Source organism: Salarias fasciatus, chromosome 7 (assembly GCF_902148845.1).
Source record: "Salarias fasciatus chromosome 7, fSalaFa1.1, whole genome shotgun sequence".
Classification (NCBI taxonomy): Eukaryota; Metazoa; Chordata; class Actinopteri; order Blenniiformes; family Blenniidae; genus Salarias; species Salarias fasciatus.
In genome coordinates, this window is record NC_043751.1 from 25,027,874 (window position 1) to 25,316,231 (window position 288,358).

Below are 288,358 nucleotides of genomic sequence, written 5' to 3' on the forward strand. Positions count from 1 at the left end.
TTTCATTTTGGCTCCTGAACTAAAATGTATGGACAATTCTATATTCTTATTATACTCTAAAGGCTCTCTGGTGAAGGGATGGTTTTCCGTAAATCGTAAGCAGTTTCCAGATGTTTCCGAAAAAGATGACGGAGAGAATAAAGAAAACGGTTTGTCCTTGGGCTTATGGCAGGAAGAATAACCGTTCTTTCTGTGTGTGTTGTGCGTGAAACACCATGTGCCATATGTTCCCTCGCATGTAAGTCGGTAAGAGCCGCTGTAGCTGGCACACACAGTCAGGTTCGAAAGGCTGGAGCAAAAGACATTGCCGGAGGCAGATTTCAAATTGTCTAGAGAGGCACACTCGCTTTAGTGTGTGTGTGTGTGTGTGTGTGTGTGTGTGTGTGTGTGTGTGTGTGTGTGTGTGTGTGTATGTATGTGTGTGTGGTTTTTTTTTCCAAGGGTACTCAGCCTGTGTGCAACAGAGAAAGGTCACCTGTGTAGCCAGTGGCAAAAGCAACTGCTCTTAAAGAGAAACTAAGTGGTATTGGCAAATATTCGCTGGTTTTAAAATCTCAGTTTTCTTTAATGTGCTAGCAGAATTTACACTTAAAATTAAAAGTTAGTATCACATATCGTCTTGGCATTTCAACGCCTTGTTACTCAATTGATCCAGCACTTGTTTTGTTAACCAAAACTTGTTGGAATAGCATCACAACGTGAAAGACGAGTATTTAAAATTCAGTTTGTATTACAGGGAGCAGAGCACATTTTGTCGGCGATATCTTTTAATGAAGTAATCAAAGAGGACGCCGTTAAATTCTCCATGTGTGTTTTGTTCCTCTAAAGCCCAGCCGATAACGAGCGAGACCGACGACGGTCTCTCCTGCGTTCTGAACGGATGATCGGCGAATTTATTCCCTCTAAACGTGGTTGTTTCAGTCCTTCACCCCACGCTTCCATTAAACGTCCCTGTGATTAGCGAGGCGCACGCCGCCAACCTAATTATCCAACGCCACAGCCAAACCCTCCGCGTGATTACTAACTGTTTGCTCCTCATACTGCAATTACTGTATGTTCTTTGTAATGGCAAAAAGCTATGATTAAAGAGGAAGTTTGTGTATGTGTGCATGCGAGAGGGAAGCTATCTGCATCACTGGCAGCTTAAAAAAAAATATCTGTTTTGTGTATTCCTTTAAATCTAACCATATTAGCCACAGCTTCTACTGCTCATCTTTCTCTCCTAATTCCACATGCAATTCTATGAAAAAAAAAAAAGTAATTTGGGGGATTGCTGAAGTGCTTCTCTGCTGTGTGATACAGGGATCCAATTTTCTGTCTTAACACTCACAATGGGAAAGAGAAATCCACCTTTATTCTTCTGCATATTTTGCTGTTGGCAGAGCTGCTGTGCTGCAGAAAGAGATTCAAACTGGGTCAGATGCTCCAGATCTTTTGATTTTTTTTTTTTTTTTTTTTTTGGTGGTGAGGGAGACTGTGATGTAAGAAAGTCCAACATCAAATCTCCAGTTCTCTGCCACAGTCTCATCCAAAATGACCATGAACTGATCCTGGGCTCTGAACCGTCAACAGAGCTGTTTTTGTCACTTTTCACCAAATCAAATTCTTCTGGAGTCACAAAACATATTTAGTTACAAGAAATAGACTTAAAGAAGAATTGCCAGAAATGAATTCATTTCGAACAGGACCAAAACATGTGAGTCAGGTTGCAAAGGAGCCTGGGAGCATCCAGCAGGGTTTTCATCGGTTGTCTGGAGAGTTTCTGTTTGCTATCATGAAGCCTGTGGAGCTCTTTAAACTGGATGAGAGACTACCTGGTATGGCTGGAAGACGAATTAACAGCAGCAAGTGCTTTTATCCAGAATATCTACAGAGGGTGATTTGTAGTTCAGTTTCCTAATCAGCCTTGATCGTATGCATCGCAGAATTGTCAGTTGTGGATAGAAAGTCATAAAGGAAGGAAACCTGACCTTTGGGCAACAGTCTTGACTCAAGTGTCAAGTATGCAACTGGAGTCTGAGACTTGAGGGAATGTAGACGAACGGGTCATAGCAAAGTCACGGAGCTTGAAAGTATCAAGAAAAGTCAGAAATAATAAAGTTAAATAAACGGTTGAAACTGGCTTAAACATCATTAACATTTAAATCACCCAGATTCTGGTGTAAAGAGGATAATTGTTCCAGATAGGTGTTGCTTTAGGGAGGCAGACCCACCCAGAGTGCCGTCTATCTTCTGACCATACTTTAAGTGAATTTTGTTTATCACCACAGTATTGGACGTGAAGTTGGAGGGAGGGAGGGGAAGGGCACCACACACCAGAGATGGCAGAGAAGAAGAGGCTTCTGGTCTCCCCCAGCTGTACTGGGGTAAAATAATCCAAAGTATGATAAAAAGTAGCAACTGACAAAATTAGGCAGCCCGAGCCTGCCCACTGACCTGCTCCTCTGAAGTGAAAGTTTACCCGCTCTCGCACGCTTACCAGCCCAAATGAAAGAAGAAGCAATGCTACTGAGAGATTTAACAGTGTGCAAATGGAATGTGTATTCATAATACCTAGGTATTGTATTCCTGCATTAGTTATTTTAAATGGTATGGACGATGATGAGATTTTTAAAGCCATTTTATCCAAATATTCTCTTTTAATGAATTTAATTTCCATTCAGAAATAATGCCAAAGGTGTTCAAAAGCAAAAGCATGGATAGGATGGATGTCAGGGGGGAGAAGAAGATCATCGGCGTAAAGTGAGACACAACGTTCAACTCCCTTCCTCATAATCCTTTTGAACCCTTCAAGTGACATTAAGTCAGCCGATATTGTCTCAATGGCGAGAGCGAACAACAGCGTGGAGAGTGGACAGCCTCACCTAGTGCTGCGGAAAACAAGGAATGGTTTTGAATGTTGTGGATTTGTGCACACTGTTGCACAGGAAAGAGACGTGAGATTACTTTCACCTCTTTAGGTTAGCCTTTTCAATAGCAATTCTGTCATTCTGTAACTTTTTTTTATCACAATCCTAGCATTTTGTAACCTTTTTCAGTAGCAATTTCAATAGTTTTTAGCTTTTTAAAATAGCACTTTGAGCAATTTCTCTCATTCTTTAAAAGATAATGTCAGTTTTTAGAAGTTTATAGCTTTTTTAAAATTGACCATAGGGGAATTTGTAGCTGTTTTAATTACAATTTTTACAGTTTGTATCCTTTTTCAATAGCAATTTTATCCATTTTTTGCACTTTTATGAGTAATTTGAGTATTTTGTAGCCTTTTTTTACAATTGCAGTTTTAGAAGTATGTAATTTGTTTAAATAGCAGTTTTATTCTTCGCTCATCTTCATTTTTTAAGAGCAATATTATCAGATTATAGCTTTTTTTTAAATTGGAGTTTTAGCCTTTTTAACCTTTATAGTTCAAGAAGTATTTTTGAAAATAAGTCAGGTATGCAAATGTCTACATTAAAAAAATAGGTTAATACTGGGACGAAACTTGTTCAACATATAACTTTTGGAAAGCTTCAGAGAGCGATCAAAGAGGAACCAAAGAGCTGCAGCTTGCAGACCTCCGTACTACGCCATTTGCAAAACCAAAGGAAAACAGTGACAGTCCTTACTCATCTGTTTGAGATGTTCAGAGAAAGATTGTGTGTTTTCTGCTGCCTCCAGCAGGGAGCAGTAAAGCTGCAGAGGTAGGTGTGGACAGAAGCAGGGAGATGGGGAGAGATGGCCCTCCTCCCTGTGGTGAGCTCCCCCTCCTCTGCCTCACTCAGGGGCATGTCAGTGTACAGCCAACATACTGTCGTGACATTTGAAATGAACACCAGGGAGCTGCTGATCGTGCTGGTGAACATACTGGATTATGTATGTGTGTTCTTGGTTTATGCTCTTTGTGAGGACCGGCCTGGATTGTGTGGAGGCATGTATTGTTCACGTATCTGTGATTTATCATATTACTACTATTGCTACACCTACATTGGGGGCTAAAGGAAGGTCCCCAGTGTAGGTGAGTGTACATCTGGGGTGCCAAACATAAGGCTTGTGGACCAAATCTGACCCTAGTCTATTCGAGTCTTGCAGTAAATGAGTGGAACTTTTGATTCCCAGAAGGTTTGAAAACACAACGCCTCTGCCGCTGCGTCCGTACGTGCAGATGTGACTCTCATTTGCATACAGCAGTGGCGAGGGCTCAAGTGTCTCACACTCCAAAGTACTCGTGCAGCCTCGGAGACGTGCCCAAGTACCTTCTAGTGTCTGGCTGATTAGCAGATTTCTATACCTTGCTCCGTGTGACCAAAGCACATGTTCCTGCTCCGAGCATGTGACCGCCGTTCTTGTGTTACCCTTTAACAGATTTTCACCTTTGTCGAGTCGGTGGATTTTGTTACTTTTTTTGTTTGACTTTTATTCTCATTTTCCTTCTGGAAAGAAATCTGAGACAACGGAGACAAAAGAAAGAGATCTATACTGTTGTTTTCTTTGTGTGTTTGCTGTTTGACCTCTCTCTATTTGTTTGTCTTCTTTAGAAAAGTAAGTTATCTAACCTCGACGGATTCCTCCCATTTCGATCACGTTTTCACCCTGTTTCCCGCTCATCCCGACATCTTCCCTCATCGCCCTTCCAGTCATCTCTCCTCTTCTCCTCTCCAGTTTTCTAAATGTTTGCAGATGAGCACTAATAGTCTCCCCTGTATACAGATGACATGCTAATTAATCAGGCGCGCTGTGTTGGCCCATCCAGTCGCGCCCGACAGCTTCCAGCGCACAGCTAGCCGGCAGTAACCAGTTTGTACAACCCTGAAGGACTCTGGGTTCACGTGCGTGTGTTTTCTGTGTGTGTTTTCACTGTGATGCTGTTAGCGTGTGTGTAAAACGTCATGTGTTTACGGCCCCCCCGTTGAATTGCTCGGACTCTGCTATGAAGCTATTCATTACAGGGCTGTATATTGAAGTAATTGTGGAGTCTGGGCTCCCTCTCATTTACTGGACTCTTGCTGCACATCAAATATGTTCCACTTTATTGTAACTCTCTGGCCTCGGCTCTATTTTCGAACTTCAGAGCCAGGAGTGTCCGTCAAACAGAGGCGAGGAGGACGTGCGCCTCAGTCAGTGGAGGCTTTGGAATAAAGTGAAACAACATCCGAACATGAGGCTGTTTCAAAAAAAAAGGCTCAGACTGAACATTACAAACACAAATAGGTATAAAGACCTGTGTTGAATTTATGTGGCAGTGTAAACAGGACTGTGTGGATTTATGAGTGCATATTTCTGTGTATTTGTTATATGTGGGCACGAATGCAAAAGTGTAACATTTCTTACTAAACATAGATATGTGTTTCTTTGAATATAGATAATTCATTTTGTGCGAAGGTATTTTCATTAATAATTTACTTAAATTATTTACAAGGGGTTTATATCTGTGTATGTGTGTATTTCTCTAAAAGACTTCCTGCAGTATTTCCAATATTTCTCTCATCGCTGCAGATTTGTTCAGTGTTTTGTCAGGAGAGTGTGAGCGTGCAATCACAAATGATTATTATTTGGCTGATGGTAGATTTGAGTGAAAAAAAAAAAACAACTCTGGTAATTCACTGAATATTCTGCAAACATCCAGAAGACGAACAGCTTTTTTTTTTTTTTTTTTTTTTTTGAGTTTTGTTTATCTTGCTGATTGAATTCGGAAGCTCGGCGGCTCTTTGGGTTAACATGTGTAAATATGCACACCAACACATGTTCCCGTACAAACACTGAAACACAGTCTGAGAAGGCTTCTCATTAATTTGTTTGTGCGGAGAGGAGAGGAGAGGGAGAGGAGGAGGACGGAGCGGAGCTGGATTGATAGGAAGCTGGGAGGTACAGGCAAGGTGATTAAAAACTCCGGCTGCAGATGTTTCTGGAACACTTCAAAGTGCTGCCAGGCGCTGGGCATGATGCATTATTGAGATGGTGCCCACCTGGCACCGTGCACCCGGTCCACCTGGCGCCCATCACGTGGGCGACACTTCGGGTCGCACCTTCTCACACAAACCGGGCTCCCAGAGCGGTGAAGGGCATCATGGGAAACGGCACACATACCCGACATCGGCCTCAATGACACCAAACTGGGGCATGTACAAACAGTAAACTTAAAAAGTGAGAAATGAGGTGGGATTTCATGCAAAGGATGAATGTTTCTGCTACTTCCTGAGCTGAGATTTCAACTCGATTCAGATATAAATGCGTAATTATAAATACTGATGCATTTTGATGGAGGACTAAGGCGAAGGAGATGCACATAACAATGTAATTTATTCTCAGGCACAATATAAGGATTCATAGGTGTCTGGATTATTGATATCAATGCAAAAGCCTGGGAATCTTCCTGGAATGGCCTCACTTCAGCAGTAGCCTGCAGCGCGGTGTTGATGCAATTCTTCCTGCTTAATATTTTAGCAGTGCCCTCAACCTTGTTTTGTTAAAGCATATTTAGAGGTCGCATAGTGTGTGTGTGTGTGTGTGTGTGTGTGTGTGTATATGTGTGTGTATGTGTGGCTTTCTTCTGAATGTGTCCCCTGACACCTGTACTCTCTCTGGGTGTGAGGGAACAGACAGAGGCCAGAGCCACAGTCACAGGTCTCAGACCAGTGGGGTGTGAAATGAATCAGAGGGCCAACACACTCTCCCCCTGCTGCCCACACACACATCAACACACACACACACACACACACACACTTGCTGTCACCATGCAGTTGTGTCTGTAAGCTTATGTGTGAGGGAGAATAGTGGAAGAGGAGAGCAATGAGAGAGAACGCAGGAAAAAAAATGACGGAGATGAGAAACTCTCTTCTTCTCAGGACTTTTGGCTCGTCAGTAAATAAAGTCGTGAACATTTAACATTTATGAATGTTAAATCAACACCAGCTGAGGGATGATTCCCTTCATCCATCCGCCCTTCAAGCTTCTGTACCAGTTCTTGCAATCTAGAACCGCAGATGCATATTTTTACATATTTTATATTTTATTTTTTCACTGTGGAAGGAAACCGGAGACCCAAGATCAGGGGTGTGCAACATATTTTACATATTTCATCAGTGAGTTGGACCGGTGAAATAGTGCCATGATGACTAACTTTGAATTTAAAATTTAAATGTTTTTTTCTTTCATTGTGTTTCAAGTATATGCCATGAAAATGTTTATATTTTCACAAAACCAAACAACTGAGAAATCTGTTTAAAAAATCAAGCCCATGCATTCATTCATTCATTCATTCAAAATAAACTTTGATTAATAAACTGTATACTGTAATTACTGTTAGTGTGCGTATTTGCATTTGTATGCATAAACATTTCTCCATTGTGTTATTCTGTTGAATGCCATTATTCGATATAAACTGTTTGAACTAGCTTAACTATTTTTGCAATATGAAGTTGCTGTGAGGACCGAACATCCCTATGTTGAATTAATAAAGTCTGATATTATTTTATCATAAATCTAGAGATAGAGAGGGTGGTATACAGAAGAGGTCTGTACTTTAATGATTAAAAAATATATTTTAAATTCTAATAATACAACTGAGATGATTGACTTTGATTGAACACTCCTGGAAAAAAAAAAAAAAGCTCCAGCAACAAGAAAGTGGGCGGGCCCAGCGGCCGTCGTGCTCCCCGGTTGGCGGGAGCAGCTGTCAATCACCCGCGCGGCTCCGCAGCACCTCCCACCGACGCACCGCGGCAGCGCAGCTCCCACAATGAGATTCAAGGCACCGGCGGCTCGTCTGCAGCGATAGGAGAGCGGCGAGGAGAGAAAAAGAGAGCCTCACCTCCTCAGAACAGCGAGTGAGGGAGGGAAGAAGAGACAGGAGAGGAAGAGGACCGGCTGTGGAGTTAAAGGAGAGACGACGGCGGCGGCTCGGACCTCCAGCTCGGACTGTTGAATTCAGTGCAAAGTGTCCAATTTACGCACAGATCCGACATGTCATCGTCCGGTAAAGACAACAGCGGTGCCCAACACGCCAATTACGTGGGACCTTACCGTTTGGAGAAGACACTCGGGAAGGGACAGACAGGTTAGTTGGGACAGCTTTGCTCGCTGCATCCTCCTGAAATATTATTATTATTTTTTTTTTTTTTTTGAGGGGGGAGCGACTTGAGGTTTGGCCGGCTGGGTGTCCGCAGGTGATCAATAACTGACCGCTGACTTCCAAACACCTGCCCGGCCCGGTGGGGCTTTAGGAGGGGCTGTTATTTCACCGGTCATCTGACATAATCATTGTTCACGCAGTGGGACGGTGGGGGGATTTAAACTGTGTGTGTATGTGTGTGTGTGTATGTATGTGTGTGTGTGTTGAAGGAGCAGAGCAAACCGTCCAACACCAGCAACGGTGACAGTGTGGTGGGCAATGAAAATGAACTTTTTATTTTCTTGTGTGTGTGTGTGTGTGTGTGTGTGTGTGTGTGTGTGTGTGTGTGTGTGTGGAGCACAGCGCCGTTAATCCCGATTTGCCTGATACATTGATCTATTCTTAGTCCGTAGGCACGCAAAGCAGGGAGGCAGGCGTTTCTCCTATAGGCTGTGCCTGCAATAGGATGTGGAGTAGAAGGTCCCACCTTGACAGATCACACCAAAAAGCAGCTCCATCCATCCCTCCATCCTTTCCTTCCTTCCTTCCCCCCTACCCACCCACCCATCTATATCCATCCACCCCAGAGGATGCAACTGGGCTTCCAGAAAGGAGAGCACATGCTTCGCCTCAGCCCAGGCAGCAATGACACTGCAGTTTCTAAAGTTGCACGGCTCATCTCTTGAGCAGATCATGTTGAAAGATGCGATGCTTGTGTTGAGAGTCATGCTCCAGAATGGGATTTGAACCCGGCTGCGTGTGAAGCGCCACAGCCCTGTGTAGGCAGGGAAGGCAGGAGTGATGCAGCATGCTCTTCTAAGCTCATCAAAAGAGAGAGTCAGACTTTTCCTCCCCTCTTTTCCAATGTGCTGCTGGTAGGTTTTTCCTCCCATCTGTTGTCAGAAATGGCTAAAATAGGCGTTGCTTCCTCCACCCCGTCCAGCTGGTCATGCTGAGCAGCCGTGTGTGTAAATGTTTGCGTCTGCATTTAGACAGTATGCTTTCAGGAAAAGATCCTGATCTTTTCTCTCACCTGACCTGTGTAGCATTGGTTTTATGGTTCCCTTCGAGGCTTTGATGTTTTCGCAGTGAAAAACCGATCCTAACTTGTGGCGCAACTAATCTGCTTGTATAATGATTGCAACAGTGGGAATTAATGTTGCAACGCTGAGTCCTTGTTGTGGTTTCACCAAATCTTCTCCATAATGCAGTATTCAACATATCTGTTTCCTGCTGCTCACATTTAATCTTCAGTATTTACAGGAAGGTCTTTTACTCCGGTACGGGATCAGCTTTCTTTCAGATGGCTCTCTGGAGTCCATAATGGATGTTTATGGTGGAAAAGAGCTTGTAGTGAGGTCTGCCCGGTACAGACGCGTAATGATAAGGTGTCTCTGAGATCACCGTGTGGCCCAGGCTGGATTTATGTGAATGTTTCTCTTTCTTGTCTGTGGACCTGTGTATGCTTGCTAACGTGGAATGAACTTTTCTTGAACTTATCAGGACTGTTTTTGGAGCACGTTGTGATTAAATTCCGCACATTTACATTGAATGCACTTGTCCCCCCTTTTTTGTTTTGTTTTTGTTTGTGTCTCAAATTCACTGACACAACCAGACCCAGCATTATGTGTTGCGTGTGTGTTCTGTGTTAGAAAAATCATTTGGTTACTGGCGTCTGTGTAGCTACTCCATGCCAAACCTATTCAGAATAATGACAGTACATAATATCCCATTCGCCCATTAACCATTCGTTAATCTGTCAGATCTTTTTCCCAGGCCCCCACGAAAAGGGTTGGTCTGGCAACTCCGGGCGCCCGGCGGGCCGGGCTCGATCATGAGTGACAGCTGGGATTGTCCAGTGAGCCCGATCTGCGGCCGGGTTTCCCAGGCCGGGGTTGGCTGGTATTATTAGCGAGGAGAAAGCGGAAGGCCTCGGCCTGATCTGGCTGCCCTGCTCAGAGGAGTTGCGCTGTTCCGTGTTCATTAAGTGATTAGGCCATGTCCTGACACACACATGGCCACCACAGTGGTTCTGGTTTGACTTCCTGATCTAATCCCCTGTGCAGCCAAAGTCCCCGTGGCTTTCGCTCACACACTCACGTGGCTCGGAGGTGGCGTGGGCTGTCCCGTTCTAGCTCTGCGACTCCGCATGACACCAGCTGCGTAGAAGAGGCTTCAATAACCATTTGTAATAAATGAACATATGCATAGTGCAGCTTTTTCCCCTCACCTTACACAACAGATTTAGTATTTGAGCCATGCAGATCACTGTTTCTGTAGAGTAAGTGTATATCCCCTTCTTTGTCAAGTGTGCATCGGGGCCTGAAGGGGTCTGTAGATGTGGTGTGTCTGCATGGCTGGCTACTGATTGGGGCTGAAACCACAGAGATATGAAGGCCATTTCCAAGTGGCAGACTGTATTACTTTGCTTAAGTTGCAGAAACTTGCCAGATCATTGTGTCCTCCAGACGGTTTTGTATGGATCCAGTACTGTGTGGGCGCGTGCCTGTCAGTGTCTGATATCAAGCTCTACGTAATGTCCTGTTTGACTTCTCTGTGTGGTCTCTGAAGTTAATGACTTGATAGTAAAGAAACATGCTAAAATATGGTAAAATATGCATTAGAATTGAGAAGATGAACGTGTAGAGTTTGCACTAACAGTCTTTTTGTACTTCCGAATCTGGAAGCTTTGTTTGACAAATCTGAATATGTTGGATTTGTGTTTTTGCCAGTGCGCTGAGTTAAGACGGGCTGAATCACCGCTCTGTTCCCTAATGCGTTGAAAAACATTGCCTTTACTTTGTTCCCGAGGGTCTTTGATTAGTAAAATAGAGGCCTATTGTGGCTGGTAATCCAGTGTAAGTCCTGCTTTCCTTTCTTTCTCCTTGCTTGACTTGGGTATTGACGGGCTATGAGTTGGAGGTTGATGTTTGAGGCTCCTTGATTCTTCGGTTGACGTTGAGTGTGAAATCATTGTGCTTCAGGGACTTTCATATTGACTGTTGGTCTGACAAAAAGCCTTGTGTGATGTTGTTTCTTGCTCCTTCTGTTACAGGGAGTGAAAAAAAAACAAAAAAACCCCAAACCCTCCTGTGGGTTCATGGGACTTTTAAGCCCACATCCAGCTGTTCACACTGTCTGCCAGTTTGTAACTCTCACAGGAGGGTTTGTTCTGCGTCTTTATCTATGAAAAGCCATCATTTATCCTCTCTTTTTTAAATTCATCTACACATTTACGTGCGTACATTAACCTGATTGTTTTCTGAATCTGTTGTCTTGCCCCGTAATGTGAAACCGTTAATTCGACACTGATTGATGGCTGGTGAGCCAGGCGTGGTTGTTTCAGATCGATAGCCACTCCCAAAGATTTCCTGTCAGGTGGAAGAGATCCATACTGGTTCACAGCACGTAATATTCCTGATGATGACAAGTGAGGAGGGCATATTCAGTCAATGCTGTCAATGAAAAGCCACTTGGCAGATCCGCGGAAAGCAGACGCCGGGGTGCAGTGTGCTCATGTGAACAGCGCAGGTGCTCAAACTCTCCGTGACCTGCAGCGTCTTTGGCTAGACCAATAATCTTCCAACCTACGCTGAGCTGAAACACAGGTGTCTGCCTCCCAAACGTCCGCCAGATTACCTGGAAAAACGTTGACCTGAAATTGGTGAGCGGGGGAAATAAATGAAGGGTTTCGCAACGACGGGCCCCATGATTCAGTGGTCCTGTCGAGAGATTCAGGTCAGAGAATCCCTGACCCGACGGCCGTGCCATGTTGCTCCCGGCTGGGTGTCTCCCCGTGTTCGCAAGCTGGATCAGAGCCGTGGAGCAGGAAGCCAAGCCTGCATGGTCTCAGCTGCTTGACTCTCTGGATGAAGCCAGACTCTTGCTCCCTGAGCCCTGAAATGTATCCTAAACGGTGGAAAGCTGGTGTTGTGACAGTTTCTCAGCTGATGCACGTCTAGTTCATTATGAGCTACACCATACAGCTGCTGTCCTGTATAATGTCTTCAGAAATAAATAGAAACGTAGCCAAGTTTAACTTACATCAGAACTCATTGCTACTGGTCGTTTTTAAACCCACCTGTTTTTATTTGTATTTTCATCATGCTTTTAGATGTCTTCTTTGGGTTTTTGTCTTGTTGAAGGACTCATGATCTTAGACACAAACCAAACTTTTTTCCATATTTTGTTCAAAAATCTTTTGATAATCCCCTGACTACATGATTCCTGTGGTATGGTCAATTCCTCCAATGCCAGATGTAGCAAAGCAGCCTCACAGCATTATGGTTCCTCCTCCATGCCGTCGGTAGGGTGTTCTGTGTAAAAAAGCTTTTTGTGATTTATCAATTTAAATGATTTTATCAAAACGAGTTCTTTACAGAAGAAAGTTATTTCACTTGATTATTTTTTTTCTGTTTTTTTTTCAAGTCTGTGTGTGTGTCTTTGTTGCATCGTATCACTTTTTCGGCGGTTTCTAGTCACTAGTGACTTGAGTAAATCAAAATGTGACCTGGCCTGTGGTCTTTTCAGTGACTTTGGTTGAGGTTATATAATGATGATGGTGTCTGTCATTTAATGTGCCTTGCTCCATCTCTCTCTCTCGCTCTCACTCTCTCTCTCTCTCTCTCTCCCTCTCCGTCCCTTTTCCCCTGGCCAGTCAAGATTCATACAGGGATTCAGCCATGTGGTAAATCAGACAAGACCTCGGTGGAATTGCATCGATTGGGAGGAATGTATGTAGCCAACGATTTTCAGAGATTAATGACGGGGAAAGAGGTGGAGAACTGGGGGGAGGAGCGATAAGGAAGAGGAGGAGGAGTAGAGAGAAAAGAAATAAAAACCTTGAAGCGGTCTTGAAAGTTGTGGCTGCGGCGGAGGTTATTAATTAAGGCAAAGTATTGATCACTCTCTTCATTATCGGCCCCTCCTCCCTGGATTTCATCTCTGGGTAGCTGACCTCCAGAGTGGAGATGGGCTCAATCTTCAGATGGGAGGTCAGGGAATGAGTGTGGGGGGGCGGTAATGGCCGCCGTGGGTGCTCGTGAATGAAAACATTCCTCTGTGTGTGTGTGTGGATTTTTTTGGACAGGCCGCATCGCGCCCTATTTGCCTCCCATCCGAACGCCGCTGTCACTATTTCTCCGTCACGTTATGTAGCGCGGAGAACGAGGTTAGGAAGACACGGAGGCTGCGGTCCATTTTCCCTCAGTTATACCGTCTCTTTCCCTCACTCTGTCCATTTCTCTCTCCCCCCGACCGCATATAGGTCTCCACTCAGCTCCTGTGTTTTCCCCGTAATGTGTTATCGTTTCATGCTATTTAGAATTTCACGCTGCCGGTTCTCTCCGCGCGGCAGAGAGAATGCGACCAGAGGCACATGATTTCAGTGTTCGCTGTGCTTCAAATTGTTACATTTGTATGTGGCTCCGCGCTGTTGCCTCGCTGAAATATGCGTTGCCGTTGTGCTTTTGGACGTCTCTGTTTGCAGCAGGCTGCCGTGCACATTCGCCCGCCACCAGTCAAACGCTCAGCCGGTCAGGTTGAGGTGTCAACTTGGGCCATTTGAGACATATAGTGTATTAAAAGTTCCCCGGCAGCTGGCTTAATCAGCTCCTCTCTCTCTCTCTCTGTCTCTCTCTCTCTCTCTCTCTCTCTCAGCCTCTGTTCTGTCTCACCCAGTTCAGATTAACCCTTGCTGAGCCGCCTGTCTGGCTCTGACTGTGAGAACGCTGGGTTGGTTGCCAAGGTTGGTTGTCTGGTTGTCATGGTTTCCCTGCTCCTTGCTGGTTCCCAGTCTTCCCTCGTGAAGAAAGAAAGGGAACAGTCTCTCTCTCTGTCTCGTCTTTTCCCTCTCTTTGTCTCTCACTTCTCTTTTCATTCCCACCCTGTTTCTGTCATCATCTCTTCCTTTCTCTGTTTTTGGGTTATTTATTTCTCTCCCTCTCTCTCTCCTTCTCTCTCTCTCTCTCTCTGTATCTGTTGCTCTCGCTGTTTAACTTAGCATCCAAACAGGCAGACTGAAAATCCTGCTCTTCTTCTCCATGTGCTTGCAAGCCTGACTTATCTGTTTCATGTCTGTAGAAATGAGTCATTTTACATGGGCCCTGCGTGTGTGTGTATTGGTGTGTGTGTGCGTGCACACCCATGCAGGCCTCGTGCATGCGGGCGCAGACATACGGTCATGGATCAGACCGGCTTGCCCTGCTCTGTGCTCTGCGCTCTGTGCTGTGTTCCCATTTAAATCTGGGAGATTAGCACATGTGGGGAGCCTCGGCTTTAGTGGCTGTCAGCTCAGCTAGCCTTGGCAGGCTGTCCTCAGATCAGGGGGGAAGCTCTGTGCCCCACCCACCCCCCGCACACTGTCTATCCCGGTCTACCTCATCCGGTAAGAAATGATGAGCGGGCCGGTGACCTTGACCTCGGCGTTTTTTCAGTCATATTTGTGCATTTCACACGTCAGTAGTGTTTCACAGATGAAGTGTGAGTTCAGAAGATAACGTTCGATACTTCGGCCCCGTTTACGCAGTGTTTTCAGGTGAAAAACGGAAAGCTTCAGCGCATTTTGGGTGTCGGTTGTCAGAGACACTGAAAATGCAACGTTTTGAAATGCTGCAGCTCGTGAGCTTCAAACCATACAGTGATCGAGTAAGTAAGTCAATTTATTATCCAAATGTTTTCCCAGCTGAAGTATCGTTCCGTTTACAGAGCGTCATCACACAGAATGAATGACTTTTAAATGGAATGAATCGGTGCTCTTGGTTTTGGCAGACCTGTTAGGGACTGCTTTCCAAGAAAAAAAAAAAAAAAATCCATGAATGGAAATGTTCTCTCATTTACTGAATGCAGTTCGTCCCACGTGGCCGGTGCAGGGTAATTACGATGCAGTCCGAGTTTTCGCCGTTGTCAGCTCTTTAGGCCGCGGAGCGCGGTGTCGCCCATGCCTGAAACACCTGAGATGTGGCCTGGCATGTGAAGTGGAGCAGACAGACCTCGACGAGATTAGGTTAGACGAGCATGACTGGTCACAAACCAGCAGCCTCGTCTCTGTGACACCGACTTCCAACACTTGGCCGGACTAGAGAGACTTATCGCCGTGTTGGTAGATGTGCTCATCTTACCCTCCTGCCCGGTGTTTGTCATTCCCGCGGACGGTGAGAGGACGACGGCTTCGACTTGCTATTCCGTTCACAGAGAAAGCACCTGGCTCACAGGTGGGACTGCGGCGCGCCGGCCAAAACAAACTGTTTCTTCTGCGTTCCCATTCAGTCAGAGAAACAGTCGGAGCTTTGAGCCCTGCTGCCAGGTCAAACCCTCTGTCACGAGCACGCATCAGAGGAAAACCCATCACACAGAGACGAAGCGTTTCAGGTGGAGAGTCCAGTCTATATATACTGCATTTAATGAGTAGTCATATCGGTACTTTGTATCAGTTTCATCCTTTAAAAAAGTGGGATCGGTGCATTTCTAGTTTTTAGTACTTTCAATGCGCTCATCACGCTCTGAGATTTGTTTTGTCCCGTATTTATTGGCCGACATTCCACCAATCAGAATTCAGCTTTCTTCCTGCATTGTGATGTAACATGTTTAACAGGGCAGCAATCGACCACAGATCATGAGCTGGATTTTGATATGCTTCGACTCCATTAACACTCTGTTTACAGACACCGGAGTGATCTGGGAGGTTATGAAAAAGAGGCTCTACAATTTAAGATTGTTTTCCCGAGGAGAAAACGGATTTCTCTTCCCTTCTAGGTAAAACAATATGAGGCAGTAAATCCAATATTATTCTACAGTGAGGTCAGAGGCAGTAATGAATGCCTCGGTACAGGGGAGTAATCCATTAGACAAATGACCTGTGACCTTTCAAAGCCCAGTGTGAACACTCTTACAGTGAGAATGGATGTCTATGTCAGGTGTTGGTGTGATTTACTTCTTTTTTTTTTTCTTTCTTGCAATCTTTCTTTTTTCGTGCAATCTTGTTTTTCTTTCTCTCACAATCTTTCTCTCTCTCTCTTGCAATCTTTCTTTCTTTCATGCAACCCTTTCCTTCTTGCAATCTTTCTTTCAGACTTTCTTGCATTTTTTGCTTTTTCTCTTCGCTCTTTTTCTGTGTTGCTCTGCTTCTCCTGACTAATGGAACGGTTGACAGAGTGATGAAGGCAAAAAGCAATGTAATAGAGGAAGGTCTCATCCCTTCATCCCAGATGGTTGACTTTTTATTTTTTATTTTTCCCGTCGCTGAGAGCTGCTTATTTCTGCGGCGCTGCTGCTGTGTATTGAGCTGCGGTGTATTATGCATGTGTGTGTGTGTGTGTGTGTGTTTGTGGAGTGTGCATGCATGTCTGAGTGCCGGTGTTTCACAGGCTCTCTGCTGATACATAACAGTGTCTGAGAGCTGTAACTCATGGGACACGGGTGAACATGAGAGAACGGGGGAAGGGGGGCGGCCTCACCAAAGGGAAGAGCGAGAAAGAGAGTCGCAGCAGTAAACCATCTCCTGGGGTCAATGCCGCTTTTATCATTCCGACTCGGCGTACACACCGAGCAGCGGGAGCAAGTGATGCACACAGACACAGATACAGCGCAGGATTGAGTTTTAGGGAAAAAAAAAAAAAACATGTCAGAAAGCACCGATAAGGGCACTACATTCATTAAACTGCTGTGTGTAGAAGTCAGTCATTATTCCTGCTGTTTATGAGAACAGTTGTTTCCTTCTCTGTCAAGAGTCAGAACCAGTGTCAAAGGAAGCGAACGTCGATACTGAGACGAAGCGGGGAACCTTAAAGTAACCTCTGCTGCAGGAACAGCAGTCGGCTCGTTCTATGAAACATTAGGATAAAACACTCTGCCTCTGGGATTTTATCGCCCTTCTGTAGTCCATGTTTTAAAACACTGCGCTTATAAAAGGAAATGATCGGTGATAAAGTGTTTAGAAATATGATATGGAGAAGTTTGACTCGGAGCGCTTTGAAATCAGCACTCCACATAAACACTCCTCTCCCCGATGAGCTATTAAAGGTCTTACAGTCGTGAGTTAAAAATCAATACCGAGCTTCGAACTTCTGGGTCACATTCAAACACCACTTTTTGGAGGTTTCTGACAGTAATACTGTCTAAGCTTTCTTTATCCCCCCACGTCATGTAAGGAATCCTCACTGTGTCACAGCACGGCGGAATTAAAACACTCCACTCACCACCCAGTGTGAGAGGTGAAGCATGCATAAACTTGAAGCGCAGCAGAGGATGTGATGGAGTTCAATATTTCTCGTTATCCTGCTGCAGATCGTTTATGATAAGCAGGTGATTTTTTTGCATGACGTGTGTGTGTGTGTGTGTGAGACTGCATTATTAAGGTTCTGTCTACACAGAGGTGGAGCCTGAGCATTTGTCAGAAACTTCCATTTTGGAAGCTGTTTTCGAAAAAGCTGTGTTTTCGGTGGCTCCGAGCGCCGTTATCATATAAACGGACACCAAAAGCACCAACGTTTCTCCGTGCGAACGGGCCCTGAGTTGGTCTGTGCGATTAGACTGTATCTGTATCCAGAACCAGCTCGTCGCCCTGCTGCGTGCCCGCGATGGAAACCAGTGAGTCATTGTGGATAATTAGTTTCCCGTGTTGTCAGAAGGCTCGTCAGCGAGCGAGCCGACAGGGGACTGAAGGGACGGGGCGTCTATGAGCCCCTCGCCACCTTACGAGCCGCTAATAATGAGACATGCAGAGGAAGGCACGGTGACAGCAAGACGAAGCAGCTCTCGCAGACAGACAAAGAGCTCAGTGAATGAATCACGGTTTCAAATAAGACAAGTTTAAGTGGGTAGGGAGAGGATTCGGGTGATTCACAACTAATGGAAATCGAGGCTGATGTTGACAAATCATTTCCTCTTAAGAGAAAAAAAAGTCGACATGTGAGCGATCTACAGTGATAAGTCTGCTCACAGCTCAGTCATTCCACAGTTTTCACGTATCTGACAACAGCTGCCTTATGTCCGCATTCACTTCAGTCAACAAGTACTGGGTTTTTTCAGTTCTTCTGTCAAGACTGCTGAAGGGAAATATGTGTTAAACATGTTTTAATTCAAGGGCCACAAACATCTTGAATGGGCCTAACTGGTAAAATGGTGCCATAATAACCTCTGAATTTAAACGTTTAAGGGTCTCAGTGTTGTATTGCTTCTGCTACTGTTATGATATTTGCCAAAAAAAACATTATGCTTTCTTTAAAATTTTTCTAATTTTCTTGGTGGTTTGGCCAGATTAGAGCTTCATGTGGCCTGGTTTTGACCCACGGGCCTTATGTTTGACACCCCAGAATTAAAGCATCGTGCTTTCCTTATCAGCTCATGTTTTAATACAAATATATACATAAAGTGTGGATGTATTAGGTAATCATCAATAATGATCCCTGGACAGAGTGAGTGAGTTTTTGTTTGTTTCACTCAGAAGATCACGTGACGGCGTCTCCGTCTCCCCAGTAAATCGGTTTCTTGCCCTACAACCATCCCGTATTGTAACATGCAGACTTTCTCAATGTCAGCTTGTCAGTGAATACTCTGAGGGCCTGACTCTGTAACACACACACACACCCACACACACACCCACACGCACACACACACTGGTCCTGTCATCACCACAGACACCCGGGCCCCGGGCCCCTCACCCGGTCCCCTCTTTCACTGGCCTCTGACACACACTGCCATCAGTCTGAGCCGCTGGCTCTGCGGCTCTCCCTTCACCTTGTCGGGTCACCTTGGCTCACCCGAGCGCCCTACTGGGAGACTTTGTGCATGTTTGTTGTGTGTGTGTGTGTGTGTTTTCCTGGCACTTCACCAGCCCTCCTGGCGTTGTGCCACCGTCCTGCCTCGACTCAAGGTTCCGTCTGTCCTTCGTCTACGATTTCACTCCGCTCATCATATTTTACAGGAGTTCCTCACCATTTTTTTTTCGAAATCTCATGTAGAAACCAGGAAGAGAAGAACATTTAGATGCACCGATACGGATGGATCTCTGCAGTTTAGAGATTCTTTGATATTATTGAGAATGACAAACGTAAGATTATGTTTGGGTTTAATGGCATTTAATAAGTACTCTTCTCATATTGATACTCGGCATTGGCTAGCAGCTGAAGGTTAGTACTCGTACTTGTACTCATCCTTTCCAGAAGTGTTATCTGAGCGTCTTTAGATTAATGGATCTAATTTGTGCGAGTTCTGTTCTGTGTTTGCTCGGTGCTGCACCTCTCACTGAGGTTATGTAACAACACAAAGGGCGGCCATCTGCTTCATCCCGGCCGTTGGGTTTGCAACCAGGCCTAATCCATGACATTGTGTGTTTACGTGCGTGCGCGCGGACGTGCGCGGACACCTAATCTGCCTGCGCTTTCATAGCACTCAAGTGGGCAAGTTGGTAATCTGGCAGGGCGAGGCCAGAGTGAGATTTAATCCCTGCAGCTAGCCTCCATCTCTGCTTCTCTCACACGGTATCTTTCCATCTATCCTGGTTTTGTTTTTTAGTTTTTTTTGGTCCTGCTAAAGATGCAACACCCCTTTTTTTTTTTTTTTTTTTTTGGATCTTGAGCTCCTACTTAAAAACAAAACAAAACAAACATCTGAATCCCAAATCTGCTCAGCAGAGGCCAGATGGTAATTGTTTAAGAATGCAAGTTATAATAGTGTGGAAACTGTTATTTTGAAAGGATTGCTGCTATTGTCCATCTACTGAAAACGTGCAGAGGAAACATTCACTGCGGTCGCGGTAGCAGCGTTCCAGAAAAGTTGCATTTTCACCCGTTCGGTTCTGCTTTAATAGAATTAAATAAACCAATAAAAATTGGTTGGTACAGCTTCTGGGTCTGATCTTTCCGCAAAATTCCAGTAAATTGTGCGTCGTTTCTCCTCGAGCCTTTGATGACATAATCTCGCCTTCAATTAGAGGCAGTCCCCGGTGTAATGTGTCCCGGAGTTTCAAAGGCACGCTCAAATCGACGGTGGATGCATGAATGAGGCACATCATCAAAGCCCCGAGCGGCGGCAGCAGCAGCATCACACAGGTCCATCTGACGCCGGTCCTCTTCTTGTCTCTCCATCTTTAGCTTTCTGATCACAGCTAATGGCAAAATGATAAAGCCTTCAGCCATTATTGGATCCAAATGACAAAAGAGGAAGTAGAAACGGATCAAAGAGGAGGACTATGAAAGTGTTTGGAGTGGAAGGATTGTTATCGCCGGCGGAGTCATCTGCAGTATGTCAGTTACCATGGTGACCATATGCGACGGTGTCCACCAATGGACAGGTAGAGAAAACAGGTGCACGCGCAGCTTATAAATACCCGGCTCTCCCACCCTCCCACGAGCATGTGTTCCTGCAAGGAGCAGCTCTGAGCGGCGGCGCCCGGCGCTGGAGTGGATTCATGTCGGTGTGTGTTGGGAGTGTGTGGGATTACAGCAGGGTGAGGGCAGTCTGACTCCAGCGTCGCCGTCTTGATTTGAACGACTCGCTGTGAGACGCTGACACGCCGTCTGAACCCACCGGGTGTGTGTGTGTGTGTGTGTGTGTGTGTGGTTATATTCAGCATCAGTGAAGTGGCTTTTTTATCCTCGATGTATTTCCGTTATTGTCCAATGAATGAGCCGAGCTACAGGCAGCACACATGCATACATGGTGACAGTAACACACACACACACACACACACACACTGAAGCCATCTGTGTGGGCAGCACATGTGACATTTCTGACAGGTAGGCAGGTTTTGAGACGACAGGACTGATGCATAAACAACATATACACACCTACACACACTCGCACAGATGTACATACACACACACACGCACACAGGCACTCTCACATCTTAATAACCTCCCAGCACATACCAAAAACACGCAAGCGCACACACACAAAGAAAACCCCACGCTCACGCCTACAACAAACCCTCACGCACACAAAAAAAAGACACACACAGACATGCACACACACAGAAAACACACACACAGGCAAATACAATTGCTCACACACAAAAAAAGAACAAAAAAAGCATGCGCATACAACAAAAACAGACACACACATACATACAACTACAAACACACACACATAATAATGCAGATGCACACACCTTAAATTCAATCGAAAAAGGCTGGAATTCACTGATAAGAGTCCTGTGAGAGAAAAGTAAGAAATGGAAGGTAAAAAGTCAGATGGTGTTTGTGAGTATCCGACATGATGAAGATCTATCTTTTCAATTTTAATATTAAATAAAGCTGCAGGATACAGACATTAAAAACGGATTTTGGAGGATGACGATCCTGATAAAAGAGACAAAATGCATTTAGAGCTTTATTGATTGCAAAAAGCAATCAAAGATGAGAAAAGGAAATGAAAAAAACAACGCATTTGAAGGTATGTAAGGTGAGAAATAACAAGGTAACGGCAGAAGAGAAACAAGACGTACAAAAGAACAATGAGAATATTGATGTTGAGTGAAAAAGGGGCTTGGCAGGTAATATGGGAAAAAAAAGAAGAAAACAAGGAAAGCTTCATACTTGAAGTCCATTTCATTAACTTCACAGCAATAAGTGAGGATATGGAGGCCAGGGCTGGAGAGGGAGACATGCTCACCGGTGATCCCATTAGGCTGGAAAAGGGTAATACAGAGAGAGATGGAGGAGGAGCGAAATAACAGGGTGACGCTAAAAGCCACAGGGAGAATGAAGGGGGGCTGAGGACAGGGAGGAGGGACTGGAAAGGCAGAGAAAAGGAGGATGGAAATGAGCGAGGGGTGAGGGGAGTGAGTGGAGGGAGGAAAAAAAAGCAAAGCAGGATGAAAAGCACCTTTGAAAACGGTTGATAAAACCCATTAAAAAGACTTCAGCTCCGAGTTCAGTCACACCACTGTGCTGGACTCAGGAGGAGGATTTACTCATATATCGCTGGAAGCCTGAGGAAATTGGGAAACCCTTATTAAAGCAAAGCTTCCGGGGATGTTAATATCATTTTAAAATACACGAGCAGTCGGGCATTTTTCCTTTTCTTTGTTTTTTTTTTTTTTTTTTGAAAGACGTGTCCAAATAAAATCATCTTAAGCTAATGTGGCTTGGCCCAATTAACTTGTTTTGACTAACTGTCTGAACCAATATCATGCAGACCATTATTTGTGTTATTATAATTGGGCCAATCGCTCATCCAAATGATTAACACAGAGAAAAAATAAATAAATAAAAAAACCTTTGCAAGTTAAATAATGCTTCGGTCAGACAATGCAAACACAAGCTCGTGTTCTCCTTCAGCACGTTTCACATGCAAAAACTCATTTAAATACAGTAACAAAGGCTTGTTTATGGTGAGGAACTGTGCGAAATCGAAGGGGGATGTTTCAAGTTATAGTGTGAAAATGCCGTCATCACCTAATTCTTTTGCAAACTTTCATACACTTGATTTTTCTTTATAGAACATCAAAAGATGTACAAGAAGGTTTAGTTCAGGCTCCACATACAGTCTGAATTCCTCATGAGTGGGCCAGACTGGTGTAATAGAGCCATAATATCCTTTAAATGTCAAGTTTGTCTTTGTTGTATCGCAGAGTATGCATGATCAAAGTGTCTATATTTTCACAAAAACAAACTACAACAGAAAATGACTGAAGTTTCAACTAAAGCCATTACTAATGAACCATTTGGTGGAAAATACAACTAAATGTCCAACACAAAGTTGAATTTTGCCTATCTGAGGACTTCCTCGAAAGCCAAATGCATGTGAAAAGGCTTTGTGTGACGTTTATGACCTTGTCAGGAGAGTGAAAGTGACTCCCGAACAGCAGAGGGGCACCTGAACTTCCATCTTGGATGCGGTTATCGCGGCGTTGATAACCGCCGGCTCTTCCCAGCGGCGTTTCTGCTCATCCACTCATCAGCGATAAGGTTACAGACGTCCTATGGAGGACAGCATGTCGAGGAGTGGAGCGTCATGAAGGTTAAGCCCCTCCAGTCCCGGTCTTAATCACTGTCATTAGCTCCACGGGAACCTCCACTCTGACCCCGTCACCTCGGGGCCGCGGAGATTAATCACAATCACAAGCTATCGCTGGAACACATGTGTGCATATGTTCGCTGGCGGAGCGAGCGCGTGACCGCCGCCGCGGACTCCGTGCATCTCCGAAGTCCGTCGGAGGGGGGATGCATGTGTGTTTAACTGAACGGCAGCGCATCCACGGCACTCTATCAGGTCCAGCTGAATAATTTGCCCCTAATGAACCCCCATAGGAAGCGTCTGCATGCCTGAACAAAGCTGTGCGTGACGTGAATGGAAAGATCCGCTAACATGGCAGCCATCTCAAGTGAACGCGTTAAACTTTTGTTGCCTTTTGCAACTAATCCAACTTGGTCTTCTGTCCATATGAATGTCCCTGTGTTCCTGTTATTAATGGTTATTGTGGTTTCATGACAAAAACAAATGGAACCCACGATAGTGACCAAAAATTGACGGACATCGTTTCCAAAACATGGTTGCGTAAACGTGAAACTCTTCGAAAAGAAAAACTCCATCTAAAGTCAGCCTAAATATCCTATGGCTTGTTTTTTTTAAAGAGGCTACCTCCAGGTTTGCGGTCACAGTGAACGGCCGCTGCAAGTAAACCGACGCCGGTGTGAGAAAAGAGAATTGTGACGCACTTAAAGCAACATTAAAAGGAGAAGCTGCCTGGAAGCCGTTCTGAGATGAATACCACACGTTTGCTTTAGCCATTACACTCAGACAGTCCCCAACGGGACACAAGTAATCACTTTGTGTACATTGTGCTCCTTATATAGACGCAGATAGATAGATAGAGGACTCTTCTCCTCTCCACCAATCAGCTGGAGCCGCTGCACTGGATATCAGAGGACGCCGTGTGTGTGAGGTGAATGTAAAGCCAGGGGCCACGACAGGCGGAGAGCCGCCGTGTGAAACAGAATAGGCCTGATGCGAGTCCTGGGACTGGCCTAATGAATCGCTCGGCAGTCCGGACACACACCCCCGGCCCCGGGAGAGGGCCGCGCTCAGCTCCCCGTACCGCCGCCCTCATGCAAGGGGAGTCCTCGTGCACAGAAACCGCTACAGTGTAATTCACAGGCAACAAGAGCACTTCATTAAAGAGAGCTTCAAAGGGGTCGAGGGCAGCCGAGAGGGTCTTCTCCTGAAGTCAAACAAGACGAGGGGGGTATATTAACTACCTCCTCTGGACAAGTGGGAGAATTAAGGACACAGTGATTTCAGGTGATTTGTTCAAAGTTCAACCCCCTCCTCTTCCACCGCCCGGCTTTGATACACGGCCTGAATGATTTACAGTGGGAGCGGTTGAATGTTTTCCGTCTGCATTTGTGTCCGTGCGCAACCCGACCTGTTAATACACTGCTTAGAGCAGGGAGAATGTGTCTTTTAATTAAAAGGTCCGGTTGATTTAGTGTTGTTTTCGAGCCGAGCCGGAGAAGGGCTAACACGCCGAGCCAACAAGCACGTCTCTCTCCGGTTTAATGAGGCTGATCTCGCCTAGACCCCTTCATCAGCCGCTACGATAAATTCTGGAATAACAAATCATTACACAGGCTCAAATTACATCTGTCTGCAGGTGTGTGTAAATGTATTCCCGTGTCTGTCTGCGTCCTGTCTCGCCATATCTGTCAGCGCTGAGAACGATCAAAACGTGCTGAAAGACACTAAGGAGTGGACGCACACACACCCCGAACTCCTCTAGGTAAAGGTGTGAATATTTCATAAAGTCTCATTAAGGAGTGAATAAAAGAGGTTGAGGTGTAATGACACAGTTGAAGACGGAGCAATAAATTCGAGCGCCCTGGAAGCCTAATCAGCCCAAGTCAAACACAGTTACAGGCTTAAGAGCGCCGGATACGGGAGAGCACGACACTGGATGTGGTCGCCGGGCGGGGTGGCGCAGTGGTTCGTGCCGTCGCCTCACTGGGAGCCGGTTTTATGTGGAGTTTGCAGGCTGTTCCTGTCTGCAAGTCAGTTTCCTTCAGGAGCTTCAGCATGCGTTTGAGGTGCATCTTAATGGATTTTTGTAATTTAATTAATTTATTGTGTTGAAAATGATTATGGGTGAAAAATGTTAATCTTGAAAACAGTTTTTTTCTAATTACACGGCTGCGTGTTAACGTGGCCTGCCGCTGCCCTGTGATGGGCTGGTGTACTCCGCATGAGCTCGGATCCAGCAGTGTGAGAGCATGAATTGGATAAAGCAGAAAAGCGGATGGATGAATGAGGTGTTTCTTTAGTGTAAAGCTTTTGAAGAGGGTTTCTCATGCAAAAAACAAACAGTTTTCTAAATCTTGGCATAAGTGGAGAGACTTTAAAAAAAAAACCCTTAATGATAGATGATAAAATTTGACATTGAAATCACACTCGCACTTCTGTCCTATATCTTTGTCCAATTACCGTGACGGCCTTCCCTTGTGGTTTGTTCCATGAAGTATGATGATACATTCTCCTCAAATCAGTCTTTACAAGCAATTACCGGCGATGGCCCATAAAGTCAACACTGACAACGCTCCTTCCATTACACGACGCATGATAGCCTGCTTTCAGATCAAATTAACAAAGTTGCGCGCACACACTCGTGTGTGGGATTTTCTATTTTTAATGTTACAAATGTTGTTGTCATTGCAGCGCAGTGCGAGGCATGTTGGGGAAATGGGAAGTAGGGGAGCGGAGGGGGAGGGGAAAGCCGAACACTGCTGGGTTTATCATATGAAAACAAAAACAGTGGATGAAGCCACGGCTTCTGTGATATCTGGAAATTAATGTCTATTTCACTGCATGTAAATGTTGTTTGTTTATAATTGTGTCCGTGCTGGTATGCTCAGGCGTACTGTGTGTGTGTGTGTGTGTGTGTGTGTGTGTGTGTGTGTGTGTGTGTGTGTGTGGAGTGTCAGGTATATACTGCAAGGGGAGTATATGTAAAGATTTAATTGAATTCCTCTTGCCACTGTGCAGGCCCACAGCACTCCGGCTTATCCAGCCCCGAATTGCTGGCAGTGAGATCTAATCATGCTGCATGAAATGAGCCCTACCTGAGCAGAATGGCAGTGCGAGGTCTGCAGGCTGCAGGGGAATACCTCCATTAGGCACAGAGCGGGGAAACAAGGGAGCGGGTGGAGGAAGGGTCAAGAAGCAAGGCGGCGCTGAGACGTGGAGGGAAAGAGCGCAATAAATACAGAAATAAAAAGAGAACGAGAACAGTTTCTGAGGTGACATGAAGAGAGAGAGAATCTCTTCTTTCTTGTATAATGTACTTCTATACAGGGCTTTTCTGCAGTCACAGTTAGAGATGCACCAATACCACTTTTTTGAAAGCAGGAGTACTAACCTTTAGCTATTTTAGCAGTGTGTGGCGTCTACCTGAGTGTATTAATAATAGTTTAATCATGTGCAGCATGTTGCATGGCTCGGAGTAAAATCCTCCAGAAAGCTTGTGTTGGATGCACTATCTCTGATTTCAGTGTTTCCCAAGATGCCTTTCATGCACCGACCTGCACCACTAATGGAGCTGCAGCCGTGCAGAGATCCTCACACAAGCACAGAAATGACCATAATTCTGTAATGACTACAATAAAACGCTCGCGTGAGTCATGCGGGGCCATACATCGACACGCGTGGCGTCAGTTTTGCCACAAATGCACAGCAGTGCATGTGCGCAGCAGCACACACACACACACGGGCACAGTTGGTTCACATTCATGCTCTCATTTCCACAAAACATAATGCACGAACACAGCAGTGGGAGCGGACAGCGCAGCTGACCGCCCATAATAACAACTTGCTCTGGCATGGCCGCAATCATGCCCTCAGCATGTGAAATAGCACATAAAAACATGGCTGTGTGTTGCTATGGCTACTCACTCACCACATCAAAGCGCTCAGAGCACCAGGCTAATATATGTGCATTTGTGCGTGTGTGTGTGTGTGTGTGTGTGTAAAGTCACTGTATCTACTGTACCAGTACAATTACAGTGTGTGTGTGAACCACTCTGCACTCTGAGTGTCTGCGCTGACAGGTAAACTCATGTGAGGTTAAATGGAGGACAGGATTGAAAAGTGGAGGAACAAGCTTCCTGAGTGTCCTACAGGCAGGCGGGGTTGAGTGTGTGTGTGTGTGTGTGTGTGTGTGTGTGTGTCCTCGGGCTCGGTACCAGGAGTGATCCTTCCTGCTGTGGCTGCATTCCCACCCGCGATAACGTGCCAGCGCTGCCGCAGTCGCTGGCGCAAAAAAACAAAAAAAAACAAAACAAAACAGTGTTACTGAGAATTAATACATGATTACGGCTCCCAGTGGTGGAGTTACTTTACTCGGCTGCTGAGAATTAAAGTAGCTGCTGTGCTTTCCTCAGTTTGGGAGAAACTCTGCTGAAAATGATTAATGTTTGTAGCATTTTGTGGTCTGTGCTCGCATGTCCGTGACTTCATGATAAAAAAATAAACGGCAGTGCCAAGCGATGGCCTGCCGTGTTCACTGCAGCGTTTTCAAACTCTAAACTTTTCTGAAGTGTCAAATGCAAAAATGATGAATTTACACTCGAAAGGCTGTGTAAACGTGGCCTAAGTGAGGCCAGGCTGATATGAACACATATATATGAACACCATGAGACTCCCTCACAGATAGAGCAATAATAATAGTCTAGCATCCTTTTTTTTTTCTCAACCCCCCCTTTTTTTTTTGGTGAGAACAGTCATTACTGTCATCACTATTCCTCTCTGGATCACTTTCTGTCACTCTGCACACACACTCTCACCCTCTTTGGGTGTTACCTACCCTTTCAACCTCTGCTTCTGTATTTCTATTTTTCCCCTACCTCCCCTGATACCTCCCTGACATGACAGACCCCCCCCCCCCCCCCCCCCCTTCGGTTTGGCCCCCCATGGCTGCCTGTCAGCCGGGAGACAATAGGGACCGGGGCACATTTGCCTTTCTAAAGAGGCTTCGCTACCTCACCCTTCTTCCTTGTCTTTCTGCTCATCTTCCTGGTAATTCCGTCTTCCCCCTCACTCTCTGTCAGCTGTGATAACTCATTAATATGTCACAGACCTGTGTGTGTGTGTGTGTGTGTGTGAGTGTGTGTCTTCCTGGGTGTTTTTCTGGAGGTCTCGGCACGAGAGAGCCAGTGAGCTATGTGATCAGGTTAAACACAGGGAATGAATGGAGGTAAAGGCCAACCGTGCTCATCGCCGTATACATGTCCGATAACAAAGAAAGGTCAGACGCGGGGAGAGCACACAGTCCCGACTTCAGCATGTTTATTCCTCTTCAATACATTAACAACACGCAACACGCCGGAGACGACGTGACCCGCAGCCCGCATGGGGAAACTGTGTCCACGCCTGAATCGCGAGAAGCAGCCAGAAGATTCCATATTGGTGTGATTCACATTTTAATTTTCAGCATCGCTCCCAGGGGATGTAAACAGACCTCGTTTTGGATGCTTTTATAATGTATGTTATTCATAACCCTGCTTCCACAACAACACTGTGTGCTCGGTTAAACGCGCTTCTGGGATCATTTTGGTTGTTATTGTTGCTTAACTGCAGAATCTCAAATGTCTATAAATTCTATTAAAAAACAGAAATCTTTACTACTTTAATCAAGACTATTCTCTAGATCTTTATTTCATTTTTTTCTCTTTTTTTTGTGGAGGTTGTGGCTTAAGTTGATAGAGTGTGCTGTCTCTCAATCAGGAGGTTGTAGGTTCAATTCCACAAATGTTGAAGTATCCTTTGGCAAGACACTGCACCCAGTGATTCTTGCATGGCAGTTGCCTCCACTGCTGTGTGAACACGACTAATATTGTAAAGTGATTTGGGTGCATTCCATTTAGTGGAGAAGTGATGTGTAAATGAACTCCATTTAGCTTTTGATACTGTTCTCCCGTTTTGATCGATGCTACGTTTTGACTAAACCTGAATTAAACTGACCAAGACCTCCAGATGTTTGGATGTGTCTGTTGGATCTCACTAACAGCGCAATTGGTCAAATCTGAATGAATCGTTCACCAATTTGTAGGACTATATCAAGATAGCATTAGGTTTAAACAGCAAAAGTGAATATTGGGTTTTTGTTTGCCCTAATCTTTATGTCTTATAGATTGGGGGGTAAAGCATATTTTAGTTCAGGCACCACATAGGGAGCAGCTTCATCTTCAGTGTTCTGAACCACTGCAGTAGTGCCATAATAACCTTTAAATTTAAATGTTTTTCTCTGTTGTGGGGCAGAATACATGTGATGAAAATGTCTATATTTTCACATGTGATACCATCTGATAAAAAAAAAGCTCTTGCATTATGCACTTTTCTGTTTTCTAACAAGAACTTTGTTAAAAGGAAAGTCATGTTTTCTCTGCAATTTTCACAATTTGCTTGATGGGCTGGATTGAAGCCTGTAGCTGACGGGTTTTGGCCCACGGGCCTTATTTTCAACACCCCTGCTTCACTTATGAGTCACATGGAACGTTATACATTTCTCAAGAACCTGAACGCATCGTATCATGTAAGAGGTTTAAAATAATCCTGTATGTTTCTCAGCCTGCTGTTTCCTACTTATTTTGCAGGGTTTATTTGTGTTAAAGTTAATGAAAGAGGGAGAATGAAAGGTTAAACCCTGCAGAGCGAGGGTGGGGGGGGGGGGGCTTGTGAGGTTGAAGCCCCACCCCCAGGAAGACAGATTTATGTTTAAAACATCAGTCTCAGCGAGGCGGGTTCAGATCCAGTTAAATGCTTTGATCATCATGCTGATCGTGCGTGCGCCTGACCGATGTGTGCATTAACGGGGGCTCGTCCGACTGGATGCTGCTCGGCACGGGGACTCTGCAAACGGAGCCGCGTGTTGCTTTAGCCCGGTGTGTGTGTGTGTGTGTGTGTGTGTGTGTGTGTGGTGCGAGTGTGTGTGCGCCCCGGGCTCTTCTTCCTGAGTGGTCCCTGGGTGCTCCTCAAACTGACATAAACTCATGCGCAGACACACACTCAAGCAGCTGGACAAGCACACCTGGGGACTGGCATATGCATGCACATGCAACACGCACACGCACACATGCGGTGCGCACGCATCCACTCGCAAGACAATTGTGCACACAGACCAACAAATAGACATGCAGTGGATGGCCCCAGGCGAAAGGGATCAGTGAGGTACTTAGGAATGCTGAGATAAGGGTGAAAACAGGGTGAATACGAGTCAGTGCGACTGAGTGTCACTCCAGGTCAGCGCTCCACAGAATATCAATCCACCGCAGTGTTATTACGGACCTCACTCAGGCCCCGTTTAGAACGATTTCAAGTGGAAACGTGAAACTTTCGTTACGCTTTGGAGATCTGTTCCCATGACGGCAATGAAAGCCTCCTTCCTCAAAAGTGGAGCTTTTTGAAAACGCTCCGGTTTGGTCATGTAAACGGTTGAAAACGACACTTTCTAGACTTTGTCGCGAGTAGACAGAGGACGCACTGCTGCTTGTCCTGCTTTTCCACCATCCTGCCAGTTGAAACTTTTCTGAGATTAAAACTCTAAAATGATAAGTTTTAACTTGAAACGCTGTCTTGTAAATGAGGCCTTAATTTCAGTTGACTTCAGGAAAACTCTGAGCAGCATTTTGTAGACATTTTTGAAGAGACGGGAGAAAATTCTCCAACACACATCCCACCTGTCAATTTTATTAAAATCTCAATCTTTTTTTTTTTGTGAGCACACTATCTTAACAATTAACTTGAACAATGGTTTAATTGTGTGTGTTTTTTTTTTCATCAATCCTCTGGTTACAGATTTGGTTTTTGTCAGGGCTCTCAGAGCTGGGGGGATGGTGTGTGTGTGTGTGTGTATGTGTGTGTGTTGCAGAACTGTGGAGCTCCAGTGAAGTTGATTCCTGTCAAGCCCGCAGCACCACACTCAGACAGGGCTTGACCAAGCGTTTAAACGCTGCTCTAGGGTTTCCCGCCGGTATGGGCTGAGTGGAAGTGTCAGTCAGCGAGGTGCGAGCATGTGTGTGTGTGTGTGTGTGTATGTGTTTGTGTGTGTGTATAGAAATCGGCAGAACTTGAGGGCGGTTGGCAGTTTAGAGAGGTCAAAATGGTTCAGATGGCTAGCTGTTGACATCAAACACAAAGAGCAGGAGAAAAGTTTAGTTGGGGGAAACATACAGAGGTCACTTGTAGCAGAGTGGTGTGTCTGAATGCTGAAGAGTCGGCCGGACTCAGACAGACAAAACAAGCACTGTGTGTGACATGCACTCAATTTTGTAATGTCAAACAACAGACAGTGTTTCACACCAGGACCCCGTCTCCATGGCAACATTTCAAGTAAAGACACATCTTTTCGGTGTTTTTGTGCGGAAATTGCACCATTACATGAAAATGGCATCTTTTTCAGAACGTTGACGTCTAAACGTGAAACTTTTCTGAATCAACCACAAAAACGATGCCCCTGGGCATCGACCACGCCAGCAGTACATACACACAGTTGTTGTTTCGTGAATCCACTGACATTGCGCCCCCCAACAGAGCAGGGTCGACCTACGTGTGTGTGAATGCACGTCGAGTTAGTTTCACTTAAAATAGACCGATGTGAGTCGTCGGATTGTTATCGGTGCCAGCTTAACTCTGACACACAGGAAACAAATGGAGGACTGCACAATTTCCCATCTAGTCATCCAAGACAGGATGTGAAGGTCACTGCAGCTGAAGTCTTTGTGCAGCGTGTTTTAATGGTGTGTGTGCAGAGTGAAATTTACTGCTCTTTAATGCACGCTATGATCCGTTGATGGCCAAATGAGTTGAAGTGGTTAGCCTCACAGTGAGGATAACCCCGGCTCGGGGGCCTTGGGTTTTCTCCTGGTTTATATAATTTTATGACTGTCAACTCTAAAACCACCAGGTCCAGGAGAATCAGGACTGGGAGTCACGACGCTCTGGGAGGCAAACGTTGTTTTCCATCTACTGAGCATGTGCAGAAGAGCTATTTACTGCGGCTGTGGTGGCCATTGCCAGTAGCAGCATTTCAGAAAAGTTGCGTTTTTATCCGTTTACTCAGAGACAGAGTCGGAAAGCTTCAATAAAGTTCCACCCTGGGAGTAGTTTTTACAAAGATGCATTTTCAGCGACTCCGAGCACCGTTGTGTTGAAAACGGACTCCTAAAACACAACGCAAGTTTAATTTCGTCACTTGAAAACTTCAAAAGAACATCTAAAAGAACATCTTCAAAAAAAAAAAAAAAGCTTGATGTGGGAGTGAGGTGCTGAGACGGCGGTCGGACCACCAGATGTGTTGTTGTGTTGGTGGTCTGGGGCAGAACGAGCACGGCGGCGCTGAGCCGAGATCTCCAGGAAGCGTTTCTGTACGTTCAGGCTTTTTGTGCCTCTGTGCTCTTGAAGTCCCATTAAAGCAATGGAGGGGTGGCGGTGGCGCTGGGGGGGTGCCTGGCCTTAACGCTTCTCAGGGGCAGCTGGGAGATGTGTATGCATGTGTGTACGTGTGTGTGTGTGTGTGTGGGGTGGGGGGACTGTGTGAGTTGGCCTTGAGGGGGCTGAAACATCAGTTCTCCGCGGCAAAAGAAACCGTTTTCTGTGTTTGCGCGCGTGATAGAGTTGACGGGAGACCAAGGAGCCACATGTTTATCTCTTTTGTGTGTTTGTGTGTCTGGTAATGTCACTTTTTTATTTTTTTTATTTTTTTGTGAATTAAGCTGCCACTGCAAGATTTAAATGATAATGGATCCATTGACCCTGAGAAATGCTGCATTTGCGAGTCTGCAGTTTGTTGAGGGTGTTGGGTTGTGTGGCAGGTCGTGAAGCCACAGTTTGTGTGTATGTGGAAGCCTGTGTGTGCGAGTGTGTGTGTGTGTGTGTGTGTGTGTGTGTCTTTGTGCCACGCACCAGTTCGAATGGACTGAATGATGAGATGTTTTTTTGTTTATTTTGGGTGAAATGTGTTTTCCTGTTTTGACTGTGTGTGTGTGTGGGGGTGGTGGTGGTGGTGGAGTGTGTGTGTGTGTGTGTGTTGGGGGTTGATGGGGGAGTTGAAACAGACGAGAAAAGGCACACACTTGCACTCACTTGGCTTTTTTTATTGGAGCAGACAAAGCGCACAGTCAAGCAGCTGGCAGCGACAGCCACAATATCATTAATGAAACATCTCTCCAAACACATTAGCAGGCATTTGGAAATGGTGTGTTTCACTGTATCTGGCGTTTTTGAGGTGTGTGTGTGTGTGTGTGTGTGTGTGTGTGTGTGTGTGTGTGTGTGTGGAGTCACTCAGTCTCTAAGTCCAAGGTCAAAGTGTTTTTTAATAATATTTCTCCCTGCCACCCTCACTTATAGTCTTTCTGGCAATCTGCCAGTTTCTCTGCTCCAAGTCTCCTCTCCTCTTCATCCTCTCCCTTCGTTCGTCCTGCACTCTCTCCATTTCCTTTCCTCTCGTCTCTTTATCTCCTTTTCCATCCGTCTGATTCGCTCAGCATGCCGTTCCACGTGCTCCTGGCTGTAGGATAGCGCTCCCACTTCTCCCTCTTTCACTGAATCCATCCCTCTTGTTCCCACTTTTTTTTTCTTTCTTTTTTGTTTTTCCTCCCTCCCTCTGTCGCCCCCGTCTATTGTCCTGGTTAATCTGGCACGCTCTCCGGCTGTGCCCTCGTGTCCAAATGATGCATTAATCCAGGTTACCCCGGCCGATTGTTTATGCTGCATTGTGTGCGCACGCTCGCGCTCGCGCACGCCCAAAAGGCTCCCCTTGTGTTGTCACATCACGCAGACTCAACACATGACAAACAATGGCCCCATGTTGCTTCTGACACGGCTGAATGTAATCTGGGATCCTTAAACACGGGGCGTCACTGACAATAAGCGAAGCCATCATTTCAGTCCGGAGCTCACTGGAACGGCAGAGGACTGCATTCGGGTGATTTATCGCCGTGGACGTGTGTCTGGGTGACCCGCGACCTGTGTGTGTATGTGTGTGTGTGTGTGTGTGTTTCTGACTGTTATCACGCTGAAACACTCATTGTCTTTGAGTCTGTTTACTTTGCGTGTGTCGTGTGATCACCTTTCCGTTTAATTGGGGATTCATTTCTTGAATCAAATTAAAACGGTCTGCTGTGATAAACCTCCGTCCGGGGTGTATAGATCAGAGACTGCAGCTTTTTTTTTTTCTGTTAGATCAATCATGAATTCCCCCCTTTTCTAATATTCTCATTTAGTCCCTGGGGTATTTAGAAATGTATTTAACTTATATTATTTGCAGCAGTGATTAATTTCCCTGGGAGGTAGATCTGAAACGGATGTTAGTGTGTGTGTGTGTGTGTGTGTGTGTGTGTGTGTGTGTGTGTGTGTGTGTGTGTGTGTGTGTGTAGAAGACACCATGTCCTTGAACAGGCTTAATGCTGCAGCTGGAACACACTCCTCTGCTCATACACACACACACACACACACACACACACACACACACACACACACACACACACACACACACACACACTCATGCAAACCAATCTTGCGTCCCCCACGTCTCTCGCCAGGTTTTCGAAGTCATTTTCCCTCTTTTATTCCCATTTTTTCCAGCTTAGCAGAAGACCAGGAGGGCATGAGACAGCAGACAGTTGTAAAATCACGACAGTAAAGTTGCTGGCATTTTTACAAGATCGTGTAAATCAGAGGATTCCCAGAAGTTTATACCCATTGCTTTATTGCTTTTCTCTCTTGCTTGTAGTGGGAGAAAGATCTGGAAGATTGTACTTGATTTAATTTAGATGAGCACGTGCTCGGATTGTATTCACATTTCATCTGGCTGTGAGCTATTGCAGGTATGTTTTATTCTTAGTGTGCGTTTACATGGAAACTCAAAACCTTCGTCCGTTTTGTTACGTTTTGTCCTGAAACATTGCCGTGTAAATGCGGCTTTAATCTCAGATGTCTAACTGGAATCTAGAGTTCACATATATTTTTACCGGTGCCCTCATGCCTGTTCTGGGAATAAAAAATATGCAAACACATTTGTTCTTTTATGATGTTGTTTTGCTCTTATAATCAGGTTTTACTTGCTGCTCTCCTCTGCAGTCGTTCCCGTGCCTTTTCCATGCCTGTGAGAGGTACAGAAAAAGCCCCGGGCTGGAGAAACACTGTTCTCCTCCTCTGCATCACTCTGCGCCTTCCTCTCTTCATCACATAAACACACATGCAGGGACACACACAGACACACACATGCACTCGCACTCCCTGCAGGCCCCCTTTGCGTTTTAGCTGCAGGGTCACTCCTTATGAAACGCTGTGAAACAATTTCTTCTCTTCGCTCTCTTTTGAAATCACTGTCGATTTTTAATGTGACCTCAGAACTTCAGCAGTGTTGAACAATAAGATCAGATCCTGGATTTCTTCTTATAGTTCAGGGGCGTCAAACATATGGCCCGTGGGCCAAAACCGGCCCACAAGAGGCTACAATCCGGCACACCAAACTGGCATTGGCTTCAAAGCCATGCTGTCAGTTTGTGAAAATATGCATGATGCTGCAGCTGTGGGCGCCATTGTTTGGACATTTCACCATGTTTCTGACCAGACGGTTTCATTAAAATTATTAATGGTTTGGTTTTTGCAAAAACGTAAGCGGTGAACGGTTTTCCCTGATGTAGCACTTTTCCACCGCTTGAGCAGTCCCCAAAGCGCTTTAGACTATTTATCACAATCGCCCATTCACACACACATTCACACACCAGTGGAGGCAGCTGCCATGCAAGGCGCTCAGTCCATCCACTGGGAGCAGTTTGGACTTCAGTGTATTGCTCAAGGACACTTCGACACTTGAACTTATTGATTGAGACACAACATTTTCATCACCTGTACTCTGCACCACAGCAAGGAAAAACAAAAAGGTTTAAATCTAAAGGTCATTATGGTACTATTTGATGGTCCAGCCTAAGCTGAAACTGGCCCATATGGCCCCTGAAATAAAATGTGTTTGACGCCCATGTTGGCGTTTCATTCCCTGCTTTGTCCAGTTGCAGCTGTACTAGCACAGCCATCATCATCTGTGTGGAAGGCGTGAATTCACTCTGCCCCGAATTCTCCTCTTTTTGTCTTCACGGTTGCAACATATTCCCGTGTTTCCGTTTTGCTAGCCGATCCTTTCATGGGTGTCACTACAAGTTGTGTTTTCTGCCTGAGCGGCGGTATTGAAAACTCTTCCACTACGTCTATTTGTGGATTATTGTCCAATCTGTTTGATGTCAGTCTCCATCCCAGTCACTTATCCCTCCCGTGTTTCTCTGCCTCTCGCTCCCCGTAGTGACACCTTCCCTTTTACTTTTGCTGTTTTCATCTCAGCCCTGCACACCTTAACTACTCCCTCACTTCATTAGCTGTTGGCACAGGCGGGAACATCCCTTTTTATTCACGCCTCGACGGAGACATAAACCGAACTGATAAAAGGAGTGAAGAGAGTTCACAGCCTGTGCATCCTCTGCTCAAGGAAACTTAAAGGCTAATGATTGTATATCTATTCCCGGCATTTCTCTGGAGGCAGCGTTGTGTGTCTGGCCTGTAACTTGGTCGGGCAGACAGTCAGAACATTAGGAGGAGGAGGGAAAACCCCTGAGAGCCTTGACTTTAAATATGACTTGGAATCTCTCGGCTTAATGGCCCTTTCCGATGTTTAAGGTCTTATTTGTGTGTCGACAACATTTCAAGCAGAGACGCGTCATTTTCGTTTTCGTTTTAGAAAGGTTCTGTGTTTGCATGGCAACATTTTGAAAATGATGGTGGTTTCATTTAGTGGCAGTGTTTTCGCCGCTTCACGGAGTCGGAGTGTTTTCTAAAGATTGCGTTTCACCCCGTTTCCATGGAAACAAGTTTTTTTTCCCCCATTTTTATGGGTGAATCGGACCATTTTCAAATTTGTCTTTTCCTGATTTAAATGATGGACTCGGAGCATCTTCAAAAAGTAGCATTTTCTTCCGTTTCCATGGAGACGAGTCAGAATGTTTTTGAAATGTTGTGTTTTTCCCGTTTACACAACCTTCAGAGCATTATCAAAAGTAGCATTTTCCTCCGTTCCCATGGAGTGTTGAGTTGCGGTATTTTGGAAAAACTGTGTTTTTCCCTCCGTTTCCACAGAAACAGGTTGAACCTCTTTCAGGAAATTGCATTTTCAGTTTCTCTGAACACCGTTGTGGTGTAAACAGACACTCACAACACAACGAAAATTCTTTCTACATTTTCACTTGCAAACGTGCAAACGGATCCTTCCTCTTTCATACTGTGAAAGGTGGCTGTAGACTATAGCGAGCAAGACATTTTTATAGTAAGTCATAGCTATTTCTGCCTGCCTCAAAAATCAATAGGAATCCTCCAGTAAAAAGCTGAGCAGCAGCTTCCTGACTCTCTGCGCCCCGAACCAGCCTTATCTGCCTTTCCCAGCCGGGCGCATGAGTGTGTGATGGTGTGAAGTGTGTGTCTGCTTGTGTACAGGTTGGTGTTTTATGGACCTTCCTTGTTTTTTTATGTGGTATATATCTGTGTGTGTGTTTCCTCGGTGTGCCTCTGTGTGTGTGTGTGTGTGCGGTCGTAAACATGTCGGTGGCACTCAGAAATTGAAGGTGTGATGATCTGTCCCAGCTGCTGGTACGGCAGCTGTCAGGCTCTGGACCATGATGCATCAGGCCTGGAGTGTGCAGTCTCTGACACTTCAGAAAGAGAGACGGAGGAGAACAATTCATCACGGAGGAATACCAGATATTTGGTGGAGCCTGCTGTAGTGGCTTTGGCGATAGACTCCAGTTTTTGCCCCACTTGTTTCAATCTTTCATGTTGTTGACTGCAAAATGGGTTTGAAATGGCTCTAAAAATAGAAACCCCACTGGAGCATGTTATTCCTCTGGCAGTATATACATTACATGGACAATTACATGAAGCGGGAAAGCAGGGTTCTGTTCAGTGTTTGACTGAGTAGACCTTCAAATGGGAAATGACTCTGGCTTCGACAGAGGTTCCAGAAACGGCTCAGCCAGTCCTCGTGAGGATGAAGCGCTTCTTTGATCATTACTCAAGACGCGAAAAGACCGTCCGTCTTACCTGGGACCGGAGGCAAGCGGAAAAAATGCCGTGCGCTTTGAAGTTATTGAAATTAGTGGAGGAAATACCAGGGAGGGGTGAGAACCTGTTGAGCTGAAGGAGAGGTGAGAGGTGAGAGGTCAAACTGTCAGATGAAGCTCGTCTGTCTGGTTTCATTTCAGAAAAGTTTTATACAACGTTCTGAAAACGATGTAGTTTTCATGTTGGGCCACTAGTGGGTGCGGTTGGTTGTTTTTGTTATGAAACTACACCGTTTTCAAGCAGTTGTGTTGTCAGTGTCTCAGAGCAGCGTTGTGAAAACCGACTGCTTTCACTTGAAAACATTGTGAGTGTAAACGGGCTAATTATTCAGAGAATTTGTAGGTTTGAATTTAATCTACATAGAGTTTTGTCGGACCGTGAATTTGTGGGATGCGAGTTCAAACGCTTGGGCAGTCGCAGCATGTCGGTCGTTTGCATGGAGACAGAGTAAAAAGTTCCACCATGAAAGCCATTCTGAAAAACTTGCATACGTACCTTCTTGTGAGAGTATTTAATGGATATTTTTTTCCGTTTTAATCATGCATCAGGTTGTGTACCTGTGCTAATGAGCTGTGTCGTGTCATGTTGACCCCGCTGTCAGCATCCATGAATTCCACGGATGACGAATCCCACAGAAAGCATCTCGCACCTCGAGGTGTGCAGCGCTGCTCTTAACCCCTCGGAGAAGGCTTCCTCCTGACTGGATCACACCCGTGTGTGTGTGTGTGTTTGTGTGTGTGTGTGTGTGTGTGCAAACACTGAGGACCTGACACCGCCGATAAGCATAAAGGAAGCCTCCGAATGGAGGGACGGACGTTGACGGTGTGGAGCCTGACAGACGGCGGCAGAGCGTGGAGCTTCCTGGAGCTTTATGAGCGGGCGACATCAGGGACGGCGTGCGTCTGTGATAACGGAGGTTTGAAAATATATTAAGAGCATGACAAGAGGAAGTCATGGAGAAGACAAGATCATGCCTGACCTTCATCTGTGCAGTGGAGCAGAATTTCCTCCAGTCGATCTGAACGTGTTGGATTGTTTCATTCTCCGTGGCATTTCGCCTGTGAATATAGATTGGACTTAAGATGAACTTATATGGAAGATAGGCAGGTATGCAAACGTGGCGCCGCACAGGTGGCACGGCCTGACGTCTGATTCCTTTGTGTGCAGGTGGACCTCATGCAATTTTGAGCAGCAACATGAATGACACAATTACGATGTCCCAGACTGCGAGGCAAAACCTATTTCCAACCTAATACAGGAAGAGGCAGCTTATCGTTTTCCTGAGCGTCGCGTACTTCTTCCTTTTGCCCTGGAATGAAGTGAACTAAATGCATTCAGAACCTCAAATTGAATAAAATCTGTCATTTCTTTGTGGGTGTTATACAAACAGGAAGAAAAAAAAAACAACTTTTTTTTTTTTTCGTCCGCCTTCTGGGACAAGAGCAATTTGTTTACTCCAATTCAGCAGATTTGTCTTTAATACACTCAAACATACGCACATTTAGCACATGTTGAAACACTTGCTAATTCACTATAAATTAGAGAGAGAGTGGATGTTTTGCACCTCACACAGATTGTTTCACAGCTTAATGTGAGATCTGATAAGTGCTTCTCCATTACTCTGTTACTTGAAGCTTAATATTTCATTGTTGATGTGTAAAAGGAGCTCATAATGGTTTTTACATCAGTGCACTGTACACAGAAAGTCATCTTTTAGTAATAAGGCTATCTGAATGCATGGACGTTCTGGGACATTAACTGCGATCCAGCTATTGAACCCCAAATATTGTCTGTGGCTTCCACAATGAAACTCACTTCAACCACTTTGCCGTTTGATTCTAAGCTGCACTGACAGGTTTGCATCCCACAGCTTTAATATGACGGGCATCAGCAAAAAAATTGTGGGCCAGACTTGCAGAAATTCAAGAGTGCAGTTTACTCTGGGGATGCACCAATACCACTTTTTTAAAGGACAAGTCCAAGTACTAACCTCAAGTTACTTGCTGGTATCGAGTACTGATATGAGTACTTCTTAAATACCATAAAACCTAATTTATACTCATCCGGTTTAACTGAGGATCTTTTAACTCCGAGTTCTCCGTGCATTATCGCCCCAGATGCTGGTATCGGTATCGGTGCGTCCCCAGTTTACACAGTTAATGTGTTTTTAAAGCTGTGCAAACACACACATTCAGCATGAAAGTAGTGTTGCTGTGCAACAATAATTGGTCCTGATGTTTCCCATTTCATCCACAGCTGAACGTTCCCTGTTCACAAACCTTGAACAACATCCATTTATTTTAGCCCATTACATCCCCATCACCCACCCATCTCTCTGCTCTCTCGGCTTGTAGATAGGTTAGCCATTACCCTGCTAATTTACACTGCGACGGGGCGAGGGGGGGGCGGGGAGAATGGGGGGAACACGGAGCCTGGATGCTCTATTTCCTCGTGCCTGTCTTTCCTTCCTAATAGCTAAATGTGCTTTGCAGCTTGTTCCCGTAACATGGGAAACCCTCTCTGACAGATTTTGGAATAAAATATAGCCAATTAATTGTCTAAATTTGTCTCCTTGGAAAAAAAAAAAGAGAACTTTAATTGCTTGTGGGGTTTTTTTTCTTCTTTTTACCTACAACGGTTTGCTGTTAAATTTTGTTGAAGTTAAACAGCTCAGGTGTGCACTGATTGGGACGCTCTCGAACAGCCTCACAATTACTCCTTCAAGTGCGTCTAATCAGAGTTCATTCCCATCATCTTTTTTGCGATATGGTTGTTTGCCGCCAGTTATTTGTTCTGTTTAGTCTGTCTCTCTCTGTGTGTGTTGCGTTAAACTGATGAGTTTAAAAGGGTAATGCTGTTTCAAAAAGTTGCAGCGGGGCAAAAATACATATATATTAAAAAGAAAAAGCAATTCTGTAAGAAAATAGGACAGCATCTCAGAGGAAAATCACATTTCTGGCCAGTCCGTGCATAAGTTTACATTTACTTATGCACTTATCTTGTTGGTTAGTTATCTTCTTTAGAATTTGCTCTCTTATTCATGAAAAGTAGGACATTATGAGCCCATACCATCGATGTAGCTCTAACACACACACACACGCACTGCGGTTACAGTCATCCTCAAGGTCACGGTCCTCCCGCCCTCCTCTCTGTTTGTCCCCATTTATCCTGAGTATAATGGGAAGTGCTGACTGGTTTAGGACATACATTTTCCTCCCCCTGTACCCGAACAAGCTTTTGTTAATGTGTAAAACCGACGGTGCACAGCTACACTCATTGTCGGAGGCTCCTCTGTCTGCGTGCTCATTGCTCTCCAGTTGTAAGCGTTGTCATTTCAGGTGACGCTGCCATTCTGCAACCCCCTTTCTTTCCTTATTTTTAATGACTCACTTCGAGCCCCTCTTGATCTAAACCGTGCAATAAAAAGTGTGAAACTTGTGAAGGAGAATGCAAAAGGTCAACACCAGCGGTGGATTTCTTCCCCTCCTCTCTTGTTAGCTGTGTGCACCTGTATTGGACTGCTCACAGCGGGATGTTGCCACAAAGATGGAAATAAATTAAAACGGGGCTGGAACGGCGCCTGACACCTTATATTTATCGTGCCCTCCCGGACCGAAGCTGTCTTGCTGTGTGTTGGGCAAATATAGGGTTAACGACTGCGAACGCCTCGGGTCTATAGCGGCTGTAACCTTGTCAGTTAGTGAGGCCAGGTAATTACCTTAGAATGACAGGTCTGGAGGGCAGGGTACGTGTGTGTATGTGTGTATGTGTATGTGTGTGTGTGTGTGTGTGTGTGTGTGTGTGTGTGTGTGTGTGTGTGTGTGTGCGCATGTGTGTTTGTGTCCTGATTTTACCTTCTTTGTGAGATCCAAAACACTTGTGTGAACTGAAAAACACAATTCAGCACAATGTTGTTGTGAGAATTAGTCAATCCATTATGCATATGTAATTTTGAACGTCTATCTGCGTGTGTGTGTGTGTGTGTGTGTGTGGACAGGATGAATTCGGGTGTACACACTGTGCACGCCCGCGGCGTTGTGCGTCTTTGCTACACGCTGTCCGTGTGTGTTCTGGCTGGTTATTTGGGAAGCTGGAAGAGGGGGAGATTGATGGGGAGCGGCAGCATTTCTTATCCCATTCAATTCAATTAGACGGGATGTATTGACGCGTGCAGACGACCACCTGCTTGTTTATGCAAAGCACACAGCACGGCGCTCCAATGAAAAGCTACACCTCCGCTCGGATCAGCACATGTTGTCAGTGGGTAGTCCACACACAGTCTCCCCTCCTCTCCAAACACATGGTGGTATTGTACACTTCTCCATACATTGTTTTCCCATGATTCTGTTATTTATCTATAGTTTTGTCTCAAACAGGCACTATTTAATATTTTTTTTTGCTTATTTTTGTGTTGCTCTGCATTCATCCCAGGTTTTCCATAATTGGCCCTCCTTAACAGGCAGTTATTGATACAGACGTGAAGTACTGAAGACTCATGGAAGTCGGAGACTAATGACTTTTGTTGCCATGTTTGTGCTAATGAGCAAAAAAATATCCAAACAACCTCGCCACTTATTACTCTCCAGGTGGTTTGTTCTCTTCTGATGCTGCACACACACACAAATTATTTACCTCTTTTGTGCACCCCACTTCCTCTTTTTTCAGTGTTATTCCTCTGTGTGTGTGTGTGTGTGTGTGTGTGTGTGTGTGTGTGTGTTTCCACACTCCAGCAGGCTGATTTAAGCCACGCTGCTCCTTCCTGGCTTCAGCCGCCGTGACGGGATTTACGCAAACATGTTCAAAACCGACGCCTCCAGCGCAGAACACAGTGCCCCGTTTACACAACGTTTCCAGTGAAAACGTGTACTTCAACACTTTAATCCACAGCCGGTTTTCCAGAGGAGAAGGAGAGAGGGGGAGAGACGAGAAAGGCTGGTGACAAAATAAGATTCAGGAACAAAGGCACGGAGGAAATGGAGGAGAAAGAAGAGAGGAGGTCGGAGAAGAGCTGCTTCACAGGTGAACACTGGATTGCATGCTGTGTGTAATCGCAGTCATCAGAGACTCTATTAATGCCGGCCTGTTGCATTACTGCTGCACTGCTGCACCAGAGGAGAAAGTTTCTCTCAAATACGACCAACTGGTGCTGCTGGACGGAAAGTGAGCTGTCAAGAACCAGCAGCCAAACAAACAAAGACGTTACGCTTCTTCAGACGCAGAATGAACGGCGAGAATAAGAAGAATATTAATGGAGATCAGGGGCGAAAGGTCAGGTAAATAGATGAGTGCAGGCAGGGGTTTGTAAAGTTTTGTGGCTGTGTGTCGACCCTCAGGCCTGATTTCGCTCTCTTTGCTCCCGGCGATGCATTAAGGCCTGAAAGTTTCATCATATGCAGCAGCCTGACACACAGAATATCAATGACGGTCAAAAATGTCAATGTTTTCTCAGTTGGTTTTACTTAAAATTCCTTCAACACCCGCTTTGTTTACAATTTTCCTCTCAAGAAAAAAACCCGTATATATAAAAAGAAAATATATCAAGAAATTAATGTTGTTTGCATGGCTGATATCCCTCTTTCTGATGCCTCCCTCTATTTCATCCGATCCTCTTTCCTGCCTGTTGCGTTCCTCAGAAGGATATCTCCCCTGACCACACATCACGCTTTAATCTCATTCATGCTGCCTTTTCAGAGCAGCTTTGCAGTTTGCAGTCACTGGTCCGGAGTATTTGTGAGAGTTTTTTTTTGTAAATTCCCCCTTGGGGTTGAACTTTTCTGAGGTCTAATTCTGTGTTTGTGCACCGCCTTCAGTCCCATGATTACAATAAGGGCTTCCAGGAGTAATCTTTTAAGCTACACCTCTACTCTATAATACCTCTCCTGTGACTGCCTGTGAAGGGCTATTTACGCTGCTTGTTTCTGGGACCCAGACATTTTATAATCACACCATGATCTTGTTTTCCGAGCTTACATCTCTCTCATTCAGCGGGGCGGGGTGTGGGGGGGGGCAGGGCGGAGCATCAGATTTAGATATTTAATGCCAAAAGTTAATCTTTGATAGGCCGAAAAATGAAGTCCTGCAGTTTAACATGAATGAAATGATGGAAATGATTTTGTTCTTAAAATAGGAAACGTTCACAAATACCTAAAAGTCATTACTCCGACTTGTTCTTGTCCCTTGGTGCATCTGCAGTATTATTATACACAAAACTCCATTCTATAAAGATAAATGTGTGACAGTTGGTTTGATTTGAACAGAGGCTGTTTGTCGTCGTCCTGCTGAGCTGCTGGACTTGTGCTGCAGCTTGTTGTCGGTAAGTTTTCGTGGAAACAGGCTGTAGAACCTCTGGAACGTTGAAGCAACATGAGTCACGGATGTGGGTCCAACGCTGAGGCAGAGGATGAGAAAGGAGGTGGCGGGGCGGGAGGGGGTTATTTTGGATCTAATCCTGACTTATTCTCCCTCTTCTCACTCATTGCAGCCTCCCCAGACAGATTACCGGGCTTTGAAGGCCCCCTCCGCAGAGGCAGGTTTTTAAAATGGGGGCCACTGGGTGGAGGGGAGAGGGGGTGGGATAGAACTCAGAGAGAGAGAGAGATTATTACTGCAGTGTGTGTGCCTGCATGCGTGTGTATGTGTGTGCGTGGAGCTGTTGTCAAACAGAACCCAAAGTGACAAAACGAATAGTTCGAGGGCTTTATCAGTGCCTGCTTGTGTACTGCATGTTCCAATGTGCAGGTATTTATTCAGAGTGATAAATGTGTGACAGCACTGTCTCAAGTCGCTCTCCTTCATTTCTGGCTACCTTCTCCCTCTTTTCCTTCTTTCCACCTCTTCTTCTCCTTCTTCCTCTATTCCCCTGTGACGTGGTATAGTTATAATCCACTCAGACATGTTCTGATTTTTCTTTTTGCTTCTTTTTTTTGCTTGCCGTTGAGTGTTGGCACTCACCCACACACTCGCTTTCGCTCCATCTCTCTAAATCCCTCTCTATGTCTATTTCTACTTACCCCAGAGAGAGGAGGGGAGAGAAAAGGGGAGAGAGAGAGAGAGAGCACGCTACTGTATGGTCTGCTGTTTTTTTCGTGGCAGCCATTATGTGAATCTGCTGTTTGTTTGTTGATCTGCAGTTCGATCATGTGTTGGTGCGTACATCCGTCTGAGAGTTTTGTCAGATGCAGAGTAAATATCGCTCGTCTCCCGGCCTGTCGTGTTCTCCTCGGGTTCTCTCCTCGTGGGTGTGCGTCTTTGTGTGGTCCTCAGTGGGAGTTCCTGGTGCTCTGCGGGCCAGGTGTTTCTGCTCTCTGCTGCCCGGCCTCCTGCAGCTCTGCAGCCCGTTTGATCTCAGGGCGAGCTGCGGATGTGCTGGCGGAGCGACGCTGCATCGATATCGCTTTCTGCTCCCCGGTTGAATCTACCAGAGCAGATTGCATGGTTCAGGTTTGATATACTTAATTGATAAAACCATCAGTATGTCACAATCCTTAATAACTGAATTTGTATTTTCGTGATTTTTATTCACAAATTTTCTAAATATGCATCCAAGAAACCCAACTGTTTATACTAAATTCAATTAATTTATTTACACTAACACACCTTCTCATTCAGCGTTTCTTTATTTTCTTGATTTTCACTGAAGGCTTGAAAGTCAGTCAGTCAGTCTGGAAAATTGCAGAAAACTTTGAACGTGTCCGCAAGTAAACTCACATAAACCATCAAGCACTACGATGGAACTGCCTCACATGGGGAAGCGCCCCAGGAAAGGAAGAGCGAGGCTCACCTCAGCCGCCGGAGATCAGGTCATCCGAGCCACCGGCCTCAGAAATCACAGGTTAACAGCACCTCAGAGCGCAGGCAAATGCCACACGGAGTTCTGCTAGCAGACACATCTCTACATCAACCGTTGAGGGGAAACCGCGCCAGTCAGGCTTTTATGGTCAAATAGCTGCCGGGAAGTCACGACTCAGGAAAAGCAACAAGCAGAAGAGATTTATTTGGGTCAAGCAGCACAAGGAATGGACTTTAGACCAGTGGAAATCTGTGCTTTGTCTGTCCGAATTTCAGATCTTGGGCTCTAAACTCAGTGTCTTTATGTGACGCAGGAAAGGTGAACTTGTGGTTTCTACAGACAGGCTTCGGTGTGAGCTTCATAATTCTTCAACATGGAGCATGTGACATCGCTCGTGCAATATCAGAGCAGATACCCCATTCTCATATCGGTATCCATGCAGCTGCAGATCTGTAGCTTATACAGATGTTGTCAAACACAACTCAAATACTCTAAATTTGACTTTTGGCCTGGCTTTAATTTGTGGATCTTCAAATGATCTGTGATGGAAGGCAGATTTAAAAGCGAAAGCATACGATTATGAGATCCGAGACTTTTCCATATAGCAACTGGAATGTGTGTGTGTTCCAGATTTAATCGGAATTTTCTGTATCCAGTTATGCTGGACGGGCTTTACACACTCCTGGCAGTTGGTGCAGGAGAGACCCCGGGCCAGGCGGCAAATGCAATTCTCTAAGATGCAGAATTAATAAATGGCCTCGAGTGCAGGATGAGTCTTCAGACACTTGATAACATTTTACAGGGAGAGAATTTGATGGATATTTGGTACAGAGTGATATTCTGGCCTCATGATTAGAATGTCCTCTGTTTGAGATCATGTTGGAGTACAGACGGGGATTTGTTTGGGATTTGCATGTTCTCTCTGGACGTGGTTTTTCTCCCGTGGTCAAAAAAACTGTTTGAGGCTCATTTCTGCCTGTTGGTGAGAGTGTGTGACTGTACTCTGCCTGCGCTGCCTGTGACCCTGAATTGGATGAAGCAGAATATTTATGGTGGGGCTCAACAGACACAACATACTGTGATCAAAAAACAAAAAAAAAAAGAAAGCAAATGCATTTTTCATATCGTGTGGTCTCGATTGAATAAACAAGCATTTTTACATTCTTTATGTCATCTTATCAGGTTTATTAGTCCATGTTGCGTCTGATTGTATCAAAATTACAAAATAATCCTGTTTCTTTCATGATACAATTAGATAAAATAATAATGTTCCCTAATCAGCAGTGTCTGTTCTCCCTTTGTGCCTTACAGACATGTTTTTGACTGCGAATTCCCCCGACCCAAATGCGATGTTAGACTCATTTCAGAGATTAGACACATGACGGAGGTGCTGACGTCACGTATTCAGGCTATTGCGAGTGTTTTCCTTTCACTGCGGTGCGATCTGTGACTGCCGATGAATGGATTAGAGATTCAGGTCGTGCTCTCCACTCCTGTCATTTCAGATTTTGTTCTCATTGGTTATCCATTCATTGTCGCTGAGTAAAACCTAACGGAGTGGGCTATACCTCCTAGGCATGAGAATACCCACAATGCAGTGCTCTGTGCCGCTAATCCTATTGGCTGCCGACAAATCGCCGGCGTTCTGCAGCATGCGTCACCACGGAGCGCCGAGCCAGAACAAGGCGAAGCTAAAATGCTTAACTACACCTTAAGCTCGTCAGATATGAATGAGCTGGAGGACACAGAATGAAGCCGGGCCTAGATTAGTGCAGGTGTGTGTGTGTGTGTGTGTGTGTGTGTGTGTGTGTGTGTGTGTGTGTGTGTGTGTGTGTGTGTGTGTGTGTGTGTGTGTGTGTGTGTGTGTGTGTGTGTGTGTGTGTGTGTGTGTGTGTGTGTGTGTGTGTGTGTGTGTGTGTGTGTGTGTGTGTGTGTGTGTGTGTGTGTGTGTGTGTGTGTGGATCTGATTGAAGATGTGTCTTTCTGCAGGAAGTTGCTATCAGGGCCGTCGTGTGAGGGTTTGAACCTCCCCTCTCTTCCAGTGCAGTTGAATTAGCAGAGCTTATGGAACGATTTCATGTTAATGCCGCCAAATACAGTTTCCTAATCTGCTGTGATTCCCTGCGCAGCATCGTCTTACCACTTAAGAATTACCCCTCTGCCGAATACATTAACTTCTAAAAGCAGGAGAGACGAGAGCTTTTTGAGAGCTGGACCAGACCCGCAGTGAGAAGTTTTAGGCAGCACAGTGAAGGTAGATGGAAGAAGACAGAGTGTGACTGTGCTTCTCCACGGTGACGAAGACATCGTGGGTGTTCGTTTAGACGACAACCGTGCTCAGGGCCACTCTCTAACTTTCTGAGAACGGCTCCCAAGATTGAACTTTTTGAAAATGCTCTGCCTCCGTGGAAATGGAGGTAAACACAACTTTGACTGCCCCAACTTGCAGAGCCATCAAAAGCAGCCGGGCATTATGATTCCAATTTAACAACAAACACAGCGGCAGTTCACATGTGCAATAATTTGTTTCCACTGACTTGGTTACACGGGTGAGAACAGGGGGAGGGGAGGGGGCAAACCAAGAGAATGAGGGGCAGAGGCGACCGAGGGGGGTTCAGGGCTCAGGATTTAATTTCCGCTTTGCACCGTGAGATAAGTCAAGCTTAATGAGCTGACAGAGAGAGATGGAGGGAGCAGAGCAGCTATGAGAGCCGGGGCACAGAAAATGGGGGAATGAAGAGGAGAGGAGAGGAAGGGCAGAAAGGGGGGAGAAGGGTAAATGATTGTGGAAGTGGGGTTGGGGGGGGGGGGGGGGGGGGGGGGTCTCGCAGATCCTGTCAGGTTGGACGAGTAACGAGGGAGAAGAGGGGATGAAAGAGAGCCTTCTGTCAGGCCTGGCATCCGTTTGTGAGTGTGTGTGTGTGTGTCTGTGCGTGTATGTGTGTGTGTGTGTTTGTGTTGTATTACTCATATTATGAGGACATAAATCTGCTTACACAGTCATATTGTGGGGGACCTGCCTCCATTTTGGAGACAAAAAGCAAGTTGCCACAAAATGAAACCACAAACTCGATAAATCCAGACAAAGGGTGGCAAATACAATTTTAGTTCAGCCAAATTTCTTACTGAGTGTTCTGGACTTCTTTCTTTCTTTCTTTCTAAATACAAACAAATACTACTAAAAATCACACCAATCTCATCATTAAGCCAATTTTCATGATACTTTCTGGTGCAAAATACAGTGAAATGTCCAAAACACTTCTCTTGCAGCTGTGGCATTATGCATGTTTTTATAAACTCACCTTGATACCATGACTTTGAGGCTAATGCTGGTTTATTTTTCATGGCAGCATCACTGATTTCTCAGTTCAAGTCTCTGTTGTTTTCAATTCAAATTTTTCTTAGAAATGTTTACAATTTGATTGGTGGTTTGGCCGGATTGGAGCTTCTTGGGGATTACTTTAGGCCCACGGGCCTTATGTTTGACACCAGTAGTTTAGTTTCCTGGAATAATAAATGGAGATCAGTGATGTCCTGTATGGTGAAGGTATCACGGCTACATCTGCACAAGCAGGTGGATGAGATCTTAAATTACCATGAAAATGTGTGAAAAGCGTCATCTGTGCAATCCTCCGGGAGAATGATTTAGGTGTGTGTGTGTGTGTGTGTGTGTGTGTGACACTAAGACGAACCCTGCTGATTCTTTTCATGCTGACAGTCGCTTCGGGACTTTTTGCTGACAGCAGCTTATTTTCTTGGTGTGTTTTATGTATTCTCATGTGTGTGTGCGCGCTTTGCTTTCCTCATTCTTCTTTTGTCGATTTTTCCCCTTGAAATAAAGCTCCTAATCAAATAATACACCAGAGATCATATTTTGGAGAAATGTGCAGTGTGAAATTGAACCAAGCACTAAATGACTTGGGTCACTCTTAGTTTCTTTGTGTGTGTTTGGGTTTCTCTTACTGCTCAACTGGTCTTTTTTTTTTTTTCTGCCTCTGCAATTATAACTTTCTTATTTCTAAAAAGAAAAAAAAAATATTGGGAACATCATCAGTGTGGATTTGTTTTGCCCTGAGGAGGGAGTTTGGACGAGTGGGTGAAAGGTCAGTCCCGGCTCTCAGCAGAGCCGTCCCGCTGCTGTTAGCATAAGGAGCTCTCCGTGGTGCTGAAAGGAGGCTCAGCTCTCGCTCTGCTTCCCCTCGCACTCCTTCTTTAAGACAATTCCTGAGCTGTATTGACACGGTTTCACATTATTGCAAGGTGCCAATAAATCCTCCCTTTATTAGACCTGCTGTATTGATCCATTTTCACTCCCTGCTCAGATCTCTAACTCTGTCTGCCCGGCGCTGCCTAATCCCTGCCATTTCTTTCCTCCTGCTTCTTCATTGGGGAGGAAATGTCAAGCTCCGTCTATCTCTGTCGCAAGTCCGTGAGTTCTGTGAGAGGAAGACGGGGGAGTGTCCGTGGGAGGGGGAATGCCGTGACCCCCTTCTCTTGGGCTTAACATGAGAGATTTCCCTAAATGCCAGAGAGGCTTTGATGGTGGCTTCGATAGGATTGACATAAAGGGAATGATATTTACAATTTCACAGTTCTGGCCTTAGAACAGTCAGACAAAGATACAGATAATTACTCCGACAGTTTTTTGCATCAACGCCGCCATATACTGGTGAGTTGACGCCTTCCTTTGTTCTGCTGGATGCTGATATGATGCTGCTTGCACACCAGCACGTCTCTGAAAATGTTAAACAGGTGGGAGATAAGCTTGAATGATTCGCCGCGTTGCCGTGTGTGAATGTGTGTGTGTGTGTGTGTGTGTGTGCGCACCTGTGACAATATTCCCCCCGAGATGTGACTCCTGATGTATTGTGACTTGTGGTTTTTGCGCGTGAATGTTTGTGTGGGTGTGATGTTAATCAGGCTGTCACGCTCAGACCGAATCCTGCAGGGAAAAGCCTGTTGTGTCTGGAGTTCTCCACAGGACGCCCCTCCACAAACATACAGCGCACGCATGCAAACACACACACACTCTGTATACATAGTCTTTGTTTCCTTTATCCTTCTCCAGATGGTTGAGCTTCAGGCTTTGTAGTTGACACGTTATAGCATCTTGAATGCGTCCATCACGTTCTCCAGTATGGACGGCGTTGGATCCACCGCTCAGTTTCTCTTGAAACATCATGCAAATAGGATACCAGTTTGGAAAAGGTACTGGTTTTTGTGTGAATTTAGAAATGTTTTGGGGGTAATTCAATGCTCCAGACTGTGCTCCATGCAAACAAAGCATGCCGCCACCCTGCATCGGTGAGTCCATCAGCGTTGACATATTTATGGATGGCACTGCTAAATTCTCTGGGATCCACCCCAGCTCCAGTGACCAGAGATTTGATTGCAGTAAATGAAACAAAAAAAACCCCCAAAATATTAATATCAGAAAAGAAAGATCATGAGGGGAATAACCAGGGGCTCACCTCAGCGCTCTGCGGGGGAATAACAGCTTCCATCGCCACGCATTCTCACATGTGCCACAACTGTCTGCGATTTCACGCTGTGTATTACACACACACATATACACACAGAGCCCAGGAGGACTTTTGTCGAATCGTCACCTCCACTTACACATGCCATAACTGGTGAGGCCACTTACACCCTCCAACACCCCCCTTCTCACTAACACTCACACACACGATACTTTTTTTTTTTCTTCTTTACGCTCACACAAGCATGAACAGACACACACGCACACACACGCACACACATGCACACGCTGCTGGCCTCGGGCCTGTAATTTGTCTTCTGTTATCCATTAGTGCAGGTGGATTGAGCAAACAGGAAATGGCAAAAAGAGAGGGAGGAAATTGTAGTTATAGTTTGTTGTGAGTGGCTGCAGGACATAAAAATAAGAAATCAGTCGGTAGTCTCCGCGCTGTGTGGTTGGTATGTCTTTTTTCTTTCCTTCCCCCCGTCTTCCACTCAGTGTTACCCCCCTGTGTAAACGCGAGTGGTAACAGACAGCATGCCCCGAGGCTGCAAAGGCCACTGAACCCTTGGCATTTGCATTATTAGATGTCCACTTGTATCTTCTTTACAGCCGTCAGGGTTATGCAGTCCAAGCTACTGGCATTTCTGACCATCCAGTTAGCCTTGACCTTCCATTTCCTTTTATTTTTTTTCCCCCTGTTGCTGCCACCTCAGATCAACACACACACAGTAGGGTCGGATTTTGTATTCCTGAGGAGATATCTGTTTAATAGAGATAAGTTGGAGCTCTGTTTGATTCCTATCTCCAGCTTGAATGCTCAATGTAGATACGCAGCATTTTGCGGGGCACAGTGCTTATCAGATTAATCACCAGAGTGAGAACATTTCCACATAGTTTTACGCGACGTTTTCAAGTGAAAACGCCAAACTGTTCATTCGACAAGGGAGGTGGAAACGCTGCTACTGCTCATGCACATCATGTAGTAAGTAGTAGTAGTAGTGGTGTATGTAGTATTTCTAACAACGCCAACTTTATTTAACTCTTAGTCGCGCACGTCACTGTTTAAAATCCGTGTAGAACACAATCTCCGGGGCGGAACGCAAACGATTACTTAAAGGAATACATGAGGCAAAAACATTTCCTGGAGTCTTTTTTGCAGTCAAATTGGTTCCACCAGTAATTGTCGCAGCTATAAACCTGTTGTAATCAGTCATGTCAACATGGTCAAAATGAGCTGCTGAAGCTCAAACTGACTGTGAGGAACAAAATAAATGTGATTTAAGTGAGTTTGACGATGATTGTTGGTGGACGGCGTGTCTCGGAAACTGCTGCGAGTTGCTGTGTGAACTTGAACTCAAAAACGATGCATTTTCACTTGAAACGTCACAGAAACGAGGCCTTAAAGAGATGAAACCACAGCAAACGGATCAACAGCGCTGACATAGTGGTCTTCAGACTCAGGAGGGCAGTGCATTGTGGGAGAAGGTCACCCTGTTCGGAGAATTGGCTGCTTCATTTCCCAGAGTGCTGCTTGAGTGACTGCTTCAGTGGCTTTGTGTTTGCTTGTGTGTGTGTGTGTGCGTGTGTGTGTGCACGTGTGTGTTCCAAGTGGAGTGAGTGATGTCAGGGCCCTGAGCGGACAGCCGTTTTTTTTTTTTTTTAGCTGCTGTTAATCACACTCGCCCGGGCCGTCACTGTACAGTGCCACCTCCTCCATACAACACTTGAAGTCTGTTTTTCTACTCTGCCTCCATTCCTCAGCCGCTTTTTTTTTTTTTTTTTTTTTTTTTTGTCCCCGGCAATCATAAGGATTGATGAAGGATCCATCGTCAGTCAGTCCCACTACAGTGATTTTCTTTCTGCTTTTCTTCTCTCCTCATAAATGATGCATTCTTCTCCTCATCATAACCCTGTAATCTCTAATTCTGGTAGAGCTCAAAGTGTTTGTCAGTTAATCAATCACTTGCCGGATGAAAAGGGATTTTGATTATTAATTCACCAAAAAACTGTAGGTCCCGTCTTGTACAGAGTCTCCTCGTTGTGCGTTTCCCCCGGTCCAGATCAAAGATGAGTGAAAACATAAGTTTCAGCCAGTGGATGCTAACAGATGGCATCTTGGATTTTTTTTTTTTTTTTTTTTTTTTTTGTATTCTGCCGTTTCTACGACTGAAGCCAGAATTCTGAGGCGACTTTTACATGATGTTTTTGCTTTTTCGTGTTCAAAAAGTTTCATGTTCACACAGCAGCGTTTTGAAAACGATGTCTGTTTCCATGGTAATGGTAGAAATGCTTGAAAATGGCACCGTTTGATGTCTGGGTCAAGAGTTTAATGTGGTAATTTCATCAGAGATTCCATGTTTCAGTGTAAAACATTGGTGGGAAGTCTAATGAACATCTGGAAACATGAGTTTGTTTTCTTTAGTTTTCTTCTTCAAAAAGTTTCAAATCTGAATATGAGCAAAGGAGCCTCCACATCTCAGATCACTCTCGTCACATCGTCTTTTCCTCCATCGCTGTTTCTCCTTCACTTTCTTCTTTGCCTTCTTCAGAACAAAAGCAAATTGTTCTTCTTCCACTTTGTCTTCATTTTCTTCGTCGTCTATTGTTTTTATTAATTAGTCTCCGGATCGGGAAACAGGAGCACTCTGTAGACACTGTGCTAACTGTCACGGGGGACGACTGTTCGGTAACTCGACAGGCGTCTGGAGCATCTGTCCATCTGACATAGATCTCTGGAACAGAGATGAAAAGGTAGACTGCGAGGGGACTCGTATGTAGAAGAAGGAAAATCAGTCGGAGAGGGAATCCAGGGCCTGAAGATACAGCACAGCCAGTGAAGCTGATAAAATATGATGGCTGACCTTCTCAATAGATAGTGCAGTTTGGATACACGGTTAATACGCCCACAATCTCTGAAGAGCTACATGCCATCCTTTGATTTCGCTCATGAACTCATTTAGAGGAACATACTCTCCTATTGATTCACGAAAAGGTCACTACAGCCTCTCAAAATACTTTCCGCATGTAGTTTTGGGTCTTTTTAAACAAAGTTGGGCATATTACTTTGGGGGGCCAACTGAATACTTTTGGGTGAACTTCTCCTCTTCCTCCTCCTCAGTGCCAGATGGTACAGCCCATCACGGTTAACAGGCGGGGAAGGGAGGAAGGAGAGAACAGTGAGATGGGGATAGCCGGGCAGCCTGTCCATGTATTATTAATTTTGAGTAATAGAGGCTTGTATGGCTGCATACATTATTGAGGCCGGGTCCTTCTGAGGGCAGTTAAGCTGAAGTGGCGGTTGGCTTAATGGATTGGGACACAGTCCGACAGAATGCACGTCTACTCGGGGCCTGGTGTAAAGGTAGCACCTGTTTTCAACGCGCACATCTGACACTCGCATGGGTGTTCACGCCAGCGTAGAGCAGATGTGTGGTGAAACAGTTTGAAGAAAACATGAAATGCTTCTTTAACTCTGCATGTGGGACCAGAGTGAATTAGACACAGATCCATCAGACCGTGGACTGGGGGAGTTCATGCATGCGGGAGTTTTGATCGATCCAACAAAATCAGTGTTATGAAAATGCGTAGGAGGATTTTTATTGTCAAAAAATGTTACATCGATGATAACATTCCATATCAAAAAAGTTTCGTTGTCCGTCGTCTACACAGGAACAAAGCTGAGGCGCTTTTGAAAAGTTGCGTTCTCCCCCGTTTCCATGGAGACGGAGTTGACGCTTTTCCCTCATTTCTATGGAAACAGCAGTTTGGAGCCTTTTTGAAAATAACGTTTTCTCCACTTCAGCGGACACGGAGTTGCATCTTTTTCAAAAAGTTCCACAGTTTACAGGGAGCAGTTTTCAAAAGTTGCACTTTCAGTGGCTCTGATCACTGTCGTCGTGAAAATCGACCCCCGAAAACACAATAAGTGTTCCGTGCTCGCTTAAAGACGTCGTGTAAAGTGGACCTTAGTCTGAAAATGTGTCAGACCGCTCCACTGTCGACTCTGTTCTGACTGCACCCCAACAGAAATTAAAATACAACTTTTCCCAACTACAGAATGTATCAAGCTTCAACAACTCACTCATTTTAAACACCCGTGGTGAACCAAGCCTTATTGAATTATTCAGCACCCAATAAAAGAAGCATGTAAAGATAAAGGAAGTGACAGAAGAGCACGTACTTTTTAGTTTCCACTCAGAACGGCCTGATGTTTAATCACCAGCACTTAACTGAACCTGAATCAAAGCGCGCTTGTCTAAACACTGCGGGAAAACTATTCACATTTCAGCAAACACCCCCTTCAGGTTTCTGTGCTGAACGTCTGAGTCTGAGCTCTTGGTCTTTACCTGCATGCGTAATAAGCGTCTGCTGTATTTACAGTCTGATCCCATCCGTCTCCCGTTCAGAGTGTGCGGTCTTAATGCTGCTGCAGATATCTGCCTACCTCTCACAGCAGTGATCTAATCTGATATTATTAGTATTGTTTTGTGTCCCGCATTAGCATGCAGTGTCAGCTTTCCTCCTGTGTCTCGTGTAGGTGGATCAAAACATGACACTGATAAAGAGAATCTGATATGAAGGATGTGGAGAATCTTAATGTGTTTGCTGTTGCATGAGTAATCGGATACTTCATCTGTATCGGCCGGCTGCACACACACACACACACACACACACACACACACACACACATGCCGTGCATCTGGGAGGAATGTGTGTGTGTGTGTGTGTTGGTTTGAGTGGGAGAGGAGTCGGGTGATCCTCTCAGCTCAGTGGCAGGTCCTGTCATTGGGAAGAACAGTATCACTCTGCATTTACATTGATCCTTATTAGGCCTGGAGATTAAACTCTCGCGAGTGTGAGCTCACTTAGGCTGCAGCGCCTTGAAGTTTCACTCCACACTTCCATAGGACAACACACACACACACACACACACACACACACACACACACACACACCCTCAGTCACTCCACTCTCTGTGCTTTGGCATTAATCTAGGCCACAGTCACCAGGAGACATTTCTCTGTCTGAAGCCTTTTTCATGTGGATTTTAAAATTCACACTTCACCGTTTCTCCTGCTAAATCTGGGCTGACAAGAACTGCAGCTCTTGCAATTTAGTTTTCAGAATAATTAGTTTTTAATCACCGAACGTTGCCTCTAGGTTGTTATTAATTTTTTTCATGTAAGGAAAGCATCAGGTGTTTTTCTTCTTCTTCTTTTTTTTCCCTCGCTGAGACCAGAAATAGCTTGAACTAATTTATATTGTTGCTGCTGAGCCTCCAATCAAAACCTGCATCCCTCTGATGGCGCACCGCGTGAAGCGGAGTGTGATGGGATGGACCGAGGTCTCCACGGTAATGGGACGGGTCACACAGTGTCGTCGTGTCGGACAGTTTTTCAATTACATTATGGGCTGTTTGGTTGCATGCAGTGTCACCCTGGCAACCAGCCAGCAACGCAAAGTGCAGCACTGCATCATTCGGAGTGTGTGTGTGTGTTCATGTGTTTTTTTATATTCGTGTGTGTGTGTCAGACATATGACCAAACACTTATGTAAATATAATGAAAGTTGGTAAAGGCGACAAATATATACACACAGCCTGGAGCATGAGCTGGCTATTATTCTGAGCATTTAAAATAAACATACCTGTACATTTCTTGACATGTGTCACTGTGAAGGACTTGACGTTCATTTTTTTTTTTACAGAACATGCATGAACCGGTGCTTTCTACCTAGAGGAGATACATGCATACTACAACTGTGTGTGATTTTTAGTAAGTGCTATATCTGCTCCTCAGAACAACTCTTCTGCACCGATAAGGGGTTTTTCATGCTGTTCCTCACAGGAGTAAGAGATGGAATGCATGCACACACTCCCCCCCCCCCCCCCCCCCCCCCCCCCCCCCCCCCCCCCCCGTCGCAGGGACACGAGGAGGAGGAAGAAAAGACTGACGGAGCAGGGAGGGAGACGGAATATCATTTGCCGGCTGTCTCACGTTGTGTATTCTTGGGAGTGCGTGGAGATAGGGATCAGGGTGTGTTTCTGTTCTGACATGGCCGGAGAGCCGCAGAGCACAGACCAGAGCTCAGATAGGGAGGAGCGGGTGGAGGAAGAGTGGGAGCGTTCCGCAGATACAGATCAGGACCTGGAAGCAGTTCTCCTGTGTCCTGTCATAGATGAGAGGCGAGGTGATAAGAAAGAAGAGGAAAGGACGGAAAGTGGAGGCCATGAAAATGGAGGGGTGGAGAAAGGGCAACGCGAGGCATTTTTACCTTTTGTTCTCAAATGGAGCAGCGGGTGAAGAGATCAGCGGAGGAGGAAAAATGTCACCGCAGTGTATTATAGAGTACACCAAAGTTCAACCGAAGCACATTTGTTGAAAATGTTCTTATTTTTTTTTCTTATGCATCGCCTGGTGAAGTCCCCGAAAATGCACTTTCTGCAGGCATTCCAGAACATTTAAATGCAATGATCATCAGAAGATGCCTCATTTACCACCAGAGAAGCTCCGCTAGTAGTTTGGTTTGCATCATTTTCTTACAGCTTTCCCGAAAATATCAGAATCGACTTGCTTTGTGCATCTCTTTATGTGGTGATGTTAGTGTGACTCATGGCGCTGCTTCCCGCGTTTGTGCCATGGCAGTGCATCCATCCATCCAGCCTGGTGTCTGCATATCATACATTTCTTTTCTGCCTTTTCTTTCTTTTCTTGCAATATGCAATAAATTATCAAAAGAATGAGGTTTGCACCGATGCCACTTTTGTAAAACAAAATACCCCGAAATACCCTGAAGCCTGATTTAGACTCCATACGCTCACGATACGTGAAGGCTATGCCTTGCTGCAAACCAGTTGACTTTCACTGCTCCTCTTGATTTTTTTTTTGCAGTCTTACTTTTGTCATTCTCATTAATATTCTCATTATGCTAATCAGACACCTTTCTGTTAGTATTACATAAGTAGCATTATAACACCGAGAGCTGTGTATGAAAACCTGATAAGTGAAATACAGTCAGTATCCATTTGAATATAGTCTGGGAGCGTAAATGAATACAATAATCTGTGAATTTAAACAGAAATTTGAATTGAATGTCTGTGAAGTTGCTAAACCCTGACAAATACGTTCTAAGTCCTTGTAAAGTTCTTATAGAAATATTATGCCCAGCTTGAAATGATAGACGGAGTGAGCATAGAGCTGTGGAATTATTTCTTTTAATGTTTCGGCACTCGGTAATGGCCTTCCCCCCCTCCAGCATATTGCTTGCCTGTTTCCCTGCACTGAATAGGAAACCAATAAAGTTTACTCGAGTGGATCCTCTTTATGTTGTTTCTGTGAAAGTCTCTTTACATCCTTGATGGATAAATCAAGTAGCCCTAATGGCCGCTCTTCATTATTTCCACCTTTGGCTATTAAAGTTATGACGAGCAAAATGACCTTTTATGCAGTTTTGTTGTTAAACAGAGTTCATCTCCTGCAGCGTTTACGCCTAAAGAAATGATAATAAAGCATGAACATTGCCACTCATTTTGCATTATAAAGAAAATAGGAAAATTGTTGTCACAAAACTGTTGATGAGATCATTTGGAGGGACCATGTATGAAACACATTTGTGATAAATTATGTGTCCCTTTGGTTTGTGTTATTTGTTTAACTGTCCATCAGCTGCCGGCTGTCGCTCCGGAGCCGGTAGATCACTCAAGTAGAACAGAAGCAGTGCAGTTCAGCAGTACTTTCAAGTACTATTTAAAAACAAGGTCATGCTGCTAGCGGTGCAAGCTAATCTCAGACCTCATTTACACAACATTTCAGGTGAAACCGCATCGTTTTTGTGTTTTCATGTCGGAAAAGTTTCACATTTACACTGCAACGCTTTGAAAACGTTGTCCATTTACATGGAACGTCACAGTTTTCATGTTGGGCCATTAGTGGGTGCTGTTGTTTGTTTTTGTAATAAAACAGTTACAGATATATACAGATTATATTATACTACTGTGGCCGTAGTGCAGCAGCAGCAGCAGCTTTTGTAAAAGTTGCATTTCCCCCTGTTCCCATGGAGAAGAAGAAAAAGCATTTTCCACCTTGAGAGCCATTTTCAAAAAGTTGTTTTCAGTAGTTCCGAGCACAGGTACCGTGTAAATAGACACTGAAAACACAGCCAAAGCTTTCTGTTTTCACTTGAAAACACTGCCTTGGGCTAACTTGACACTCTATCCAGCTGTATTCAGAAAATGTCCAACTCTTCACCAAACCCGGCGATCATCTTCCAGGAGCTCTTCAAGCTCATTCATCCAGAGGTTCTCATCATCTTGTTAAGTCTTTTCTATCTAGACTGAAATTATGTTGTAAGCTGGTAATAGAGTTTTATGTGGGAACATAAACTGAGAAATTACCTTAATAGCTTCGATCTTCAGTCAGCTTTAATGCAGTAAATGGATACATTACGGTCAAGAGTGTATATCGAGCTCGTTTCTTTTAATGGGATGTCTTTCTTTCTGGATTATTTTCATTTTCAACTGCAGAGACTCAAAGAGTTTGCATTTATTGGCTGCATCTGCAATGCAATAATCCAACATGTAAATCCAGTGCTCCGCGGTCACGTGGTGCCTCGGCAGCGCCGGGTTTCACCCTGACACCTCGCTGCTGTTATTCCCTTCCTGTTGCCCAGGAGACCAGTGGCATGTAGCTGCAGGTGGGTGCAGAGGTGGGTGTCGATTCCTTGCTGCCTCCCATTGGAGCTCAAGGTCTGAAGATCACATGCCGACATCAAACAAAGGATTTGTCCGCAAAACCGGGCTCAGCGGTGTGGTTCAGTGACTGGAGAGCCGCCGCTGCTTCTTTTTTTTTTTCCTTCCTCAGCCAGTCTTTATATTTACAGCATAACAATCTAACATCCACTTGTTACTCCGTCTCCTCCTCCCTCTCTGTCTCCCCCCCTGCACCGGTTATGATGATGTTACTAAGCAGAAGTCTCCGATCACAATGTTCATTGGTGGAGCTCGTCTTTGGCTCGCGTTACATAACGGCTCCGCGCTCGTCTCGGTAGTACACTGACTTACTTGGATCGTAAGATAAACAGCAGTTTAGCGAAGGCAGAAAACTTTTCTGGGAGTTCACCACTCTCATTTCCTCACATCTCCCGCTTGAGCATCGGCGTGTTGCTCCGAGAGGGCAGCAGATAAAAAAAAGGGAGATAAAAGACATGCAAATACTCACTGCTCCGAGCAGATATTTTTAAACGGAGTTCAGACTCGTCAAAAAAGATTTGCTGAGCGCTCGGTGAATCGCTGGCGCTCCTCTTAATTTGAATACGCTCTTGTTCAGTCTTGATGAATCTGCTTCGTGTGGTGGGAGAGACGGGGCGACTGCGCGAAGAAAGAGGTGCGAGAGCAGACAGCAGTCTTTCTCTCGCGGTGTTTCTTTCGTCTGGTGGACCTCGGCAGGGTTTCCCTAAATCTGCCTCGAACACAGATGGGAGTGTTTGTATGTCAGGAACTGACTGAGAGGCATTTTTGAGAGGAAACGCTAAAGTTTTGTTGTGTTTTGGGGTCTGTTTACATGACGACAATGCTTAGAGCTACTGAAAATGGAAAATGGAACTTATCGAAAACGCTACTACAGCACATCATGGTTATAGTAAATAGTTCTTCTGCACATGCAGATGGACAATAGGAACATTGTTTATCTCCAGAGTGTCATGACTCACAGTCCAGATTCTCCTGGACTTGGTAGTTTTTGAGTTGACAGTCACTTTATATGCTATTCACCTTTGTTCATTTCTGTCGTCTCCATGTAACCTGACGCTGTTTTCAAAATGTTGCCATGTAAATGTGCAACTTTTCTGAAACAAAAGGAAAACAGTGTCGTCACTTGAAACGATGTCATGGAAGCGGTTTTCACTCAGAAAACAACCAAAAAAGCTCGAAAGAAGGAAATATTTGGGGGACTGTTTTATGTATCTGTCACAGCATATCCTTCATATCTGTCACTACGTCTGCATGCATCAGGTGTGGATTATAAAAGCAGGAGGGCAGCAGAGTGTGAGCCCTGCAGCTCTGAACACAGAAAGGCTGGAGGTGTGAGTCACATCAAACAGACTGCTGCTTCAAAGCGGCTCCATAGGTTATGCCTCGTAGGAGAGAAAGACTTCAAACATTCACCTAAAATACAGGACAACCAAGACATCAATGCACCTGCACTGCCTGAATGGTGTTGGTATCAGCTCCAAAGATATGTTTCTTCAGATGCTTGATCTATTTATTGGCTGGGCTCTCTGGGGCAGAGCTGGGCTTGATTTACAGACGAGTCTGACCTGATCCCGAATCTTCTGATTTGTTTGATCTGCGGTCTGAAGGCGGCTTTTGTCTGCGATCTCGCTCCCACATACAGAAGTTGTTTTACCAATCTGTCGCGACTCCCCCCCCCCCCCGTGCCGCAGAGGATGCGCGCATCCCCGTGCGCTGTCCTTCATCACTCTCTTCTCACTTTTTTTTCCCTCTCTCTTCTTTTCAGGAGCCTTTGAAAAATAATAGGAGTTCTCTGGGAGCGCTATTGATTTGGTCTTGCCATGCTCGGGGAAAAAAGTGAGCTTTATTTTCTCCAAAATACAGACCAAAGAGAAAAAAATTGCCCATGTTTTAGAGGGTCTTTCACGTCCAATTTGGGTCTGTTTGCTTTTTTTCCTTCCTCTTTGCTGCAGTTTTTTGTCTTCTTGTCCACTTCAGCCTTTTTTTTTTTGTCCTACACTTTTTTGTGCCGCCTTCTTTCTTATCAGTCTCCTTGTTGTTTATGTAGTTCTCAATTTCATTTTTTTTTTCTTCTCGCCATTCACACACTTTATAATACGAGCTTAGCCAGCCACACACACCCAGACGTACAACTCGTGTATCTACCTCTGAAACTGCATCGCATACGTCTGCAGGTATATAAACAGGAAGGAAGAGGCGCAGAAAGAGCAGCGTGCAGAGGCAGATGCACGTAGCAGCAGGGCAGTGTTGCTGAATGTGAAGTAGCTGTGTGTTGTGTGCCTTGGGCTCTCCTTCCAGCTACTGATGTAAGCGTGAGCCAAGTGGCTGCGCTTTCATGTTGCTGAGACGGTGTGTGACCACCCATGCTAAATGTTTGCAGACAGGAGGGACGGATGCATGAGCAGGTGGAAGTAGGACACACAAACTCATGAATGAAATGATTTGTGGAGAGACTCAAAAAGTTTTTGCAGTCACTCCAGCCCAAACGGCACAATAGTGATCGATAATGGTATTTAATCAAGATGAATCAATGAAAACAAGAGGTTTCAAAAACATTTTAGTTCAGGGTTCGCATATGACCCAATTTCATCTTGAGTGTCAAAGGGGCTGTATCATGCTTTTTTAGCTAGTCCAAACCCTAGAAATGGCATTAACATGGTAATAGTTAGTAGTGCACTATGTAGTGATTGAGGGGTTAGGGCATAGGGTGCACATTCGGACACAGCCTTAGTTTTTGGCGCTAAGGAAAAGTAATTTTGTGTGAAATAAAAGATTTTCTGGGGCTAATTCTGAAACCCGGAAGAGAAAACGCTCTGTTTCACTGAAAATCCCGCCTCTCCCCCTGTGGACTTTGACTGACAGCGAACTTTAACCAATCAGCGCTTCAAAACAAATATGCTAGCTAGCTTTAGCTCTTTAGCTCTAGCTTCTCTACACACAAAGACACGCAAAAACGTCTTTTCCTGTTAGAAACTCACCAAGCGCAGACCCTTCAGACCCTTCAGACTCTTGCTCTTGTTTGATTGTTGCTTTCAGACAATGGTTAAAGTTTATCTCCGCAATCGGAGTTACAAAAAGCAGCAACGCTGATTGCCGAGGGCCTGTGGGAGGGGGGCTCAGGGGAGCCATCTTCACCGTGTGACGTGAACATGGGAAACAGAGCATTTTCACGGGTGCGGGAGGGGCTGCCTCTCTGAGCAGCAGAAACACGAGGAAAGCTCAAACACGCAGGCACGGAGGAAAAAAATGCTTTGGGGGTGTTCTTGGTGAGTACATAACTGTATAACAAGGTTAAAACATACAAAAAGTGAATTTTGCATGATACAGCCCCTTTAAAATGGCAATTGAAAAAAAATCCCCTTTCAATTTAAACTTGAAAATTTTTCTTTGTTGTGTTGTATAGGCATTGTTTTTTGCCTCCCTTTTAAAAGTCAATATCTGTGTTAGCATGCAGAACCACTAGTAGAGTCTGAGCACCGTCGTCCTGTAAACACACACTTAAACATTGTTTTTGGGCCAGTTTTGGCCCACGGGCCTTATGTTTGATACCCCTGATTCAAACTGTGGCGATACTGAGACAGACGTCGGTTCTTGTGTGTTTTTGACTTGATCCCTCACAGTCGATCGCTGCAGAGTGATGATGGCTGGATGTGTTCATTCATGACGACTCATGACAAACTGAACTGTCATTCATAATAAATGTGAGCAGCACTGAAGGATTGCATCTGTAAGCTGGTATTCTTTGTGGAGCATCCTCTTCCCCTCTATAAGCAGCCACCAGCGTCATCACTCTGATTAAGTTACATAAGAGAAAAGCGAAAATTTGGCCTCATTTCCTTCCCCTGGGAAACGAAACGGTGCGGAGCGGAGGCTGGAGAGAGAGAGAGAGAGAGAGAGAGAGAGAGAGAGAGAGAGAGAACGAACAAGGTGTCCTTGTGATCACATTGCAGTACTCGGAAGGTGTTTGTCATTTGATTGTTTCGTGTTTGCAAAGCTTTTAGGACATGTGTGAAGGAAATAAAGGGTGGAGGGGGGAAGTGAGCAGTATGAATAGAGCATGTGTGTGTGTGTGTGTGTGTGTGTGTGTGTGTGTGTGTGGCACCGCTGGCTGCAGACCTCAGATTATGTGGAGGGGATTTAACCTGTGGCGTCACCCCAGGCTGCAGCTTAGGCACATATTGTATTGAGCCCAGTGTGTTTTTCTGCCGCTTGTTTGTAAATCCAGAAAGTTTTCACTCGCAAATCGAGACTCGAGACTAAATCTGGACTGGTTCTGCTATCGGTGCATCTCCACTTCCCAGTTCAAACCTAAAAAACTGCACCACATATTAGAAATGAGCGGCTGCTTCAGCTTTATTTGAGCTCCGGGAGGGTTTGCCTCTTGTCTGCCTCTCGGTTGGTGTTGTTTACTCCCCCCTGTGTGGCCGCGTCGGGGAGCGGTGGGGGCCTGTCACCAGATCCCCAAAGAAAACAGCAGGTTCGCTGTCACCCGAGCTGCTGACGTTACAGGCTGATGTCTCTCACACACACACACACACACACACACACACACACACACACACACACACACACACACACACACACACACACACAAAGAGAGAGCCTCACAAAAAAAAAACACAGGTCGGAATGAAAATGAAGTTCATGTTGGTATAAATTCACTTTCTGAATCGTGTCGATTCTTTCAGGTGATGATAGTTTGTTGTGAAACAGTCTGAAAACATGCGGTGAATGAGCCTGGGAAGCTTTAATTTCATGTGTTTTCTCATTTTAGCACTTTTTCTTTTGAAGACCTGTCAAATTCTTGGGACATATTTGTCCAACCTTAATTTCCTCTTTTTTTATCTGCCTCTGTTTTGTCTTGTATTTTGTGTTTGTCCTTGCTAATTTTAACACACTCATGTGTCCTCTTCAGGGCATTGGATTTGTGAAGGAATTTTTGAAATATATTTTGTGTGTGTGCAAAAACAGATTGTCATAACAGTCATGAATCCACTCATAGATTTGTAATGACCAGTGCCTTTGCATCAGTTGATGCATAACTTATCTGCACAGACTTGCATGCTTATTCAGGCGATAAGTGCGCTCAGCGCAGACAGACAAGCAACAAATGTTATTCGCTGAACTCTGACCCGATTCTTCCACACGTTAGAAAATCTGAGGTCGGAGATACGGCGGATATTCCGCCGAAGAAGTGAGTCACAGTCCCGCTAGTGTCTCGACGCGCGCCGCGCAAAATGAAGACGCAGCGGATGCGTGTACGTCAATCCTCAGAGGACTTGACTCATCCGCCGCCGCGCCGTGGAGCTGGATCCTCGGCTTCACGCTGTAATGAGGTGATGACGGAGGAGTGTGTCCTGCGTGTTCGCAGAGACCGCAGGATTCTCCACAGCGCGTTGGCCTCGACACAACTCAACTCCGCGCTCCAGCTTTGATCAACTATGGATGACGACGCTTTGCTTTCTCTCGCGCTTCCTGTTTTCTGAAGGAGCTCAGTGTTGAGATAAAGGAGAAATGAGGGGCGGAGATTAGCAGGCGGTGGCGCGACAGGTGACGGCTGAGTGACGGGAGAAATGCGGACAGGAAATGGGGGAAGGATGGGAGCGATAAAGGAGAGAAAAGACGGGTCCATGTTTTGCTTATATAAATGTTTGAATTTCAAAGGTGCTGCTGGTGATGTGCGGCACGCTGCACCCCCACCCCTGCTCCTTCCCTCAGCCAATCATCACACCACACTGCTGTATTTGGGTCAAAGCAACGTGCGGCTGCTGTCTCCACTGGCAGATACATTGTGTTGTAATCTCCAAAAAATAGGTTGGGAGGAGGAGAAGAGTGGGGAAATTGGAGGAAGTGAAGAGGCTTCTTCAAAAATCAAACCTCCTCTTTTCTGATTTTTCTCTTCTTCTATTTAAGAAACGGAATCCGTCATCAGCCTGTGTTCTTGTTTTGCCGTCACTTTTCCGTCTACTCTTGCTTCTCCATCAGCTCTGAATGAGTGATATGTCTGGCTGAAGCCTGAAGTCTGCCCTCTCCTCGCTTTTATTCATGAGTTGTTTCACACTGTGCCCATGTCATCAATGAAATCTCCTTAAAACTCATGCGCTTAAAGTGGATCCGAAAATCACTGCTGTTTAAGGGAACCACTGAGCCATTGATTTTCCCGACTCCTCAAAAGCCTCCCTGATATTTAATGGATGGTCCATTGGGAAAGAAAGAGGAGAGAAAGAAATGCAGGGAGAAAAAGATCAAGTAGGCCGAATAAATGAGATGACTTCTGAATGAAGAGGAAACCAGTCAACAGTAGTGGCAACACAAGCGATTTCCTGTTGATCGCGTCAAAACCTTCAGTTCAGTTTCAATGATAAAAGCGCTTTGTACCATTAGGTGGCGTAGCGAGTAATCTCGGGGGTTCATCTCGATGTCTTCAGAAACACAACTAAGGGTCAGTTTTTACGACGATTTCAAGTGAAAACAGAAAGCTTAAGGTGCTCCTCCTTGGTCTCTTTAGAAACTGTGGAAAAGTAGAACTTTTCAGGAAAACCTGTACTGCTGCAGAAGGGCAACGCGGCGTGGTAAATTGTTCTCCGGCACAGTATGCTCAGTAGACTAAATGTAAAAACGATGTGTTTCCACTTGAAATGTTGCGTAAATGAGGCCAAGATGACAGACTGAACACACGAGCAGCATCGTCGTCAGGCTGGGATGGAAAACAAAAGTTTCATTCGGCAGGTGGATATATTTTCTATTCGTCAAATTTTTATTTTAGAGAAAATGTAACAAAAATAGTTACAATTTTAGAGAAAAAAGTAAATGTGTTTCACTTGTATAGTAGATTTCCACTGCTTCAGCAGCCCCCAACACACACACACACACACACACACACACACACACACACACACACACACACACACACACACACACACACACACACACACACACACACACACACACACACACACGGTATTCACTCCTTCCAGTGGGAGCTGTTGGGGGTTCAGTGTCTTGCTGAAGGACACTTTGACACGTGGACGCTGTTAAACGGGGAACTGAGCTGCAGCCACCATTTGATCAATTCCCCTCGCTGCTGCCGTGTCGCCTTCTCGTACGTGAAACGATCTTCTCTACCTGCCATCATCACCAGTGATCGCTGTTGGTTCATGGAGCGGTTCTGTCAGTAATGCCAAACACTCTGTTTGCGTGTGTTGGCCCTTTGGTTGCACAGGTGTAGTAAGTGGTTATTTATGGTTGATTATAGCAGTCGGTTTCATTAAAATTACCTTTATGTTGAGATTGCGGTCATTTTTAGCAATAATTCTGTTTTTGCAAAAATATAGACATTTTTATCACATGTACTTTGAGACAACAAAGAAACAAAGAAAAACTTTCAAGTTCAAATTCAGAGGTTATTATGACTCTGTTTTACTGGTCGGGCCCATTCAAGATGAAGTTGAACTGTATCCGGCCCCTGAGCTGAAATGTGTTTGACGCCGCTGCTTCGCTGCCTCCTGATGTTGCGTTATAGAAATCTTACATCGGCTGCTTTCAAAGTTTACATTCATGCTGTGGCGCCGGATGCGGCTGGCTGAATGTTGCTCTGCTTTGCCACAAAGTTGCACAAGTACATTCTTCTCTAGCTACTTTTTATATTTGACAGATTTCAGGCTGTTGCTTTGTCAAGCCGAGTTGTTGGACTGAATACGACGTGTACAAGTTTGTTGCTCGAGTCCTTTCAATATCTGCTTTCTTAGACACTTAACTGTTGACTTAAGACAATAAACTTTAAAAGAAGCTGAAAAAGTGTTCTGACTCGAAATGGGGCCAGTAGAAGCACAAAGTCTGAGAAGTAATTCAGGGGTGTCAAACATAAGGCCTGTGGGCCAAAGCTGGCCCACAAGAGGCTCCAATCTGGCCAAACCACCAAGGAAGTGGTAAAAATTTCAGCAAAAACATTGATTTTTTTTTTTGTTTTGTTTTTTTGACAAAGTTCTTAAGAATAGCCAACATAACACTGAGACCCAAGACTGGAGGCCGCCATTACTGTTACTGTCCACCTACTGAGCATGTGCAGAAGCTGTGGTGAATCTGCTCAGGACGACGCCCGAGTGTGTTCAGTGGCTCCCAGCTCGTTGTCTTGTAAACAGATTTCCTAAACACCCTGAAAGTTTTGGGTTTTAACCCTCAGAAACGGCTGATGTCACCTTACGGTTGCCCTCTGATGAAACTCTCTCCATTTATTGAACAGACGGACATGATGGAAGACTCCACCAAACTCTTGTTTATCGGTACAGTCTGCCTGTTTAAATACTCATAAATATGAATAAGGTTATGAGTCACGCAGAGTTCAGATTTCTAAGGGTGTGTCTCTCTCCTTTAATGTGTGTGTGTGTGTGAGTGTGAGTGTGCGTGTGCTGAGCTAGAAAATAATATTTCCCTGAAGGCTCCTTCATGCAGTTTATTACACGGCAGTCTGCGTTCTCTCTCCGTATCTGCCTCCTTCTCCATCTTGACTTGGCGCTCCCTGTCCTCCCGGTCTCGGTCCACACTGCCAGCGCTGAGCTCTACCCGTCGCTCCCTCTCCTCCCTGCATGTTGATTTTCTCTCTCCTCGGCGTTCTGTCTCGCTCTGTCTCCGGTAGCGGTCGTGGGACGCTGGGACCACTCTGCCGATTTTTTGCCTGCATCATTACTATCTGGTGGCAGCGATAATGATGGCAGGATGGAGGGATGGAGGAGGAGGGGAGACGGAGTGCTCTTCCACAACAGCTGCCAGTGACTGCATTAAGCAGCCCTTGTGTGCCGCTGCAAAGGGTCTGACGAGGGACATTGTCATGTACCCTCAGTTGCCTTGTGCCTCCTCCTGCGCACGTGGAGAGATAAATGACCGTTTTTTTCCAATGTGCTTTTTCCCTCCCTCGTGCAGTAAATCACCATTAGCTGCACGCCGCTCCCAGTGTAATGTGCGTACAAAGTGGAGTCAGTCATTTGTGTATGCAGATGTGGACTCGATGCATCGTGAGAGTTTGTCACCATCTGCAGACTTCACTTAACTCGTCCTGAGGTTTGCTCTACTTACAGCCCAGCGAGAAGGTGTGAAGTTCAATTTGAGGCTCTGGGATCTTTTTCTGCATGGAATTTGCATTTTTTTTTCTTGTAGGCGCTTTTTGGTTTTGTATTTTTTTCACATCCAAAGGCATGTATGTTCGGTATGGATTCAGGGATTAAATTCCATTAAAGTTAATTCATACTTACACACCATACATGGAGCAGTTCGGTAACGGTGTCTCTAATTTAAAAAAAAAAAAAAAAAAAAACGTCTTTGGTTGAATATGTCTGTGATATTTCGCTTTCCCATGTCTTGAGTCTTCACCGTGGACGAATAGCGAGATATAAAATAAACAGAGCCCAGTTCGCTCCAGTCTTCTAACCGCTGCTCCTCTTCACTTTGTGATTGACACGTTGCTCTGCACTGATTCTATTCCAGGAAATGTTACAGAAATATTGTGAGAGAGGATGCTCGACCCTGTTTCCTCACTTGACTCGCACATGTTCCACCGCATGAGCTGAAGTAGGAGAAGAGTTCGACGGCTTAGTTATTTCTCTGCAGAAATATGTGCTACATTTTTAGCAGAGGTTTTGGGCTTTAAAGGTTGTTGAAGAAGAAGGAAAACTGCTTTTCTCGTGGAGATCTCATTTGTGTGATTTTATTTCGTACAAATCCCCAATGCGACTTCTTCCTCCTCTTTTTTGATTTTTACCATCATAGATAAGCTTGACAGACTTAGCAGAGACGATTAAATTATGTGCATAAATAGAGTTGTTGTTTTTTTTGTATTTTTCTTTCGTTCTGCTGCAGAAAGCATGAGATGCAACCAAGGAAAACATACTGTGCCCTACAGTTTACCAACAGAGTCATCGTCAGAAACCGAGATGTTCGAATTAGTCCTGCTTCTTCTCAAATGTATTTCTTTCTGTAGGCCATAAAGACATTTTGGTAATTATACAACAGTAGCAACCTTAATTAGTAACTGTATCAATTAGGTCTTCCAAGGCTGAGAATCGTATCTGCTTCACTTATCATATGTTTTCCTTCCAGCATTTCCTAATTGACAGAGGACATTTGTACCCGCCCCTTACATGTTCTCCCATTTCTTTCTTCTTTTCTTTGGAGTCTCTCGGTGCCCCGTTAGTTAAGCTTTTTGCTTCCTCTTCTCCAGCACCACTTAGGCCCATAGCATGAGTACATCCATTCGCACGAGGACCGCGAACACCAAGTTAAATCGGTTTCTAAATATCCTCCAGTCTCTGCATTTTTCCATTCTCTTTGAAGGATGTGTTGTTTTAGATGCTCTGACATGTTGTGAAGAAGTCTGCTTTTGGCACAAACAGCTTCTCTTCTCTTCTCTTATTTTGGGTTCTCTCATTTTGTCTTGTCTTTTCCTCTTGCTTTGTCTTTTCTCTCATCTTGTCTTTTCTTTTCTTGTTTTGGGTTCTCTCTTTTTTTGTCCTGCCTTGTCTTCTTTTCTCTTTTCGTGTCTTTCCTTCTCTTGTCTTGTCTTCTCTTTTCTTGCCTTGTATTTTCTTCTCTTCTCTTGTCTTGTCTTTTCTTCTTTTGTGTTGTCTTTTCTTCTCCTCTCCCATTTTGTCGAGTCTTGTCTTCTCTTTCTTGTCTTGTTTTTTTATTCTCTTATCTTGTCTTTCCTTTTCTTCTCTTCTCCCATTTTTTCTAGTCTTGTCTTGCCTTGTTTTTTATTCTCGGCTCGTCTTTTGTTTTCTCTTGTCTTCTCTCCATTCAGACTCGAGCGTCCCTCCTCCAGAGCTTTTCTGCGTTTCTTGCCCCAGCTCTAGTTTGGAACAGAACATTTGCGCGTTGTGTTTGTATGTGGTCATGCGTGTCTTGTCGCTGGTGTATTTGTGTGTGATAGTGTGACACTTCACTTTTCCAACACTGTGTTTTTGCCCGGTTGGCTTTCTCTTTGACTCGGACCAGCATGGGCCCAGAGCTTCATGCCATTCCAGTCACAGCTGGTCGGAGTGTTTCGAGCCCGGGCACCAGGACTCGGCAGAGGTCCCCACTGTGGTCCGTCGTCCCAATAGGCTTTCTGAAGTCTGTTCTAACAGCTGAACAGGGAAATAAAGCATCATTTTCTAAAGTGAATTGGGCTGTGGACCCAGCAGAGCTCTTTCATACCCTCTTTTTCTCATTATGTCGCCTCTCTCCGGCCTCTACTTTCTATCTCTCTCCTCCTGTGATTCCCTGACCCCCTTGGCCCTTTCGGCTCACATCCCTCGGCTTCGGGGTTTGAATGGTGCTCATTATCGAGGTCTTTAGACCAGTGCCGGTGGAAATGTGGCTCTCTGCAAGCTGTGAACCAGCTCACTGTCTTTGCGTTGCTGACTTGGAAGCAGGGCACACTCCTCTGGAATCCTGAGGGGATAAAGCTCAGATGCAGCTGCTTCAGAGCTGGGCTCTCTTCACTAAATGATGTTTGTTTGAAAAGAGGATAGTGGGGAAAAAAAAGAAGAGATTGGAAAGGCAAACAAAAAGTTTTTGTAGGAAAAAAAAAGATTCTACTGTGCTTCGTGCTCTTGGTGCAAACTGTGATGATGTGGGGAGTTTGAATGTTCTTCCCCTGCATGCATTTTTATGACATTAAAAATCAAGTTTTCGACGACCTTATGAGTCCATATTCACACCACATAGCTAATCTATCTGTGTTTGCTTCGGTATCTGTTTACATCTTCCTCAGGTAAAAAAAAAAAAAAATCAGGTTTCAAAGAATTTGTGAATAGATGTTTACGCTGTCTGGATCCAGTAATACAGATAGTACCTGGCTCTCTTGGGTCTTATTTTCTTTGAACTTTCAAGATGTTTTTAGATGCATTTCATTATTAAATGTCCTCTCATAAGAAAGATTCGGGTTAAGTGTCATCATCAGGGACAAAAAAATCACATGGAGAAAACATTTTTTTCCCCCTATTTGTTCCAGCGACATATTTTATCTTTTCCATTTCCTTATCTCTGTAGACATAAGGGCTGTGCTTTCTTCTGAGTGCTTGTTTGTCTGTGAGCGTTAACTCTAAAAGCAGCCCTTCAAGCTGAGTGTCGATGCCAACAAAGAGAGGTCTGTATCTCTATTAGCAAGGGGCAGAATATCCCCCCCGTGTGTGTCAATTGTAGCAGGAAAAATGTGTGTGGATGCTGGGTAGCGTGCGGGGCGTTCGGGTTGTTGGTGGCAATCTAAGGAGGATGTGCTGATTAGTCCCTCCTGTGGGGACGGAGTCGGAACAGCGCTGGTTAATGAGAGCAGGGACACACACATTCTCCACGTCGTTCAGGAAAATAGCAGCGCTCTTTCTTTGCCAGTTCGTGTGTGTTTTTGCACCTGAATCCATTTTTTTTTTTTTTTTTTTTTTTTGCCCGAAACGTTCTCTGTGTGCAGGCGTGTGTGTGACAATCCCACAAGTGGCCCACTTTAATGAATTCCTGCTGGTTGTTGTTGCTCTGTGTTGGACGGCATCCCTCCGATGCCCGCTTTGCTCCAACTTTCACTGCTGGAAAGCAGCCGAGGCGTCGCCACCAGCCCCATCAGACCAGGAGCTTCCCGGTGCCAGCAGCGCTGTGGCCGACCACATTCTTTCAGATACAGAGCGAGTCAACGAGACAGCTCAATTAAGGCTGAGTTTCTCCTAAACTGTGTGTGTATGCAGCACCCGATGGGTGAAGGCAGGGTGCAACCCGGGCAGGTCTCCAGTCCATCAAACGGAAAACGCAGAGGTGAAAACACACCAACGTACAACTATTGAAGGGTAATTCAGGCTGTGTTTACATGACAACATGTTCAAGCAAAAACAACATTTTTGTCTTGTTTTGGGGATCCGTTTACACTAATGGCCCTACATGAAAACTTAAATATTTATTGTGAACACTCCTGTTTAGAATGTGCGTCACATGAAGATCGTTGCGTATGTCTCATGCAAACTTTCAAACTTGGCTCTTTCGGGTTTTTTTTTTTTTTTTTTTTTACTGTTTCACACATGGGACTGAAGTTATGACTGGTGTCATAATAAAATCAAATACACCATTTCAGTACCCACAGGGGAATAAAAGTGATTATCATGCCATTATCAGAGTAATCGCAGAATAAATCCGAGAATTAGAATCATTAGTGCAAAGTTAGAATGATCAATTGTCCTGATCTAATTAGCCGAGCATCACTGGAGTGTCACTGGGGCCACTGGCAGACCTGGAGAGGAAAAGGAATGAATCAAGTTGAAAGAATCCTGAGTAGGAAAGCACAGATACCGACGCCAGTAGTTCTCGTAAAAGATCCCAGATTCCATCGCAGATTATTTAGCGTCATCCATCAGCAGCAGGTAGGTTTGGTGATTCTTTAATGTGACTGACAGAAGTAAGACATTATGTTCTGCTGAAATATCAAGAGGAGAAAGGTAGTTTGCACAGAGTTAGCCCCATGCCGCTCATTAGTTTAACTGCTCAGTGGATCCAAGCTGTGCGACATGCTCAAGAGTTTCCGGATTCGCACACCGGCGATGCTACAGGCTAAACACGATTGAAATATGACAGATGACAGTGAGATGCCTTCACTTTTCTTTGGAATGAGTCTTAATAGCATTTAATAAGGACTGGTATCTCTAACTTGGTATTGCCACATATCAGTGCTTCCCCCATTCCTGATCCTGATATGATTTGATCACATCAGGCAGCAAACACTCACTTGTGTCCTCAAGCTATAAAAATTCAATTCTTGCGCGCTAATTATTTAGTGAAGATTAATTGAAATGCAGTGTTAATTGATTTACTGTTTCACTTTTGTTTCTCTCGTACTGTATGCGGTGACATCCAGTGACAGGCGACAAGATTATACGTCACATCAATAATGTATGTGGGAGTATCGTTGTATTGTGTGTTTATTAGATTGTACTGCTGCAGATTAAATAGAGGATTTGTTGAGATACTGATTCGGTGTGCATTGTGTTTGCGTGGCTTAGGCTGTGTATGCTTTCATGGCTTGTCAGTGTATACAGTCATTTGCATTGGCCTCTCTCCCTGCTTTTCTCCTCCCTATGTGTATACATAATTCCCCTCATTGATTTTTGGCGGGCCTATTTGTCACCCACTTACTCAAGTCAAATGAGAGAGTACTGTTCGTTGTATCCACAATTCAATCGATTATAGTGTGAGTGTGTGTGTGTGTAGGGGGGGGAGACCACTCCCAAACTAAATGTAATGAATATAATGCTTACTGGGGGGGAAAAAAAGCATTCATGGATTGTGCGTGTTTGTGTGGAATTAATGTGAAATTTCCAGCTTGACAAAGCATGAGTTATCCAGTATGCGTGAGGATGGAATGGAGCCGCGGCGCAGGGCTGGTAGGTGTAATTTACATTAGTGCGAGTCACTGCTCCTGTGCTCTTTTCCAGCACACACACACCTGCAACACACTAACCCCCAGAGATCTACCACATTAAACTAAATTCATTTAGAAACAATGCTTTAAACCTGCAGTTTTCTCACCTTGATACAGTGAGTTCAGTCAACTGGCTGAATTCCGTTTTTCACAATAGTTTCAGGTGAAAACGCAAAACTTTCTTTGCATTTTGGGCGTCTATTTACACGGCATTTTTGAAAATGCTCCATCTCCGTGGAAATAGGGCAAAAATGCAACTTTTCTGAAACGCTGCTTCTGCGCTCGTCGGTTGTAATAAACACTTCTTTTACACATGCTTAGAAGATGGACAGTAACAATGTTCTCCCCCTCAGAGTGTCATCACCCCCCGGTCCAGATTCGAGTAGTTTTAGAGTTGACAGTCACTGCAGTAACAGTCCAAGTTGTTCATCTGTCCATAATGCGTGCTTTCATTTGCCTAAAATGCAGAATTCTCCTTATTCAAACCGAATCAATGGCTTCCTCTGGGAAGAGACTTGGCTCGGCGCTTCTGCGTCGCTGTAGGAAAGTTAAGTAAACTCTGAGGTCGTCCGTCTCTCCTCGGCTCCGTATGCTTCTCCTCGTCATCTGACCGGAGAGCTGGCAGGGAGAGGAAAACATAATCAGATCTTCTCCAGCTGCACGCTATCACACACACTCACACACTCACACTCACACACACACACACACACACACACACACACACACACACACACACACACTTATTTATGGAAGGGACAGTGAAAAATGGTGTTAATGAAACCCCTCAGTGGAGTGGTCTTTGGAGAAGCTGCCAAACACAGAGTCCCATTGCCCCCCCCCCCCCCCCCACCCCCACCAGCCCCCACTTCACAAGAACCCATTACTGCCAATTAGCCGAGCTCTCAGTGTCCTAATGATCCCTGTCTCACACACACACACACACACACACTTACATCCACACCTAACTACTGTACAGCTAAAATCTAGCAGCCTATTTTTAGCGCACGGTGAAAAGCTGGTACTCGGGTACATTGTGATTAAAATTCTGAATAAAATGTTTTTGTTGGCGGATAAAGTCGGCGGCCAAAATTCACATGACAACAAGTCAAACCAAACCAAACGTTCTCTGTTGTGTCTTTTTTTTTTTTTTTTTTTAGATCTGTAGTTCATTTTGTTTGCTGTGCAGCAAGTCCGTCAAACCCGATCTTCTGGAAATAAAATGTCTTTGTGTGCAGACATTTACCTCCAAACTAAAACTGTTCAAAATGAGAAAACAGCAGCCAGTTTTCTATATGCATAGATATGTTTCATGTTCTCGAAGTCCCACAGTTTTCTGCTCAGGTGGAGAGATGTTGTACTGGATAATTCAAAAATTCTTCCCTGGCTGATGTGTGAGCACGTCTGATCAGACTGAATCACTAAAACACTGACGCTGCTGCTCAAGTTGAATAGGCACTGTTTGTTCTTTTTTTTTTTTTTTCCTCATGTCAAAAATCAAGATTTATTTCCAAAGATTTGTCTCTGGGAGGTTATCTGGATGTCAGTTCCTCTATTCACATTTGAGAAAAAAAAAAAAAAAAAGAAGAACTCGTCTCGCCTCACGGACGACAAGAGAAACTCATCTTGAAGAAGAAAGCGTTGAGCATGAAGTCACAGAATAAACAGTGGAGATAATGTTGCCTGTACAGATCAATTCAGCATTAGGGCCATCAAGCATTAACCCGGGATCTTAGCGGGGAGCATTACACGCCGCCTGAATTTGACGAATCTTGTGTGTTTACAAATTTGGCTATCACGTTAACCATGAAATAAGATCATGCACACTTTCTCCCCTCCGTGTGTCATGAAAGAAAACTCCGGCGAGAGGCAGACAGAGATATCAGCGTGGTGGATGGCGTCGAGGACGCTGCGAGGTGAAGATGAAGGGACGGAGGAGAGAGGATAAGCTGGACAAGGTCAACACGCCGAAGCTTGAGGAAATGAGCTCGAATCAGGGAAGAAAGGTGTGAAGATTGGAAAAGAAATCGAGTATTGTCCCACACAGCAGAAGTAGCGTGTAAGATAATAGAAATATTAGAAAGGATTGTCTCAGACGCAGTGTGTGTGTGTGCGTGCACGCGTGTGTGTGGGTCAGACTCAGATTTCTGCATCATCTCTGTGTGACCTTGCTGCTTTTCTGTGCAGGGATCAATTGATAATAGCTTAATAAATGCAACGAGGCAGCGGTGGGAAGCTAAAGTGAGCGTCTAATGGTGAAGTGAAGCAGATGGAAGTGATGCTTTTCAGTCTAAACCAGCAGTTGAATAAATGTTTGATTCTGCGAGATTCCACTAGTGTCCACAGCACAAACTACTCAGAGTCCTCCTAATATACTCTCAATGAGAACCATAAAGTGAAGTCAATAGTGTATATATATACTTTGCTTCATGCAATCAACAATCCTGATATTCTGTATTTCTCCGGCTTATGATTGTGGTGCAGTTGGAAACAAAGCGAAGTGCAAATTATCCAAACTCACATTCATACTTACGGGGAATTCAGGCCCCCTTTATGTGGCAGAAGAGCTCAGAATCAGTGAAAATGCAACAAGTGCAACTTTGAAAACTCCCTTTCTGTGTAAACGTTTGTTCTGCACAGGCTCAGTGGAGGACCAGTAACAATGTTTTCCTCCAGAGTGACATGAGGCCAGATTCTCCTGGACTTGGTAGTTTTAGAGTTGACAGTCACTGTAATAACAATGCAACTTGGTCGTCTGTCCATAGGTATGTCCACGTTCTTCTATTGTTCACATTTAGGGCGTATTGTTCTCTGCAGCAAGTGTGTGTGTTTTCACTACTAAAACAACCAACAGCATCCACTAGTGACCCAACATGCTAACTCGATCGGTTTGAGCTTTTCTGCTGTTTTATGTAAAAAAAAAAAAAAAAAAAAAACTGAACGCAATATTTTTCTGTCCTTTGAAGGCTCATGAATTAGCCTCTAACCCAAGTCTTTCCAGGTTAAATCACAGAACTCTTGCTTGCATTTGACAGTTTTGAACAAGTGATGCTTTCTTTGCCTGATCATTTACTTCAATTATTTAAGTGTTTAAATAGTTGTTAATGGCAAGGATCTTCATAATAGATCAATTAAGTTATTGTTTCAGAAATTAGACTCTTGTTTATTGAAAACCGAGGAGAGATGTCTGTGTGTGATGTGTGTGAGTGGTGTGTAAAAACACAGAAAGTGGAGTGTGTGGCAGGTCTTTACCGGAGGACTGGTTTACACCAAGGTCTGAAATGCTCTTGTTTCGGCTGTTGAGTTGTCTGTGTGCCTAATTCATTCTATTCTGTTCTATTCTATTCTGTGTTTGAATCTTTAATCGTACATAAAGGGACTTCTCCCAAAGTAAGCTGTCTTCAGGAAATTAATGTAAGTTGATGTGAAGTCCCATGAGGTGAAAGAAACACAGCTGTGTGTGTGTGTGTGTGTGTGTGTGTGTGTGTGTGTGTGTGTGTGTGTGTGTGTGTGTGTGTGTGTGTGTGTGTGTGTGTGTGTGTGTGTGTGTGTGTGTGTGTGTGTGTGTGTGTGTGTGTCAGAGCGGGGAATCCCAGCTCCCTGCGGTCCTCCTCTCAGTTCAGTGGGAAACACCTGAGCCCCTTCTTTCCAAACCAATCAGATGCTTGTGATTCAAATCAGGTGCCGAACCTCAGGTGGCACACCAGTAGATATGGACACACACACACACACACACACACACACACACACACACACACACACACACACGTGTAAACTCTCTCACACACACGTTTGCTTGTCGTCATGTATCAGCACACATCTTTCATTGTTTTTTTTTTCCACTTCCCTTGCCTGCTGGGAGCAGTGTAACGTTTTAAAGAAGTCTTGTTTTCATTCCTATTTTTGAATTTGGTATAAGGAGTAAAGTTTCTTGGTATAATTCATGTCAACTTGATAAAACGTTGTGGTCAAACACACACTCCTTGAGCTGAAACCCTGTTTTGGAGGTTTATTAAAACGGCTCCCAAGGTGGAATTTTTCAAGCGTTTCAGTGTAAACAGACATTGTTTTCAAGTTTTTGTGAAACGAGCATGCAGCAGCGATGCGTTTTCACTTGAATCGTCGTGACACAAATGGGGCCTGAACTGACTGTGTGTATGTGTATCGCGGTAACAGTAACTTACCTTGAAAGCGCGACAACATCAAACCGAATGTTTGTGACTTTAATCATCAATGTTCACAGCACTGAGCCGCTGCTCTAGAAAGCTGAACCATCACTATTTATCCTGTAAGATAGAAGCACCTGCTCAGACAGACGTCACCATGCAGGAATAAAACAGGAGCCTCACTGTTTTTCATGGGACAGTAAATTCCGTTGTTGAGGAGAGACTGAAGGACGTTTCCAGCACTACAGTCGTAGGCTTCTCGCTTTGTCTCTGCGGCGTTTTTGTTGTTCTGGAACATGACATCCACCATGTGGGTTTCCGTGTGTCGTACATGTGAGAGGGTCTGGTCAGGTCAGTGCAAACAGCATGTCTGATCGTGTACGCCGGACAAGTGCCAGCCGCTGACCTCTCCTCATGACAACACGGCACGCAACCTGGCCCGCAGGCAGCGGCAGCATCAGGCGGCCCGGAGCAGGGCTGATTGAAGGTAATTGGAGGAGAAAGTCGGGTTAAAGGTAAGAGGAAAACATGCAAGAAAGAGAGGAAATGATGGGCTGCAGGAGGAGCCGGCAGCTCTGCTTTTATAGTCGGGGCACACAACAGTTTGGCTCTCTGCTTCATTATAGTGTCACGGGCGGCCGGACGTGGGTACGCTGGGAAGAAAAAGAAAGATAACGAGAAAGGAAGAGTAGAGAGAGAGAGAGAGACGGAGGATCAGAGCAGTTTTCAGCTTTTGTGGTTTCATTAATTTTTGTTATGGTTCCAGACAGTCAAACGGACTTCTGAGTGCTGCTGGTGGAATAAAAAACAAAACCAAGGAGCGGTTTACATGACGGTGTGTTCAAGTGAAAACTGAAAACCTTCACAATCGCTTTGGGTGCTTGGAGCCACTGGAAACACAACTTTTTGAAAACATCACTTGAAACGGGGCCTAAATGAGGACGTGCACCTGGAATGTCAGAGCTGACTTTTCTGCTCGAAGGTCCAGACCTGTGATCGTTTCTCTCCTGACCGACTCGTGTGTTTCCTCTTAAATAAAGTTAGCGGTTGGTTGTGATCAGAAAGCAGCTGCAGAGCGCCGCTTGTTTCACCCTTGATGGATTAGAGCATGACGTCTGCAGCCAGCCGTGGATTAATCTCTAAAGATACCAGACTCATTTAGATTATACTCAAACACACACACACACACACACACACACACTCGCACAAACACAGTTAAAATTCCACCCACTGCTCCGCCGTGTCTTTCCAGTCCTTCCCTTCCGCCCTGCTTTGTTTTCCTCACTTCTGTTCTCTCTCTTTCTTCTCCTCTCCTGCTGTTCAATCAGAGAATGCCTCTTTTCTTTTAATTAGTAGTGGTGTTGTTCTCCTCTCCTCCGCCTGGCCAGAACCACTAATATTGCAATTAGCTCCTGTAGGACGCTTTCAACCGCAGCCTTTGTTCCTCTCTGTGCCGTACAGCGGCCCACGTTCCCGGATTGCTCCATAGAATATAATGTGTGTGATGCAGAGCTCCATTTTAATAGTGGAGAAAGGCGTAATCAAAGCTGGCCTCATTTCCCTCTGTCAGAATCATAACACACATCACTCTTGTCAGGAGGGATGAATGATTCTCTTTTCTCCCAGTTGGGAACAGGTTTTTTTTTTTTTTTGTCTTCTCCCCTGCCTTCCTCCACTCATCTCTTTTTGTGATTGTCTTCCTAACACATTCCTCACCCTCACTTTCCTGTCATTTCTGCCACCTCCGAGGTTCTCTGGCTGCCTTCCTGCAGCCCGCCCGCCTGCCCGCCCGCCCTTGGGGACGGATAGAAAAGGTCGTAAAAAACCAATTGAATTTAACAGTGTGACACCGCACTGTTAACCTATGTGTGGCCCTGCGACGCACCGCGTTCCCGAGCATGACGACTCCAGAGGCCGACGGTTGTTTAGGCCGTAAACCTGGTGACACGGCCGCCCTCGCCAGACAGTCTGACGAGTTAGACTATTAAAGCTGAAGTTCCTCCAGTCAAATACAGTTTTCATACGTTTTCATTTCAGTAAAGTTCTACTTTTACGTGATAATGTTTTGAAAATGCTGTCTGTTAGCAATGAAATGGCAGAAATTTCTAATAGATTTGTTTTCACAAAAATTGCGTTTTCAGTGACACCGTTTTCTGTAAGTAGACACCCAAAACGCCATGAAAGAAATAAGATTAGACACCTGACATACAGGCATTGTCGGACTCACAGTAGACAGTTTTGAAATTTCCCAGCTGAATCTGCCTCCTCACTGTGACGAGCCTGATCCTCCATCGTATCCAGCTGCTAATCCAAATCCGCTAAAGCAGCTGCAGAAGTGCATTTCTCACGTATCTGGACGAAGAGGTAACATGGCCGGAGGAGTCTTGAACAGGTAAATCAGCAGATGCAAAGCCATGAACCTCTGCTTCATCTGCATCCGGAGCTGATGTGAGCATAAAGTGGCATCAAGGACGTAGAGAACACCAGAAGAACCACAGAGGCTGGATTGATGTTTGCTTTGAAAAATGTTTTTTGATTCATTGTTTTAGTTTCAGTTTGTCTGACTTAATGGTTTATCCTGCTCTGTGTCAGCTTCTCTGTTGGTCTGAGATCATTCAGCAGCATCTTTTAAAGGTGCATCAAGGAGTTCGCATGTTTTATGCGTAACAGCGCCCCCTGCAGGCCTTGGGCGTAATGCAGCTTGGTGAAACACTCCTGCCTGTGGCTTCTGGGAACTCCTTCCTCGCTCTTTTAGTAGCACTCGAGTAAAAATTTAAGTTTCTTTTACCTGGTGGAGTCTGTGCTGGAGTTGTGGCAGTGCTAGAGGCCTGTCTTTTCTTACTTTCTGGAAGATCCTGCTCAGCATCTGGCGGAGTAATGGCGGACAAAACGAAACCTAATTAATCAGGCCAGCCGGAGCGTGCATTACGTCACTCCTTTCAAATTCTCCCAAAAAAATCCTGGTGCCAGACCGGCACTGCAACTTTCAAGTGACAATTTAGCGCTGTTATCAGTACTTGCAGTGAATATGTCAGGGCACATTGTACACATCATTAAAAATGTGGAACATATTTATGGTGGAAAATAAGTATTTTTAAAGTTGAAAAACTCCTTAATGCACCTTTAAATGGTCACTCAGCACAGTCTTCATGTTTTTTTGTACTTTGTACTGTGTTCTGCCAAATTGTTTTTGACAGAGTTTACTGGGACTTTAAATAGTTGGCCTGTTTTCAACTTGGCTAATTGTCTGATGGGTTTTGTTCTTCTCTTTGGCTTTATTGTCGCTCTGCTGTTATGTTCCCAGATTTTACTTTGACGGGTACAGTGTTAACATGGCCAATACAACTTGTGGCCAATTACTATAAATTCACCTGGGATCCGCGGTGGCAGTCTTTGGCATCGAACACTGTTCATGGCAAATGAAAAGGAAACAGTCCCCTGTTTCCCTCAGATGATCATATTCAGACTGAATCCAACAGAAATTGATGTTAGACTCGGGTCTTGGGGCTCAGAAAATTGTTTAAAATGACATCTGTATACATGGGAACAGCAGAATTGCTGAAAATGATGTAGTTAGCACGGACATGGACAGATAGCCAAGGTGGATTGTTGATTATCAGCTCTTAAAGTCCTAAAGTTGCATTTTCAGGGGCTACAGGCACCATGGTGAGAACAAGACTTGCATATATTTTGCAAATTTTCTCACTTTTCAGAAGGAGCTGTAATTAGTGCTCTCGTAACACTGCATTTCCTCATTCCTACATCAGTCATATTCCAGTTGTGTGTACGTGCGCGTTCACTGGCGCTGACGTTGGCTTGCTGCTTAAATATCTGCCTATCAGCGTTTGCCTCCGTCTCCTCGGCTGTCTGCTCCGACTACCCGGACAACTTTTCAAAGGTGCGTCTTCGCCGGGTAGAACTTTCTCCCTCTGATCATGGGGACAGAGATTGAGGGATCGGGGAAGGTTGAGGAAAAGTGAAAGAGTGTCACACTGTGCTGAGCAAGGTGCTGGAGAGAGCAAGGGAGAATCTCTCCACACATGAAACAAGAAGACAGCAACATCTGTGCGGGGACTTCAAACAGCCTTTGAAAGGGAAAATGTGATTCCGTTCGGGATTCTCTGGCTTGGTAAACAGCCGGTTTTATTTTGGAAGCGGGTTTGAGTGTGTGTGCTTGTATAACTGTGTGTGTGTGTGTTTAAAGAAGCGCTGCTTTATAGGGGATGAGCGATCGTCAAGAGCTGGCATCCAGGAAGGAGCGGCGAGCACATTGAGAGGGGATGAGGGCTCGAACCGCTAAGAGCAAAGTCCGGTGATTGACATGGATGTAATGGAGCGTAAATCCACCGCTTGTGTGCGGCTTTAATCAGTTTGCTGTCATTTGCGATTCCGCCGGAGCTGCTTGTGGCTGCACGCTGGAGCAGTGCAGAGTTGGCCAAATCCGACCAACAACAGGGTCCAGTCCGGCCCACGGCGGGGATTTTCAAAGTTTCCAATGAAAACAGACACTGTTCTGCAGACAACAACAATGCTTCCAGCTGAGAATTCACAGATGCAGCAGTAAAATCTAGCTGCATTATTGTGTTTCCTGTATGCATTTGTATTTTTTGCAGACTAAAACTGAGTTGTTTCCACCTTGTAGTGGAAATCCAGTCTCTCTCATTATAGGTTTGCATGTTCTTCCTGCCTGTGTAAAGGTTTTCTAGAGGCTCTCCAGCTCCCTCTGAAAGCCTTGACTTGTGGGTTTTGAGGCCAACTCAATCTACTTGGTCATAATTTCATGGATAAATAGAAGTGTGACTTAGAACTACCTTTTTCAGTGTATTTTACAGTGTTTTGTCTCTAACCTTGACTCTTTTTTTTCTCTCTGTTTTCTCCTTCCTGTTTCTCCTGCGTGAATGGAACCACGGCACTTCATCTCAATGTACTCCTGTTACTTCTTTATCAGGTAAGAAGCTGCCAGCTGCGAGAAAAAAAAAAAAACTGCTTATTGAAAAAGCTCCCTCTGAACAAATGCTGAACCAAACATCAGACCTTGAGAAGTACTTACGTTCTGTGGAATATGCTTTTTCTTACATGGCTTTGCTGTTTCAAACCCCCTGGCATTCATATGAGTACAGTTTTGAAATTCAGCAGCAATACAATATTTGCCCCATTTTTGAGTTCCAGTTCCGCTGCTCTTCTGTCAGAATACAGCGGCTGTGAGAAACCTGTGGCACGTATACCAGAACACCGGCGCTCGCTCCGGCTCACAACAGCAGACAGCCTCACAGCATCTGACAGTAGACACAGAAATACGTGTTGTTTTTTTAATTTGAAACAAAAGAACCATGATGTCAAGACTGACACTATAATTTATTTCTGCAGTTCTGTGCAAACATTAACACCAAATATCACTAAGTGACATTTTCCAATTAAGGGCTGTATTGATTTTTGCTGGGGCAAAACATGTTTTAAATGGATTTCAGAGACGGGGACTGGAGTGTAGAGAGTTCACCTCATAGTGGGAATGTCTCTGTTTCCTTTTTTCGCCTTTCTGTTTGAGGATTGCATGTTCTCCCTGTGTGGGAATTGCCTGTGAATGTGGGTGTGTCTCTGATGGAGTGGCAGCCTGCCTTCGCCTATAGCAGGGGTTCAAACACATTTTAATTCAGAATCAAGAAGAGAAGTGGGCTGGACCGGTGAAATGGTGCCAAAATAACCTTCAAATTTAACCTTCAAAGTAGAGTATACTATATGTGACAAAGATGTCATATTATTGAGAAAGCCAAACAGAAAATGATTACAATCTCAAAATAAAGCCAATTTTAATGAAACCTCGACCGGTTGTGGCCCACAGACCTTATGTTTGACACCCCTGCTCTATAGTGAACTGGATTGTTCCAGCACAGCTACATCAAATCAATCGCTGCAGAAGACGGATTGATGCTACCTGCGGAGAGACAGTCTCGTGTAACTCGTAGGATTAGTGTGAAATAGTAGCATATTGCATCAACAATGAATTCAGAAAACCGAGTTTTCAAAAACACCCCAAAAGAGAAATTTAGGTGCAATAAAAATTTCTTGAGCTAACTGTTGGAAAGACGTTACATGCATCAACTGGGTTTTTTGTAAAGATGAGGTTCATTTCATCAAGTTGTCATGGCATCCCAGCGGGGGCATCCACTGCGCTTGTTGTGACACTCGACGGTTTATTTGCTGATAAAAAATCAATATAAAAAGTTGTAGGTGTAACGCTTGTTCCTTGTTTTCAGAGCGGTGTGCCGCTGTATGTATCATGCTCCTCTCTTCAGTGTCTGCTCTTCTCCCGTGGATCATCTTTCTTTTCCATTGTTTCTCTTCAATGACTAAAGATACACCTGCCGTGGTGTGTGTGTGTGTGTGTGTGTGTGTGTGCGTGTGTGTGTGTGTGTGTGTGTGTGTGTGTGTGTGATGGAGCGTAGCAGCGCTCTGCACTGAGGTGATGGTATGTGAAATCACTGACATTACTGATGCGAGAGGTGGAGGCATCCCCACCACACCGCCGTCCACACGGGCACCATCCATGTACCACATTCCTTCACACCTCCTCCGTCTGTCCTGCTCTCCCCGTCCAGCAGTCTCTCCATCGGCACTTCATTTCACACCTTCCCTCCTCGACCTTCTTCCTCCCATGTCGCCCCCCCCCCGTCCCCGTCCCCCCTCCTCCTCCTCCTTCCTCACTCCGCAATAAGGAACAGCAGCGGTGCTGGATTCTGTGGAGTGTCCCTTCTCCTGTGACTCCGCGCAGCATTGCTGCATTTCTGAAGGATGTCTGCATTTTGAATATCTATAGCAGGGGTGTCAAACATAAGGCCTGGGTGCCAAAAACAGCCCGCAGTCGGCCTGCCAAACCGCTGAGTCAGAATTTCAAAGATAATTTCTTAATTGTCATGAACACAACACAACACAACACAGACCTGAGCTGAGATATCAGTGATGCTGCCATTAAAGCGAGCTACCTCTTTGCTGAAACAGCTACACGAGATGTTTTTGGGGAATTTTCTCTGTATTTTGCATCTTTATATTGACACTGTATTAATCTTGTGCAGTAATTTAGCTTATTTTTATGAAAATATAGACATTCCACAATGAAAAAAAGACCTTAAAGTTTAGATTTCAAGGTTATTTTGGCACTATTTCACCAGTCCAGCTCACTGAAGATTAAATTGGGCTGAACGCGTCTCTTGAACTCAGGCCCTGTTTGTGCAATGTTTTCAAGTGAAAACGTAAAATGTTTGTTGGCTGACCTTTTGCATTACTCTTTGAAAACACCCGTGTAGATGGAGGAAATGCTGCTACTGCACATGCGCACAATGGATGGAGTAAATAGTTCTGCACATAGTCAGTAGATGGACAATAACAGTTTTCCTCCAGAGTGTCATGACTTCCAGTCCATATTCTCCTGGACTTGGTCATTTTATAGCTGAGAGTTTCCGTAGTAACAATCCAACTTGGTCATCTGTTTATACTCATGTCTGTGTTCTTCCATTGTTAGTGGTTATAGTGTATTGTTCTCTCTGTGTTTGTATGTGTGTGTGTGTGTGTGGTTTCATAACAGTGGCAAACAGCAACGCCAGCAGCCTGGAACACTAATATTTCTGCCGTTTCCTTGGAAAACGTTGCCATGTAAAGACAAAACATTTCTGAAACGAAAATGTAAAAAAAAATGAACGCGTAAAATATGTTCGACACCTCTGATCTCTATAATGAACATGTCCTGTAAATATATGTTCTGTTTTCTGTCTCACCCGATGGTCGTGCTCTAATCTCTTCCTGCCACTGAAGAGTTCTGTGGGCTCGTCCTGTTTTCTGTGTCTCTGCAGTCAAGTCACAGCAGTTGGATATAATTGCAGCGCCTGCAAAAAGAAACAACCACGCAGGGGCAGAGTCAGAATGGGGCCGAGGGGCAACGATGAAGAAGAAGCAGTTAAGAGAAAGAGAGTACAGAGCCGAAAGGCCCCAAATACAAACATTACAAGGCAAATGTAATGATTCCCTCTGGCAAGGAGCGAGTGAAAACAAGGGGGAGGAAAACAGCGACGAGGCAAAGGTGCAGGTGAAAGGTCGCCCCCATCTGGCAGGAGCCGGCACTGGTGACACAACGTCCCCAAAGTACTCCACAAACATCTGTCCTCCTCTTATGTTTTTCTTCTTAACTTCAGTCGGTCTTTTTCATACTTTGATGTAATTTCAGTCATTCCGAAATGTTCTCAAACAGACACATATCAATCAATCAATCAATTTATTTTTGTATAGCCCAGTATCACAACAACAGTTGCCTCAGAGGGCTTCAAGATGTTACATTTGTCGGTAAAAGTAAAAACAGTGAATAAGCATAATGGTAATATGTCAATATTTACAGTAACGAGACAGAACGAAGCAACCACCGCCTTCGACCCTCACATCCGGCAAGAAAAAACTCCAAAAACCCAGTGGGAAAAGAAGAAATCTTGGGGAGAACCACAGTATGGAGGGATCCCTCTCCCAGGGACGGACAGCTTTGGCAACAGCTTGCATGAGACAATAAGAAGTAAAGCCTAGGACTATGTTGAGGACAGTCCGTTGGACGGTCCAGCACAAGAACCACGGATCCCAGCAGTAGAACCGAAGCCAGTCCACGGGCAGGACCGACAGGGGTGTCCTCCCGGTCCGGACGGAGCTTGTTCATAGGCCTTCGTAATAGTGGAGTCAGCAACTGAAACTGGAGAAGACTCCCCCTCGAAGGGGGGGACAACAGGTGAAAAGCAATGAACGGACTAAAGGGAATAACATTCAGACATTAGAGGACAGGGCTCAGTGCACCGTACTTCCCACAGCATTCTAGCTCCTGGGGCAGCTTTGTGGATACTTAACTGTTTAAACTAGTATTTAGTTAGTATAGTTTAGTTTAGTTTAATTTAGTTTGGTTTAGTTTAATTTTGTTTAGTGTAATTTGGTTTGGTTTGGTTTAGTTTAATTTAATTTAATTTAGTTTAGTTTAGTTTAGTTTAGTTTAGTTTAGTTTTGTTTAGTTTAGTTTGGTTTACTGTAGTTTGGTTTGGTTTGTTTTAGTTTAGTTTAGTTTAGTTTAGTTTAGTTTAGTTTGGTTTAGTTTAGTTTGGTTTACTGTAGTTTGGTTTGGTTTGTTTTAGTTTAGTTTAGTTTAGTTTGGTTTACTTTAGTTTGGTTTGGTTTGTTTTAGTTTAGTTTAGTTTAGTTTAGTTTAGTTTAGTTTAGAATCCCTAGCTGACCTGATCATAGGCTGCATCGAAGAGAAACGTCTTGAGCCTAACCTTAAATGTGGAGACTGTGTCTGCCTCTTTGACACCACTTGGAAGCTGGTTCCATAAAAATGGTGCCTGATAGCTAAAGGCTCTTCCACCTAGTGTCCATTTAGAGACTCTAGGAGTCACCAGTAACCCTGCATTTTGAGAGCGAAGTGCTCTGATTGGTTGATAAGGCGTTAAAGCATCTTGGAGATAGGTTGGAGCCATCCCATTTAGGATTTTGTAAGTGAGGAGAAGGATTTTAAATCTAACTCTAAACTCGACTGGAAGCCAGTGAAGAGATTTTAGAACGGGAGTAATGTGTTCACGTCTTCTAGTTCCAGTTAATAATCTGGCGGCTGCATTTTGAACCAACTGAAAGTTTTTTAATACACTTTTTGGGCAGGCTGCGAGAAGGGAGTTGCAGTAGTCCAATCTCGCAGAAACAAATGCATGGATGAGTTTTTCTGCATCGCTTCTAGGTAAAATGTTTCTTATTTTAGCTATGTTGCGCAAGTGGAAATATGCTGTTTTACAAGCCAGGTTGATGTGTGCTTTAAATGAGATATCCTGATCAAATAAGACCCCGAGGTTCCTCACAGTAGAGGAGGAGGATACACTGACGTTATCTAAGGTAATAATCTGTTTGGATAGACACTCTCTCAGTTTATGGGGGCCTAGTATAATGACCTCTGTTTTGCCAGGATTCAGACGGAGATAGTTCGTAGTCATCCAGGTTTTAATTTCTCTGATACAGTCACTGAGTCTGTCTATTTGATTAGTTTGATCAGGTTTCATAGATAAATACAGTTGTGTGTCATCTGCATAGCAATGAAAATTGATATCGTGACTTCTAATTATGTTCCCTAAAGGAAGCATATATAACAGAAATAAAATTGGCCCGAGTACGGACCCTTGAGGAACCCCATAACTGACCTGGGAGCACGGTGAGGACTGTTGGTTAACGTGAACAAATTGGTACCTATTAGATAAATAGGATTTGAACCAGCAGAGGGCTTTTCCTCTGATGCCAACCTCACATTCTAACCTCTGCAGGAGAATATTGTGGTTGATTGTATCAAAAGCTGCACTGAGGTCTAGGAGAACCAGGATTGAGACTAGACCTGCGTCAGCCGCCAATAGCAAGTCATTAGTGACTTTAACTAACGCAGTCTCAGTGCTGTGATAAGCTCTATATCCTGACTGAAATTTCTCAAATAAACTATTGTCCTGTAGGTGGCGGTAAAGCTGTTTAACCACAACTTTTTCCAGGACTTTTGAAATAAAAGGCAGATTTGATATCGGTCTGTAGTTAGCTAGAATATCAGGATCGAGATTAGGTTTTTTCAGCAGTGGTTTGATTACTGCGAATTTAAATGACTGTGGCACATAGCCATTTTCTAGAGAGGTATTTATTATAGTTATGATCGTATTTAAGATAACTGGAAGGATATCTTTGAAAAGCTTAGTTGGAATTGGATCTAGGAGACAGGTTGAGGTTTTAGAAGACATTACAATTGAAGTAATCTCAGCCCCATTTACTAATGAGAAACTATCTAGTATTTCAGGTATTTCAGGTGGAGGCAGTGGCTGGATTCCCTGAGCTTGATCTGAGGAAAGCGCTTCACTAATTTTACCTCTAATGGTTATGATTTTATCATTAAAGAATTTAAGAAAGTCATGGCAGTTTAAAGATTCTGGGATTACTGGTTCCACTACAGTATGACTGGTTGTCAGTCTGGCTACAGTGTTGAATAGAAACCGAGGGTTATTTTTGTTTATTTCTATTAAACGAGAGTAATATAATGTCTTGGCTTTAAAGAGAATTTGTTTATAGCTTAGCAAGCTACATTTCCAGGCCTTCAGAGATTGTTCTGATTTAGATTTACGCCACAGTCTTTCTAATTGCCGAGTTTTTTGTTTGAGAACACGGGTTTCAGAATTAAACCATGGAGCAACGCGCCTGGGTCGATTGGTTTTCAGCTGCAACGGGGCCACTACGTCAAGGGCAGATTTTAGTGAGTGCATAGCACTGTCAACAAACTGATCACTATTATCACCACTGGCCAATAAGCTCATTTCTGTGAGTTCACAAGATAATGCAGCAAATGCAGGCTGGATCAATTCTTTGTACCGAGCCACAGATTTTTCAGATAATGTCCGTATCAGCTTAATTTTATCTTTTTGAGCACAGTAGTCTTCAATCAAAACCTGAAAAGTAATTAAAAAATGGTCTGAGAGAATAGGGTTCTGAGGGAGAACATTTAGGTCACTGACTTCTATCCCATATGTTAAGACCAGATCCAGGGTGTGCTTGTGACTATGAGTGGATTCATCAACATTTTGAGTGAAACCGATACTATCTAATACTGCAATAAACGCATTACTCAAACTATCACCAGAATCATCCACATGGATGTTAAAGTCACCTATTATAAGGATCTTGTTATGAGTCAATACTATATTGCTTAAAAACTCTGAGAACTCAGTTAAAAAGTCAGAGTAAGGACCAGGAGGTCGATACACAATAATTAATAGCACAGCTTTTTGATTCTTCCAATTTGGACAAGTAAGCGTTAGTATTAAGCTTTCAAAAGAGTTGAATTTAACATTAGTTTTGGGTTTAAGAAGAAGACTGGAGTGGGAAATCACTGCCACACCTCCACCTCGACCTGTTGATCTAGCTGTTTGGAAATTAACATAGGTTGGAGGGGTACATTCATTGAGCCTCACATAATCATCTTGCTGGAGCCAAGTTTCTGTTAGAGCAAGGAGATCAATGTTATTGTCACCGATAAGGTCATTAACTAACAGAGATTTAGTGGAGATTGCTCTAATGTTTAGTAGACCACATTTTATGTATTTCCTACTGGAAAAGTTATTTTGTCTTGTACAGATGTTAAGCTTTTTACCCATTGACTTTTTTTTAATGCTTTGAGCACTTTGGACAGACTCAGTCTCTGTTAGCCTAGGTAAACCTCCATGCTTGACTTGTAAAAATCCGGGAGCAGGATTAGTGACGGGATCAACAAGATCAACAGAGGAGTGTTCTACACGACTGCTCTGCGCCCGGGGCTCATAGCTGGATTGTCAATTTAGAGTTCGAAGCCGATCAGCCATATTGTGAGCTAAAAGGGCTGCACCATCCAAAGTTGGGTGGATGCCGTCCCTGCGGATGAGCCCAGGCTTTCCCCAGAAGGTGCACCAGTTGTTTAGAAAAATAACTCCGTTTTCCTCACTCCATCTAGACAACCAGCGATTGAATGGTGAAAGTCGGCTATACATTTCATCATTGACCAAATTGGGCAGGGGACCAGAGAATATTATGGCATCAGACATCGACTTAGCCAATTCACACACCGAGGCTACTTGTAATTTGAGCACCTCTGATTGTCTCCGCCGGGCATCATTACCGCCTGCGTGAATCACGACTCGACGGAATCTCCTACCTTCCTGTTTTAAAAGCCTAAGGTTCCCCTCGATGTCCCCCACTCTGGCCCCCGGGTAACACCTAACCTTCACCGCTGGCAGCTTCACGTCTCTAACTATAGAGCTGCCAATCACCAGCGTGTCCAGTTCAGCCGGCGTGTCGTCGCTGAGGGGAGAGAACCTATTGCAGACGTGAAGCGGTTCTTGGAGTGCTACGTGGCGGTGCTTAGCACTAGCCTTCCTCCGGACTGTCACAAACCGGTCCTGGTCTTGTCCCGGCTGCTCGGGACACGCTGCGGGGCTAGGCTTGCTAACACTCCTCTCACTGCGGGAACGGGCTGCGAGCCCTGCCGCTACCTCGCTATAGCTAGCGCTGCCCTGCCCCTCACATCTGCGCAGCCGCTCCTCTAACTCGGTTACCCTGGCCTCCAGCGCTGTCAATACACTGCACTTTACGCAAATACCCCTATCGTCAAGGGAGGCAGGGTTCTGACTCAACATACGGCACACTGAGCAGGAAAGAAAAGAAGACAGAGGGGAGGACGCCATAGCGGTCCCGGCGGACCAAGCTAGTTAGCACGCTAAGCTAGTTAGCACGCCGGTGGCGCTAACGGCGGAGAAGAAATGTAATTCACGAGAGATCGCTTGGTCAATCGGGGGCGAAGTAACCCCGGGGGCGTAAATAACCCCGATTTTTGATTGCTTCGTGAATTAACAGTAATAGCAAGAGAGAGACAGCAAGCACTTCAGTCGCTCGCAGGCTTCAGCAAGCTTCACCAACACGGAAAACACTCACCGGAGTGACGTCAGACGCTCAGGCTGCGCCATAGTACATAGTAATCACTCTGTTTGGAAGAGTATTGCACCTATAGAAGCAGGAAGTAATCTCCCCTCTCTCTCCGTTCTCCATCCGTCTTTACCAGCTGCACTTGAGTGTTGCACCAAGTCAGAAGTATAAGTCTATTTGCGTCATCAGCTCCGCGCAGAGGTGTGTGTGTGTGCATGTATTTGACTCTCTACACACAGCTCTGACAGCTGTGTGTTTTCACCCGTCACTGCAGCCCCTGCAGAGCTTCCAGGAAGACACTCAAAGTGTAATCTACATGTGACCACCTTCAGTGGGTGGGTTGTAACAGATGATAAAGGCAGGGGAAATTGGCAAGTGGGAGGATTTGAGTGACTTTCACAAAACCAGCGTCGCTATTGCAAGACGACCAGAACCAACTGCAGCCGCTTTGGGGTCATCCAGGTTTCAGTGGTCTGTCCATCACAGGGGGTTCAGCAAAGACAAGGCATTGAACTGGAGACACGAGGCTCGTGGGAACACACGGAGAGTAAAAGCTGACCCATGTGGTGCGATCCAGCTGGTTTGCTGTTCTGATGGACTCGCGCCTTCCCGGACTTACAGGATCCACTCACATTGCGCACCTGTTGTATCTGGCGCCGGTTTTGTGGATACCATCCCTCTGTTGGTCAACGTTGTGTCAGCAACTTGGGATCTTGCGGCTGATTGATACAAACATACACTTCTCCCCCTACTCTTTAACCTCGGCCGTGGACCACCCATCGGTGTCCATCATAAAACACTTCTCCCGCCGTCTTGTCTCCATAGCAACGCCATAAGAACCCCTCCACTGACCCAGTCAGCCACTCGCCAAGCCCTTGACATGAACTCAGGCTCCTCAGACCTCTCCATCTGCCATCAGGGGTGGAGAGGGCTGTCCGTCAGCCTCTCTGACGTCTTGATTGGCAGTTGCTGCTCAGACATACATCAAGAGTGCATCTCTTCAATATTAGATGGGCGTGTGAAGGACGAACACAGGAATCCAGAAATTGGTTTACCCGAGCCTGAGCTTTTCCCATCAGGAGTTCTACCCCAATGAAGGGCATATTTTACCGCTGAAGGATAAGCGAATAGGTGTTTGAGCGCTCTTCAGTCAAATCTGCGTTTCTGTCTTTGATTTTCAGGCGATGTTACATGTCTGGACTGTCTCACACACATCCATCACCTTCGCAGTGCAACATGCATCACGCCGCCGTGACAGACTCATTCATAGCCGTTGGGCCGACACACACACACACACACACACACACACACACACACACACACACACACACACACACAATCACACTCCAGTCCGGTGATGTGCAGCGGGCAATGGGCATGTCAGGGATACCGTGACAGCTTAATGAGCATCATGATGGATAAAAGTCATGATCTGCTCTGCAGTTACAGCTGACATTAAATGTGGGATTTAATAGTGTCTGTGCCATGTGAGTGTGGTTTGATTACTTCCTGTTTTAATTGAGCCAGGTCAAGAGAACTGTTGAAGATATTACAGATGTGCCACTCAACAGATATGACACATGCGCACATGATTGTATGTTATCAGGGTGAGTTTGTCAAAACGTGCACAATGCACCAGTTTTTAGAGACATCTCACTGAATTGTGCACCAGAAAGTGTCGTTATAATTGCCTTTATGTTGAAATAGTTTTCATCATTTGTGGTAATTGTTTGTTAGAAATACATTTTAATGATCTGCAACAAATAAAAATTTTAAAGTTTAAATTTAAAGGTGTTTATGGCTCAATTTTAACTGCTCGGCCCACTCAAGGTGAAATTGTAATGTACGTCGCCCATGAAACTAAAATGCATTTGACATTACAGCTTTACAAGAATCTGAACCATCAAGTCTTAGTGATTAGCTCTAAACCCTGCTTGCAGTTTTCAGGCCCCTCAAAGACAGAAACACAATGCCATTTGCGGTTGTCCTCATTAACTGGCTGTGTGTGTGTGTGTGTGTGTGTGTGTGTGTGAGGCAACACAGATGGAGGAGGCGTAGCGGCTGATCAATACATCGTCAGTCTCTCTAACTGTATCATTATCATTTTAATGACTGCAGTATTTTCCCCGCTGATGGCCTTGGAGATGAACAAGACAACACCAGGGGTCTGTAAAAGTTCAGAGCTGCTGAAGTGAGCCGGGGGGGCTTGGGGGGGGGGGGGCAGCTGATGGTGGCAGCTGCAGTCAGGTATCACGCAGCATCACTGGTGACATTTGAAAGAGCCGAGCAGCTAATGAGAACAGTGCACAGCTTATTGACCAACCTTATAGTTCAAAGAAAGCTCATTTTTATTTTGTTTGTGGAGTCAGTCCTCTCCTGGAGCCTCACTGTATTCTGATATTTGCCGTAGTGATAATGATGTAGTCGAAGGGTTAATCTTGGCTCCTGACCAAGCATAAGCCTTCACAAATGTCGTGGTGAAGTTCAGGCGTCATTTACGATGTTTTAAAGGTGAAATACGTAACACTGACACCTAGTGTTTGAAATTGGAGCAACAGCCCAAATAAAAACTTAAACAGAGCCGCCCCCCCCCAGGAGAGTGTCGCGCTGGCCAGTTCCAGTTTAGGAGAAGACTGCTTGTTTCACTCCGCCTTTAGTCGTTCCCCATTTTTGAAGGATGATGGGGCCTCTTGGGTTTTAATGAAGCTATTTGTGGTCCGCTTCTTTTACTGGCCTTCATACTTGTAGGCTGCTGCTCTGTTGTGGATATAAAATACCAAATGCTGTGCTCCTTGTTTGGCAACCTTGGGAACTCGCATACAATTGGCCCAGGAACCAGGAAGCAGTGACGGGCTACACAGTCCACCGAAAGTGTTCTGCACCATGCTTCAGTTTGAAAGGACGAAAACTTGACCTAGTTGACAGAGAATCCAGGTTGTTTAAAGGAAATGTTTCTTTCATACCGCGCAACAAATGCAAATGTTATTAATTATTTAGGGAAGAACAACGTATTCCCCTGGAACTTAGTTTTAGAGTTGACAGTCACCGTAATAACAATCTAACTTGGTCGTCTGTCCGTGTTCTTCCTCTGTTAATGTGTATCGTGTATTCTTCTGTGTGCATGTGTGTGTGGTTTCATTGCAAAACAAACAACACCCACTAGTCGCCCAAAGTGCTAGAGCTTTATTGTTTTCAATGTTTCTGCCGTTGCCAAACGGCAGAAAACAGCAGACACGGATGTAGTTTTCAAACGATGCAAAGCCTTTCAGAAAATAAAACACAAAAATGATTAGTTTTCACTTGTCGTGTAAACGGCGCCTCAGTAAGTCAAGTTTAGTCTAACACTGTGTGAGGATTTCTTCCTGATCGTGGCTGGTAATGCCTTCAAAAGTCTAAATTGTATTCTCTTTAATTTACCCTTTAATTGAGAGAACCATAACATTCTCACATTTATGCGGTGAAACAGAACTCATATTACTTCTATGCTTTATAAATTATGTATCAGTTAATCAACTATCCGATGATTAATTTGGCTCTATATAATTAATATACTAAGGCATAGCCCTCTATCTGCTCTTGATCGTTGAATAGAAATGAGTGTGGGATGTAAAGCACTTACCCAAAGCTCCTTATCGCCAGCAGATTTAAAAAGCCAATGAAACTTAATGAGTTAAGAGCATGAAACGCCTTGATTGTGTTACTTCTCTGTATTTCAGGGTTAGTTTTAACTGTGGAGATGTGAGAAAAGAACAGAGGTGTTGTGCGTGCGTGCGTGCGTGCGTGCGTGCGTGTGTGTGTGTATACTTCAGGCTCTCTGCATGCATCTGCTCCTGTGGTCCTGTATGTGGTGACAGCTCAACATCAGAGTGAAAACCCCCTGAAGTTGTGTTGAACAGATGTCTCTCTCTCTCTCTCTCTCTCTCTCTCTCTCCCCCCCCCTCCCCCCCCCCCCCCCCCCCCCCGGTGGAAGAATACATAGGCCTACACACACACACACACACACACACACACACACACACACACACTCCTCTCTCACTATCAGCTCACTATTTGTTCAGTATAAAGACCAGGTGAGATGGACTCTTGGTAAAGAGTGCTTTGTGTAGTTTCATTTGGTGTGTGTGCGTGTGTGTGTGTGTGTGTGTGTGTGTCCGTGTGTGTGTACACGTGTGTATATCTGCACTTTTAGCACAAGGCAATGTTCCAAGCGCTGTGACGTGAGCGCAGTCTCTGAGAAAGCAGGCAATCTGCGCCTTGGATTGTCTCCAACACCGTTTTCATTTCCATTCAGCGGTGGGATGTTAGTCACTGGAACACATGTGTGCTGTCCGCACACACATGCACACGCACACACACTGAAATACATGGAATCATCAATAATGGTGGACGTGCGAACTCGTTTTCAATCAGGGTTGGTGCTTTGCTTTATCTGCATGCATATCATTCTGTCTTTATGTGTCTGGGCTTTTGAAAACAGGCCTTTTCCTCCAGATTGTTGCTGACACACATGTAGAGCCACACAGAGAAAAACCACTGCTTGGTGGAGACACATGATGCAACAGTGGAGCCATCTCTCCTTATGTCTCCTGGGAAAACTGAGGGTGGGGGTTACAGAAAGGAAAAAGACAACAAAAACAAGAGGAATCAGGGACGGAAGAGTGACTGATTGACTGGGTAGAGGGAATAAGGAGCGAAGAGAAAATGAGGCGCCGGAGCTGGAGGGATAAATGCAGGGGGTGTGGGGGAATGGTGAGAGACGGTCTCCTTCTGGTGGTGAATAGAAATTCCCTTGCCGCCCTGTTGAGATGCAGAGGTGGCTCGGGCAATGAGCTAGCTGCCGCTGACGCATTGATTTAGCCAGAAGAGTCGCTCAATTTATCCCACTCCTTGACAGAGATGTCAACAGCCTCGCCAATGACTGCTAGGGTGATTACCAACACATCCTCCCACCACGACGCCATCCACTGCTTGTGCATTTTGTTCTTCTTCACGATGCTCTGCATCCACCCCCTTTCCTGTGGTTGGCTGCGGCCCCTCCCGCCGGGACGTGCTTTCCCCCAACATGCTAGGTGTGTTCTTGTGCTTGGAGCAATACTGGATCGCTGGAGGGAACATGCAGTGTAGTGTGTGGCTTCAATTACCGTCCTCAGTAAATCCATTCTGCTGGCGTGGAACGCGGAGCAAGCTGAAAGCAGCAGCAACAATGTTCTCAAGCGAAAGAAAGACATGGTGTGCCAGGAGCGTCGTAGCATGTGGAGGCAAAAGCTGAAAGTTGAAGGAAAAAAAATAAATAAAATCAGCAAACTTAAAACACAAGTCACCCAGTTGGGGCATGCGTAATGTGACTCTGAAGAATGTGTTTAGTGTTCGTACGTTCATCCATCTATCCATCCAAACATCCATCCATCCGTCCGTCCATCCATCCATCCACCCATTCATTCATTTATTCATTCATCCATCCATTTGTTCATATACATCCTTCCATTCATTCATCCATCTGTCCGTTTGTCCATCCGTCCCGTCTTACTTTGGACAAATGTCAAAGTCCGTCACAGTGCAAACACAGGCGATATGAAATTTCACTCATGTTCACAACTTCAGAAAATGTTACCAACCAACCTCAATTTCATCTATTTGGACTTTGCCCAGTGAAACGGCTGCATGGGAGGACCATGCAAACTCCACATAGAATGTCCCCAGCTGAGCCAACCTGAACCAGGGATGTTCCATTTGTCAATGATTCCATCAATATGTTCCGATTTGAAAGAAGTCACTCATCTCAGATCTTGCACAGAAGGAAAAAAATAAATGTTTGTCTCTGTGAAGATACATGAGAGGCACGTTGTGAGCTCATATTTGCTATATCTTAGATTCATTTGATTCAGGATCATTAATTTCACCCAGTCAACTTATTGTAGAGCAATCAATCACTGATGTGTTTGCAAATGTGAGGGTAAATTAATCATACTGTCAGATTGATTAATAAACCACTGGAAGAAATAGACAACCATTCTCAAGCTCTCAAACATGGACAGTCAGAATGCTTTTGTTCCCAGTGTGTTTGCAGTAAAGTGGAAAAATGTAAAAGTGAATTAATGCAACAGCTCCAATCATGTCAGCAGCTGTTCCCACTGCCCAGGAGAATAACCTGGACTGCTATAAAAAGCTGAACAAAAGCTGCTCGAGTTGGACTCTACAGAAAGTGTTACTGTAGTTAGCTTGTAGACTTGGTCACGTTTTTAATCCTCATTAACAATCACACACTTCTCTTTAAAAACAAACGGCAGTAAAAGTGACAGTGAATGCGCACGTTGGATGGTTTCTGATTGGACGATCCACCGAAGGCGGTTCTGACTCACTGACCTTTCCACGTTGCTGCCTTCACTGTACGTTTGCAGAAAACAAAAGCTCAACAAAGACACTGGAAGGAGGCAGAACAGCCCGGAGAGGACTGAACCTGCGGGCGTTTCTGAACCTGTTGACTTTCATTGGTGGGGGTGTATCAATGTCACCCAGCAGGAGGCAGCCCCCCCATGTCGAACACAAGCCCAGCATCCACTCACCGCTGCTGCGTGCGGCACAGGAAACATGTTGACCGTAATAGTGGGGTTTGTTCTCACCTTGGATAATCCGTCCTGATATTATTTCCTGTGTTTATCTTCCCGTGGCCCCGTTCACACGACATTGTTTTCAAGTGAAACTTTTGTCGGGTTTTGGTTTCATCACTGCATGAATTTCAGTGCTTCTGCTCTTTGTGTGTGAACATTGTTTTTCCAAACGCACAACTTTTCTGAAAGGAAAATGCAAAATTGATGCGCTTTCACCTGAAACCTTGTAGTGAATGAAAGGATTAAGCCTCAGAAAGTTTCTCGTGGCCTCATCTAGATGAAGATGATTCATACGGGCTTGAAAATGCTCCCTCGGTTTTCCCTGCGGGTCGTTTCTCTTCCCTCGGCGTCGTGAAGTGGGGTTTGCTGCCGTCCCCTCCCCGCCTGCCCCAAAGTTGAAGCGCAGCACCCTCACTGCCAATTAAACTCCAATCAACAAGCGAGCATGTAGTGAGACATCAAATTACATCCAATATCCTCTTCCATACTCAGCCTTGTCTTTGCCAGCTACAAATTAGCTCACAAATTAAAGCTCTGAAGATGGGAGAATTCGAGTTGCCAGATAACAACCGAATAACATCCTGCCGGTGTCTTGATGTGTCGTTCCAAGTTGGACGCAGCTTCCTGCCTTCTCTTGATGTGTGCAGGGACTTCAGTGCAGGTTTTCCTGGTGAAGCTTCGACCGTCCATTTCGGTCTTAATTTGGACGAACGTTTGATGAAAACTCCTCAAAGTCTGTTCCGGTTCGAGCCGCGTTTGAAAACGAAATCACTGCATAGACAACCCAAACACTGTTAATTAATGAAATAACTCCAGCTGAATTATAGCTGAGGAAGGTTTGATTAATTGCTTCCTGGAGTCAGATTTCCTCTCCACTCCCCTTTTCCTTGCCCACACAGTTGGCCAGTCTGCACAACTTGTTTGCATTTCTTCATGTTTGTGTACATTAATGTGAACCGCTTTAAGAGAGAGAGAAAGAAAAAAACAAAACAAAAAACAGCAGCAATAGTTACAGTAAGGGTTTTCAGTTTTATCCAGTCGGTTATTTAATAATTCATGCTTCTATATTGGGGTTATCTAACACATGACAGTCAGACAGTGTGTGACTCTCTGAGCGGCGTCTGGGGGCTCCTCGCGCTGCAAAGCCTCATCATCAAGACACCGGCTCATCGTTGCTCCTCTTCGTTTGACTCCCGTCTCCCTGGAGAAGTTGCATGTTTAACGCAAAGTGACACACGTATGCAGGCCCGCTTGGATTGCCGGTCGCGGCCATCTCATGCATGCACATGCACAGATGTGCCTGTGCTGCGGAGTAGGGTGGAGGTGTGCACATGTGCACGTGTCGGTCCCGTCTGCCGCTGCTGCTGCTGCTGCTGCTGCTGCATCGAGCCTGCTGTGGCTAATTAAAAGAATCCTGCCTGCATTATTCATGAGGCTGTAATTATACATTCCTTTTGCCAATCCCCAGTCAGAGACATTAAAAATAGATCTGAGTCTCGGTGCCCCGCCCTCCTACGCCCCGCTTTCTTTCTGTGTTTTGACTATGCCTCTCACAGCATCTCTCTATTTATCTATCCTTATCAGTGTTTCTCCATCTCCCTGTCACTGGCCTCATTGTCGAAGCCTTCTTTCTGTGTTTGTCCGTTCCATCGCTCCTCTCATCTTCGCCGCCTCGCCTCCGTTGGCGCCCGTCTCTGATGTTCCTGTTTGGGATTGGGGCAGAACATTCCTCTGACAGTGTCACTCTCGCTCGGCTCCGCGGACTGACCCCCCCCCCCCCCCCCACCCCCCCAGTCACATCAGGCCACGATTCACACTCGTGCGTTTTGAATCCGCGGCGACATCTCTGCGGAGTGACTCAAAGGAGAAAAGATAACACTGCCTCTGATCAGCTTAATGGGGAATGCTGGCTCTTAAACAGCAGACAAAACCTAAAGCCAAGAAGTTTTTCACTTATTGGTTGTAAAAAATCTGATCAAGAGGAATTACAGTTAGTATCAGGGGCGTCAAACACATTATAGTTCAGCCTAATTTCATCCTGAGTGGGTCACTCTGGTAAAATAGTGCCATATTCATGTTTAAACCTTTAGGTTTTTCTTTGTTGTTGCACAAAAATATATATATTTTTGCAAAATCCAATAATTTTGATAGAAACTGAATATAATCTCAACATAAAGCCAATTTTCATTAAACCTTGTGATGCAAAATGCAGCGAAATGTCATTTAAAAAAAAAAAAAAGTTTAATTCTGCTTGTTTTTACAAACTCACGTTGACATCCAGGTTTGGCCCATGAACCTTATGTTTGACCCCGCTGGTTTATATTGTCTCCTGTATAGATAGATTAGATTGTGTCGCGTGACGTTCACCTCCTGCAGTGACACTTCTTCCACCTGCTTTTAGAAACAAGCGTGTGTAGCTTGACGATTAGCTTTGAGGACCATGCACTTATTTCCATTTTGATGAAGCTGATACTAGATGGGATGGGGACTTTGTAACACCTGCCAATCAGAGAGCTTATTACCAACTAAGTAGACCACTTAGTTCATCTTGCCTGTGGGCGATGCTCGCAATTGTTCTCATGTCTCTCCCAGAATGTAAATCATAGATTATTGCCTTGAAGCCACGAACAGAGAACCTCATCACCTCACTTCACGTCTGTTTCGTGAGGGTTGTATCGTTAGATTTCGTGGTCCATTTCAAATGAGAACGCATGAAAAATGATAAAAGTGTAGTTTCGTTTAGTGCTGTTGGTTGAATGGCAACACTCTGGAGGCGAATTCGTTCTTGTTCATCCACTGAGCATGTGCAGAAGAACTCCTCAGAAAAGTTGAGTTTTCTCGAGCGTTTTCAAAAAGTTGTGTTTTCAGTGGCTCGAATTGTGGAAACGGTGTTTTACGTTTTCACCTCAAACGGCCAACAACACATCTGCTACGTATACATCTGAAGACCGTGAGTCACATCGGCGCTAAAGACTGCAAGCACCCTGGCGTTGGAGAACGTTCGCCCTCATTTGGTTTGCAGCATTAATCATGTTCAGTATGGTAAATTTTTCATGATCCTGTATTAACAATAATTGTTTTATTTCCACAAGAAACCTCCTCCAGCTGAAAGTTGGTGTAGTTTTTAGAGGCATTTAATTCCTATTATCTCCAGAGTGCCCTTGAAAGAAAATAAAAACACAACTTCCCATTATGTTGTCAGGACAGCGCCGCTATTATTGTATTCACCAAATTATCTCTGTTTTGTGCAGCGAGCTGTCTTGGAAGGGAGCTGTTGAGCAAATGTCTTATTTAACGCAGGCCGGGTAAACAGTTTCTGTATGCATGCGTCAGCGTGCCGCACTCCAGGGCTAAACTACTTTTCCTGCGTTTGAAGCCGTTCTGTTGGTTTGGGCCAGCGCTGCTACTCTGATGTTGTTGCCGTTTTCTTTGGTTGGGAGGGTTTAGAGGGCTTCGGGGGAATTCAGGCCGGGTAGACGAACGTCACGGCTGACTGAGAATGCGAAAAGAGCAAAAAAAAGAGGAGGTGGAGGAGTGAAGGAGATCAAAATTTAGTGAATGAAGAGAGGAAAAGGAGCAGTGGGAGAGAGTGAGACTGCATTCATTGAGAAGGGAGCGAGTGTTGTTTGATCTTCGGCTCGCATTTTCCCTCCCGCACAATATGACTCAACGGCTTTTTGCTGGTGTATTCCCTCCCTCTGCACAGACGAGAGGATGTATAGAGAGACGTGGAGATGAGTTACAGCAGCGATCGATGGAGATACAATGAGGGGAGTAAAGCGAGCAGAGAAATAAGTACGAGGAGGAAGTGAATTACAGAAGTTGGCTGAGCCACCGAGTGTGTTTATCATTTTGGAATTAAATAATATACTAATTTAGGTGAAAGTTTTCGAATACTGTTCCCAATGTTACGGTATGTGCATTAATTTAATAACGAAAATGAAGAAAGCGTCTACTTTCCATCTGTCTTCTATGCCAGTGGTGTCAAATATAAGGCCCGTGGGCCAATACCGGCCCACAAGAGGCTCTGGTAAGACCGGCTAAACCACAAGAAAATGACCCCAAAACATTTTTTAAGCAATTTTCTGAAGAGTAGTGAAAAAAACACAACACTGAGACCCGAGCTGAGATGTCCGTGATGCTGCCACGGTAGTTAGCAAACCAGGATCAACAACAGCAACATGTTAGATTTCCTTTTTTTTGTGTGCACATAGCGATGAGAAAGATTTAATTTCCCATTGCAGTTCACGTGTGCTACTTTGACATGCAGAATATTCCGCGTTGCATAGCTACAGGGAACACAGTGCAGCGCTATTCTCGTCACCGCCCACAGATATGTTCAACAACACAGAAATTGAGTGTAGTAATCTTTATTGAGCATCAAAAAGGCAAAGAGAGAACATTAGATCGCGCTTATTAAATCTGCTTGCGGACTTGTGTGGTAATGCGAGTGAAGGAGCACAGAGGTGGAGGAGATTCCCATGCCCCTGTTGCAATAGATTTCCATATGGCCGAAACAAAAAAAAAAGGAAAAAAAGAAGAAAACAAAACTGCAGGAGTAAGCCTTGGTTCCACATTGTGTTCCCTTTTAAAAACGGATCCCAGGGCAGCTCTGCGGCCCTGATGTGGAGTATTCGGGGTTAGAGTGCGGGAGTAGAAAGCAGCTCCCAGATCTGTGCCTCGGGGCAGCGAGCTTCTCAGAGCCGGCGCCTCGGGGAGCAAGAGCTAAGCCAGCATAAGCCACTACCATCTGCCGGCATTGGTTTTGCACTTCTGAAAGATCAAGTTTAAAAGTGAGCGAGGTGTTCCAAGTGGGAACATCTCCTTTTCATCTTCCTGCTCTCCCCTCCTTGTAGTTGCTTCCAGATGGAAATTAATCCAGTAATGATCTTTAACCGCATGGATGCCAGGACTGCGAGAAGAATGTGTGTGAGCGTGCGAAGCAGGTGGAGATCAGAAAGGCTGTTTTTTGTCTTCTCCCTCCTTTGTTTTTCTCTCTCTGTCTCTGATTGATGGCATTGGAAATCAGGCTCACAGTCAGTGTCCTCCTCCTCTCCTACCTGCTCCTCGTTGGGTTCCCAGTGATGAATCAACCATTGATCAGGCCACTTTGAAAAGCTGGAAGAGAAAAAGCTTCTCGTGTTTGGGGTTTCCCGCCTGCTTTGCCAGGCTAAACAGCTTCAAGGGAAAGGCAGAGAGAGCAGAAACATGCCAGCGAGGGCTCGTGGGACCTCTCTCAACAAGTTAAAAACATTTAAAAAAGGAAACACATGCAGAGACGTCCTGGTAGTCTGCTCATATTCAGATAAACAGCCCCCCATGCAAGATCGTTTATACCCCCGGTGGTCTTAGATGTGTCTTCAGTGCTGTGTTCGAACAAAACACAACTTTTATCAGACCCATGAAGAAAAAAATAATCAAAAAACATCAGACTCTTGTTATTTATATAAGCAAATCAGACTGTTTAACAGCAATAAAGCAGATTTGACCCTAACAAACATAAAAACACAGGTTACATTTGGTCCATTTTGCCTTTTCTTTGTTTGATTTACACAAAGGCTCAAATTGCAGCTCCACTTACTTCTCATGTGCGAATGTATCATAACAGTATTAAATAATCACAACTAAAACTTTCTCGAGCCACTAAAAAAGTTTCCAACTTGGAGAACGCCATAAATCTCAGACGGCCCGAAGCATCCGATGCTCAGACGTTGTTAAAATTAGATCTGCACATATTAGGAGAGACTTTTCAGAATGGGGAGGTTGAACTCATTTTAGTTAAGGAGCCACAAATAACTCAGAGTGATCACAACAGAGCCTGACTGGTGAAGGAGAAGCACAAAACCCCAGAAAACACAACTCAGACATTCCTCACAGCTTCATGCCGCAGAGTTTTCAAGTGAAAACACAAAACTTTTGTTGCGTTTTAGGGGTCTGTTTACATGACAACGGATCAAAGTCACTGAAAACACAACTTCAACACAAGGTGGAACTTTTTTGAAAATGCTTCCACTTCATTGCTTTGGCAGAAAATGCAACATTTTGGAAAAGTCCACTGACTCCATCTCCATGGAAACGATGAAAAATGCTACTTTTTGATAACATTCTGACTAGATCTCCGTGGAAACGGGGGTAAGCGCAACTTTTTTCAAACGTTGCCCCTACTAATAAACAAATAGCTACAGTTCATGGTCCGAACAAGCTTGGTTCCTAGTATTTCAGCTTTTTTTGTTTCCATGGAAACAGACATCAAGCAAGTTTTCTAAAACAAAAACTCAACAATGGTGCGTTTTCACTCGAAACGTAAACGTGGTTTTAGAATCATGCCCTCAAGGCACATTGTTCCTCTCAGCAAATACTTTAAGTGTGACAGTTTTCCACTTCCTGAAACGTGAAATGTTGAACTCAGATTTCTGACAGCGTGATCCCGGACATGTCTCAGCCACTGACTCCCATATGAGCTGAGTGCTATATACATAAAGTCAGACGGGCGGAGGATGTTCTTTAGATCTCAGGGCCGAGGAGTTCCTGTCAGTTCAGTCCTCTGCAGAAAGTTGCCCACTTCAAAAAGTTCAGCTCCGTGCTGTCAAAATGAATATAGCCTGGCACCATTACAGATATTTTCCAGGACAGCAAGTGGAGCAGTGATTTTATGAAACATAATCACTTATGAAGAGACGATGAAGTGAGACAAAAAGCTCATTACCAAATCAGTGCTGGCACATGGCTCAGCGATGTCGAGCCGCAGACACGCTGCCAGACAGTGCTTCAGTTATTGAAAAGTATTTGATTAGTGAGATTTCCATAATCCAATGCACATTTTGTTGTTATTTAAGCTCTCTCATTGATGATAACGACTGTCTAATTTGACACTTTTCTCGGTAAACATTTCTTTTTTTTTCGTACTGTTTCTTTCCTCATTTTTTTCTCACTTTGACCCTCCTCTCCAGTCGGATTTTCTACCACTCAGCTTTATGCTCGAACGTTGATTCATTATTGTTTGACCAAAAACCTGCAAACTGGTGGAAATGTTGACTTGAAATCACACAGATCAGCAAAACACAGCTCGGCGTTCACTGACCAAAGTTCTCGGTCCGCGTCTTCCTCCGGCGGTCCCTCCACATTCGATCGTTAATCACAGGGCTGCATGGGAAGCATGGAGAACGAGGGTCAGTCAGCGATGCGGTTCCAGGCCGGCGCCATTATTCCCCACACTGTTTGATGCTATTGATCAGGGAGGAGGGCCGAGGAAAAGGAAAGATCAATGCACTTGCTGATTCAGTGGCAATACAAACTGAGACGCACAGCCTCCTTTTGTCCATCTGTACTGATCAAAAACACATAAATGTAGAATACCAGACAAAGTCTTTGTGAGTGTGTCCTTTTGCCCACTTCATAAATATGTGCCGAAGGTTTGCATGACGTTTAAATGCATCCCTTTTTCCATTTTCTCTGCTCAGCTTTGCAACTTTATCCTCACCTCAGTTCATTCTGAGATGGTTAAGGGTTAAAGTTCACTGCGATCAGACGTGCGCTCTCATTACAGGTGGAGTCAATATTGGGTCAGAGAGATATCACTGCCTCCTGTGTTGACATGCAGGGATCGTTCCAATACATCTGCAATCACAGCCCTCCTCTATAACTGAATAAAGTGCCCCGGTAAGGCTGACACATGCTTTTTGTTGGCCTACATGGATCAAATCTTTTATGCACAGAGTGAGTTTCTGGGCAACCGCACACTCAAGATCTCCACCACATGACTGTATTTACAGCCTTGTGCTCAAATAAAGCTATTTCACTGAGCCAAAGCCAAAGCCAAAACTCACACAGATTTGTTTTATTATTTACTGTCAGATTTCCTGTTTTTCTCATCCAAGAAGGAGCGCCAGTTTCCGGGATTCTGGTTTCTGCTCTACATTCTGGTTTGGTAAATATGACTCTGCCTTGAGTGAACACTTGGACATTATGTACAAGTACTGTGTTTTGGCAAACGTCGGTGTGAATATCTGCACACAACACCCACACATAATGACATGCTTTAGCTTGTTTTGGGCTCTCGAGGTCTGATATTTTTAAATAGAAACTGTAAGAGAGGCTCGCTTGAGGCAGAGGAGTGACAGTTCTGACTGAAATATCTTTCAGATTTGGATGAAATGTATTTTTGGAATACATTTAACTTAGTCATTTTGCTTTTTATCTGGAACTGCTTCGTCTTTCGCTCGCTCTCTCCTTATTCTCGGATCGTCTTGGAAACCCTCTCCCTTTCCAAATCGAGCATCCACCACCTCTCAGCAGCACATGTCCTCGCCGTCTCCACCTGGCCTCTCCAGCTTTATCTCCAAACTGCTTAACCTCAGCTGTCCCTGTGATCTGCTCACTTTTAATCCCGATCAGCATCTTTCATGTCTGGCTCCTTGTTTCTTTTCTCCAAATCATCGCAGCACTTCTCAGATACTATATAAACTACTTTCTGTTTGGCTATAATTGGCAGAAATTCTCTGATCTCAGCATTTCACCATCACCGTTCATTTCGTAGTGTTGTTGCCAGAGATCATGACAGTCATTCAGAGGCGTAAAGGCAGGTGTGCGTCGTCTTTTCCTGCGTCGCTGTGCTCTGAAACGTCCTCGTAACACTTCATTTCAGTCTTTACACAAAGTGCTTGTAAAATCCTAATGTCTGGTGTTCCCCGTGCGCACTCCCCCCTCTCTAATATGCCCTCCGCTCAAGAAAACACAGAGGAAGATGGATAGCGAGGGAAGTAATCCAGTTAGGTTTTCATGTGTTTGCGGGCAGATATTTTCTCTTTAATGTGTTTATCATGACTTATGAGCTTCTGTATGGAAGCCATTAACATATGATTAGCCTCACGAGCCTAATGGGCCTGTCTGCTGTGTCTCTCTCTTCTCCTCAGCTGCCTCATCCCCTTTTTCTTTTCAGATCTGCGTCTTTTATCTCCTTCTTTTTAGCATTTTTTTTTTAAATCAGGCCTGCTCTCCTCCACTTCCTCTCTCCCACACAATGCTCTCCATTATTGCTTAATTTCTCAGATTTGTCATTTGAATAATGTGCTAGCCCTTTTCCCTGATCTCCTTCACTTTTGGCATCGTGAGTGAGACTTGTGTCTGTTCTCTTCTGCAGTCGACTCTCCTGTTTGGCTGCTTCATGCAGACACCTGAGGTGAAAACCCGACTCAGTCCGTCCCCCGTCAGACAGTTTGCTGCAGGACGGTGTCTCTCTGCCCTGACCTGCTTTTTCAAAGTTCCTCTTCTTTTTTCCACCCATCTTGGTGCTGCTTGACAGCGTTTCAAGCGAAAACGCATCGTTTTGGGTTTTCCTCCGTTTCGAAGCCCGAGACTATTCCGAAAATTGCTTTCAAAAAGTTTCCATTTCAGTGGCTCCGAGCTCCATCGTTGTGTAAACGACACTCTCAAAGCACAATGAAAGTTTGGCATTTTCACTTGACAGCATCGTCGTGGAAACGTGGCCCGAGTGCTACTTATTAGCTCAGCTTCGCTGCTTCATCTCTCCCGTTGTTCTACGACTGTGAATCATGTAGTTTACCAAGTTTAAAATCATCCTCCGTCATCTCTGAAGTCCCGGCTGCAGCACCAGCCCACAGGGGGAGCCAATAATGGGGACCAGGCATTTGTTGTTCTATGGGTGTGTGTGTGTGTGTGTGTGTGTGTGTGTTTGTTTCAGTTTGTAAGCAATCTGTCTGATTGTAACGTGTGCGCGGCTCCGCGGTCCCCGGCAGAAAACGGATTGGTGTTGTTGTCACGGCTCCCCCTGTATCAAATGCACACGCCGCTTTTTTCCACGCCGGCGGTGGCGTCCCTGCCGCTTCTCCACATCGTTTGTGACTGATCACTTAACTGGAGTTACCTGGGGACATTTAGGGAGGCGACGCCGGGCGGGATGCTTTTGTGGTTATGCAGCAAATAAAGAGGATTTGTGCGGGTTTTGACAGGATGTTTGTGAGGGAATCCCAGCAGAACCGACGGTGTATCAGACACTCAGATCTCTCCCCGAGCATCAATGTGTTTATGCTCTGCTAATATTTTCTGCGAGGTTGTTCAAATGTGGCGTCCCAGTTCATCTCCAGTCGTTGCCTCATTCTTTTTATGTGTTCATTTTTAGTTTCTTTTGTGTCTGTCTGTTGGGGCGGAGGACAGACGGGATTCAGTTTTGTACAGCTTGCATTTTTTTCCACATTTACGACACGAACAGTGCCGAAAGGTGTTTTTTGTTGACTTGATTAAAGATCCATGATTCTTCTGGACTAGATTCAGACTGACACAATCCATCATACACTTCTGTATCTCTCTTCTGACAGTATAGATCAGTGTCGTCAAACATGAACCACAACAGACTCCAATCCTGTATTCATTTTCAGTAGTAATTGTTTGGTTATGTGAAAAAAATGAACATTTTCATCACGTATACTCTGCACCGCACCAAAGACAAACATGAAAGTTTAAAATTAAAGGTTATCATTCCTCTGTTTCACCTGTCGGGGATATTCTAGATGAAATGCTTTTGTTTTTTGGCCTGAACTGTATCTGAATGTGTCTTACAACTCTCATTAAAAGTTGTGCTTTCAGTGGCTTAGACTATCATCATCGAGCACATTTTTAATTTGAAAAAAACAAAACAAAACATGAGCAAGGGGAACATGGAAACTCTGCACAGAAAATCCCACAAAGAATTAAAAAAAGAACTGAACTGGAACCGTAAGCATTCACGCCAGAGCGTTACTGTTTTTCAAATAAGCCACTTAAACAACACATTCAGGATCAGTTTTCCGTGTCTTCTATCGCACCATCACTTTATCTTCTTCAGGTTTTATGTCCATGCGGTCCATTAAAAGATCATTTCAAGCCACTCTCATGTCATTCGGTTTGACTAATCTGTTTGTGTGCCCTCGAAAATCTTTTTTTCTTGTAATAATTTGCTGCTTTCTTGTCCTCACGTCTTGTGTCGTCCTATCATTTTGCCAATCATCTCTGGAGCAACTTGATTTGTGCTGACCTGCGTGAAAGGTGCTCTCCAAATGAGCGCGGATTGATTGTTATTCTTAGATAATCCTCAATAATTATCTCCTCCTGACCTTTGTTTTTTTTACGAGGCCGGTGTTTGTTGCCACTTCACCTCACACTCCTGGAATACAGTGTTTCAGTGCATTATAAGAATCAATAACACAAATGGCCCGCACACTTACTGACTTTATGACTCAAATGAACCCCAGAGGGCAGTTTAAACGAGACGCTGTAACCCTTCACAAGTCATTATGAGCATCGTGAACATGAGGTCAGGAGCAATTTCACCTCAGTCAGGTCGATGCCTGTTTACTGTCGGCCTGAACAAACCCCACTTTTATTTTTCTCATCCAGTTTTGCAGGTTAATATGCTCACTTTCAGACCTCCTTGACCTAAAAACATGTTGCCTGTCCTGTCCTGTTCTTCCAGGGTTGGTCAAGCTCGGAGTCCACTGTGTAACATGCCAGAAAGTCGCCATAAAGATCGTCAACCGGGAGAAACTCAGCGAGTCAGTACTAATGAAGGTACGTTCACTCCTGCCGGGATTATTTTCATGTTGGAGTTGGAGTTACCGGAGGTGGACACGTCTCCACTTCTGAAGTGTGTCACTCAAAACTGCATGTTGAAGTCGGTTTTGCTTTGTACTGTCAGTATCTGTGAGCAGAAATAAACAATGGAGTTTATAATCCCCACCAAACAAAGTGCAACGATTCAACTCGTCCGATCGCTGATTAGAAAGTCTGACTTTAAACCACTTTCTAACACAATTTTCTCTTTCTTAAGTATAAAGAGATTTGGACTGTAACTGATCGTTGGATGAAGGAAACTTTATTTGTAACCCACATTTGAGGAACGTGCTCCATGACAATAAATGTGAGCAACAATTCAGACGATCAAAGAGGGAAAAGTTAAGAAGGGCAAAGAGAAGATAAAGCACCAGAAATAAAAACATCATTAAACATTTAAAAGATGCCAAATTGCATATATATAATACAAGAGTTGAGATGCAGTGCAGCTTTCTGTAACTCATTATGTTCTTGGCAATGTCTTGAACCATCTTTTTTCAAACAGCTTTTACTACGGTTTCTTATAAACCAGTGGTGTCAAAACACATTTTTGCCCAATTTCACATTGACTTATTCTTTGTTGGTGCAAGGAGTGTATGTGATGAATGCATATATTTTCACACGCCAAGCAATTACTACCAAAAACTACTACAATATCAACATAATTCCAATTTGAATGAAACCTTGTGGAGTAAAATCTCCAATAGCTGTTCCATTATGCATGTTTTTGCTGGATTAGTTTGCCCCTCAAAGCCGTTACTCTGCAAACGTGGACTTTATTGTTGGAATAGTCATTGATAAAAGTCAATAAAAACCAAAGCCTGCCTGCAGAAAGAGGATGACAAGATGCTGAAAATTGTCTTTGACAAGAGGCACGCGGAGACGTGTGTAATTATTTACTTATGAGCTGCGAAAGCAGCAAGAGAGTCGTTTTGCTCACAGTACAGGTTAAGTGAAAATAGAAAATCCCTCAATATTGAATCGCTTCATGCTGCAGCATCATTGGACTTCAGATGAAAAGCTCTCTGTGCTGGGATATTGCTGTTTGATAAACAGTTAGTATTAATCAGCCTCTCGCTGCGCCGGTGTCTTCCCGCTGCAGTGGAAGTCTCTCTCTCTCATTCCACTCAGCGTGCCGTCTAAAGACAGGTCATTTCTGTTGCCTCGGCTCTGACAGAAGTATTATTAGTTGCAGCGGGAGCGGTAACGTTTGACAGCAGCGCGAGAGGTAACGTCTTGCTGCCCTGCAGAGGGAAATGAGAGTAACGGACGCCGAACGCTGACAGGTCTCCGACAGGATGGAGCGAGGCTTCTGCTGAAGCTGCAGTTCACAGCCAATTACTGAACTCAGCCACTGTCACACTTTTTCGTCACGCGCGCACACACACTGTGCTGTGTGATGGCAGCAAAGGTTAAATTAATCTCCATCATTTAACATGAAGGAAACTGTTTCAAAATGAAGGCAGACGTTTGTTTTTTCCTACCAGTTTTATGTTTATGTTTTATTTCTGGATCAGATCTGTGTGTGCGTGTGCATGCGTACTTACTTTCTCGGTATGCACCTGTTTTAGCTAGCCGGGGCACAGATTATGACAGGTATTCAGGGCTTATATAACTTAATAGAGTGTGTGTGAGTGAGTGAGCGAGTGTGTTGATACTGTATCGTCTTCAGTGCAGACATGCAGCCCTGCTTTGAGCCGAATTCCTTCTTTAGGCTTCTCTGCTGTGTGTTTTTGGTCGTTGACTTCATATCCAGGCGTCAATTAAATTCCAGAGCCTCTTCATGGCCGAGCTTTGCATTTATATTGGATGTGAGTTGCGACTCGCCGTAAACAACACCAACGATAAGACGAGCACAACAAGTTGAGGAAAACAGTGACATTGATTTCACACATCAGACAGTGGAGATAATCCCACCTGTGAACCGACAGGTGTTTCCCATCACAAATCCAGCGGCCACTCCAAATCTCCCATTGTGTTGCACTGCGCAGTGTGTGTATCTCCGCAGTGTGTGTGTGTGTGTGTGTGTGTGTGTGTGTGTGTGTGTGTGTGTGTGTGTGTGTGACTGTTTGGCTGTCAGACTGTCAGAGTGATCGGCTGCAATCTCCTGCAAAGCTCGGCCTGTGAAATGTCACCTTTTAATATGCTAATGTCTCCGGTCCCCACGGTGCTATTAGGGGAGAATCTGACCGTCCTGGACAGGTGTGTGTGTGTGTGTGTGCGCGATACGCCACACTGCTGACAACACTTACAGTATAAGCATGTATGCATGCATGCATGTGCACACTACAAATTCCACCCCGAAACCCTTTACACACTGAAATGTTCACAAGACTCTGTGTGTGTGTGTGTGTGTGTGTGCATCACAGGTGCATTCATGCACATTTTTAAGTATGTGCACGGCCACATCCTCCATGACCCGTGTCATCTCTCTCCGTCTGTCCTCCTCCTCCTGACGGGCCTTGGGAGTCAGGGGTCTGCGGAGACGAGGAGCCGGTTTGAATTAATTTTCTGTGTGGAGGAAAGCGCCGCGCTCGCCTCGCAGCGCGCTGAACTTTACAGAACTAATGCTGAACTCTTTAGTGACGGTCCTGAAGGCGGCGACTCTGTGGACCAGAACGGCATTGACTTGTCTCGAGTAACGCGGCCTCCTAACAAAGGAATCAGCCTTGAATGCTTCAAAGTACAAGTACAGTGTCTCTCCATGTTTTTTTTTTTTATTAAAGTGATTTCTAGAAGGTTCCTTGAATGATAATCAGAATCTCCATCAGCGCGAGTGAGTGAGTGTCTGTGATGTTTTCATTGACGGAGAAACAGATGAGGATGAAGACGGCGTGTGCACACATGGCAGGATGTCAGTGGTCTGAGAATGAGCTGTGTGTGTGTCTGAGTTTCAAAGGAGCACTTAATGTTTCTGAAACTTAGCCCTCTCTCTCTCTCTCTCTCTCTCTCTCCTCTCCCTCTCTCTCTCTCTCTCTCTCTCTCTCTCTCTCTCTCCCTCTCTCTCTCTCTCTCTCTCCCCCCTTCGCCGCCGTGGGGCTGACAAGTTGAGAGATAGCAGGAGGGAGTCAGGGTGAAAGAGCAAGGCTCAGGAGAAAAAGATGGACATGCTGCGAGACGCCCCGCTGTGGCAAGATAACACAGATGTCTCAGTGGGGACGCCACGTATCTACTCACATTTCCTGTCAGAGGTTGAGCACGTGTGTGTATGTGTGTGTGTGTGTGTTTTTTTCGCCCTGACCCGCTAATGTGATCGTCACACATATGGCACGGTCCATTTACCGCTGTACATTTGAACACGGAGCGAATGCGGCTCAGTCGCTGGAGTGGATCGTGTTCCAATCAAGAGGTGGGCAGTCTGATCCCCCCGTGTCCGCATGCTGGGAAGACGGTGGCAATTCCACCGATCCCCAAGTGTCTCCATCCCAATGAAAGCAACCTGAAGGAGTGTATGTGAATGATCATGTAAAATCTATTTACTGATTATTTAGATAGATGGATAGATAGATAGATAAAACTTTATTAATCTCCCAAGGGAGAAATTCCGGTGTCCAGCAGCACACAGATCATTCACATGCAAATAAACAACAACAGTACAATAAATACAAGTGCTCAGATTGTACTTGGTTTGGCTCAGGCACATCTGTTATACAGCCTGATTGCTGAGGGGATGAACGACCTCTTGAAGCGCTCAGTTCTGCAGCGCAGTGACAGGAGCCTGTTACTCCGCTCACTTTTTTGAGCTGCAACTGTGTCGTGCAGTGGATGTTTGGAGTTCCTCAAGATACTCTGCATTAGAGCCCCCATCCTCCTCTCCAAGACTGCTCCAACAGAGTCCACCTTCCTCCCCATCACAGACACACACCTCCTGATGAGTCTGTCCAGCCGATTGCTGTCTCTTTTTGTCATACTGCCGCCCCAACAGACAACCCCAAAGAAAACAGCACTTGCAACAACAGACTGGTAGAAAATGTACAGCATGTCACCACACACGTCAAAGGATTTAAGTCTCCTCAGGAAAAACAGCCTGCTCTGTCCTTTCTTATACAGGGCCTGAGCCTGCTCCGACCAGTCCAGTCTGTGGTCAAGGTGCACACCCAAGTATTTATAGGTGTGAACAACCTCAATACTCTCTCCGTCGATGATGACAGGTTGATGAGAGGGCTTCCTGCCAAAGTCAATGATCATCTCCTTCGTCTTCGAGGTGTTCAGAATAAGACCATTGTCCCTGCTCCAGGTGGTGAATCCCGCGATGAGCTCCCTGTACTCCTTTTCATCCCTACCCTTCACACATGCCACAATTGCAGTGTCATCTGAATACTTCTGCACATGACACGCAGCAGATCTGTGAGCAAAGTCAGCAGTGTACAGTGTGAAGAGAAAGGGGGATAGTACAGTCCCCTGCGGTGCACCAGTGTTGCTCAACAGGGTCCCAGATACACACCCCCCGAGCCGGACGTATTGTGACCTCAGAGTCAGGTAGTTGTGGATCCAGCGAACAAAGAGAGGATCCACTCCCATCCTCTCAAGCTTCCCCTTCAGTAACTGAGGCTGGATGGTATCAAAGGCGCTTGTAAAGTCGAAAAACATCAACCTCACATAGCCTCCAGCTCCCTCCAGAAAGGAGAGTGCCTGATGGACCATAAACAAGACCGCATCGTCCACTCCCATGCTGTCCTGATAGGCGAACTGAAGGGGGTCCAGCCCCCCCTCCACTTGAGGTTTGAGCAGCCGGAGCAGCAGCCTCTCAAAAGTCTTCATCACCACGGATGTTAGGGCCACTGGTCTGTAGTCCTTCATCCTTGCAGGCCTTGCCACCTTGGGCACTGGGACAAGGCATGAGGTCTTCCACAACGCAGGGACACGTCCAGTCTGAAGACTCCGATTGAAGATGGTTTGGAGAGGCACAGCCAGCTCTGACGCACACTCCTTCAGCAGCCGTGGTGATATTTATGACTGAAGACGAGGTCCGTCAAAGATAAAATACTTAGAACATATGTTTATTAAGAAATATTAAGGAACGTTAGAAGCCGTTTCCATGACGTTTCAAGTGAAAACATGTTTTTGTTTCAGACAAATTTCACGTTTACATGACAACGTTTCAGAAATGATGTCAGTTTACACAGAAACGGCAGAAACGTTGAAATGTTGTAGATTTCATGTTGGGCCTCTAGTGGGTGGTCCCATCTCCACTTGAAAACACTGAGGTGCAAACACGGCCTTAATTACCACAGATTAGTGTTTGTCAAACTCTTTCGGTGTGTGTTATTACGCACATACAACTAAGACGCTGATTTCAATCAGAGAAAGGGTGTCCTCCCACTGTTCAATGAGGAAATCCTCAGTGAAACTGACAACAGCAGCAGCACGGAGGTGAAAATGAACCGAACTGTTGCAGAATCTTGACACTGCAGTCGACTGTGGTCTGACGAGCTTCTCCCCGAGAGCAGAGGATTTGGCTGTAGCGTATTTCATGCCATATTACCTATCATTATAGGGAAAGCAGCAACTTCTTTAATCTGCAGTTTAGTTTTGGGGCTGAGTTAAATTGTTACTAGCCGCTAGCAGTAACAAACCAGCAGAGAGGGAGAGGGGGGTATCTTTAGCATCCAGCTGTTGGTGGCTGTTGTTGGTGCCTGCTCTGTTTCCCCCTCTGAGCCAGCGAGCTGGTGGCGGCGGCGGCGGCGGCTGCTGCTGCTGTCGGGATAAGGACAACTAATTAGCCGCAGTGACTCTCTCTCCTCCTGAAGCAGCACAACTTCAAAGTCACTCTACTGTCCCCGAGCTCAGAGAGAGAAAGGAAGAGAGGGAGGGGAGGGATGAAGTGCAGGATGAAGGGAGGGAAGTGTGTGTGTGTGTGTGTGTGTGTGTGTGTGTGTGTGTGTGTGTGTGTGTGTGTGTGTGTGTGTGTGTGTGTGTGTGTGTGTGTGTGTGTGTGTGTGTGTGTGTGTGTGTGTGTGTGTGTGTGTGTGTGGAGGGCTGAGAGCGCTGCTGAACATGAAGTTTGAAGTAGATATCTCACTGTTTCTGATGTGTTTCTCTCCGAGGTCAGTCCTGGTTTTCGCTGACCGCTCCGTCCTTGATGTGAGTCGTCAACATTTCGACTGAGGAACGGGAGTCTGGAAACGTCCAAACGCTGCGTTGTAATTGCTCCTTGAAGCAAATAATGCAAGAGAGACGCAAAAAGGACTAGAAGCTGGCTAGGCAGCTACTGACTAGCATATGCATCTTAATTCCATTAGTTTAGGAGAGTGGTGTCAAACGTAAGGTCCATGGGCCCAAACCGAGCCACAGTAAGCTCCAGTCTGGCCCACTAAACCACCACAGAAATAGAGACAATTATAAAGAAATCACTGACTTTTTAACATAGCTATTTTTTTGAAATAGCTAACATACTGAGACCCGAGTTGAGGTATTGACCCCGCTGGCATTAAAGCTAGTAAGCTAGCGTTAGCCTCAAAGCCACGCTGTCAGCCGGAGTTTGTAAAAATTTGCTTGTAGAAATCTGCAAAATCCAAGTTGGATTTCATTTTTGGAAATTTCACAGGATTTTGCACAAGAAAGTAACATTTAAATGAGCTTGATATTGAGATTGTAATAATTCTCCATAGTAAATGTGAAATATTTTTTAATAATGGATTTTTTCCAAAATGTATGCTTGATGCGACATTGTAGAAAAACTTTAAGGTATAAATCTGACTTTTTAAAACAGTTTCTTAGGAGTAGTGGACACAGCATCGACAGCTGAGCTGAATATGAACTGAAAAGGTTAAAATCTTTATTTTGAGGGTCTGTGACGAATAAGGCCATTATTTTTGCAAATTGATTTTCTGAAAACCAGCTTGACTGTCCATAAAGCGAAGGTTCGTTGTCATTAATTAGCAACACTGTATATCTTCGTTTGTAGCTTGGACGCACAGTGAAAAGTCAAATGTATTTCGACACACGAGACCATGCTGTTTTTAATCTTCACCCTTTTAGAAAAAAAAAAAAAACCGAAGTGAAAGTGGTGGCTTATAGGTCGAGTAAACCAAGTGACAGAGATTGTGGTGGGCGGGTGAGGAGTAAAATGCCACGGTCACAGATGAATCACACAAGTTCTAATCTTGTTATCCCGACACCTCGGAGACAGCGCTGTAGCTTTCCTTCTCCGCCATCTCTCCTCTTCCCTCCTAATGATTATAGATCGGCCATTCTCTCTGTATTGCTGCGAGTGGGTTGATACAGGGATGCTTCTAACATGCACACATCCCCTTTAACTTTACATTGTGTGTGTGTGTGTGTGTGCGGCTCAGAGTTTGCTCAGACACCCTTTAAAATAAATGGGTTTCATATGTTGTGCCCCGGCGTGTTGATCCATCAGCTTTGCGTGGTGTTGAGCCAGAAGCCAGGGCTTAGCACACAGTTTGAGCCGAGCAGGTTGGCTGCACAGAAACACTGTGGAATTACCAGCTCGGCTTCTCGGCTCCGCTTCCGCTCTTCCTTTACTCATTTCAGGCTGTTGATGTATGACTCGCTCGCAGTCAAGTGCTGGATGCTGCTGGAAATGTGAATAAAAGATAGAAGCTGGAGAACTTGAGAAAGTCATTTTCTCATAGCATCCTCATTCTGGAAGAACCTAAATTATTAAATTGATTTTCCTGCACCCGCAAGGCCTCGCAAAGCTCTCCGTCTGTCATCAATCAATATCCCAGCCCCTCACCATTTTACACCCTGATTTGGTTACCGATCACCATGTGTAAATCAATGCATGTCCACTACTTTCCACAGTAATTACTGAGAAGCGAGAAGGCTCTGCTTAAGCGGAAATAGAGATTAGATTTTACTAACAAGGCACCACAGGTGTGTGAAGAAACTTTTAGTCCTGCTTGGATGAGATGTGTCCATGGTTTGCATTATGTTTTTTGCAAAATGTTTCACAATTAGAACCAAAAATGACTATAATCTCAACATAAAACCAACTTTAATGATACTTTCTAATTTGAAAGGCCTTTTGTTTGGCGTCCCTGTTCTGTAGTACCTGGGATCAGCGTCGGCCGGTGATCCCAGCAGGTTTAGCTTCAGTCAATGAAGAAACAATAGAGCACGATACAAACACCAGACTGCCCTGGAAAGACGGAACAAGTCTCACAACTACAAGTTTTCCTATTGATTTTTTTACCTTTTTCAGTTTTGTCTACAAACGAAAATAAAAAAAAAAAATCCATGGAGTGTTACAACAAGCGCAGTCGATGTCCCACTGGGATCCAGTGACAACTTCATGAAAAGCGCTCCATTGTTACAAAAAAAGAATCAAAGAAGAAGAAGAAGCATAAAACTCAACAGTGAGCCCAAGAAATATAATTGCACCTTAATTTCTCTTTTAAGAAGCATTTGCATTGTCTTTTAATATTGAATTTTGTTTTAATTGAGTTGAATGCTTTTGTCGTGAAACCACACACACACACACACACACACACACACACACACACACACACACGTGTGAGGAAAAATACAATGAATTTATAATCTGAATAACCCGGCCCACATGAGATTGAATTGTGCTGAATGTGGCCTCTGAAGTAAAATGTATTTGAGTTAAACTATAAGACGAGCTACAGTCTGGCCTGGTCAGCAGTCCATCGCTGTGTAAGCACACTCACACAAACTCACATTCACACACACACGAACCTGAAATGCTTGTTTCTGGAGCAGGTGAGACACAGCTGGCAGGAATCTGTTGCTGCTTCAGACCGCCGCGCTGACAACGCTCATCAAGCACACGCACGGTGACTGATTTCACCTTTCATGTGTCTTATTAAGATGAAACAATAGATGGAGTGCAGACAAAATAATGAAGCGGGGGACAGCAGAACAGAGCAAATAACGTTGGCCTCGATTGAGCTCGACAGGAGACAGACAGACATCTAAATCAGCTGCGCTTGTTTCTTCTCATCAAAGGCAGCAGATGTTGTCAGATAGATGAGAAAGCTTTGTTTTCCCAGTTATTCATGGTTGCTTTTTTCCTGTTTCTTTGTGAGGGAAGGGCATGTCTTATACAACAGTTCTCCCATTAAGTGAAGTGATGCTTTGTTGGGGAGATCAACAAAATCCTTCTTTTAAAGTTGTTTCTTTCTTTCTTTCTTTCCTTTGCACCCAGATTTTGATTCTACCCCTGTATATCACAGGTGAACCCACTGAAGTGTGTTTTGTGTGTGAATCAGGTTTTGGTTTCTTCCCGAGTGTCGCGATAATCCTTTATCCATCGTGCTTGACTGGCGACTGATGATTGAAGAGGAACGTCGCGATCTCCCGAGAGTGAAACGTCCTCCAACCTCGGCGTTTACTTTTCACATGAAAAGCCTGAAACCTCCCGTCTGCTCACACCTCTGCACGCTTCCCGTCAGTATGCTTTTGTGAGGAGCTCCGGTTTACCTTGGCTCATCAAATACAAACGCGCAGCATTTTACTATTACGTTTATTCATTCTGAAGAATGTAGAAAAGTGGCAGAGATGAGAGGAGCAGCTGAACCGGAGCGTTAGAGCCAGACCAGGCGGGAGATCTGTGAAGGAGAAGACTGAGGACGCTGGATGTGAAATGCTTTTTAAATATATATATATATAAATATATGTACCTGGTGTCAGTGGATCAATCCCGTAATTCTTTGCACTGTGACTTTTTGACATGTGTACAGAATCCATCAAGAATGAAATCAACCAGTTATCACCCCTGTAGTCACTACTTTTTCTTTATATTTGAAACTGCAACATCAAAGGCACCGTCTGTTGGTGCAAAGTATAATCAGAAAGAGACGAACACGGAATGCTTCTTGCGTGTGTACGCCGCTTTGTCATGATTTTCAGTGAACTGACATCACAGACATGCACACAAAACTCCGACTGTCGGCAGCAACCCGGTGCGCTGTTTACATGGACTACACCATGGGACCCCTCCCAACCGATGGAAATTTCAATCGGATGGTGCAAATGTGATCAGATTGAAGTGTTTAAATGGTGCAAATTTAATTGAATCTGCAATTTAATCTGATTTATTTTGGTCCTTGTATCCACAGCTACGGTTGTTATTGTCCGTCTGCTGATCAAGTGCAGAAAAATCTATTTTCTACAGCTGTAGTGCACATGTGCTGCAGCAGCATTTTGGAAAAGTTACGTTTTCCCCTGTTTACACGTCAATGAAATCAAAAAGTTTCATTAACAGTGGCTCTGAGCACCGTTGTGGTTGAAATTGACTTCCCCAACATGCAATCAAAGTTTTGCATCTTAACTATTAAAATGACATTTATGTGATTCCGTATCGACTACTAGTCACGTTTCCCTCCGTCCTGCCGATCGTGACGCTCACAGACGTGCCAGCAGCCGTGAACACACAGAGACGCAGGCAGTCAGCGCGGCAGTTTTTCTGATAATCACTTTATCAGTCATCCTTTGTGAAGACGAGGTGAAATCCCTCCACGGGGGAGTGTGATCAATGCCTGAGACATGTAGATCGATCTGGACACAGTCTCTGCTAGCCAGTTAGTCCTTATCCTTTATCCATCTCTCACCCTTTGAAACGGTACTCATTACACCTTCCCACCCAGGGCCAATTCTGGTATTCGTCCTTCTCTTCATCTTCTCATTTATTTTCAGTTTCTCTCATTCTGTCTCTCTAATTACGTCTGCGACGTGTCCTCGTGCTTTTGACAGATCCATCAGGCTGACACTTAAATCCGCAGCGGGCTCCATCACTTCACACTAACAGACGCGTCCCTGGATGACCTTGGTCCGAACGGGGTCTGCTGACAGACGTCCCGGGGACGGCGGCTATAATCATCAACCTCTTCGATTCTCCCTTATAGAGACGCGAATGGGAGCCAGTGTGTTGCGAGCGAAAATGAAAAAGTCCATGCATGTTTTGGCGCAGAAGCCATTTGCGGGATGAGTGATTTATCAGTGACAGGCAGGCGGCCGTGCTTCTGTGTCTGAAGTCTTTTCGTCAACTCCTCCATTCTGTCACTCGCTGCCTAATTTCATAGGAGAGATTCGGTGAGGTGACCTTGAATTGTGAGATGTGGATTAATGAACTGGTTTTCACAGCGAACGTGACGACAGAGAACGAGTGCAACCATCATGCTCTGAAGGTCATCTATATGAGTTAAGCAAAGTGTAAATGGAACAACCTACTTGGGTCTGCGTGCACGGTTGAAGAAACCGTTCCTAAAGAGCAGCACAGAGGAATAAAATTGGATTCTATCATGACTCTGAAGTCATTTGTATTAAATGCCATCTGCTGTCTTATCTTGCAAAAAACTTCACTTTCAATTTTTCTGCCTCCGAAATTAAATTAAAATACGAGGTGAAACGAGTTAATATTTACCATGACATGAATGTGCCCTGCTGTAGAATGAGGGGAAAAAAGCACAGGTGACACTGGTTCGGTAAATCCAAGCAGTCAATGAGCAATGAAGGCTATTTAGTGAGGTAATTCAGGCAGACAGCAGCGATGAGCCAACAGCGATCCACTTACAAGCTAATTAACTTCACATATGAATACATGACTTATTCATTGACACATAAGCTGCAGACGGGAATGGGAGTCAATACCGGATAGGCAGCTGGTCAATAAGGGAAAACTCTTCAATGGAAACACAACAAATGAGCTCAAAACTTTGTATATAGGTTCAGAAACTAACTTACAATGTAATCAGCCAGTTACTTAAACTTCCAGTGTTTATTGAGTCTTACACTGGATAGTCGGTAGAAAAGAGATTTTTTTTTTTTTTTAACTCGTCTGAAAATATTGACATGCACGTTTCAGCATGACATGCACCAGGCGTGCGTCACTGAGGAAAAGGTGGAGGAGGAATCTTGCTGCGTTGTTTTAGCACAACAGAGTCATTAGCAGACGTTCCCCGCGGGGACGTAGATGAAGGAGGACGGAAGTTAATATCGTCTCACTTTAGATGTTCAACACACTGACCGCGAAAACCAAATAATGCATCACAACGAGTCCCAAACTCATTAACACAGACAAGTCAGAGCCAATTTTCTTTCTTTCTCTCTCTCTCTTTTTTTCTTACAAATTAGCCTGTGTTCAATTTTCCAGCCTTGCGGAAGTTAGTTAATCAAGAGATAATGAAATGTGTTGAATATAAAAGTTACCTGGATGTAATTACGACCACCTACCTGAGCACGGCGAGCTGCTGGGGGGGCGTTTAGAGGGAACAGCGAGGGCCAGTTTATCGGACGTGTGTGTTTGTTTGCTCTCTCTGAAACAGGAAACGATGGATGGAAGGACTTTTAAAATAAAACAAATACATTCACAACCTCATTGTTGCAATATGCAATGTTTTAGTAAAAATGTATGAAAATAAATGCAGCACCCTAATAAATGTCTCATGTGTGAGAAGTCACAGCTGCACTTAGATTTACACCATCTATTTTATCCTTACATTTATTTATTAAACATTATTCAGCAGAAAAATGGTGTGAAGACTAGAGGGAGGGTGATGTGAAGCCACACTGGTTTGAGAAATTTGCACTAAACCACTAAGCGTAGCGCGTTACAGAGGGGACAGGCAACATTTTCAAGTGAATTTTGCTTCAGCAGCGCCCAGAGTGGCCCTTTTTCTGAAGGTGGCCTGTAAACGGGTATTGTGAGGTGCAGGCATGTCGATGCTTCTTCACTGGAATCGTCCTGGCAAGGCCGTCTTCTTGTCTCTGTTGTGCTCTTGATGGAAGCGATAACCCGACTACTTGATTTGTGTCTGCTGAAGCTGACGCTCTCAGCTCACATCTTTAAGTTTAGACCGGAGTTTAGAAGAAACAGGTCCTTATTAAAAACATGGCGCGCTGCATGTCTTCCCTCTTTGGGGTTGACTTTCACGAGGAAGAAGCAGATTGGGCGTCTTTGCCCTTGAAACTGAGGACACACAAGGGCCGTTTGCCTCGACGTCGTTACCATTAACACACACGTCTGCATACATGCGGCAGATCGGCTGCTTCCCGTCCTGGCAGGAAACACACTCTGTGCCCCACTGGCTCACTGACCGACATATGGATGGATGGATGGAGGTTGCTCGCAGCTTGCTGTGATCAGTGGCGTGTGTGTGTGTGTGTGTGTGTGTGTGTGTGTGTGTGTGTGTGTGTGTGTGTGTGTGTGTGTGTGTGTGTGCGCGTGTGTGTGTGCATCATGCAGTAATGTGTCCACATGTCACAAATATGAATGGATGACAAGCTGACTGGTTTTGTCTGGGAGCCAGTAGCCAAGCTGTGCCGTCTCCTCCCCTTCTGCTCACTCGCTGCTTGACCCTCGTCCACTCCAGTCCAGCCGTCACCTCCTTTATCTCCTCCACCATCCGTCCTTTTTACCAAACACTACATTTTTCATGTTTTCCTTGACAACTTTAACTGTTTTCCTGGTGGACTGGCGGACCGGATTGGAACATCTTGTGGGCTGGTTGTGGCCCACGGGCCTCATGTTGGAGACCCCCGAGTTAGCGCGTGAAGACATGCAATGAATTGATTCTTGTAATAACAAATGCTTGGAAATCGAATCTCATTGGGCCGAATCACTGAAAGTGTGATTTTCCACGTGGAAAGCTGTCCGGGGAACTCTGTGGCGCGACTGTGCTGAAGTGTTGGGAGACGCCGCATTGTGTTTCCTCCTGCCAGATGGAGGAAAGGCGCCGCGCCGGGCTGAAGTGCGGCTCTCTCGTGTCCTTTCTTTGTCACATTGTTTTAGCTCCTCACCTGTTATCACTTCCACGGCGCTCGCTGCATGTTGCCGTTGTCAATTCCCCGTGTTGCGCTAATTAACCACAAAGAGCCGTGTCGGGGGGCGTAGTAGGGCTCAGGCTACCCCCCTAAACACACACACACACACTCACACACCGTTTCCATTACACGGCTCATGCCCTCCTCCCTCCGTCTCTGCTTTGTTTTCCCATCCAGCAGTCCGTGCACGCACCCTGGCCTCCGTGTTAGCATAGTCACCCCAGTTTTTCTTTGTCTTTTTCTTTTTTTTCTTTTTTTTTATCTGACACACATCACTGCCCTGTTGACTTTGATCCTCAGATCTCAGTATCAAGGGACCGTTCACTGGCTCGCCTGGGGGAGGTGACAGAAATGTCTGTGTTTTCCATCTGTGTGCATGAGAGAGAGGGAGAGAAAGGCGAGAGGACGAGCGCGAGGTGCAATAAGTGGAGAGTGAGAGATGACAGAGTCGGCGATCCAATATTTTCCCCCCTTTGAGATTTTGAGCTGGCTTCTCTCGTTCTGTCGATCTGTGACATGTGTGACATGAATCTAATCTCTGTGCGTCTTTGTTGTTGTCTGACGGTCTCTAATCCTCTGTCCTCCGTCGCCGGACCGCCGGCCACGGCCGTGAAACTATTGATGTCGCAAGTCATTTGTTTGCTCGTCCATTCAGTCGACCGAGATCCAGAGCTGTAATTTAAAAAAAAAAAAAAAAAAAAATCAATAGCGAGCTGATGAAACTATGCTAAATTTGCTCTCGCGCTCTCGATTTGAAGTGGCAGCAGTGACAGCTTTGTGTATGTGGCCGTGCGACCCGCTCTTCATCTCCCACACTTACAAGTGTTTTCAAACGCATCAAACTCACAATTAATACACAGCGGGTATGTCTCTTCATTATGCACGTTTCACATAATGAAGAAAAGAAAAGTAAAGTCCTTTTTGGAGTCACTTTTTTTTTCCATTCATTCTCTCCGCTTCGGCCTCTTTATCATTTGCCTTTTCAGTCGTCTCTCACTGATTGAGGTTTTAGTTTTTATTATTTCTTCGTTATTTACACGTAAATAATCATCAAAGATGAGAAGAAGAAAGAAATGGTGATTAAATTGATTTTTAAAAGAAAAAAAACAGTTATTAAAACTCTTTTACTGACAGTTTACAGTATATAACGACTCAGTCTCTGCACGCCATTTGTTCATGGAGTATGAATTAGACTTAATAGCATTTAATAAGTCGTCATATCGGTACTCGGTATTGCCAAGTAGCTAAAAGTTAGTACTTGTATTTGTCCTTTGATGAAGCAGTATCGGCGCCTCCCATGCAGTATGTTTACCACCTCCATGCGACAAACACAGGTCTGCTGACTGATTCAGGAAATGACACACATTGGAAAGAAACAATCGGTTCTGCTCGTTTGCTAACAAGCTTCTGTTCTAATATCCTCTCCTAATGACGTCCACTTCACAGCGATAACCCGGGTACCCGGCACTGACAGCCACTTTCCGTCAAGGTGTTTCTTCTTTCCTGCTTGTTATTCAGCTGGCGAGCGTGTCTCGGTATTGAAAAATTGACCAAATTGGCCATGACCTGAGCCTCCAAACACAAGAGAGACTCAGGAAAAATAAGATGAAAAGAAAAGCTGCGTGTTCATCTGCCCACCTGTCCGTTCTTTCACGTGCGAGCGAGCGAGCGCGCCTTGGTCAACGGTTTCCAAATGTCCACTAATAAACGCTTCATGAAGGGCGGTGGAGATATGGCAACCGGAGAGGACCGTCCACGTTCACAGATGTGAAACTTAATGAGAGAGTGTGCTGTGTACAGGAAGAAGGCCAAGACTGAAAACGAACACCTGCATGGAAGCACGAGGAGGTGAATGAGCCCATTCCAGGATTTCATGAGGACTCATTGTTTGGGATCCCATAGATTCACACATTTGATCAAACTGTTGCACCTTTCATCACACTGAGGAGCGAGGTGATCCTCCCAGATTTACATCGAGGTGTTAATCAGCAGCTAATCTTGCATTAAGCGGCCTGTTGTACAGTTAAGTCTTCACAATAAGCCTCATTTCTCTCATTTCAATTAACTAAAAGGAAGCGCTTAGAGGAAGCTTAGGAAGCCAGCTGCTGGCTCTGTAGCATTTAGACAGCTCATCTCTCCCTGAGTCCTGGTTAGCATTAGTCTCCTCGCAGGGAGTCCCGCTGCCAGCGAGCGGGCTCGCCACCGAGGGCTCATTCTTAACGGCATACCTTCACCGAGGGTGAGAAAGTGGCAGACTGGTGCAGGGCTGCTGCTGATAGCGCTCATTAGTGTCTGGATTAGCCTCGATTAGCCTGTTTTTTTTTTTTTTTTTTCTTTTTCACGCCAGTCATGCTCCAGCCTGGTGCTAATTATGTATTTACAACTTTACCCTTTTTAGCCGAGCTGTGTGCTCAGCATATATGTTTTGTGGCTTCGGAATTGAAAAAAAACTCCCTTTAACAGGAAGAAACCTGCAGAACCAGACTCAGATGTGGAGATTTTCAGATTTCGTGCCTGAAGGAGAGGAGATCGGACACAGGGCAACAGGCAAACAGACATAAAACCGCTTGCTGCTGTTTTAGCTGGTTTCCTCTTCCACGTTAGCAACATGTTGCTTTTGAGAGGAGGTTTTTACTTTCCAGGAAACAGTTATGACCAGTGTGTCAAGATAGACCACAAAACCTGCCCGAGAAGACAGGGACCAGTAACATGAGCCACTCTGGAACCAGCTCAGTGTGAGTGCATGAATAATTAACAGGGTATGACCTGGTTTTGTGCCCAGTCAAGCAAAGAGCCTTTTCAGAGTTTAGTATAAAAAATATACAGTCAGTCGGCAGATCAGAGTTTTTTGGCTCGGTTCCACGCGAGTGTTGGTGACGTTAAGGCGACGTGAAGGCTGTCACACACAAGTGACATGGTGAAATTGACTTTGATGAGAGCGAGACGAGCCGGGGGAGCCTCGAACTCTCACTGTTCTCTCATATCCATCCTTGTCAGTCAGAGTTGGACTCGGAGGGTGGTGGGGAAGATGGGCGAGTAATGTGAGGGAGGAGGAGAGCGGCACAAGGTGCTGAGGATTAGCGGGGAACTGTGGCGAACCGGCCGCCGTGCTGATTTTCGGTGGCAGCTGCACGCGCTGACAGCGACCTCTGAAGTTGCTGACACAAATCCAAACTGATCAGCTCCGTTTTTTGGTGAAATTCAGCTCCCGCCGGTCTCACTGTACATCTTCCCTGCAGCTCCGCAAGCAAAGAAAGGAAAAGGAAGGATCTTGTGTAGACTCAGCGTCTGGTTGTCCTCGAGAGTCTTGTGTTTGGATGTTACAGTCAACATCTCAGCATAAAAAAAATAAATAAATAAAAACCCTCCCCTGGGACATTTTGATGTACCTGAATGGACGTTTTGACCCCGTTTTATCCGCAGGCTGTTCTCTAAGTGGACAGAAACGTTCAAACGCGGGACGTCTGAGTGCTTTGACGAGTCTTATCGGAACAACGTGATTTATGTTCGGCTCAAAAAACATCAACGCGTTGTGAAATGTAACTGCAAAGCGTTCCTCAAAACTTGTCTGTGAGAAAGTACGTTGAGATAAGACAAATGTTTTTCCTCAGTTTTTGAAGCAAACCGCATTTTTCTCTGGAGATAGCAGTGCTTCCTGGCCCAGATGCCAACCGGAGTGTGGTCGCAGCTTATCTCCGTCCTTTCTGCCAGGAGAAAGCACCAATCAGCTCCTTTCTTCAGCAGACTTATTCCTCTTAAGCTCTCGTGCCAGCCGTGTGAAGTGTTACAGTCTGAAGGTCACCTTCACAGGTAAAGCCTGCAGAGTGTCGTCACAGCAGGTTCTTGGGGTAGTTTTCCATTATCCAGAGAGTTTACACATGATTATGGCCTGATGTTTCAGGGAGAAAACATGCATGCACTGAAAATGTGAATGCATCCTCAAGAAAAAGGTTGGGAGTCACTCTTTTGTTGGATTGATGTGTTTTGATGTTCCAGTAATCAAAGCTTTCCTTCCCTCTCTCATGCAGGTGGAGCGAGAAATAGCGATCCTGAAGCTCATAGAACACCCGCACGTTTTAAAGCTACACGACGTCTACGAAAATAAAAAATACTTGTAAGTATCATCCTTTGATTTTTAATGTCCAAACCAATGTCCGTGCACCCTCATTGTTAATGCTTTTAGCTTTCTGCTCTGTCTGTGTGTTTGAATGTTCAAACTTTGAATAGAAAATAAAAAAGAAATGCAATTTTTTTTTGTTAAATTTTGCGATAAGTTTAATTCTTGTTGGAAGTTCCTCCATGGAAGTTCAATTTAACTTGCAAATTTAGATAGTAAAGTGCACATGACTACTAGTCCAGTCACCTCATGTCCATGAAATTGCTGAATCGAAGATAGAACATGACTGAATTTTGTTTTTGCACATTGCCCAATTTAAAGCAACACTGACCCACACACTTAACCATAAGTGGACGTTGTCTCAAAGCATCGCCATGTAAATGGCAAATCATTTTGACACGAAAATGCAAAAACAAGGCATTTCCCCTCGAAGCGTTGTCGTGTAAACCTAACCTGATTCTCTGAGATCTTGATGAGATGGAAATATCACAGGAAAAAAAGAGATCACTCAAAGTTTGTGGGGAAACTTTGTTTTGATGGCTTCAAGACATCATTACTCTGAATTTCAGTGTTTTTTTTTTTTATGTTTATACTGCTACAAATCATCTCAGTGGCCTGCAGAGCAGTTGTGATTGGTGTGTTTTGATTGCAGACCAACAACAATAGCCTTGGAGGGGTGGATGCTCCATTAGTACTTGCGTGAAGCATTTAATTTGGTTGCGCACGCTCGGGGACTGCTAATAGGGGGGAGGAAGTCTCCGTAATGCAAACACCACGACACGCTTATCAGAGGCTGCACCGCGGCATTAAGAGACATTAGCCACAGAGAGCGTGCCGCCGCAGCCACTCACACACACACACACACACACTCACACACACAGATCTGTTAGCTAACTTTAACAGCGGTGAGTGACAATCCCATCAGTCGTCAGTCGTAGACCTCTTGATCTACAGAGGAATGTTTGTCAACTAAATTCAATTAGTCCTCATGTGGAGCTCGGCTGGCCAAATGGGATTGGGCATGCACTGCTGTACATGTCATCCTTTAAGATGACTGGAATCACAGAATATTATGATTCATCCTATAATTGGATTATTAAAATCACATTTTGTGGCCGTTGCTTCATCACTCCTGACAGACGGTCACTGGTAGCGCCACCGAAGACAAATTGCTTTACATTTGCACCACGAGTGACTTGAATACACTCCGTATTTCACATCAGCTGCTGATGATTCTAACTGAGATATCCTCACTCCAGAGGCAATCGCTGATAGACATACAGCCTGCCGGGCGCTCGCCGTCCCAGTGCTTTAAAGATTTATTATTCTGTTGGCGCAGATCCGACAACAAGCTGTTCAAACTGGTGTGGTGTGAACAAGAGGAGAAGGAGTTTGATACATAATCCGCCAATCATTTATTTATGGGGATTTCTTTGCTGTGAATGAATGAATGATCACATTACAATAATTATCTGAATTATAGCTTTGAGAATGAAAAATGGCCACTGGACAAAAAGCTTAATAGTCAGAAATCATAATGCATATGAGTCCAGTTGATTTGTAGCTCTGTTGCTGTCAGCAGTTCTGTTAATTATACATTTACAGGAGTGTTGAGAAAATGTGTTAATTTCGCAGGCAGGTTATTTTAAAGATATATTCTGAGGGAAAGAAAATCTCATGAGAAAATCTTTGCATTGAAGTTTAAGATGTTTAAAGTCTGAAAAGTCAATAATTAGCAAGCATTGTCAGGTTACTGGATGTATTTATATGAGAAAAGACCTTGAGATTTAATTATAAAACTTAACATGATTCTTCGTCTCAGGGTCGACTGCACAGAAAAAAAAAGCCTGATCTTAGTTTGGGTCAAAATGTTTGCGCTCCATGGGAACTGAACCTTTTCAGAAAACACACAGAGGAGAAAAAACTGTTTGTTAAGGGAAAGTAAAGCTGTTTCCTCTTCAGAAGGTTATTCAAATTACTTTGAAACCCACTTGGGTTATCGCATTTTCTTTTTTAAATTAAGAAAGAAAAGATAGAAGTAAACATCTCTGTTTGGTTTGTTCATTTCTTTCTGTTTGGGCTCATTGGGAAGTGTGCCAGACCTTGTTCAGGTTCACCGTCGCAGACTTTATGTGGCTTTTCCGGATTGTTTACTGAGCACATGCTCTGTGGCCAATTACACTTACATTTTGCTACACCATGTGTTAATCAATAAAAGTGAATAGACCCACACATCCAGAGGGGGCGAGCGAGCGAGTGAAAGAGAGAGAGAGAGTGTTTTACTACCTGCCTGGATTTCAATTTGTCCTAGTTAAGATGGAGGGAGTTTGGGAAGAGGATATATGAACAGTTCATGCCGACTTTAAACCTCGGGATGAAGCTGCAGGCCGGGTCAGTGCAGATTCATCTTGTCCCTGTCCGCTCGGCGCCGGGGAGCGTGGACACACAGTCGGGATGACGGACCGCTCCGGCACTGGCGGATCCACACGGACCGCAAGGCCGCCGCCATGAACAGCGGCGGCGAGGAAGACGGAAAAACATTTCACAAAAAATGGCTCCTCCTTTCATGAAGTGAAAATAGCAATTATATTCATGTGCCTTTGACAATCTGTATAAACTTCATGTGTCCAGCTCTTTCTCACGTTTCCGCCTATCTTCGTCAGGTACCTGGTGCTAGAACACGTCTCCGGTGGCGAGCTGTTTGACTACCTGGTGAAGAAGGGCAGGTTAACGCCAAAAGAGGCCAGAAAGTTCTTCAGACAGATCATGTCAGCCCTGGATTTCTGCCACAGTCATTCCATATGGTAAGCGACTCTGAGAATAATGCAATAATAACCATTTTTCAAAAGGTTTAAGAATTCATTTTACTCAAGTCGTAAAAGCATCACTTACTTTTAAAGAGAGTAAACTTCCAATAAACAATCATTCCCAGGAGGTGTAACAAAAGGCAATTTGGTTGTTGTACAAAGCTGAACAAATAATGAGCTCCTTTAATGAATTCTGGAAGGGTAGAGATTCTTCCTGAAGTGGATCTACCATCTAAATTTGACTTTGTTTATTCAAGTCTTCCGAGTGCCGTTTAGTTTTCATCCCAGTGATTCAAAATGGAAATTACACAAGTGAGAAAATCTGATATTGCCTGTTTCGTCAAGTGTTTCGGAGAAACGTCTGAAACCCGTACAGTCACAGACATATCCCATCAAACTGTTTTACTCCTTCATTATTCTCCTGAAAATAACAAAAAAAAAAGAGTGATTCATGGTAAAGCTCCTGTAATAACTTCAACAGAGGCTTTTTTATGTCTGTTGCTGTGCTCCATCCTCCCACACAGGACAGTCGCTCTCCTTTTTATATAAATTTGAGATGTAAAAATGTTTTATAGAGGATGTTTGCTTTTGCTCAGTATTTATCTCCGTGCTGTTACACCACAGAGCTGAATGGCTTTTAGATTTATCTCCACCACAAGTAGACGCTGTAAATATCTCACGAACTCAAGGATGAAGTCCTGAGCTTTTCAAGCAGTCCGGTCTTCAAGTTTTGTAATTAAATACCAATATGAACTTCGTGTAATTGGAAATAAGAGTGTGGTGTCAAACATAAGGCCCGTGGGCCAAAACCGGCCCTCCAAACCACCAACATTTCAAAGAAAGCTGAGATTTAAAAAAAACAAAACAGATTTCTAAGCAGTCGCGGACATGCTTACGTGACAGTGATGGTCGGGGTCACTGAAAACACAACTTTTTAAAAATGATTGCAAGGTGGAATTTTCAGAAAAAGTTCCGACTTTGTCTCCGTAGAGAAACGCAACTACAGCTCCTGCTGGTGGCCCAACATGAAAACTGCGTCATTTGCGGTGTGTATGTATTTTGCAGAAGAACATTGCTTTAAAATTATCTTCATGTTGAGATTTTAGTCATTTTTTGTTGTAATGGTTTGGTTTTGTAAAAATACATGCATGCACATCGAGACTGTAAGTGCTTACCAAACAGTCAAGTCATCGTGATAGTTTAGAATTACCCACAAAGCATTTGCCTGAAAGTGCTAGAGAATGACAGACTTTCCTATTCTTACATGCAAAGTCAGGATTTACTCCAGTATTCTCTGTTTTTCACTCCTCTATAGAGGCGATCCAGTCTCATTTCCCCTGCAGCCCAGTGCTCCACGGTAAAACCCAGAGATTAGCATGTTATTGCTCAGTTAATTAAAATGGAGGAATTAATTCAATTTGTCACGGAATTATACAGTTTAATTTCCAAGATTGGATTCTATAGGCTTCTACTGGAATCTGTGTTTACTATACATTTGGCTGGTGGTTATCTAAACCACTTTACGAGCTTCATAGCTTAAATCCCGGCCTTGAAATTGTCTCGCGCTTTAACTGTTCTCTCAGGACGCTGCAAGTGGAGTTAATTTTATTGTTTGGGCCATCAAACACAGAGTTTATGGAATCAGTAAAAACAAAAAAGAGAAATGCACGCACTGCTGGAAATGCAAATCAAATCAGCTGAAAGTTAAAAAGTGGTCTCTGATAATGACTGTTTGCAGAACAGATTAGACCAATTAGAGTGAAACATCTGGGATTGACACTAAGAACACGCACTCGCATGGATTATTCGATTCTTTCTCTCACAGATTTATTGTTTCTTTCCTGTTCTCACTTTGTTTCTGCCTCTCAAATCCCCTCGCTGACACTCCTGGAAAATGATGCCTTGTACATTTATCATGAGGGGGATTATTTGGAAGTGTTGTGCACCCTCCACTCCTCCTTATCGCAACCTCAATTAGGGGCAAACAGACAGACATCCGTGGCCCTCCTCACCTCTCTGCCATTCCCACTAATGAGATCCCAGCATCCCCCCAATAAAAAAGGGCTTCTGCAATCATTTCTTCCATTTCTCCCCCGTCTGCTCGGGGGACCTGCGCAGGCCATTAGAAGTGCTGCTTCTTCTCTGTGACTCACCGTGCAGAGAGTGGGGGTAAACACATGCTCCTCTTTCTGCACACCTCCCGCTTTTCTCTTCGCTCCCTGTCTTTGCCTCATGCTTCCGTCCTCCGCCCACGTCCCATCCCCAAATATCTTCCCCGAGCCAGATGGATGGGAGTCTGGATATGAATGAAAGAGCGAGCGTCGAGGCAGAGGGCTGATTATGACTCAGTGTTTCCTCTGCCTGATGAAGATTGCTCTCTGATTCACTTGTCTTTGTTACGGCAGAGCGATGCACATTTGAGCTCAATGGTTAAAAACAGACATCGGAAAAAATCATCTCCAGCGAGCTAAATGCTGGTGCAATGAGGGAAAATCATCTTTATCAAGCCTTGTGTTGGTTTATCGATACTGTTGTTGACGCTTTCAGATGGGAGGAGTGTTAACTGCTAAATTGAAAAAAACTGGAAAATGTTGACGTGTCAACAGCACCGAATATAAAAGCACTCGATGAGAGATGATAGTATAACCCTGATACTGTATAATTTCACGATACTCTCCTGATCCCGGTGAAGGTTTCTCCTTTCTTCCCGCTGCAGGGCTGCCAGGGGTCACGGTCTGCTACAGAAAAACACTCCTAGAAACACTCTGGATTCAGTAACAGGGTTGGAAGGCTGAAAAACAGGCATCATATTACAGCAGACAGCTCCTAAGCACCTCCACCTGAGGACGGCTAATAACAGTCAATCTCAGCGTTTAACAAAGCACACCGTGAACACACTCCCGAGACGTCGGCGTGGCAGTTGACCATAAGAGCAAACACCCACCAGAGACACGGCGAGCGTGCAATAACTAAACTAGATTTCCCTGGAACACATCAGAAGCGGTTTTTGAGTGTGTGTATTACCCACAAGCGAACAACACAAGCAGATGTGAAATCCTTCAAAGACTGAGCAGAAGGAAAGAGCACAGTGTAATTGACATTTAGCATTGTCGCCACATTTATTTTGCTCTGCTGCACTTGAACTCACCACATGGAGCAGTGGGTGCTGCATGTGGTTTTCGCTCTGAATGTGTCTATTTTCAACTCTTTACAGTATCGGTTTTCACAGTGTCTCTGAAGGTATCGGTACAACCAGGAATCAATCTAAGGTCAAGTGAACCAAGAGTGACTGAAACACAGCCAATAATTGTCTTTTCTTGTATTATTTTAATAGAAAAGTACAAACTCCACGGCGATGTGGTGGTTTGCTGAACAGGGAGATTTTCCCCGGTTGAGGTCTGTCTCGCAGTGGGAGTCTGGTATGGCGGCTTTTTCACACAGTAAAAAATATGAATGTTCAATTCAACAGACATAAATCCACCAATTGCAGATGTGATGGCAGCTCAGACGAACCTCGAGTTCCACTGACTGCAGGAGGGAGGCAAAATGCTTGTGACATGTAAAGGTTGAACATGGAGAGTGAGAAAGGAGAGAAACTCAGAGCAGGAAATTCAGGAGGCTGACCACTCCAAACTGCTGGAAACACGCTTGAGAGATGATCTCTGCAGTCCTCAGAATCAAGGGCAGGCCCAGAAAAGTGCTATTATTGCGCGGAAAGCACCGGATTCACATCGGCATAAATCTTGTACAACTTTGTCTTTATTATAGTGAAGGTGACGGAGAACTTTAAAGTGAGCGAGTCCTCGCCGTGCATAAAGAGAAGAGGAGAGAATCATTTTTAGAGCTGGACTGTACGTTCAAGGGTGCAGGAGTTCTTTCCTAGGAGAAAAAAAATATATTTATAGACATCAAAATATGCATATAACTGATTCAAATGGAACGAAAGCAACACAAAGTGAATAGAAGAAACTGACAAGAGGATCTGGTCCGGAACGCCAAACCACCAAGCAAATTGGGAAAACTTCAAAGAAGACACTGGTTTTTAAACGATTTCTTAAAAATAGCAGACACAACACAACAATAAGATCCAAGCAGAGACATCGGCAGGAAAGCTACCTGTTTGCTATCAAACTATCCTCAAAGCCGAGCTGTCAGGGTGAGTTTATATAAACATAATACGCAGTACCATAATATAGCAGCTATAGGAGAGCTTTTCTGGGCATTTCACTGTATCTTCCGGCAGAAGGTTTCATTAAATGTCCTTTATACTAAGATTGTCTTCATTTTCCACAGTAGTCATTTAGTTTTGGGAAAATAGACATTTTCATTACGTATATTCTGCACCATACAGAAAAAAACTTTATAGTTTAAATTAAAAAGGTTATTGTATCGCTGCTTTAATGGTCCGTCTCACTCCAGATGAAGTTTTGCTGCATGTGACCATAACTTGAACTAAAATGTATTTTTGCAGAGAAAAAAGCCTCCAACCTAGAAATCTTGAACATTTCTATGACCTATCACTTCGTAAGCCATTCAGACGTCCGCGGAGCGTCCTGTGCACGACACGCCGTCGTCCCCGGCTCCTGCTCTCACTAATGACTTCAGTCTGAAGCTCCCAGTGCGTGGGTGACTCATAAAGCGACTCTAACCATCAAGTAATCCACAGACTCCGCATCGCAACAGAGTCGTGTCCCTAAAAACTCGCAGCAGAACTTAATGTGCTCTCACACACACATACACACGCACAAATACACACTTGCAGTCATAACACTGTGATGTGCTCGTTATCGCTGCCACCTACACGTGCACAAAACAGGCACCTGGTCCAAAAGTAACATTAAACCCACACAGTGCCATAATCGCTCCTGTGAACCGCGTCCACCTCTCTGCCTCTCTCCACGGAGACGCGTGAGGAGACTTTAACTCTCCTTCAGGTAATATCGGGAAATAATAACGAATGCGCCAATATAATTTTTGCAAACGACGAACACAGGAAGAGTAGGAGCCTTTAGCTAATTGCCTTTACGGAGTACCGACACAAGTAGAGGTTAAACGCCACCGATCCTGATTCAGCTGTGTGTTGCCATGACGTCTCGTTATACTCACCAGGTTTTTGAGATTTGCTTTTACAAGTACTTGACTCCATGCCCAATATTTAGGCATCAGAATCGGTGCACCTGTACAGTTTTACATGTGTTTACTTCTTTTTTGAATCGTCTGTTTTGCGTCGTCCTCTTCTCTGCTGTCAACTCTTTAAAAAAAAAGTGACACTTTCAGTCATTTGGCTCCAGATTGTGATTCTGTCGTCTCATTTTTCTCTCTGCACCGTCTCATACCCTTGTGGCTGTTTGTGACTTTGTTTTTTTAAGGAGAGTTTCTCCCGATTACAGTCTATCTGCCTGCCTGTAGAAAGCTGATACTTTATAAGCTGTCACCGCTGCAGCTGATGACTGCTAACAGCGCAGAATGGAAATCTCTCATATTTGTCTGATAGTTTCTTTTTCTGTAGCTCGATAGTTTTCTTTGTCTGTAGCTCCAGGTAAACTGTTGAAGTGTAACTTCTGCGAGGACGGGGAAGTGGATGTTAGGAGGTAGAATGGTGGGGAAAATAAATGAAATAGGATGAGAAAATGTGTCTCAAAAATAGAGTACGGGATGGGAAATGGAAGTCGTCGGTTGGTTTATGGTGCTTGAATCGGAGGAAATTGGAGCGCCTGTAAAAGATGGTTATAGTAAGAAAGGTAGAAAGTGGAATTATTATATGGAAAAAGAAACGGCCCCAAATCGAATAATATAAAAACAGAACACAGCAGGTTTACAGTAGCGGGGTAAAAGGACCGGATGTGAGAGGAGAGGGATTTTTAATCTCTTCGCCCCTCCTTCATGCTGATACTTCTCTGGCAGCTTGTCTGTTTATTCTGCCTTGAAGGTCCGCTGCTCATCCCATCATCCTCAGTCAGACTCCTCTGGATTAAGGCCCAACGCTGGGGTGCGCACACAGATTTGACACAACAAAAGCAAGCCGTTTGTTTATTACAGATCTCGTCGTCATTGTAATCCCACTTCTTTGTCACTGCATTACACGGAGCGATGCATTAATGCCCCGGCGTGCCGCAAAAGCCCCGAGAAACAGATAGCGATGCACGAGATGACTCCAAGAACGCTTCCGTAACCTCGAAATCTCAGTGTCTGCTTTCTTATTAATGCTAATCTCGTTTTCCACATCAATCTAGTGCAAGTTAAACGGCGAATGGTATAAAGTAGGGATGCACAATGCTGGCTTTCGGCCAATTTGACTCATTAAAAAAAAAAGAGATTGCTGTCTGTCTGATAAATAAAAGTGACATATATTGATATAGTGATATATATTGATCAATATCAGTGATCGACTATGGCAGCAATATGAAAATCGTTATCCGCCAAATTTTTCGCATTGCCGCATCCCCAGTATAAAGACACTAAGTGCTGTTTTGTAGCAATTTATTATAATTTTCCAGTATAAATCTGGCATTTCGATGTGCGAAGTTTTATATTTTTAAAACATAAAAACAAGACGCTCGCTCGTAGGATTACTCCTCAGGAAACACCTTCGGATTTGTCTGACATGTCAAAAAACTGCCAACAAACAGCTTTTTGATGAAAGGTATCTGTCATCCTCTTCTGGGAGTTTGGGAGAGGTGTAACGGAAGAAGAAATACAGCTTAGTGTTAATAAATCATTGTGCAAATTAAGCTTTGAAAACTCCTAATTATTTAATTTAAATGCACATTTTAGAACATAATTTAATGCAGGCTTCAGTGTTACAGACTATACATAAAGACTTCCCAGATATATTAAAAGCATTTGTTATTATAAATTCATCCCGTTCATTCATTCAGCGTTGCTCCCGTTTCTGTGTAAATTGAAAACATAAAGCCTCCCACTGCGATCTTTAGCAGATGTTTACGGCTGTTACAAATGTCACAACAACAGCAAACACTTCGAACATCGTCAATCATTAAATGGCTTCAAATTTAAACGCGGCGCCGTCAGCTCGAAGCATTCCGTGTCTCTCATCCCTCATTGCTCTCAATACACTATTAACCCCATCCGATAATGAAGAGTCGCGCCCGGTACGTTCCAGCCTGCCGTATTCAGAAGATTGTCCTCTTTTTCTGCTAATGTGATAGAATATTAGCCCCGAGCGTCGGGAGCGAATGCACTTGGTCTTTTTCTAATTGGGTCAACAGAAGCCCCAAAAAGTTTGCGAGAGAAAAGGAAGGATAGAAAGCGGAAGATGACACAGAGGTGCACCCCAGGCTGAATGGGAGCTTTTTAACATGACTTCAGCTAAAAATACTGGTACCAGCGCAGGGTTTGTGCTACTTTCTTAGCATGTTAATGTGTCAAAAAGATACATTTCAACCATTAGTGTGAGTTTTTTGTTTTTTTTTTTTTTTTGTGTGTCCTCGTGTTTCTAATTAGTGCCACATATCTTGTTGTGATCGGAGACTTAACGACGGGCAATATTAAAACACGGACTGGAGACTTTAGTTATAAAACCGCTCCTCGCCATAAACGCGTCTCGGGTATTACAGAGACGTAAACCCTGAGAGGACAGGCTCATTACGAGCTCCTGTAAAACACAACATATCAGCAAGTTATGTGCAAATGATCACAGGCAATTAACAGCTCAGTCCTGGAGTGCAAGAAAAAAAAAATTGTAGCAGCCTCAGAGGGGGCATAAACAATCTTAATGTTGAGATCGCAGTAATATTTGGTGGTAATTGTTTGATTTTGTGAACATATCGACATTTTCATCACGTCTACTCTGCAGGAAAACAAAGAGAAACTTATTAGGGCACTATTTCAGTGGTCCTGGATGTTATGCTGCGCCGCTATAGGAGCTCTGTGGAAGTAAACTGTGAGACGGAGCTGGAACTATTTCTCAGATATATGTGCTGACAATGATGGATGACAATAAGCCGTAAATACTGCCTCTCCTTAGGTATTTTTATTCTTCTACTCTGTTCCTTTCATGTGCTCCATATGGGACAAGCGCAGCACTAACATTTATACAGCTTATTGCCCGGCAGGAAACACCTGCGCAAAAAAAAAAATAAAAATAAAAAATCTGCTCTGGTAGCATGTGGAATGTTTCTGAAGAGGCTTTTCCCAAGACTTCTTTTATAAGACAGTAAAAAAAAAAAAAAACAAACTTTGAAGCTCTTTGCAGCTGTTGAATTTGTTGAACAGCAGCAGCTCCTGTTCAACATAAGATATTCCCGCTGCGAGGCCAGGCCAGGCCAGGCCAGGCTCGCTGTGCGAGCAGGAAAAGTGCAGCGTAATGTGTCACAGTGGCAGTTTACCGTCCTATTAGAGACACCAAGGTCCCGACAACCACTAAACCATCCAGATGCAATTTGTCCTCTGGATGCTGCCGCCGCTTAAATATGTTGCTTCCTTGAGTTGTGGATCAGATGCTTTATACATGATGTGTCTTTTATAAAACAATGTTTATGGGTCTTTTATTTGCTGGAGAGGTTGGTAATTCAGACGGGGACGTATTTTTATGCGATTTCATTGAAGGAGTGGTTCTGAATAAACAGTTTTCCCCCTCGGTGAGATCAAAAGTAAGCAACGTCGTCGTGCTTTTGAACACAAATCAACAATATAATTATAGATGACCATTTCCTGGGCCCTGCGGTCTGGTTCACGTGCCGCCAAAGTTATGGGATGACCTTCTGCCGTGTTGAAATTCCACTCACTCGTCATTTTTATGCCTCCGCCTGGCGACAGATGCCGGCTTTATATTTCCTCGTAGTCCGTCCGTCTGTCACATTCTCGTTAACTTGATGTCTCCTCGACGCCTCGCGGGAATTCCTTTTAAATTTGGCTCCGATTTTCCACTCTCATTCTAAAGAGGTGCTGATTAGATTTTCATGGCCAAAGGTCACCGCGACCTCATATCGCCTTGTTAAGACCAGTATTACAGGAAGATTTGCCTCAAGGTTGGCACACGCACGTGCTTATTCCCTGAGGAACTGCCATAACTTGGTTTTCGGGGCTAAAGGTTGAGGTCGCTGTGACCTTCAAACCCGTCGTGTGGCTCAGGAAAGTGAACACGCCGTCCTTTCATCCATTCTTCATACTGTTTTATTCAACTCGAGGTCATGAAGTCAGTCATAGCAGAGAAGGGCAGAATTAAACTTTGACAGGCAATGTAGATGACAGTAAGAGTGTGTTAACTACTTTTATCTGTGGAAGTGAAGGTTTGAAGGAAGCAGACATTTCTAAACACACTCACCTCCCATCACAGCCGTGATCCCCGGGAATCTCACCAGCCCCACATTAACTAAAACTCTCCAGCTACTCGCATCGCCGCCGCATGCGGGTTGTGTGAACTGATGAAGGTTTTAGCCCGAGGAGGACTGTTTTCAATGCCATCTGACTTTCATTTCAATTATAGCCGGGATCACAGAGACTGCCAGCATGATAATAAACCGACTGACAGCTAATCCCAGCGGACTGACAGCCGGCGTTACACCAGCTGATGTCATCTAAGGTTAAATGTCCATTTTGATGAGGCGCTCTTCAAAGGCCCACGAATCCGGCTGTTGTTCTTTCTCTCCTTTCAATCATTAGCCCGAAAAGAAGATGAAAGTCTTGGTCATGACTTACTGACAGCCCCACGGTGCTGCAGCTCCGTCTCAATTCTGGAAGAAGAGGAAGCCGGGATGAGACTAGCAAGTGAGAGAGAGAGAAAAGAGAGAGAGAGAGAGAGAGAGACTGCTGGATAGACGTCCAGGTGAACACGCTCCGCATGTGCGTCGTGTCTGCGGCAGACGGCCCAGCGTGAAGTCAAACATCCCTCAACCCCACCGGAGGTGCTAAATGCACAATAAAATGCTAACACCACTCCCTCCCTGACTGAAAATCTAAATTTAACCTCTGACTCAGCAGCAGTGTTAAATAATATAGGAAATATATTCCTCTCAGTGGTCCCATTTGAGGCGGGAGACGAGGCCCGTCGGACACCATCCCCCTCGCTGTGTTTAGCGGTAATGAATGGCGGCTAATGAACACCTCCTCTGCGGCGCGCTCCCTCCGACGCCCTCCGCTCAGCCGCTCGCCGGTGGCTGTCTGCGAGATGAAGGGGGGAAAGCGGGGCGAGGAGGAAGCAGAAGGAGAAAAGGACACGGCGGGGGGCCGTCACGTATCGCGGCGGCCGGGCGGCGAGGTGAGAGCGGATCAAAGGGAGCGGCGGAGCCCAGAGGTGGGGGCCGACCTGTCACATGTTGAGATGTTGTGCTGCTCCCGGACGTGGATCCAAATGCCACGCGCAGGTGTCTGATCAACCTTGTGCCGCACCTCTTGTTTCACCCGGGTTACACTTGTTCCTGTGATTCATGGTGACTTTTTTTCATGTTTCATTAAGCGCTTGATGTTTCTCTCACCTTCTCGCAGCCACAGGGATCTAAAGCCAGAGAACCTCCTGCTAGACGAGAAGAACAACATCAGGATAGCAGACTTCGGCATGGCCTCCCTTCAGGTCGGAGACAGTCTTTTGGAAACCAGCTGTGGGTGAGTGTCAGAAACACACTTCCTGTTTATCGACGTTCAACAGCTTAGTAAAAACCCATCATTTGTGTATCTTCTTCCTCAGACAAGTTTTGCTCTTTCGAGGCAACGTTTTGGAAACCATGTACAAGGCAATGCTGAAAACAATGTAGTTTTCCTGTTTGGCCCCTAGTAGGTGCTGTTGTTTATTTGTTTTAGTGAAACCATACACACATGCTGCAGAGAACAATACACTATAAACATCAACTATTCCTACGGAGAATGCGCAGTAGCAACGTTTCAGAAAAGCAGTTTTTTTTCCGTGTTCCACAGAGCGTTTTCTAAAGGTAGAGTTTCCTCCCGTTTCCACGGAGACAGAATCAGAATATTTTGAGAAAGTTGCGTTTTCAGTTGGCTCAGTCGTATAAATGGTCACCCAAAATGCAGCAATAAAACATTGTCTTATTCCTGAGGTGACTCAGAGAACCAGGAAGTAATAGGCGGAATGTGAAAATCCTTTATGCAAGAAGAGAAGCAGCAGCGAGTGATCAGCAGGGCTCTGAGTGGGCGTCTCTTTAGCGACCATTACGGCGCTTTGTTGATCTCTTGAGGAGAGACTTTTGGTGTCCCTCCAAGCGTGTGCTATCTGGTTTTTGAGCAGGGCCAAGGCCATGGCCACACATTACTGCTCTCCCTCTCCTCATATCTCACCCTGGCTTTATGATCTAGCAGTCACGACCACACCATCAATCCCACCGCGATAATCAATTCGCCTGCAGGAAAAGTCACTTTCAAAGCGGGACGCTGCACTCGAAAGAGGACTAAAGTCCTCACGCCGTGGGGGTGTTTTTATTTAACCCTGCAGTGCAGTGAACACTGCACAGAGCCGACGACGGTGTTTCACTCTTCCACACGGTGACAGCCGATCGGGAGACGGCTGCGTATTGTTCTCCGCCCGCTCATTTCACTCGTCTGAAGTTCCTGAGGCATCAACCCGTATGCACGGCCAACCGTAGCGGCCATACGTCAGCAATGTTTCTATTGATTCACTCTTTGTGTTTTCTCTCCTCCCCTCTGCTTAATCAAGACGTGTTTTCAGTCTGTACAACGGAACGTTCAGCCGGAAAAACTTTGATCGATAGGTCGGGTTCAATTGAAACACATGAACGGTTTCAAGAAAACTTGTGTCAACACTTCTTTGTATTTTTCCACACGAAAAGGTTATTAATTATGGTCTGATCTTCATTGAGTATAAACAAAGTCAGTGTGCTCAACCCAATATAAATAGTCAGTAATTTATGAACTCAACAATGCTAATGGAGGCGCTAAAAAAGTAGTTTTGGGATCTATGGCTTTAATAACTTAATGAAATCAACATAAAGTTTAATAGAATTTTTTAGTAATGCATCGATACCACTTTTTTAAAGGATAGTTGCAAGTAAAAAAAATAACCTTCAGGTTTTAATATGCTAGAAAGCACTTAGATCATGGGTGTCGAACTCCATTCTTGCATGTTTTCCATGTCTCTCTGCTTCAACACAGCTGATTGCAATGATGCTCGTTATCTGGCTTTCTGCTGGACTCGACCATTAATCTTCATCAGATTCAGGTGTGTTGAAGCAGGGAGATGTGGAAAACATGCAGGACGTCAGCACGTCAGGACCGAGTTTGGACACCCCTGACTTACATAACAATTGTTTAATGTTTTAGCATCAGTGACTGCCTCCATGGGTAATGTATTTTTCACATTTTTTTTCCATTTTGCTTTGTTCCCTTGTAGTGAAGTGTTCAGAGAACAGACTGGTGAAAACATAAAACTTTCAATATCACAACTCTGTACCCAATTCCAGCCTTTTAAAGTATCGTTTCATGACCACAGATGTGTTTTTGAGTCGTGGTTCATATCATAGCAGTTGCACTTTGTGATTACCGAATTCAAAAAGTTTGAGTAATTCTCAAAAGTCAAGGTAGCTCTACACCTGGCCTAAACCTTTTTTATTTATATATATTGATTATACCTCAGGTTCTCTAACTTTTGACTCCAATTAGCACTTGTTGGAGCCATTAGCTCAAGGATTCACTGGAGTTCTCCAGCAGCACTGTGAATGCTTATGAGTTGTGTTGAAGAAAGAAATGAATGGAATGCATGTTGTTCTGGTATGAACGCATCATCTCCATCTGTGCTAATGTAAGCACATTTTATGACCAGATAACCTGAATTTATATAATGTCACATGTAATTTTTCTTGCAGTTGTTGATCACATGTCAATTCTGTGATAAATCCACCCAAAACAGACTGGGTAGCATATTGATTTTTGCCTTGGAGTTGAGTAAGAAGCAGTAGCTGTCGTGCATCCGTTCTGCAAGACAGACTGAGATCACTTAAATAATTCAGAAAATGCCTGTAAAATCTTATTATTCAGTGATATAAACAGCATGGGATGTTCTTTCCTCGTGATATGGATTACACGTAACGACAAATATTTGCTTGGTAGTTACACATGACACTCTGTGGGTTTGATTGGAAGATAAATAGAGAGACCCTGTGACATCTGTCCCAGGCTCAGATTGATTCTGTCCAGATTAAACCTCCAAATCAGCTGCGGTTAGAATTACAAGCGGCTCCACGCACGCCATGGAGCGCACGCAGTTCAGGCGAGGCTTAGTTCACTCCCAACCTCCGAGACCCTTTGTCCTCTGCTGATTCGGATGGCTCCGGCTCCGGCTCCCTCCCTCCACATAATACACGTGCACGCTCGCGTCACCATGTGCATGCACGCACAGGCAGCTGAAACTGTTGTATAATTTTGTCAGCGCCGTCTCTAAGCTCCCATGAGTCACTGGAAGGGATCAGGCCAACTAAGAGCAGTGTGCCGAGCGATCGGCACGTCAGCCTCGCTGAGTCACTCTGACCAGACTCTCCGTTTCCTCGAAAGGCCATATGCAGTGGATTTACTCAGCAGATTCCTCTATACCGGCGCCGTCTCTATTTAGCAGCGTTTTGTTGCGCCGCTGCGACTCGCTGCAGGTGCGCTGCATCTGCTCTGTCCCCCCTTATGCGCGCCAACAAATTGCCAGTTACTGGATGCAGGTGGGAACGTAGAGCTGCTTTAAAGAGACACAACGAAGCAAAACCTCATCGTCTGTTCTGCTTGCATATATGCCTGACTTCAGTGCTTTGTGCCTCCCGATGCTCAGCACCATATCATTTATGTATGGTTCGGGATAATTCATGCCCTTCTGACGAGCCGATCTCTTAGCGTAGCTGTGACATTTTTTTTTTTTTTTTTTTTTATTAAACACATTTATCTGACCACCTCTCACCACACGGCAACCTGACATAAATGTATTCCATTAGCTGTGGGTAATGGAGCCGAGTGGAGACGAGACGGCCCAGGTGGAGGAGCGGGGAACCTCGGAGCACATACATCAGGCCGTGCCGACGTGCAGATTTGTATAGATGAGCAGAATCATTGACAAGCACGTAAAAATATGCATCATAAGAGCTCTCCCTCTCCTGCTCCCGCTCTCTGCGCAGCCCCAGCTGTGAGTTCATCAGCGCTTGCTGTTTATTTGCATTAGTTTCGTCGCGCTGATTGATGAAAGGAAATTAGCTCGTTTCCAAATTTATTTCAAAAAGCCAAACCCGAATGAAGATGAACCGGGAGTGTTTCCTCAATATGTGCACGTCTGTTCCTCTGCCTCCATCTGAAGCACAACTCTCACAGCTCCCAAAGTGGAAGTTTTGAAAAACGCTCCCGAGTCCATCTCCTTGGAAACGAAAAAATGCAACTTTTAAAACACGCATAAAATGACATATTAAATCAATAAATAGAATGACATTAAACTCATGGTGTCCATTTTGTTGGTAATTCTGTGAATGAAACTCACTGTGTAGCGAGGTCTGTCCTCAGCAGAGACCATCTAATGCTGATGACATAAAAATGGCTTTTCCTGCTCCGTTTATTTCACCCTTTGTGTTTTTTGGTCAAACTACCTCGAGCTGTGTCATTTTTTTACTGCACCTCACAAAATAACCACGTTCTCTGTCCTGCGAGGTGATTTTATTTATGTGATGCTGCTTGTGTTATTTTGAGAAAAGTAAATGTGCTTGAGGAAAACGGCAGCAGAAGATCAATGTTTTGCCACCCCCCGCTCAAACGCTTTTCATTTTTCACTCCAGTTTGGAGGGAAGTGGCTCTCGCAGTTCATCTTTTCTGTCCTCTTCCATAACTTGAACTTCTAATATCATAAATGCCCGTTTTTAGGTCAGCGGTCAAGTCTGAGGAAATCTCTTGTACTGATCATGTTTACTTCTTTGTACAAAAGGTCAGATTTCTTTCAGTTGCCTTCACTGAAGCAGATTTGACCTTTTGGTCATGGACTTGTCCATGTAAATCTGCTCTCATTCAGACAGATGTGGCTGTGAACTTCATTCTTTCATGTTGTATTTTGATGTGGGAGTAAAGACAATGAGGCTTCCTCGCACGGTTCCACATGCATTCACAGAAAAAAAGGCACAGATGAGGGTCGCTCATACCCGAGGTCTAATTTTGACAAGATGTGACACTCGGCTGTCAAAAACGCAGAAGAGAGGAAAAGAACCTGAAGCTGTCAGAGGTAGAACTTTAAAGTCTGGAGGGCTTTTTCTCATCAAGTCACAACTGGACTGTTTCTCATTCCCATTCGTAGTTCAAAAAATCAATGTTGGCCCAGTGGAAGGAAAGTCAATTATGTCTCAAATTATTGAATAAAAGAAAAAAAACAATTGAATTGTTGAATGAAGGTTGATTTTAATCATTCTTGAAGCATCAGAAGAAGTAATAGTTTCTACCACTTTGAAAGTACTGCATGTGTGTGTGCACTTTTACTGGTGACAATACTGTGGACACCTACACTGAATCTGCACTCCAGTTTGACCAAGGACAGCTTCATTTCTTTAGACACACACACACACACCCCACAGAGATCTGATCTTTGGCGTACAGTCAGTTGACCTCGGCACCACTGAGCATTCGCAGATTAAACCAGAAGGCTGAGAAAGACTCGCATCACAAAGAAAAAAAAAAAGAGACTCATGCTGTGATACTAGAGATTAAATTTTTAAAGTATCAAGATTGATAATTGATGAGCACAAACACTAAATCGTGTGTGCCGTTACATGGTGTCATTAATGAATATTAGTTTCAAAGACTCTGGCTTCCAGTGGGAGCGATTAAAGTATTTGAGTGTTCTGGAAAAGATTAAAAGCTTTCATCTCTCAACAATGTTTTTCAAGTAAGATTAGCGGTTTTATTTTAATCAATAAGCTGCTGCAGGAGTGTAAAACTCGCTTTATTTCAGGAGCCACGCATGACCCAATTTCATCTTGAGTATTCCGGGTTCCGGACCGGTTAAACAGAGCCATAGTGTGTGTGTGTCAACTGGTGGCCTAATGGCCTATTGCATTTGAACATCTCCTGTCGACACGGCGGTATTGTTTTATGGTCACTGGCCAGAATTTTGACGGCTTGAGAGAAAACTGTGCCGTCAGGCTGATTTTCATGAATACACAAGACAGAAAGTGAGCTAATGGCCGTTTAGAGAGCGGACGGTCCGTCATTAGAGCGAGGAACTCTGGCAGAGCGCGGAGTGGAGGATCTCTCCAGGCTGGGAGGTTCGGCTAGACGGGTGATTCACCGATTGTTTGATCTTAGTGATTATATATTGAGGTAAAGATATTGCCATTACCGTGTTTTATGTTCAGTTAATGGATTTAGAAATATGGGAGAGTCAAGGTGCAGGAAAAGTTTATGTACAGCATAACAAGTCACTCATCCAGAGCCAGCGGCTTTACGAGGGAGCTCCATAAATCTTCATATGATATTGATGTGTCAATCTCGTCATTGGCTTTACTGTCAGTCCGTCCCGGGGCTGTAAAGATTAGTGGGTCTGTTCACTGTCTGCTGTGAGAGGATGCCCTTGACTGAGCCGGCAGGAGGACATCCAGACGGCCCGAGGATGTCTCAACTCCTGAAGCACGGGGACGTCTGGGGCCGGTTTCCACTGAGCCATGGTGTGTGTGTGGGGTTTCATTTGGTTTCATTCCAAAAACAAACAGCAGCACCAACTTTTTTTTTTTTTTTTTTTTTTCAAAATGTTGCCTTGTAAACTTGAAACTTTTCTGTCTCTTTTCTCCTTTATGTCTGCTCGGATCGTTCTTTTAGGACATCTTCAGGCTGCTTGTGTTTAATGTTTAGTTTGTGATACTTTACTAGCTACATCTTTGTGTGTGTCCTCAACAGATCTCCACACTACGCGTGTCCAGAGGTCATCCGGGTGAGCTGCTTTTCAGTCATTTTGCAATCGTTCTGCTTGATCAGAAATAAAGTGTGAAGTCTGTCAACCCCAAGTTATCATTTTATAACTGAGATAAAGCACACAGTACTTCCATATTCTCATCTGTAGTTCCACTTTGGGAGCAGCTGTCAAATAGTTGCATTTTCAGTGACTCTTTTCACTTGAATTCGCCTCTCGTAAAATCGCCCAATGATTTATCTCAGCTTCATCTGTCATGAGCTCCGCACACCATCCTCCAGTCCGGTCACTTCTTTTCAGCTCCTCTCCAGAATTTCTTCACCACTGCTGAGCAATCACATTTTTAAATAAGCGCTCATATTATTTTCAGCAGCCGTCCTAACCTGACACGCTGTTTTCCACCTCAGGGAGAAAAGTATGACGGGAGGAAAGCGGACGTCTGGAGCTGTGGGGTCATCCTGTTCGCCCTGCTGGTGGTGAGTGTCAGCTTGCTCTTTACTGACTGACATCCACTTTCAGATTCACTCCAGGACCGTGTTTTTATTGCATAACACCGGGGATGGACAATATTGGACATGTTTCCCATTTTCCGGTATTTTTACCGATACTGACAACATTAAATCACAATTACATCCTGATGGGTTTGTAATCACAGCAATGGGAGTGTTGTTGTTTTGTAGCAGCAGACCAAGATAGCAAAATGACAAAACTGTACAAAACAAAGCTCTTCTTTAACATTCTCACAAATCCACAGCTCTACAAAACAAAGTATCCCCCTTAACCTAGATGAATATATCTGAATTAGTGCTGCAGGTTACTTTTGTATTAACTTAATGTGGTTCGACAATGCTTAAAAATATAAATTTAAACTACCAGAAGGTCTCTTCTTCACACTGCAATCATTTAAGAAATTACTCTTAAGACTTTTCTGTTGAGCTAAGTGTGACCTGAATGTAAGGAGTGACCCTGAAGTAACGACAGGTTTCCAACCTGAACTTAGGAAGTTCCGTTTCAAATGTCCACATTTAGATGATCTTATCAGAGAAGAAACGTTTGAAACATTCAGCAGAAAAACTGGAAAGCAGTCTGTTTATTCATTATCCTGTAGCCACACACGAACGCTGTCTCCATAATCAGGTCTATTCTCCAGCTCCGTTCTGTCTGCGGCTCCCCAGCCATGCAGCCCCGGAGCGTTGTTTCATCAACAGCTGTACTGTAGTTCCTGCGCACTCCTGCCACATGAATAATTCATATGAGCAAAGTGAAAGAAGAGAGCCCAAAATAAATACTGTGGTTGACAGGGCAGCGTTTGGCCACAGGCCTTGTGTATTTGTCTTTGTTTTTGTCTCTTTTCGTCTGTCTGCTTGTTTTTTTAAGGATAGTCCTCTTTGTGCTCTCGTGTTGCGCGGGCCTGACGTTGTTTACCATCACTTCTTGGTGACGGATGTTCAAAACCAAAGTTTTCCCGCAGACGAATCCCGTCTCTCTCCCGTTTCATCCTGCCGCCTTGCTGCCAGATCACCATTTGTCTGATTGTGGGAGACATGCTTTCTCCCTGGGCTCACATAATCTGTTACACAAGTTCCACAGCCTACCTCTGTCTCTCCCACCGCTCCCCTCTTTCTCCCCCTCCCTCCGTCTTCCCTTCATTCATCAAACAAGCACATCTGTGAGGTGTCGGCACTCGTTGATGAATGACTCTGATGAGAGAATGCTAAATGAGAAATCTAGGTAATTATTAGAAAAGCCCTGCTTTCAGCTCACCGCTGTTTATTATTTATTTGGCGCCGCGGTTGAGGACAGACGGCTTTAATTGGCCAGTTAAACAGGTTTAGGAAGCAATGTCACTTTACTGAAGTTGCACCGGGAGTTTGAACGATCTTCCCTTTATATATGTGTGGAATTTCTGGGTCAGTCAGGAGATGGAGTTATAGTCTGTGTAGGGTTTATTACCCTTTGTGCTGTGATGGATCTGCTTTATTCCCTTTGGATGGATTTTTTTTTTTTTTTTTTTTTTTTTTTTTGAATGTTGTTCTCAACAACATCAGTCAGGGCTTCATTTACTGCAGCATTCCATCAAAAAGGGACGCTGCTTCCTCTCGTACTCCCGCTCATGCCCGTGCCGTCTCTGCCTCTCCGCAGGGCGCCCTGCCGTTCGACGACGACAACTTAAGGAACCTGCTGGAGAAGGTGAAGCTGGGAGTGTTTCACATGCCTCACTTCATCCCGCCAGACTGTCAGAACCTTCTCCGTGGCATGATCGAAGTGGACGCCTCCAAAAGACTAACGGTGAGTTCACATGTTTGTTTCCCTTCTTGGCTTCTCGGTTATGGTTTTCAGGCTTTTGGGCGAACATTGCTAAGTTTTAATCAACTCTGTATCGTAGTTATTAGGATTTATTGATGAGCAATGACAACACCGTTTGCCTCCAGATCTGGTGTTTCTGGTCTGCTGAGAGGTAAAGTTTGCAAAGTTGTAGATTTCATCCTGTTTGTGTGAATTATTCATTTGTTAATAGTTGAAAGGTCATCAGGTGTGTAACTCGCTTCCAATAAACTTCTTAAACTGACTCATTGTGCCGTTAAGCAGGAAGTGATGTTCAGGTGTAATCCTCAAAAGTGTTTCTGGCAGAAATCCGCCGCAGACGCATCGAGTCCGAGTGAAGACGAGCCTCTCTTTTTTTCTTTTTTTTACTCAGCGGGGGAGATCTAACACTCCGAGGAGAGAGAGAAGGATGGCGGAGATACACTCTCCAGCTAAAGTGTTGTTTTTTGTTCTTTCGTTGTGTTTGCCTCATCCCCGATTCTGTTTGAGTTCCTCCTCAAGCGCATGGTGTGAATACAGCGGAGGGAAGCTGTTTGTGTGCTCTGTGTAGTGAACTCATCACGATGCCAGCCTCCTGCTGCACGGCAGCAGATCACCTTGGAACGGTGGCTGCAGGAGCGTGTGAGAGCGGAGGCGTGCGAAGGGCAGAAAGTCAACCGGAGAGACGGACAAAGGGGAAAGGAAATCGTGAAAGTGGACCGAGATCTCGGAAAAGTGTGGCGTCGTCTCAGGATGCTTTGACACCAGCGCTGTCTGGTCCAGACCAGAGTCAGTTTCAGGGATGATCCGCTCCGCTTGGGCAGGAGTTAGTGGAAAACGACCGAGGCTGAGTCAAGCAGCGCTGGAACTCTGTAATAGAAACTCACCATGTGTAATGTGTCAAATAGCGGATACACCGGAGTGCTCGCAAGTTATTTACTCCTTGTATTAACTCTCGTACTTCATGCACGCCCTCTGCAGGATCTCCGTGGATCTCTGTGAATCACTGCAACAAACAGAACCGTTTCATGTTTTTGCCCGCAAGCAAATGTGGCGACACCACCCCGGGTGGATGTGGCTGCTCCCATTCCCCCACGCCTTAACTTATCTTTCACATTGTCACAGTGACTAAGGGTAAACTAGCAGAAATGTGAAAGAACGCAGTAAAAAGAAAAAGTGAAGATAGGAAATCTACAAAGGGAGAAATACTCATTTGCAAGCGCGCTGACACTGTTCAGGTGAGACACCTCAGATAAGCAGCGGAGCTGAAGAAAGAAGCCTGAGCTGGAGAAGTCAGTGTTTTATTATGCAGTGTGCACACAGCCCGGTTTATTTTTCTGCCATCTCTGGCTGACGAGGACAGGTCACCCTGAGATTTCCTCGATATGTCCAGCAACCTCCAGCAATGTCCTCAACAGAGACACACACACACACACACACACACCTGCTACCTGTCTGCTCTCCTCTCTTGCACAAGGACTCCAAACAAAGCAGTGGGAACACGCTGCAACCTCACCAAATGTCAGCTGGCCTCGTTACGTTGAGCATTTCTGGAGTTTATTGTTGGAACAGGTGTGTTGTAACGGTGGTTTCTTCTTCATGCCCGTTAACGCCGTTTGGCATGTTGGGCAGCGGCAAAGGATTTTGCTTTGTTCTGTTTTTGCGACAGGAGTGTTTAAAAAAAAAAAAAAACAGGATTGTTAGTCCCAGGCTGAAACCAAAAACCTGCCAGGACAGTCGATCCTCAGGCCTCTGCCCTTTGACCCACCGGTAGACAAACTTCAGTTTCTTAGGGTCCATTTCTACAAGGTTTTCAACTGAAAATGCAAAACTGTTGTTGCGTTTTGTGTGTTGATTTTCATGACAGCGAGGCTCAGAGCCGATGAAAATCGTGGGACTTTTTGAAAACATTCCAAATGATGGAAAATGCACAAACCCTCAGCGCACCAACCACTGCAAGGCGGAGATCCTTTGCTGTGAATGATGAGGAAGCGGAGCATTCCTTTTTAGTTTTGGATTATTTCTAATTATAATGTTGACAATAGCTCGATGCATCAAATCAATCTAATCGGTCCATATCTACTGGCTGAGCTCCGCCCTGTCTTCCTTCACTTTCTGTTAATTAGGTTGTGGCTCGTAGATGCACACAAGTACACACACTAAGCCGAAGCCCCCTCAGAGTCTGAATGGGAGGGCACGTACCCCGGCTTAAGGGGGCTTAGCCCAATAAAAGCTTTTCTCTTCATTTCCTGACTGTGTAGTCGGGGGTCCCGGCGGCGGCCGGGCCGGCCACCTCAACACAATCATCTCATCTCGGCGGTTCAAATGAAGACAGGAGCCCCGGAAAGATCAGTCTCCTCCTGATACCTGGCTAATGAAGAGGATCGGATAGCTTATTATATTAAAGAGCAGTTCATCACTGCTAGATAATACTCTCCTAGGGAGGGTGTAGATGAAGGACTAGTGTGAAAAAAAAAAAAGAGGAATGGCTGTGTGTGTTTTTTGTGTTGAATGAAGAGAGCGTGAGGGGATTCCAAACTCCAGTTCTTGTAAAAAAATTTAAGGCACTGTTTACATGACTTTTCATTTAAAAACGCATCGTTTTTGTATTTTCTTTCAGAAAAGTTCCACATTTACACAGCAGCCTAAACGCTAAAAACGATGGAGTTTTCAAGTTGTGCCACTAGTTGGTGCTGTTCTTTGTTTTTGAAATGAAACCACACGTACCAGCTGCAGAGATCAGAGAGAGAACTTTTTTTCAAAAAGTTGCTTTTAGTGACTCTGAGCACCGTTGTCGCGTAAACAGAGAACCGAAACGCAACAAAAGTTTTGCTTTTTCACTTAAAACCTGCTCTAAAACGTTCACAACTTTTGGACAAACTTTCAGTTTCATAGTTTTAATGCTTCCAGTCACCAGTCTCGGCATGCATCATGAACCTTCTGAAATATTACAGGTTATCATCTTTCCGCTCGCTCGTCTTTACAAAAGCACCATTTACTCCATTTTTTACGAGGTTCTGGCGTCTTTCCTTCTCTCCCATCGTCTGTACGAACGCGGTGGAGGCGGAACGCGAAGCCAATGCCGTTCCAGCTCCTGCTGCTGTAACGGAGGTGAAACAGGTGAAATGGTGTCTGTAATGGGCCAGGTGACATGGTGAGACTATACACAAACTAATGAGGAACGCGCCGTGCTTCGATTACAGAAGGCTGGCTCAACGTCACACTGCACACTTCCTCATTCTGTATGGATAACTGAAAGACGGTTTTTGCTTTGGTGCTGATGTTGAATCTTGGTGCATAAAATCTGGTTCAGTGTTGATTCTTCTGAAGCCAAAACAAAACTGTTAGTGAGGGAATTCCTTCTTCATTTATTGTCTATTTTTCCTTATTTTGAAAGGTGGGTTCACTGAGAACGGATTCTCATTTAAGTAACGACCTGGTCCTGGGCAGCGATTATACAGAAAAACTGAAGTTAAAGTTTTCTTATTCTTGTTTTTCCAACCTGAAGCAGCTCAGTCTGATGTTGAGTTTGCATGTTCTCCACGTTTTTCTCCATTTATTCTGATTTCTTCTTTTCTGTTTTTCCATATATAATCATCATCTAAAAATTTATTCTTTTTCTGTAATTCTGTTTTTGATTCTTCTGACAACGTCATGACAATCACAAAGCTTATGAAGCGAGGTGTGATATTGCTGCTATGCTATGATTTTTAAGAAAACGCCTTCAGTCAGGCCCTGGTTACATGACAGTAAAACCTACATAGCGTTTTGAGTGTTTGATTAAATGACAACGGTAATCGGAGCCGAAAGTGTGACACACACACACACACCAGAGCTCCGCCTCCCGATAAGAGACGGTGATTGGAGTTGCTGTGTGTGTCTCCCGTGGTTCCTCAACAGCAGCATGAGCAAATTAAAAAGTCCCAGCAGTGACATTGATCCCTTTCTCTCCTGGAGGCGGCGGAAACACTGCCCAGTGATTCAAGCCGACATCTTTCTTTGTTTCCCTTCTGCCCACCGTTTGTCTCTGCTTCTTCTCTTTTTCTCGTCATGCTAACAGCGTTGGTGACAAAGTGGGCACATTAAACGTGCGCCGACAAATGGTAGCATTTAGAGAGCGAGTGTGTGTGTGAGTAAGAGAATGGGAGATTCCCTTCAGAGCGGAGGGCTTGGCAGGGTCAGCGGTGTGTGTGAGGGAGATAATACTCTCCGTTTATTGCTCGGCTGTGTTACCTCTGCACCTCTCCTTTCCAGCATTAATATTTGAAAGCCTCATTATTTACTTCCACTCCTCAACCTGTCCTGTTTTTTTTTTTCCTTTCAGCTTTTAGAAATCCTAAAACATAACCAAATATTTTAGTCATTTGCTTTCACCTTCATGGGTTTCGCTGTTGTAATTTGATTAGTCTGACCCGTGTTTTTCTTGTGTCTTTTACAGTTAGAACAGATCCAGAAGCACACATGGTACATGTGAGTATTTCCCTCCCGCCTCGCTCCGTCTGGGGTTTTAGACCTGAGGGGAGCTCCCACATGAAAAATGACTCTGGGTTTGAGCTCCAGACACAGGAGTCCGTTTAGGCAGGGCACGACTCCACTCTCGGGGATGTGAGGGTGAACTGGTAGTGCATGAAAGAGGATGTGCAGCAGATAGTCAGAGGGCGGCAGCGGGTGAAAAACCCACCGAACCTCAGTGCACACACTGTTTAACATGAGTGTTCCTGCCTTTTAAAAGTAACATCAGTCTCTCAAGAAAGCTTTTTTCATAGCAGAGTGAGGTTATTGCTATCAGTGCTGTGAATATAAATCCAAAACTCCATGTAGTGTTTTCTTTTTGACAGATTCATCTTCATCTCTAGCCATTTTTACCCCCACTGCTTACAATTTAATGCAAATACTTTAACTGTGTATGTTTGAAGTGACATAGAAACATGTTATACTATGGAATCACTAATTTAGTTAAAATATATGATTTATTTGGTGTAATTATGGATCTAAAGCTAAGTTCATGTAGAGATGAACTTCATTTTGAACAGATGAATCACCAGGGCCCGGGAGATGACTGAGTGATGGCTTCTGATCATGCAAACAGACAGCGAGAAACGATAAGAGGGATGAGAAGAGACAAGAGCTCAGAGGGAGAGACTGACGTGAAGAAACAGTCCAGCTGTCTGAACAAATGAATGAATGAATAAAGGTGTTCAGCAGATGAATAGATCTCGGTTTACCGTGTGCCTAAATATTAAAACTTGTAATCGGCATTTAAAGGGTTATTTAATGGTTTGATTTGTTGATGAGCGTCCTAACAATCTTTAGCAGCACTTGAACAAACTGTCATTACCACACCCACCGTTAATGCTTCGTTATGCGCTCCTGTCTGAATTTAATGCAGTCAGCGACAGCGGCCCTGCAGTCAATCTTCACATTAATGAGGGTTTTAAATTTTTTGTTTCGGCTGTTTTATAAAGATCACCATGATACAATGCGATTAAGTTCAACATCCTGGCAAACTGCACCCACCAGAATGAGCATAAAAATGAAATAATATCTCTCTGAATGGCTTCAATAAAAAGTGTGCTGTACGATTTTCACAAAGGTTTGATTTACTGATAATATTGCGATTTCTTTATTCTCCCCGACACTGAAGTGAAACAGCGGGACGTGGGTTTATGTAGTCACCGTGAACGTAGTTCATGAGTTCACAGCCACCAGGAAAATGGCAGTTTGTGTCATTTTAATGGCTGCCTGTGGGGTTTCTGCTTCACACGGTTCAGAAAACCAAAAGGAAAAACATTAAGGCGAAGAAGTGAAAAGGAGAAGCATATTGATTGAAAGCTCTCTATATATACTGTATCTGTCTGAGTGTATCTGCGCATTTGTAGGAACAGAGACGTACAGAAATCCTCCCACAAATAAAGTCAACGTAGTTCATTCACAAAATAATATCAAACGGTTGCTCGTGTGCTCCTGAGACAGGTGAAGAGAAATGGGTGGCGTAGAGACGGAATAATGAGGGAACGTTTGAGCTTCGAGAGGGTTAAAGTGAATGCAGTGACCCCTGTGCACCAAACCAAAGTGTGTGTGCATGTGTGTGTGTGTGCATTCAGAGGGGGGAAAAACGAGCCCGAGCCGGAGCAGCCCGTCCCCAGGAAGGTGACCATCCGCAGCCTGCCGTCCGCCGACGACATCGACCCGGACGTCCTGGACAGCATGCACTCCCTGGGCTGCTTCCGAGACAAGAACAAGCTGCTGAAAGACCTGCTGTCAGACGAGTGAGTCAAACTGGAAGAAAAGGCAGAGAAAATGGATAAAAGACAAAGGGAAAAGCTGCAAAAATGCAAAACATTTATTTCAGCCTGATTGCCACGATACCGCGATATCCTTTAAGTTTAAACTTTTTCTTTGTCATTTTGCAGAGTATACATTATGAAACTGTCTATATATCTGCTAAAACCTAACATTTATGTACGGAAATTACTACAGTCTCAGCAAAAAGCCAATTTTAATGAAACTTTCTGGTGCAAAATACTTGCATTTAAAAAAAAAAAACTCAGAAAATCTGTATTTTCCGTGAAATGTTTATAATTTGCTTAGCGGGTTGTTGGACCAAATTGGAGCCTCACGTGGGCCGGTTTTAGCCCACGTTCCTTATGTTTGACACCCCTGCTCTTTTAATTCTTACTGAATATTGCTCACGATTAGTATAATAGTGTGACATGAAGCAGGGTGTTTTTCGTGATGAGCAGCTTTTCCGTTTCTCAATCAGTTTGTCTGATAATGATTCAATATTCAATATTCATATAGTAATAATAATATGTTCACTGGAATGTAAAGCTTTTATATTCGTGTCCTCGTCTTACTCGAGCCTAATTTTTCACTGAACCTCGCAGGCCGTTGAGGAAGAGGAGCAGTGAGGAGATAATTGTGTTGTGTCAGTCTGTACACTCGCCCCAGCTCTTATGAAGCCCTGTGAAGCTGTCACTTCACGTGTCAGAAGCTATAGATCACTTAACTGTTATCACACTGCGCTTACACGCCTCGCCACTGGACACACACCCCTCCAACCCGTCTCGCTCTCCACCGCCGACGAACGTGCTCCCGCTCGGGTTCTGCAGCTAGTATTTGAGCATCGTGTTTACGTGGCGATGCCCTGCAGTCCGACATGGTTTTTAATAATATGAGCATACAGATGCAGTTTTTAATCAAATTTCCCTTCTATTTTACATTTAAACTGCCTTCCCCGTTTCATATTAAGCGAGCATTGCTCCATCGCCGTGCCCTCTCCCCATGGCTCCCCCTCGCCGGCCTTCTCCTGGGAGAGTTTTGTAATAGCGCTGGACTGGAGGGAAACGTGCCGTCTCTATCTCCCTTCGCCTGGTTCATTTTCGCTGAAGTTGCAGGTCCTTGTCTCTTTGCCTCCTACTGCTTTCCAATCTGTCTTTATTACGGAGGGCTGATCCCCGGGCGTTCTGCATGGAGAGCGCAGGCCTAGAGGCTAAAGATATTAGATTTTCTGATTCACGCAGAAGGAAAAGGTTCGACTCGGAACGTTTTGGTGCAGTCTGCGGCTATCTTAAAATCTATATATATTCATAATGTTTTACTTTGGCTTAATGATCTGTGAAAGTAAAGAGTGGTTTTACTGATGGAAGCTATTTATTAAAGGACATCAATCATAGTGAGAGTGTGAATCATTTCCTTCCTTCACAGTCATTCTGTCAACTCTTTTAAAATCCTACCGCTGGTTTCCACAACGCTGAGCGCTCTTGGAACAGAATATATACATCTCAGTTCCCCATGAAGCATCCGGACCCCTCAGTGGTCTGGGACAGGTCTTACTGTGTGCTTTCAGAACCAGAACCAAACAAACAGAAGCAGCTTTAAGTTCACTTCCTCCTCATGAGTGGAACAAACTTCTCGACCTCTTAAACTCAAACTGGGCTGAAAACGTCATCTTTCACTGCCGCTTTCTTATGATTTTAATACATTAATAACATTAATAATCATTCAGATTTTTCACTATTCTAAATGCATTTTTATTAGCTTCAATTTAAATTCAGAACTAGTTTTTTTCCTGTTAATTCCCTTTTGTCTTTTGAATGTGCTTTTATTCTCTGTGTCTTGGTTTATTTCTCTGGTTGTAATGTATTTTTAAGTATTTCTTTGTGAAGCACCTTGGATTAGCCTCAGGTACTATGAACCTGCCTTGTCTTCCAGTGACAACCAGGAGAAGATGATCTACTTCCTCTTACTGGACCGTAAGGAGCGGTACCCCAGTCAGGAGGACCAGAACCTCCCCCCTCGCAACGAGATCGGTGAGTCAAATTAGCTGATATTTAGGGATGAATCTACTAGAACACAGACTGCGGTATGTGCTGTGATTATTGAGAAAGGACCGTTTTCCCAACAAGAGTTTGTGAAGCGAGTTGTGAAAGAGTGAAGAGTTTTCCAAGCCGATAGCAGCAGGGTGAATAGTGCCTTATATGAGGCTGGTCTGTAGATTGTTTCCATAATCTAAGATTGAGAGAGCTGTCGTTTTAACCAGAAGCAGTTTGAATAACGTGTAAAGGAGGATTTGATTTGTTAAAGAAGAGCAAAGTGGGATTTGACCTTTGTGAGCAGGTCTATCCATCTTCGGTGTTGTGGGGCGATAACAATGCACGAGAACATGCAAGAATCAAAGCACCAGGTCTGCTGGCAGTCTTTTGGTATGCAGCATGTTTAGAAAAACATCTCAGATTGAATGCATTGTTCAATTCATCTGCTAAACAGCAAAACAGCAGTCGGTGCGACAACACGGCATTTCCAGAGTTCCCTCAGTGTCCGGCCCACTCTCATTCTCCCTCTGGAGGAAAGTGGATCAGCTGCAGCAGGAAAAGCTTTCTGTTTATTCTGTTTCTGAATGAAATGTAGTAGCAGAAATAGAAGATGTCAACAGGCCAGAGATATTTTTTCCCCTTTTGGAAAAAAAACTGTCACTTCCAGCTGCTTCGGTTCAGAAATTAACTGATATTCGACCATTTTAACAGCAGCACAAGCCAAAGCGAAGCGCAGATTTCCACCCACAGAAATCTCAGCAGAGACAGAGAAGCTGTACTTAAACTTGTGCCAGGGTTATTTTCTGACAAGAGGAGGAGTGTGTGTGCATGCGGGTGTGTGTGAAAGAGAGATACTGACATTTTGATGAATAGACTCCCTCTTCAGTGAATGTGATACAGTCAATACAGTGACCATTAGTTGAAGGTCTGGGAGGAAACCATTACTTATTCACTCTTAGTTAAATTGTCAGTGTGACTGGTGCTTTGCTCAAAGAGTCTTGTGCACGTGATGCACAAAGCGTCTCACCAGCTCAGAAGTCAATACGGTGTCGGTGTGTCGTTCAGATCCGCCCAGGAAGCGTGTGGACTCCCCCATGTTGAACCGTCACGGCAAGAGGAGACCCGAGAGGAAGTCCATGGAGGTGCTGAGCGTCACGGACGGCGGCTCGCCTGTGCCGGCCCGGAGAGCCATCGACATGACGCAGCACGGACAGAGGTACGCGCCGGGCCGAAACGCTCCGCGAAATCAATACCGTCCAGGGGGGTCAAACACGAGGCCCGTGGGCCAAAACAGGTTCCAGTATAAGCCGACAGACCAACAGGCAAATTGTAGAAATTTCAAAGGAAACATTGATTTTCAAACAAATTTCTCAAGAGTAGTGGACACAACACAACTGTGAGACCTGAGCCGAGATATCGGCATGAAAGCACGCTGGCTCAATGCCATCAGGCCAGCCTCAAAGTCGTGCTGTCAGGGTGAGTTTGTAAAAACATTCATAATCCGACAGCGTTTTTGGATAATTCACTGTATTTTCCTCCAGAAGGGTTCAATAAAATTTAATTTAAATGTTGACGTCGTAGTCATGGTCAGTCATTGTTAGCAAAAATTACATTTTTGCCAAGTACACTCTGTGTTACATCAACAAAAAACTAGATTTAAAGGTTAAAATTGGACTGTGTATATATATAGCTTCTGAACTAAGGAGTTACATGTTGTTAAAGAGGCAAAATGTTGATTGGATTTTGGAGTTTAGATGACAGTGGAGGTCAGAGGCACTGAAATGCAGCTTTTTAAAAATAACTCCTGCAAATGACAGAAACACTGCTACCTTCATGTGCACCTCTGCCGTCACAAGTAATTCTCCTGTACATGTTCATTAGATGGACTCATACGATTGTCCATGTACTCCGGTTTTTAATGTCTCCAGAGTATTTTACTCTTCATGTGTGGTTTTTTTACAAAAACCAGCAACACTGGCTCGTGTCCCAACATGAAAGCTACAGGTGTTCCCACCGTTCTCGTGGAATTGGACATCGTTTTCAATACATTGTTGTGTAAACTGCAAACTTCTCCAAATCCAAAATTGCAAAAATAGAGCCTAAAAAGTGTTTGTCACCCCTGGAGTCCGGGGTGGTGGGGGGGTGGGGGTGGGGGGGTCGGGGTAATTGCTCTGTGTCTGCTGGAGGGTCTCGGGGTCCAGCGGTGGTCCAGGACCGAGACTGACTCTGCTCACTTTGTTTCCTGTCTGTAGTAAATCAGTTTACAGTAAAAGCTTGGATATTCCTGACGCCAGTACAAAATGCAGCAAAGAAGAAAGGTACCTCTTCCCCCCCGCCCCCCTCACGTTGCCCCCCATACCCCCCTGTGTCTCCCCCTCCTGTGGCGACGTTCAAGATGCAGCGCTGCTTTCTGAAACGTGTACCTTCAGGTTTCTTTACAGTTCTATTTCGGTCGGACCAACAGGATGAGCTTTTAACGTTTGACTGAAAGAAACTGCACCAGTGATCCCGAGGCGTCGCGCCTGCACCCACTTTTCCGGCGTTAGCTCAATTATCTCCCCTCCTCACAATGCCAGTGCGTTGATAATCACTTCCTCCATACTGTGTCCCACTTTTCCCAACACTTCCCCACTTTCAGCAACGCTGGAGTGGAGCCAGAGCCACACCCCCACAGGGCACATTCAAAACCTCTTTCTCCAGCAAGCAGTACATCATCATCATCATCATCATCAGGCCACACGCTCCTGCTCAGAGGCGGTGACGTTTGTGACAGCGGGGGAGATTGAATCTGAGGGGCTGATAACCCGATCTGCCTAATGGTGGGCAGATTGGCAGAGTGCAAGGGGAAGAAAAAACTCAGAGAGTGCACGTAATGGATAGAAGAAATGTATGTATAGTCATCAAATTGAATATCCCTCTGAATGTCAGAGGCATTAATAACGTCTTACAGTTGGTTGGGCTGAGTGAGGACACTCCAGAAGTTTGAAATCCATTTGGAGAAACACTTGCCGCCTAATTCCTCCCGTCCTCTGAATTCACATTCATCTTCCAGTGTTTGGCTGCCTCCGCTCGGCTCCTCCATCCCTCCAGGCGATCCCAGCCTTATCTCTTCTTTATTTAAAGGTTGCGTTAGTTTAGAAGCTGCCTCCTTCTGCCCTTCACTCTGATTCATCTGTTTCAGTCATGACTGGAATCCTGAAAGAGGCGGAGAAGCTGCGGCTTTATTAAACATTAGTGATAACCCGCTTCACGGTATCATTATTAATTCATTCCAGACGAAAAACATACAAAGCACGGATGTAAACAAAAAGAAAAAGAAAGCATTTGTATGAATTTAAGTATATCTACACCATTTTACACATGCATTCATACATGTATTTACTTATATACACAAATGCATGAAGTAGTTTATTAAAAAAGCTCAGATAAGTAAATCTATATTTTCTGAAAACACATTGACACAAAATAATCTGTATCCAAGTATACACACACACGCTTATATACATACACACATCTCATTCAGGAAGAAGTCAAGCTTTTCAAACCTTCTCTAATATTCAATAGTTTGTTTTTTAACGATTTTGTCCAGTTAAATGTGAAGAAGACGAATCTTCCTCATATCATGTAAAATCTCTCTACTGTTTCCATTAAAGCTCCCCTGCATCTTCCTTCGGTTTGTTTTGCTCCCTATCATTCCTCATCACCTCTCTGTCTCTCCGTCCCCTGTCGTCCCTCATACGCCGCTGACCTTCAATCCCAGACGCCCCCCTCTGTTAATATGGAATTGCTATGCTAATGTGGAAACGCTGCTAGTTTTTCTCTGAGCCGCGGCGGACCGGCGGCGGATGGTTCTCCACCGCCGCCAAATCAAATCGCACATCTCTCCTGCGATATGTCTCGTCCCCCCCACTGCAGTTCATCAGTCTCCACCGGAAAACGACGCCGGTAACAAAGTCAAACTTTTATCGCGTCCCCGTTTGATCACGTGCGTGTCGACGAGGGTGTAGAGAACGAGGCGCGCGGCGACGCCCGGACGCCTCGGCGACTCTCTCTGAACGTAACCTTATCTCTCCCCGACAGCAAAACTTTTGTCGACAGCACAGAAGATTCGGAGAACTTCAGATCAGACGGCGTCTGACTTTGAAACATGTGTTTTGACAGGAAACACTTCCGCCAGCGTGAATTGGTGAAAGTGAGAGGAAACACTTCTATCTGGAAATTACATAACGGGAAGCGTCTGAAGCTCCATCCTCCACCGACGTATCTGGTGGAGGCAGCTCCAGCCTCGGCGCCGGCTTCATTTACATACAAATGATTGGTGATTTGACTGCTCCTGTGAAGTATAATTGAATAGATTTGGGATAAATGCTGCGGCGGCCATGTTGCGCGGTAACACACACGGAGACATGTGAATGCCCGCTTCGTTCTTTATAGAACCAAACGCTTCGCACAAAAGACATTTATTACCAAACTCAAAGCACAAGAAATCCGACTGATTTAATTTTAAATCTTAACAACATGCCAGGAGAAATGAAGGGAGGTTAATGATATGTAAATGAAATATGGAAAAGTGCTGCAGTGTGAAGAAGAGAATATCAATTGAGTTTTTTTTCTTCCTGGGTTTCTTTTTTGCTCTGGTTGCTCTGTGCCGTTTGAATGTGGTAATGTGTAGAGGGGTGTTAATAACTCGAGCTCTCCTGCTAATTGTTGACATACATTCATTTAAGAGGCTAAAAAAAAATGAGGAGGCACAAATAAAGCACCTTTAAAGCCGATCTCTCCAGGAGAAACTGCAGGGGTCTTCCCACATTTTCACTTTTTGGAGGATCTGAGCTTTGAGTGTGCCGAGGCCTCGGGGAGTCGTCAAGGCTCAAGGAGGGGAAATTCATTTAAAGAGTGTGTTGATTTATATGAGGATCTGCTTGATGTTACGGAAATCTTTTAATAGACTTGAAAGTCAGTATGGAGGAGCTTTTTTTCCATTTCTTTTAACCTCTGCCTCAAATCTGTCTACTCGACATGGTTTGGTTTGGGTTTTTCATCGAGCCATCAGGCATTTTCAAGTCGTCATGCACACTCTCGTACTGATTCAGTAACTTGGCTTCTTCATTTTACAGCGAGCCGTTTGTTGTGTCTCCCTTTAAATAAAGTACTCAGCAATAATTCATTGTTTCTGTCAAACGGGGGCGAGCCTCTGACAGCCCATTACTGTACAGCAGAACCATCTGCAGCCTGAGCTTTATAGACCTGCTGGTCCAACACCAACAGATGCAGAGCGTCCCCGACAATATGCTCGCCGTAGCCGGAGGACGCCGCGTTTTGGCCGCGTTCAGATGAAGTTCACTTTGGCTGCGGCGCGCTACCAGCGTCACGTCTCGGCGGGCCGCAGGATTTACATGTAAATGATGGCAACTGTCTGGTCAGCTGAGAGGATAAATCCTGGCCAACATGATCACAGCATCGCCTACTCATGTGTGATTGAAAGTGTGTAATAAATACACTCAGAGAAATGGGAAATGAACAAAAATAACTCGGTAGTGGGTGTTTTCTGTTCTTTTTGTCTCCATCTATGCATCTACGCTCTGCTTTAAGGCCACTTGTAACAGCCGTGTTGAGTTGTTTTGTTTTTTTCGCTCCTCCTCCTCGCGTGACTGCCCTGCTCCTCGGGGAGTGCGACAACATCAGGGATGAGCAGAAGTCCCTGTTCCTGCAGCCCACCCTCCCATGTCTCCTTCACTCGTCTCAATGTCACTCCAAACCCCCCCTCCCCCACTCTCCAGGTTTTCCTTCCTTCATCTTTCAAAGAAAGACGAAAGATCCGCAGCCACATGTTCAGAGAGGCGCCGGTACTGATGTGGAGGGAGAAAGAGAAGGAGAGGAAGATGGATATTATTAGATTGAATGACAAAAGGGAACAGTGTTGTGACAGTGAGCAGCTGGTGTTTCCGAGTGTTGACAGGCGTTTTGTGTGTGTGCGTGTGCGTACGTGCGTGCGCGCTTGATGGAGACAGATTGTGCTGTGATTGTTCATTTCTGAGCAGGACTCGGCTCACAGGGGTTATTGACGGCGTCCGTGACAGAAAAGACAAACGTGACATATGGCACTCAACCAAAAGACCTTCTTCATTCTTCTTCTCTCCTCCAGAAACTTAATAGTTTCACAGTTTAAAGAAAGTCTCTCAGAGCCACTGTAAATAGAGCCGGAGCTCAAAGTGTGTATGGTCAACACAGTGCTGTTGTAGTGTTTTTAGTTGCCTGTTGTGATGGTAGATGCAGATTCCACGTGCTGTGCTGCTTCCTAGATGATGTTCAACATGCAGCCAAAGTCGTTTGTTGCAGATTCGTGTTGATTCCAGCATTAACATCCAGCACTGTGTGTGTTTTGGTGTTCCTGCCACAGGTCGCGGTCTATTAGTGGAGCCTCCTCCGGCCTTTCCACCAGCCCCCTCAGCAGCCCCCGGGTAAGTCACAACCACACACACACACACACACCGACCTGTTGACCCTGGTGTGTGGTATTTAATTGCTCATGACCATCTCTCGCAGATCCCATCATATTGCTCAGTATGTGAGCAGAGTAAACAAAAAAAAAGGCTCTGGGTGCTGATTGCTTTCATAATGAAACCATACACACACACGTGCAGTGAACAGTAAAACACACATCGTAAAAAGTAAACATTAACAATGGGAGAACACGGACATTCTTATGAACAGATCAACAAGTTCGATTGTTATTATGATGACTGTCGGCTCGAAAAACGACCAAGTCCCAGGATAAAACATTGTTATCGCACGTGCAGGAGAATTATTTGCTCTGACTGTGGTGTGCAGTGGCAACATTTCCCCGTCTACACGGAGAAACAGTCAGTATTTTCCTTCATTTCCACAGAGACGGAGCGTTTTCAGACTATTGTCATGTGAATGCACACCCAAGAATCAATGAAAGTTTTGCATTTTTATTTGAAATGTGAAAACAGGGCCTGAGGCTTTCTCATTGGGATTTCTGACTTCAACAGAGCTCAGTACATGTGCAGTGGACAAAAAAACAGTGTCTCTCTGTCAAAGCAATATTGTTCTCCCCTTCCACTACAGTGCAATATAAACAGTATATTTACCTGCTCTTATCTCCCCTCGTGTCTTGAGTGAGACACAATCCACTGCGATCAGCTCATTTCCTGTCTTAGATCAGACTTTGCATTTGTCGATGTGTTTTTATTTAACACACACACACAAAGGATGTGCAAATAAAGAAAACTTTCTCCACCCTTCCCCCAAAATCTCAATCTCTCTCTCTCTCTCTCTCACTCCGTCTTCTCCACTTATTATCCCTCGCTCTGTTTTCTGTGGCCTGAGCTCTGTGCAAATCCAGCTCAGGGAATGCTTCAGAAAATCCCACTTCCCTTGTGCGGAGCTGGGGAAGCTCTTGGTAAACTTTTCCAGCTGACTAACCTGAGAAGGCTGGAGATTAGCCGGGGATCCTAAGACGAGCTCCTCACCACACAGGTTCTTTCAGGCTGATCTGAAAGGGAAATTGATTTCTCAGACCGACCCAAAGCCTGGATTCTGCTCTCAGCAAGAGGCTCTGTGTGGGGTTATTTTCTCAGCCTTAGTTTCTGGGTGAGAGGGGAAGTGTCCGAAGGAAATTGTGAACCGACGTGACAGCAATTTCACAATTACAAATCAAACAGATCAGTAAAGCAGAAATTTCACAGCAGAGATGCCACCTTCCTTCTGTTATCGGAGCGGCCCACACTGTCTTCGAAGCCGGCCTTATGTCTCTCACATCTGCCTGTTTGCTTGCTGTTCTCTGCTCGCAGCTCTGTACGTTTTCTGCAAGTAAAGTCCATCATTTTCTGCTTGGAGTTGTATTCATTGCTTGTGGTTTTGTTTTTATTTTGCATGACTTACTGAATGCTCTGTCATTTGTCTTTCTGTTTCTGTCTTCCCTCCATCCCGTCTGTGTTTGCACACTTCCCACCTGCACCATCTAAATTCGCATCACGTGTTTCTTTCCTTCTTTTTTTTTTTTTTTAATTTGTTTTTCTGGTTTCTTTTGATGCCTGTGTTGTGCCGCACCTCGAATCGTATTTTTGATGCAACCCAGCCTGTCAGAAAGTTTGGTGTCCCGCCTCAGTCCCCAGACTTGCCCCAGTCCCCCAACACCAGCCCCTGTCCGTCCCCAGAGCTGGTTCCAAATCGCTCCGGCGCTCGAACCACCACCCCGAACTCCCTCGCTCCGAGCAGCGAGCCCATGCCAGAAGCACTTAACAAGACGCAGACGCTCCCCGCCAAGCCCAAAGTCGTTCCGAAGCCTCTTCAAGCCACACGATCAAACCCGCTTCCCGAAAGCTCCGAGCCGCCCGCGGTCAAATCGGAGCCGTCCACTCCCTGCCAGCTTTCATCGCAGCCGCCCTCCGCCTCGGTGCCTCCGACCCCGACGTCCCCATCGTCCCCTTGTTCGCCCTTTTCGTCGCCTATCGCCAGCACGCCCATCCCGAACAGTCCCCAAGTGCGACGGTCGCACTACGCCGCCCACCCTCAGCTGTCGGTACCCTTCAGCCCCGTGGTGCCGCTGTCGCCCATCCGCCTGCACCACTTCCACCCCGTCTCGCCCGTCCCTTCGCCGTTTAATGACTACCCACCCAAATCTATCCCCCTCATACAGGTCACCCCTCATCCCTCCCCTCGAGGTAGTCCCCTCCCCACCCCAAAGGGAACCCCAGTGCACACTCCCAAGGACAGCCCGTCCGGCACTCCCACCCCGACGCCGCCGCCGAGCCCGTCCATCGGAGGCATGCCGTGGAGGACGCGCCTCAACTCCATCAAGAACAGCTTCCTGGGCTCGCCACGCTTCCACCGCAGGAAACTGCAAGGTATTCAAGCAGACACTGGGTTTTTGCTTTGTGAACCTGCTGCAGGTTTTTTTTCTGAACTTGTTCACTTCTACCAAACTGTTTTTATTACTTCTGCAGTTCCAACGCAAGAAGAGATGTCCAGCCTCACGCCAGAGTCTTCCCCAGAGTGAGTTTCCTTTGATGGCACCACAACTACACTATATTGCCAAAAGTATTCGCTCAGCTATCCAAATCATTAAAATTCACATGTTCCAATCACCTGTATGGCTGCAGGTGTTTCAAATCAAGCACCTTGGCATGAGGATTAAGGTGTGGGCTTGTTTTTGAGCAGCTGGGCTCGACCTCTCAGTTTCAGTGAAAGGAACTCTGAAAGCTTCAGCATGGCAAGACAGTGAGGACTATTTCAAAGCTATCCCCCCAAAAAGTTTCTTTGTTTAAACAGTTTTGAGACACCCCCTGTTCCAAAATGACTGGACCAAACAAGAACCATAAAGACCTGAATGATCCAGTTTGACTGGCCTGCACAGAGTCCTGACCTCAACCCGACTGAACAGAACGGAGACCGCGAGCCACGCCTTCTACTTCAGTGTCTGATCCCAAAAATGGCCAAAAACGCCCATAAACACGCTTCTAAACCTTGGGGAAAGCCTTCCTAGAAGAGTTGAAGCTGTTATAGCTGTACAAAGTGGACCGACATCATATCGAGTCCCCTGGTTTTAGAATGGATACCACTCAAGGCCATATGCATGTGAAGGCAGGCGAGCAAATACTTTTAGCAATATAGTGTATCATCACTATGCAGAAGCTGTCCGCCCCTGAGTCACTGACTCAAATGGTACTGCTCTGGATCGCATGATGTTTCCCAAAGTGTAGCATTCATGAATGTTTTATTTTTGCCTGCTGAGCTCCCCGTAATGACCGCAGGTCCAGTCTGGGTTAGAGTGGTGGTGGGCAGTGAGTGGGTTAGGAGGGCTGGGAAAGCAGTCTGTGCCGAGCCCTCATGGGCATGATAAGTCAAGGCTGGCCTAGATATGCCTGTTTGGCTGGCTGGCTGGCCGCTGTCTGGCTTGGTCGTTACCACCTGGCTGGTAGTGACAAGAGGAAAAGCTCGGGTGTCGGCCAGGAACACGTCCCGGACAAGTCGCACTCCAAACATCTGGTGACCTCTCTGCGGACTATAAAATACAATGCATCCAAACTCACACCTCCAGTTTTAGTCTAATATCAAACATTCCATATTCATAAATGTGACGTGCTGTAAAAGCAGGAGTCCATATGGCTTATTAGTGCTTGGAGTTGGATGCAACTGGGCCGAGGCCAGTGGTGAATTCATCTACTCTTTCCCCTTCTGGACCTGCAGGTCTGTTCACAGAGAGACTTAATTATCTCCCTCTCCTTTCCCTTCTTTCTCCTCTCTCAGATGCTCTCACTCATTTCAAACATGCCAAATAGCAGAACACACACAAAACATTCCTCCGCTGCAGAGTATCACTTCGTTGACCTCGGTGTATTGTTCGTTTCATCTTTTCGGTCCAGAAGGGAGATTTTCTCCTGGATGAGTAGTTTAAACCAGGGCTGTCAGTCATATTTTTGTTCTGCCCTATTTCACCTTGAGTAGACCAGAGAGGTAAGATATTTCCATATCAGCCTTTAGGTTTAAGCTTGAAAGTGTTTCTTCATCATTGCCCAAAGTTTACATGACGAAAATGTCTATATTTTCACCCCCCCCCCCAAAAAAAAAAGACTGATTTCATGAGCACCCTTTTATGAATCCCTGTCCAAAAAAAAACATCGAAACTCCCAAAATGTACGTTTTCTTTGAAATTGTTTTTGGTGATTTGATATTCTGGATTGGAGCCTGTCACAGTCCGCTTTTATGTTTGACACCCCTGTTTTAAATGATGAAGTAAAAAGTGTAAATCACACGGCTAAATGAGGTTCTGACTTTCTTTTTTTTTGTCTTTCCTCACAGACTTGCCAAAAAATCCTGGTTTGGTAATTTCATCAACCTGGAAAAAGAGGAGCAGATCTTCATCGTGATCAAAGACAAGCCTCTCAGCTCCATCAAGGCAGACATCGTTCAGGCCTTTCTCTCGGTACGCTCACATCTTCGATAATTCATCTCTTTCTCGCGTCATCCCCTGAACCGTTGACCCTTCTGCCGTCTGCTCGACAAGAACACTGTTTGAGAATGTGTGTGTGTGTGTGTGTGTGTGTGCCTGCTGTCTGACAGAGGATGTTGGCTTTTCTACCAGCCAGCCTCTCTGAATATTTGCTAACATGCTCCTGATTTATGTAGCAATTCAGTAAAGCGCTTGTATTCAGTGCTTCTATTTTCTCTTTGACTGCCGACCCACTCGAGGTCAAAAAGAAAATCTACAAGGAGCATTGATCATTAGCATATAGATGCCTTGCCCTCTATACTGTGTGTTCTGCACGCACGCACGTGTGTGTGTGTGTGTGCACGCACATTGGTGGGTGTGTGTGTTTGTATGTCGTATGTTAAGATATGCACTGTGAGACGATGAGAACTCGTATAAATTGCATCGGTATGTGTGTGTTGTGTTCTCTAATAGTGTCGATTTACAAGCGCATGCAGAGAAGCATGAAGTATCGGGTCTTTAAAGCGAGCGGAGCAGAATCCCTCCCAAAACACACTGAGCGGCGCTAGTTGATATTCAGAGAACATAATTGAAGAGCACCTCCCCTCACCCTGGTTAGATTTAACAAAGTCTGAGTAAATGCAAACTCTGCCAGTGCAGGTCAATGTCAAATCTGTTTCCTCATCCCTGGAGGTAGCTATTTTCTCCCCTCCAGGTTATGCTAGCTGGTATTCCAGACAAGAGATTGGCACCTGAATCAGTGGAATTATACCTCTCAGCATACTCACATTAATAGGATGTCAAACCCTCTCCAGCGCCATGGCAAAACGTGACAATTTCAGAGCTCACCTGTTCATCGGGCATAGAAACTCATTTCAGGTGAGAGAGTGCAGTGTTGTTGGATGACTCAAGATTACATTAGCTTAAGTCTCTCTGGCATGCATGGCTACTCCCCGAGGCATTAATCTCCTTAGAGTTTCATCGTATGTGGAGGGGATTTTAATGAGACTTTATTCACCTTGTCATTTGCATGGTGTGTGAGAAACATTTAACGTCATTACTTCCTATATATAATCCAATTACGCGCGCCGACGTACTCCCTATTTATACTCCTATCTCTGCCTCTTTATTAATTATTCCTTCTGACTTTCCCCTCCTCCGTGCAGATTCCCAGCCTGAGCCACAGCGTGATCTCTCAGACCAGTTTCCGAGCGGAGTACAAGTCCACGGCCGGCCCCACAGTCTTCCAGAAGCCGGTGAAGTTTCAGGTGGATATCACCTACACGGAGAGCACGGCCGCCACCAAGGAGAACGGCATCTACTCCGTCACTTTCACCCTGCTCTCAGGTCAGAGCCAGAGATTATTTATTCACTCACATCTTAAACGTCGAGGATTATTCACTGGATGCGCTCGTCCTGCTGGGTAATCTAAATGTATAAGAACACACGTATTTATACACATAATATATGCAAATGTATTAATACATTGGCTGTTCCTGAGCTTGATGCCCGTGGTATCAAACATAAGGCCCCCGGGCAAAAACCATACCGAAAGAGGCTCCAATACAACCTGCCAATCCACCAAGAAAATGTTATGTTTCTAAGAAAACATTCGTAATTTTTGACACATTTCTTCATAGTAGTGGACACGACAAGACACTGCGACCTGAGCTCAGATATCATGATGCTGCCATCGGACCTAGCAAACTAGCATTAGTTTGAAAAGCCACGAGCTTGGAAAAATACCCATAATGCAACAGCTATAGGAGTGGATTTTTGGACATTTCACTATATTTTGTATCATTAAAATTGTCTTTATGTTGAGTTTTTAGTCATTTAGAGTAACAATTGTTTTTGCTATTGGTTTCTCTTAAATATAGAAATGTGAATCACGTAAACTCTGCACCACAACAAAGAAAGACTTAAAAGAATTTAAATTGATGGTTGTTTTGGCACTATGTTGCCATTCCAGCCCAATCAAGAGAAAAGTAGGCTGAACATGACCTCTCAACTAAAATGTGTTCGAAATACATTTATAGGACACGTCTGAAAAGGGGTTTGAAATGACCTGATCCAGGATCTTTTTTTTTTTGTCACTTTCAGAAGTGTAGATGACCTCTGCTTGTATAAACTGTGCACAAAGAGAAAAGGAAATCAATAAATGAATGTGGAAACATGAAGGTTGTAGTGTTCAAGACAGAAATACACCTTTTTTTTTTTGTTTCGTTTGTTTTTGGGGGTTTTTTTGTGGTAAAATTCTCCACAGAGCTCAGATCATCACAGAGGACAGACTCACATCCAGCATCATGTGAGTCTGAGCAGCTGCTTCTCCATTTCTCAAAGCCTTCTGGGAAATCCGAGTTCCCATACAGGCTGAGGAGTGTAGAAAGGAGGCACTTCACACATCCAGTGGAATAATGACACACTTCACACTAAGACAATTAAACTTTGTTTATATCCAACAACAAATAACCTGAAGTGCTGTTTGGAGAGGTGGCTGTTTTCAGACTGGAGGATGTTGGGAAGTTCCTGCAGCCCTGGATGCTTGATAAGAATTTTCCCCGAACACAAACAAAAGGAGGTCTGGCTTTGCAAGATTACACACTAAAGCGATCATGTGTGAATTGCTTCAGTTTTACGGAGGCACGCGGGTGCTCTCTCGCTCTCCTCGCTCTCTCTCGGTTTCTCTCTCACACAGAGTCAAGTGGAGGCAGAATTGATCTGCATGTGGTGTAATAGAGGCTGTTTCTTCATGTCACTGACCGTATACTGTACACAACAGGTGGACATCAGGAGCTCGCGCTCCTCTCCGACCTCCGTTTATCTCCTCAGCTGCAGACATCCTGCCCATCCGAAGATATCCGTATATATTGTAAACGGAGGCTTTGACTTTTTGCAATGTGCTAAGAGGAGGTGCCAACACCAGCATCAGTCAAAACCAGGAGTTTGAGCTCATTTGATATCTTTAAATGTCCTGCAGATGAGCCTGTTTAACTGTCTCTCAGTCTTTGATGGATGGACCGCTGTGAAAGACGGACAGTGATGTGATGTTTAAAGTCTGCTTCTGTGTTCAGGACCCAGCCGGCGCTTCAAGCGAGTAGTGGAGACGATTCAGAGCCAGTTGTTAAGCACACACGACCAGCCCGGAGTCCAGCAGCTTTCTGGTGAGTGAAGACATCACAAAACTCCAAACCCCCTCCAAAACCTCTTCACCTTTCCCTGTACGGCTTCATCCATCCATCCATCCCACCTCACCCCTCCCTGACGAATTTCTCTCTGAGCTGAAAGTCCCGCCCCTCTCTCTCCCGAGCCGCTCTCTGCTTCCTCTGCTCGCCACTCGCCGCCACCAGCGAGTCTCCGCCTCCGGCCGCAGGTCAGATGTTGTCTTGTTGGGGATTAGAGTCCAGGCAGGGCGAGCTGATTCTGTTACTTCCACTTCCAAGACTGATCACTGGAGACTGTCGCCATGGCAACACCACCACTGCACCTCAACGCACTCCCACAATGCACTGCGCCTCACAGCGAAGCCGCACCTGATAAGTCTCCTCGTGCGCTCTGATAAAACCATTCTTCCCTCGTCCAGCTCTCCTTTAAAAAACAAAAAAGACAAATCCAGGAAATCCTCTGGTGTTTTTCTGGCCTGGGAACCGGACGGCGGTGTCAGAAGCGTTTCTCATTAGTTGCAGCGATGTTCGTGTCTCACAGTGTGGATGATGGAGAGAAAAAGAGGAGAGGTCTCCATCCCCTTCGTAACAGCTCCATCTGCTGGTCAGACGGCGTCAGGTCATCAGGCCGGGTGAAGGCGCTCCGTCTTCATCTCGCCTCATCCTCTCGACTCCTCCTCCGGTCGGCTCCTTTCTCGCCGCCAGACGTCCATCACAGGTCCGCCGCTCGGCCGTCCTCTCGCGGCGCCGCGGCTCCGTCTCGTCTGCGGCGCTCCTCGCGCTGGCTCTCTGATCTGAACAGCCGTCATGACAGCTGTTATCATATTCAACAGTCTGTTTTCACTGCTTTGCCTCAGTAAGTTTACCAATTATTCCTGATCTTTTATATTGCGGAGCTCATTACCAGGCTGAGGTGTGGGAAGGCTGGAATTATAATAAATTACATCAGATTAGGTTTTAACGGCTCTACCAGGCTGCCTTTAGAACGGAGATGGCGTTGTAAAAGAGCAGTTCGCAGAGCTGTATGTGTGCATGAGGACTACTCAAAGCAGGAGTGGATACTATAAAACATAAACAGTGGAGTCCGGGATCGTCTTTATCGACTGCTAGAGCTGAGATGAGGTTGTCAGATCTCTTAATTGAGTTTAGTTTCAGTTTTAATATATTTTGTGTATTCAAGTAGATTTTTGGGAAAGATTGAACAGATGGATGATAACAGTCCCTTTATGAGGAGGAGGGTCACAGCGTTGTCTCACAGACATCTCATTTATTGTTTTTTTCTGTTAATGTAAATTCAGATAACAGGAAGTGATCTGACAGCAGAGAGCTGTGGAGAAAAAAACAGTTAATTGATCCAGATGAAGTGTGTGATTGAAATCATGAGTGGGTTTATTCACCTTCTGCCAAAAGCCAATTATGAGCCTCTACGTGCATGTTGAAGTCACCGAGTAGAATGATTCTGAGTTCAGGACGAAAAGGAAGAGAAAGTCTGAGTCCCGAGCTGGAGGACGAAACACTCCGACACACAGAAGTGGCTTCTGTTTTCTCCAGTGGGAGTTCAGGAGGTTCAGAGTGAGACTTTCAGAGGATTTCTGCTTGGTTTCAGTTCTTCGACTGATAAGAAGACCGGAGCTGTAAACAGAGCTGAGCTTGAGGTTTGAATCCCTGAACCAGCCGCTGGAAGCCACCGCCCGGACCCGCCGTCAGCCATAGATCGAACCTGAACGCTCCCTGGATGCTTCCTCGATGTAGCCTCAACTCAGAGCACAAGTGCAACAATGTTTTAGATGGAACAGTTACTAAACAGCAGAGGACTGCTTCATTTGACTGGACCGTCTCTGCATCGTCGGTCAGTTTGTCCACTTTGGTGACGTCTTCCTCCTCTAAACGATCGTACTGCTCCTCCTTCATTTTGTTTGCTTCTGCTAATTTCACGGACTGCTGGATTTGTTCTCCCAGCTCCTCCGAGGCGTCGGCCCTCTCTCCTGGATGACCCGTCCACTTTCTTTAACTCCTCTCCATCTGTCCTCCAACTCTAAACTCAGACGGAAGTTAGCTGAGTGTGACGTGAGAAGGGAAATCGAACCAATACAGCAGCAACATGTTTTCTCTCCACGGCCTCATTTAGGAGATTTGTTTGACGTTTTCTGCTCCGAGAACATAAAGGGGGAAATAGAAATATCCATTTAATGTGAGCACGTGTCAGAACAGGGACATGAACTCTGATCCCAGCCACAGAAATGTCACAATGTCTACCAGAGGTCCGAACTGGAACTGATCATTTAACACCTCGCGGAAGAGCTGCAAATTAAAGTCAGTTTAAATTATCTTTCATTTCTATAGCAGCACATTCACTTAAATTTTACTTGGAAAAAACAACAATTTAAGTCATGATTCCAGTTGATGTTGAGTTTACAGACGTGGCCTTTGAAACTATCAAAAGCATTTCCTCATTCTTCTTCTGAGCCAGTGTTTCCACCCTGACCACAGACTCTTTTACCAATAAAACTCAACGGTTGTAATTAAGGAAGGAATGGCTGTGAAAGCAGTGTGTCAGACGAGAGGTTCTCTCATCTCCGCTAGCGGAGTGGAGGACCAGAGAGGTGGAAAAGCAGCCATTGAGAGGAGGCTGTTTTTTAATCAGATTGGTAATATCATTTAGCAAAAACGCGTCGATCCCAGTAGTAAAGTGGCTAAACGAGCATTTGTTTGCATTTAAGAAAGCATGAGGGGAAAGTTAACTGCAGCCATTTTCCAGCTGGATAATGGAGCAGTTCAAACCAACGGAGGCCCATTCTCACACACACACACACACACACACACACACACACGCAGACTCGCTGTGCTCATGAGGTGAAACCTCTTCATTATTTAGGACCTTTATTCAGCACAAAGCATCACTGTCTCGTTTCATTTGTGACTTTAATGCATCATTTAGTGCAACTCATCACAATTTTTGACTTCATTGTTGTTGTTTTTTTTCCGTTCTCTTCAAAGAGCTGCCACTGAGCTGCAGCCCGTCGGTGTGTTGGATGTTGATGTGTTTGTTCAGCTTTTCTTGGATAAACTGGAAGTGTGAACTGGAGTGAGTTGATCAAAGCCTCCCTTCGCTCCGGGCAGGTTTAAATCCAAACGTTGCTGCTTTGCACGTGATTCGGCGGCCGCCGGGCAGACGAGGCCCCGGCGAGGCCGGAGTCGCCCCTCAGCCCTGTAATGATGTCTCCATAAACTCAGTGAACAATTAGGCTCTGGCGGTGGGAGAGGAGACGCCGAGCCTCTTTTATCCTTCAGGGGCAGCTTCTGTCTTGAAGCTCGGAGCTTTTTTTCATCGCCCTCCTTTCATCGTCTGGCTGTCCGGACCTGCTCGGCACACAGATGACACGCGGTGTGGAGCATCGCAGCATTGACCCGGGTTTCCACTGGAACGCTTCGCTTTGACTTTCCTCCGCATGACTTGTGTGGACTCACACTCTGCACACTCTGGCTGTTCTCGGTCCTCCGCTTCGCCGTCTGTCTCCCGTGAACCAACCCCTTCGCTCATTAGCTTCTTCTCTTTCTCCCCCTGACTCCTCCCCCCCGCTCGTCCGTGCTCCTCGCCAGCTCCCTCAGTAACTTCTTTAACCACACGGCTCTTTTCAGACGAGAAGAACGGACAGGTGGCGTTCCCGTGTGGCACGCCCTCCAAGTACTGCCCCTCGCCCGTGCACGTCCGGAGGCACGAGCTCGACGGTAACGACGTCAGATTCCCCGCCGCAGGCCGAGACCGCCCCAAGCTGGCGGTGGCGCCCGTGGGGACGCCGGAGGAGTCTTAGGCCTCCGGAGGAAGAAAGTGTTTTATCTGTACATAGCTAGATGTACATAAAGAATCACATATTTTATATAAAAAGACTTTATATAGAGAGAAATCTGAAGCCCCGTGTCCACGGCAACGGTTCAGGTGGAAACACATCGTTTCTAGTGTCACGTTTACACGACAACGGCAGAAACACTGAAAATGATGTAGTTTTCATGTTGGGCCACTAGTGGGTGCTGTTTGTTTTTGTAATATATCCACAAATACAACATGCAACCAAGTTGGATTTTTATTAACTATTAGCGACTGTCAACTAAAACTACCGAGTCCAGGAGAATCAGGACTGAGAGTCACGACACTGGAGGAAAACAGTCTACTGAGCATGTGCAGAACAACCGTTTACTGTGGCTGTGGTGCACATGCACAGCAGCAGTCTTTCATAAAAGTTGCATTTTCCCCTGTTTCAACAGAGGCGGAATTAAAGCATTTTCCAACGTGGATTTTGCTCTATTACTATGGAGACGGAGTCGGAGCGTTTTCAAGAAGTGCAGTTTTCAGTGGCTCCGAGCAGCGGTGTCACAAATGGATCCCCAAAAACTCAACAAAGGTTTTCCCTTTTTCACCAAAAACAGTATCAGCATTTCAGAAGAGTTGCATTTTGACTGATTTACTTTCATTTATTCCAAGCCAAAGTATTTTCTAAAAGTTGTGTTTTCCTCTGTTTATGCGCAGTCGGAGCATTTTCCAAAAAGGAAAAAGTTGTTTTCCTCCATTGACGTCTTAGCTAAAAAGGACATTTTTGAACAGTTCTACCTGATAGGATGTTTCCAAAACGTCGTTTCTCTGAGCACCGTTGTCGTGTAAACGGACCCCGAACACACAATGAAAGTTTTGCGTTTTCACTTGAAACCGTTGCCGTGTCAACAGGCCCGAAGTGATATTTTACAAAACGGCACTCTGCACCACTTCACTCACGTTTCCACTCCCTTCCATCCCATCCCGCCTCCACCCCGCCTCCACCCCGCCCCCTCCTCTCATTGCCTCTTGATGTTTCTTGCCCCCGTACTGCTGCTGCTGCTGCTGCTAACTCTGATGACCTGACTTGTTTCTGACACCAGGAATTATCCAGAAAACCTATTAGAGTCCTTCCTCCTGCCCCCCTCCTCCACACCGCCCCTCCACCCCTCCATGGACATTTGTTGACGGAGGACTGCTTTTAGAGGTGCGCTGGGGGGGAAAGAGGGGTTACCATGGAAACAGACCCTTCATGCCGGCTTCATCTTCCTCTGCGTCCCGACTCCCCCCAGTAGAAGTAGACGAGCATCCGCCTCTTCAGAGCACACACACACGCACACACACACACCTCATCAAATCACCGACCAGCCCCCCCACCCTTTATCTGTCCAATTTTATACACACACTCACACACACTTAAAGTAGAATTCATGCTTGCGAAGGGTTTCCTTCAATCTACACATGACTTCACGCTGGCAACACTAACACACACCTGCTATGTGTGTGTGCGCACACACACATATGTGCATGTACGTGTGTGTGTGTGTGTGTGTGTGTGTGTGCGCGCGCACAACTCATCTCTCCCTCCCACCCCCTCCTCTCCAACAACAAACTGAGGACACAACACACAAATGAAAATGCACACACACACACACACACACACACACACACACTCTCACAGGTCCAGTATGCACAGAAAAACTCTGGGATGTGTCAAAAATGACAAACAACATAAAAGAAGAAGCGCTGAGGGGGGAGGAGGGAGTTTGTGGACGGCCGACGCTGGATGATGCTTGCTGGATTGTATTCGTTTGCTTTTTAATGTACTTTCTTTGTGACAGACTGGCTTTGAGATACTTTATTAGACTTCTTACTCTTGCTGCAATCGGACTGCATTTCAGAGAGGAGCTGGACGGGGCAGCGGGGGATGATGGGATGGGATGGGGGGGCAGTGGGGGGGTTGTGGGTATTTAAAATGAATGATCTATTCTGTTGTACAGATATCATTTCTTATGTAAAAAAAAAAGAAAAAGAAATGTCTAGTTGTGACACCATGTTTAGGAACGAGTTGTTCAACCTGTTCCTGCCACGTTCTGTTATTTTCTTCTATTTTTTTTTTTGTTAAATGATCATCTGTCTCCGTTGAATCGACCCGATAATGATCCAAACAAATCCTTTTCTCTGCGGCTCTTTGATTTTTCCATTCATGCCTCTCTCTTAGTCTCTCTTTACCAGCAGTAGGAGTAGAGGTATCAAAAAAGAAACAAAAAAAGATAAATGCAATTGTGGATATTTTTGTATCGTCGTCCTTATTTATTCATGTTTGTTCAACTTCACTGTTTGATTTCCTAATTTATTATAACTTGACTATTTATATGAACCAAGCTGTTAGGTCAGTTGAATGTTATTTATTACCCTCTTGTGTGTTCGTAAAATGGGACATTTGAAGAAAAAAAAAGAACTTTTTTCTTTTTTTGTTTTGGTCCGACTTTACCAGAATCTGATGAGAATTTCTGATGAGAACTCTCTCTCTCTCTCTGGATGGAAAAAAAAAGATTACCAGTAATTTAAGAATGTAGACTTAGCCTCTTTTTGCAGAGGGAATATGCTCTTCTATTGATATTTGTCAGTTTCATATTATTGTGCGTGTAGGCGTGAGGAGGAGGAGGACGCCACAGACTCCTTCTCTCTGTAAATACAGACGGACGGCGGGGGTTGATTGTCTTCTCGACCATGCTGGGGGTTCCTGCTCTCTGCTTTTAGCTTGTATTGCTGTGTGCATGTCAAACATGAGCTTTTCTTTGCATGGCTTTAGTGTTAATGTTCCATGCCAAACTCACTTCTTCTCTCAGCCTTCATCGACTCCACAGAACTACCTTTTAAATTCAAGCTCCGCCCTCTCCTCCCCCCCACTCCCTTACTTTTTACCCACTGTTTTATTTCTGGCCTTTTTAGTTTTTTTTTTTTTTTTCCCTTCCTCTCTCCTCCTCCTCCTCCTCCTCCTCCTCTTCCTGATCTCATGCACAAAGTTTTTGATGCTTCCTTTGACTCCGTACCTCTCTCTGGACTCTGAGGCACAGGGAGGGGATACCAGTACTCCGAAAACAAAAGCAATACCCTGATGTTCACCCTCCTTTCTGTTTTCTACAAGGGGAAAGCTAGCAGCACTAAGGACATGTGATGATCGGGAGGCCCGGAGCGGCCTTCTGACAGAGCAGGAACTGAACTGACTCATGTAATCCCCGTAAGACATAACTGTGAGCATCTTCAGTGCTGAAACAAATAAACTCATTCAGTTATGGTGTGTTGGTTTTCCTCTTTCATGTCAATGTCTTGTCGTGAGTATGTGGAGAAACAGGAAGTCGTACAGTTAAAATATTTGTTTAGTTTTCATAATTTTAATTGTTTCATTTCTGAAGTGGTTGAGCTCGAAAAGAGTTTTATTTTTTTGTTGCATTTTTTTGTCCAGAATTTTGCATTTGCAGGTCTGATAGCTCCCCCAATATGAGGTGAGCCCATGTATATCTTCTGATGGGAAACACCAGGAAGCTGCTACCTGTGGCTCCACAGCTCGTCTGCATCGGCTCCCTGAAGGTTTGGAGTAACAAACATTTAATTAAGCATCACACTAATTTTCAGAATGGCTCTGACATCTTGGTTAAAAAGGACTTTAAAAAGTTGTTAAAAAAAAAAAAAAACCTAAAATACATGAAAGAATTGTGTAGAAAAAAAAAAACCCGGAATTGCTGGACATCTGAAATCCTTTGACAGGGCTTTAAAAGTCTTAAAATGTATTTAGTTGATAAAACTGTTTAAATTTCTCAAACTGCCGGCCAGTAAAGAACATGAAACATTCAGAAATGATTAAAAAACCTGGGTGGAACAAAATCTATTAAGCATTTTTCAAAAGGAAATTGCTATAGTGCAGCTACAAAACCTTTTTAAAATTTAATCGAGTTAGCCTAATACACAGAAAAATCTGAAGTAAATTTAACTTAATTGAATCAGTTCAAATTAGTAACTTTTACACAGATGCATCTCCTACTGAAGTCAAAGTGTCCAATATACATAAAAAAAAAACTAAACAATTTTGTTTGATCAACTTTTCAATCAGTCATGCAAAAACTTGTCCTATTTATGTCGACTAGTGGGATATTATCAGAGTACTACTGAAAGTTCAATGCAATATTTATCTTTTTGTCAGAACTTTTTGCAGCGAGATCATTTCAATGTAATGGTTAAACATGTTTTGTGGCTCCACATGAATTTTATTTGGAAGAAAGTGACAAAAAGAGCAGTTTTGATCATAATAGTTGCAGACCTCTGCGATGAACTCTTCATGAGACAAATGAAACTGATAAATTAACCTGAGAAAACTAAACTGAATGGAGAAGAGGCAGATAGTGAGAGGAAGTAATAAACTCCAGAAACTTATCTGATGCTTGACTGATTAAAACCTAACTAATAAATAGATTGAAGCAATAAAAACAGAACAAAACAGTTTGTTTGCCAGGTTTATTAAAATATTCAGCCTTAAAACAAGCGGTTGGGTTGTGCTGTACCTGTGTGAAGCATGAACCTGGTCTGATGAAAGCTTAATGAACTGTTAAACGTGTACCTGGACAATAACATTAATCACCTGCCTGGGTTAAAAACACCCCATTAAATACTCTCACATACTTTTTTTCCATATTAAATAGAATTACGTCAATCCCACTCCTCAGTAAGTGTTTTGTTTGTCTGGTCATAGTTAAAAAAAAGCAGTTGTTAATGTAAAGCTTCCACTGAGGCAGGAGGAGACCTCCCAACTCACACTCTGCATTTTCTTTTCATTAAAAAACAGTAGAAAGATATTAGTCCAGCATGGCTGCACCATGTGATTCCTTCTGTCTGCAGCTCCAAACCTCCACGGCAATGACACGGATTGTCCACTAGAGGGCGGCAGCGACGCATCCATCTGTTTCCATTGAAGCTTCCTGAGCTCCACAGTGTAAAAGAGAGAAAAAAAAAGCCTCCACTTCTTTCTTCTTAAACACGATGTACATTACAGGGTTTGTTTAAATGGAGAGCTTGGCACAAAATCCTAAACACTGGAAAGTCCACAGAGTCCAAACTGCTCCCTGATCCCAGCGCCAGAGTCTTGACAGTCGATCCTGAGTGTTTTCAGCACTCCTCACACTCTGGAGGTGACGTAGAGCGAGCGTAGCCGTTGAGCCAGCGTGGCCTCCAGCTCCTCCAGGGGGGAGCTGCTCCCCTGTCGGGGCCCCAGCAGGAGGCTCCTGAAGCTTTCTCGCTCCAGCAGCGCCGGCATCTGCTGCAAGAAGTAACCTTCACAGAACGAGCTCAGCTCCAGCGAACCGTGCGCCTGTTAAGAGGAAGGATGGTTCGATTACCTTCAAAAAACTATGCGTTTTGGCTTGAAATGCTGCCGTGTAGACGGGCCCTCAATACAGCTGTCATTCACGTGTGGCACTGTCCAGTGTGATCAGCGGGCGGCGTTACCTTGGCTGCCTTGTAGATGCTGACTGCGTTGTCCAGGCTGATGTTCTGGGAGCAGACCAGTTCACAGTGTCGCTGCAGCGCTCGGAGCTGGAACAGGTTCGCAGCCGACAGCAGCTGCAGAACAAAACCGGCACAAGTTAGCACCGGAGAAACCCGCTATTCACTTGAAACCAGAGACGTAACACTGAGTTCAGGGGCCACAAACACGCCAGTGTCATCTTGAGTGGGCCGGTACACATGGTTAAAAAAAGCCTATATTTTCACAAAATCCAACAATGACTACAATCTCAACATGAAGCCAATTTTAATGAAACCTCCTGGTTCAAAATACAGTGAAATGTCCCTAAAACTTCTCCTAAAGCTGCAGAACTCTGGATGTTTTTATCAGTCACATCTTCTCCAGCTAGAAGTCACACTGGTGTAGAAGGCGGACATTCAGGCAACACCAACAATAAGAAACCACATATTTCATTTTATAGTTTCTGATCTCATTCTGCATGAGTCCAGTGAGCTGAAGCTTTCTATATAGAGAGACACCAAATAATACACAGTTACACACTGAAATACATACTTGTAAACATCCACATAAATTTAGTTCAACGTGCAAAAAGTTGCAGTAAGAAGTGAAAAACTTCTTTAATCCTCCCCTTTCTTAAATAACAATAATCACATTTTCTAATTAATCCCGCTCCCTGAATGTCAGGTGATAAACACCATGAGGTGAACTGCAGAGCAGAGTCACATTTCCTCCTCTTGACAAACATTTGAAAAGTGTTGAAGCATTAAACTCTTCCTCTTCTTTGTTTCCCATAAACAATTCTACTGTCTGACCTTTCTGAGGCCTGATAGAAGTTTTTGGTTCCTTTGTCATCATCACACCCTTTTGGGAAATTCCAACACACACACACACACACACACACACACGTCCTCCTTTTCACCGCTCCCAGCTGATAGAAGTCACTTCTCGGTCACATGAGCAAACCGCTCCATAACATGACTCACACCACCGACGTGACGGTACATTTGTTTATCTATCGGTGTTTGCTCTGGGTGCAGTGAGCAGAGTGTTTGGAGAACCCAAAGGGAGAATCTGTCCTTCATGAACCTCCTCCTCCACGTCAGCGGGCCGAACCGCATTTCCTCATCAGAAAACCAGAAGTGAGCCGAGCCGCCTCCTCTGTCGACCCGCTGTAATGTCATGACTGTCATGACGTGCGGCGGCGTTGCGTAACTCCGTGAAGTCAGACGTTTCACACGCTTCTCACCTCTAACAAGTCGGGAACTTTAGTTTTCAGAGACTCGGTTCCTCCACAGTACAGGTAGGACATCATCATCTGCCAGGGAAACAGGATGTTTTCACTCACTTCATTTAAACACCCGGTGCCTTGCTCAGGAGCACTGAAACTCGTGTTACCTGGAAAATGCCGTACTTGACGTCACTGATCTGGATCTCCTTGTTGGGAGTTCCGTCCGGACCAGAAGCCGCCAGCAGAGACTTGAACCTGAGGAGAAGAGAAGCTTTTCGTTACATTTTCTTCCCTGAATATGTGAGAATTCAAGTCTTTCCTGTGAAAGCGTCTGCGCTCACCTGTCCGACGCCGTGATCAGAAGGACCTTGTGTCCGTAGAACGGCTTCCCCTCCACCACAAACGTCACATCGGACATCTCCTGGTTATTCAGGAAGTGTGGGTCTGGAGGAAGCATGTTTGAAAAAGAGAAGTCACCAATCAGAAACAATCATGAAGCGTTCCAGTGACTGCATGTTGGCGGCCACAACCTCTTCAGCGGCCTCAGTAACGCTGAACTGTCAGTCACTGAGGAAACGTCACCGAGCGGTGACTGAAACAGCTCCGGTGTTTTCTGTATTTTCCGTCATGTCATAAAGCGAGTGATTCATCCATCATTCGCTATATGACATGACAGAAACTACAGTGAGGCCACTAGAGCCGTCTGTGAATCATAGCTTCCTTACCCAACTGTGCTGAAAGCGTGGCCTTCATCCCGGGGACGGCTGGAAGGGGCGCCGGCCCAAAACAGTGACTGAAAATCGCCGCCAGCTGCTGGATGATGGCGTCGTTCTGGAAAGGAAGCGAGAGAACGCTTCAGCACCGAGCCGGACTCGGATCCGGCTTAAGGGAAGCGGCGGGACGGTACCTTGGTGCTGCGCAGGATGCTGAACATGAGCGGCAGGCCGGTGCTGACCAGCTCCTCGCAGTAGTCCTCCTCCCGGATGGTGGTGAACTCCCGCAGGAGCGACAGGGCGACGCCGGCCCGGGACTGCTGCTGGGCGCAGCGCAGGGACTCCAGCCACACGTGGAGTTTCCACGGCACGCCTTGGAGGAAAGAAAGGATTCCTGTGTTAAATATCTGGAAAAGCCAGCACCACCACCCTCTCCTCCTCCTCCTCCTCCTCCTCCTCCTCCTCCTCCTCCTCCTCCTCCTCCTCCTCCTCCAGCCGGCGGGCGTTTACCCATGGTGCGCAGCTCCACGGTGACGTCCAGGTAGCCGTGCTCAGCGCTGTAGTAGCTGGCCTCCTGCAGAGCCTTCATCCTGGCCTTGCACAGCGGCGGGATGCTGCCCACCTCCTGCAGGGCGGCGGCGCCGTTGGAGGAGGGCAGAGGGAGGAAGGGGCAGACCCCCGCCGCCTCGTCCTCCACCCCCTCGGCCAGGATCTCCTCCAGGGACAGGACGTCCTCCTTGACCTGCTGCGGCTGCGTCAGGAGCTTCCTCAGCACGTTCCTGATGAGACGAGAAACCAGCAAGGAGGCGGGGTCAGTATATTTATGCTTAAAGTAGAAATCAATCCTTTCAGAAAAGTTTAGTCAGTTTTTCAGTCTATACTGCATCTCGCACACATTCCCGTCTCTGTGACCCCGGCGTCGGCTCTCTGATTACATAATCTATCACCCTCAGCCTGGAATGTGAAGTGTTGAGTCTACACTGTGTTCACACAAGCACACAGCGAACAGGTGGAGGAGTTTACGCCGCCAGTTGGCGTTGACAAACAGACGGCGAGAGCCGGAGCCCCCTCCGCCCGCACCGCCGGCGCGGAAAAAACAACACACGCGCCGGCTTCGAGCGTTACAGTGTGTGTTGTTCCGGCAGCAGCTCGCGTTGCGGGGTCACACTCACCGGTGTCCGTGAGCGGCGGCGTGGCTGAAGCAGTTCATGTCTTCGTAGAGGGACGACGTCAGGGCGTTTCCGTCGTGGAGCTTCGACAGAGGGTCGGCGCCTCGGGCCAGGAGCAAACTCACCATCTCATAGTTACCTGGGAAACACACACAAACAGTCAGGTCCAACGTTTTGGCCCAAATATGAGACAACGCCCTGTTTTACCGCTCGCACATTTGGAAAAATTAAAGGCTTTTCAGACCACATCTCGTTTTTTATTTTCTGGAATAAAGTTGATGGAATTTAACAGTTGTTTCTGACTTAAATACCTTTAATGACACACACACACACACACACACACACACACACCCTTAGTGAGATTTTATCAGATGTTTCCTCATTATAACATTTTAATGTAGATTCCAGCATCCATGATGTTTACTGCTGTTCACACTTTTTCCACATAATTACTGCATCGTTTCATTTTTAAAACCATTCATCAAATACAGCGGTGTTGAACTGGCCTGCCAAACATCCAAGCAAATTTGGAAAAAAAACAAACATGAACTTTTGTCATTTTGGACGTGTCACTGTGTTTTCTATCAGTTTGCTTTATGTTGACACTGTTGTTATTTTCCATAATTGTTTGATTTGGTGAAAATGTAGTCATTTTCATCATGTATAATCTTCACTATTTTAAGATGAATTTGGTTTGGACTAACGGGAGTTTGAAAGTCCTGCCTTAAGCTGTTTTATGAATTCACTTCATAACATTCAAGCATTAATTAAACTCCTTTTTCTTTTTCTTTTTTGCATCTGTTAAGGTACAATACTTCATTATCTATGTTTATGGCGTTCTCTGTCACTGCTCTCTGCGGAACATGCGTCTGTGTTACTGGAGACACTTGTGGCTTTCGGAGGATCCCGCAGAGGAATGCGGCCCAGACGCTACGCTGCGCTGCTGTCACCACGTCCTGCGCTCACTCCCTCACTCCCTCACTCCCTCGTCCCCCCGTCCGTGAACAGCTCAATCCGCTCCGACTCTCGGCGCTCTTACTGCATGTAGATGAATGCATTATGAGTTTTTCTGCAGGGAGCTGCCACAGCGGCTTCATTCATTCATCTCTTCCACGGCTTTAATCTCCCACAGGCGCGCTGGGTAATTTAGCAGCCGTGAAGTCAAGTTAGACAACACTGTGAACATCAGTTGTGTCTTGTGCTGCGGTGTGTGTGTGTGTGTGTGTGTGTGTGTGTGTGTCCCACCTGCTGCTGAAGCCAGCTGCAGCGGGGTGTCCGCCGTGCTCTCCTGCCCGTTGCGGACTGCTGCTCCCTCCACGTTGGCCCCGGCGTCCAGCAGGAGCTGCAGGAACACCGAACATCTGTTTTATTGCACATCCTGCGCCTGGTTTATAGCTCGACCTCTGATCTCATATTTGTCAGCCTCCTTTTGAAAGTAGGACATCACGTCAGCGGTCAGCTCAACAGCTTCACGGAGAAAGTGCAGAGCGACTCAATCGTTTCAAATGAGGTTACCAAAGTGAAAAGTAGAGACTACGACCATGCCTGTGTGTGTTTTTTGTTTCTAACCTGCACCACGGAGATGTGTCCATGCAGCACAGCGAAGGTGAGAGCCGCCCAGTGTCGGCTGTCAGGGTGAACGGAGGGGAACTTCGGGGAACACGGTGGAACCTGGAGAGACTGGACTGATCAGGATCACACAGCCAGACTGTTCGTGAAGAGTCGTGAATCCATAAAAAGAAATAAGACTGAAGCAACAGAGTCTCTGAGAATACGGCTTCGCTGAAGCAATGGATAAAATCAGAGCTGAAAATCTGGAAAGTTTGAAACTTCAAGCTCGGCATTCTGCAGCCTGTGGCTCCTCAGCTCCTCTGCAGCGGTTCCCAGGAGCTTTCACAAGATTCTATACAAATAAATGTTTTGTTTTCATCTTTATTTCATATGAATCCCCCAAATTTTTCAAAAATGGTCTAATCTGCTTGCTCAAAACAGCTGGGATTGCTAAAATTGAATTAAAAAGCTAAAACTACTCACACAGGAAAACAGCAAAAATGGCAAAATCGCTAAAAACTGTCAAAAGGGGCTGAAATTGATAATATAGTTTAAACTGTTCGAACTATTAGGAAATGCATGATGGCAGAAATATCTGAAATGGCAGAAAATTGTCAGAAAAATTCCAAAAATAAGCTAAACTCGCAAATAAAAAAAATCTGAAAATTCATCTAAATTGTAGCTCTGACCTTCACGAATGTAATCACTTTTCAATCTGTCAATCTGTAATGTTAAGTTTTTTTCTGAATTTCAGATTAACATGTTTTGTGGCCTTGAACAGCTTTAACTTAGTAGGAAAATGCTTAAAAGGCTCATTGGTCATAAAAGCTGCAGATTTAACACTGATTAAAAAACAACACAGAAAACACAACAGTTCCTTCATCCTGTTTCTTCTGCAACATCCACGTATGTCTGTCCACCTGCGGAGAATATAGAAGCATATTTACCGCCACGTCGAGGTTTGCCCCGGCGTCGATCAACATCTGGACGAGGGCCTCGTCTCCAGCTGCGCAGGCGTACATCAGAGGGGTCATACCCTGAGGAGTGCGCGCACGAGGAGAAGCGAACACATGAAGCTTTGAAAGCTTAAACTGTCGTAATTCCTTCACTGCAGGGCTACCACACTGATTTACTGTAATCTCCACGTGACTTCAGCCGAAACCTGCATGAAGACTTGGCTTCATGCGGGAAAAGAAATACGAATGTATTGAATTTTATGAGCGCCTGCTTTTTGTTTGTGACCCTCCAGATTTACGTCCCTTTGGCGCGGACGCTACTAGAGCTGGTAAATCTGTGTGTGTGTGTGTGTGTGTGTGTGCAGTACCTGGTCGTCCATGCTGTTGACCCCGTCCGGCCCCAGCAGGTCGATGGCTTGACCAATCAGGTCCGTGCGTCCGCAGTTGAGCATCCTGAAGCCCAAATCCAGGTGGAACTTATCGGTGGCGGCTTTGGAGTCCAGACGCTTGAAGGAGCTGAAGCAACATTCAGGTCTGGAAAAGAACAAGTCAGATCAGAAATTCAACTAAACACACTGTGAGATGCTTTAGTGTGTGTGTGCATGTGTGTGTGTGTGTGTGTGTGTCTGTTTACTTTAGCTGTCGCGGCTCACAGTCCAGTCCCGGCAGCAGCAGCCTGGCCGTCTGTCTCACGTCGTCGCTGTCTACCAGCAGACTCCTGCGGTGCTCGGCGTGAACGATGGCGACTCTCATCCACTCCATCAGAGGAGGCAGCAACAGGAACGGCCTGTCCGGGGAGAAGAGGAGTCCGAGGATTACTGTCGTGTTGCTGTGATGAACCTGATTCCCTTCTCAAACATAAGGCAAGAGGCTCCAGTCCGGATTTGCCAAACCACCGAGCACATTGTGAAAATTTGCAAAATGATGATATATGCACTTTTTTTTTTTACATTTGTTAACAGTAATAAGCAAATTTTACAGATTTCATAAAGCAAACAGTGGTTAGATGAGGACTGATTGAGTAATCCTCTTCCAGTAAACTGTATGTTTGTAACTAGTAACTGGAAACAATAGGATGCTAATGCTAAAGGTACCAGTCAATCCTGTTAGCAATGCAACAAACACTGACTCACAGCCCTCAGAACTGAATGACTTCATCCAGTCAGCTGCTAATGCGTAGGTGTTTTCCAGTCTTGATGTACAGTGAAGCTGTTGGTAATGTCTGCTCTCCTGCTTCCTCTCACAAACACACAAACACACACGTTCCACTGCTCACAGGTGTGAATGTTTGTGCTCCCTGCAGGATGTCCGGGCCTCGCCCAGCCCATCACGCCTCCTGACCGATGTCCGCTGCATGACGGACGCTCCTCCGGAGCAGATAAGCTGTTGGATTTACGTCCAGCCGAGCCAATAAACTTCGTGGTTGCTGAGATAAGCGCCGTGCTCTCACCGCTCCTTAACCCTGCAGGTGATTCAGTGGCGTGGAGGGGAAACTCCTCAGCTGTCTGCCGTCGGATGACTTACTTCACGTCTGGATCCTCCCCTCATCGTGCACGTCACCTCCGATAATCACACACGCTCGCCTGCCCTGACAGATCCCCTCCAGCTGGCATTTCTGCTTGAAGTCATCACTGAACAGAAAGTCACGTGACCGCTCCTTTCCTCCTCCCTTGTTCTACGGAACCCTTTCAGATATCACCTCTATACATTCCAGTGAATACACTCGCTGTGTGCTTTTGATCGCCTGAAGCCTCACTTACAGTTTGTTAATGATCGTTTGAACAGGAGGCGTAAAGCCGCCCTTCCCCTGCTGTGATCTCAGTCTTATCCTGTTGTTTTACCTTTGTTTTGACGAACGCTTCCAACACATTGCATGAATACAGATGGCAGTGAAAGCTAAAGCAGTAAACAAACACACACACACACACATACAGAGTTCTTGTTAATGAGCAGCGAAGCCCCCGCAGTGCTGTTTATTCTCCTCACTGTGTTTACTTGAGGTTTTGTATAGACGAGGTCCTCCTGGACGCCGGCGCTCTCTTTCATTTATCAGCGTTAATTATAGATACTGTTTACTGGTTGATTTCCATTCACCCTGAAGGTTTAACCTTTATCTTCCTCATTACACGCAGTTGGATTCACCTCACTTAAAAAAAAAAAGAAGTTAATGACTGACTGAAAATACACGACTTCTAAGTTAAGGCAGGGGATTCAAACAAAAGGCTCGCGGGCCAAAACCGGCCTGTAAGAGGCTCCAATCCGGCCGAACCAGCAAGAAAATTGTAAAAAAAAAATGAAAGGAAAACAGATTTCTTAGGAGTAGCGGACACAACATGGAGACCAATGCAGCCGACTGTTGCTTCAGTACTAATATTATCAGTTGGAGGAGGAGGAGGAGGAGGAGGAGGAGGAGGGATCCCTCTGTCGCCCAGGCGTGACCGCTAACAAGCAGACGAGGAGCTGATGAGCTCGGGGAGGAGGGGGGGAGGTGGATAAGTGTGGCTAATAGATGCACATAATGAAGGTTTAAGTGTTGTGGAAGCAGCTCGGAGGCAGGTGGGGTGTGTGGAGATAGAGACGGCGTCCCTGGCTGTCACAGTGTGTGGACAGCGCTGCTGGTGCGGAGTGATAAGAAAGTCATGTCTGAGAGAGGAGGAGCGCCGGGCCGGGGAGTCAGTGTTTATTCCTCTCTTAATGGCCTCCACTCAATGCAAATGGGGCTGTGTGTGTCTGTGTGTGTGTGTGGATACGTGTGTGTTTTCATTCATGTGTCTCTGTCTTCCACCCTGCTCCTTCTCTGCAGTCTTGCTTTCAGGTAAACACACTCTGGAACTCATCCACAGCTAAATCAGCGCCAATTAAACACATCCAGCTTGTAGAACTTAACTCTCATTGATCCAGAAGAGACTTTTCAGGCTTTTCTTTCACAAAGACGACGTTCTTGTACCGAACAGCAGGATATTAACAATCCCAACACAACGACAACATTTTAGAAAGAGGCTGTTTTTCTTTTTGTTTATCCTTTCACTGAATTGCAATTCATGTGCAAGGATTTAAAACATGTAAACCATCACACATCAGCTGATGTAGCGTCTGCTCCTGCAGACACATGCAGCACGTCCCACACTTTCTCCCTCCTCCACCCTCCTCCCACTATCTGAGCCGCTTCCCTCGGGCACCTCCCGTCTGACCCGTGTGTCTGGGTCCTGCCCCTCGGCGTGAAACGCAAACTCGAGCCTCGCCGCAGAGCCGCCGGGACATCAAAGCCGCGACGCCTGTTAGCGCTGAAACCAGATAGCTCTTCGGGCCGGCCGGCTGACCTCACATGAGAGGATCGCATACTGAAAGCAGCGGGACGCAGCCACACGTTGACTTACCTACACTAACTTTCCCACACATGCACGTATAAATGTTGGCTCTGATTCATGGCGCCCAGCTTACCACCACCTGGCGGCTTGTAAACTGACAGTCGGCCTGAAACCGTGGTCAGGTGCGTTTGAACTCTAACCTGTCCTACATGAAACGCAGAGGCTTTTCTCACTAGGAGGCAAAATAAAAAGTAGAAGATACGTCCTTTATGGCCTCTAACCTGAAGCCAGAGCCTGAAACTTCAATCAGGTCTTAAAACAGCGAGCGGGTCGAGGTTAAACCGCTGATGGAGAGTCAGATTACTCTGGTGGAGGCTCCACCGGAGGAGATATGACCATATCTGATGCATGTGTGGTCAGGAATAAGCTCCAACTGCTATTTCTTATCTGTAACACATCTATCCATTAGTGCTGAAGGAAACAGAAGACATGCTGGGGGGGTGAGGGGTCTGTTCAGGGCACCGCTTCACAACCTTTTTAAACCTCGGACATATATGTACATGGACTGTAATCTCCACTCCGACATGCTGAGTCGTCTCATGCTCCAGCACAACATGGCCAGCTTTAAAAGATCAGAACTCTCTTGGTCTGGAGGATTCTGCTCTCGCCAGCCTCTCGACAAATGTTTGATGTTGTGGGCCACACAGATTTGGTGGTTTTGGGTTTCCACCAAAGATTTTTTATAAAGCTTTCAATAGATTGAGAGGCCCGCTGCAGGAAGAAAAAAAAAGTATCATTAGCGGGGCCTCGCATTGTAATCACTACCAGGTTGGCTCTAAAGTCAGACCTGACTCCGCCCTGAACGCACTGCAGTCATCAGCGGATAGAAACATACTGCAAAAAGGCAAAGCAGGTGAGCTGCAGATGTCAGAAAAGGGAAAGTGAATCACAAAGATGTGCAGCAGGATTCAGACTGATATACATCCGACATAAAAAACATGTGAGGATCCAGTCGGGAGGGGGGAATGAGAGGAGTGTGTGTGCCGTCCTGTTTCTCTTTGATGCTAATGAGGAGCCCACCTCCGCTCGCTCGCTTGCTCGCTCGCTCGCTCTCTCTGCTCGCTTTTAAAATGTATAGAAGCCAGCTGGACCTGTGTGCAAACATCATCCAGAAAACTCTGCCCTCGCCATTACCTAACAATAACAAACAGGACTTTTAAGAGGTTAAGACATTTGACAGAACACGTTAAATTGAACTGACTTGCAGCTGAAGTTATGTGGGAGAAGCGTAAAAATGCGATTTTCAACACGTCTATTTTTGCAACATCCTTGCACACTTGTCTGAGTCCAAATTGCAGATGTGCTGCCAAGACTGGAAGGTTCCATTTATCTGAACGGCTGAATATCACCGTTACGCCACTGTAAATGCCTCCCCTTGTTTTTTTAACAGTTCATGTTGCAAGAGAAGAGATGTGACTCAATTTACATGCAACTCTCTGCTTTTTGTGGAAACTGCACGAAACACAGTTTCCCCAAAGTCTATTTAAAGCCACAGATTAGCTGAGAAACCTGCTCAAATCTTCAGGTGAGCGTAAGAAAAACACAAATGTGGCGTGCCGTCTTCTACCCAGACTGTTGTTACCCACTTGTCGGGACAGAAGGACTCTGCCATGATTTCTGCACAAAGAGAACTTAAGGAAGATCAGAGGAGACCTGAACCAAATTACAGACTATTTACACCACCTTAAAGTCAGAAAACCACTAGTCTTTAACCAAATTCACACCATAAAGGCACCACTCCCTCTTTTCTCTTGGATCACCTGGAAGCTTTTTCTCATTTTGCACCTTTTGCAGATACGACAAATCCAGACATTATTTTGATGAAAGAGCAATAAAACATAACAGGAGAGAAGCAGTAATAACGTAAAGACGAATGTCTCTGAGTCCGTTCATTACATGTCTGCCTGAGTCCAGTCGTGCGTGAATTCCCACCTCTCTTTGCTGAGCGCCATGCGTGGGGGATCTAAGTTGGGATTCTCCATGGACTCCATTTGCGGGCAGCGCAGGAAGTAGTAGAGGGTGTGGAGGGCGTCGGGCGACCAGGACACGGGCTGCTGGGGACGGGCGTGGCGGGCCGGGCTCAGCCCCGGGCGCACCGAGCCCAGGCGCTGCATGTGGTGCATGGCGCGGGACACCAGGTCACCTGGAACAAAGGAGATGCGGGAAAGTTCAGGGTCAGATGTTGAAGACGATAACTGGGTAATTAGATTTGTTCATTTTAATGATGCAGCCAACACGTGAACCATGAAGACAATGAATTAATACATGAAACACAACTTCAGTCCATTATAAGCCTTCTGGCTTCGACTTGTGTCTTTTTTTCCCCCTTTACTTACACCCTAATGCCTGCCGTGGTATTTACCATTAGCAGTAGCATTATCAGTGAGCAAAGCCAGACGGCCATTCATCTTTACTCGCTGGACGAGGCAACGGGCTGACAGACAGCGGATCACAGATGCTAATGACCTGAGCCGCCGCGGTTCAATCACCGCACTCAGTCTGGGCAGACGAGTGTGAGCCACGAGCGGGGAGCAAACACGAGAGTCTGTCTGAGGCCCCGTTTCTACTGTTTCAAGTGAAAACGCATCGATTTAAGAGCCTTAATTCAAGTGAAAGCGATCCTGAGAAAAACAGTCACGAGAAAATCGCGGGTCATTAGAGGATCCGTCGATGAGTGAAAATACTTTAACATGAGACAGAGAGGAGAAGACAGGTTATGGATGGACGTGGGTGAACGTTGGTGAGAGAGGAACTGCAGAGCGAGGGGCTCTCAGCCTGTGGAGGAGGGGCGGAGCGAGGCTGTGTGAGAACGACGTAAGCCAGGCTCGACTTGGGATCATGTAACGCTCATTTAGCATAATTACCCCTGGGTTAATTTCTAACCAGATTACTGTGAGAGGGATGCTCAGTGGCCAAGGCTGGAGATTTCAACAGCCCAAGTGTGTGTGTGTGTGTGTGTGTGTGTGTGTGTGTGTGTGTGTGTGTGTTTCAATATGGAGGGGTTCAGAGGGGCCTGGATTGGTAAAGTCCTCCCAAAACAGACCCCACTTAAAGCTGAAGGGGCTCCTTTGTGTTAACTACCACCAGCAGTCCACTCCAGGAGGTCTCCCAGGAATTCCTGCTCCGAGATGGAGAGGCTGTGTCTCGCTTTCCAAATCATACCGCGCCCTGGAGCCAAACTGCAGAGGTCAGGGGGACATGAAGTGATTCTGAGATTGTAGATTATACATGCGAGCTCGTGGCGAAGCAGGAAGTCAATAAAGTGTGATGAGAACACTTTTTCACAACTCAAAGCCAAAGAAATGAAAACGGTTAAAGGAGACTGTCTGTCACTCTGGGACCATTTCAAGTGAAAATGCGAAACCTGTGTTGTGTTTTGGGTGTCCGTTTACACGACAGCGGCGCTCGGAACCACTGAAAATGCAACTTTTTTAAAAATCGCTCTCAAGGTGGAACTTTTGTAAACGCTTTGACTTTGTTTCCGTGGAAGACACTCGGGATCTGCGTAAATGGCACAATGAGCACCACGGCATCGTAAACATTGTTAATGTTTATAACGTATCGGTCTGTAGGTGTATGAAAACCACACAGTTTTCAGCATTTCTGTCGTTCTTGTGTAAACAGGCATCGCTTTCAAAACTGTTTGAAAATGTTGCTATATACATACATTTTTGTATTTCCATTTGAAATGTTGTGTAAACGGGGCCTTCAACAATCTTTCTCATCTGGACCGTAAGGTTTCATTTTGTCAAAGAGCTTTTCAGGCATTAGCATAAATCTGATTTGATCTGGGGTCTTACTGTTCCTGATCTCTTACATTTCCCTGAGTTAACTGGATGGTCGTACGTTCATAGTTTCCCAGGAAGACCAGTTAATTAGAAAAAAACAAGTGGAAAAGGAGCCACTTTCAGGGGCACAGTGTTGGTTCCACTGTGTCCATCCAGAAATGTCCGGCCGTCTGTTATCCATCATGTTTATGTTCGCCGTGTCCAGTTGAGTGATCCAGCAGCTCGCTACAGATGCTCCTGTGTCTGCTGCTTTCCTGGGCTCTGATCACCCTGCCAAACGCTCCCTGTTTTTGTTGTGTGGACACGAATCAGCAGACACATGCCCGAGTGTGTGTGTGTGTTTGTGTGTGTGAGTGTGTGTGAGATGCCAACCCGGCTTCATCCCACCAGAGAGACGTGACACAAAGAGACCACTGAGTGGAAGTGAGAGAAAGAGTGTGCCTGTATGCTCTCTTAATGCCTCGCTAACGGCCCGTGGTGTATGAACGTGGCCTTGTGCGGCTGGAACAAATGGCAGAGTGTTACTTCATTTGGAGGAGGAAACCTATCCCTGCTCTGGCCAACAGCAATCTCACCCCACCATCTCTCCTCACCTCTCTACCTTTCCATGTTTCCTCCTGCCCACCTCTGGTCCTGTTTCTGGCTGTGTTCTCACCGACTGAACTCTGGCGCCGTTTACACAACGCTTCATATCAGAAAAATTTCACGTTTTTATGGCAACGTTTTGAAAATGATGTCTGCTCACAGAAACACTGAAAATGATTTAAACAGGTTCTACATCACAGCCTGCACTTTTCAGCAAAATGTTTGTACAGTAGAGTACAGCTGTGTGTGTGTGTGTGTGTGTGTGTGTGTGTGTGTGTGTGTGTGTGTGTGTGTGTGCGCGCGCGCCTCTATGTTTACCAGTTTCCACGTGTGTGAACATCAGGAATGCCTAGAATTGGCAGTCTTTTAAGAAATCATTCAAACTCAAATGTTGGGCAAAAGCCCTCCAGGCTCCCGACCAACGTTTCATGATGAGCCCAGTCCAAATGAAAACATTCATCAATCTTGCAGACCCTCTGCATCCAGCTCTGAGTGGTGGCAGGAGCTGATTTCAACCGCCGGACCCTGAACAGGTAGCAAGTGTTTCACACATTGTTGGGTTCAGAATCCAATAGCCTTGGCTTACTCGTGAATGTCTATATGAGTAGGAAAAAACTTCCACAGTACTCCGGTGTAAAAATGAAAAAACAAAGTCTTTAATCCACAGTTCGTTATTTCTTCTTACAGGAGTATTCCAATCTAAGTCTTCCTAAACAATAAACAATTCTACGGTAAGAAAACCATGTGGCTCAGTCCTTAATTACTTCAGTTCCAACTTCCTCAATTCTCTTCTACGCCTGCTCCCTGCATGCGTTTTTTCATCCTTCTTAAAGCGACAGTAACCTATTTTACTACAACCAAATACAATTACAAAACACTGTCTTTAGATGTAATTATCTTTCAAATAAACATGAATTAAACCAAATCAATCTTAAACAGCATTTTAACAATATTTTCTTAAATTATTTATTCAATGAACTTAACTCTCAAACAAAAATGTGAATTGTGCTTACTTATTAACTTAAACATGAATTTACATCACTTGGCTCCCACATACCGGCCCCTAATTGTGCTCTTAACTAGACACAATTACCAAACAACAATTTAAATGGAGCCAAGATCTTAAAATCCTCAGGTGAAAACAGTCCCTGTTCACAGTCTTTTAGGTAGTGGGCTTCATGCCTCACTCAGCTTCTTGTAAGAGGCAAATTTTTGTGATGGGTCTGTCCAAAGTGTTGGTCTTTGTTTTAATCCGGACCTGGCGTACCAGCCCAAATTTGTCTGGCACTGTGTGGATGACCCTTCCGGTAACCCATGAGTTGCGTGGAGCTGAGTCATCAACGATTACCACAATGTCTCCAGTGGTGAAGTTGCGGGATGGATAGTTCCATTTTTGGCGCTCTTGCAGTTCTGGAAGATATTCTCTTACCCATCGCTTCCAGAATAGGTCTGCCATATACTGGATCTGTTTCCATCTTTTTCGTGCATACAGATCTTGTTTGTCAAAAAGACCTGGGGGCAGAGATGGCTTGGGCTTGAGCAGCAACAGGTGATTGGGCGTCAGCGCCTCTAGGTCATTTGGATCGCTGGTAGCTTTGGTTATCGGCCTGCTATTCAGAATCGCTTCTGCCTCACATAGCAGGGTGTGTAAGCTCTCTTCATCAAGCACCTGTTCCTTCAGTGTGGTACTCAGAATCTTTTTTACTGACTTGATCAGTCTCTCCCAAACACCTCCATGGTGGGAACCAGTGGGAGGATTAAATATCCACTGGATGCCATTTTGATGCAAGGTGCTTTCAATCTTGGAGACGTTCCATTCCTCAATGGCTTTCTTTAGCTCACGTTCGGCTCCAACAAAATTGGTTCCATTGTCAGAGCGCAGGATTTTGACCTGACCTCTTCTTGCCACAAAGCGACGCAGAGCGTTTATAAAGGAATCCGTGTCGAGTGATGATGCAACCTCTAAGTGCACAGCACGAACTGCCAGACACGTAAAGATAACACCATATCTCTTGACTGTGCTTCTTCCACGTTTTACTTCAAATGGGCCAAAGTAGTCCACTCCAGTGTTGGTAAATGGAGGGTCATCTGGCATGACTCTGTCTCGAGGTAAGTCAGCCATTTGCTGTTGTCCTGCAGCACCATGTGAGCGTCGACAGATGATGCACTTGGATAAGATCCTCCTTATTGCTGAATTTGCACCTGGGATCCAGTACTTGGTCCGTAGTTTGGATAGCACATGATTGCGGCCGCTGTGACCTAAGTTTTCATGGATCTCTTTTAGGATCAGGTTTGTGACGTGAAGATTCTTGTCCAGAATTGCTGGTCGCTTGGACTCTTCAGGCAAAGCAGACCTGTTTAGTCTCCCACCAACTCTGAGAATGCCATCATGAAGAACAGGATTCAGCTTGAACAGGCTACTGCTTCTCTTTATGCCTTCACATCTTTGAAGTGCAGAGATCTCCTTGGAAAATGTTTTTCTCTGGCAGTATCGAATGATCTCTTGTTCAGCTTCTGTAAGATCCTCCACAGTGAGTCTCTGAGTGTCAGCGCTCATGACATCTGACTTGAAGGTCCTCATTTCCATCTCAACTTCTGGTGTACCTTTGATTGCACTTAATTCTTTCCTCTTTCGACTCAGTCTCAGCAAAATGCTCTTTACTTTCATCAGCCAGGCAACCGCTTTCTTGAGGCGCATCCAAGATGAGAAGTACTGCATGAGCTCTCGTACAGCATCTCGTTGTTCTTCGGTAGCAGTTGCACAAACCATGGCGTTCCTTACCTCTGGGTCCTCCATGGTTAGATCCCCAGGGTGTTCCAGGTTTTCAGGCCACTCTTCCGTGGGTTTAGAGAGAAAGTCCGGCCCCTGTATCCAAGTGTGGCTTTGGACGAATTTCTTCGCATCGAGTCCCCTCGACGCGCAGTCAGCTGGGTTCTGTGAAGTATTAACGTACCTCCATTGATGTGGCTCAGAGATTTTCAAGATGGTGTCCACACGATTAGCAACGAAAGTGCGAAATCTGCTTGTTTTGTTTTGAATGTATTTCAGCACAGTTGCACTGTCTAACCAAAACACTGATTCCTGTAGTTCAAGCTGCAGTTCCGTTCTCAATGTCTTATCCATGCGAGCAGCCATGGTAGCTGCAGTGAGCTCCAGTCGAGGGACTGTCATGTGCTTGAGAGGAGCCACTCTTGATTTTCCCATGACAAAGGCACAATGGGTTTCATTGTTGCTGTTCCTTTGTACCAGGTAACTAACCGTCCCATAACCTTCTTCGCTCGCATCTGCAAAGTGGTGGAGTTGGTTAAAAACGGACTCACCAAAGCCTTTAGGCTTGAAGCATCTTGGGACACTGATGTTCTCCAGCTGGCACAGTTGAGTTTTCCACATGGACCACTCACGAGCGAGTTCATCAGGTATGAGGGTATCCCAGCTTAACTTCATTCTGCAAAGCTCTTGCAGGATTTTCTTTGCTGTGAGTGTGACTGGGGCCAAAATACCCAATGGGTCATAAACAGAGCTTACAATGGACAGGATGTTTCTCCTGGTTGGAGTCTTATTTGGCATGATGATTTTGAACCTGAAACTGTCAGACTGGATACACCAGCAAACTCCCAGGGCTCTCTCTGTTGGAAGGACATCCCTATCCAAGTCAAGGTCTTTAACCTCTGTTGCCCTCTCTTCTTCTGGAATCATTGACAGCAGTGCTCTGCTATTGCTTATCCATTTGGTAAGTCTGAATCCGCCTTTTTCACATACAGCTCGTAATGTGTGGTACAACTGAACAGCTTCTTTTTCTGTGTGTACTGACTTTAAGCAGTCATCCACGTAGAAATTGTTGAGCACCGTTTCTACTGCTTCGTTGTTGCATTCATCTCTGTTGTCTTCAGCACACTTGCGCAATGCAAAGCTGGCACAGCTTGGAGATGAGGTCGCTCCGAACAGATGCACCACCATTTTGTACTCCACTAACTCCTGACTGATGTCGCCTGATGTCCACCAGAGGAACCGTAGAAGGTCAGAGTCTTCGTCAGGCACCTTAACCTGGTGGAACATAGCTTCGACGTCTGACATGACAGCTACTTCCTCTTGCCTGAACCGGTTGATTACACCAAGGAGGGTGCTGGTGAGATTCGGTCCCTGTAGCAGCTGATTGTTCAGTGTGATGCCCTGGTATGACGCGCCACAGTCAAAAACCACTCGGAGCTTGTGCTTCTTGGGATGATAAACCCCATGGTGTGGCAGGTACCAAACTTTACCATCCTCACGGTTGAGGTCTTTCACTGGTACTTTCACGGCATAGCCCCTTTCAATGATGCCATCCATAAATGAAGAATACTCTGTGTGGAAGTTTGGGTTTTTCAGAAACTTCCGCCTCAAGTTCAAAACACGTTGTTCAGCCACTTCACGATTGTTGGGCATCTTCACATCACCATTTCTGAGAGGCAAGGCAATGCTGTAATGTCCATCCACAAGCTTTGCTGATTTTGAAGCCATGTCCATGAATTGAAGATCTTCCCTGGACATCTCCAATCTCTCGTCTTGTTCGTACTCCGGAAAGTCACTCTTAAACTGCTGACTCCAGAGTTCATCCAGTCTGCTGACCGAAATGCGATTTGCTGATACTTGGGTCAGTGCACTTGTGCTGTGGGGAGCATCTTCACGGAGAAGTCCATTGATGGTCCAGCCAAGACGTGTTTTTACAGCATATGGGCCCTCATTTACGCTGGAGATGACCTGCCATGGTTCAATAGCTTTGGGTGCATTAGTACCAATAAGCAGCCCAATTTCTGCATCAATTTTTGGGATTTGAACCTGTTGAAGGTGGGACCACTTGTCAACGTCTTGTTGTAAGGGAATGTTGTCAGCACATGCTGGGATGGCCTTTTGGCTGTATGTATCTGGGAGGGTCAGAAAATCATTACAACCTAAGCTGCTTACTTCCAGACCGGCCACTATGTGACTACTAACAATCTTTTTCTCTCCCATGGTCTTCAGTAAGATGTTTGTTTTTCTGCCTGTGACATTAAGCTCTCTCATTAAGGCCTCAGTGCAGAAGCATGCAGTGCTTCCAGGGTCGAGAAAGGCATAGGTGGTTGTGACTGCTTGGCCCTTTTTGGTCTTGACTTGAACTGGAACTATTGCCAAGATGCTCTCTGAATTCTTTGTACTGCGAGTTGGCGTAGTCATACCTATGAAACCACTCACAATGGATTCAGGCAGTTTTTCTTCATCATCACATGGTTGTATTTCAGATTTTACTTCTTTGTTTCCAGCATTGGTCTTTGACTTTATGTGTAAAACTGTAGGATGTAATTGTGCACAAACTTGGCAACTCAGTTTCTCCTTACATGAATTACTCATGTGACCCTGTTTTAGACAACTGAAACACAGACCCTTTGCCCGCAAGAAGTCAATTTTCTCCTTGTGAAGACATTTCTTCATCTTCTTGCATTGTTCCATTGTGTGTTCACTCCCATAACAGAAAAGACAGGGTTTTGAAAATGCACATAGTTGATTACCATTGATTGTCATTTCTGACCTGGGCTTTGGAGACACCTGCTGGTGACTAGTGATAATTGCAGCTGTGGTGAAGCCTCTGCTGCTGACACTTCTTCTGTGCGACTTTTCATCTGGCTGACCTTTAGTCTGACCCTTGTAAGCAACATCCTTTATGTCACCAAACAGTGGGTGCAAGGCTTCCTTCGCTTGCTTGTTGATGAAGTCCACGAGGTCATTAAACTTGGCTCTACGATCTTCTCTGTCCTGGATTCCACAGACAAAAGTCCTCCACCTTTCCCTCAGTTTGTATGGCAGCTTAGCAATAATAGCACGCATGTTGGCTGTATTGTCTAGCTCGTCCATGTACTCCATATCAGTCATAGCATTGCGGCATCCTGTTAGATAGAGCCCAAATGAATGGAGAGCCTCCCCATCATCAGATTTGATTGTTGGCCAGTTCAGAGCCTTGTTGATATACGCCACTGAAATCTTGTAGGTATTTCCGAAATGTTCCTCCAGAAGTCTTTTGGCTTCATAATATCCACGCTCAGGTTCCATATGAAGACAACTCCTGATCAGTTCCCTTGGCTGTCCACTAGTGTACTGTTCCATATAGTACAATCTGTCTTTGCTGCTCTCTGTCTTGTCTTCTACTCCATGTTCAAATGCTCTGATGAACAGTCGATATTCCAGGGGATCTCCCTTGAACACTGGAATGCTCTGAGGTGGAAGGGTTGCCAATTTCTGTTGCTTAGTTAACATTTCAGCGACACCCTGTAAGGTCTCAGGTGACTGTAGCTTCTGCTGTCTGGGTGCATCAGGCGATGTCTGGTTAATTTGTGTCATGTCACTGATGTGCAGAGCCTTTTGTCCATTTGTGGTGAGCACAGGAGTCTTTGTTTGCTTGGGTGCCAGTACATCTCTGGTCTTGTTCGAAGCCAAATAGGAGTTCATTCCGTCACAAGGTGATGTTTTGGATGCAAGCTCTTCAAACTCGTTCAAGATCTTAATCTTAGCATCAGTTTCTGCTAAAGCAGTTTGCATCTCAAGCTCTTCCTTTTCTCTTTTGAGTTTAGCTTCCTTTTCTTCCAATATTTGTTTCTGTTTTAGAGCAGATGCTTTAACCAACAATGCAGCTCGTTCCAATTCTGTTTTGAGCCGAGTAGATGAAGCAGAGGATGACCTGTGAGAGGATCGTCCAGAAAGTGCTTTGGAACCACGCTTTGATAATGAAACAGATGCATTCGATACACTGTCTGATGGCTGCACCTCCTCATTACATTTTGCGGCTTCTGCAACACGTACACTGGCCTCTTCAATCCAAGTCTTAGCTCTCTCAGCAAAATCCTTAAAAGCATCAGCCTTAGGTTCAAACCAGCTCACTTGGTCTCTGTTCATTTCCTCTTCAGAAATAACTTGGAAAAGCTCTTTAACTTTGGTGTGCAATTCACAGAACTCTCCAAACAGCTTGTTGAAATCCACCATTAACACAGTCTGAACTTCTGTGACATTATTATCATCTCCACTGTCCATTAATTGACATATCTGATTCATTTTGCCTGTTAACTTTCCAAGTTTGGCCTTGCGTATGCTTACAGCACGCTTTAACTTTTCTTCCATTGCCTTAGGTGTGACTTTAACCTCTCTAGCATCGACAATTGTAGCTGTTTCTTCCTCTTCAGCCTCCATGATTTTATGTGATAACAAGCACTGTATTCCAAAGCTTTATCATTTTCATCCACAAAGCAGCTTGTTTAACAAAAACGCCATGGACATCAAGCTGATTGATGCAAAGAGTGATGAATTTCCATTGTACTCACGACCACTTCCACGTGAATCAGATGAAATCCTTTCCTTGTGGCGTAAAAGTCCATCCGTGAACATCCATACATGTGAAATGAGCTGGGTTTTCTTACAAATATGTTGGGTTCAGAATCCAATAGCCTTGGCTTACTCGTGAATGTCTATATGAGTAGGAAAAAACTTCCACAGTACTCCGGTGTAAAAATGAAAAAACAAAGTCTTTAATCCACAGTTCGTTATTTCTTCTTACAGGAGTATTCCAATCTAAGTCTTCCTAAACAATAAACAATTCTACGGTAAGAAAACCATGTGGCTCAGTCCTTAATTACTTCAGTTCCAACTTCCTCAATTCTCTTCTACGCCTGCTCCCTGCATGCGTTTTTTCATCCTTCTTAAAGCGACAGTAACCTATTTTACTACAACCAAATACAATTACAAAACACTGTCTTTAGATGTAATTATCTTTCAAATAAACATGAATTAAACCAAATCAATCTTAAACAGCATTTTAACAATATTTTCTTAAATTATTTATTCAATGAACTTAACTCTCAAACAAAAATGTGAATTGTGCTTACTTATTAACTTAAACATGAATTTACATCACTTGGCTCCCACACACATACACACAAAAAAGCAGTTTGGAGTTTGGAAAATGTAGTCTAAATGGATGAAATGAGACTAATTCTGCTATAAATACAAACACCTTTATCAAACATCCAAAATTTTGTAAAACAATAAAAGATCCAATCAATCGACAGCACAAATGCAACCGGAGGACTTTTCTTTGAGTTCAATCATTCAAGTTCAGCTAATGCTACAGTGTGACTCACAGCGAAGGAGATCAGGTCTAAGACTCACTCAGTTCAAGACCACTTTCCTTGTTGGAAACCAGAGTGTGTGCAGCTTCGCAAAGCAAGAGATGGACGATTGGCACTCGACTCTCCAGAGCTTCACGTGCAGATAAATAAACACCGAGGATTGCTTATTTATAGAAGAGCGCCAATTAGATTTCTGAATACAGCACGAGATGAGACGGATCAAAAGGCAAGGCGTGATTAAATAGGTCATTAACTGTTTCCCCCGGTGGATACGTGTCTGAACTAGTGCAAGAGGAAAAGTTTTCCCTCTTCAAGAAAACTGAAAAATAAATGTTTGAGGCAAAGAACGAGGGAAAGTGGAGGAGTACTCAAAAGCCAAAGACAAAGAGCTGAAAGAATTTCATGAATCAGAAGCAGGATGAGAAGCTCAGAGGTCCAGGACCACACAGAGCTTTCTGAATGATGAGTTCACTCACTGAGTTCTGAGATGCTGCCCACACAGGTGGCCAGCAGGGACTGCTCCAGCGTCCGCAGCTCCAGCTGGGCGTAAGCATCCTCCCTGCTGTCCACAGACGTCTGCTGGTTCTCCGTGTAGGGACTGAAATGGGCCGGGAGCGACAAAACCCCTACGGAAACACAAGCAGAAGAAAACACATGAAACAAAGCCTTTAAATAACCATCGCAGCGGCTCTTACTGAAGTCATCGAACTATCGCCGGTGGTATTTATGTAATCCTGGTGACATGTAAGCCTCACTGCTGAGGGCAAATAAACACAAAGAGACCTTCAACACGTCTGAGAAAATAAACTCAGAGAGACTAAACGAATGCACACGCTGCGTCAGACGCACGCCGAGGCCTCTCGAGGAGCAAGACCGGAAAACAAAGTGAGGAACTTGGTGTTACTGCACGTTTAACAGCGTGGACATCACACACTCAGCCAGGGGAGTCAAACACGCTTCGGTTCAGGGGATGCATACAGTCCAGAGGGCCGGACAGTGTTACATTACTCATGTTTTTACAAGCTCAGCCTCACACCATGACTTTGACGCTAATGCTAGTTTGCTTTCTTTTACTGATATCTCAGCTTTGGCCTCAGTGTCATCTGCTACTCTCAACAATTTTGTTTGTTTGTTCTTTTTTTTAACTATATATTTTTTTTTAACTATGTTTCTATTTGCTTGGTGGTTTGGCTGGATTGGAGTCTCTTGTGGACCAGTTTTGGCCCACGGGCCTTATGTTTGACACCCCTGCTTTATTGAATGGTGCTGTGCGCTCAAGCTCCTGGTTGGAGTTGAGGTCAAGCTTGTGGGACTTTCCATGTGGAGTTTGCATGTTCTCCCTCAGCTCTTACTCTGGGTGACTCCTCCTCCATCAGTCAGCCAGAGATCGTCACGTGAAAACAGATTGTTTTTGTGTTTTGGCTTCAGAAAAGTGGCACAATCCTTCATTTCCACGGAGACGGAGTTGTCAAACAGTTCAACCTTACAAGCTGCTTTCAGAGATTTGTCTAAATGGACACCTAAAACACAAGGAAAGCTTTGAGATTTCATTTAAAAAACTTTGTGCAAACAGACCCTGAGTTGTCCTGAGGAGGTGTGAGTGATTGTCCGTCCTTCTGTTTGCTCTGCTATGCTCATCAGGGTCATCTGAACTCAGCATGACGCAACCTGCAACCCTGACTTAGATAAAACTAAACACTTTTATCGCTAAATTATGAAAAAACAACTGCATTCACTATCGCTGGTGTAACTCAAGTCAGAGGAGGATAACTGTGGTATTTCCTCTCTAGAGACTGGTTCGGAACATCTATTTCTGACAGAAATAGGGATCTGCAGTGTTCAGGGGAATATTTTCTATTCAAAGTCAAACTACAATCAAATAAATAGCCAATTCTTTCAGAGGGTCCCTCATCTTCATTCTTGAAATCAGAAATCAGAGGAGGAAGCGTCATCTGCATATAGCTTCTCTCACAACCGCAGCTCCAGGTAAAAATACACAAGTGACAAGTGCTCAGAGTATTTTTTTAACAGTTCAGTGTCTCTCCGCTGGCTGCCAGCTCGCACCTCGCTTCGAGGAAGTGTTTGTGCGAATCTGCTGTGAGCGACGTCTAATTGATCTGGGTCAGAACAGTGGAGTTAACCTTTACTGCGGCTTCAGAGCCAGGAAGGAAGCTTCGTGCCAAACCAGAGAGAAATAACAGAGTGGGAGGACTGAAGAAAGATGATCGGTGCAGGTTTGTGATTTATTTACGGAGGCCGAGGGGGAAAAAAAAAAAAAAGCTGCATCATCTCAAACTCCCCAATCCTCCCGAAAGAGGAAGAGGATGGGCGAGCATCCCTCAAATGACATTCCCATGTGCTTCCGGCTCTCGCTGGAATCAGAGGTGGATGGTGAAAGGAAAACGCTAATGCATGTCAAAAAAAAAAAAAAAAAAATCCCATCATCTTAAAGAGAAGCCTTTTCCTTCCTGCTCCATACTGATCAGAGTTATAGTTATCCTGGATTCAAGTTGCCAAAAGAGGGAAAACGGTTGAAACAGCAAAGTTACCAATGCATTGCCATTTTTTGTTTGGCTTTCAGTTTTATTATTTTAATGATTTCTTTTGGGATCAATCTTCTACTCCGTGCTGCCAAACCGAGTCTGTGTCCAGAATATAAATTAAGCAGCCTTTGAATTCCAGTTTGCAGACAAGCATCAGATTGATTCAGGAATGAGTGTGAAGTGTGTACACAGCTTTTGTTTGCCTCTGTCAAGTATGCACAGAGATCAACATGAGTGATATTTGAGCTCGACAAGCAAACGGTGGAGGTGGAGCTACTGAAGTCTCCAGCTTGCAGCTCTGCAAGTTGAAATATCACCGATGACGGCAAACAAAAAGCAGAGAAAAGAATGTATCTGGACACTGTGTTGGAGACAATAACATCCAGCAATTAATGTGATTAGCAGAAGTGGAATTAACACTCACCTTACATCTTTCCAGCCATTTTTAGGATTATTTTTCTCTAATACTACAATTTACAACACAAACTACTTCATTTTTTTCATATCATGAGAGATAATATTGAAACCTTTTGATCATTTAAATACGCTCCCAAAGATAAAATAAATTGTTGATAAAATAAAAGGTCACCTTGTTATTTATACAGATTTTATTGAATGCCTGACAAGTGTGCTTTGCAAGTAAACACTTATTTTCAGTGGATTTGAGTACTTTGTACTCTTTTCAGCAAAAGTACCTTTGATTATAATTGAGTACAGCAGGAGAAGTATAATAGTATCTGAACTTTGAACGAATTTGCCGCAGTCTTTTTGATCCAGTGGATTATGCCCTCACTGTAAAACATATTGTCCGTGTTGTGTTCACAAAAGAAAAAAAACAACATGTTTTCTTTGAATCTTTTACCATTTGCTTGGTGGTTTTGTGGACTGGACCCTCTTGCAGGCCAGTTTTGGCCCACGGGCCTTATGTTTGACACTCCTGGTATGTAAAGTTCCTCGGTGCACCAAATACTGCTGAGCCAGGACAGACAACTAATTTCCACACAAACGAAACACATATTGATAAAATTAAAGATCTGTTCACTTCAGCAGACCTATTAAACCCAAAGAAGAAAAGAAACCGCTCTCTCTCTCTCTCTCGGTCTCTCTCTCTCTTCCTCTCTCGCCCTCTCTCTCTCAGTCTCTCTGCACCATCAAACTTGTATAATATGTGCTGACTCCGACTTCCAACACAATGGGAACGGCTGCCTCTGGCAGAGTTCAACTGCCACGGGAGGGAAAAAAAAAAAAAAACACACCTCACACAAACAAACTGCAGACAAGCTCCGACACATCAGCAGGAACAAACATCCCCGCGCTGTTAAACGTGAGCGAGAGCGGCACATTCGCTGCTCTTTGATGTGTCACTTCAGGTATTTTGGTGTTTATAATGAGAGCTCGGCTTTCACTGCATGTTAATCATTCCTGTGGATGACACCTATCACACACACACACACACACACTGCAAAGGTTTGGCGCACCTTTCCCTTCCATTATTTTCCACCTGCCCTCGACTATGCTTTCAGTTAAAAAAAAAGAGAAACATTATTTATCGCGATGGCTTCACAATGGTCGGCGTTCTCACTTTACAGTGTTGGGTTCCTCCGGCTGTGTTTTTTCTCCTCACCTGCCTCAGAGAATATACACCGCTGTGCTTTATGGCCAGCGAACAGGTCTCAGTGACAGACCGGTGTGTTTTATTGTAAGCAGAGAGACACTTCAAGAGCGGCTGGTGTCAGACTCCTGCCTCTTGATGGATCAGACTGTGTCTCATTATTGTGTGAAAGAAGAAAAGTTTATTTGGAGGTGTGTGAAAGAGTTGGTAGAGAGAGAGGGAGAGAGTGTTGTTGCTCAGATTTCTCCTCTGTGCTGTGATTCATCAGGACGGTCGGTGACGGTGTGTCAGCCTTCCAACTCCACTGAGATACATAAAATATATTAAACTGCTTAAAATAGAAACCAAACAATCCCCAGAGGGATAATTAAACCGAAGCAATGCACCAGGCTACAGGACTGCTGTCAGCTGCCCGTGCACTTCACCCCTTTCGCTCAAGAAGTCGGCACATGTTTTAAATAACGGGCAGATTCAGGCCCGGTCAGCACGGCAACGTTTTCAAATGAAAAAGTAAAGCTTTCATAGCGTAAACCAGGAAGCAGGAATTCGGAGAGTCAAAACCAAAACAAGCAGAAGAACTGGACGGTGGCTGAGAAACCCTGGGAGAGCAGAACCTTGTTGAGAGACGAGATCGCTGCAAATCTCACCACTGCGAGTCGTTCAAACAGCTGTGAGAGACCAGCGGACTGAACGTGGATCGCTTTATTTAGCGTTCATGTCTACAGATCCATTTAATATGATTGTTTTCAATCAGAATGATGGGGAAAAAAAACAAAAAAAAACAATGAAAACGGGGCCAGTTTCTGCGTGTGAGGGCTCAAACAAGCTCCTTTCCAAAAAATCTTTATTTTATTTTTTTTCAAACATCTGGCCTCCTATAAAAGAAAAAAAAAGAATTACAGTCCATGCCACCATGGCCAGTGAAACTCACTTCACTCAATTTTCCTCTCGTGAAAAACGTGTGAACGTGGCTCCTGAGTGCCATGATTTGGCCATGTCACTCTGTGTGTGTGTGTGTGTGTGTGTGTGTGTGTGTGTGTTACAGAGAGTTCAGGTTCAGGCCTCTGCTCAATGAGCATGTTGTCTGCCATCCAAACTGACTGGCTCTCTGTTCGGAGACCAGAGAAAATGAGTTGATCGCGGATAGAAAGGGAGCAATTAGTTCCAACGCACACTCACACACACTCACACACACTTTGTACCTCTTTGGCCAGCCCTCTGCCCATAGAGTTATTTGTTGGGATCTGAATAGAGGGCAGTTTGTTCCTGAAAAGGGGGGGTCAACCGTTTCTGTTTAAAGTGGGAGGATAAAACAGGCGCTCCTTTATTTGTGAGCCCTTTTAAGATCGGTCCACCTAAGAAAGTGACAACACTCAGGATCGCCGTTCATGTTCCTGCTGTCGCGTTTTGCACTCGTGTGTTTTTATGAGCCGGTTTCTTTTTGCCTCCTGGCAGCGTTTTTCATACATGACCTCTTCACAAGAGTGAAAGTGGATCTTATTGTGGGAGAGCGGTTTAGAGGTTAGATGTCAGTGTGGACGGGTTATTAAAGAGGACGTGTAATAACGGTCATCCTGTCATTAGAGAACCAAAACCAGTCTCTGGATACAATACAGGGGATTTCCAGCTGCAGCACTTCACAATAAACCAGAAAAGAAATGACAAAGCTGCTCCTTCAGTCGGAGCCGACGCTGCTCTGCTCCAACCGGCGTGATGTGAACTCACAGGAAGACGAGCGTCGTTCAATATCAGGGCCGTAACTCCTGCTTTCACTGAGGCAATAATGTTTATTTTCCGATGGGATCATTTATGAGGTTGTGGTTTGGCGTTGTGCGAGCCGGACTGCAATTAACTGAGAGCTGTTTTTAGTGTATCTGACACCAGTTTACCATATTTTAAAAACACCTCTCACTCAACACTGTGACCAAATACAACCTCAGCATTAGTTAAAATCTCTCTGACCTTCACTTAAACTGAACATGATTCCCTTTGTAAAGGCTGAGTTTACTTCAGAGCTGTCAGACTCTTTAGGTATCTGTACTTCACTTGAACTTTTACTTTTAACTTTTACTCCAGGCATTCAAACACAAATCTCTGGGTAAAAAAATCACAGTAACAGTGCAGGGGCCAGAGTTCCTGTTTCCATTTCAGAAGCAACATGAAAATTCTGAAAAGTAATTCATAGAATATGAAGGTTGGCCACGTTTTTACCTTAAAACTGTGACACATCATGATCTGAGTTCATGATGAGTCTGTCTGTCTGCTCAAGAGCACACACACCATGACAATCTGTCCACATCTGCAGATTCTATTTAGCATGTGAACTTTATGTTATGGGGAGTGAGTCAACGGTGCAAAACATGAATGGAGGCAGCGATTGCACGGGGGCCGAGGATAAGGAGACAAAGCTGAAGTCATGTTCAGGATTAGGGTTAGCTGTGTAAAGCGTGACTGTAGAAATCCCACCACTCCTGATTTAAGTGTGTGTGTGTGTGTGTGTGTGTGTGTGTTTGTTTGTGGTAGAGGGAGGCATGCTACTGCTGACCACTTTTACAGCGAAGTGTTGCCCTGCTGGAGCTGCTTAATGTGTGTCAGACTCCAGACTCACACAGGAGCGTTTTATGTCGTACTAAATCTTTTGTCCACCTTTGTCCTATTTTGAACTTCAAATATGTTTCTTTCTTATGATTGCACATGACCAAAATGTCTTTATTTTGATAAAAACCAACAGTCACGATGCAAAAATCACTCACCATGAAGCCAATTTTAATAAAACTGGCCCAGGGGCCTCAGTTTGACAGCCCTGCTTTACAGAGTGGCTGGTGGTCATAGTTTTATGCCTCCCGGGGTTTGAAGAGTGAGATACTTTAAGTGAAATAACTTTCATCTGAGAGAATCTCGCTGACTCCACGTGGACGTTCGGATGTTTGCAGCTTGACACAATGAACAATGGGAAACCGGGCCATAACCCGCGGAGGAGGATCTAAACTTCATACTGTTTCACCCCCTGACGCCACAGCTGTAACTCCAGTGATGAACGACGTGTGGGTGTTCTCTTCCCTTCTACACAGCTGATAAGCTGGCTTCCTGTTTTAGCCCCAGCTGAGCACTCACTCCTGACCCCTGACCCCTGGCAGCACGGGGCCATCAGGGGTGTCGGGGGGGGGGGGGGGGGGGGGGGGGGGGGACGGGACACTGACCAGACCCCACTTCACTTGCCTGTCACAATCTGTGATTTATCTCGTTCTGACAGGCGTGTGTGTGCAAAGGAGTCCTCTTTAAGTTTTTGGATGAGGAACGTAACGATGGGAGCGCAAACACTGCAGTGAATGGTCACTTCAGTCCAAACAGAGGTTTTAACTATCGGCAGCTCCGACTCATGAATGCTTCTCTGTCCGCAACGTCACACAGAGAGTTTGTACTTTGAAAGACGCACTTATATGTTAAATGAATGATTATTTTTAGCCCAAATACTAATATTGGAGCACTTCAGGTTTCTAAATGCTCCTCTGTCCGACTGGAATCCTGTTTAGATAAAGATCATAAGGAGGGTTTGCCAGAGCAAGCAGGCACATGGATATTCTAACCCCATGCTGAAATACTGTACTTAGTATAGAGCAAGGATGTCAAACATAAGGCCTGTGGGCCAGAACAGGCCAACTTAAGATGAAATGGGACTGAATGTGCCTCCTGAACTAAAGTTAAAACAACTGAAGATAAATCTGAGTCGACAGACACAGGCACCGATAACGACGCTCTGTCATCAAGCTTACTTGATCTCATCCTTATCGAATCTGGCAAAAGACGTGTGTGTGTGTGTGTGTGTGTGTGTGTGTGTGTGTTCCACGAAATCTCAAGAATCCATGTGTAAAGTTAGATGCGTGGAAAACAGGTGTTTTGGAGCCTTTAGGTGTGGAAAACAAGAGGTGACGTCTGTGAGTGAACGATCACATCTGGCAGATGAATTCCATGAGGCGTGTGTGTGTGTGTGTGTGTGTGTGTGTGTGTGTGTGTGAGAGAGAGAGAGAGAAAGAAACACTTAGTGAAAGACAGGAGATCAGGAGATGGTGGGAGTGATACACGCCCGGTTAAACACTGTGGTGTTGTGCGACTGTCCTCTCTTTAGTCGCCACAAAGGGAGAAGCAAACAGCCTCCTGCAGCAGAATCGCCGCTCCGGCTTTGAAGCCCCAGACGCTCTGATCTGTCCACGCCTTAATGAATGAGGAGGCTGTGAACGGAGGAAAGGCAGGTGGCGTTCCCTGAGCGCATGATTTGGCCTAAAGCTGTCATTCACACGCTCCCTCAGCGGTAGACAAAACACAACAGAACACACACAGACCAATTGTGAGCCTGAGTGAACATTTCTGACAGTGGAAACAGAAATAATACTGAAAGTGTGAAAGAATATGGTGAGATTTTAATAGCAGCAGGAATGATCCCATAGAGCCACATGGAAAACTTGCACAACTATTGACGGCCGATACTTGATTCGACTTGAATGTCTTGCTCAACAGCGATTGTCTCTTGATAAAAAAGCTTTTTATTTACCACGGTTGTTACGAGCCACTGTTGCTCTGCGATACTTAATTTGCTAGTTTTTATCTGGAACATATAGATAAAAACTAAATTTTTTTTCTATTAACTATCTTTTCTCCAAAGTGAAACACCAATTGTGTGAGGCGACAACTGCACAAAGCAGCCAATAACATGATAAATTGTGACCATTTTAGATGTAATAAAACCAATAATCGCAGTCATTTCCATTTGGTTGAGGATTTCCCACTGACTCCCTGTGGGCCGGTCAAGCAGAGCTAAACGACCACATGTGGCCCCCGAGCCTTATGATACCCACATCTCAGCTAAACATCCACTGCTGTGTAAACCGTTTCTCAATAAATAACCTGGCTTGATTCTTTAAACATGAAGAGACTCAAGCGTTTTGTTCTCAGAGTCCTTCGAATTCACAACAATATATGAGGAGAAATATGCGGCGCTGAAAAACGATAAGGAAAACCAAAACATCTTGAATTACGCTTGAAGTTCATCAGGCTTGTGTGTGTTTGATTGGAATGAATTCCAACAGAGGGAGATAAGACGACATCAGAGGAGGAGCAGCAGAAGTCACGGCATGTGGGAGAAGGCCGAGGAGCAACCCGCCCATCAGCTCTCACTCAACGGACTTTATTCTGCTGGTTTCCTCTCAGACTGAAGATTTGGCTTGATTGAATTATAACTGATATCATGTGCTTCATAAAGGATTTCATCTAAAGCGTCAGGTGACCTGCACCAAAGGAAACGAAAAGAAAAAAAGTATATTTTTTCCGACCTTGTATCTGCCTCCCGGCCACCGTGAGTGATGCTCGGCTCGGCTCGGCCGGGAGGAGCTGTCACGGCTTGGGAGAGATGCTTTGGATGGGCTGGGAACTGCCACAGGCTTCGTGGTGAGTTTCAGCTGTGATTTGTCTCCACACGACATTCGCAAGGTCAGCCTCAGAAGTGGAACCACAAAAGAATGAATCCCTGGTGTCGCTGCTCCTCCTCCTCGCCGTCGCTCCCTCTCCTGACTCCTCCTCGAAGTTTCCCCTCTTCTGCACGACTCATTTGTCTCCCAATAAATATCTGCAAACCTCAACTTTTACGCTCGACTCCGCCTTTATTCTCTAATTCTCGGTCTCCGCCGCTGCATGCGAGCGCTGGTAGCGCTGGTAGCGGTGCTGGTGGTATTAGTGGCGGTGAGGACAGGCAGCGGTCGGCTCGCGGAGCTGCATCAGGCCCAGTGACGCAGGCTGGGGTTCAGCGGTGAGGCGAGCCAGCGGGCCGGGACTGTGGGAAACACTCTGAAAAAATATGGGAGGAATCGACTGAAGGCTGTTTGAAGCTAGAGTTATTTAAAGGTAAAAAGAATCTTCTGAATGCATTCAGTCACGGACAAGTTTGAGTTTGTAGATAAGTCGAAAAGTTGAAGACAAGTGAAAGATAAGTGAAATGTTCCGGGAGATTTCACCCTATTTTATGGAAAAATAACAAAAGAAAAGCTCTTCTTTTAATTTTCTTCTCATACAATCAAAAATGTGTGAGTGTTTTCATCTTGCAGGCCCTGTTTACACGATGTTTCAAGACAAAATGCGTCGTTGTTGCAATTTCGATTCAGAAATGTTTCGTGTTTGCACATCAATGTTTTGAAAACTGTCAGTTTATATAGAAAAAAATGTATAGTTTTCATGTTGGGCCACTAGTGGGTGCTGTTGTCTGTTTTTGTAATGACCGCACATCCACACACCAGCACAGAGATGGAGACATTTTCGACAAATTGCATTTTCTCCCATTTCCATGAAGACGGCGTCAAAGACTTCACAAAAAAGTTGGGTTTTGTTGGACTCCGAGCATCGTTGTTGTGTAAAAGGAAGCTAAATAACTCAAAGAGATTTTTCCATTTAAACTTTACATTGTTGTCCACTTCAGGCAGAAGCAGCACAGAATCGACCAAACTTCTTCACTCAGATCTTCCTCGAGTCTTTTTCCTCAGCACTGTTCTCACAGGCCGAGCAGCGGTTTTGATAGAAGGACTTAGGAGTCTGACGTTTCAAAGAACTGGATCCAAATTCCCCCTTGTAAATCTAAAGCAGCTTTCTGCTGATTAACATTCCCGGCCGGGCTGCACAGAGAGCAAAATCATGACGCAGAGCACTGAGTCAAATTAGAGGAAAAAAAAAGCAGGGACGGGGTGTTGGGTGGATTATAATCAGGACTAGACGTTCTCCCCTCATCCCTTTCTCTCTCACTCTTGGACACACTCTTGCACATCAGAAGAGGAGAGGAAAAAAGAAAAGAAAAAGCAAACAGTTTTCTGGCCGGGGTTGGAAGGGTGTTCCCGCAAACAAACCTCCAAAATGTGCTGAACAGTGTGAGTTGCGTCAGGTACAGAGAATGACGAAACCACCGTCTGGTTCCTGTCGAACGTCCATGTCTCATGGTGGGAAGACTGAATTATTAAAAGCAATCGTAAAAGCTAAGTAGCACTTTATTGTTGAAGCTGAGGTTGGACGAGAAGGGGGCGATCACTTTAAATTGTCTGCTCAGTGCACCGCCACATCATGGTTCAAGAAACAATGTGTGCATTATCCTACAGCGACATCGTTTGTTAAATAAGAGTCATAAAAATTACCAAGACTTATTTCCATCGGATACTGCTGAAGTAGCAAAATGAAACTACTCAACTCAGCAAAGCACAAGTCGCTTAAGTGTAACCTGAGTAAAGGCACTAATCTACTTTCCATTTCCAACGGATTTTTTTTATTTAGTTTAAGTGATTAAAACTTTGCACAGTCAGCTCAATAAACAAAAGCAGATAAAAATCTACTTATAAAATAACACTGCATTAATCTATCACACTCGACTCACCTGCATTAGGAACCTGCAGACTCATATTCTGTTACATTCAGGTAAAAAGGGAGGATGACTGTGCATTATTTCACTATTAGAAGTCAGCAGGACACAGCAAACGGCCCTCAGGCCCAGTTTACCCGACGGCGTTTCAAATGTGTTCATTGTGTTTTTGTTTCAGAAATTTCAGCTTTGAGCAGCAAAATAATGGAAACGATGCCAGTTTCCACAAAAACAGCAGAAATGCTGAAAATCATGCAGCTTTTATCCACTAGCAAACTGCTGTTTGTTTCTGTAATGAGAGCACACACACATGCGTGCAGAGAACAACATGCTTTGCACGCACACAGTGGGAGCATTTTGGAAAATCTGCGCCTCTGGAGCAGTTTCCAAAAGTTTCGTGTTCTCACTTCGCCTCTGTCTTTTGTCTGGATGTGATGAGGAGGGCTGGTCACGTTACATCTGCCTCCCTCCAACAATGGCTTCACATTAACCACTGTCCATGAAAGACAGGAGCGCTGGATTCTGGGAGGCGACGCTCAATGGTCACAGCGCTGGATGGTTAGAGGGCGGCGGAGCACCTCCTGCAATTAGTCTGGAAATCAATGCCATGGAGGGAACATGTGCAAAAGCGACAGCCTGAGAATAAATCATTGGACCACCCAATTTCAGACACACATGACAGAGATCTGATAAATGTGCCCGACGCAGCCCGGCCACACACACACACACACACACAGGCTGAAATAATGGCACGCCTCCAGAACATGAGGAGCGATCGAAAACACAAATCATGAATCCGCCTCTCAGCAGATCATATACGGCTCTAAATATTTGGTGCATCTGTGTGACCTGGGTGTGTTGGCGACCTGCAGGGCGTGTCAAGCTGTCCACCTCTTTAAGACGAGGCAGTAAAATACCTTGGAGCAGATGAGCCATCTTATTCAAATGGCAGTGCGACCCATCTGACACTCACGGAGGGTTTACAGCTCACCTCTGACCCTCACACACTGTGAACACAGAGGGAGTGTCCTCGAAAGGGATCGTCCTCTTATGCACTCATGTCATTTCTTGACCTTTGACACTTCTCACTGACAATATAACACTCACACACTCAAAAGACACACATTCGGGCCTTTATCTTGTGTACTCGTGAGCCCAGAAGTGCCCATGTGGTGGTCGGCACTAAAGTTAAACAAAGCCTCAGTGTGTGCGTCTTCACAAGTTCACACACATACGAAAACCTCCGATCAGCAACGTCCCGATCGCACTTTTCTTTCCCTGATCTCATTTTTTTAGATTTTAGTATCAGCCGATCTTCCTGATGCGATACTTACATCACCATTGCTATATATCTATATTTATTCTCTTACTATACTAGATCTATTAGAAAGGGGATTTACAAAATGATGACTGTAACTATGCAAATCAATTCTGAAAAAAAAAAAACCAAATAAATTTGCTAATCTGCAAAACGTGTCAGAAAATGTATATATTCTTGACACTTTGGTTTGTTTTTGTCCATCTCCGGAAGCAATGAAATGAGTGTACACACACTGCTGACAGATCCAGGCTGGACGCAGCCTGATGTCATTTTTAAAGGTGAAGTGCGTGTCTGCTCCGGCTTTACTCACTGGCCCGATCACCTTGAGTCATCACTGCTGGACCGTCTCAAACACAAACAGAGCACTGTTACGACTCCAACACAAACAAGTTGACGTGCCAGTTTGTTTCTTTACTACTTCTCTACAGATGGGGGTGTGTGGGGCACCTGCTGGCACATTCCTCAGCCTCACAACATGGTAGCAACACAAATAAAGTGGTGGGAGGCGAGAATGTGTGCGCACGAGGAGGTGGTGTTTGTTGCTGTGTGTTCCCAGCTGTTGCTCCTGCAGGTGTTACAGGAAAGATTGACTAAGTGTGTGTACGTGTGTGTGTGCATGCGTGTGTGTATGTCTCATTCGAATGCTTAGTAACATCATCCCAGTGAAGGCAGACAGGATTAATTGTTCTCTGTCTGGTTTGATATGTATGTTGGTGATGGTGCTGCTGGGTGTGTGTGTGTGTGTGTGTGTGTGTGTGGCTGCTGTGTTCTGCCATAAGAGGCTTCTGTTCCTCAGGTCTCAGTGGAGACCACCCACTGAAGCTCTCCTCGCCACGCAGCAGATGGAAAAATCACAAGGGTCACATATGAGGAGAGATTTCACCTCCAGGGAGAGAAAGAGGGGGACTGGTGCGCTTCCTCTCCTCTTCCTCCATCATTTACTGTTAACTATCAAAGCAGAACACTTTAACAAACGGCTGTAAAGAGAGCAAACAGCGCAAAGACTGTTTGACTTGAGTGCTTAGGAAGCTAGGTAGTTCTCGCCTCTGTGTGCGTGCGTGTGTGTGTGTGTGTGTGTGTGTGTGTGTGTGTGTGTGTGTGTGTGTGTGTGTGTGTGTGTGTTGCTTCCTGAAGACCTGGTGACTACACTTCAATTGACATCCCAACAGCAAAGCCATAAGGTGATTTTTAAACTGGTGGTACTTTATAGATCTCTAACATGTGGAACAGTCTTAAAACGTCACTTATGTATCTTGAGTGAAACTTGTTTACAGCGTGAACCAAACTGTGGAATCAGAGATGGTGGAGAAGTTTCCACGCCGCGATCCAGTGCAGCCAGTCAGACTGGTAGTATGTGCTGAGCGTCGCTCTCTAACCACCCTGGGTATTGTTAGTGAATCATGACTAGTGTGAGGTGCAGGCCACATCCTGACCACACACACTAAAACACACAAACCCCTCTACCCTTCCCAGCGAGACCCCAACTGCCTGACCGCCAGAGACACTTTAAACCAAGTGGTGTGTGTGTGTGTGTGTGTGTGGGTGTGTGAGTGTTTGTAAAAGAATGTTTGTGTGCAACAAATTGGGGAAGGAGGACTATTCTCGTACGCACTCGCACAGCCACTGTGCAAACAGTGACAAATCTGTTTTCGTTCTGGTTTTCCCACCGTGGAGTCTGACTGGGTGTGTTGCCGGCAGATGATCGTGTCCGGAAGTCTTTCCCGTCTGCATCTCTTACTTCGCCAGATTTTCCATTTTCGGCTGCACACTTTAAATCATTTTGATTTTAACTTACTTTCACTTCTTGTACTTGACGTCCCACTCCAAGACAAACAGCCACCCGTCCTCCACCCACGAGGGAAACCCCACAACCACAGACAGCCAGACAGACAGGAGCAGTGGATCATGGGATATTTCATTTAACCTTCAGATTTGGTACTACCCGAAGCAAAAAGCCAGAAAAATACATGCACATCGTTTCTAAGCTTGGACAACTCCTGCTCTCCAATTAGATCCCCGAGAGGGTCTCAGGAGAGGGTTTAAAACCAGCAGGGTGATAATTAGCTACATTCTACATTTGAAGAAACTAGTGCACTATTAAGACCGCAGCAAGTTTCCATTAGGATAGTAATGCTAATTCAGAGAAGGGAATAAAAAAAAAACCCTCCTTCCTAAAGCTGGAATGAACAAACCAGCGACTAATACCAAAATTTGATGCCAAAAGATTATTGCACAAATGTGATATCGAGCCTCCTGCTGTATGAAGATTCGACACACAGGTTGAGCCTCGGACAGAGGCTCAACCTGTAAGAAAGAAACAAAAAGTTAAATACAGGAAGAAAACAAGTGGGAATAAATGAGAGTCAAGTTGACTCTTTTGAGAGTTTTAGACATAAATGAGACAAAATCCACCTGGCAGATACGTAGAATCTTATACAAAACAAAGACAGGCCAGGGAAAGACAGTAATATGCAGAAATGCAGAGGACATGGCACCAACAGTCCTCGACCGGACCGTGGCAGCTAGCTAACTGCTGATCCCACCACTCTCCAGCTCACAACAGCAGCTGGACGGAGGATAATTATGGCCTTCGCAGCAGAAATGCACAAAATCCAAGAACCGCTCGGCAGGTTCATGTCCTACTGAGGGTTTGATTTTCCTTTCTGCTATCCTCTCTGATAGTCCAGCAACTCTGTAACTTTTTGTTTAGTTTAATGTGGACCCTGTGGGACAACCGTTCTCATTTCCTCTGTTCAGGTTTCTTTCAACATGCCTTTTCTGACATTGTTCTCTCATTTTCATCAGAAGAGTCAAACGATGTTGGTGGAAGACGTGTCTTTATATCAGCCGGCGCCACCAAAGACACGTCAACAACCAGCACCGGATGTCACTTCTGGCAGGACAAGGTCTGTTGAAAAAAAGCTACCTGCCTCTGAAGAGACAAGACTTACAAATGAACAACAAGCATAATGAACCGATTTGTACACTGTGAGACACTTCTGCACAATGCCAAGTAGAAAAACATTTCTTTTTAGTACCAGCGCCAGACTGAATCAACATGTTCAAAACACAATCACAACACGCTTTTTCCCAACTGGTAAAGTTGCCAACTTGTCATACTTGTAAAACTTCATAGTGTCTTTGGAGTATAATTTCATTAAAACCAAAGACAGTATGAAGTAAAAAAAAAGAAAAAGAAAAAGAAAAACTAATTTAGTCAGTCCAGATCTTACGTGCAAAGTCTTAGTTGCAAAATACTGTTATTGGTTTCCTGGTTCCTCGCTCGGCAGGACATGATGATGGCATTTCAAGACTCCCGTGAAAAACAGAGCAAAGCAAAGAGAGGGACAGTGAAACCATGAATAAAGCCGAAGAAGACGAGCTGAAAACAGGGGAAGAGGGATGGATCTCTGGGGAGGTTTCCATGGGGTCAGAACGAGGAGAGGGGCCTCCGCTGAAGTTTGCCTTTCCCAGCATGCGGGCTGAAGATAGGAGCTATCCGTTCAAACATGACAGATATAAAGAGCCTGTTTTACTTTCCATTTTTCTGATTTTCCAGTCACAACAGTTATCGCAAAGACGTCCCAATGAGGTTAAGGAGTACGGGCAGCGACACCTCCGTCCAGTGAAAAGAGACCCCTGGGGGCTGATAGTGTGAATTCCTTTCCCTCTATGTATGCCCGTTTGCTACTTATCAGTTTGTGTTTGATTTCTTTGTGTGAGTGTGTAGACCGGTTCTGTGTGCGCTATCTTTGTCTATTCAGGCAGCAGGATGGAGCCACAATGTTATCAGAGCCACAGAGGAGCATCAAGACATCTCCACCCGCTGTTTTTACATGCAGGCCCGACTCGCCGTGCGCTCCCCCTGACAGCAGATTGCCTGTGCTTTGGATCCTGTCTGCAGCCTCCATGTCAAAACAAGAACGTCAGCAGAACAACACAACCTTGATGAAAGGTTTTTTTTTTTTTTTTTTTTCTTTTTTTGGGGGGGAGGATGAGTAGAAGCTGCTCAAACTCCTCTCGTTGGCAGGGGCTCAGCACACTCGCTGGGTGGATATTGGATTATTTATGACTCGCTGGTCCTCGGACTGACACCCTCCTCACTCCCCACTGAACACTCCTGACACATCTGTGAGTTAATTCTTGGCTCGGCCTTTGCGTTAGATCACTGTTAACCACTGTCAGCCACTATCAGGCTGCTTTTGAGAGCTCCTTCAGAACACCTTATTCTAGGAGGGAGTAAAACACATTTCAGTTCAGATGCAGTCCAGTTTCATCTGGAGTGGGCCAGACCGAAAAAGCAATGCTGTAATAACCTCTGCCTTTCATGGCAGCATCACTGCTCTGGTCTCAGTGTTGTATTTCGTTCACTTCTGTTAAGAAATCTGTTTTAAAAAAAACCCTATATTTCCTTTGTAATGTTTCCAATTCCAAAGTGTGGCAGATCCAGATTGGAGTCTCTTCCGGGCCAGTTCCAGCCCATGGGCCTTATGTTTAACACCCCTGCCCTGGTCCCACACGGGCGGGGTGCTGAAACACACACATGCCCAGAATATGTGCTGCTGCCTAATTCAAAGCACATGTAACAAAATGAAAATGCTTGTTTAACAGACCCGAGCCTGGCTGGTCACAGTTTCGTCTATAGGCCATGGAAGCAGAATAAATGTCTAATTCTAACCGGTTTAACAATCCCGCCGGGCGTACACGGAGCTCGGCTGAATTGAGCCTGATGAGGAGATGAACATTTTGGCAGCGTGACTGTTTTCGAGAGGCTGCATTTAGCGCTTCAAGGTGGAGAAGAGAGGAAATCCCTGAGAGTTCCTCTGGTTGAAGTCATGCTCTGTTTAACTGCTGTCTGACTGACTTCCTCTGCAGCCTGTGTGTGTGTGTGTGTGTGCACAGGCAGAGACATGAAAGACGCTCGAGATGCTAACGGTCCAATTCATTTTCACCCATTTCACTGCTCAGAATGAATGACGCTCAGCAGGAAATAACAGGACAACAACGATCGCCCATGTCCTGGAAAAACAGGTCATTTTGAGATATTTTCTTCTTGGATCAAAAATAAAAAGCTCTGGACAAGGCATCTTTTCATTGTGAAATTCCACCACATCTTCTCCCTCTAATCATCCGGAGCTCAATGGGCAGATTATATCAGAGCTGGAAAAGAAACTTGGCTCCTCTGAATGCAGTCTAGCGCCGTCCGTGACCCTGCAGTGACACACAGATGGCCGACACAGCAGCGAGACAAAGTGCGAGACGGAGGCCGACGGAGACAAGAGCAGATGTGGCTGAATAGGCTTCTCGGGACAATCCCAAATAGACTTGAACGCACACCCGCGTGCACGGCGTTATACAGATGTAGCCCGGACTGGTGGGGTCACACACTGCGAGACACACATCCTGTACAAACCCACAGTGACACACACAAGCGGGACATTGGTCAGAGTTTGCTTATTTCAGCAGCCGTGGGCAGTCAAGCTGCACAAACACAACACAGACGCAAACCCAAATACAATGCTCAGCATTTTCAAAGGAAATACATTTCCATCGTGATGATGTATAATAAGGAGTCGGCTGCAGAAACAGAACGTCGAGGGCTTAACATGGTCTGAACCAGGGACACAAGCACACTTCAGTCTAGCCCAATTTCATCTTGAATGAGCCGGACTGGGAAAATCATACCAAAAAACCTTTCAATTTAAAGCTTTTCTTTGTTTCTGTGCAGAGTATATGGGATGGAAACATCTATTTTTTCACAAAATTAAACAAGAACGACAATCTTAACAAGAAGCCAATTTTAATTAAACTTTCTGGGGCAAAAAAACCTGTTGCATTGTGGATCTTTTTACCAACTCACCCTGAAAACACAGCACTGAGGCTAATGGTAGCTTGTTAGATTTCAGGGCAGCATCACCTATAGATCAGCTCAGGTCTGAGAGTTGTGTTGTTTCCGCTACTCTTTGCTTGCTGGTTCATCTGGATTGAAGCCTCTTACGGCCTGGTTGTGGCCCACAGGCCTTACGTTTGACACCCCTGCTCTAATTCTTTCTCTGTGTGTACATCTAAACACTTTTCTACATGCCTGAGATTCTGAAAGTCACACTTCAATCCCACAAGACGCGCTTTGTTATTGACTTTCCCTGATGGCACGAGCCGCCCGGTGTTTACCTGCGGGATCCGGACCGTTTATTTTGGTTCCAGAAAGGAGTCCACATGTGGTGGATTTGCTGTGCAGATCTTATCAACAGAAGGAGGCTAAAGACTGCAGCAGAGGGTGTCCCGTCCTGACAGAGTCTGTTTTCCTATGCCCACATGTGCTCTCCATATGGCGGCTCCTTCCCTCCTCTGAAACCACGAGGGAATTCCAGGAAGCCTTACTGTACACGGTTTGGGTCTGAACGGGCTGTGGCCCTTTTAATCACCACATGTCTATATGGGTGACCTTGACCCAACAGGTGATGTTTTGAGGAAGCGGTGTCAAACATAAGGCTCGTGGGCCAAAAAACTGGCCCGCAAGAGGCTCCACTCCAGCACAACAAACCACCAAGAAAATAGTAAAGGTTTCAAAGAAAACACTGACTTTTGAACACATTTCTAGCAAACTAGCATTAGCCTCAAGATCAGCCCGTGAGTTTGGAAAAACATGCATGATGCAACAAGTATAGGAGAAGTTTTCTGGTTATCTGATAGTTTTGTACAGCACAAAGTTTCATTAAAATTGGATGAAAAACATTAAAGTTTAAGTTTGAAGTTTATTATGACTCTATTTTTCCAGTCCAGCCCAAGACGACGGCGCTGGTTGCAGCTGGAAAGGGAAGGTTGTTGGATAATACAACAGTAATGTCCACTGGCTGTGTTTGCAAGTGAACAGTAGAAGGTAAAAGGAAGAAAAACAGATGAACAAGCAGAAGGTCAGAGTGTGAGGAGCTGATGTTATGATCGGTGTGGGTGTTGAGAATGGAAGAACAGAGATGGAGCTGTGAGTCACCGGCAGGTTATGGAGGTCAACAGAGGACCCAGAAAATGAAATGGAATGAATTGGCCCCGCAGCAGGCAGCCTATCAGCAGCACTCCGGGGAGGGGTGTTGCGTCCGTGCTCTATGTGGGCACAGGGTGCTTCGAACAAGTTGCTGAGCTTCGGTGTTTACATGTTGCTGCTGACGAAGCTGCAGGCTCCACGTACAAACAAACACATTCCAGAGTCTGATGAACGGAGACGAGACAGCGGAGCGAGGGGCGGGCGGTTAGATGGAAAGTACGACAAAGACGTTCAGAGAGGCACGGGAGGAGGACATATACGTTGTGCATTCCTGCCGCCGGGAAACAGCTTTGAGTAAATGACAAAAAGAGCGAAAACTGTTTCCTCGTGGCGTTTGACTTTCAGGAAGAGGCTGCATCTGCTCGGGGGTTCAGTCTGAACGGACAGGACCGACTCCCAGCCTCCACATCGCTCCGACTGAAGGCCGGCTGTCATTCAGTCAGCCCTCCATCAAACCACGCTGATAAAACTGGCACACTCAAGCCCACACACACACACACACACACACACATACACACACACACACATACGCAAGCACAAACACAAGATACCATCAGAGTCAAAGGAGGAAGACAGAGATGTGAAAGACAGTCACAACATCAAAGTGAAAACAACCGTCAAATGCTGCGATGGCCTACTTCTGCTGCTTTACCTCGCCGGAACGGGCGCTCTGCCCACTGAATCTGGCACAAACAAGCTGTGACTTTTCTCTTTCCTGTGCCGTCTTATTCCTGCTCACTCGGCTGCCTGTTAACAATCAGCTCCTTGAGATCCGCAAACATAAATGGAGCTGTTACCCAACCTGTGCAAGGTGAACGGAGGCAGCGGCCCCAATTTCTCACCGCCGGTTTTCTTCTCAATGTGCCTTCATATGCTGGTTATGGGTTTAAATTCAGAGAGATCTGACAGCGAAAAGGCAGGGAAGGAAAGCACCTTGAAATGTGGCTTTTCTTCATGTATATTTGGCAGCACGGCACTTGCAGGATTGTATTTTTTTTTTTTGCAGTCACTGTGTGCAGATATACCAAGCCAGGTGCTGTTTTTAGGAGACTCCTCATCCAGCAGTGATTGTGTGGGAGGACTGAAGAAATTCAACCAAACATTTCCACTGATTGCTGAATCAGGCGATGCCTGCTACTGCCTGGTGAGTCATCGGATGCAGAAAAGGAAAGAGTTCGACGCCAGTGTGCTATAACTATAATTATATTGTGATAATTGCTTCACATATCAAGAGATATGACAAAGGAGAACTTAGAAATGTATTTTCCCTTTAAGTCGCAATGTTGCTCCATTCTTTTATTCCTGCTTTAGTTCAGGCCCCGTTCACACAAATCTCGTTTTATGTTTTCAGCTGAAAAACTTGTCGTGTGGATAGATCGTGTCACGGCATGTCATGGCATAAGAGTCAAGAAGTGCAAATTTAAAGTTTAAAAGTGTCTTTTTGCGTTTGTTTTTAGCCCTCAGATCTGAGTACAGTCATCTTATCAACTTGGAAACAAATACCTGACTACTGACAGCCTGACTGGACGGCGCTGCAGTTCTATAAGTTCATCCTGTGTGCACACTGATTCATGTGTTTCAGAAAATGTTTAAAATCATTGAATCGTAGATTTGTTTGCATAACATTGAGCCTCCATCAAGTGTTTACATATCCACGGCGATATATTCCAGCCTCCGCCTTCAACCACTGCACACTGGTTCTAACTTCGCCGAACAAGGAAGTCACTGACAGGATCACAAGAAGCTCTCTCTTTCAGTCCGTTTTCAAAAACAACAGTTCAGACTTGAAACGAAAACACTTTCTAAAAGCAGCTTCTTTTTTTTTCCTGGTTGTGATCACGGCCCTTCCTTTGGCACACAGCAGTACGGCCATCCCACTCACAGACACATGTCCTTCCTCAGATGAGGAGATTTGGCTTCAGCTGACCTGCCTAAGTTGTACTCAGAGATTTGAGCGGAGAGCACGGCGAGGGGTTATTATAACCAATCCCCGAGCGCACAAATCTGCTTCCACTTAAAACTACACACTTCCTGATCCACGTCCATAATGTCGTTGCCCATTTAGCCGTGGTTATCCCATCTGACCCATTTGTATGAACTACGTATTGAAACCACAAAACTTTTTTTTTTCTTTTTTTTGTATTCTTTATAATGGCTGAATTCATGGAAATAGGCTATATGTGCCAGGAGATGCTTATTTGCAGCTTTAACTGTGATGGTTGGCGCTGATTTTTCAGGAAAAGTGATCATTTCACTGGAGGTCTGTGGTTTGACACGGATTAAGACGGTTTATTCCAAGTTGATGGTTGTGTGAGATTTGTGGACTGAGCCGACTCTCGAAAGCAAAGCAGAACCAATCTGAGATCACACGCTGAATAGAGTTGCTACTGTTTGTATATTTTTTTGCAAACATTTGAGAATAGTAGTCTGCATAAATATATTTCGAAATGTTTTGAAAATGATCTTACAGTCCAGATGAAACGGATCTTTGTGAATCATGAAATTATAGAAATTTCATGATCTTAACACAATTACTTTAAAAAAAAAAAAAAATCATTACATTCTTTCCTTTCTGTCGGGAATAAAGTTGGATGGCACTTTTTAATCTATTTTTTGTTTGGAGTCACACTCCCACACTTTCAGCCTAGCTGTAAGTCATTACTGGTGATGTTGCCATCCTACCCATATTATGGGCTTGCGTTGCTAGAGTTACCAATTAAGACATGGACTAAAAAAGATATTGGTAACCTGCAGCAACCAAGGCCAATGTGAACCAAAGAAGGACTGACTGGCAGAAAATACCAAACCTAATAATCCAATCTGATGGATTAGGAGCGGCCTGAGGTTTGACAAGTTGGTTGTCGCACCATCAGTCAGTATGTTGAAATTATCACTGTCAATGACGTGACTGTCGCTACTTAATACTCTGTATCGGCAAACCTGTTTTTAAATCCACTCACAAAAAAAATATTTTGTCTGTGAAATCACTTTGCAAGGAAAGCACATTTCACCACTTCAGCAGTGTCAATCTTAACTTGAACAATACAATACCCAGTGTGTGACAGTCTTCATTTTCACATGTACGAATGTATAAAAATACTTTTAATATAAGTGAAGTGTGCTACAACTCTTTGGATCAGAGGTGTCAAACACAGTTTCTAATTTCCATCAATTTCTTTTTGATATTGGAATCTATTATAATAGTCTTTGAAATTAAACTCCAAAAGGTTTTTCTTTATACGTGATGAAAAATGTCCATCTTTTTTTGCAATTACTACCAGAAATGTCTGTCTCAACATAAAATCCATTTTAATGAAATCTTTTGGTGCAAACTACAGTGAAATGTCCAAAAATATTGATTTTATTCTGCATATTTTTACACTCCATGCCGTCACCGTGGCTTTGACGATAATTATAGCAGTTAACTGAAAGGTTTCTTTGGTTCTTTTTTGAGTTAAAAGCATCACTGTTTGTGGTAGAATTAGGCTTTTGGTGTCCATCGCCAACACTTGGCCTGTGACCTTCAACACCTGACACTTCGATTTAAGTGTGACATAATGACAAAGCCAGACGCAGGTGTGTGGAGGAGCCGCCCCGAAGCCCGTGAGATGCACCACCCTTCTTCCACTCGCCACTGCGAGCATTCGGACAATGCACCAAACAGCCCGGTCCAAGATTCCAACCATCTTCCAGCCAGTTGTCCTGCTTCTCTCATCAGCTATCCAGCCAGTAATCCAAATCCGGCGAGGAGGACACACTCCCTTCGGAAACAGCCGTGGCTTAATGCATGCGACACATGCCCCGCACATTTTTTCAACCCGCTCGGAAACCAGATGAGTTCAATACCGAATAGATAGAGCATTTCCTGTCCATTCTGGATGGATCAAAGTCTCTCCAAGGATGTGTTTACAAAGGATAAATCAATATGCAAAGACGGGGATGCTTGGAAGTTTGCAGCAACTCTTCCTGGTGTCTATTTCTGTCTCTTGGCCTTTTTCCCCTGAGTATCTGTCATCTCCATCTCCCTATCAGCGCCGTACTGCAAACAGAGCTGAGAAGCATGACTCACGCTGCTGCAATGAAAAGCGAAGGGCGTTGTTGGAGGTTTACGATAATCGCTCAAGTTGAGAATAAGAACAGAGCAGCTGAAGCCACAGGTGATCGATTTAATTACTATTATTTTCACCAACTAAATTACCTGCATCAGGAGAAAGGAAATCAAAGCGTGGTTACTGAATGCTCATAATGGCGGAGACAAATAAATCGCAGGGTCATACCGCCGAAAGCAATACTTACTGGCTTTTCCAAGAACGGTCACAGACGTACCCACACCGAGTCAACACAGATGATCACATCCAAGCATGTGTAACACTAATGGGTCAGTGTTTTCACAGCTGGGATCAGACAAGGAGCGAGTACAAACAGCGACATGGACCGTCACCACGTCTGTGTGTGTGTGTGTGTGTAAAGGCTCGGGGTGGTACACTCACCAACAAATTACACTAATACACACTCACACAAAAGAAAGGCGGCACTTTGTTGAGGATTAACCGATATCCTCAACAGTCTTTTGTCTTAGCTCTTCAAACACTGACCTGCTGACATGCGTCCACGTGCGCTAGCCTGATTTCTTCTGCATGATTTTGCTCCAGAGCTTGTTTACATGTTTCACAGGTCAAATGTGCAGCATGCCACATGGTGGAGCCTTGACTTGTTTCTCTGTAATAATAATATCCTCGTGCCTTTTCCTCAACTGTATTTGATCGGGCTCCAGGTTTGTGGAGCAGGGAGTGTATTTTCAGAGTGCTGGTTTCCCCATCTGTGTGACCACAGTGCTGGCCTGCGCTCCCTGCATCTCTCTGCCCTCTGTTCCCACGCCTCTTTCTGGGCTAGATACATATTTAGGGAAATACTGAGCAGCAAATCATACGCTGTGTCGGTGCGCCCCAAACCCTATTAGCAGCAACCTTTTCACTACCTTTTGAGAGAAAAACGAAACCCTGTGTTTTGTCAGCACTGGACCAAGTCAGTCGTTATCAGTCCAGGTACATTACTGTCAGACATGAATGCTCTCTTTCACCAAATCCCAGTTTCAGATTTATACAATTATCCACATTCAAGTCATCGAGCGGTCATTTCCAACCAAAGGAAATGTACTATTGGCTGAAGCCATACTTATAGCCCTTCAATTAGGATTGTAACTACTGAACTGTTGCACAATAGATGAAAAAGTTTTGTTTAGTCATACAAGAAAAAACAGAACAAAACAAATAAAGCTTCATTTGGCAGATAAAAGTTTAACATGCCAGTCATGAAGATCGATGATTGCACAGCCACTTCCTCTGTCCATTAGTAAAACTACAACGAAGCACTTTAAACGCCCCACAGTACTATCAGTACAAATTACAGCAGGAAGAGCTCACTCACGCTACTTCCTTGTGCGGAGAAATGAATGACAAATGGATTCCTCTGTGCAGTGGTATTGTGTCGGGTTCAACCAGTGCCGAGGAACCATTTCAGCGCTTTGCAAGGCAAGACTTAATTGGTTTGAAGGTCTTTGTGCACGTGAGAGTGCTCAGGCGAGTGTGTGCACGAGTAATGAATAAGATCCTGGCACATCGCAGCGCAGCTCCTCTAATGCACTCCCAGCAGACCAGAAGAAATAAACAGATAAAGATGAAGTGAATGCAGTGGCAAACTGGAGAGAGAGAGAGAGAGAGAGAGAGAGAGAGAGAGAGAGAGAGAGAGAGAGAGAGAGAGAGAGAGAGAGAGAGAGAGAGAGAGCCAGGAGCGAGACTGAGCATGAAAGGGCAAAAGGAGAGGCAGGACGGAGGGAGGGAGTTTTCAGTTTTGTTATTGGAGCCGTAGAAGTCATTTCTGCCTTAAAGAGTTCCAGATGTGAGTTTTAGCCCCTGAGAAAGAGAAACAGTCCGAAAGAGACGAAGGGGAATCAAGCAGGAGGGAGGAGTTTAATCAGACGGTGCCACTCTATACCCTCAATACCGTACCGACGAGCCTTTTGCAGTTTTATCATGAAAAACTGGATCTTAGCCTTATATTTGTGGGGAGGGTTAATGAGGTTTGGGAGGGGGGAGGGGGGGGCAGCCACTAGGAGGGTGTGGGGTATCAGGTGGTGAGGTGGTAGAGGGGCATGTGGCTCCCACAGACCAGGCTGCAGGCTATAAAAAGCCAGGGTGGTCAGAATAATGGTGTGTTGTTATCTTACACACACACACACACACACACACACACACACACACACACACACACACACACACACGACTGAACTCACCAAAATAGGCCAGTCGACACCAAACCAAAAGACATCTGGTTAAATAATGGCACAAAGGCTGCTCTTTAACTTCACTTCCAATGAAATAAGTCCAAGTCAAACACCTTGCCAGGTATCAGCTGTGCTCTGCACCGCCTGCAACACCGGCTTATACACCAGCAAGTGACGAGGAGTCCAACGAAATGTGCAAAGTATTTATAAATGAGTAAACAACATGACATATTTTCTAAAACTGATATTGTGACAACAATACAAAGATAATTGGAAGCAGTTTCCAAGTATTTTTTCCCATAATAACCCGGTTTCCATGACAACATTTCAAGTGAAAGTGGGTGTTGTCGTTTATTTCTGGCTATTTGGAGATTTGGCTGTTTATGGCCCCTGAACTACAACGTGCTGGACGCCCCTGTTTATCGATAAACAGCCAGGCAGGACTTCAAATGTAAGGTATCAATAAACGCGTTCGCATGCTGACTGACTTCACAAAGTAGGTATTGTTGGCAACGTGGCGTCAGCCTCTTCTTCACACGCCGCACCGCTCAGAAAGGTGTTTGTGCATGATAACTTCACAGCTCCCACCAGCAGGGAGCTGTGTGACGGCTGCGTTGTGACGCTGGCTCCCTCCGCTGATTTTCTCTCTGTGTGTGTAATGTGCAGCAGCGTGCGTGCATCCCCAGCATTTGTTTTCACTCCCTCTGTGTTGGGCTTAAGCTGCACGATCACACAACAAAAGCCCATTGTGCTGCAGCAAAAGAGCGCTGCTCCGGGGAGCTGGTAGTGGGCCACAAACAAAGGCTGGTTACATTGTCCCAACACAAGCTCATGAATCAACTCAACACTGCGCTGCCAAAACAGTCATGGAAAGAGTGCTGCGAGTATCGTGGGGTTCTGACAAAGGGAGCTGATTGAGTAGGGAGGTGAGGGTGGAGGAAACAAACGGACAGGGAGCAGGATGCGCAGCTGGAGCTGGAGGGGAGAGGAGGACAGAGATGTGCAATATGTGTGGGTGTGAGGGGGGGCTTGTCAAGGAGGAGGCGGAGGAGATGAAGACAGGATGAGGAAAGGGAAGAAAGTTGCGGCGGGGGTTAAATGACTGCAGTCTACACAGCAAATAGGCTGAGGGGTGAAGTCGGAGTAAACAGAGAGCTGTGTCAACACACAGTCTCCGTCTGGGCTGTGAAAGATCTCTCCCTCAGTCACAACAGCAAAACAGATTCAATCATCAGCATTTCAGTGTGTGTAATCCAATTTTACATTCAGAAAGAAAGTGCTTTCCTTGTGTGTTTGAGATGCAGCTATGCTGGTATTTTCCTATTCTGACAAGTCAAATTAGCGTCACATCCATCAAGCGTTCACACACAAAGAGCTGCTATTGTATCCCGCTACAGGTCACTCTTCACCTTTTCCACACACGTGTACGGTGAGGAAGTGGAAAGTTGTGACCAGCTCTCGAACAGGAGGGGGAAAAAAAAGAAGAGAAAAGTTTTGAGATGCAGCACCACACAGCAAAGCATCTAGAAATTATATTAATATGTTCTGTATACTGCTTTTTCCAGACACCATGAACAGGTCACCAGCACGCACACACACACACACACACACACACACACACACACACACACACACACACACACACAAGAAGGCTTAGAGTCAACTAAACATAATAATCTTGGATTACTGGAGAAAAGCTCCCAGTTTCAGTGAGGGAGGCCGACACAGCCTTTACTTTGAAGGTTACTTTTCTATTCATTAGAACTTAGAGTGAGCGCTGCTTCAGGACCCCTGGACCATTTTCTAGCGAAGCTGTTGTAGGTTTAGACTTTACTGCACCGAGCTTAGTGATCTGAGCCTTCAGGACCATCTACCTGCACTGAATGGATTTCTGTCTGCTTGCTTGTTGCTCTCTGTCCCGTTCTTTCCTCGAATATCTCATAACCCCAACAAGAAGAACAGAAAGTTTCTATCTGAGTCTGGTTCTGCAGGTTTCTTCCCTTGAACAGAGAATGCTTTTTTCTTACACTGTCTCCTGTTCTTCTCTCTTGACTTTATCCAAATAAAAATAAGATGACACTGAAACAATGGAAATCCACTCATGCACAGGAAGAACATGAAAACTCCACAAAGACAGACTACCCACTCCACCGGGTGCCCTCCACAGACAGTTAGATATAAAGAGACTTCTTTACCGTTGGCGTTCTTCCCGCAGATCAGGTGCTCGTAGTGCTGCAGGACCCCCCACAGCTCCGAGTCATTGTTCACCAGCGCCTCCAGGGCCTCCGCGGTCACCGGGGCGCATCCTGATCCCGGGTCCGGCCCCACATGACCCCTCTCGGCCATCAGCACCCGGGCTCCGATCTCCTCCACCAGAGCCTCCATGCAGGACGCCAGGCAGATGGCCGCGTACTCGTGGATGCGCACGGAGATGCGCGTGTCCACCATCCAGCGGAAGAAGCGTCCCACGGAGAAGGAGAGGCCGCAGCGGGCCGACTTGCCCTTCCTGAGCAGCGCCCCGGCGCTCATGCTGCACATGGAGATGGCTCTGACCGTGGCGGAGACGCAGTGGTCGGCCAGAGCCCAGCTGAGCACGAGCCGCATGGCGCTCTGCACCTCGAAGCGCGTGCAGCGGCAGTGCATGACACTGAGGCGCTGAGCCTCTCTGGAGATCCGGATCAGGGCCCGGCGGAGGAGACCCGACAGCCGCCTCACGGCCTCCGGGGAGAAGGCAGGTGCGTGCCCCGCCTTCGCGCTCCCGGCCTCGGACACTTTACGCAGGACGCGCGCCACCTCGTCCTCCGTCCAGGGGAACTCCTCCAGCTCCGGTAAGCGGGGGCACTTGGAGAAGATGTCCTCCGGGTCTTCGGGGAGGACCGTGTTGACCGTGTCCCAGCTGTTGTTCCTGCTGTTCATGGAGCCGGAGTAGTACCACCAGTTCCCCCGGTGGGGGGCCGTCATGAAGGCCTGCGAGGTGGACTTGGAGGAGGACAGGCTGAGGGACTTACACGAGTCCCCGGCCCCGTATCCCGAGTCCAGGGTCAGGTCCTCCAGGGTTTTCATGTGGACATTACTCAGACCGGCCATTATTGTCCGAAATGTCTGTTTATTCGTGTTTATTTTAGCAGGAGAGACTCTGGAAGTTGATGGAGCAGCCGTCTGAAAGTCCCCCGGTAGATCTGGACCAACCGGTTACGCAGCGCAACTCTTCTCCGGCATGGTGTTAATGATGAGACGAGAGCTCGGTGCGGGACAGGAACACCCCAGACTGCAGGTCTACCGCCACGAGGAGCGAAACTTCTTGGTAAGCAGTCAAGAAAATCTCCTGAGAAGCTGCTGAAAGCGGACTGTCTTCACCGAAAGACGCGCTGCGCTCTCACCTTTCTCGGGGATTTAAAGTTCCCTCCTGTGCTTGAAAACGCCACCAGAAGTCTCCTTTCTCCCAAACTGCCGGTAAACTCCAGTTTATTTACAAAAACTGCTTCCCTGTAGCCGCTCATTAGATTGGAAAATGTTTTTTTCTCTCTCTCCGAGGAAAAAGTCCAACTTTACTCCATGTCTCTGCGCTCAGCTCGGCTCGTCTACAGCGGCGCGAGAGAGGAGCGGCTACAGATGTGCGAGGGGCGGGGCTACGTCTGAGCGACGTCGCGAAGCACCAATCAGAAGACGGTTGGCTTGAGCGACGGCCAATCAGAGCGCTTCACTAAAGTAGAAGGGAGAAAACTTCAAATGAGCATCAAACTAATTCCCTCACATGTGTGACCTACATAAAACCCACACAAGAAATCAGGTTTCTTTTCATATCCAGTCAGTACACCTTATGTATTGTCTATTTCGCCCATTAACATTATTTGAGCACTTTTTTAAACATACAAACTATCATCAATATGTAAGAACACTTGAACATTAGTATTAGCCTCAAAATTTGGCTCTCAGGGTGAGTTTATAAAAACATGCATAATGCAGGCTTTTCAGAGATTTCACTGTCATCACATATATCCTGCAACAAAACAAAGGAAACATTTAAACCTTTTAAATTACAGGTGATTACAGCATGTTTTACCAGTCCAACCTGCTCATAATGAAACTGGGCTGCATGTGGCCCCTGAACCTAAACGTGTTTGACACCCCTGGTCTACCACAACAATCAAAATATATTACAGTTAAAAGTCCTCTCATGATCACAGTGACGACATTATTCTGTTTGTTATAGTTCAACTTACAGCAGATGTGTCACATTGGACTTTAAGAAACCAAATTACTTAAATAGATTGTGCCATTACACCAAATGAAGTAGCTGCCAAGGGAATGTTAATAAATATGTTTCTACCAAACAACCTGAGAGTGGAATATATATTTCTTGTTAGCTATCTGCAACCAAAATGCAAATTTGAAGATCGACTTACATTCCTCGGGGAGGATCTGGATTGCCACCTGCACATCAGCAAATCTCACCTGAATCTGTTAAGACTCCGGTAATGCTGTTAAAGGTGGAGCAGCGTTTGCTTTGACTCCAGCAGTGTTTGTTCTGATTAGACGAGGCTTATGTTCTTCACTGAGAGTGCATTTTTAAAGCTCGTTTAGAACGGCAAGAAAAAGGAGAGGCAGTTGTGCAATAACTGAAATACATCTTCAAATCTCATTGCAGAGATTTTGCAGTCTGTTGCAGTCTGCTCATTCAGTATCGGTGCAGCCAAGGTGAGGTCGGCAAAGTGCTTTCACAAGAAAATTAGAACATCTTTTAACCGAATGTCACGGTTCAATCATTATGTGATTGCCATTCAAGTGCTGCAACATGCTTCAGATGAAGAAAGCAGCATGTTGAAGAGGCCTGTGATTACCTGTTTTTCATCACTTGGGCAGGCGGGTGTGTCAGCACTGGATTTGGGGCACACACACACACACACACACACACACACACACACACACACACGCACACACACACACACACTTTGCATGTGAAAGCATCTATGATGTCTGCTTGGCTGCACATGTACAGGCCTGGATGTGACAGCACATTGTATGGATTTATAATGGAAAAAGTGACCTTGTTCTCACACTCACATGAATCACTCAGTCAGGGGAACCGCATACAGACTCGACCTCTCGGTCCCGTTAATCTGAGCTCCTACACATCGTGGAGGAGATCACAGGAAGTTCGCACTTGCCTCATTCAGACCTCATCTGGCTGTGGTGTGGACTTACTTCACGGCCTTTCGGTGAGTGCGCGTGCACGCTCGGGTTAAACTCCAGGCCAGCTCTCACTCTGAGCAACAAGGGACGCCGAGCAGGGGGGAAGCAGCAACTCTGCCAGGGAATTAAACACGGCCTGAAAACACATCATGTTTGTGTTTCTCACTGCGTTGGTCAGAAAACATGACGTTAGATGGGTTTACCTCATAGATAGTGATGCCAGAGCCACAGGGGATGAATGGAACGGGGTCATTGACGGGTCAAGCTCCGCAACAAAAAGTCTATTACAGCTTGTTAGTAATTTAAATAGTTTCCTGGTGGTGTGGATGTAATCCTGTTCAAAAATAATCTCTTCTCCTTGATATAATTAGAGAAAGGTGCATGTGAATGAATGTTTGGTGCACTTTAAAACTCAATCCTTGTGCACATTTGTTCATATGCACCATGCAGGGATGGGAGTTCAGTTTTATAATGGCTCTTTTCACCATAAGCTGATAAACCCCATTTAAAATATGCATTTTAATGTGTTTCAAACTATACAATCACCACAGCTCTGTGTGAGTGGAGCTCCCCCTTGTGGTCACATAAGAGATCGCGTTTCAGTTTTTCACTTGAATTGTTGGGCAGGATTCTAAGAAGTCCCTGGGTTCAAATACCGGTCAGGCCTTTCTGTGCAGAGTTTGCATGTTCTCCCTCTGTGTGCTTATATTGGGGACTCCAATTTCCCCCCCCCCCCCCCCCCCCCCCCCCGCCCCCCAAAAAAAAGAAAAAAGAAAAAAAGAAAATGCGCATGTGAAGTTAATCTGTGACTCTAAATGGCACCTGATCAGGGTGTAATCAGCCTTGATCAACATTGATTAACTGGGATAAACTCCGCTACCCCGACCTTGTACAGGATTGATGTACAATAATAAATAAGCAAACCAGCAGATTTGAAATATCTTGACGTAAGCATAAAATTTTATTTGCAAAAAGGAAAAAAAAAACACCAAATAAAAAGTACAATACATTCTTAAAATCTTTTCTCTACAAAACAATTTCACAGAAATTACCTTGGAATGTATATTCCTATTTTTCATGTTTATGTTTCTCATATATATAGTCATATAATCAATGTTTTCTTCCTTTTTAAATAGTCCCATGTCAATGTAAAATGATGTACAGTATAGACCTTTTTCTTCCTGAAGAGGGTAAAAAAGGATCTAAGAGGGCGTTGTGACAATCATATAGTCAATAACGGATCTTAAACTCTCATCTATAACATAGATTTTCATTCTGAAGCCCTCAAGTCGCTAATGGTCATTATAAGTAAACTGTATTGCCAAAAGTATTTGCTCGCTTGCCTTCACTGGAGTGACCCTCCATTCTTAAACCATAGGATTTAACCTGACCTCTGTTCCTTTGCAGCTTCAACAGCTTTGATTCTTCTGGGAAGGTTTTCGAAACAGACACCCTCTCCCCAAAACAAGCCATAATCCACCAAACTTAACACTCAGTACAGTCAGACTGGAGCTCATCTGAAGATCAGGAAGTTTGGAGATCTGTGAGTTTTCCTGGCTGTCCTACTATCAGCTGATTGTGAAGAAATTTCCCAGCTGGACTGCACAGGTGCTGTCCTATCACCAGGCTGGCTGACAGCTCTCCTGGGGTCTGGGATGACATCCCCATCCTCCTCTATTACTTATTTTTTCACATATATGAATATATTTGTATTTTAAAATTCTTCCCTGCTGGATTTCACCGAACTCCTGAGAGAGACCCATTCGTTCACTAAAGCGTATAGAAATAGTTTCTGCACTGAGGTGCTGTATTTCATACACCCGTGGCCATTGGGAGTCATAGGAATACATGGATTCAATAATTTGGAGAGCTGAGCAAATACTTCTGGCAATATCATGTACCAAGCTGCATAAATGGAGGCATTGGGAGACAGATGAGTAGTGGAAATAGTGGAGCAGGTGGGTCCAGCTGGACTCCGTCACACCCTCCGCTCCCTCTCAGTAGTCATTCTGAACATTTCTCTGTCTTCATATCATCAAATTCCACCCTGCTGCCACCGATCCTTGTTTCCTCTAAGATAACAAACACACTGACGAGTTTATATTCCATTACAGAGAACCACTTTACCCTCTTTTTTTGTTTTTACAGTGTATCTGAATGTACAGTGACTTCACAGCCTACTGATAAATAAACTATTCCCGTCCGTCTTCAGTCATTAGTTTAGAAACTGCCTGCAGTCAAACCCTGATAAAGGCACACATTTGTGAAACAGCCATGCCTTGCCACCTCGTGTCGAACACACAAACTGCTCTGCTTTGTCTCAGAGCTTTTACAAAAAAAAGCTCCAGACATGAAGTTTTCAGTAGCTCAGCATTCCCTGCCTCTTGTGGAATTTTCTTTTTAAATATGAGGAATTTTTATTTATTCCTCAAAATCCAATATTTAAAATGCAACACTAAAAATAAACATAACATTGTCTGTTTTTCATCCCCTGTTTCTCTTTTATGTGATTCATTTGGTGAGAAAATTGGACATCTGGAGGGGATGGATGGGGAATATCAGGACAATTGGCATAACCAGACAATTTGTTTTTCTTCATCAGTACGTCGTAATAACCACTTTTGAAGAAACCCTCTGCAAATGAAACTGAAGTCATAAATGGAAAGTGAAAATGAGAGTAGAGTCAAAGAAAAAAGAAATCCAGAGGAAGAGATAGAAAGACGATGTACCTGTCAGTATCTGCTTAGAAAAACCTCCCGTGGTTGATAACATCAGTTAGACGGACGAGCTTCAGCACCTCTGTCACTCTGGTATCCAACAGGTAGTTGATGTATTTAGAAATACTGCTTTACCAAAACACAGAGTTCCTCTACTCAAGCCACGCCACCATCTATTTAACATTTGGACGCACATTCTACGAGGCTCCCGCTTGAGAGCGTGTTAGAAAAACAGAAGGTCTTAGGTTGTCTTCACGTCTCCTTGTTAGAAAAACGGTGCTTCCTGTCTTTCGTAAAGCACACGTAAGCAGCAGCAAATACACACTCACTCACTCTCACACACACAGACAAAAAAAAAAACAAAAAAAACAGCTGCTTTTCCCAGTTTGTCTGAAAACATTGCACCAGAAAGGGACGGAGAGCGGGAGGAGGAAAAACAACCCTCGTCTCTCCGGACAGGAGTTCAGTCAGCGACTCGCGTCCGTCTGTGTTTCAGCGCACGCCTCCAAATTTCAGAGCTGCACTCAAGTCTCCTCGAAACAGACGAAACGTGTTAAGCGGGGCCCCGCGGTGAAACCCGGGCGACCCTGGAAAGAGCCTGTTTGAAAGGAAAGGCAGAGTTCAGGCAGTGAGCGAGCTCCACAGGTCTCTCTCACACACAGTGGATCTGCAGGAAGGTCTTCACAGCTGCTGCTATCCTTTTGGACTCTTCTTGTTCTGGGCGTTCCACATGCCTCTTTTGGAGTGGTAGTAGTGAAAGAAGTTCCTTAAGCGAAGTCTCTCTACTTCCAGACCGTTCTGAAGAACCCTACAATAGAAGAGGGGGGAAAAAAAAATTGATTTGATGAAAAACAGTAATAATATTAAAAAAACATTGGGGAAGTAGGAGAATTGAGTGTCATCTGCATAAAAGTTGAATTGAAGATTGTATTTATAGAAAATAAGACCAAATGGGAGGAGATAGATGATGAAGAGGATGGGGCTGAGGACACGGCCCTGAGGGACACCGGAAGATGAGGCAGATGTTTCAGCTTTAGCTTGAAATCATCTTTTCCACATGGACAGAGACCAAAATTTTTCTCAAAATTGTTCCACCATCAATTGTTTCAGGCTATTTCTGGTTTCTCCTCAGTTTCGGTTGAAGCAGGTGGTGCTGGATGACTCATCTTTACCATGTGAAGCTACAACAATAGCAATTCACAAACTGATACTAAACATAGTGTGGCGGTCACACTGTTGTCAGCTCCTCAAGATGAAATGTTAATGACTTCCACATTCAGGTGTTGTCGACTTGGTGACTGAATGAAAACGCTCGTTTCTCAGTTACCTGTCGAGCAGCTCCCAGTCCTCTCCTCCCCAGCGGTCTTTGAATTCCTCTGTGTTCATCCCTCCAATCTTGTCAAAATCAGACTTGTAGATCCCAAACAGGCCGAAGCCGTTCACCTCCCAGTAACCTGAGGGGAAACGGGAGAGGCATGAGTCTCTGTGTGTGATATTGCATCAGATTAACATTATTATTCCCTGTTGTGACTCTCCACAGCAGATTCTGTTCTTCCAACAAACCGCCCCCTGGATCCTCCTCCTTCTCTGTATCGATGAATCACTTCACTGATCTTCCTCTTCTCGTCTTGACTCCTCCTCAGCATCCTTTCTCTGCTCCAAACATTATCAAACCATCTCCAACTCATCACTCACCCACCAAACTGCCTTGACACGCCCCGTCCCTGTAATGTACCCAATATTTGTTTTCTTTTTGACAGATTCATCGTTCTCTTCACCCACCTCAGCTCACCTTTGTGTTTACTGAAGATACTTTTAAATAATATTATCCAAAATATTTTAAAATAAAACAGGCGTTCTCAGAGAGGGTTGAGCCCCCCCCCTGGTCGGGAATCACTGACATAGAATATTGCTTCACTGAAACAATGGGCAGAATTGGCACTCAATGCTTCATTTGTGGTTAAAAACTGGCGAATGAAAGGAAGAAAGAAACAGTATTTCACATATAGTGTGCAATGAACTTCCTACAACTTTTTTTTTACAATCGTACAGGGCATGTTGGGGAGTGGCCAAGGGGTTTAAAATGGGAAAAATGTGGGTCCCTCAAGTAAAAAGCAGTGAATCACTGCTTTAAAGCATCTAATAAAGCTGCTCAGTGTGATCAAGTTTCATACTATTCCATCAAACTCTCTCTGCCTCAGTCCAACGAGTAAATGCTGCAGTTTGATCTCCAAGTAGATGAACAATAACTTTTTTGTGAGGGTGATTAAGTCTGCTGAACACACGTGTAATTTTCAAGTGTTTTACCGTCAGGCTCCAGGGGTGAACTCCCGCAGCTGAGTCTCATCACGATGGGTGCGAACGCCAGGCGTCCCTCCACGCAGTGTTTCCTGATGCTTTCCAGGATGTTGAGAGGAAAGTGGATGTGGAGATCACACAGAAACACGATGCTGTGACTATCCTGTGTGAGAGAAGACACAAAAAAAAGTAAAATATGCCTGTTAATGTTCACAAAATCAGAAGCTTTATTTTTCTCTTGGGAAAAGAAAAAAAAAAAAGTGTGCGCGCTCGTGTGATTGTGAGACGCTGTTCAAATTTGCCTAATATGGGATTTAAGGATTAAAGAGAGTGGAGAAGTCTGGGGCTTGTCTTCACTTCAAGAGCCTGCGGGTCATTTAGACGTGAGTGACGGGCCTGTCATCCCACCACGACAGCACTGACACTCAACTGACGGATCAACGTCTGTCCACATTTCAAGCCGCTCCGAGGCGCCCGGCCGGCGGGGAGAAAGACAGCCAGAGAACGGTGTGAGGGCACGCGCACACAAATAACCTGCGAGAGGGAGTGGATGTGACAGCCGTGGCATACATATGACAGAGGAAATGCAGCTATCTGTCGAGGCGATTCGCCGTCATCCACAGCCGGGCGGGGAGCGCGGAGCAGGAGGAGGCATGGAGATAAGGGCAGAACCATGACAGGCCGGCCCAGCAGTGACAGATTCATTATGCATGAGCGTTCCTTCTGTCTGTCCATCAGCCACCAGAGGTCATGTGAGTGTCTGACCTTCGGCGAGTGGCCTCTTCCTGCTGCCTCCTCTCTGTTTGTTTCACTGACCTCGATGGTGTCCACTCCGATCTGCAGTCCTGCCGAGCGCTCAAAGTTCCCTTCTCTCCGAAGATACTCGTATCTGAGAAAGCAAACATACAGTATGGTCACTTCTAACATTCCCCAGAACAAAGTCACACCCTCCTTAATGGGTTGCTTGCACGCACCGCGGTACGCTGCTGTCTCTGAGCGCCTGCTCCACGTCCATATCTTCACTCTCGAAGTCAACGATGATGATGCTGAAGTTGTCGTCCTTCGTCTGCCGGTGCAGATTCTCCATGTCTGAGATGAACTGCTGCACCCAGCGCGCCTGGTTCTTCACTGAAGGGCGGAGAGAGGGAAGAGCAAGCGAGGGAAAGGAAAGAACACAAGAAAAGTCAGTATGTTCATTCATCAGATGCTTTTAACTAAAGATGGGGTGTCAAATATGACAAATATTATGGGCCAAAACTGTACCACAAAAGGCTTCAGTCCGGCCCATTAAACCACTGAGCAAATTGGAAACATTTCAGAGAAAACCTTGATCTTTACTAATGAAGCATGGAAGTGCTGAAGCATGCTTTCATCTCCTTCCTAAGAAGAGCATCAACAGACTTCAGCTACTCCAGAATTCAGCAGGACAAATACAAAAAGTGGATGTGTTGTGTGTCTTTCTATTTTTTACTGTTATTGTGTTTTAACTTGTGAATCACTTTGAACTACATTTTGTATGAAAAATGCTCTATAAATACAATTTTATTTAATTTCTTAGAAGTAGTGGACACAACACTGGATCCAAACTGAGATATCAGCATGAAAGTTAGCAAACTAACCCTGGGTACCCGGCACACGTTCTTGTGGGAGGGGCTTAACTTCCGCTTCCGGTGTGAGGCGCAGCTCGGCGTTCTAGCTCGGTGTAAACAATGCAGCATTTTGACCAAATCTGTTCCAGTTTCTGCCCAAAAGTTTGGATGTGAATTGGTAGGAGTATCGGTTCACATGCGCTACGAAGTAGGCGGATTTGGGACTCCAGAGACTATCCAGTTGTCGGCTGGTCCAAGCTGCGGGGCTGTATGCTAACAGTCTTAGCCACATACGGGCTAACCGGCTTTAGCACCGATTAGCTCATACTGCTCGGAGCCAAAGCGCCACAAAAGTCGGAAGAGTGGATATTTTACAAGAACAACAAAGAAAGAACAACAAAGAACATGCCAAAGACGGACGACATGGAGGAGATCAAACGATCATTGAACTTTATGTCTGGAGAACTGTCAAAGATAACATCACAACAGGAGCAGCTGCTCAAACTCGTGGATGAAGTAGCAACCCTGAAAACTCTGTTAAATGAAAAGGAGAAAAGGATTTCTTTCTTGGAACTACGAGTCGATGAACTTGAGCAGTACACACGGAGGGAGGATTTAATCATTTCTGGGCTGGAGACCCGACACCGGACCTACGCCAGAGTGACAGCCAACGCAGAGACCACGGAGGACGCACCGCGGGGAGAGCTGTTGTCGCTGGAGCAAGAGGTGGTGGATTTCTTGAACAGTAAAAACATCAACATCCGTAAGGAAGCGATTTCTGTTTGTCACACTTTACCCAGAAAGTCAGAAAACACCAGACCTGCTATTGTAATACGTTTCATTAGCAGGAACATGAAAAACGATGTCTTAATGCAAGCAAGAAATCTGAGAGGCACAAATGTATTTATGAACGAACATCTTACAAAAAAGAACGGAAGCATCGCGAGAGAAGCAAGACTTTTGAGAAAGCAGAGTAGGATTACTGGGACATGGACAAGGAATGGAAATGTATGGATAAGAGAAAACGATGGAGCAGCAAGGATGATTAGAGACATGAAGGAACTTGGGAGATACAAGACTGGACATTGATGGAAGACTGGACAATGAAGGAGGAAGGCTACGTCTGAGAAGATCTGAAAACGCTGAAAGCAAACAGGTTGGGTACACATCATCATGGACTTACACACTGATGTGGTTATGGACACAAACGTTGACACAAACAGTGATAAAATTTATGAATTGGAAACTGAGTTAGCACATAAGATTATAACACTTGAAGATTGTAATTATTATACAGCAAAACAGTTTAATACTAGAACGGATGATGTTTCTGATAAAGCATTTTCGATCATACATCTTAATAGTCAAAGTCTGACATGTAAATTTGAAAAAATTAGGGAGTTTTTCAGTGATCTTAAACGCACCTTCAAAGTAATAGCCATTACAGAAACATGGTTAAAGGACATACATATTAACAAGGTACACATTGACGGTTACAACATGTTTTATTTAAATAGGTTAAAGAAGAAAGGAGGAGGTGTTGCCCTCTATGTTGATGCAAATCTAAAATGTAAGATTGTGGAGCAGAAAACAACTGTGAGTGACTTAATGGAAATATTAACTATAGAAATCATTAATGACAAGGGTAAAAATATATTAGTAAGTTGTGTGTATAGACCGCCGGGGGCAGGTATTGACTCATTCACAGATAAAATCATTGAATTGTTTGAAAATGTTAATAAATCTGTAATCGTGTGTGGGGATTTCAATATAGATATTGGAAACCCTGCAGTAACCAACAATTTTAAAAATTATATGGAAATGGCTGGCCTATGCCCCATGATAACTAAACCAACCAGGATCACTAGTCACAGCGCTTCTATCATAGACAACATATATACAAATATATACGGTGAAATAATTAGTGGCATCTTCATAGTAGATGTAAGTGATCATCTCCCTGTGTTTCTAATCTATGAAAAATTGTGTTTTGATTTTGTGCAAGACAATACTCCAATTGTTATAAGAGATAAATCAAGTAAGGCTTTAGAGGCCTTTAAAGAAGACCTCAAAAAGCAAAATTGGGATCATGTATATGTAAGTAATTTAAATGATGCCTATAATTCATTTATGACTACATTCATAACCTTATATAATAAAAATTGCAAAATGATTAAAATTCGTGGTCAGGATAAGAGAAATACTCATTGTCCATGGATGACAAACGGATTGAAGAATGCATGTAAGAAAAAAAATTACTTATACAAGTTGTTTCTTAAATTGAGAACAAAAGATGCAGAGGTTAAGTATAAAAAATATAAAAATAAACTTGTATCAATTATAAGAATACAAAAAAAGGACTATTATACCAAATTATTGGACAAAAATAAAAATAGCATTAGAAATACATGGAGTATAATAAACACAGTCTTGCATAAAAACAAAGCTAAATCATATATCCCAAACTATTTCACAAAGAATAATGTAGATATCTTTGGTAAAGAGGAAATAGTGAATGAATTTAATGACTTCTTTGTGAATACTGGACCAACTTTATCACAGCATATTCCTAAGGTAAACACAGACAATGATTGTAATATAGCAGAAAATGTAAATAGTATTTTTCTGGAGAGAGTGCATGGGAACGAAATTTTGTCAATTGTGAATAAATTAGCGAACAAAAAATCCAACGATTATACAGACATGAATATGCTGCTGATAAAGAACATTATAGATGCTGTTATTGAACCTTTTACGTATATATGTAATCTGTCATTCACCACCGGACTGTTTCCTGACCATATGAAAGTAGCTAAAATAATACCACTATTTAAAAAAGGTAATAAAAATGATTTTTCAAATTACAGACCCGTGGCTTTGCTATCACAATTTTCAAAGGTATTAGAGAAATTGTTTGTGATTAGACTGAATAAATTTATTGAAACATACAAAATTTTAAGTCCCAGCCAGTATGGTTTTCGTGCAAATCATTCAACTGCAACAGCATTAATGGAGCTGACTGAAGAAATCACCAATGCTATGGACAATAAGCAATTTTTAGTAAGCATCTTTGTCGATCTTCAGAAAGCATTTGATACATTAGACCATGAGATACTTCTGCAAAAATTATACAAATATGGTATCAGAGGAGTCGCACATCAATGGGTCGCAAGTTACCTAAAAGATCGAAGTCAGTTTGTGGAAGTTAATGACACAAAATCCAACTTTTGCAATATAACTTGTGGGGTACCCCAGGGCTCAGTCCTTGGACCAATTCTTTTTCTCCTCTATGTGAATGATATTGTGTCTGCTTCAAATGTACTAAAATGTATTTTATTTGCAGATGATACCACATTGTTTTACACGGGAAAAAACATAAATGAGGTGTTACAAACAGTGGAAAATGAGTTTCAGAAAGTATTACATTGGTTTAATGCTAACAAACTATCTATAAACATTAACAAGACAAAATTTATGGTCTTTACTTGTAAAGAAAAAGATATTGGTGCAAGACTTTCCATTCAAGGGTTAGAGATCGAACGAGTGCACGAAGTAAAGTTCTTGGGTGTTTTAATTGATGAACATTTAACATGGAAATCACACACAGAACGTGTTAAAACAAAATTATCCCAAACTGTTGCTGTGTTACACAAGGTTAAAGAGTCTCTCAATAAGAATGCTTTATTACTGTTGTATAATTCCTTAATTATTCCACATTTGACTTACTGTATAGAAGTGTGGGGAAATGCATGTAAAACCTACCTTGATCCAATTTGCATTTTACAGAAACGTGCTCTTCGTGTTGTAAATGGCAGTGGATACAGAGCTCACACAAATCCAATTTCTTTACAATTAGGAACATTAAAATTTAATGAATTGGTTGAACTTAACGTTCTCAAATGTATGTATAAAGCTCACCAGAAAACATTACCAGAAAACCTGCAAAATAGATTCAAAAAGAAAGAAAGTAAGTATAATTTAAGAGGATCAGATTTTTTTTGTAAACCTAAGTTTAGAACTAAACCAAAGGAAAGGTGTATCTCAGTCCACGGTGTAAATCTATGGAACAGCCTTGAGTGTGAAATCAAAACCTCAAAATCCATCCATTGTTTCAAAAAGAGTGTGAAACTAATTCTGATGGATAGATACAAAGACGCCATGTAGGACATCTTTGAAATTTGTGTTGTATGATGACAACTTGTTTTTTTGTTATGTATTGTTTCTTTGTTATGTATTGAATGTAGCGCGCACATCGGAAGTTTAAAGGATTTCTGAATTGACAAGGGGCAGATATTATAAGCTTTTGCTTCTTTCTGTACCTTTTCATTCATATCTGTGCTGAAGTATGCAGATGCAAGTATGTTGCATTCACTTTTTGTTTTATTTAAATGAATGAAATAAATAAATCAAATCAAATCAAATCAAATCAAACTAGCATTAGCCTCAAAGGTATACTGTCAGAGTGAGTTTGTAAAAACCTGCAGAATGTAACAGTTTTTCAAACATCTGTCTGTATTTTGCACCAGGTTTCATTTGCATTGGCTTTATGTTGAGATTAGAGTAATTTTTGGCTATAATTGCAACGATTTGTTTGGAATTTTTACAGTTTGCTCTGAGGTTTGATGGGCCAGATTGGAGCATCTTCTTGACCGGTTTCCACCCACGGGCCTTATGTTTGACACACCACTGGAGTCGAGCTGTTGACTGACCTGGCACCACAAAATGCACCATGACATCCCTCCTCCACTGCAGCATCACCGGCTGGCACAGCAGCGGCTTGGCGTAGGCCGTGCTCCAAGCGGTGGCTCCCGGCCGGACCGGGGACCTGGTGGAAGGGGGCGGCGGCGGGGTGGTGAGGCCGGGCGTGGCCGTGGACGGGGCGGAGGCCGGCGCCGAGGCCGGGGCGGAGTCCGTGTTCTCCAGACTCTCCTCCCCCTGCCGGCCGCGGTGGAGCAGCAGGTAAATGTACTCCGAGAGGCGCAGCACGCTGCGGCCGCGCTCCATCAGCTCCAGCTCCACCAGGTAACGGTTCCCTCGCGCCGAGTCGCGCCGCTTCTCCACGTTGATGATTCGCAGCAGGGTGTAGATTCTGGGGCACAGAGGAAAAAAATGCAAATGTGGAGACCATAAAAGGTTTCTTCTCCACCATTCAACGTACAGACAAGCCACGTGTGACGACGTGGCTCATTAAGCACGGGACTGTCAAGTTTGCATGTTTGATGAAGGAGGAAAAATGAAAAACAACTGCAAACAAATAGCATCAAGGTTTTCGGGCACCGCAGCAGAAAATGGTAATCAGCACAGCGAGGTGTGCTGACAAGAAGCTGAAGCACCAGGGCATGACCAATATGTTCCCTGTAAAATTACTTTGGTCTTTACATAATGGTTAGCATAAAAAACAAAACAACATGAAATTAAAGCCCTCTTTCTCTCATACTCTTCTCACTTCCCCCCCTTGGCGCTCACCCTCCGTTCCGTTCGTTGAGCTTCTCCATGTACTGCGCCAGCACGTCCACCACCTCGCTCTCCGCCAGCTGGAGGTTTCCGGACACGTTGCAGCGCAGGTCGTTCCAGTCGGAGCGCAGCAGCTCGAAGTCCATGGGGTTGACGGAGAAGGTCCTCTGCCAGTTGATGCTCTCCTCCGCCCAGCCCGGCCGGGCCTCCACCTCTTCGTAGCTGTAGTCGGACATCTCGCCTTCCTCCGGCTCGGGCTCGGGCTCGGGTTCGGGGTCGGGATTGGAACGGTTGGTTTCTTGGTCGTTGTCGGTCTGGTTGGGTTCTGGATCCGGCTGTTGGTGAGACTCGGTGATCTCTGAGGTCTTGAGGTACGAAGTGACTCGTGTTTGGCCTTGAACAATGTTTTCTGTGTCGTTCGACCCTGGAGGCGTAACGGGAGGACGAGGCGGATCTTGGTGATAGGAGAGTGGGATCAGCAGGTCTCCTTTTCTGGGTAGATCAGCTGTGACAGTAGTTTTTGAGTCTCGCATCTCCCCTTTCCTTTTACTTTTCTCTGCTTGTTTTGGTCCGACCCCCTTGCTGGCAGGTTTTTGCACGATTTCATTGACACTCCCATTATGAGGCGTCGCCTTACCTGGTTTAGTGGGGGGATTGGGCCAGAGCTGAGGGGCACTAATGAGGCTCCGACCTCCTGTTACTCCTCCCACAACACGTCCTTTGGCACCCAGGTTAACCAGCTTGGTAGTTTTCCCAGTTTGGTACAAAAAGACACCTGGGAAAACTTCTCTTGGGTGGCGAGACGCCCTGTCCTCCCTCCTCTCTCGCCGCTGCTCCCTCTCCCTCTCTTTCTCCCTTTCCTTTGCCGGCCGAGGCCTTGTGATGTAGATCTTGTTCTCCTCCTTCTTGTCCTTCTTGCCTCCGGTGAGTTTACTGTTCTCGTGGAGGATGGTGCTGTGGGCGGAGTTGCTGAGGATCTGCCTGGCTCGGCTGGCGAGGGCAGAGAGGGACGACTTCTGGGGGAAAAGGAGGGAAGACTTGCTGAATTTAACGCGCAACTCGCCTCCTTTCTCCGATCCGGCACCTTTCTTGACCGGATCGACCTCTGAAGGATCAGTACGGACCCAGGACAGAGAGCGGCCCCGAACCACACTCTCCATCTCAGGTCGGAGAACCCTGGGCTGGGGCTCCTCCACCTCCTTTGTGGAGTCCTGTCTCATGTATCCTCTGGTGTGATCTCGTCCCCAGTCTCTGTCCAGACCTCGGTCTCTGTGAGGGAAGTGTCTCCTCTCTCTGCGCCGTACGACGCTGTCAGCGTTTCCCTCGTCTTCTCCGTTGGGCTCTTCACCCTCCTCCTCCTCCTCCGCTCCTCGGTCGGCCGGCGTGGGCCCGGGCCTCGAGTGTTGATGTGGAGGCTTCGAGGTGTGGCTGCTCTGGCTGGGACGAGACGGCTTCTTGGGCGCTTGTGTCCCAACGATTTCTGCCTCGTCCTCCGTATCCACCATTTCCTCCTCCTCCAGGAAATCTCGAGACACAAAGAACACATTCAGCTGAACGACTGCGCACTGATGTTTGCAATTATGTGTCTCTGAGATGTTTGTTTACTCGTTGTTAGTTACCATCTGGGTTGGGGAAGAAGAACGGTCTGTCATCCTCTTCCTCATCCATCTTCATATATTTGTAAAAACCAAACCTGTGGCAAACCAAGACACACACACACACACACACACACACACACACACACACACACACACACACACACACACACACACACACAGCCTCAAGCATTAACAGAAGGTGGATATATATAAACCACGGACAAAAGTTGTAGTGGCACTTCAGGAGGTAAAGCAATAGCATCCTTACTTTTCCAAGTAGATAGGAGACTCTCTGTAGAAACACTTGTTCTCTCGCTCCATGTGGGTGAGGCGGGTGAAGTCGTTTGGGTAGACGAAAGACAGATAGACCTGAAGAGCAGTTAAATATCATTAAGAAGGGAAGAAAGAAAAAAAAAGAGGCCTCAGATGGGAAGAAGAAGTCGCTTTCATTCTTCCGCGAGGCACAGATTAACGCCAGTGTTTAATTAAAAGCAGCCACTCTACATAATGCCGCAGTTTGTTAAGGTGACTCCTGCCAAATTCAAAATGGATTTGCTGTGTAACTCCTGGCTCTCGTTTCTGGTTCGTCGCTTTGTCTCTGCTGCAGTAACTCTGTCTGACCCAAAGGGGGAAGCAGTGCACAGCTCAACTCCACCACCTGATAGAGGGGAGGAAAAGCACCGACACTGACTGGATGGTCATAATTTCATGATTGAATATTGGAGAAGGGGTAGGATTAAATAAGTTTTACGTTGTTCTTCCCCAAGACATATAGATGAACACTGGGTATAGATTCATTTATTTCTTGTGAATGTATATTATACAGAAAATCAAAATGCATTTAGGATTTTTTTTGTATGTATCTGTATTTTATGTGTTTTGACATGTCTGCAAGAAATAAAAAAAAAAGCAATAAACATATCACATGCATGCCTTCTCTGTTTTTCCTTCAAGATTTGGTGTCACTATCTTGTACTGTAGTGAATTACTGGCAATAAACACAACATTCACACCATCTTGTAGAAACTGATGCAGAGAAAAAGGTTCGTCTGTAAAACGTACAAACTGCAGGCCCTGGTATCTGGCGATGGGAAAGTCTTTGACCACATAGGTTGGAGAGTAGAGACAGGCTGGAAGGACGTTTTCCAGGCGAGAGGGATCGATCATCGGGGCTGAGGAGGGAGAGAGAGAAAAAGACGAGTAAATATTTAACTGGAACAAACGGACCCTTAAGATGCAGGAAATTTGAAGATGAATGTGATTATGGCAACCAGACGGCACGTCGGTCTGAATCCAGCTGAAGTGACAGCTGCGGCGATTTGGAGCCAGACAGTCTATCAGAGAAAACGACAGGCCAGAAAATGAGGATGAAGCGATGAGAGGGTGAATTTACTGCTGTAGAAGGTGTCCCTGGGGTCCGGCTTCAGCATGTCGGCCCCGTGCAGGCTGAGCCGCCGTGCCTCCACGCCCGGCGGCCGAGAGTCCTCCGGGAGACGGACGTGACTGGCCAAGGTCTGAGGGATGTGATCCACGCTGTTCATCTTCAGATTGGACTCATCTGGAAAAAAAAAAAAGACAGTTCAAAGTGTGGGAGGTGTAAAGCTGGAAGAGGAGGAATTCACAACTGCTTCAATAATTTAATGTCTGCAAATTGATTAGTGCCTTTTAATCATGTCAAAGATACACTAAATACACACATACACACACACACACCACCACAATCATACACCCACATAGAGTCCTATTTACAGTGTTGGAGACACCCTTTTAATTCATCATACGTCTTAAACATCCAGGACAAAAGACCAAAAAACAAAAAGAGAGGCAAGTGGGAAAGAAACAATAGAAACAGAGGAAAAGGAGGAGGAGAGCAGGAACAAAAGGAAATTAAAAAAAAAAAAAAAAGTTGGAAGTAAACAAAAAGAGGACAGAGCCGAGTCATAATTATACCAATCGATAGCAGGGAGGGAGGCGAGAGCACGTGTGATTAATGACATGTCAGTAGCATGGCCTGATGGGAGAAATGCTTTCTAATTAACAGGACGGCCAGCTTCATTTTCACCCTCCGGAGGGCGGCGTGCGCACGCTCACTGCGTTTCTCCAACAATCAGACATCTGTTGATGGTTTCCAAGTTTCCACAAAACAATGGTACCATCTTCCATTTCTCTCGTGTTTCACATTTTATGCATGTATCTTCAAAAGTGAAGCACAAATATCAGGTTTTCCAGCATCATGCTAACACTGATACAGATTGTGAATATTAGTGAAATACTGCAGCAGCAAAACTGTTGCATTATGGGTGTTTTTACACTCTTTATACAAGCAAGAAGAAAGAACACAGAAGAAGATGGTCCAATTAAAAACCCCTTCAAGTCCATTAAAGATCTGCTTACTGAGGACATAAGTGGAACCAGGAACATTCCAAAGCAGCAAGGCGTGAACAACTAGTTGTTCCACATAACAACGCACTAATTCAACCTCCTGGATTTAACCTGGAGACTGGTCCTCCAAAATGAAAGGAAAACCTCCAAAAAACCTCCATCAATAGCATGACGAGGACCCGACCTGTGCTGTCTGTCCAAGTCCAGCGACCCTCAAACACATCTTGACTGGTTGTGAGACAAAAGCAGGTCCTGAAGGGTTTGGCAGCAGCAATGGAGAGCAAGAGGAATGTCATCAACTCTTTATTTCTGACAGCCACCAATCCAACTGTAACACTGTATTCATCCCAGAAAAGGCCCAACTGTTCCCAAACCAAACCAGAGGCTGGACAGCTAGCCAGCTAGAAGATGCTGGTCGATATCAGCAAGAAAACTGATTTTTCCACCTCTAGATTCCAGCCACTACCTTTCAGCTAGACCTGGATCTCTGGTTCCTTCACATCAAAGAGCTCACAGTTCCATGGGAGATTTCAACCAAAGAGGCCTATGAGCTTATGCTACAAAGAACCGGCAGCTGACGCTCAACAAAGGGAATGGAAGGCTGAAATCTATGTAGGGGACGTGGGACACAGAGGTTTTGCGGCTTCTTCCACCATCAGGCTGCTGAAAGATCTTGAAATCCACAACAGACAGATAGATCAGCGTCAAAAGGAGCAGCCAGCGGATATAGACTAAGCAGAAGGGCCCTGGCTGGGCTCGAAGATCAACAACACGGTGTTCTCACTAGTCCATAACTGACAAAGCTCTCAACATCAAGGCAAACCTCAGATGAAAACCATCTATTGGCACAAAGGACAGTTTTTTCCATCACTTTCCTTGTTTATTGATTCTGCAAATATTCTCCATGAGTTCACGGGAGTAAATAAAGAGGATGAAACTACCACATAATCTGCAATACAGCTCTTTCAAAGGAGATATAATAGAAAGAGAAAATCAGACGTGTGTTCTCAGGCTGTTCACTGAATCAGCGTTTGAGGATGTACGGCGCTGGTGCCATGTTGCTGTTGAGTCACTCGTCTCTGTGAGAGAAAGTGTGTGCGGAAAAAAGTATTTGAAGTGTGTGAATCATCAGCATAATTTCACAAGCGAAGTGAAGAAATGCTTCTTAAGTACTACAATATTAACTGGAAGTCAATCAGAGCTTAATTAAACAGCGGAATAAGTGTCACTGAGCAAGCTTTTTTTTTTTTTTTTTTTTTTTTTTGGGTACAAAATACTTTCCAGAGTGAAAGAACGGAGTAAAGCTCAGTGAGAGGGAGAGACGAGAAGGGAGGAGGTGGGAGAAGCCTGGCTTCTCATCCAGCAGGTGACCTCATGGACACCAGGCCTCATTCTTCTCTGTCGGAGCTCGTCTGAAACAAGGATCCGGGGTTTGGCGTGAATCCACAAAACACTGCAGCTTTCCTTTCCCCGAGACGACGACCGCGTGTTCCTTTTTCCCCCGTTAACAACACCGAATCCTGGAATTGCAGACGTCTACTCTGGAACCGGTCTTTTTATAAAGCTGTATTTCCTGATTGGATTAATGAATTAATGTGTTGCATTGCTTCGTTTACTTCCTTTTCACTGGTCAGTGTGAAAACAATTTCAGTGCAACATTTCAACGTACCTGTGTACAAGGAGATGTAGGCCGAGTCGACGACTTCGTATTTCAGGCCGGGGAGGAACGGACGCCACTGTTTGCAGGAAAGCAGGAGATTGGAAGAAAATTAATGAGAATAGTAAATGTCAGCGTGAGAAAAGTTTAAGGTGAGCGGGAATCGTCCGTCACTCTTTGCTCGGCTAAAGGGTGACACACTGTGTGTTATTGATCTCAGCATCAGCGCAGGATCGATCTGTATAAACACACTCACAAAGAGGGAGAGAAAAAGGAAAGAGGAAGGCAGACGTGAGGCATACGCAGGGAGGAAGAAATGAGACGCGATGAGGGACGAAGGAAGGAAGCAAAAGGATACAAATCAGAAAAGTGGGCATAGAAAAACAGATGAGTAGGGGTACAATGGGAAGAGGAGAGAGAGAGAGAGAGAGAGAGAGAGAGAGAGAGAAGCTACAATTCGTCTAAATAGATTTCACAATTACCTCGTCACTTCTGGTTACTCAGGACGTAATCACAGGAGACAGGTCATTTTCCAACCCTCAACTTGAGAATACAAATATAAACACCCTCCTCAGGCACATGCAAATACTCCCGTGTGTGCGCACAGACACACACCAATATAACTAATTGTAGCATCCATCTATTGTGCACTTCATACACGCACAGAAAGCACAGATGCCCACCGAAGAGCACATGTGTAAGAACAGCAAGCAGGGACAGAGTGCGACGCCACGCTGCGCAGCAGCAGGCAGCGGCTCAGCAAGCCGCCGAAGGTTTCAGGATTGTGTCATTATTTCAGGGTGATTGTTTTTCAAGATCAAGCCAGACGCCTGTCACAGCAGAAACTAAAGGACGGAGAGAACAGAGCGCATGCGAGTTGAAATTCACAAGGTGTAAAGTTTTCCTACAGTGGAACGGCGGTTCCACTTCCAGTATTCTTTAACAGCGTTAACGCTATTGTTTACTGCAAGTGTGTGCGGTTTTATTCCAAAAGCAACCAACAGTGCCCACGAGTGGCGTGGCACACTAACAATACAGTTTTCCATCGTATTCACACACTGTTCTGGTGTAAACGAGGTGTTTTTTGCCCTGACGGAGCCTTGATGAGTAATTGATCTGAGAGCATTGTGGGAAACTCCCAGAAGCAGGTCCACCGTCACACAACATGCATGATGACGAATGGATGTTGACACAAACACGATATTTGCATCTTATTTCCATTTCGGGGAAATAAACTTGCCATTTGTAACCGTAAAACTTTACAGCGACATGCCAGCAGTGACAGCACGTGTGCACAGCTGCAGTGTGAGTATGAATTGGCCCTCCCTCCCTTTCATCCCGCTCTCTGCTGATGTGTGTGAAGACGAGTTGCTTTGTTTCCTTTCTGCACTCTGATAGCAGCAATAAAGCCACACTACTGGAGGCGGCCATGTTTCCTGTTTGCTATTGTCATGTGAAAGCTGTGAACTGGGAAACCGTCCCAAGCTAGTAAATCTGCCAGTTTCCAGCTGTAGGAAGTGTGTGTGTGAGTGTGTGTGTGTGCTGGGGATTGTCAGGCCTGCGAGGGATTCGGTCCAGGACAGGCGTCGCCTTCAGCAGAGACCTGCTCCGACTATCTGTGACCCCAGACTTGAATAAAACATTGAACGAACCGAGGAGTGCGTGAATCCAGACAGTCGTCCTAACACTGCAGATCTGTGCCGTTTCCCAGCAGTCAGCAACAACTTCCACCAGTCCCCGAACTCCCAGGAGAGCCGGAGGCCTGCGGAAGCTTTGATAACACGACCTGATCAATGCAGCCATTTCTGAGTTTAGGCAGTTCATGGTTTTACTTGAATTTTAAATGCAACACATTCTTAAACTTGAAAAGCGCATTAAAAAAAAAAAAAAACCTCAAGGCTTGACTTTCGAGCTTTTCGATCTAGTTTTTAATCACATGTCACGGTCTGCTTTTAAAGCTTCTTGTTGCAACACAGCATTGTGTTTCAGTCTGAACCGGAATCGGTTATCTGTCTTACTGAAATGCAAAGTGAAAAACACAGACGGTTTTTTTTTTTCCTTTTAGGAAATGTTATTCAAAACAGAACAGCTTCTCATATTATTACAGATTTATGCTTCCAGTCAAATGTGCTGTAAAAATTTCAGCGTCAATACCAGTTAATGCAGGAGAGCACGCAGAGGTCAGCACAGCCAAACATTCCTTCAGTCATGATCCGCTTTGTGAAAACATGCATGAACGTCTAAAGCTATGGATTTGCCTCTGGAGTAGTGGGTAACGCTCTCGCCTCACAGTGAGAAGGCCGCTGGTTTGAGTCCGCCTGTATGTGTGGAGCTTTCATGCTCGTCTTGTGTGGCTTTCCTCTACATCAGGGGTGTGAAACATAAGGCGCACGGGCCAAAAGGCGCTCCAACCCATCGCCTATATTCAAATAGACTTTATGTTAGTGTTGAAATGTCCAGCTGCTCGTCTTGTGCACATGTGGTGTGCAGTTTAAGCAGCATAAAAAAAGCAGAGTCTGCCTCATTTGCCCTAAAAGTTCAACATAGAGGAGAGAAAATCAATATCTGAGGGGGGAACCTATAAAACGAAGCGACCGAAGGGGAGGATGACAATGGGAAGCCGGCGAAGTTGTTTCATCAGACTCGGACCGCCCGCCGACACATGAAGGTTTGATATTGTTTTCAATCAGCTGGCCCAAAGTGGGTTTTCCTGTGCAAGTGCACATACTGTGTACACACACACACACACACACACACACACGTGCGCACACGCACAACACACAGCAGCGGTTTGCCTCTGGTTTGACTGAGAACAGGTTATTTTGATCCCCCAATGATCGGGATGTTATTGCTTCAGAGGCAGACCGCTGTGTTTTTTTCCCTCCTCGATTCAATCGTTCTGTGAAGCCTGGGGCGTTTAGGATATGGAGTTGTTTTTTTAATGTAACACAACAGAAAACTATGTGGATTCTGACACATTTCTGTGAGGTTTGGAGGTCAAGTGAGAAAAAAAACAACACTTCTTTGACAGATATCAGTAATATTTTTTTGTATTTTGTCGACCTTGAGGATTTGTTTGAGGTTCACTTTATACTTTCTGAGCATTTTCTCTCTTTTCCTCCACTGTGTAATTCACTCTTTTGTTCCAAAGTAGAACGGCAGATAGAAAATTACGTACGTTAACAAGACTGACAACACCTGCTAATGTGAAAAGGGCAAAAAGGAGGAACGGTGGCTTTTCATTTAATTAGCCTTTAATTATAGTGAGTAGCTTTAACCGTCATTTAAAATAGCTGTCTGTCTTTGTGACAGCGGAGGAGGGGAACGTTTCAAACTGTGAGGCCGAATTAAAAGCCTGGGCAGTGGAAATAACTCATTTAACACCTTTTGACTGTGAATACACACACACACACACACACACACACACACACACACACACACACACACACACACACACACACACGAAGGGACGGTTCTTGAATATTTCATTTATTTAAACGAAACACCACAACCAACCAATAACCATCAGGCTGGAGGGGGCTGGGTTAGAAATAAATGCGATATTTCCAAGAAAAACTGAACAGAATAGCTCAGTTTTAATATTTACCGATGTAAAAATGTTAGTTTTACCGTACTGATGATGTGTTGTTAGAATTGTAATCTTTTTCTAATGTTGAAACTATTAAAGAAGCGTCATTGAACCACATTAAATCACAGAACCATAAAAAATTCACAGCTGAAAACATACTGTAGAACAAGTAAACATACTCATAATTTGCTTACATAAATAAAATAAAAAAATAAACAAACAAACAAACAAATGTTGGCGTCTGTTTTAAAAGTACATTTGTTAATAATAACTTTGTAGGTCCTCCTGACCGACGGAACAATGAATTGTTTTCTGTCTCCTCGTGAGACTTTTCACTGATAAGAAAAATAAGAAAAATCAGGAAAATCCATCCAGTAATATCTTTTAATATTAAGGGAAATTGGATTGGACTTCTGGGAAATTAGATTCATGTTGTCGGCGTATTAACATTTCCCAACTTGTTTCATTTTTCATCTCTTTAGAAAATAAATGAATAAATGGCTGAAATGTTTTGTGATGAATGAGACGACAGGTGAGCGGGTCATGAGTGGACAGAGCGCTGCACAGTGGTGCAGTGGGCGGCACTCCCGCCTCACAGCGGGAGGAACCCTGCTTCGAGTCCAGGCTCAGAGGTCTACATGTTTACCCTGCAAGCGTCTTTTCTTTGGTTTTCTCGATTTACTCAGATCTTCGATAAAGTGTGCTTCCCTCCCTGCTAAATAGATTACACTTTTAGTTTGCGTGCATTTTGTGGGCACTACACAAATGTGAAAACAGGACATTTTCTCTGCTGCCAGAATAATTCATCACTTATATTTGAAACGGTTTGTCATCGCTCGCGATAAATTTGAATAAAAGACAAAGAGCAGCACAGGTGCTTTTACTGACGTCTTTGTGTTTCTGCTGCCAGACACTGATTTGGCCGGAGCGGGAGTGGCTTCATTGAGAATGACACGCCGCTAACAGCCGCTGAATTGTGTCCTGCTGTGCTGCAAAAGAGAAGCAAAATGGCAGCGGACAAGTTGATGAGGCCACGTTTTATGAAAATGTGACTGTCAGTCTCTTTGACTTACTGCGTGACGGAAAGTAGTTCTTCTATAAATCTATTAGCATGACAGAGAAGTCTTCTGATGTGGTGACAAGTCGAAGCATTTCCAGGCAGAAGCACGACTCACGTGGGATATTCGGTCAAATTTCAGGATAAACCTAAAATGTCGCGTCGCCTTTCCAAGTGACCTTAATGTGACCTTCTCAAATGTTTCAGTACTTTTACCACAACTTGATCCATGAATGAACCAATAAGGTCATTTAATTAACAGTCAGCAACACTTGCCTCCGATTGGTTCGACATATTAGCCAATCAAATCCATACATGCAGCGAGTGCCAGTTAGAGGAAGAGTAGTTCATGGTTTCTTTAAAATAAAAAACAAAAACAAACAAACATTACTTTATTTCTGTGATTTTAATGTAATTTCATGTATTTCTGAGGCACTTCGAAATGCCTTGTGTTTAAACTGTGCCGTTCAAAAAAAAAAAAAAAAAATCTAGCCTTGTCTTGCCATTGTTAAGCTTTCAACAGGAGTACGCTCGCTTCCCAAAAATGAATAATATATATATAAGATGACAAGAGATGCCAAAAAAAAAGTTCCCTTAACTGATGAAATGCAGGTGAAGTTGTGACAGCTTCAGCGGCGAGAGAAGCAAAGAGTGGATTTAAACAGTGGCAGTAATGGAAAAGTCTGCGGTGTGAAGCTATACGGCGGCGGCGCTGACAGACGGCTGGCAGCCGAGCATCAAGGAGAGACTCCTGACAGACTCCCAGCAAAAATCTCCCCAACAGAGCACAGAAGACGCAACCCAGTGCTGCTGATCCCGCTCTGGAACCTTGATGCAATGGAAGTTGACAAGAATGGAGAAAAAAAGAGCCAAAAAAAGAGCCAACCAAACGCTACGGCGTGAAAATAAACTTCAACCATTACGTTCTCATTTCAATTGACAGCTGAAGAGAAGGAAGGATTTTCATTCTGGAGGACGAACGCCAGTCTCCATTCCCAGTCGCCGACGAGGAAGCGGCAGTTTGTGCTTCATGTCACACCATGTTCCGCCTGAGGATGAAGGAACAGCATCCAGAGAGATGAGGAGGTGGATGCGGAGACGGGCTGCTTGATTTTCGATGTTGAATTACACATCAGCCCAAGTCTCTCAGACCAGACGCTTCAGAAAGACAAACGAGCCCAATATCCACGGCAATTACCGGCACGCCGTCGTCTCCGAGCCGACGGCGGCGTCCTGCGTGTGCCGAGAGGAAACACCAGTGGTCAGTCACACTGAGGCTACCAATACAGCTGCAGGCTTCACTCGTTCACAGTCCAACATTAAAATTCTGAACTATTGAGATTAACTGCATTACAATAGTTAAAAAAAAAAAAGAGAATCACCGACAACATCAGAGCTTAGAGATAATCACAAAAACAACATTTAAACCTCAAACTTCTTGCCCCTTAATGCAGCGCAGCAGCACCGTCATGGTGGCCACCGCGACAATAATGATTACAGTGATGGAAAAAAATCCCCAAATTCCAAAACTGAACATAAATCAATAAATTCAAAACATATCATGGAAATATGATGTTGGCCCGTAACCGAAACTTTTCTGAAAAGAAAATGCTAAAATGATTTTCATTTCTTCTTGGTGTTGTATTTGGTAATCTTAGGAATTTGGGGAAAAAAATCATTATATTCAAAACTTTGACAATTTACTTGATGTTTTGGCCGCATTGGAGCCTCCTGAGGGCCAGTTTTGACTCACAGGTCTTATGTTTGACACCCCTGATCTAAAAACTATTAAAGTTTGGTGGCACAGAGGGCCGGTTATCCAGGTACAGATCTTCATCTGTGTGGAGTTTCCATGCCCCCCACTGTAGTTTCCTCTGGGGACTCTGACTTCCTCATATGGAAATTGTTTGTAGATGCATATGTTCTTAAGCAGAAGTGGTTTTTAGTGCTTTTCTTCAAACAGACTCCAGTTCTATGCAACTCCGGTCTGAATAAAGCCGATATAGAAAACGGATGACTCGTCGTCAAAAGAATTCCTGATCTTTCTTGTAGATAATAGCTCGTTTCTCCTTCAGACCAGAAATAGATGGCATCTGCATAATAGAGCTAACGTAACAAGGACAAAATAAATGTGCATGACAAATCGCTACAGGGATTCTTCTTAACGTTGAAATGACATGTCGTGTGTGGGACGGCGCTCTTTGGGTTGTGTCTGATCAAATCTGCACGGAGACAAAGGGACGGTGGGCAAACGAGACGGAATTTCAATCCCCACAGCGTGCATCAGAGCGGAGATCTGGGGAATGAAAACTGCGAGGATGAGGAAAATTAATTAACCGTTCAATTAAAATGTCTTGTTCACTAAAAGCTGTTCACTCCTCAATTATTATCTGAATCTTGTATTTTTCACTGGGATGAAGAGGTGGAACCTGGACGATTAATCACCCCGCAATCATTTCCGTTTGACAAGCATCGTCAGTGCGAGCATGAGCAAAGGCGGCCAAGTCATTTTAGTTCATTCATTCATTCATTCATTTATCTTCTGTACCACCTATCCCATCCAGGGTTGTAGGCTGCTGGAGCCAATCCCAGTTAACTTATGGGCGAGGGCAGGATTCACCCTGGAACAGTCGCTCGTCCATCACAGAACTCATTTCACTTCAGTCTGATATTAATTTTCCAGGACTGGCAGAATGCAGCCAGCTGGGACGAGCCTGTGAGTCTGAGCTCAGGGCACCAATACCCTCGCTTCAAAGGGACAAATCTCTCTGAGAGCAGATGTGTAGCAAAAGTCACATGTAAAAAATAAACACTGGACTTGTTGAGCTGTTTGTATTTTCAGCACCTGAAGCTGAATGTGTAGGTTTTGACAACTTTATGTGCGTGCTGTCTTTTAATACAGATTAGCTGATTTCATATTTGAAAACCGAGTTACAGACAACTTTTTCAGATTCTGGTTCACACTGACAACCCCCACTTCGGACAGAGCCTGAGATACAGACAAAACAAACTCTAAATTCGCATTCACAAATCCTTCTGCTGCAATAATGGCCCCATAGATGGAGCTTTCGCAAAATCGCGTGTGAATAAAAACATTTATCAGATGATTAATGTTGCTCTCATCTCTTGACTTGCATTTCAACTGAGCTCCTAAACAAAAGTAATAACAATAAAAGAAAATAACTGAAATGGCGGCAACATAAAGCAGAGATTTGTTGAATAGATTCAAGCTTTGAAGTGTTATAATTATGAAGTATAAACTGCTGCAGACATGTTCTTTTTCCTTTTTTGTTTTGGTAGAAAGGCCACAGAAATGCCTGAAACGATCATAAAGATTGCAGATCTCTGCCGTAACCCTACATGGGGATGATTTAACAGGTGAGTTTATTAAAGACTGTTACACGGAGAACGGAGCACATTTACTCTGAGAGGACGACTAAACCGAGCCTCCGCAAAGAGAACGGGAGAGATCTCACCGGATATTAAGACGCAATTTTTTTTATTGTTTGAGATAATATAATGGGGGCAGTCGGCCCTTTGGGCGCTTTGACTTTATCAAATCTGGGTTTCTTTGAGAAAAGTTTAGACTCTTGTGCTTCCGAAAGAAAAACCTGAGAGGTCTGACCTTTCTACTTTGTATTGTAACTCAAACTGTCTGAGACCATATGTTTACACATCAGTCCTAACTTCAGCAGTTTGCGAGATCAGAATATATTACAGGCTTCGTTTTCCATACATAACTACAACATTTAACCACAATTTGATGGATAAACACCCTTGTGGGATTTTTCTCTCAATACTTTCGTATTTCGGTTTGCATGACACGGGAATTTATAGATTATAAATACATCGGAAAAGGAAAACAGCTTGCTAAAGAGTCACACAGCACTCTAAACGTGAGGTCTTGAACAGATTTCACAGGGAATAGAGCCAAAAGGAAAAGAAGAAAATGTAAACTTCAGGCATGTATTCCTCTTTTGTGCGGTTTATGTGAATCGAATCTACTTAACAGTTAACTGGCTGAGAGTAAATCAAGGCCACATTGAAACCTCTCTCTCTCTTTTCTTTGTCTGCCTTCTTCTATTTTCCCCCCTGCAACTACTCACCAGGCCATCAAAGCGGGTTTGCACTGGCAGAAACAATTTAATGAAGCATCTAAAAGTCTTGCAGCAAATCAAGATTGTGCACAGGACTGTGTGTCTGTGTCTGCGCGTGTGTGTGCGAGTGTGTGCGGCACGCTGTCTTCTTAGTAAGGCCCCTGTGTGTGATTTAGCGGGAGAATACATTTCACACCTTGACAAAAATAGCAGATTTACCGTGACCGGCCCACAACAGCGCGAGCCCAGGGCTCACATAAATCCAGAGGAACCCAGGCGCTCATTTGTTAAAGAGCAGATAGTGTGGATTCACAGCTCTCTCTGCAATGTTCTCTGCAGAGCCGCGGCGGCGTGGTCAGAGGTGGACGGTTCCCGCGGTAATGTGCTTGTTTAGCGGAGATTTCTATGAAGGAACGACGAGTAAAACACAAGCGCTGCTTGATAAAATGAAAAGGAGAAGCCCTCCTCCCTCCGCACGGGCCGCTTTCTCTTCCTCTGTGTGTACAAATTAGGTAGGATGGCCGCGGGAAAGCAGAACATAAAACCGCCGTTACAGACAGGAAGGTTGGAAACACACCGTGCCCTTCCTGAGGGGATGGAAAACACCGCATTTGTATTTGGGAACAGCGCGCCGGTGAATGAGGAGACTGTCGAGTTGTTTGAATGAATAAGTAAATGACCGAAGCCCACACTCTGACTGACCCTTTCCACACACACACACACAACTCAGTGTTTTCCTTCGATTAACTCTAAATTAACTCTTTCAGACTGACGGCCGATGATTCAGTGAGCAGCGCTTTTCATTAACTTTCTTCGTTACCATCTGGACCGTCGTCCGTCAAACGCGAGGCGTTTCCACTCGCCGCTGGAAAACATCTACTGCCGGCAGCGTGGCAGAATGAAGGAAGGGACTGGCCATTAAAGCGAGTGATTGAGAGGACGAGGGAGTGCAAGAAAGAAGAGAAGAAAGTCAAACCTTAATTAGCGATGGCAAGTTTATGGACAGCGGCGGGCGTGGGGATTTAGAGGCAGGGTTTTTTTAATGGCCTTGTTTTAGCGCTCCTGCCAGGCCACATCTCAAACTGCCCACCAGTTAACGCTCACGCCCATGTCTGCACACACTCTCACACACCCGTTTACCTCAACACTCGTGGGTGTACTCACGGCCGCATGTACGTACGCAGACCTCTCGACATCACTTCCCGTGTGAAGCAGCAGTGGACCAAGAGATGTGAGTGACCCAGAGCTTAGTTTACTAATTCTACTAATTCTGTTTCTTTTTTTGGATTGTTTTTTTTTTTTTTTTAAGATTTCAGGTTTTCACTGCAGTTTATTTTTAGCTTTAAGCTTTTATTCCTTCACATTTATTTCTGCTCATCCTGCTATCCAAAGCAGAACATTTATTCAGCTTACTCTGGCAAAATACATTAAAGAATTGATTTATCTGATTTCCTTTATGGAATGTAATTTAAGATTCCAGAAATAGTCTCACTTAGTTTATGTGTTTTCTAACAGAAGTAGATCACAGCCTTGCTTCATAGTCGTTTCTTTTCATTTCATTCTTCTACATGGAAACAGCAGAAATGCTGAACACGATGTAGTTGTCATGTTAGGCCACTAGTGGGTGCTGTTTATTTTTTTTTAATGAAACCAGATTCCGTGTCTGTAAAAAAGTTGTGTTTTCAGGTGTTTCAATCTCTGTTGTCGTGTAAACAGACCCTCAAAAACACACCTTTGAAAACACTCCTTGAGCATGCAGCCTAGTCAATGAAGCTGCTGCACAAGTTAAAAACAGGATTTGTCTTTTTTGGGGTAGTTGATCAAAAAACAAACAAAAAAAAAAAAAACATTCTGGGACAGAGGGTCTGAGGCAGTCTAACCTTGGACCATATTTGTCCCGGGGGTCAGAATTTGAACATGGCTGCTCTAGAGTGACTGATTTCCGGAGTTTTTGTGGATTCCTAAAATATCCTCCACCAAATAAGTGCCAGTGATGCCTCCACTGTTTGACAGACCGAACACCCGCCGTCTGCAGCCTCAGAGCAGAATATTTTATGACCTCTTCTCCAAAGAGCTACGATTTTGGCTGCCTGAATGAATCATACTGGGCTCTCTCTCTCTCTCTCTCTCTCTCTCTCTCTCTCTCTCTCTCTCTCTCTCTCTCTCTCTCTCTCTCTCCAGTCTTCTACTACGGTAGACTCTCCGTACTGCTGGACCTGCCACAAACTGGAGCGTGACTGATGCTTGACAAGCATTTGCCTGTGTGACCTGAAAGCTTAATAGACTGATGTGTATTGTGACCTTGGCCGCCTGGTTCAGTGGGAATGGAAAGACTGCCAGCGAGGACTTCCTTCGGTTTCTGCCCATCGGGATGGAAATCGCCATGCTTGTGAGGCAAAAGGCTCATCCTGGTCTGAGAGACGACCGCCCTCGTGCATGTTTACAGGTCTACCTGCACTAACTCCATTTACACAGCAGAACACAGTTTACAGTCTGTTTTACGTTTGTCATTCTAATTTTTATTAAAAAATCTCGAAGCCGCGGACATCGCTTGTCCTCTTGTCTACCTGCCGCTGATGGATTTAACGCAATGATGTTACCATCCGAAACCCGTATCGGTAATCTTTACAGGCCTGGAGAAGATCAAAGAATATGTTCAACAAGATCCAGAAAAAGGCTGAGGATCCATTTAAACGACAGTGTTTCCATGTGAAAAAGCTAAACATACGTTGCGTTTTGGGGGTCCGTTCACATAACAGTGGTCAGAGCCATTTAAAAAAATGCAGTTTTTTTTTTTTTTTTTTTTTTTTAATTCCCCTCTGTAATAAATGACAAGTCACCCAAAGGTATGAAATCTGAGCCGTAGCAGGAAAGACTTCCTTAAGTGTCACTTCCAGCTAAAACAGCAAAATTCCCCCTAAAATGACAAAAACGCAACTTTCGTGAAGTGCTGCTACTGGTCATGCACACTACAGTCGTAGCAAACAGTTCTTGTGCACATGCTCAGTATGGACAGACGGAAATGTTTCACAGACGTGCCGCCACCTGAACACCTGCGCCTGGCTGAGCCCCGACTGTTTCTTAAAGTCTTCTTCCTCATCAGCGCAAAACCCTTTCAGTAATTGTTTTTCTTCACACCCACTGATGGAAGATTTGCAAACCAATATTCCCCACTTTGTTTTTTAGAAGCTGCAAGAAGCACACACAGAAACGGATCAATACGTCTGATGAGCTTTCCATTCGGCACGGAGGGAACAAAATGACTGAGCTTTCTCTCAGAATAAATTAGAGTTACAGATTCCATGACATGATCTAATAAGTATCTTAAGTGGCTTCCACTTGTCCACCTCGTCTCCTGTCCTCAGAGCAGAGTGCCGTGGCACCGTTTCAGAGACGAGGATGTGGGCTCGTTCTGTCATTTGCTGGCGTCTGTGCGGACTGGATTACGGAGCATGTGGTGGGAGAGTCTGGCTGCGATGTGTTGTTTGGGAAAGAGTGGCTCGCTGATCTGGGAGGCGGAGCTGTTGGAAATGAATACATTTGGATGAAAACAAACATCCAGGCATTTGGTGAAGAACTGTCTGCCGTTGTGGATTCTGTCCCAGTTCCAGGCAAGAATATCAAAGTCAGAGAAGTTCGCCTCTTTCTTCTCTTTCTTTTTTGGCCGTGTAGTTCACCTCTTCTCTCTCTGCTGAGCAGGGGCAGAAGGACTTTGATTTGCCCACAAGTAGTTCAAGAAGCAAGAATATATGATGCTTGTGGTCAGAAAAATCTTTATTGGTCCCAACTAATACAAAATTAGTTTTCCTGTCGGGCCACTAGTGGGTGTTGTTTTTGTTGTGAAACCACACACATCACCACACAAAGAACAATACACTGTTCGTATGGACGGACGACCAAGTTGGATTGTCATTAAGGCGACTGTCAACCCTTAAACCACTAAGTTCAGGGGTATAGAGACAGGGAGTCATGACACTATGGAGGAAAACATTACTTTCCACTCAAACCTATTCTCTACGAAATGTCAATCAGACTGAGCAGCAACGAAAGCATCTAAGGAACTGAACGGCAAGCGCAGGCACGTGGGAAGGTGTTTTGAGCCGGGGGATTGACAGTTGAGTTCATCCTGCTGTATGAAGCATCACCACTCATTAAGCGGCTGATTGGCTGCCATAAGCTGCACACAAATAAAACATTAAGAAGTTTCTAAGAAACTGGAATTTTATTGCATTTTTTTCTCCATAAAGAGGTCAGTTATTCACCACATGACAAGAACCGACTTAAAAAAAAAAAAGCACGTCAACAGCATTAAGTCGTTGTCATTTTGAGCGCTGTCCATGGTGCTGAAGATCCAAAAACAATCAGATGGGTCTGTACTGTGAAACTCACTACCTGAGGTAGCAGGAGTGACTTCAGTTTCAGCTGGGGCAGTGTTGTAGTTTTCACCTTTGTCATCCTTGGTAGCATTACCTCCATTACTTATGAGGAAATGAGATATTCTTTCCTGCTTGAAGCATTTCCCCCATACCTCTGTGATTCATGCCTCTCATCCTATGATATCAACAGTTATATCCAACTTCACATAGAGCACACAAGGAAGTTTTTTTTTTTTTCTTTTTCATAATGCCAATAAATGTAGATACACCATGTATGGAGCTTTGTTCTTTCCATTTTAAGTGTCGCTGTTAAGAAAGGTGAGAGACACGAGTTAATATAATGAAGCTCTATGTGTGTTTTTGCATATTCACACCGAATCTATTAACAACGACACATTGCTCCCAAATCCATTAGTTGGAGTCACTAAAACAGCAACAAGAAAAAAAATGTTCAGTTTGTTTTTATTTTGTTTCTTTAAGTTTTTTGTTGTTTTTTTTTTTAAATAAATACATCACATTTCATTTCACCGTTTAGACCTGGGTTTCCTGTCCAAATAAAGAGGACAGAATTTGTTTACAACTAGGATGATGTGTCAGTCAAGGGCTGCAATTTATTAGTTCCATTTGCTCATAATTAGAGCCATATTCATAACACCTCAACATCAGTGACCCACAACATCTCATCACAACCGTCACGTCCTTGAGAGACCCGCCAATGTCATAACGACTCTGAGAAATTCAGAGAAAATATTGCTTTTAACAGCTAATGGTTCAATTGAGCCAATTTTCGAGGTCTTTTTCCACGGTTGCAAAGTATCTGCTCACCTCCCTTCCTGGGATGCACAAATGTACGAGCCAGCATCTCATTTCGTAGCGAGTTCATGATTCCGATCCAAGCTGGATGAATGCAGACTGTTTATCCAGACATGTTAATGAAACTTTCCAAGTGAAAACAGAAAACCTGCCCTGTGTTTTGGGGGGTCTGTTTATGCTAAACTGGTGCTCAAAGCTACTGAAAAGGCTCCCAGAGTGGAACTTTTTTGAAAACGCTCCAGCTCCGTCATCACGTAAACAGAGGAAAAGGTAACTTTCCGGACAGACTCGGGCTCCATCTCCTTGTAGACGGCAGCTGACCTACAGCCCCAACATGAAAACTACACTGTTTTCAACATTGTTTTGTAAACAGACGTTATTTTTGAAGTGTTGCTGTGTAAATGTGACATTTTTCTGCAACGACGATGCAAAAGCAACATGTTTTGACCTGAAACGTCGTTTAAACGGGGCCTAAAGTAGCTATAAGGACAACAGAAGTACAGACAAAGGAAAGCAGCCGGAGGCTGCAGGTGATAAAGACAAAACACGTCTGAGGGTGGAAAAAAAATAGCAGTAAAGTTGGAGGAAGGAAGAGTGCAACTCCAGCAGAGTTGATGATAATGGTCACCATGATGACGATAACCCGAGGCTTGTTAAGAGATCCATTCCACACACACGCACACACACACACATCAGTGATCTGGTTTTTATCATCTGCCCTCCCACTCGAAGCGCAGCCTCATACGAGGCGTGTGGGCTCTCGTTTTGAAACTCCATCCTGAAATTAAGCCCCACTCATCTCTGAGCCCTGCCTGAGGTGCAGAAGACCAATACTGAGGGAGAAATGGTGCAGAGGAGAGCCGGAGAGAGACAAACAGGAAGACACGGAGGAAGATGTGAGGTGGAGAAAGAGAGAGTGACAGATGAAGGAGTGGGTGGAGAGAGATTTCAAATGATTGGATCTGGAACGGAAAGGTTAGTGGGAAACAGCTATTGGGACATGAATACATTGAAACTGGTCACAGTCCAGCGTGGTTTCATGTCTTTGTGCTAATAAATAAATATCAATCTATAATATGATTTTAAAAAAATATACCATATTTGTTTAAATATGAAATGAATGCAGATATGTCTAAATCTCTCTCGAGTAAGAGTAGATGTACAGTTAGTCAGTATTACTCAGTATGGACGCACAAATTCAACCAGGAATTTGTTCAACTTGGGTGAACTCTCAGCGTTTGATGATTTTTTTTCACTTTCCAATAGATTTCCATTCATATCAATGCCACAGGATTTAATTCATTTATCCTGACATTTAACATTCTGGGATGAAAAGAAACCCTTGAAGGATATTTTAATGCCATCTCGGGCTGAAATTTTCGCTTTTGAAGTATTTGAATGAAAGGTTAAAGAGAAAGTTTCCTGGTGAGGGATCTCCTCTGGGAGGTGGGTTAAATCTGATGAAAGAGAGATCTAAACAAAAAAAGCAAAGTGAAGGAAGTGTATTCCCACGTTCGGGCGGATGTACTCACCCCCACCTCGACGTGATCTGAGCCTTTGTCATCCTGCTTGTGAAGGATCTCGAAGTAGTATCGTCTGGATGAGATCAGACTGGAGGGGGAAAACAGAGAAAGAGAGCCAGATATTGTTAGATGCTCTGTGCTGCCAAAATGAAAGAATCTATATAAGTCGCGGCTGCGTCTCCCACTTTCTTTCCTCTCGCCGCGTCACGCTTATGAAAACATAACCGCTGTTCTTGCGCAGAGACCAGCCGTTAACAACGGCGGGTCAGTGAAAAATCAAAGCGTAGCAGGGTTTAATTAGATTGCAGAAGGAGCAAGGTAAATAGTTTAACACTAAAAATATCAAAAGTAAATGTCAATTGGGCCCAGGCATAAACAGGTTAATCAGCCTGGAATATAACTATCTGCTTCAGGCAAGATGGCAAACGAGAAAGCAGTGAGCCACAATATTATAGGCCTCAGGTCCTGAATAAAACACTCTCTCAGAGGCTGAGAGGGAGAAAATCGATGCTCCACATAAATCAACATTTTACACTTATCCGGGCTCCAGTATTTCTCCGGAGTTCCTGGTTAGACTCAGTAAAAGGCCCGATTTAAAGTTTTATTGTGTATGTTATTCTCGGCGCCGATAAGTGAGGAAGCTTTGTTCTTTTAAAGAACAGTGTCGCCGTAATGGGGCTGGCATCTGCTCGGAGATGAGAGACGCCCACGCGGCGCTCCACGCATCATTAACTCTCAGAATACACACATCACCATGGAACGCATGTACAGTCAACATCCGTCGCATACGAAGACATCGTTTGTGGTAATTTGTGGCCTTTTTCATGCGTCGGCTGTCTCTGTTTAAAGAGCAAAGCGAAAAAACATTTCCTACAAACAGGATCCTGTTAATTTGGTTTGCTGCAGCTTATTCATTTGTAAAACATTTGCTGGAGTCTCTTGCCTCGCGTCCTCTGATTTTCTGAGATATGTGAAAGCTCGCTCTCCTCCAGCGACTTTTTTCTCTTCTTTGTGTTTGCAGCCGGCGAATCACTGATGTTATTCCTCTTGATTTCGTCTCACAAATTCATCTTCTTTTACTCAGAAAGATGACGAAATGAAACAAAGCACACATGCTTTGTTGAATATTGTCCCTTTTTTAGGCCTACTCATTCTAATTATGGAATGACAAAGAGGGAAAAAGGCCCAATAACTGAACAACCTAGCTCCAGCAATAAATGTCAATACAATGTAAAAATATACAGTATACAGCCAGTTCAGGTGTTTTACTACTTTATATTCTACTTTATACATGTATAGAGCTTACTTTTCACTGACACGGCGTCTCGTATTGTTATTGACAGGAAGGCTTCAGTTTTGAAACGTGTTTTTCATAATCTGAGGAAAAAGCAGTGGCTCTTTTCTTCAGGGAATTCGGTGTTATTCTGAGCAGAGCGAGATGAGCTCTGATTGCAGCGAATGTTTTGTTCTAATAATCGGCCAATGTACCTGAATGCATGTAACCTCTCTCAGTGCAGGCTCTACTGCGGGAACAAACACTTTACTGTGGTGGTGGGTCTGTGTTCTTACCGTCTGTTGCTGGTGAAAATACAGAAAAGCCATTCTCTTTCTGTTGTAGCGGCTGTGCATTCGGTTTGATTGTACATACTTAGGCGTTAATATGGAAATGTGAAACAGCACAAAGGCTCCATGCTTACTTTGTTCTCTATCTGAGAGAACTTGCATTTAAATAAAATAAATTTAATCAAACAGATGCAAAGCATAATAAAAATATCAGCTGAAGGGCAGAATGGAAGGGCTTTTTTTTTTTTTTTTTTTTCCAATTATTACTGCTATCCCACATTGTCCCAAACAAACATGGTCTGTGTCCCACATCGGGGAAGCTGGGATCTGGTCACCCCACCAGAGCCGTGCTAAATGCCACATGCTAAACAGTTTTGAGGCTCACACACCAGCGATGCTGCATACTAAACATGATTAAAATATGACTGATCCACTCATTAACAGCAAGGCCGTCGCTCTACAGTCTAATCACACACGGGACCGTTCAAGGCTGTTGGAGGTGTGTGTAGCGTCGATGCGGAGGCTGTGCGGAGGTGATTCACAGCAACATATAGCCTTCATGTATCATTTGCATATGAAAGATAAATGAGATTTAATGGGATTTTTTAATTACTGGTATCAGTATCAGCAGGTTTACGCTCCGCCTTGAAACCGATGCATCTTAAACCATCAATTCCAAGGATAAACACTGTAGCAGTCAACGGTGGACATATTTTGGGAGTGTGTATGTGTGTTTTCATTCCTGCTGTGGCTGACCGGGCTGAGAGGAAAGGACAAAGGCTGAAGGCGGGGATGCTCACGTGTCGCCCCGCGCATAAACGCCAGCGATTCATCCGGCCGCCCGGCGTCCTGTAACCAATAAATCACTGCAGGTGCAGGAGAGCGGTGACAGTGTGCTAAGGTCACTCTCTCATGAATAGGGAATATCTTTTTGTGCAGCTGCTGAAAATGGCACTTGGCAAACTTAACTGCCATTTTCAGGTCCCGGGCACCCCGTTTGACCTTTCACCACCGACTCCTGCGGTAAGCCAGTCTTAACCTCAGACGTCAAGCTGAGCTGCACATGCAATAAAAACAACAAAACTACAGGGTTCAGAAAAGTTTCTCAAATCAGGGCTGTGTTATTTATTGCTGTGCTGGTTTTATTAGCATTAAGATTACAGTGAAAGACGTTGATTGATCAGGAAGGAAAAACTTCTTGTGTGAAGAGGAAACACTCTCTACATAGAACTAAATGGGAATTTTACCTCATTGATTCCTCATCCTTCTTTCTAACAATAACACGCTGTCTGCAGATTTCTTTATTTTTCATTCATGTGTAATATCAGTAGCCTACATTTCCTGACCCTTCACCGTTTCAGTCCATAATCTGACTCGATCTGCAGGATAATCTAATGCCAGCGCAGAGAGGATGCCGTCTGCCGCCACATCGGATCTGAGTCACACTGACCACAGAAAGTGCCTGCTCCACACTGTAAGTCAAAACGTAAGGCTGTTTGTCCCTTTGCTCCCCCATACCGTCAAAAACAATGCCAAAATATACAGAAGACACCTAAAGAGGCTGAGCCTTCAGACCCACTTTATCTATTAGAAGATTCGAGAAGACACTAAAACACAGACTCAAATCTACTTACATGGCCGACAGCAGCAGTAATGATCAAAACAAACAGAGAGCCACAAGTACAAATGAAAAGAGCAGAGAAGCAGACTTTTCTGTCCTTCCTTCAGCTCCTTCTGTCAGATATCCTTTCATATTGTTTCTTTTTGGTTTGTAGTCATTCCGAATGCCGGTTCGGTGCCAATTCCATTTTTAGTTTACGCAATTTAGCTGTACCAGAGGGATATTTGTGTTTAAACCACTGTGAGCGGATTTCAACTTTCTATTCAAGGCTATTTCCTTTTTTAAGGCTTTGTCTCTATGCTTTGTGTTTTTTTGTGTGTGTGCTCGAAATGGGTGTGAAGAAGGTAGGAAGGATGTTGTTTGGAACAACAAATACTTGAACAAAATGAAAGAAAACAAAGATTTTTTATGGAAATGGGGAATGGAAACACATTTTAAACACATCGGTTTGAGACTACTACAAAAAAGATAGTAAACTGAAAGTCCGCCCATCAATCCATCACTCACACATGAGATATGGCAGATGTTTTTCAGTCTGAACAGTCATCTTGTATCATATCTGACTTTTACGTCACTGAAGTCAAACAGATGTCACGTTTCTGCACTCAGGTATGTGAGATGTGGAAAGTTCACTTTAAAAAATTGACCTGCATTCCTCACTGCTAATGAGACAGCAGCCACCGTTCCACTTTAGGTCATTTTTCTCTTCACCTTATTTCTTCCTTCATTATTTGGTCAGAATTGTGTTGGTTTCCGCTGTGAAGCTGCTTCGAAATTCATTATCACACTGACATGTGCTCCACATGTCGATGTGATAATGAATTTCGAAGCCGATCCATATTTACTGTACTTCGCAGAACACGGCGTACTGCGCGTGTTTTGTCACGTACACAGTGCACGTGGGTCACTTAGTCTGATGAGAGCCACATTTTAATTACATGTGAACAACAACACAAGAAAAAAGCGAAATCTGGACGGAGCCTGCAGTGTCAACCAACCGCCTCATCAACATGACGTGTTCAGGTGAACATGGAACATTTCTTTTGTGTTTTTGGTTTCGGCACTGCTAACCACTACACCAATGTACAGATCAACAAAAAAAAAAAGAAAAATCCAAACAAAAGAGCAGAAAGTAGCAGAGTAAGAGGCGTTTTGTTCGTATACATGACTGTTCTCACCGAACCTGATGGACGGACGATGACGCACGCTGAAAGCGATGAAGAGTCGAGGAAGAGAACGGAGCAATAAATAGCAAATGAACTGCAGAAACAAAGAGGGAATTACCAACGCTCTCATGATGGGAAAAATACATTAGATGTGATTTCATACATGCCAGAAGAGGGAAAAAAATAGATGAAAGAGAGAGAGTGAAGGGCAAATAAGAGACGGGAGAAGAAAGACGAGCTATTAGTGTGTGACTCAGAGGATGAGCAGAGGACACAAAACAAGAGTGTAATTGCCTGACTAATTGGAGTCTTTGTTTCCAGTTTCCCTTCTTTGGACTGAACGGTTAGAGACAGACAAAAGAACTCGACTGGGCTGGATAACACAGGAGAGAGCTGCTGGAGCTAAAACGACATCTCTGCCTGAAGTCTGCTCGGTCGAAGTATGAAATATTTATCTGGCATGAAACGTATAGAAAGAGGTTTTATCCCGCTGACAGACAAACTCCTCTCACAGGGAAAAAACTGAACCAAAGCATCGAGCTGAAGTAACACTGCCCGTCTGCCAAACACACACACAGCTTCGGCGACACTGACGTGATTTCAAATGAAGACCGTTTACTTCCTCGACAGTCTTCTGATTCTAAACGGCCACGTTTCAAGTGAAAACGGACCGTTTTAGAAAAGCTTCTCGCTTAAATGGCAACACTCTGAAAACGATGTGTTTAGTATTTCAGGCCACGAGGTGGCGCCGTTGGTTGCTTTTGTACTGAAACCACACAACACATATGTGCAGAGAACAACACGATATAAACATTAATCCAGCATTCGTACGGACAGACGAGGAATTAGACGCAAAACGCAAAGTTTTGCGTCTAATTCCTCATCTGTCCGTAACGCAAAGTTTCGCGCTTCTTTAAGGCTATCTGACTGCCACCCGGCTCCCGACGTCTCTCTCCCACCCTCCAATACCCACAGCTGGCTTTTAAATAAAAGACTGTTCTCAGCGAGTCCACTTCTTGCAACTACATTAATGATAGCGGTGTTTAGAGCAGCCCCGAGGAGGCCCACAAACTTCACTTTTCTCCCCGCACACTCGCGCCCCTCCACACTCCATTTCTCAAGCATTCCTCTAATCCATCAGAGAGCTATCACGCTGCTCTTCCCCGCAGCCCCAATAAATCCTCTTTCCTCCAACCCCCCCCATCTCTCCGTCCCTCTCTTCTCCTTCCCCATCTTTTTTTTTCTTCCGTGTCGTGTCCGTCACTTCGTTCCGGCTCTTCTCACACGGCCTCTGCTTCCCCGATCTGCCAAATCCAAATCCACTATATAATTATCAAATAGGGCATTATAGTATTACTACCTCTAGTGATTATTCCTTTTTTTTTTTTTTTTTTTTTGCATTAACACTCCTTGTCCTCTGTTAACAGTTATTTAGGGTTTCTCACAGTCTATTAGTGCTACAGTAGTACACGGAGAAAAAAGAATGCTCCTTTGATGATAAAGTGAGAATAACGCTTGTAGATGCTAAGGATTTATCTGTAAACTTGGTACACTGGAAGAAGAAAAAGAATAAAAGAAGAAAAAAAATAATCCCACACACAGTTCTGATCTGTAAAAAGCTATGAGTATCCAACAATTGACAGAGCATGTCAGTCATAAAAACTGAAAAGAGAGATACAAAAGGCTCCGATCCGGCCCGTCAAACCACCAAGCAAACTGTAAACATTTAAAAGGAAATATTGATAAAAAAAAGAAAAAGAAAAAAAAATCTGAATAGTCATGGATTCAACAACACTGAGATATCACAGATGTTGCCATGAATGCTAGCAAAGTAACATCTGCCTCGAAGCCACAAGCTTGTAAAAACATGCATAATGCAGCAGCGATTGAATTTTTTTTTTATATTTCCCTGTATTTTGCACCAGAAGGTTTCATAAAAATTCAATTTATGCAGTGACTGTAGTAAGTTTTAGTCGCAAATGTTTGTCTAGAGACAAAAAAGACATTCTTTCATCAAGTACAATCTGCATCACAACCAAGAAAAGTTTACATTCAAAAGGCTGTTACTGCGCTGTTTTACCCGTCAGGCCCACTCGAGATGGAATTGGTCTGCATGCTGCTCCTGAACTGACACGTGTTGAATACGTGTCAGTCATCAGCATACAGTGTGAGTGTAAATATATCACCCTGGAAGAAATGAATGGTGTTGTACTTCATTTCAAAAGTGAGTGGGAGAAGATCAAAGCCTGGTTGTGTACTGATCTCCACACACCTGGCCTGTTGTAAAGCTTTTATGAAATTCATGTCGTCACTTTCAACAAGTTGGTGAAGTTGTAGCAGAAAATTCAGACATTCCGATGCGGGATAAGTCTGTGGGTTCGGTTTATGTTGAACAAATCAGTGTAAACCTTTAAGTAGATTTGGTATAACCTTGAGAAAAACTTCTCTCTCTGCTCAGATCTGCACTGAAAGTGTGTGTGTGAGTGTGGGAGTGTAAACGTGGGCATATTAATATGTTCACGATAAGTCTGTTTTACTAACTAATGATCCCTTCTCATCACATGCCAATACATCCAGGATATTAGTCATTTCCCAACAGCTTACATCCCCGTTTCCCAGCTGCTTTCTGTGTTTCCTCTGCAGAACCTCCGTCATCATTACTGTCTCTAATCAGGTTTGGCCAGAACCGGCTCCTGTGATGCGGCTCGGTCGCACAAATGCATTACTGCCAATCAGATGTCTGCCGCCACAGATTTTTTTCTTTTTTTTTCGCAGCTCGAGAGATGTGCATCAACACCCCAAAGACATCCTGATTAAACATAAGCCTCTACACACAGACGCGCGCACTCAAAACATAGATTTGTGTCTCAGCAGGCTCCCATCACTCACAGAAACAGATGGCGGAGCGAAGGCCCGGGGGAAGAAAGCAGGACACAGAAGTCACTGCAGCTCGCTGGCATTAGCTTCATTTTTAATTCATCTGCTTCAGTGTATCAACCAATTACCTTAAGTGGAAAGAGGTTAGCATCGACGCTGGTAGCCGAGCTCAAACACGATCACGAACACTGGAGCGTCTCGTCTCCTGCTACATCAGTATTCGTATGATGTTCGGGGCAGAAAGCCCCGATAGTTGCCTCTCAAAATGCTCGAGTCTCCTCGCCAGCTAATAGCAGAAGTGCTTAAGTGATTCAATTATAGATACTGAGAGATCCTATAGAGAAATAACTGGTCATTCTCCACTGGGCTTCCCTCATTGTTGTTAACTCTCGCCTTCCAACGACTATCGGTCTTTGTTAAGTCATGTGTAAAGAAAGGAAAATGAAAGAATTTGTACTGTTAAAAAAAAAAAACCACATCATCAACACCGAAGAAGAAGAAACATGAGAAGGATGGAGAGGAAAAGATGAATAAAGTGAGACAGTATTAACTCCCAGATGTATTAAAAAGAAAGAAAAGAAAAAAAAACACTAACTGTGGAGCCTAAATGTCATTTCTTGAAGTTTATGAAGTGAAAGCTGCGAGTTCGTATTGGAAATGCCAACAAGGCGCCACAGATAACCCCGGGATGAGTTTTCACTGTGTGTACTCCACACGCGACAGTCTACAGCGGCCATTTTTATTTTTTAATCACCGTAACTTAAACGAAAATATGCCTCATTTATTCTTTTTCTCAAAGTTAATGCAGAAATAATAAATCAGCAGAAGTAACAAAAGTGCTCAGTCTTTAACTTTAATGAAATGAATCCACTGAAAAAAGAATTTTAATCATTGTAATTAGCTACATGATGCCTTTTTACAGAAGTGGGTGTATGTGTGTGTGTGTGTTACTATACATGTATTTATAAATAAATCACTGATAATGTAACCTCACATTTTAGGCAATTTGGAAAAGTGGCATTTTATTTCGCTTCCACAGAGAAGGAGCGTTTTTGAAAAGTTGCATTTTCCATGGATTCTGGGGGTTTGAAAAAGCTCAGTTTTCAAAAAGCTGCGCTTTCAGAAGCTCCATGCAACGTAGTCGTGTAAACGGACGCCTAAAACACTGACGAAAGTTTTGCATTTTTGCTTGAAAACGTTGCGTCAACTGGGCCTAAATTGAACAAAGCAGCGCAGAAGATGGACGGATAGACTTCATTCTTGGTGCGCTAACCAGATTCAGCGAGCACAAACTACTTTCCGCTCAAACTTATCTTCCACTAAAAGCCAATCACAGTCTGAGCGGCAGTGAAAACCTCCAAGGTGAACGTGGAGCGCAGCTCCGGACGGGCTCAGCGCGTCACTGTCGAATCGTTCACTTCACAGAATTTTAGCAAACGTCAATCTCCGCGTTGCCGTGCGTGGCGTCGCGTGGCGCCTGCGGTTCCGCCGGCTGTTTCACAGAGCTCAGATAGTGTTGGCGGGGTTATCCGGGCTCCTCATCTGACTGCGTCGCTGTCACTCATCAGCGGCTGTGACAGGCGCTGCCAAACACACCGGCGGAGGGAGACACCCAGACTGCCGCACGCTAAAAGGGACACTTCCAGACTGACACAGGTGTTGTTTTAGAAGTCAGAACAATTGTTGTTCTCAAAAACCAAGACGCTTCTTTTTTTTTTTTTTTTTCCTCTGTTTCTTCACTTGGTGTTTTGAAACCTCCAGTTTCAGGTTCCAAACTGTGCATCCAAATATAAAATATCCCACATGCTCACACACAAACACAGGCAGATTTAGAGTCTGTAATTAGGCTGAAAAGTTTTGTTTTTTTTCCTGGAGTAAAACCGAAGTACCTGAAGAAAAGTCGTGTCAGGTTCAGGTTTTGTTTCTTGGGGAGTTTTTGCTATTCTGACTCTGGTTTCTGAAAATGAGACATATTCCACCTGTCCTGGTTGTGGGTTCGTCTGTATCGGGATGTGTTTACATGGCGACGATTTCGAGTGAAATCGAGCTGACAGTCACTGTAGCAGTAATTCAGCTTCATCGTCATTCCAGCGTCTCTTCATTGTTCTCCTACGATCTTGTGGACTTTTGTATATTTTCATCATTTTAGTTTTGTCACATTGAGTGAAAATGAACTCCTGTTCCACTTGAAAAAATGTAAAATCCTCAAAGTCCGCCACGCCTGGACTCAAACCGGAGGTTTTCTCACTGTGAGGCCATGCTAACCACTACCTGTCAGTCAAAGGTATTATACAGCCTTTTATTTCAGTTATCTTTATCAATTACACACATCTCTGCACTTTTTTTTAACTTTCTGTCAAATCACAAAAAAACGTATCTTCTATTGTTATTGACAGTATTTTCTGTAAAGACCACAAGCTCTGAAACATTCAAACATCTGATTTTCCTTCAATTTAGTATTCTTTGTCGTCTTTTGATATCAGTTATTTCACTGTCTTCTTCTCCTTCACGTCTTAAATTTTTCATTTATGTTGACAATTAGAATTATATGCCTCACCTTGCTTCTGGAATTATTCTCATTTCAAATGTATGATTACAGTCTTGAATATATCTTTCATCCGGATTGATTCTCTCAGCTGATGTATTGGACTGTTTATACATCTTTTTCCCCATTGGGCATTCACTGTTTTTAGGGATGCACTGATACTGATACCAGTATCGGATCCCTGACAAAACCTGGCGAGTTTTACGAGACGCCATCCATCCGTCCGATTGCAGAGGCCGTGTGGAGCTGATTCCTGGCAGAGTAGTCTTTGCATATTGTTTACGTATAGAGAATAAATTAGGCTTAATGAATACGAATACTGGTTCTCGGTATCAGCAAGTAGCTCAAGGTTAGTAGTTATTAATGTCCTTTAAAAACTGGTGGTGATGCATTCCTATTTCCACAATCTTCTTAGTGTATTGATCCAATGATAAGCACTTTGAATCACACAAGCCCACAAATCACACAATGAATTACTGATTGATAGAAAATAAGGCTGAGTGCAGATCACAGTCATGCTGTCATAAAACTCTATGTTCAAGTTTTAATGAGCAAATATCAGATCTAAAGCTCCTCCAGTTCATACCCTGACACTAATGGCAGGAGTCATTACGTCCAGGTGGCGATAGCCAGGTGGCGTGGATAACTACCAGAACAGGTGTAGCGGTCCAACTTCCCTGTCCCGTCCCCTCGGCGGAGCTTTCATCGCCCGCGGCGACAGGAAGGCCAAAGAGCAAGGAAAGCAGAATCTCTGCCAGCGTGTGAACAGCATGCGCCTCTGCCGCATTGTAACACATTCCCACTGAAACTTTAACACACGCCCCTCCCCCTTCACACCTTTAAACTCCTTCCTCAAGTGTAATTTCGAGTCGAGGCGGCGTGAGATGGAAAGAGAACGCCATAAAAAGTAAAGTGAGAAACAAACATGAAAGGGGCTGATGGGGAAAATGTGTTTGGGAGGAGAGTGTTGCACCTGAAAGCCCGGGAAGCAGTCATCCAGGACGCACACAGGGACTACCAAGCACAGGCTGTTTTGATTTAATGCACACACAGATACACACACTGCATCTGTGTATGTGTATGTGTGTGTGTGTGCGTGCACGCGGCCCAGCGCATGTATGTTTTCATTTTTAGCAGCCTGTGATTACATGGCATGGAGACCTTCGGCAAGCAAGTGAAGTGTTTAAAGTGAACCTCTCAACCACAATATGTTTCGTTCCCTGACAATATGATTCAGGCCTGCAGCAGCCATTAGTCACTGTTCACTCAACTCCGCTACAATCTGCTGCAGAGGCTCAATGAACCGAGACATACACGAGTAAATAACTGCAGTCCGGAGTGTGAGGAAAGGAACAACCTTGCTAACGTGGGGGTGTCTGTTGTGTTTCATTCTGCTCTCCTCTGTTCAATTACATTTCTGTGCACTGCTCTCTGTTTGCTCGCTCTGCGCCGCTCTGCACCAGCCCACTCCGTTCTTTCATGCTTGGTTTTACTTGAACGTTTGTCTCGTTTCACCCACTTCTGGACCCGGTATGATAATGAGCAGGCAGAGCTTACCATTGGGAGAGTTGTTTTAAATGAAGGCTTTGTAAAAATGGAGTCTGTAAATGGACTGAAATGCCTCTGAACTGATTTTCCTGTGACAGGAGGATGTAATGACTAGAGATGCACCGATACCTATACCAGTCCGATATTGAACCAAGTAGAAACGATACTTGAGTATCATAGTCGGTACTCGTATCGATACTCGATATCAGAAGGTTGCTAATATCCTTTCACAAACTGGCATCAGTGCATGATGACTGATCATATTAACTGAGGTTTTCAGTCTACAAAATTGAATGTAATGTTTCAGAGGTGCTGTAATCCTCTCATTTACGACTCAAATTCCACAAATGTTTCCAATTCCCAGGTGATCAGATCTGTCTAATGACTGATTAATATTTCCCTGCATACGTCCTCTGATGCAATTTTTTTTTTTCCCCAAGTAAAATCACATCCTGTTCTGTTGCGCACGACTAATGCGCTCATTTCGATTCCACCCCATCTAATTTGACGAGTACCTTTTCTATCAATGCGTGGTAATTACTCCTGCTGCTCGCATTCGGGAGCACATCTTGCTATAAACAGATCGGAGGCAGTGGCGTGTGTTGTACAGTGCGGCGCGGCGAACATGCGGAAGATAACAAATAAACTGCCTTTGCTTTGGGGTGTTTCAATGAAGTCATTAGACGCCGAGAATTGCAAATGGCACGGTAATTAACCAGCACGTTAATGCACAGAGGCATTTATTAACTTGCATGTGAAAATATGAACATGTTCTCTGAAGCGCACCCACCCACAGGAACATCAAAACCACATGCAGCCTTAATTATCCTAAGCTCAGACCCTTCATGATGTCTTTGACACACTTGCCCCACAGCAAGTGGTCGTGTGTAGCTTTAAAACAAGGACAGATCAGTCATTAGCCGCAAAACCAGCTTCTTCATCTTCAGCTCAAGAAACTCATTACATGTCAGTGGAATCATGAACGTCTTCACAAGTCAAGTCAAGTCAACGCTGAAAGGTGTTGACGGGTGGTAGAGAGCAAGCTCAGCATCACAACAATTTTTAATGAAATAAGAGGCTTATGGGTTAAAAAAAACTAGCAAAGCCTAAAAGGTTTCATTAAAATTAGCTTTATGTCGAGAATGTAGTTCTTTTTGGGAGCAATTGTTTGGTTTTGTAAAAACAGAAATTTTGATCACATACTTCTCTGCCACAGCAAAGGAAAGCTTTACCCCCGATGCACATTGGATGCGGTCCGGCTCCGGAACGGCTCCGGTACGGTTCCGGAGCCTCTGCGGAGCTCCGGTCTCTTTCCGCAAAGATCCTATTTTTCCGCATGCCGGAGCCCTACCGCGTCACTTCAGACGGAAGCAAGTCGGGTGCCCGGAAGGAAACGCGATACGTGTTCCAAAATAAGTCACTTCAAAATAAAATCTGTGTCGTGTTTTTGCCTTAATATTCTATTTTTTTACTTCTTCTGGTAGAACACAGAACAAACAACGTCATGTAGTCATTACACGCATTAGAAGAATGAACCGTTTTGTACTTCATCACTGCTGAGAAGCCAAATGACACAAAAATGGCTCAAAACAGCTCTGTAACCGGAGCAGCTCCGTGTTGCCAGATTGGGCGGGTTTGTTCCAAATCAAGCGTCTTTTTTGAACACGTTGGACGGGTTGATGAAATGATTATGTGTTTATGACATGTTTTTTTATCATACAAATACGGTTTTAACGTGCATTTTCATCTGAGACGACGGTTTGGGCTGCTTTCTATTAAAACGGGTTTCAAATTGTCTACGGGGGATAACGACAGATCTGGCAACCTCCTCCGGCTTGACTGCGGAGACACCGCAGGCGGTGTGAATCGCAGTGCTGCAGTGTACCGCGCCGGAGCCGGACCAGTGCCGTTCCGTAGCCGGACCGCATCCAGTGTGCATGAGGGGTTAAAGTTTGGATTTTTAACATGATTATGACCGAATTTTAATGGCTTTATGTAGCCCCTGAATTCAAACGGGATTGTTGTGAGTTTATGTGATGAAAAATCAAAACACCTACCACAGAAATCAATCTCAACAACACACCAGTTTTAATGAAACCATTTGGTGCAAAACACAGTGCAATGTCAAAAAAAGCTGTTGCATTATGGATGTTTTCACAAATTCACCCTGGCAGCGTTACTTTTTCAGGCCAATGCTAGTTAGGTAGCTTTCATGTCAGCGACACTGACGTCTCAGGTCGGGATTCAGTGTTGTGTTGTGTTCGCTACTCTCAAGAAATTTGTATTTAAACAAAAATCACTGTCTTTTTTGAAACGTTTGTTGGTGGTTTGACTGGATTGGAGTCTCTTGCGGGCCGCTTTCGCCCACGGGCCTCGTGTTTGACACCCCTGCACTGGAAGATGACCTGCTCCTCCAAGTGAGGCACAGCGGTCCCCACAGAGACACAACAACAGGTCACAAACACACACATCTCTCTGCTCCACCACCTTTTTAATGTTCCTGTCATATTCTGCCTCCACACTCGGCTGCTCTGTTGTTGTCTTGTTATTGAGGGAAAGCAACACTCTTGTCAGACAGGAGAAGAAAATAGAAAAACTTTCAGATGCATCCTCCTCGCTCCTCTTCTTCTACTCCATTTTTTTTTGTCACCTCTCGTTGCTCCATTGTAGGCTGGCGTGCCTGCTGTGCTCACCAGACCTGGCTCGATCCCACGCAGAAAGAAACTTTTTGCTTTTCAGCGTTAATACGTTAAATGAAAACGGATGAATTGTTACCATTTGGTTGTCACAAAAAAAAAAAAAAAAAAAAAAAAAAAAAAACAACCTACACACATGAATATATTCACCGAGGGTGAAACAAAAGCATGTGGGCAAAAACTATTAATGTAAAGTTATTCAAAAGGTGTTATGCATCAGAGAGATTCGCCATATGTGCACAAACTCCACAGCCTCGGGTCAAACACAAACTCTGCAAAGCTTTAGAATTCACGAGTCTGAATATTTGAATGACACAGTCACAAATATAGCAGAATTAAATATGAAGACACCCTGGAGTGGTGCGCTGGATTGATTTAACACCATTAGTGAAAGATATATTCAGCGAAAGGTTCATTTTACACTCTGGCTCCCAGGTTTGGGCTTGTGCAGTTTTAATGCTCAGTCATGCACATGAGTGAGTTAAAGAAACAAGACAGGATGCAGGGTTAGGGTTAAAGCTAACTAACCCTAAAACAGACATAATATAGCAGAAACCAGTCATTTGCAGCTGACAGGGGCCACACACAGCATGGCCCCCTGTGCAGTGTGACTGTTTCTGTCAAGTATTACAATGAAAACATATTTGCACTTCAATTAGTAAATGAATCTCTTCTTGGAAGCCGAGTCACGATTGTCACCGAAGCGTGTCAGCGCCGCTGGTATCTGATAATTGGCCGATTGCTCAGAGCTTCAACTCCTCACCGCCTCTCGCTCTTAACGAAAAGGTGTGTTTCCGCACCTGGCTCACACTTCTATTCATGACGCAGACCTGCGCCGATGCTGCTGTCACGACTGAGCTGATTCATCAGCTGGAAAACCAGCCAAACTGCTCACAGATCCTCTTCTCGCTCAACAACGTCTGAAGCTGGAATTCAGCACCTTGGACAGGTGTCCAAACCCGTGGCTCTGTGGCCAAGTGTGGCCCATGCTTTCCAGCAACTTTCATTAACTCACATGGAAGTAGCAGAAATGCTGAGAAATGTGTGTGTGTTCTTTTTTTAATGTAAATAGTTTTGACCATGTTTTGCATGTGTGTGTGCCTCTTATTTCTCTCTCTCTCTCTCTCTCCCTCTCTCTCTCAGATGGATGGAGATGTGACGGCAGCAGACAGCTCACATCATCACTGTGGTCTTTCTGAAAATGACTTCCTCCATTCTCCCTTCACGGTGGCATCGCGGTGGTTCGACTACAAAATACTACTGTTCATCGCCCAATTTGTAACGGTTAAAAAGCCCATAATACTGTAAACCTTCACTACAAATACCACCGAGCGTATGCTAATGTGTGTGAATAATTCAAGGCAGCGCTATATGAGTTTGTGCTCTGCTCAATCAGGCAAATGCAGGAACCCAGAGGAATAGCAGCGCTGCTTTAAAACATCTCCTGTCTTGCATAATTATATCAACTTAACAATAAATTCAAAAGCAAGCTGGCTGCGGAGACGTTTACATAATGAAGGAGGCCTTTTATACGCGCTGCCCTCCTGCGTTTAGGAGCAGAGACGTCAGATCTGAGAGAACTGGGCGAGTTTCTTCCTTCTGATCTCAAATTAAGGCAATCGTTTACATTTTTCCATTTCAGATAAGTTTCACATAGACTCGGAGCGTTTTCAAAAAGATTGGTTTCCCTCCGTTTACATGGAGACGAAGCGTTTTTCAAGAGTTAGAAGTGGAGCTTTAGAGTAACTTCAAAATGTTGATTAAAAAATTCCAGCAAGTATTCACATGATCAGTGACGCACTCGGCGGCGGGATGCTATCAAGTGTCCGGCGAACGCTTGAAGCCATCGATTTCCTCCTTCACGGGAGCGGTAAAAGCTTTGCAAAGCAATTGACTTGACTTTATTGCTTCCAAACAGGCTGTAGGCCACCATGAATGGGCCCGGCGAACGACTTAATGCACGGAGAGCCGTTTCACAAGAAAACACTGCTTGGCTTTCCATACGTGTGTGTGTGTAAAATAAGACGTGTGTGTGTGTGTGTGTGTGTCACAAGTACTCACTGCACAGACTTGGAGGACTGGGACCTGAACTTGCCGAACTCGCCCGGCGCCGTCCACTCTGTGCCCAGCTGTAACACACGGGACAATAGAGGCGGGTCAGGCGGAGTGTGAGGGGAGGGAATGCGAGCAATAACAGCGCAGAAGTCAGAACACATTGCTTGAATATTTCGTGCACGAGGCTAAAAACATCAGGCACACATCCTCACACATTCCAGTGGTGGAATTACTGCGTCAGCTAGCAGGGGGGGGAGGGGGGCTCATCGACTCATTTTTACATCAGACAAAAAAAAGTATTGGTCAATTTAGAAAGGTGTTGCAAGATGTTGGTTATGAGAGCAATGAAGAATAATTGGGAAAACAAGTTAATGTGCCCCCGATCAACAGGGAGCGTCAATCAGGAGGCCGGTTCTGATGGACGGAGGGAGCAAACAGATGAGAACTAATGACTATAAAGAGACAGAAAATGAGAAAGAGGGATTCCCTGCCAATACCAACTGTAAGAAGCCAGCTCATCTGAGCTCCTGGGGCTCCTGTTTTAGCTCCGTGGTCGAATCGCTGCCCATTCATTTCCTCAGCAAGCCAACAGAACTAATTAGGGCCCCTGCTGCTGCTGATCCATAATGAAAGAATAAAGCTAAGATCACAGTGGGCAGGCCTTTAATTGTTTTTGCTGGCCACACTTCTGGGTCCGGAACTGGTCAGGAAGCGTTGTGACGGATCAGACGAGCTTTTCAGCTGATCCTCACACACACACAAACACACACACACACACACACACACACACACACACACACATATATGACACTATACAATGGCACATGTTAATGCGTGTGTTGGCATGACAAGAGAGCGTCGACGAGAAGAGAAAAAACACATCAAAGCGGAACAGTTATATCTGAGCCAAAACCTCTGAAAGTGTGTGTGTGTGCGTGTGTGTGTGTGAGGCCGTTTGGCCGGAGACGCGGCGGACACAATGTGTGCTTTCACTGCGAAGCCCACGGCATGCTGCTGTCGGAGTACATTTCCACACCGGCAGTATCCTCAAACACTCCTCCTTCAGCAGACACAGAGGTTACCTGCATTACAAAAGTCTAATATTTAACCATCCGTCTTCTTTACCTCCTTATCCGAATACATGTTTGAATGGGACTGAGTGTCAGAGTCTTCCAAACTGCTGCTGTTCTTTCTGATGTTTGGGATAATTCACAGATGATCGTCAGTCCCACACGCCTCCTGTTCTGACTGCGCATCCATTTTCATTAGGAAAAGTAGAAGAGGTGGAAACGGTGCAGAAAAGTTCTGGGGAAACTATTAAAACTGAACTCAATCACTCCTGTCACGAAGGGAACAAATGAGCTTTTCTTTGTTGTCTCGCAGAGGATAACTTTTGAAAAACTGTTTGTTTTTGCAAAACATTCCGCAATTAGTTACGGAAACGACGTGAATGTCAACATAAAGTCAGTTTAAATGATTCTTTCAGAGCGAAATGTCCACAAATCTCCTCCAGTAACTGCCGCATCTTGCAGCCGTTTGCATGCATGTTTTTCCAAACGGCCCCTGACAGCACGGCTTTGAGGCCAACGCTAGTTTTCTAGCTTTCACGGCAGCATCAGCGACATCTCAGCTCCAGTCTGGCCGTTGTGTTAAAAGATAAACGTGTCAGAAAGCGGATGTTTTCTCGGTCTTTCCCTGGACCAGAATGAAGCCTCTTGCGGCCGGTTTAGGCCCACCGGCTTATGTTTGACACCCCGGGTTCATATACGTTATTATCTATACTCCATTTATTTTCATTTTTAATGTGCATCCGAGGCTGCTCAGTGAAGGCGCATTATCTCAGGCTGATGCATCCGTCACAACACTCCCACACACATTCTGGATTCAGCTATGAAGTAACCTTCAGTGAAATTCAAATCACGCTCACAAATCTGGGTTTAATGAATTAGGTTCCCTCAGCACAACTTTTAAAGTCTGTTTTAAATTGATGGAAAGCTGGGGGGGGGGGGGGGAACGACAGAGAATAAACAGAGATGTTAAGATATAATAAGCTGGTGTCAAAAAAAAGTCTCCAGTTCCAAAGTGCCTATATGCTTTTACTCCCCGTCTTTCAGGGTCTCTCCTCCAGGAGCTGTTGTTTACCAGATTAAGAAACACACGAGAGGCAGTAAAGTCAAGTGCTGAATTCAGTCAATATTTCTGTTTAAAAAAACTCTAAAACTTACAACACAAGCCGAAACATTGTCATTCATATGTTCTGAAGTGAAACAAAACTGAATGTTTAAACCCCCCCCCCACCCAAAAAAAAAAGCAAGCTCTCACTTCGTTCATCTTCTCCCGCATGTGCAGAAGAATGATTCACTGCAGCCGAGGGTCCATGTGCTCATTGCGGTTAATGTTTAGAGCAGATTCTGCATCGTGTGGTTTTATTACAAACCGAACAACATTTTCAGTTTCTGATGTTTTCGTGTAAACGGACGTCATTTTCAAAACGTTGCTGTGTAAACGCCAAACAATTCTGAAAAAAAAAAAAAAACAAAACCCAAACACGATGCCTTTTCACTTCAAACACCGTCGTGTAAATTGTCGGGCTTTAAAGTCGTTCTCTACTCGCTTTTCTTTGTCAGACACTTAATGCAAAGAGAAACTCCCATCAAAGGTTTCACTACAAGGACAGAACATACAAAACGTCTGAACTCTCCAGCAAAAGCAGCAGCTGCTCTCAAAGGTACAGTGCAGGTATAGTAACACACACACACACACACACACACACACACACACACACACACACACACACACACACACACACACATGTTTTCGCACTGTCGCATGAGTCACTGCATAGTGAGAGCAGAAGGTAAATCAGAAGACAGGCAGCCAGGGAGTCATGAGGCGCACACACACACACACACACACACACACACACACACACACACACACACACACACACACACACACACACACACACACACACACACACACACACACAGGGTCGTACTTTCCTTTTTACCTCAAAAGTATCTTCTGAAAAATAAACCAGGGAATTCACAGATCGAATTTCTTAAACTCAAAGAGAAGAACCCAGACATGCACCAGCCTTGGTTTAATACAAATTCCCTCTATTTTATTCTCGCACATATACACACACAGGAACACACACACACACACACTGGGCTCACATCTCGGTACCTTGAGAAAACTCATTTCAGATGGCCACTGGCGCTGAAACGCTGGAAAGTGAAATACAAAACATGGTCGGGAGATAAAAGAAATATGAGTGCACAGCTATAGAGACATTAGTTCTCCTTCTATCAATGTCTTCTCTTCAACTCACTCCTTTTTCTCTCCATATATGAGGAGAGAAGAAATGAGGAAAGCACTGACCTCTCCTGTAACTGTAGAGAGCTGCTGTATTTCTATTATTTCAATCTTTCGCTTTGAGGTTTCAACCGCTACGACCCACCAGCCTATCAGCTGTAATAACGGTTAATAAAACATACGCTACATATGACATGAAACACACATTAACCCACTTCTAAGCACTGAAACTATATGTGTGGCTTTTCCAGCTCCAATCAGAGGATCTGCACCCGCTGACGGTGAGTCGTCATAGTAAGAAATGCTCTGAGTGGAGGAGCTCACTCGTTACTAATATCATTAATTACGGCTGCATGTCACTGAGGCGTTCCACGTTTAAAGGCCAAGCGAGTCGTCAGCGATGTCCTTACTTCGTCTGGAGCATTTTAAAGCCTGAACTAAAGCCATTAGTTAGGGCGGCTCCTGCTTTTAGTCGGTTGGTTTCTATCTGTTTACTCTAATGTAAGAAGATCTCATTTGAGGAATCCTGATAAAAAAAAAGGAGAATCAGTGCATTTGAAGCAAACAGGTGGAAAACAGATCCAAATTATAGGAGGAATAGAGTCTGACTGCGACACTCTTGCCTTTGCCTTTGACGACTCGGATCAGTTTCACTGGAATGATTACAGAAGAAACAGGCGGCCGACGGACCTCCGGACTCTCCGGACAGGCCAGTCCTGTCTGAACGGGGCCTGAGCCGCTCACGCTGCTCAGACTGAGCTGTGATTTTCAAAACGTTGCCGTGTCAACCGGGTCTTCGTGCTCCGGCCCCCCTGCAGACCGGAGCTGGTTGTTTTGGAAAGATGCCCGTCTCCGGGTAAAACCGTCAGCAGAGGCAGACGCCTCCGGTTTAC

At 44.7% G+C, this 288,358-nt stretch overlaps 3 protein-coding genes and 2 long non-coding RNA genes across 6 annotated transcripts in view; 2 read left to right on the forward strand and 3 right to left on the reverse strand.

Annotated features, from left to right (window-relative positions):
* The first annotated feature begins 7,907 nt into the window (after positions 1–7,907).
* On the forward strand, positions 7,908–177,693 carry brsk2a (BR serine/threonine kinase 2a). Of its 2 annotated transcripts, none has more exons than XM_030095534.1 (19): positions 7,908–8,032; positions 110,339–110,433; positions 128,259–128,344; positions 131,011–131,151; positions 141,601–141,717; positions 147,979–148,012; positions 148,399–148,467; positions 150,134–150,280; positions 154,734–154,765; positions 156,400–156,564; positions 158,510–158,607; positions 159,676–159,826; positions 165,011–165,071; positions 167,276–167,483; positions 167,583–167,631; positions 169,438–169,561; positions 170,734–170,914; positions 172,642–172,731; positions 177,643–177,693. In XM_030095534.1, the coding sequence occupies exons 1-19, from the start codon at positions 7,939–7,941 to the stop codon at positions 177,663–177,665; spliced, it is 1,965 nt and encodes a 654-aa protein (XP_029951394.1). In that variant the 5' UTR covers positions 7,908–7,938; the 3' UTR covers positions 177,666–177,693. The 2 variants fall into 2 exon arrangements, with proteins under 2 accessions (XP_029951394.1, XP_029951393.1); XM_030095533.1 differs by lacking the exon at positions 177,643–177,693 and adding an exon at positions 176,371–176,588.
* Positions 15,798–28,069, reverse strand: LOC115391343 (uncharacterized). The gene is made up of 3 exons (XR_003931763.1): positions 28,056–28,069; positions 17,078–17,083; positions 15,798–16,015 (listed from the first exon to the last, which is right to left on the reverse strand). It is a non-coding gene; the product is annotated as an uncharacterized LOC115391343 (long non-coding RNA).
* Positions 177,694–179,016: 1,323 nt separating the features above from the next.
* Positions 179,017–190,100, forward strand: LOC115391342 (uncharacterized). The gene is made up of 3 exons (XR_003931762.1): positions 179,017–179,193; positions 181,083–181,084; positions 190,067–190,100. It is a non-coding gene; the product is annotated as an uncharacterized LOC115391342 (long non-coding RNA).
* On the reverse strand, positions 181,224–233,327 carry abtb2b (ankyrin repeat and BTB (POZ) domain containing 2b). Its single transcript, XM_030095528.1, has 17 exons — positions 231,929–233,327; positions 204,022–204,171; positions 192,978–193,188; positions 188,312–188,464; positions 188,046–188,211; positions 187,669–187,758; positions 186,740–186,841; positions 186,416–186,512; positions 185,174–185,309; positions 184,512–184,780; positions 184,196–184,374; positions 184,014–184,119; positions 183,630–183,732; positions 183,456–183,543; positions 183,307–183,375; positions 182,042–182,155; positions 181,224–181,904 (listed from the first exon to the last, which is right to left on the reverse strand). Exons 1-17 carry the CDS (start codon positions 232,818–232,820, stop codon positions 181,713–181,715), a joined length of 3,117 nt encoding a protein of 1,038 aa, XP_029951388.1. The 5' UTR covers positions 232,821–233,327; the 3' UTR covers positions 181,224–181,712.
* A 4,999-nt stretch (positions 233,328–238,326) lies between these two features.
* Positions 238,327–288,358, reverse strand: part of b4galnt4a (beta-1,4-N-acetyl-galactosaminyl transferase 4a) — a 143,502-nt gene continuing 93,470 nt past the window's right edge. Inside the window, exons 7-20 of the mRNA XM_030095527.1 lie at positions 284,154–284,221; positions 268,086–268,164; positions 252,634–252,700; positions 249,976–250,140; positions 249,645–249,754; positions 248,851–248,951; positions 248,604–248,677; positions 246,997–248,509; positions 246,240–246,619; positions 240,916–241,069; positions 240,758–240,830; positions 239,951–240,104; positions 238,971–239,097; positions 238,327–238,451 (exon numbers count right to left, since the gene is read on the reverse strand). Of these exons, the coding sequence (XP_029951387.1) occupies positions 238,337–238,451; positions 238,971–239,097; positions 239,951–240,104; positions 240,758–240,830; positions 240,916–241,069; positions 246,240–246,619; positions 246,997–248,509; positions 248,604–248,677; positions 248,851–248,951; positions 249,645–249,754; positions 249,976–250,140; positions 252,634–252,700; positions 268,086–268,164; positions 284,154–284,221 (3,180 nt within the window). The 3' untranslated portion in view covers positions 238,327–238,336. The remainder of the gene's footprint in view (positions 238,452–238,970; positions 239,098–239,950; positions 240,105–240,757; positions 240,831–240,915; positions 241,070–246,239; positions 246,620–246,996; positions 248,510–248,603; positions 248,678–248,850; positions 248,952–249,644; positions 249,755–249,975; positions 250,141–252,633; positions 252,701–268,085; positions 268,165–284,153; positions 284,222–288,358) is intronic.

What these genes read in the sequence shown, in the direction of transcription:
- brsk2a (XM_030095533.1), top strand. Translation starts at nt 7,939, where the DNA reads ATGTCATCGTCCGGTAAAGACAACAGCGGTGCCCAACACGCCAATTAC. An exon ending in GCCCCCTCAGCAGCCCCCGG is followed by an intron (nt 165,072 to 167,275) that starts GTAAGTCACAAC and finishes CCCCTCATACAG; the next exon opens with GTCACCCCTCATCCCTCCCC. An exon ending in CACTTTCACCCTGCTCTCAG is followed by an intron (nt 170,915 to 172,641) that starts GTCAGAGCCAGA and finishes TTCTGTGTTCAG; the next exon opens with GACCCAGCCGGCGCTTCAAG.
- abtb2b (XM_030095528.1), bottom strand. Translation starts at nt 232,820, where the DNA reads ATGGCCGGTCTGAGTAATGTCCACATGAAAACCCTGGAGGACCTGACC. An exon ending in TCAACAGCATGGACGACCAG is followed by an intron (nt 187,759 to 188,045) that starts GTACTGCACACA and finishes CGCACTCCTCAG; the next exon opens with GGTATGACCCCTCTGATGTA. An exon ending in GCATCTACAAGGCAGCCAAG is followed by an intron (nt 181,905 to 182,041) that starts GTAACGCCGCCC and finishes TCCTCTTAACAG; the next exon opens with GCGCACGGTTCGCTGGAGCT.